Source organism: Gouania willdenowi, chromosome 7, assembly GCF_900634775.1.
Source record: "Gouania willdenowi chromosome 7, fGouWil2.1, whole genome shotgun sequence".
NCBI classification, from domain to species: domain Eukaryota; kingdom Metazoa; phylum Chordata; class Actinopteri; order Blenniiformes; family Gobiesocidae; genus Gouania; species Gouania willdenowi.
Window position 1 is genome coordinate 14,996,473 of NC_041050.1, and position 245,616 is coordinate 15,242,088.

The 245,616-nt window shown below is 38.7% G+C and overlaps 3 protein-coding genes, 1 long non-coding RNA gene and 1 pseudogene across 4 annotated transcripts; 4 read left to right on the plus strand and 1 right to left on the minus strand.

Annotated features, from left to right (window-relative positions):
* The first annotated feature begins 12,139 nt into the window (after positions 1 to 12,139).
* LOC114467493 (acylamino-acid-releasing enzyme-like) lies at positions 12,140 to 17,172 on the plus strand (annotated as a pseudogene).
* A 539-nt stretch (positions 17,173 to 17,711) lies between these two features.
* Positions 17,712 to 21,509, plus strand: LOC114467492 (toll-like receptor 7). The gene is made up of 3 exons (XM_028453825.1): positions 17,712 to 17,745; positions 17,993 to 20,911; positions 20,982 to 21,509. Exons 1-3 carry the CDS (start codon positions 17,743 to 17,745, stop codon positions 21,186 to 21,188), a joined length of 3,129 nt encoding a protein of 1,042 aa, XP_028309626.1. The 5' UTR covers positions 17,712 to 17,742; the 3' UTR covers positions 21,189 to 21,509.
* A 5,605-nt stretch (positions 21,510 to 27,114) lies between these two features.
* LOC114467636 (ERC protein 2-like) lies at positions 27,115 to 199,453 on the plus strand. The gene is made up of 19 exons (XM_028454087.1): positions 27,115 to 27,969; positions 31,247 to 31,372; positions 31,745 to 32,008; positions 43,011 to 43,085; positions 45,770 to 45,925; positions 49,429 to 49,596; positions 65,205 to 65,372; positions 81,822 to 81,959; positions 90,057 to 90,245; positions 97,152 to 97,193; positions 98,465 to 98,664; positions 98,962 to 98,967; positions 104,450 to 104,543; positions 112,724 to 112,894; positions 115,854 to 116,014; positions 141,708 to 141,855; positions 147,436 to 147,597; positions 153,090 to 153,131; positions 198,286 to 199,453. The coding sequence occupies exons 1-18, from the start codon at positions 27,115 to 27,117 to the stop codon at positions 153,114 to 153,116; spliced, it is 3,150 nt and encodes a 1,049-aa protein (XP_028309888.1). The 3' UTR covers positions 153,117 to 153,131; positions 198,286 to 199,453.
* On the minus strand, positions 77,259 to 90,423 carry LOC114467637 (uncharacterized). The gene is made up of 3 exons (XR_003674533.1): positions 90,353 to 90,423; positions 78,786 to 78,883; positions 77,259 to 77,597 (listed from the first exon to the last, which is right to left on the minus strand). It is a non-coding gene; the product is annotated as an uncharacterized LOC114467637 (long non-coding RNA).
* Positions 199,454 to 205,850: 6,397 nt separating the features above from the next.
* LOC114467190 (protein Wnt-5a-like) lies at positions 205,851 to 220,294 on the plus strand. Its single transcript, XM_028453305.1, has 5 exons — positions 205,851 to 206,633; positions 209,910 to 210,058; positions 213,172 to 213,419; positions 216,842 to 217,134; positions 218,469 to 220,294. The coding sequence occupies exons 2-5, from the start codon at positions 209,922 to 209,924 to the stop codon at positions 218,925 to 218,927; spliced, it is 1,137 nt and encodes a 378-aa protein (XP_028309106.1). The 5' UTR covers positions 205,851 to 206,633; positions 209,910 to 209,921; the 3' UTR covers positions 218,928 to 220,294.
* Positions 220,295 to 245,616: the final 25,322 nt, after the last annotated feature.

Here is a 245,616-nt window from a genome sequence, read left to right on the forward strand (position 1 = left end):
TCTTTCCTTGAAGCTGATCATCAAAGAACTGGGAAGGTAGAGGAAACAAAAACCATACAAAAGCTTGTCGTATTTGAATACAAGCATATAAAGAGGACCTGGCGAAGAAAATTGACCACAGTAAGACTGTGATTGAATAGCTGAAAAACAACTCTGAGTTGCTGTTTAACGAAGTGAAGGACATAAAGCAGAAAGTGGAAGCAGTCGAAACAAGCGCAACTCAACACGAGAAATGAATTCTGTATGTGGAAAAAAAATAAACGAAAATGAAAGATACCAGCGAAGATGGAATTTGCGGCTGTTCAGGCTTCCCGAGGAAGAGGGGGAGAACGTCAAGAAAATGGTGATTAACTGCCACGCTGTGACCCACGATGAAGGAGAGACGTTTGACCTGATTGTGGACATTTGCCACCGGGTCGGAAGAAGACAGGACCGCTACATCAGACCGGTTTTAATCCGCTTTATCTCCCGGGCCACACGGGACCTCATCTGTAAGATGGCCAAAGATGCAGAAATCTTAAAGACCAGAATGCTTTGTTTTGGAGAAATTCTTACCTCCAATGACAAAGAAACCCGTCGCAAGCTGTAGCCCCATATTGAAGATGCACGAAAGCAGGACAAGAAAACTTTCTTTGTGGGAGCCAAAGGGTATGTTATGGAAAGCCGATTGAGCATATATTAGATATCTTTGATATCAAAGCTCAGTTTCCTGTACTAGTGAGGTCTTTCACTGTACTAATTTACTAATAGCACACTGAAACATATACTTGTAAACTAGTAGAGAGGAAAAATCCCTACATGTTACCTAGTAAGGTGCTAAATATCCACTCGTTAACTAGAAACGTATTTTGTGTTTACTATTTAACTAGTGAGCCTCAAAATGTTTACTAGTTAACTAGTTAGAGCCAAGCTGTCTACTAGTTAAACTAGATTGACTATTTTTAACCTTACTAGTTAACTAGTGAGTCTCAAAATGTTTACTAGTATCACTAGTGATGCAGTTACACGTTTTACTTGTTTACTAGTGAAGCTCTAAATGTTCACTAGTTAACTATTGAGAGCAAAAAGGCAACTAGTAACTCCAGTTCATGTCATTTTAGTCTTACTAGTGAACTAGTGAGGCTCAAAATGGTTAACTAGTTATCTAGTAAGACCCAAAATATCACTATTTGCACTAGTAGGGCTCTTGTTGGCATTACTAGTTCACAAGTACAGTTTTCAATTGTACTAGTACTACTAGCGAAAGCAAAAATGTTTACTTGAAACACTTGTGAAAGTACATGAGTGGATGGGTGGTTCTCTATATCAGTGACGTGCAGTCAGGGTAAGATAGGTAAGCAGTGCCTACCAAAGGGTGAATTGATATTTTGATTATTTATTCTAATTATAATATGCTATATGTAAGTTCACAGTGCATTATTGAATTGATCCAACATGGCCACTGGCCTGCTATTTTCTCTAACTAGTGGGAAGGATAACACTACAGGCAGGATGACAGTGCGAGAGATGATAAAGAAACTTTCTTTTGAGGAAAAATGACAGCTTTTAAAAGACGGGAGACCAACACCTGAGCTACCAGACCTTCAGCAAAGGTAAGGTCAGAAAATGTTTTGTACTTTTCAGTGAATGGAAGGAAGGAAGGATTGGCTTTGTGGATACTCCTCACTGAGGCTGTTCTAAGTTGTTGTTGTCATTTTCTCCGTGTTTTTTGTGTTTCCAACACAAACAACGGATGTACTGCCGTGTCATGAGATATATCTTGTTGGGACAGTATGGAGGCTATATTGATTAATTGTTTGTTTCTTTAATGGTGTTTTACAATGTGGATTTTGTTAGATTAACACTTGCCAGCAGAAACGTATGAAATTGTCATTGGTGGTCTCGATTTACAACGTTATTACCCAACCATAGTTTTCACGGCACGTCACTGCTCTATATAGACTTCCACCTCCCAAAAAATGTATTTCTTCCTGACTTTCCATGGAGACTAATGCATGAAAATTATATATATGAAATGTTATATTTATAAAAAGCTTAAAATAACATAGAAGGTCATTTGACAACTGTTCTCATGAATTCCTTGTTTTTTTTCTTTATCCCATCATGACTATATTCACAGAAAAAATAGGTGGTAGTACTTCTTTAGGCCAGAATATAGTACTACTTGTAGCTTCGATTAGCACAGGGGTCTGCAAACTGCGGCTTTGGAGTCTCATGTGGCTCTTTGACTCTTATGCGAATGGCTCTAAAAAAAACTATTGAAATAAATAGTTATGTTTTTACAGAGGCTATTAATGATGGATGACAAATAAAATCAAGATATAACAATTTGTTAACCTAAAAATAAATCACGTTGTGCAATGACTCAGCACCTTCCTACTTCACCTCCTGCAACATCTGCAGACCATCAACTTTCCTGCACCTGTGGCTAACCTTAAGTTTAAAATCCCTGGTAAGATAACTAAACCAACAAAAACACTATTCTGGAAGAAAATAGAAATTTTAGTTGTGTGGGAACGGATTCATTTAATCACCAATGTGCCGGTTAAATATGCATGTTTTATGTGTGATAAAAAATGAGCAATTAGCATGTGTTGATCACATGATCATGTGTTATCACATTCAAGTTACTTTTTGTAGCCTTTCAAATACATTAAGTAAAAAAGAATCTTCTTTATATAACATTGTGCTCATGTAAACTGAGATGTGTAAGAATTTGAAGATGCAAGATACTGTTTTATTTCTTGATGTCAATGTATTCTATTTTATTTTAAACTGTTTTTAAGTTGCCATTTACATGATCAAAATAAATCAAATCAAATTAAATCAAACATTATTCTATATAATTTTAACTGTATAGAATTTAATACACTGTATTGTCTTCATTGAGAAGGTATTTTTTGGCTCCAGGAGGACTTGAAGGTTAAATGGTTCCTTTGAAAGTAAAGGTTGCAGACCCCTGGATTAGCAGATAGTAGTGCGTGATGTCTGCCGCCACCTTATGGTTATTTTTGATCGTGCAAAAAGTATAAAAGCACAGAATCCCTACAGTTTTACTTCGGAAGGTAAAATTCTGCATAACAATTTGTCTGTCTGTCTTACTGTGGATGTTGTTAAAAAAGAGATTAAAATGCTTCAGCTGTAGGCTGTGTGCGGGTGTAAGAAAATGTTAGTTAGATTCCAATGAAAACTCAATATTTTATTTCACACTGTAATAAATAATACAGTTGTTTTTACAATAACAATAGTTTCCATTACAATTCTGCTATGATAACAATTATAATTACATTTTAGAGACAAAATTATTAAAAAAGGAGCATGGTTGAATATTGATTTTATTGTCATCATAATAGGATAACAAATGAAAACTAATTTATTTTAAATAAAATGTATATTTTGTATTATAATATGTTGCTTGAAAGAAGACATTGTTTGGTTTATTTCCAATTCACATGAAAACGTGTCATTTGAAATAACAAAAATAAATTGATTCTGTTAAAAAATCGAAGTAAAAACAACTTAAAAAGGTTACATTTTTACATACAGTATACACCTGTATATTTCAGTGACATGTTATTGTTTTATTTACCACAAATACTGTAAGGGTTAATAATCATTAGTAATTTTTAGAACAAATAAAACATGGCTTGTTGGACTAGAGATCAAACGTTTTCTGCAACACGAAAATGTGCATGGGTCATAAAATTCTGAAAAAACCCAGTGCTGGTATAACTCAAGGTATTATTCAGAGCTGGCCCTTTAAAGCTGGCAAGAATACAGGGTTGACATTGACCAATCAAAACCCTTGTTCCGCCTGCTTCATTAGCATGCAGTCCACTACTAACCTTTACAAGTTAACTAGTAAGGACCAAATTTCCAATAGTGACACTTGTAAAACACATTTGGACTTCATTAGTAAAGTGGTTATGTTCAAAGCGCTTAGCTAGTTAATTATTTAGGGCATAAATGTCTCTAGTACCTCGAGTGTCAGTCTTATTGATCTTACTTGTTAACAATTAGGGTTCAAGATGTTTAATAGTAGTACTAGTAAAAGTCAAAACACACACTTGTATCACTACTTGGGTCTTTAAGTCCTTACTAGTAAACTAGTGTAGCTTTAAATGCATACTAGTTATGTACAAATAGTCAAAATGTCCACTAGCTTCACCAGTTAGACCTTGTGTGACCTTGCTAATTAACTAGTGAGGCCTAACACAGTTAACAAGTAAGAGCAAAATGTCCACTAGTTGCACAAGTCAGGGACTTTTTGGCAGTACTAGTTAGCTGGTTATAGAAATTGTTAACTAGTAGTCAACAAAGCAGGGAACTAGTGGACATCTGTGTTCAACTAGTTAACTAGTAAAGAGTTTTGGCTGCTCAGCATGTAAACTTGTCCAATTATAGCAACTAGTTAACAATTAAGTTGGTGAGGGATGACACACTGTATACCGGAGTTATGTTGATAAACTGAGCCATGAGGAGCACCATCAGGTTGTGTGTCCAAGTTCCAGGTGCAAGGAGGTCCGGAAGGAGGACTCATGAGGCTGGGGCTCATTTCGGCCCTGACAAGACCCTAGCCCGGATTCGACAGCAGTTTTTCTGGCCTGGCATGAGATTACCCGCTTGAGATTATTTGGTTAAACTTTTTAACTTTAGGCCGACCCACCAACACCTATCAGAACATTCTAGTTGCTACTGACCTGTTCAACCGTTTTGCGTGGGCTATACCCACCACCAACCAATCCTCACAAACGACCGTAAAAATGCTTTGGAAGCATATAACACAGCATTTTGGCTGTCCTGCGCGCTTTCATTCTGATCGTGGTCCAAATTTTGAGTTTGCCTTAATGCAACAACTATGCGATTTGTACAGCATAGCTAAAAGCAGAACAACATCTTACAATCCCGCCGGCAATGGCAGTGTTGAATGTTTCAATCAAACCTTGTTAAACATGCTCTGTTCCATAGAAGAGGAAAAGCAGCGCTGTTGGCAAAATTACTTGCCTGAGTTGATTCATGCCTACAATAATACGGTGCACAGTGCCACAGGTTAAGCCCCTTCATTTTTGATGTTCGGTAGGCACCTTCGACTGCCTGTAGACGTAGGTCTAGGTATAGGCTCCCAGTCACTTCAGTTTGATCCAGCAGGGTGGGTGAAAGACCACCATAACAAACTTGCCTTTGTCACAACATTGCACGCCAAAAAGCAGTTGATTTGTCAAACAGCAGTTTGACAAAAAAGATAAAGCCTTGCCTCTGGTACCAGGGGAACGTGTGTGGCTGCGAAATAGAAGTAGGGAGGGGAGGGGTAAGCTTAGCACTTGGTGGGACTCTGAACCTCATGTAATTTTGGACTGTACAGGGGACACCGGAGTGGTGTACAGTGCGTCCTGAGAAAGGTGGCCGGGAACAGGAATGTTCTCAAAGTATGCACGGTACCTCCGATTGAATCTGAGCTACAACTGTTTGACCAATCCCCTAAAGCTCAAGGGCCTGAGCTACCCATTGTCTATGGATTTCTACCAGTAGCACCTGAGCCACAGTTAATAGACCCTCAAAATATGCCCCGCTGTTCTGTACACGTGAACTTTGGAGAACAACCAACTCATTATAGAAACTAAGACTTGTGTGTAAACTTGCAGGGACTGATGACTACAAGGTGTGGGGGGCATATTTAGCTTTTCGCGTATTTATGTATGGTTTTATATGCATGTTTGGTTTGCTGTGATTTGCTATGTTTTCCAGTTGTGTGTGTATTTCGAGTTCCATCTCCTCAGTTTGTTACCATGGTGACCCTGTACACACGACTGTCTGCAACCTATCACTCACTCTGTAATCAACACACCTGTTGTCTAGCAGGGAAGGGAGAACAATAAAGGAGCCAGGTTTACGCAGGCAGAGCAGAGAAGGCAGCATGTGAGGAGAACTGCTGTGCGTACAAATCCATCTGGGCAGCACGGAAGCAGAAGACACTCACACTACAGCACAGACTACACGCAGCAGCAGGGCGATCGGACCCTGCCTTGTCAGCCTGTGTGCGCTGTGCACTACGGCTGGACGAGAAGGGAACGGAGCACGGATCCAGGAAAAACGTGGAACACTGTGAGGCCAGATCAAGCAGCAGGAGCTCTACTGAGAGTGACCTTGCACCTTGGATGTCTGGTGTGTTTGGACGTGTTGTGCTGGTCCCCCTCTTGCTGTCTGCTCAGGTGCGGCGCCGGTGGATCAGGAGAGGTGCAGGATCCGGAGCGAGACGATCAGCTCCAGCTGATCTCAAAGGCATAACTACTCAATGCAGCGGTAGGGTGAGAAGCCCACCTGGTGTGTAAGTTTCCTTCCTGTCTCTACATATCTGCCTACGGCATTCTATGTGTGGAGGCGCTTGTGTCTGCGATTGTGCTCTCTGTCCCAGACTCCGTTGGACTCGGTCTGGACCCTGAGCCCTGAGGACTGAGAAGCGCTACCCCTCCGCCTCCTGCTGACCCACAGTGGCTTCTAGTGGAGAAATCTGGACCTCTCCTTCGGCCTGCCCAGTTTTGAATCTGTTTTAGTCGCTTTTTGAATTTTTAATCACATTAAAAAATTTTAATCATTGTAACAACATTTTGTGATTTTTTTCATCAGTTGTCCTCATTATTGGTTACACCATTTTGCTCTCATTTTAGTCTGTAAAAATTACTTTAATCGGCACTATTCCATTCATCAGTTTTTAGTCTGTTTTCACCAAAAACCCCTTACAATTATTATTATTATTTTTGACTGGCAAATAAGGGCTTGAAATAACCTTAAAATATAGTTTATAAAGTTTAAGCCACCCCTCCATTTGTTATGTTAAGATTTACTGTGTTTTTCCTGCATGAATGGCAGGGTAGCACGAAATTGGTAAGCAGTGTCGGCATCATGGGGGAGCATTTGTGGGCCGTGCCCCCCCACCCCACTCTTCCCACTACAGGAGGAGCTTTTTATTGATTGAAGACATCTGATTGGCTATCGCAACTGACTGTGTCCATTCACTGACAGCAGACGGGAGTCTGCTCCATAGATATAATATACTGTGGTGTAATTGTTTTACATTTGTGCTATTGAACGTACCCTAGAGCTGTTGTTAGGATCAGCCAGTAGAATGTATATATGTCTATGGCCTGCTCTGTTGATTCACGTGACGGCCCTCACATTGCTGCATCGCGACAAAGCGAGAGCAAAAAATTGAGATGGAGGGCAGGAAGTGAAACTTGTGAATCTGCCGTCTGAAATAATCAAAATGCCAATATTTTGTGTAGCTTACGGCTTCGGGAGAAGCAGAGTCTGCTGATCTCCGTGTCTGTAGCGACCACTTTGTCAGAGGTATGTTAGCGGGGGTTGCGGAGCGTTTTTGTGCCCCCCGCAGTTTTCCTAATACCCCCCATTTAATACTGCCTGGGGCCGACTCTGAATAGGAGCATGAAATTTGGCCCTCCTAGCCTTTTTTCTTAATGTATAATTTCAAGACACACACTCCACTGGTATTTTTTGTTATTATTGTATATTTTTTTTTGTTTTGTTTTACGATTACAGTACTTAATTCACTCAACTTAATATGTTGGAGGCATTCGAGATAGTATTAAGAGAAAAGCTATATTTTTATTATGTAGGTGGAGAAACGCTCAGTTTTTTTTTTTGTTTTTTTTTGTTTTTTTTTTTTTTACACGAAACACTCAACCGAAAATGAACGAACTTTCTGGAAAAATCACTGGGGCGATTTTTGTTACTTCAACCATGGCACACAACAGTCAGCAGGGGTCGCCATACTCCTGAACAAATGTAATGCCATTAAACTCGACAATGTAAAATTAATTTTATGTAATTTGTATAGCCACAATAATGCATCTTCTGCCAAAATGATGTTTAATCAAGTGTGTTTTAAACAAAATATGAGGATACAATACTAATCATAGGAGGGGACTTCAATGATGCCCCAGACAGATTACCACCTAGAGCTACACAGCGATCTAGATTTAAATGCATCGCCTTTATATCAGAACAGCTGATTGTTGTGAACGCATGGCGTTTCTTAAATCGTCAAACCACTGAATTCACATGGTCCAACTCAAGTAAATCTTTACAATCTTATGGTTCACATCTCCTCAGTGTATCCAATACATTTCTGAAATCAATCATTGTTATGCTCCACTATCTGACCATAAAATTATGAGTTCACTGAAAGGCGCAGATGGTAACTGCACCAAAAATATACGTGGCTACTGGAAATTTATAATAATAATCTAGTTTTATTTATTATAATAATAATAGTTTATTGAATGATTTAATCTTTTGGGATTTTGTAAAAAATAAACTTGACAGGAGACATGTTCAACAGCGAGGAAGTGGGAGCAACGCAAAAATGGGAAGTAAGGGAATATGCCATAAGACAAAGTAAAGAAACAAAAATAATTAAAATGTTAAATGAAGTCAAACTAATGGATGAATTGAACTCTTTACTGATTAAAAGCCCTCTAAACGAAGAGGAAAACATTAGATTAAAACAATTACATACTGAAATTGATGAATTGTAGACTGAAATGGCAAAAGGGGCATTAGACACCATTAAGGCAGTGAAGAAAGACAGTGAAGGTAATTTTCTAATGAGTACTGATGATTTATGAAATAACATATTTCCTTTTCTTTACTGCAGGGGGAGCAGTTTGTCTTCCATGAGGACTGGGGAGAAGCTCTGGTTGGTAAGAGCTGTGTTTTGTTTTGTTTGGTCTTATTCCCCATGTAAAGCGTCTTTGAGTGTCCATAAAAGCGCCATACAAATTGAATTTATTATTATTATTATTATTATTATTATTATTATTATTATTATTATTATTATTATTATTATTATTATTATTATTGTTGTTGCTTTAATGAGCAGCATACTCACATGCTTGTCTCCCTCTTAGATCAGCTTTATTTTACATGGACCTCACTGGTGGGAAGTGTGGTAAGTGCTTCTCTGGGTAAATAAAACAATGAATGTTTCAAAAAAATATTCCTGATTCTAGGATCCAGTTACGTGAGGATTCAATGGCCCTCATTTATCAACCTTGCATGAAACGGGTGCAAATTTGAGTGCATTGTGTGATTTATGAAATATTCGTATCCGACCAATCCCAGCGAACGAATGATCGGGTGTTTCGGAGGCCCCGCCCACTGAGGTCAAACACAAAAAGAAGCTTTTCCAAGATGAAAATCGGCATCCTCACATCTGAGGTGGTATTTTAACATGTGAAAACTAGAATTTAAGAAACGCATTTAAACACACTGTGAAAGAGGATCAGCTAATAAGCAGATGACGTCTGACGTCTTACATTAAAAGAAATTAACACTCAAAATGCTTTAAAAGCCTTAAAATTACTCTTAATTATGCCTTCAGCCAATTTCACCCATAATTCATCACTTTACTGATTACTGCAGCACATCTGTAAAAGTTGAAAAAACTATTTACATTTAAAAGCATGAATGAGGTCCTATTTCCTCTGTACAGCACTTCTCCAAGAGTTTATTAGCAGGGTTATACAATATTCTGTGAAAGGAAATCCAAAAAAGTGATATTAGTCATAACGTGGGCATTTTTAAACATAATTTTATTTTGTTTAATTTGTTTTAATAATCTATTTTGATCTGTTCTGAATGTGTGTCTGCTTATGCTTTAATAATAGCTGAGGTTAGTTTTAGACTTTATTTTCAGTCTCAGTCAGATTAGACTGTGTTGTACCACAAATCCAAACACTCAGATTTACATAGAAAAGGTCAGACGTTAAGGTCATAATTGATCAATACCAAAGCCCGAATATGGTCGAACGCACGTCGTATGCTCGGATCTGAACATATGAACGTTTGCTAAATTAAATGAGGGCCAAAGTGTCTGTATAGTTTAAAAACTGGGTTTTAAGTACCAAAAAATATTTTTCATTTGATTTCACTTTTTTCATTTTAAAGCCTGGATTAAACCTATGGGACAGCAAAGCACACTAACATATTGATACATTACAGTGCACATACTAATTCACACCTATTGTCATTTTTTTAAGAAACATTATATAACCAAAAGTTATTGAATCATCACCATGTGAGGAGACCCTGACCTCAATATTAAAATTTAAAAAAAAAAAAAGATTGCACGAAGGTGGAGATGAAATTGCTGATTTACAATTAACTTATTTTCTCTCTCTCGTGTCAATCAGAGCAGCTCTCATCAGGGAAAACCTCAAAACTCACCATGACTGAGCCCGGATCAGTGCCGCATTGCCTACCTTGAATGTTCTGTCTATGGACCACACATGCAGTGCAGCAAGCTCTGCATGGTAGGTCATAGTAAAAACATGGGCCTTCATGCATATGCATGAGTGGGCGTAAACAAACACTACTTCACCGCTGAAGCAGTGTGTGTGTTTATCACAGCAGAAGCAGCAGTAAATCATGTACAGTCTTCCTTGGATCATAAACACATCAGATCATCCCATAAAGGCAATACCAGGAAGTATAACAGCTACTAAATGGAACTGATTGTAACTGCTCGCTCTGCAACGCAGGGAAGTAAACTCTGAAGGAGCTGACACAGCTGATAGTTGAAACACTCACATGAGCTGCTACGCTGCTTTCTTCACCTTTCCATTTAAGACGATAGTTCATTGTTTTGTCCAACCGCTGTGTCACATTGGGTCACAAACAAGTCAGATCATCCCATTGAGGTAATACGAGGCGGTATAACGACGACTAAAGGTGAAACTGTTGTAAGCGCTTTTTGGTTTATCTATATACTGGATTATCTATATACTAACTGTAATATCAACCTGCCTTTGCTATGTTTGTTTTACCTTTGAGGCAGTTTGAGAGGAAGGAGCTCACATTCTCATAAGTGGGCAAAAATCAAACTGCTGACATTTTACAAATTGTGGAATAGCATGGGAAGGGGGAAACAAAACTTTTTCAACTTTGGCCCTCTGAATGAGGGTAAGAGAATGTACAGTATATCACTGTAGCAAAACCATTATTCAGTGAATGTTTCATAATACTCAGATCCCAGCTTAATTTTACATAATTTAACACTGGCCGTTGTTAATGTTTGACTTCGTGAGATTATAAATGGAGAATAAACAGACACTCTGATCAGTTTCACTTCCACTTTTACTTTGTCTGTGGCTCTGATGCTGCGTTCATACAGCTCAGCCTACATCATAAGGTGGACAATATTTGTATCTTACTGGACTGAGGCTCTCAGCGTCACCACAGAATACATGAATGTGTTGTGGCGATTTTGAATGAAATGAGATGGAGTCAAGTTGAAGGGTTACTGGACACAGGGTTTATTTGGTCAAAGGGGTTTTTATCGGTCCGAAAGTGCCCGATGCACACAGGTTTTATCAGCTGACAAATGTAGGTTAGTTCATCGGTTAAAAATTAACGTATTATCTATAGGATGTCATTGTTTAATGAAGGGATAAATATTCTCTCTGCTTTCAGCATCACATCAGATTCACACAGTGACGCGTTCACAGACTGATCCTCTTCTTGGGCAGGTTGTTTTCTCAGAGATCATGATTGGTCAGGAGGCGGAACTTTCATACTCACTCAGATCCTAGCCAGAACAAAACATGGTCCCGACTAGGTTAGATGTTCAGCCTAAGTTACCATGGTGATTTAGCCCCGTAAGACATTAGCCAGCTTTGTAAAATACAGTAGGATACACCGATTAAATCCTGGAAGTTAGCTCGACAAGAGGAAATCCAGCTTTGTAGTATAGGCCCTAAGTTTTTAGTTTAGCGTGACAAATTTGAAAATGGATCCTGAGGAATGCGGAGGTGAAACGCTTTTTTTTTTTTTTTTTTCGACCAGATTGTTGACCAGATTGTCACTACAGCCATTATGACTCTTCCAAGCAAAATAGCTGCAAATGTGTTAATTTATCTCCTGTTGCTCTTGAAGGACTCCACTATCATAGTAAAGAGTCACTACAAGTTTTTTGCCCCCCTGTAGCATTTCCACATACAAGTTTAGAAATTGGAACATGTGACAACAGTATATGTAGCAAAAGTCACGAATATTCCTTTATTGAGAAGATTCTTAAAGAAGTACCATTTATTTAGGGACATTTTTATTTATTTATTTTTTGTGTTTATTTTCATATATCATAAAATATATAATAAATAGCAATTTTCCATTCATTTCATGTCAATTTAAGGAAGAAATACTATATCGGGATATGTATTCTTATCAAGATATAATTCTACCTATATCGTGATATAAAATGTTCTCCATATCGCACAGCACTATAACCAGTTCTATGCATGTTCACCGTTGTGATTTCACAAATGGCTTCACTGGCATCTACAGTTCTCAGTTGTCTCCTCAGTGCTGGTCAGCTGATAGTCAGCGGATCATCTTCGCTTGTCCTCAGCGGAGTCGCAAGGTACAGCCAGCAACTGACGAATCATAAGAACATTTTTACAGCAGTAAAATAAAACCTCAAGAATTGTAAGCTCACATTTGTATCTATGACAAACTTGTTTTTTGCCTTCAAAGGATCTGTTGATGGTGGATATCAACACTGGCAGCATCAACTCACTCACTGCAAGTCAGTCATTATCTAACAGCTTTTTTAGGGTTGATAAGTTTTAGATTTTTTAGATTCATTTATTTTTCCCACTACCTTTGTACATGTGGAGTTTGCAATATGTGAGGGTGTATCCAACAAAGGTTTTTGATTTCAGAGTCGGATATTGGGAGCTGGTGTCTGCTCAATATAGAGAGAGATCTGATGGTCGTCAGCTGCTCATCACCAAACTGCCCTCCAAGTCTGGTTCGATCAATGTCTTTGTTCTCATAAGTTTGTTGGAAAGGAAATAGGTTAACTGTTGTCAACAAATGCTGGTGTTTTTCTCAGGAAAACGTCAACTGGGTCACTTTGGAAGACTCTGAGAAGTTGCAAAATGTTGATTGGCAGATTCTTACTTTCACCCCACCCTCAGAAGACAACAACGGCCAATACTGTAAGAGAGAGAAAAATAAAAACTGAAACTTTGTGGCCTTCTATTTTCAAATGCGTTTTATCACAAATGAGGCTCACAGGTGTGTCTGCTTTCCAGCAGGCCTCGAGTTTGACGCACTGCTGATCAAACCACAGGAAGTAAAAGATGAAGTGAAACTGCCTCTAATTGTCACTCCACATGGTTAGTTTTGCTGTTTTTTTCCCCCATTACTTCTATTGTACATCAAACAAAGACATACAACTTATGTTAGTTCAGAAGATGCTGTTGTTGTTGGATTTGTTTGGCTTGCTTGTTTGGTCTTGTCCTTAATGGCGTAATAACTCGTATCTCGTAAACAAAGCCTGATGTGTGTAGTTCACCTGGAAGTCTTGTCCTTTCTAGCCAATCGGCATACGTTTCTGTTTTGAAGCTTTTCTTTAATTACGGCCCTCACAGAGCAAAGCATGATTTGTAACAAGGTTGCAATATTTTAATAACTATTTGACAATTAATATCATTGTTTTTTCAAATGCTAAAAGGTATGTTTTGATTATCAATGAATCTAATAGTGTATATAAAATCAATGTAGGACTACAACATAGGGTGGAAATCACAATATGGGTGGAAATTAGCTTCTTGGTGAAGGTCTGCGGTCTCCGAGTGCTTTTTTAGTTTTTTTTTTCTTTTTTTCATTTAGCTTATTTTGTTTTGATTGTGTTTTATAATTTTTTGTTTTGTTTTAGTTAGCACAGAGCTCTGTGAGGTGTACAACATTTGTATTATCTTACCTGCTTTCTATTGCATAAAACCCCGAAATAATTTTCTGTCTTGTCTTCCGACCCATCCCACGTGAGATTATAGGACGCTATAAGCATATTTACAAGAAAAGTCTAAATCAGTACAACCACTAATGTCTTATAATAATGTGCTTACTTGATTTATTAACCTACTTGTTGATAAAAGCCTCAGTGTAATGCTCACAGTCTGTGGTACGTGAGCAATGCGTTACTGAGGTAAAATTTGCTAAACTAAGCATTGATTCCTCCAAATAATTGTAAGATAACAATTCTTCCATTATTAACTTTTATGATTGTCTGAATTTCACCTCTTTGTATTCTTAAGAGGTCCTTACTCTGTGATTGTAGCCAAGTGGCTTCTGTCGTCTGCTGAGCTGTGCAGGATGGGCTTTGCCGTATTACTGGGTATGTTGCAACTTCAGTTTTTTTTTTTTTTTTTTTTCTTTTGAGGAAGCAGTAACTGTAATGAATTCAAAGTCTGTGGCTCTAACTGCAAAAGTGTATGCTACAGCTGTCTGATAATTATTTCAGTATTTTTTAAAATGGAAATACTTGATTTTTGAAAGGGTTATTATAGTAATTTTCTCAGTCTAGCATCTCCACAAAACAGAACATTTTTTCACACTATTGCCTCTTACTGATGTTTTCTTCATGTATTCAGTAAACTACCGGGGTTATGTTGGATATGGCGAGGACAGTATCTACTCCTTACCGGGCAATGTCAAAGACGTTCAAGTAAAGTAGTCATTATCATTAAACACTGTATTTTATTTATGTCTTTGGATTAGCAAAAAAACAACAACACGCTAATAAAGGTATATTGGATCTGATTAAAACGTTTTTTTTTTTATACAAATGACGTTGGCTGTTTTAGATTTTGGTTGTCCTGGCTGTGTGAATTATTTTGTCTCATTATCGACACTGGCTTTTGTGCTTTTCTCTATATTTGGTAGTTTGCCGTCCATTGATGAGCAGAAAATGGCAGTCTCTGGGGGCTCACACAATGGTTTTCTGGCCTGCCATCTGATCGGCCATTACCCGAGCTTCTATAAGGCCCGCGTGGCTCACAACCCTGTCATCAACATGGCCTCAATGATAGGCAGCACAGACATTCCAAATTGGTAGGTAATTGAAGAGAAACAAGTATTTTCAAGCCTCGTTCTTGTTTGCTTGATGTCAAGACTCAACTTAAAGCTGCAGTATGTAGAATCCTCTCTCTGCTCCGTTTCAAAACCAAAACCAAAAATTAGCCTCCCTTACTGGTATTTTTTGTGAGCGCTCTTAGCGACTTCCTTCTCAAAAGAGACTAGTGACAAATGTATGGACTTTATCTTATGTTATTGTAGAGCTTTCTGATGTTTTAGAGAGCCTGAAATGAATGAACATATCAATGTAGTACTGTCCCGAGCAGTGGCTGCTGTTGTCAGCTGGCCCCGCCAGAGAGCTCACACAGGCAGCTGTGATCTCAGCTGGACTGAAAACCTTCACTCCGCATTTAGACTGTAAAATTAATTCACCTTGAATAAGCTTCTCTTAGGTTTACACACAATTTAGCCCGTCTGTTGTCATTCTCCCGCCACCACCAGTATGTGCGGCTGACACTGCGCAGTCACAGGGATCCGCAAGGACGCAAAGGGGTTTGTTCTGAATATATTTTTGCCTTTAAACTGTTTTTCTGCTGGATTTGCTGTGTTACTGTTGTGTCTAACGCTGCAAGACTTCTGCTGGAAAGTCCATCATTGCACTTAAATACGTGAACGTGCCTGACTTCAGTTGCGCAGCCAATAGTAATGCCCAAAACAGCCCATGGAGCACAAGTGTTTGCAGACAAATATCTGGTTGACTGACATCCAGCATCATGCTCCTGGATTTCTCAACTTAATTTACCAGGCCAAGGAGCAGAGATTTATTGTCCACTTAGAACACTTTAGATTACAATATGCTGAAAGATGATTATAGATTTTTAACTGAATGATGCCAAACATACTGCAGCTTTAACAAAGACTTGTTGGCCAAATCATGTAATGCTTTAAAGTAGGGACAATGTAGAACAAAAAGTTGAACTCTGAAAGAGTAGATTTATCAAAGAAACGGCATCCCGCAGTAATGAGACCAATGCTCAAAAATACATACAAACTTTAAGATTAAGAATACAATGATTCAGTCAGGGCACAGCTTGTGATATAACTGTAAAGGTAATTCCCCTAGGAATCACCATATCTATTGTGTTATTATAGTGTAAATCACTCAAGGTTATGTATTGAATAAAAAAAAATAAATGAAAGTGGCTAATGCTGACAAGTTTGGTTCTATGAACTTTTTTTAATGTATTTTATTTTAAAACTACTTTGCTTCTCTGGAGAATGGTACAAAAAGATTTTAAGATCAATGGCCAGTTTTGTAGCATTATTTTACAGCCATGTATAAGAAGATAGGCAAATTACAATTAGCAATACTGTCCTAACACCAAGCAGTAGTCCTTGTTACTCTGCTTGGTGTGGTTATGGGCGGGAGCTCAGTGTTTGGAATGATTTATGACCAGCAGAATGAAGACAATTTGCAAATGTCATCATGTGCTAAAATTTAGAAATTAATGTATACATTGCTCCAAGTTTTTAAACAGTGAGAATGCTCTTGGTAATAAATGTTAAGATAGATGGGCGGTCCCAGTCATAAATTTAAAGAGAAGTCTTATTTTGTCCCATTGATCGGAAACTGTACTGATGCAGGTGCATGGTTGAGGCCGACTGTCTTCCTGATGCTGCTGTGTGGGAAAATATGTTAAACATACAGTATCTCCAATTAAATATGTCCCACAGGTATGAATCAATTCACAGCAGCATGCTCATGCCCCTTTATTAACCAGTTTACTAACCTATCTTAATCCCCCATCATGTAGGTAAAGACTCCAGTACTACTTACCATAGGGGAAGATGACAAGCGGGTCCCCAACAAGCAAGGGATTGAATATTACAAAGCTTTAAAGTAAGACAGATCCCTGTACGGTAAGATAACTCTGATTAGCATGGTTTCTTATTGATGCTGTACAGATTTATAGCAAATACAGTACTTATTTTTCATAAAATCTCACACTTGTGTTTATTATGTAGATTGCTGCGGTACCCAGGGAACAACCACTCCCTCTCCAAAGTGGATGCTGAATCAGACGGCTTTATGAACATGGTTCTATGGATAAATTATCTAAATGACTACATTTTCTGTAACTGAAACTTTCTTTGACCTGTCTGTGAACCTAATTGCTTTGGCTGGTTTACACTAATTGGTTTTACATTAAAGCAAGTTTAGGCAAACACATACTTTTGATACAACTGTTTCAGTAAATTATAAAATAAATATTTGGGGGCATTCTGGCATCTTAATTCATTCTAACAAAGAACATTTGTTTCACTAACAATCAATTATTTGGTTTGGTTAGCTGATTGTCTGAATGTTTGTTTTTGTTTTGGGACAAATGCAGATTTAGCACAATCAAAAAAACACGCACTTCCCTTTACTTGAAGCAGTGTGCTGGATCAAAAAATGTCTGATGAAGGGAGGTCAGCCCGAAACGTCACGTCTTTTGGTGTTTAAATAAAAACTGAATTCGGGAGCAAACTATTCAGTGGTGCTGCCCTTCGTTTCTTCATAGCTACAAATGCAGATTTAATCACATGATAAATGTATCTAAAAAAAACTTTGTGTGAAATGTTTATATATATATATATATATATATGTATATATATATGTACTATAAAGTCTCCATTAATTAATTTCCGTCAGATGTGTTTGATGATTAAAAAAATAAATAACTGTCATATGCTTTACAAAAAAACCCCTAATAAAGCCACAAAGTTTTACTTCCCATAGTGGGTTTTATATAATGTCATTGTGCTGACTTCCCTTCACATGTCCTTGTCTCGTCTTCATCGTCACGGATACAATATCTGCCTGCAATGGTAAGCAAAACAACATTTTGTTTATTAAGTAGAAATGTAGTAATTTTATTTGAAACCATTGTATTGGTTCCTTTCTGACTGAAGGGGGAACTGATTCCATTTAAAGTTATCCAAGAATGACTATACGGCTTTTGTCATTTTTGTTCAGTTTTTGATATAATGGACATTTAAATTCATTAGCTTGGTTAAATTGGATTTCCTGTGTTTTTTACAAAGCAGCAGATCTAAATTTGGTTCTTCTTTACAGGATTTGGTGAAAAAACTCATCTTTTGTCAGCTCCTTTTCTTGGTGGAGGCAATATATATGGAGTATTTCCCCTGTGACACTGATAAGAATGTCACGAAAGTCGACTGCTCTAACAGACAAATGACTTATGTTCCTCATATCAAGTCAACATCTGTGGAGCTACTGGATCTGAGTTGGACTAAAATACAACAAGTGAAGTCTGATGCATTTGCTAATGTGGGAAACCTTCTCACTTTGAAAATAATGGGAAACTGTCAACCAGTGAAACCCACTGATGACAGACAGTGCAGATTGAAAATTGAAACTAATGCTTTCAAGACACTAAAGAGGCTTCAATATCTGTATTTGTCAGGAAATAGCCTTACCACCATACCATGGTTACCTGAGAGCCTATCTTTTCTCGATCTGCAGAGTAATTGCCTTTTCAACATTGTCGACCCTTTACCAACTCCAAATCTTGAAGTACTCTTTCTTAACTACAACTGTTACTATGCAAATCCCTGCAATCAGTCCCTTCACATCAGTGAAATATTTTTCAGCAAGCTCCCCAAGCTTAAAACACTCAATTTAGCGTACAATAACCTGACGGCAGTCCCTAAAATGTTACCACCTTCACTGGAATGTCTGGACTTAAGAGAAAATACAATCACAGAGATCTTGGAAGGAGCATTTTCCAATCTGACTGTCCTTAAGAAATTGAACTTAGGGTGGAACTGCCAGCGTTGTGACCATGCAGCAAGGCCTTGCTATCCTTGCCCAGGAAATGCTTCTTTAGCCTTGCACAATAACTCATTTTATTCTCAGAACAGCTCCATCAACTATTTAAGCTTAAGAGGTAATTCTCTGAGAACATTTCCCAGGGGAATTTTCCAGCCATTGAATAAATTAAAGACGCTGGACCTCTCAGACAACTTTTTGGCATATGCAATACAAAATGGAACCTTCTTTAAAGAGTTGACAGGTTTAGATTGGATAAGCCTAAACTATAATTATGAGCCACTAATAACTTTTGCAGAGTTCGACCTCTCCCCTTATTTTCGCAATATGTCTGAGCTGCAAACGCTCCTCCTATCTGGTAATTTCTTCCAGTCCCTGTCAAACCAAGGCCTTGATGTTCTAGCTTCTTTTCAAAAACTAAAAACCCTGGAACTAAGGATGACTTTAATTAATTCTTTCAACTTGACATTTCTGAAACAACTGTCGTCCCTAAGTCTTATTGATCTCTCTGACAACAAGCTAAGGTTGAGAAGCTGTCAAAGCCAAAATCAACTGAAAAAGAATGATCTTGACCTCCCACATTTTGTCAGAGAAAGGGAATACACCATATTCTGTCCTTTTTCAGGAACCAACCCATCTAATGTGCCAGTAATATTTGAGAATAATCCATTACAATGTGATGGACGCACTGTGCAAACACCATCAGTATTTCGATATAAGTTTTGTAAAGATAAAGTAACAATTAACCTGTCGCAAAACAACATTGTGGCTTTAAACAAAAGTGTCCTTTTAGGCATGGAAAATGCAGTTTGTTTGGACCTTTCTAAGAATTATATAGACCAGGCTCTGGAACCTGGTCCGTTTGACAACATGAAAAAATTGGTGTATCTTAACATGTCAAGAAACCGACTGGACTTCTATAGAGATAAGGCTTTCAGTGATCTTAAAGATTCTCTTAAAGTTTTGGATTTGAGTTACAATGACCTTTATTTCCAAATGAGAGGCATGGGAGAAAAATTTAATTTCCTTCAACATTTAAATCAACTGGAAGTGCTAAGTCTTGCAAAAAATGGTATTGCGATGCGAATAGATCCCAAATTATTTAGTAATTCTTTGAAGTACCTGTACTTTAATGGTAATGATCTGAATAATATGTGGCAGTCCTGGAACACCAAATACATTAGCTTCTTTCAAAATCTAACAAACCTCACTTACCTGGATATTTCGGACAATAATCTAAATTCACTATCCAATGTTGTACTATTGAATCTACCAAGAAGCATCACATTCCTCAACATTAATCATAATTCCCTTAACTCTTTTCCATGGAAAACCATCTCAGCTCTGAGCCATTTATGCCAACTCAACCTCAGTCATAACTGTCTCAATGTTTTGCCTAAATCTTCTGTACATTTTGGAGCCAATTTTTCTCTTCTTGATATTAGTCATAATTCTCTTTGTTATATACCTGAACTTTTCTTCAGTGAAGCGGACTCTCTTCAATATCTGTACCTTGATAACAATAAGTTCAAACAGATGGACCATCGACATCTTCCTCCACCTTTTAAAAATGGCAGTGCCCTTTTGAAACTCACTCTACACGATAACCCTTTAGAATGTTACTGTGATTCATCCGACTTAGCAGAGTTTTTGCGTACGACTTCAGTTGAAATTCCTCATTTAAACACCAGGGTATTCTGTGACACTCCAGTACAGGGTCAGAGTATTCTCTTGATGGACCGGCGCTCCTGTCTGGACATTTATGGAGGTTTTGCATTCATAATCTCTTGCTTCTTGGCAACCATTTTCACTGTAATTCCTCTGTTGCTCCACCTGTACAGTTGGGATATATGGTATAGTTTGCAGTTGCTCTGGGCTGGACACAAAGGCTATTCTAAGCTGGATGGGAGCCACTCATTGTATCACTATGACGCTTTTGTGGTGTTTGACACAGGAAACCAGGCTGTAAGAGACTGGGTTTACAGTGAGTTAACAGTTAATCTGGAGAACATTAACCAAAGAAGATTTTGTCTCTGCTTGGAAGAAAGAGACTGGCTTCCTGGGCTTTCATGCATTGACAATCTACACAACGCGGTCCACCACAGCCGGAAGACAGTGTTTGTTCTGTCCAAGGGTGGTACAGATAATGGTGTCATTCGCCAGGCCTTCTTCATGGTTCAGCAGCGGCTTTTGGATGAAAAGGTTGGTGGATAAATGCTGTATTTCTACCTGTTTTTTGGGTATCTATATGTAAATGTGTTATTGTACTTAGGTGGACACAGCTGTACTGGTTCTGTTGGATGAGGCATTTCCAAAACTGAAGTACCTTAACCTGAGGAGGCGGCTGTGCAGAAAGTCAGTATTGTCCTGGCCAAGAAACCCAAGAGCCCAACCTTTCTTCTGGAACAACATGAGAGAAGCATTATCATCAAATAACCTCAATCTTTATGACAATAAGATGAGTGAAAGTTTTTTTTAAATTTGTACAAAAGGTAGCAAAAATTAAAAATCTTTCCAAGATTGTATTCATCTGGTCTTTTAAGTTTTCATTTTTCCTGTCACTCTAGCTGGTGACCTAAATATACACTTTGTAAAGCACAATGTCAGAGTTAAGATAATTTAGCCTGCAGAAATGTTTTGCAAAAAAAAAAAAAATGTGAGGGAAAATATTTACTTTAAAAATTGTTTTATTACCTGTGAATATTAACATCTATTTTACCTCACGTGTGACTTTTAAAATCTCTGGTTTTATATTACCTAAAACGGGTATGACAAGTTTGTTTTTCATTTGAAATGTCTTTCCAATAGATCCAACTAAATAATACTTTCATGAATTGATAACAATGCTATTCTAGCATCTTCTTTTTTTTTCTTTCTTTTTTTTTTAAGAATCTGCAACTTCATTGGTTTCATAACGTTGAAACTGTTTGTTGTAGAGCCTAAATAAATAAAATCTGTTTTTACATGAGTTTCATTTGTCTTTGTGTGTGTTAGTTATACCCCCCTCCTAAAAAAAAAAATAATAATAATGAAAAATTACCAGTCCCCCCTAAATTGTTGCAAAAAATATGTCACAAATACAATATTCAATAAATAACAAAAATATTGTAGAAAATATTTATAAAATACAAGCGATGGATATGGAGTCATTAGGTTTTTGTTTTTTTTTCTCAACGTTAGGGTCAGGATCCCATGTGGGGTCGCCTGGAATTAAAATGGGGTCGCCTATAATGCCTAGTAAATGTAAAAAATTAACTACACGAACTGTATTTGTAACACACTTTAATAAACATGATCAAAAACTAATTGTAGAAAAACAAAATGTCTCTAGGGTCGCTGGACATTTAAAATGGAGCACAACCCAAAAAAGGATGAGAATTTCTGGGTTAATATGAAAAAAAAAAGAAAGCTAGAGAATACTAGAAAAAATAGAAAAACAAAAGAAAAGAAAAATGTACATAACTTACAGTCGGGGCCCAACAAGATGCCCCTAAGCACACTAGTTGCAATATTATTTTTCACTCGTGGGATTCACAGTTCAACATGTCAAATTTATTTTTGACATGTTGAGTTGTTAATTTTAGATATCTGAAAAAACAATTTTGACATGTTACAAATATATTTTCTCATGCAGTAATTACATTTTGACCAGTTAAAACTTATTTACAGATATCAGTAATTCCCTTTTCTCATGTAAAAATAACAATAATATATATTTATCTAATTTTCCAAATGTTAAAAAAAAAAACTTTTTTGAGTAGTAAAAATGTATTTTCCCATTTCAGATATCAATAAGCTGACCAATCTGTAATTTACACTGTAATTATGATTTATTATAATTATAATTGAATTTCATATATCTACAATTCAATTCATGATATCTGAAATGTAAGAACAATTGGAGATGTCAACACTTAGCATTATGACTAGTGAGATTAGAATTGTATATATCAACAATTACAATTGCAACTAGTCAAATTTTTTTTATGGATATGTGGCCTTGAAATTGTAATGTCAAAATTTAATTGTAGATATCTGAAATCAAATTTGAATGAAAGTCAATGGAACATTTCGATAGTTGTAATGAGAGTTAAATTGTTGATATTGACAATTAACAGTGTAACTAGTGAAAATAGAATTGTAGATATCAATAATTAGAATTGCCACTCGTCAAAATTACATTATGAATATGTGGACATGCGGAATTACAACATGTCAAAATTAAATTATAGACATGTACAATTACAAGTACCGCCACTTATTAAATGTTAAAACGGCTTGCCATAGTGTAGGTTTTTGATGTTTGATATCAATGATGTAATAAATACTCACTCGGCTTTCCATACAGACAGACAAATCCTTTTAGTCTGAATGTAATCTTAGGGGACTTTTTCAGATTTTTCACTCTACACTGCCCCTGTTTTTGTCAATTTCTATTTTTAATAAGTCACTCTCAGCCATGGGATGAAGTGGTGTAGGTGTCCAGCTGCTGTTCATGCAGGTGTGTAGGGTGTGTGGGGATTAAAAACTGCGTTTCGTGCCAGTTCTGCTGCTGCGCTCAGCTCGGACGCGGACGCGCCAGCTGGGTAAGCGCGCCCACGCCGACCTGATGACAGGACAGGTCATGAGCTGAGCCGATGAGATGCTGGAGCCCGAGCCAAGGTCGGACAGGAACTCCCGGTGATGGACAGAAGCCCGCCCGGTAAGATGACTGGTGCGTCAAGCTGCGTGCGCTCCTGGAAGTGTGGCAACATGCTTTTTTATTTATTATTATTTCACAAACAATGCTTTCAATTTATGCTGAAGATTATTTATTATGTAAGATACTAGCTGGTGGTCATGTAGCCTCACGGTGCATATGAGTACGAAACTAATCCTTTTTGCTGTGGCCATATAGTGGAATTGTTGTATTGGGATGTTGGTCACATGAGCATCGACTTCTTTTCTCTGCTGGCCATCAGCTTCATGGTATGGGTAACATCTTCTTATGAACAATCAGAATATGCATTAGCTGTTTGGGAGCTTCCTGCAGTTTTCTCTTTGCAGCAACAGCCATGTGCACTCTGGCAAAAGAACTAAGTAGTGAGGCGTTTATGTGATATGCTTTTACTCGAAGTATCCCAGCTCTCATCTTTTTTTCCCCTGTCTGTAGATGCGTTGGTTGAATGTGTGTTGTGATGGTAGAACTGTCTAAACTAAGTGTTGTTAATGAGCCATTTTCTATTTCTATATCTGTGTTTAATTGTATTTAAAGATAGGGTATGTTTTTTTTTGTTTTTTTTACATTGCTTAAAAAGCAAACGCAACATGTGCATCATCCTGCTTGATATAAATTGCATCAATTTCTTGCTTCATACAGTATATTTATAAACTTAATCAATTATCAACCCACAAAGACGCTCATTGATGCTGTAAAATCACACTCTGACATGGTGTTTCCCTTTTCTGTCCCATCAAGCTCAATTCATTTATAGGACTCTAGGGCCATCATGGATAAGTAAAGGATTGACAGCTATGTTATGACTGACAAGTAGATTTAACCAATCTCTCAGTTGTATCCTGTGCAGTGACTCCCAGCACCCAATCCTCTTGGATTAGAGGAGGGATTATGATTTGGATTTGCAGACAGCCCCTAATATCTGCTCCATCATGGATTGGGTGGTATTCCCATAGGTTTGCACATAGACTTTTATGATGATTAATGCTATAAGATGTTAAATATTAAAGACGAAATATATACGTGAAGCTCTGTGTTGATTTAACTAACATGGGCCTCAATATACTGCCCAGCGTAGGAGGTTAGACTGATGTTTGTTATTTAATCCTGCTTTTGACCTTAGATTTAGATTAAGCCTATCATACTGGTACACCAACAGAATGGTTAGACATCAAATTTAGACAAAGCACAACATTTGCATATGATAGAAATCTTGCAGTTCTGGCTAGATCACTAAAAAAAAAACATCCCTAATTTCCCTGAAGTGAGCATGGGACCCATAATATTCAATGTGGCTGTCCATGGTGCTGAAATATGCAGATCTGACACTCTATTCAACATTGCTGTGCACGTTTTGATTCTGAACAGTCGAATACTGTATCTGGAAAGGTATATGCCTATAAGTCATGGTTTAGTGTCCTCCTTTCACTCTCTTAACCCCATTGAGGAAAACAGAGGCTTAACAGTGGAGTTGTAATTATGAGGTCTCCAATTCTCTTTTGAAGAGGAATTGCTGTGCACTCTGAAAGAAGAATGATTATCACTATATTGAATTATTGGCAACCTTAAGGTTCAAGGAAACACAAGTGCACAGGAAAATCATCAGTGTTAGTAATCTAGCATTAGATTAAAGAAAGAAGGCAGTGTTATATAAACACAGTAATTTTAAAATGGCATTTAAAAGTGTAAATTGCAACACTAATGGTGTTAAGAATTGTTGTTCAATCATTGTTGTCAAAATAATGTCAGTAAAGATTTATTTTCAAATTGACACTGCAGTGTTGAATGCTATCATTCCTGCCATGTGCTAAATATTAATAATTTTTACACTTTCTAAAGTAGACATGGGTAACCTGCGGCCCACAAAGCAAATCCCCAAACATTTTCATTCAAGAAATTGGAAGGAATATGAAGCCCAACATGATACACAAAATGACTCCCAAAACAAATCAGCAGCAAAATACAAATGTTTTTTTCTAAAAATACACAAAATAACTCATAAAGCATAACATGACAACAAAGACAGACACAACAACCACTTAAAAAAATAAAATAACTACAAAAACACACAAAACACAAACACATTACAGAATAGCTCCAGACACACAAACTGTTAACAAAATTACACAAAATGACAAGAAAATACAGAAAACAAGAACAAAAATACAGAAAGTGACCCCAAAATGCACAAATCGACAACAAAAATTAATAAAATGACAGAAAAATGCAATAATAAGTAACAAGAACACAAAAAAACTTGTTAGGGTTCTGCAGGTTCATCATCTTCATTTTCATCTCGCTCCGCCGGGTCAGACTCTGGCTCAAACATGTAAGGCTGGATGGACAAGTCTTCTGTTGTTGACATTTTGTAAATAACGTGTGAATAAACATTTTCTGCGCTGCTAGACAATCGTATCTCTTCTATCAAACTACAAAAATGGTCGAACAGAGTGTCACCTCTGCAACCTGGAGAGGGGGCGGGGTATGGAGTGTCTCATTTGCATTTAGAGAAACCGCACTAAAACGAGTTGCTCTTAGAAGCACATCAGAAAAGGGGTAGAAAAGGGGCCTGTGGAGCTATAATAATGAGGAATTCAGACCCAAGCATTGCAGTTCCGCTTTATATAGACCACAACTGTATGATTTATATGTAAAAAGGAAGGATTTAAAAGCATAGGTCTCCTTTAAGACAACACTGCCTATTTCAAAGATGGCACTGGCTCTATTGCGCTACCGACATACTATCATGGAGATATGTTCAATCAATCTCCATCCCAATGTTAAAGGTATGTCACATCTAATGGTGCAACTGTGAGCCAGGGGACAGGAGTTGAAAATCAGCGGTTTAAAGCTTCCTCATTTAAAGTGTCAAAGTGCAAGACGTTGAAGCGCCAAATATCCTCTCTGGCCGATATTGGCAGTTACCGTATCTGGATCGGTGATCCTGATCACGGTACCATGATCATTCACACTTTAAAGGCTTGGAAGATATTTATATACCCATTATTAGCCCTACAGTAGTCCCAAATGTATGGGCACTCCCATTTTTTCGAAAAAAATTGTGCTGAAATGCGATCCGATATTGTGAATGAAACTTGACGGAGTCATGGAGAAACCAACCTGACATCACCTCAGCATTAGTTTGGGGAAACGTTGTAGTAAATGACCAACTTAACTAAGCCACAAACCACAGGTAAAAAAAACTGACAGGGCAAACCTTGTACGTGTAACTCTGTTTACATCAAATACAAAGCAAATTGGATTTCTACTTGCAATCATGCCAAGAGAAAACAATAAACATTTTCTTCATATTTCAAATTAAACTATTAAAGTCTAATTTTGTTTGATAATAATGACAAATACAGTGCATTATGTTTTGAACCATAATTTTTGTTGCATATTTATTTTCTTTATGTTTTTCATGTCTAGGATTCATGATGTTCTGCATCCCAGCTACAATCACAAGACCTCGGGCTGCAGTGTCACAGAGCTATGAAGCCAACAATCGCAGCATTTTCCTTTTGAAAAGGCTGGGCAAGACTAAACTTCAAGCACTCAAGATATGGACATGTAAAAAATGAGAGGCCAATGGATGACCTCTATTTCTTTGTGGATACATTAAAGAACATGAACAATTATTCAATATTAGCAACTTTTCCAATGCTAATATTTGCAATATAGGCTTAAAATGCCTTTAAATATTCGGGCCAAGCCCTCCCAGAACCGGCTGGCTGCTGTCCCAAAAAGCAGTGGGCCACATAATGGTGGCACAACTCATTCACGTTTGTCAAAGTCTCCTAAACAAGGTAAAGGCAAACAGGCATCAAGAATAGGACCAGGGAGTCGCTCAGGGCTAGAACCAGGCTCAGTGTCAGGAGGTGTCAATGCGTCATTATCAAAACTGACAGCGAGTCAAGGGCCTGCATCAAGGCCAGAATCAAAAACCAAAGGCGCTACAGCTCCAGACAAAGGCTTAATTTGTGGGTCGGCCACAGCTCCAGGAGGTAAAACATTGTCCATGGAGAATATCCAGTCTTTGAGTGCTGCTTATTCTACGCCTGGGACGCTGTACCCAAACGAAAGGGAGTCCTTGGAGCCCACTGATGGATGTCTCAAAGGCACCATGACGGTTGGTAGGAATGCAAGCCGAAGATCTAATATCGGCAGAAGAACAGCCATGGGAAGCAGCCCAAACATCACCTCCTCTGGGGTGCATCACTCTCTAGAACCCTGTGCAGACCAAATCCCACTCTCTGCAGGGACTCCCGGTCCGCGGCATCCGTCTGGAAGACAAACGCAAACAATGAATTCGACTGGGCATGGGGAAGGTTCAACATTTGATCTGCATGCACACCTGAGGGATCTGCAAAGAGAAAATGACACCCTGCGAAGAGAACTGGACATAACGAGGGACGAAAGGACAGGCCCTGGAATGAACAGTGTCTGGAGTCCAGATGCAAAACGAGACAAAAGGGTCAGGCGAGAGGATGGCATGAGGAGCTCATTTGGAAACCGCATAAACCACGAGGATTTGCAGGTAAGAGTAACAATGCTAGCTTCTTTTGCAGGTTCAGTAATTAACTTTGACAGCGATAATCTTTTTTAAAGAGTTACACAACCATCAGAATCCTACTTATTCAAACAGACATCACATCACATTCAGACTTTTACGCTTCTCTCAAACCACAGTCTTTGTTTCTCCTTCAAGGTTGCATTGAAAGATTTTAATGGAGTTCTTTGTGAGGATGTTTTTCAAGCTCAAAATATTTCCATGGAAACATGAAGCAAACTCATCCATTATTAGCATTTACAAGATTACAAGAAGATGTCTTTTAAACATCAAATGACATCTCTGTCATGACTCATTTGTATTTCTACCTTTTTCAGCATTGTCAAAGTGTGTCATTGGAAATGTATATCAACAAAGCATAAGTAAAGCTCCTCACATGTTGCATGCCACAGAATTGTTAAGAAATGGCAAATTAGTTTAGTTTTTTTAGGTTATGTCGTTTTAGGTCAATATTAGGGCTACATAGAGCATTAGAAGCAATGTCGGAGCTTCACATATACAACACATCTCCAAACTAGCAGGGTTTGCACTCCTTTGCTGGAGCCACAGTCCTGCATGCTCTAGGCTACATTCAGACAGCAGGTTTTTGTGTGCCTGTTCATATTACACATTAAATGTGACTTTTAGAGTTATGAACTGAATTCAACCCTGAAATGACCCCAGTGCACAAAAGAGGTCCTGAGGTAACATGTGACCACACTGTTAATGGAAGTAAATGGAGGCATCTCATCTTGGTGTGTTTGTGGCACTGATAAAGTTTCTGTACAATGTCTACTTTCCACTTTGTCCTCCGCCATTGGCTATTTTTTCTCCTGCTGGGATGCCGAATTTTTTGCATTTCATTGATTTAAAGGTCGGTCATTGCAAAATACCAGTATTTTTATTACAAATATTATTGTATTTAGCATTAAATATTATATTTATTTATATATAGCAGACATATTTAGGACCATATTGAAAAGTGACTTGGTCTATTTTGGCTCCTACCTGACCCATAGACCTATATCAATGCGACCCGATGCGACCTTGTTATGTTACTCAATGCGCATGCAGAAAGGTAGAGGCGTGGCTTCTGGTAGATTGCAGAGGCAGGGGAAGGAAGTGGAGCAGTTGAGGGTGGGACATCGAGACGTTTCTCAGAAACTCCGGATAGCAGCTTTAATGTGTAATATAAATGATCACACACAAAAAAAAAATCAAATTGTGCATTAAGACCTGCAGTGATAATGTCGTGACAGTGTACTGCGGTGTGTAGCACAAGATTTAACAGTAATTAACGGTATTTAGATCAGCTGTACAGTGGAGTGATATGATCAATAAGACATCCCAGTGCTGTTGTTGCCCTATATCAGCACTCTTGGAATGTCTGTCATTCAATCAAATCACTTTGTCTTAACTAACTGTTGTATATTGCAAAATATCAGTATTTGTAGTATAAATATTAGTATATTAAGCATAAATTATTATACTAGTTAGTTATAATAAATCTATTTATATTTAGTATGAATATTTAGGACCACATTTGAAAGTGGTTTGGGTCGGATTTGAAAAATTCCACTCAGCTGTCACCTTACACTAACACCTGAATTGAATAAATGCGTAAGGTTAAAAAAAAAAACAACTTTTTTTTCTTTATATCATACACAACACAGTATGATATAAATGTATAGTATATCCTATTGTATTTTGTATGATATAAAGAAAATGAAATTATTTTTAATGACTAATTTGTGTTTAATTTCTTGGTCTGACTTTAAGAAGAGTTCAGTCTGACATGCTAACGTAGTAATTAGCATAGGGAATGTCACCTCTCCTTCTGCTGTGTACGCAGTCATTGTTCCAACCATCTGTCCTTTGATTGTGTGTGTTCTGTTTTCAATATGCGTGTGTTTGTATTTGGTGCATGTGTTTGCATTGATTATCTGTAACACTCGCCTCTCCTACGTCTCTGTGTCCTTGAAGCTCTCCATCCTCTGTAGGTACAGAGGAGTTTAAAATGTTAACTTTATTTGCTTGTATTATTTTATCGCTGCTGTCATTCGAACTTTTGTGTTGCTACATTTTTACGTCATTCACGAGCGATATGTGGTATTTAGCATAGCATGAAGTTCTACTGTATGTTTGCTTAGCTAGCCTTCAAGCGCACAATAAAAAATAAAAAAAAAGTTTATAGATTTCTGTGTACAACTGTCTTTGTTAAGTAGCATGCAAAAATGTATTTTGTAAAAATGAGGTCCAGAGCTTAAATGCTTTAAATTTGTTTTAATTTTTTCTGACCTAGATTACATATCTCCACCAAGGTAGAGGTAGATTTGTGTCTTTATTATTCCATCAAAAAATGTTGCTTCAATAAAAAAAAAGGCATTTTCTGCATAAAACACATTCTCAAACAAAGAAAAAAATGTGTTTAAATGAAAGAAAATTAATATTCAACCCTGCAAAATTGCATTTTAACATGTTTTTTTTTTTTTTTCTAAATTAAAGTTAGTTATTTTATTCTTATTTTTATTGAAGTAATCTTTTTTTTTTATTTGAGTCATAATATGGGATGGACATTTGTGTCTTTATTATTCAATTAGAGAAAAATATTGCTTCAATAAAAAAAATACTTTATTTCAATTTAAAAGAAAACATTTTCAATCAAAGAAAAAAGTGTTTGAATGCAAACAAATATGTGAAGCACAAAATATTGCATTTTAACATTTTTTTTTCTTTGGGAAAAGATGTTTTCATTGAAGTGAATTGAGATTGAGAATACTTATAATAATAATAATAATAATAAAGACACAGATCTACCCCTAATACACCATTCGCAAGCTGGGCAGAGTAAATACAGTATGTATAGGAAATTGATAAAATTCACACTTTCACTGAACTTTACAATGTATTCTTAATTTTTCTTCAACCCGTTTTTATGCTATTGCATAAAAAGCCAAACAACAACCCATTTAAGCAGAAATGTCCCCACCTTGTGTCTAAAAGACGCAGCTACCTTTCAAAAGTCAACATGGAGGAGCTGGAGCTATCATATCTATAAATACTAGTATAGTTTATTGTGGTTTTTATGGAAAACTTTTCTCTGTTTTGCATAATATATCTTTATATGTCTTTTTTTAATCTCTTCTATCTGCAACAGCCTGGAAGAAACAAGGTTTGTTTGTGTTTTCCCTTATTTTATTGTATGAGAACATTTATTTTGAAGTGTTTTATGTATTTATATTTTGATTTATCTTGTATTGTCTTGTATCAGGTTCCTATGACAGTTCAGGAGCTTCAGGAAGAGCTGAGGGCTCACAGGGAGATGAACAGCCGCTCACAGCTTCAGCGGCAACAGGGGAACTCAGGTTCCTATCGAGAGCTCCATATGGATCAAGAAGTCAGAGGGGGTCTCAGTCCTGGCCCTAGTCCCAGACAGAGCTCGAGCAACTTGCACAGTCCAGTACCAAAGAACAGCCCTAGAGCCAGTCCATCCAATACCTATAATCCAAGACAACAGGAAGCAGACATCATCATTCACAGCCCAGGGTACGGCTGTAACACTGCAGCATCAGCATCAGCAGTGCAGAGAATCAGCCCAGCCAACACCCTCCATCCTGGGCCCAGGATCAGCCCCAATCAGCATCTCCACAGTCCACGCCACAGTCCAGTCCCAGCAGCCAGCTCCAGTTCCTTTCGTCCCGGTAGTCCCTGTCAGGTGCCCGGGTGTGACGGCTTTTCCTCACCACCTCTCATGGACCCATCAGATGAGAACTTTTTGCGACTGCAAACAGAACATGAACGCCAGGCAAAGGAGGTGTTCCTGCTGAGGAAGACCATGGAGGAGATGGAGATGAGAATCGATTCTCAAAAGCAGACGCTGGGCGCTCGAGATGAGAGCATCCAGAGGCTTTTAGAGATGCTTCAGGGCCAAGGTCACGCTCAGGGGTCCTGGGGGCGTGCACAGCATCCTGGTATAATAACCATGGCAGCACAGGAAGCTGAAGCTCAGCTGGAGAGCTTGCATGTAAGAGAGGTAGGATGTTCAGCTTTTTCACTAATGAATGCATTGAAGCCCACCTACAACATCCAAAAATATCCTAAACTGGGGGATAAAGACCAACTGGCTGAAATCAAATTCCCCTGAGTTATCACTAAGGGTCGATTTTTCATTGCACGATTGTCGTATCGATCCAAAAAAATCCAAATTCATGTTTTTAATCATCTTTTTCAAAAAAAAAAACATTAATTGCACTAACATTATGCATGGCACATAAACGCTCGGTCACTGGGTGTCAATGAACCACATCAGCTATGTTAAACTACCTCATTCCTCAATGCATTTTAGTTTGGAAGTTGATTGCACTTTAGTTTCATAAAACATACTGGGCACTTTCATAGACGTATACGGTTACTTTTTTTTCTAAAGAATTTAAGAATCAGAATCAGTTGTAAAAGCAAAAGTTAAACTTTTTTGAAATGGCAGTTTCCTTAACATATGCACTTGTTTTTGATATTTGTACTTAAATTTACACTTTGTTATCATTTACTTGTTCTTGCAAGTTTTTAAAAAAATTAAATACATTATATTTCAAACCATTTTGTACTCGTATAGGTGACATTTGTAATTACTGATATCGCAATGTATATCATATTGTTTAGTCTTGGGATCATATATCGTATCGTCAGATTCATGGCAATGCACACCATTAGTTATCACTTCTGATTGAGCCTACGAGCATTAACTCTATGGCCCATTATGGGGTTGCAGCCCACACCTTAGGAATCCTGCTGGTTATGGAACCAAGGATAAAATACAGCCTACAACTTAAAAATTATACAGATATATTACCATTTTATATTTTTGAAAAAGACATGTACAAAACCTATTGTTTTTATATATAAAAGTGTGTGTGTGTGTGTGCGTGTGTGTGTGTGTGTGTGTGTGTGTGTGGGTGTGTGTACCTGGGAGTTGTGTAATGTAAACGTGGGGACAGAAAGCAGCTCAGCAGGTCTTATCAATGGGCCAGATTAACATAGGAGCAGCTCTAAGCTTGTTCATCCGTGCAGTTTTACAATCTCTCTCTCTCTCTCTCTCTGTCTGTGTGTGTGTGTGTGTGTGTGTGTGTGTGGGTGTGCGCTTGTACATGAGTTCAAGAGATTGTTTTTGCTCATATGACAAATGCTTATGCAGACTTTGTGTTACTGAGGATTTGTGATAAATGTAAATAATGTTTTTTTAAATCTTAAATGGGTCTTAAATTAAGATTTGTTTTTTATCTTGTCTGCATTTTCTTCATTATTTGACCCCAAAAAAGGAGTCACATGTTTTCAGGCTCTATATTTAATGTTATTATTTCTCATAATGATATATGAGCCGTTGTGCTTCTATGTGACACCACCAGCTCTCTCTCTCTCTGTTAGAAGAAGTAGGTAATAACAGAAAAAAGCACACTAAAGAGAGGAAATACAAATCAAACTTTATTTCAAGAATATAATTATTATGAGCCAGAGAGAGCTGAGCTACACCATAGTGAAGGGATGGAAAGGAAAGAGAGTAAATATAAATAAATAGAAACCACAATGAGTTAGAGAGTGTGTAGCTCATTAGAAGAGGAGGTGTTATGTTTTTGGAACAGAGGTGATCCGTGGTTGTAGCACAGGTGTACATGTGTGTATTCTCTGCCAGGAGGACGAGCAGTTGGCTGCTCTATTCTCCTCACTCCTGCTCTATCTATTTTTAACTCCTAAATCTTCTTAGCCTTTAATTTCTCTACCTCTCTGTCTGTGCGTGTGTGTGCGTCCTACGTCCGTGCACGCCCCTGATATTGTCTTATGTAATTTATGAGTTTTTATTTTTTTTGTGTGTGTTTTTTTTTCTTCTTTTTTCTGGTCATTGTACTGTTAGTATCCCTGAGTTTATGGTACCATGCTAGAATGGATACACTGTATGTACATTTGTTTATTTGTAAATTCATACATGCATACACATCTGGAGCCTATGAGCTTAGTGTCTCAAGTGAGAACACTCCCTCTCAGGGCGGCCGGTGGCTGATGGGAAATCTGCCCATGCCGGGTGTTTGGTCACACTAGTGATTAAGTCATAGTGCAGTAGTGTGGGTGTGTGAGCCCATGCTAATTTAACCACAGCTGTATGTGTGTGTGTGTGTGTGTGTGTGTGTGTGTGCGTGTGTAAGACTTGGTGTAATGTATGGACCAGACCATGATGTGTGTGTAAGAGGTGAGTACCTGTTCACACACGGTGTGTATTGTGCTATTTTTACCATAGCTGACAGCTTAACACATGCAGTGTTTGCTGTAGAGGAGAGGGCGGTGGCTGCGTCTGAGAGATGTGTCAGTGTGTCAGAGTGAGAGGGAGAGATGGCAGAAAGGCTCTGTTTTTCTAAGTCGACAGGTTGTGTTTGTCTACATATTAATGTATGATTAATGAGCAAAACACTCTGAATCCCCCTGACTGAAAAGAGAAACCTATGTTGATCTTTCTTTTTCCCAGACTAAGGGGTTTCTTTCGGTCTTTTAAGGAGTAGTACAAGGATGTATATGGTCCCATCTTAAGGACAGCTGAGTTGATATTATGATTTGTTTTGTCTGTTTTTGAATAAAAAGGCTTCTGCTGTTTTTAACATTTTCCCTTTCGTTGGCCAAGAAACTCTTGGTTTAGTGACACTCTTGTTTTTTTTTTAACTTTAGGAGGTAATAATTTCACTGTTATTTGTTTGTTTGTCTGATTATGTGAAAGGTTCTTAACTGATTTTCGACAACATTTTGACCAAAGATAGACCTTACACAGTGTCGTGCCATGAGCAGTAGAGTAGGGTAGGCAGGGCGTTGCAAATCGAGACCACCAAAGTCAACACCAGTGACAATTATATATGTTTCTGCTGGCAAGTGTTAATTCAATTCAACTTTATTTGTATAGCGCAATATACAACAAAGTCATCTCAAAATATAAAATTCAAAATTAGAGAAAAAACCCAACAAAATCTACGTGAACAAGTATTTAGCCACCTAACAATATCAACATTGTAAAACACCATTAAAGAAACATAAACAATTATTTAATCTAGCCTCCATACTCTCCCAACAAGATATATCTCATGACACGGCAGCGCATCTGTTGTTTGTGTTGGAAACACAGAAACACGGAGAAAATGACAACAACAACTTGGAACAGCCTCAGTGAGGCGCATCCACAAAGCCAATCCTACCATTCACTGTAAAAAAATACGAACAATTTTCAGACCTTACCTTTGCTGAAGGTCTGGTAGCTCAGGTGTTGGTCTCCCATCTTTTAAAAGCTGTCGTTTGTGTGGCCTCCTCCTGCCTTTCAGAGGAGTGTGACTGTGCAGCATCTCTGCTGTACCAGGAAATAGCAGTATTTAGTCATTTAGGCTCCGAAAAGGACAAAATGTTGACACTTTCAAACTTATAGGTACTGTAGGCTATCAGAAATGGAAAAATAAAAAAATTCTAATTATATTATAATTAAAACATATAATTAAAATATCAATTCACCCTTGGGTAGGCACTGCCTACCTTGCCTACCCTGACTGCACGTCACTGACCTTACACCATGGAAGATTCCATTAAGTTTTTGGAGGGGATACAGGATTACATACTGATTTTGGATCAGTTATAAAACCTAAAAATTCCTATTTCTCATCTTTGGCGAATTTTCAAAAATTCACAATTGACAGATCTTTATGAAATTTTACCTAATTATGTCTGTTTGGTTCCTCAGTTACTCCACTGAGTTTAACCCGGATTGATCCGGATTGCTCATTTCATTGCTTTTCTTTTTTTCTTTTTTTTTTAAATGAGGGTGTCCATATACATTTAGACCAACTGTATTGTTATTAATTGGGATATGCATTTCTTACAAGCCTTTTCAGTTTGAAAAAGGCATGCATGCACACCCTGCACTTTTTGTCAGTGTGTCACAGTGCTACTTGTGTACACACACACACACACACACACACACACAACACACACACACACACACACACACACACACACACACACACACACACACACACACACACACACACACACACACAAACACACCCTCATTTCTCTGGGTAATTTAGAGACATGCATGATTTTGGATAGTGGGAGGAAGCTCATACACCCTGAGGAAACCCCACGCAAATAAGGAGAATATGCAAACTATACAGACAAATCAAAGTTTGTCCCACTTCATAGAGGTAGTGCCTCTGAGCAAGGCAGCGTTATGAGCAGAGTTTGTATGTTTTCCTCATTTTTTTTTTCTTGTGCAGTCCAAAAACATGCAAGTTTGGTGAATTTGAACCAATATTGTGCAGGTGAATGTATGTTTGTCTATATATATATTTATATTTATCCTATTTATCCTTTATTCTCTATCTATCCTTTATTTATCCCTCATCCTTTATATTTATCATTATTATTATTATTGTTGCTGGGTTGTTCTTTGTTTTTTTATTTTTTATTTTTGTTTGTTTTGTGCACCAACTACCAAGACAAATTTCTTGTACTGTCCTTAAAACTGTACATGGCCATTAAAAACATTTCTGATTCTGATTCTGATTGGCTGTCTATGTGTGTAAGCCCTTCATGGGACTGGTGACCATTTTACAGTCTACCTTACCTGTTGCCAGTAAGATGATTAAGCTGGACTGTCCTACATCCATGTCCATAAGCAGGATGATGATGATGTATAATAAAATATATGATGATAAACTCTCGATTCCCCATTTGTCAGTAAATGATGCTGTACCTGATTTGTCCATACAGGGGCAGTGTTGCATCACAATTTAGAAAAGTGGGGATTCACCAAGAATTAAGTTCTACATGATGGCAAACACACACTTTTGTACACATGCACGCACGCACACACACACACACACACACACAGAAGCACAAATCTGGTCTTAATTGACTCTCCCCAGCTGCCATGTCCCCGTAGACCCAACAATAACAGCCGCACTGCTGGTTTGTTCCTGCCCAGCCCTGACCTGCTGCTAAAGGCGTGCACACTCATACATACACATTCTCATCATAAGACTTGCAGATGGCATATCTGTTTTTATCCATATCCCAGTGTAGAAGTCACGAAGCCCATAGGCGCTCCAAATATACAGTAGAGTAAGGGCCCCGTTTTATGTGAAAGCGTTTTAATGAGTGTGCAATGTCAAACTGGTGTGTTACTGAACAAGTACATTTGTTGGAGTTGTGTAGTGTATTTCTTTTGCACAAACTGCCTCACAGCTGTAGCTTTTCGGCAGGTGTCGAGCTGATCCTTCAAATGTGATGCCAAATGACGAACCTTTAGGTGGTTTCGTCGAATGAAACATTTCATTTTTCTTCTGGTTTCCCTTTTTTTGGGGGGTGGGGCATTATTTTTTCCCCAGCAATCATTATTGATTTGGGTTTCTCTTTCAAAATGTGACACACTCCTCGCTTTAAAAATGACTTCTTAATGTAGGTGGGATATTTGGAGGTCAGTGTCCTTGTTTATCCCGTCTTGACCCTGATAAAAAGAAAAAAGCCTCACATTTTACTCTTAATTTTTGAATTTTAAAACAAAATTAAAAAAAAAAAAAGTATATATATATATATATATATATATATATATATATATAGATAATCCATTGATCAAAACATACACTGACATTTGAACCTTCTAGTTTGAAACAATAACATCTCCTATTGAAGTCCTTTGTAATTAACTGTATAAAGACTGTGTAAATACTATCAACTGTCACTTACTCGTGTAGCTGCACTAATGCTCACTTCAAGCTTTCAATGTGAATTCCACATAGTGGATAATGGCTGTGCTCAGCCAGTACTTGTACGCGTGGAAAACTTGGACACCACTACACACTTCAAACACACTTTCCCAAAACCAAGCAACACCTCCAGATTTTTCAGCAACGTTTGATTCCCTCACATTCTCCATCTCCAACAGCTTTTAGAAAACCTGATCACTGATATGTTTTCACGTTTTTTGGCTGGCCTGTGTGTTTGCATTATTTTCTCTTTGTGTCTCCCTGGTGTCGAGGAGATGGGAATATGATTGATGACTGTGCGCAGATGTGTGAAAGCTTGTGTGTTTTTGCACAGGGTCTGTACATGCTGTAGTTGTGCATGTGGTGCACATGACACCATTGCCTTGAGGCTGAAATTGAACTTTTTGACCGTATCCTTCATTCAGGATGCCGGCACTTATTGCTATAGTGTTACGTTTGATCCTATTCATACCATATGTCGAGCCCTATGACACATGTGCAGCAGAGAAAACGTCCTTTGATGATGCTCTGCTGAGCATGACTTAATTTCCCGCACTAAAAGACACAACAGTGTTGAGATCTTGATAAGACGCTAAAAGACACACTTTTTATACGAGGAACAGACAAATCTACACAGGCAGCCGTAGAGATGATCCACACACAGGGTGACAAGCACACACTCAGAGTGACACTTTATTACACATATGGTCAGTGGGAGATTAGCACTATGGCTGCAGTGTGAGAATGCCCGCCTGTGGGAGGCATGCTCTGACAGCAGTAATCCCTCCTTATCCACAAGTGAGTCACACAAGAGGATAAGATCTGTGTCTCATCCCATTTCAGCTACCTGACAAAGCTGAGAAGAATGTAAAGAATCTTTCAACCTGTTGCTTCTTCTTGCATAATGACTTTCACATCCTCAGACAGTCTGATCAGCTTCCTCCTCATCACTCAGACCAACGTTTTACTCCCCTTTTGAAATACGGAGATGGTGGAACCATTTTTGAAGTGAAATATTTTTGAACATTTTTGATAAAGCATATTTACTTAACTTGTATTCTCTAGTGTGGTCACTTAACAACCGTACAGTGTGCCATGGCACACTAGTGTGCTTTGAATCATTGTCTTGTGCGCCTTTCAAAATGTCAAATCTGATTAAAAAAAAAAAAAAAAAAGACTGCAATTTTGTTTTTTGCTCTCGATGGATGAACATTTTTACAAGGCAGGTATCAAACAGTTCTAGTGTCAGTAGGTGGCAGTAGATACACAATATGGCTGCAAAGTGGTGTAAATTGTTTGAGGAAGTGCAATGTGACTAATCTGTTCAAAAGTTTCTACAATGGGCCACGGATAGTGGTATTAAACTAATGTCATTTCTTTTGAAAACTATAAACAATATTAAAAATGTAGGAGAGCTGTGACATGAGGCAAAGCTCTCTTTGGTTATTAAAGAGCAACTGAACCCCTAAACCACTTTTTCTGCAGAATACATTTGTAATTGGGTATAAGGTAGTGTTGTTGATAGTCCAACTCTTGACTTTTTAGTATAAAGAATTTCTATTTTGGTGTACTGTATTTTCTTGTAAAAACCTAAGAGTGACTGCCCTCTATTGGTGTAAATCCAGCTATTACAATCACGTTTTGCTATTGGCTGAGAGTGGTGGTTTGTGAATTTTTGGTGGCTTCATAAATCAGGAACCACCCCAGTTGGCCCCGCCCCTCCTCTTAAAAACTAGCGTGGAAGTGTGTATTCACTGCCTGTTTCCGGCTAATCAAAATATTTGCAGCCATACTTTGACATGAAGGAAAAAGTACAGTTCATATGCAATCAAGGCATGTATATTTAAGGTTCACTCTCACTTTCTAATATTAAAAAACCACTATAACTACTAGAAACAGTAACTGCTGTACAGTGACTGGGCGTGACTTAACTGCTCCAGGAGCCCTGCCCATGATCAAGGCATTTTTTTTATTTCCAGCCTAGATGCACGTCAGTCCAAACCTTAGTCCATGGCTCAGTGTTAGAATGGGTCATTTAATAAACGAAGGGTTGGGGGTTCAATTCCGCTCTATCCAAGTCATTGTCATTGTGTCCTTGGGCAAGGCACTTTACTCACATTGCCTCGTTGGAATGGGTATGAATTGTGCATGGATGTTGGTTGGTCAGAGGGGCCGTAGGCGTGAAATGGCAGCCACGCTTCTGTCAGTATGCCCCAGGGCAGCTGTGGCTAGATTGTAGCTTATTACCTCTGGTATGACTGATGTGAGTGACTGGTGTGAATGATCGATGGTTTCTGTATGGGCTTTGAGTCTCCTTGAAAAAAGCTCTATACAAATATGAGATTTTATTATTATTATTATTATTAGTCTAAACCTTTGAGTTCCTCTTAATGAAAAAGTGTGTGTGTTACATTCTAACATGTACTTTATGGTGGAGTTCAAAGTAGAGCAGCTGCTCCTGCCTTGACAGGAGCAGTTGGCGGTGGTGCACCTTGTTTAGGCACTCCAAGGGGTAATATGGCACAACAAAGACTTGGGGTGAGCAGAAATCTAATCTCATCTCATCAAGATACACTTTAAACTGCAAATATTTTGACTCTTTGTTCGTCCTTTGCTAAATTAAAGAATCAAAATGAATTGGTAAATAAGAGCACCGAGAGGCAATCACCAAATCTCCTCTTTGGCAGTTTTCTGAATCAGTGATCTGATCCTAATCATGGTACCACGATCATTCATTCTTCAAAGGCTTTGAAGGTTTTTTTTCTAGCCCAATTTAAACCGATACAGTAGGTCCAAATGTATGAACCTTTTTTTTCCTCAAAAAAATTGGAATGAAATTTGTAATGCAGCTCAGATCCAGATGAAACTTGGTGGGGTAACCTGACATAACTGAGTCAACTTTCATAAAGATTGGTCAAATATGAACTGAAATATAAACTTTTGAAATTTCGCCAAAGATGAGAGATAGGGATTTTAAAAAAAAATTAAAATCTAACAGTATATTGATCCTGATCCCCTCACAATTTAATGGAATCTTCCAGGGCCTAATGCCTATCTTTGGTTCAATTTTGGTCAAAATTCATTAAAGCTGCAGTATGTAGAATAATGAGACTTGTATAGAAACAATCATGCTTCCCCTCCCCTCTCTGTTTCCAAACCCATCGTCCCTTACAGGTATCGTTTTTAACGCGCATAACTGTGGAGCCCTTTGCAACTTTTTTCTCAAGAGAGACTAGTGACGAATGTAGGGATTTCATCTTGTGTTATTGGAAAGTTTTCTGATGTCTTAGAGACATGAAAGTACGTATCACTCGCTGCTGTAAGGACAGTAAGAGTCTCACAGCCTCTCCTATGCCACAAAGCTCACACGTAAACAGCCGCAGCGATGCCAACACTCCACGTCCAGACTGCAAATCAATCGTACATGTTCTCTCAACCATGGATATCTTTCTCTTAGGTTTACAAGCAATTTATCCCATCTGTTATTGCTCTCCCTCTGACTCGGTATGTGGGGCAGACTGCACGCAGACTCAAAGTGGATCACGCGCAGACCACCACACACCACATACCGAGTCAGAGGAACCTCCATGAGGCAGTTCTGCCCGAATAAGTTTGGGACTTCAGACTGTTGCTTCTCCATGTCAGTCTTCCTTTTTTTCTCTCACTTTGCCGTGTAACTGCTGTGCCTAACGCCTCAATGAGGACTTCTGCTAGAAAGTCCACCATTGCACTTTAACTATGAATGGTACTTGAACCTGTTGACTTCAGTCGAGCAGCCATTAGTAAAGCTCATAACAGCTCATGGAGCACTCTGTTTGGAAAAAAATCTCTAATTGGCTGAAATCTAGCATCACGCTCCTGGATTTCTAAAGCGTAAATATAAAGCCAAGAGATGGAGAAGATGTTTAGTGTCCACTCAAAACACTTTGAATTGCAATGTGCTCAAAAGTGATAATAGAATTTTGACCAAATGACGCCAAAATATCACAAGTAATATCACCGAAAGCTTTCCGTGAAATTTAGAATACTGTATAAACCTTTACATTTGAAAAGCTAAATAAACAAAATTGAAGTTGAATGAACAAAAGCCTTGTTATATCATGAGATGATGGCACAATTTTTGCAACTATATTCCATCAACTAATATCCCAAACTTGCTCAGTATGCAGTGCTTTTTGCAAACCTACACAATATCCTGAAAGTAAATTCTCTATATATGGGCTGAAGTGGTCTCTTAAAACTTTGACTGGTCCCTGTGGTTCAGTACAGACAAATCTGGGTGGGAATTTATCTGGCAGTGACTGGCACCACTGGGGTACCCCTCAAGTGAGGGCGACTCCCTCTTTACCACAGCCAAGTAACCCCCAACCACACTGTAGCTGAGCTGCTTGGTGGTCAGGGGATCAGACTGTGGTTGTGTTTGGTGACGCTAGAATGTGTATATATACGTATACATATACTTGTCCAAAATGCAAAAATGAACAAGTGATACTTCACATGCTGGATGAATGTTTGAATAGGATTTGAATAATGTGGGTAAAACACAACCTTATGTATTTTATTTGGCGTTTTTGCCTCTTCATCAAATTCCCATGGCCTCAGTGGGATATCTCAGGTTATCATGATCTGTGTGGATATGGTAGCTTGGATGCCTGTTTGTTTGTGAGAGCTTATGTGTGGGCAAAGCTGTGGGTCAGAGCCGCCATTAATTATTGATAGAAAAAGCTAAACGCGTCTGCCGGCAGAAAGTGTTGCTAAGCAAACGCTTTAGCGTGCCAGAGATATCTGCGGGAGAGAAAACTAGTGAGAGATAAGGAATCGAAAAAATCTAGACTGAAGGAATGACTGAGACTGGTTAACACGAGCTAAAGATGAGCGAGCGTGTTTCACCTGCTTGAGAATCAAGGAAATAAACAGGACTGAGGAATGGACACCCACATCAACTGTCAGTGATGGACAAAAGTCATCCGGAGAATATTGGACAGAACACCACCTGTGGGATCAAATAGCAATAGTTTTCTTGTAACTTAGCAAAATATGCTTTTCTTATTGGTTACATGCATGGTTATGATAGGTGAGTTGTTTTTTTGACAAAAAAATATTCGAGAGCGATGTAGTTGAGAAAAAGGACTGCTCGAGTAACACTGGGACTCCTAAGAGAGGGGCAGGGTATCTTCTCAAGTGCGTTTAAAGCGTTGAGCGCTCAAGATGATGAGCCGACAGGCTTATTTTTACCGGGTTCCTCCTCAGGAGCTCCATCGTAAGAACCAGCTCCAGGCTGATCCAGCCAAGACCCGAGCTCTGCAAACTGTCATTGATTTGAAGGTATGATGATATATATATATTATAGTGTGCAAAGGAAAGAATGCATGAGGCAGTTTTTATTTGAAATTTATCGATATCTTTATTATCATATGTCGATTGATTGATTTAGTTTCTTTTTTAAAAACTAAATCTAATGTTGCATTTTTGTAGCTTTATCCTGCAACCTTTTCTCTGGTTTATTGTTGTGTCATATCATACAGAACGTGAATCATAGATGAGCCCTGCTGTAATGTGAGCAGTAGCAGAGGCTCAGACCTGTGTGCAGGGGCTGACACAAACACATAGGCATCAACGTTGTGAAGAACATCGCCCCTGTTAATGAGCATCTGTATTGTGGCCATGCTTAAGTAAAGTCCATTATTGGCTCATGCAGTGTCAGGCACTTATTCAATTTGTTTCAAATGTCACATATGGAAGCTTTCACTCCCATCTCTGCCCTTTGAAGTCATTTTTGCTGTGAAAAATGCAGTTGACTCCACATGTGTCTGCATCCACACATGCGCGTGCACGTGCACTTACACACACAAGGGCTTGTTCCAAAAGTTGCTCTTTTACAACAAAACCGCAGTTATTTTTCACACATATGTGCCTATTAACAAACTGCACATGTGTGAGCCAAGGATGCTTTCACTGCCATAAACAGATAAAAGAAACCAAATTTATGGATATGAGTAAACAAAAAACTAGTACTCAGTAACTACCTTTATTGAGAGAATGGCGGCTAAACGTAACAATCTGATACTTCCTCTGCTTATGTAGCATTGCACAATGAACGTGAAGTCTTTTTTTTAAATGTTGCATGGATGGAACTGTTGACAATCTATTTTTACTTTTTATTTTAATAGACATTGTTTTCTTTTATTTTTTTCTGTTATTGCCTCATCTAAGTGGTGCATATTTCTACTTTGTAATTACAGAACACCAAACCCTCTTTCTGTTTTGACCCCGATGTTGTCTGGCAGGTACAGTTACTCTGCTCATTTTATTTTCTTTCCCTTCACTCTGCTTAGTCTAGGTACAGACATTTTATACAATATAAATATATATATAATGTTCTATATTACTGTACCTTCCTCTTGTAATAAGTAACTCAAGAGTGTTGTGAAGATCCATCATATATGGAAAGTGTATGGTTTTCTGTTTTTGACTGTTACAAGTAAAGCATGACGAGGGCAGATATTGGGGGCTTTAAAAGCCCCAATTTATCTTCCGATAACCATTATATTGGTTGATAGATGAAATAAGAACATCGATAAACACAGGATATAGATTGTACATGAACTCAAATAATTTTTGAATATCCCCAAAAATATTTGGGGCAGTAGAAAACTACTAAAATAAAATAAATAACTTCAATTACTAACACTGTCAGCACAAGGACTGCAAAGTGACTAATAAATAAGAAGCAAACTTGTGCAAACTGTATTTCCGGAATACAGTGTAAAAGAAATATTCAAAATAAAGTTGCTAATTTTGCCAATATTAAACATTGATGAATCAAAAAAGGCAAAAAAACAAAACAAAACAAAAAAAACACAGTAAACAATGAACTTGTGCACTTCTCACAGTGTTGTCATTTTGTAATAATTACTGCTAATTCAAAAGTGGCAGCTTATATAATGCAGATGCAACAGAATTCCCATGCTGCACAAAAGTCCATACATTAGCTACGTACAGTATTAGAGACTAACCGATTATTACAAATTACAATTTCATTAAGCAGACGCCTCTATCTAAAATGACGTACATAACAAACAGTTTGGGTTAAGGGACATGCTCTACATCCCACAGTGATGACCCAGTTTGGATTTGAACCAATGACTATCTTACAAACCCGCTTCCCTAACTGTTACGCCACAGTGTGTGAGTATGGTTTACTTACTATTAGTTCAGTCATAATTAATGGAGGCAATTTTTTACACTCTGTCATGGTTTATTTTATTCTATCCATTATCCATTATTGAGGCAAGGACTGGTAACAACCTGTTAATAATTGTTAATTTGAAAATGTGTTGGCAGTTTTCAAATGTGCTTATGTACTATAAGCTCTTGGTAATTCCGAGGATTTTGTTTTGGTCTCAACAGTCCCTGCAGACACCTTTCCACGGACTTACACATTATATATCTTCAAGCATTCCTAGTTGGAAAATAGGTGCTCTAATAGTTTCAGCTCTGCGGGGCTGATGTCAGAGGATGTAATAGAGGTCAGATGCTTACACGTTGCCAGTGGTCTTTGCTTATGGCATCATACAATGTGCTTCCAGTTATTCAATTAACTTCCTCTTCTTTTCCAAGGTTTAGCATTTAACGCATGTCTGAACCCATGCAGCAAAACTAACCTCAAGACCTGTTCGTAACAGACCCTTCCATTCACTCAGAAATACATATATAGTACACCATGTACACAACTGCCAGTCTAGAGATTGGCCCCATTTTTCCAGACATGCCTCCCAATGTTTTAGTAGATATAGCATACTATGGACATGCTCAAAAACTCACTTTTCAAATAAGTCAGATTATCACAAGTTCAGAATAAATGTAACACATTAGAATAGCATTTGTAAAAAGAGGATTAACTAATACAATACAAAAAGGGATTACACACTTCAGACTTTTATGGACTTTCTTATGTACAAGTACTCGGTTGTTGTTAACTGTTTGCCTGCCTACTGTTACTGGTGCAGGACACCAAGATCTCCTCCCTAGAGAGGAACATCAGAGACTTAGAGGATGAGGTCCAGATGTTAAAGACAAGCGGCCTGCTGCACACTGACGACAGGCACGATGACCTCAAGCAGGCGGAGGTCTACAAAAGTCATTGTAAATTCATGAAGTCCAAGGTAGAATGTCCCTGCATGCCATCTGAGACGACTCTGTGATGCATGATCTGTGGCGAGCATGCCTGCATACATTTTTTGCATGGGAACCTGTTCATGACTTTGACATATCAAAACTGGTGCTAGGATATATATATATATATATATATATATATATATATATTTTTTTTTTTTAAATTATAAGATGGATGATGCAGTATGATGTATATTTTTCAAAGTTTTCCCATTATCCCATCATGTTCCATGTGACTTATGCATTATTTTTTAGGAAAAATGTAACAAAATGTTCATCTCTTGCTTTTTTCCTACTGTCCTAAATTGCGTTGACAAAATGTGTATGAGCTTGGCTTTTTCTAAAGGTTTATTAAATAAATAATAGGATTGTGTGGTAGAGGTCATCTAATGAAGCTATAACTAGCCCATCGTTCCTGATGAATTGATGGTCTTTTTTTGGTTTATTAATGGTACTCTTTGTAGGACTTGTTTGTCATTGCATCGGGGAAGTTCCTGATGCAATCATAAAAGAGATGTTTTAATGAATGAGGCTCGGACAGATGAGTGTGTGCTTGCGACCTACCGAGGAATGGAGGGAAGAGGTCTCTCCTCACCCTTGCTGACCTGGATTTGATATGCATCCCTCTCCCACGTCTCATCTCTCTGTGTACAGTCACACAACAACACCCGTTGCCTGTGTTCCTGTGTGCACACATTCTCACAAATTCACTCTACATCCTTGGAGTGTTTGTGCTCCTGGTCTATCAGCAGTGGTGTGGATTGGTGTTGAGTGGATGCAGTGATAAGAGAAACCAGAGAGGACAACGTCCGTGTCCTCTGGTTTCTTCTTTAAGCTTTGATCTACTTAAACATCCAAAGATTACTTGGCAGAACATAAAAATAGTTTAAGAGGAATCATCCATTTGGCCTTTGGTTTTTAATCTAATCTGAACGAAAATATTAACATGGCTTTTCATCTAAATGAGTGTTGCTTTCACAAAACTGTTCACGGAGTTCGTGAAACTGCGACAAAAATGACTGATGTAAATTTTTTGTGCATGTCAACACAATTTCCACATATTTTTGTGCTGTGCAGTACAAATTTGTCTGGAACTGCTAAAAACAAATTGCAATCTAATGTATGTCAATGGGATTTATCACCGTTAACCATAACCCTAACCACACAGGCGTCAAACTCATGGCCCGGGGGCCAAATTCGGCCCTTTGGAATATTCGATTCGGCCCGCAGGAGAAAGTAAAAATGACAGAGAAAACACGAATCATTGTGTAAATGAAACTCAACAATATTTGAAGGGGCTCACAGTTTTCCCAGTGCTTTTATCACATGATTGCAGTCATTTTTAATGTTAAACTGTTGAAATATTTCAATTTTCCTCAACTTATAACATAACATTTTCCTTAATTAAATATAAATTTGTCCCAAAACTTGGACATTTGAAATGAAGATCCTGTTGGAACTGATATCTGTCACTTATTGCTTGGATATTGTCGGTTTCTTACATATTTTGTCATATGTATACGTTTAAGTGCAAACTAGGGAACAAAAATCTTGAAAATACTAATTTTCCCTGGATAAAATCTGTGGCACACTTAAGATAAAGCCGCTTTGGCCCCTTAACTAAAATTACTTTGCCACCCCTGCCTTACCAGATAAGATATTTTTGCATAAAACAACTTCCAATTGACACACGAGTTTGAAAGTCGTGTTCCGCAACACAAAACGAATGCAGAAATCGTGTTGACGTGCACAAAAATTGAAACATTCCTTCACATTTCCCTGTGAGACTGTGTTGGGCTGAGTGGTGTGAAAGGGGGTGGCAGGCCACAGTTTAGTGCTGTAGTTTAGCAGCTTTTGCTATCTTCTTGTTTCTGTGTCCCTGTAGGAGCAGATCTTTTCACCCTGTGTGCCTTCCATCAGACCGTCACCCACCTTCTTCCACCCCATCCAACAGCCCTGGATCACAGAACAATCAGAAGTACCCCCTCTCTTCTCATTAGTGCTTCTCCTCTGTCGTTTCATTCATAAGCAAATTCTGTTTGGTCAAACATAGTCCGTGGGCTAGAAGGGCCCACCTTGAACCCCCCACAAAAATAACAAAGTGGGTTTTTTATGGAAGCATGTTATGTATATTGAAATATTCTATATGTTACCAATGTGAAAAATTGGGTCTCACTAACTTTTCAAGGCAGTATATGTGTGACTGTTGCCAAGTAGTGTGCAAAAAAAAAACCCCTCAAAATGTTTCTGTGAGACCCCTCTACCCTTTGAAACTAGTTTTATGCAAATGAGATTATTTAGTAGGTCACCAGAGGTCAAAAGGTCACCGATTTGTGTTGGGTTGCTTAAAATTGGGCACTCCTTGGTGAATCCAACTATGACCAACAATTACATGCAATATTCTTTTGGAATTCTTTATTTTGTATCAAATTTAGTGTAATAGCCCAATGTAAACAAAGCAGTAACATTTTATCTTGTAAAGGATAAAATTACTCAAACTGTAAGAAATAAGGGGGTCAAAACACTCCTTAAAGTAGGATTTTATCAACATGAGTTTGTTACTTCATAATCAAATTGAAATCATGAGACTGATATGCTGCCTTGTTTTGTAGCAATTGTTGCGACACGACTTTTGTTAAGCAAAGTAAAAATAATGTGTGATTAAAAGAACATGTCAGCCTTTTTGTTTTGTTAATTGTACTTGGCACTTGATGAATTGCTTACATAATTCTTTAAAAATGTTTGTAAAGTACCTTGACTTAAATTATCTTTTATCCCTTTTTTCCATTTAGGGCGAATATTTTAAGAAGGTGAATTGGTTTGTTTTATTCGTAAACAACTTTAAAATAGTCTAAAAGATTTTACAAAGAAAAAATAGTGATACAGTATGATTTTTTTTCCATATTGTCCCACCCCTAAGACGAACAGAAAAAGGGCTAATTTATGGAGTCACTGAAAAATACTGCTTATTATTATTATCTAAAACTGCACCAACTTGGCAATTTTTTTAGCACGCTCCTTGGTAACAGTCACCCGTATACTGCCTTGAAAAGTTAGTGAGACACAATTTTATGCATTTTAACATATAGAGAATATTTCAATATACATAACAATCTTCCAGAAAACTCCGACTTTGTCAATTCTAGGGTGGTGCAAGGTGGGCCCTTCTAGCCCATGAACTAACAACTTTATCTTAAAATCCTTGCTCTGGTCTTTGGCTTGGTCTCTTACCACTCTGACCACTTTGATGGTTCTTTTTTGACTCGGCTTCTCATCTTTGTGCCTTGAGTAGCAGTTTTTGTCCCCCCCCCCTGCTGCCAGTCAGGATGTCAATAGTTATGAATGCATTTTACACCATTTAGGAAAGATTAGTATTGAAAGTGTGTTTTTTGGGCATTTTATGTTTCCATTTAAGACGGAATACATTTTTTTTTTTTTTAATGTGCAGGATTCTGCATATGCATATGATGGAAAAATATGTGTGATTTTTCAGATCGAGCAGTTGAAGCAAGAGCTGAACAGGAAGGAATCAGAGATGCAGGCCCTGCAAACCAAACTGGAAGCACTGACCAATCAGAACTCGGACTGCAAGCAACACATTGAGGTGCTAAAAGAGTCACTCGCAGCCAAGGAGCAACGCGCCAACACACTGCAGACAGAGGTCAGTGTGCATACACAGACACGTGCATTGATGCTCAGTCACACGCAGACACATGCACAAATTGTGACAAACATTGTCAGACAGTATCATCCGGAGATGGATTAACACTTGTTAGTTTGTAAAGTGAAGAGAGATGATGAACAGATATGGAAACCTTATATAAATGAATGAATGGAGGACTAGCTGTCATCATATCTGATTTTGTTAGTTATATTCTTTAACAGGGTTATTTTGATAACATATTTCAGTGTGGTAGGACAAGTACTAAACACCTAACTGTAAAATTGGATTCAGATTATTATTATTATTTAAAAATGTTTTGACTGCACATGCTATTGATGGTCAACTATACATGTAGAGCAATCTTTTTGGGACAGCTATGTATGTTTTATTCTTGCAATAAACCAAATACATTTATTTTATTGCCTAAGGAACGGAAAGCTAAACTTTATTAGAGGGAATATAAAAAAAGAGGAATGATTGACGCCAAGCTACGTTGTTGTGCTGTAAGTATAATGTGATGTAATGTTCAGATTGGATTATATCACCTGCATCTAAAATCTCTGATATAAATGATCCGATACAAGCAGTCCGCACCACCAGCATGTCTTGCCATTTTATGTATATATGTACATATATATGTACATATATATATATGTTTTTATTGGATTTATTGAGGTTCTTTTTCAGAGTGTGCTATTTTTTATGATATTAAATTGTCAAATATTCTTTTGTTTGATTTTAAAATGTATTTAGCCCATTGGTAAAAAATAAACAGGTCACTTTTTCTCATACCTATTATGCTGACTATTGTTCTCTGAGTACGGTAATATAACTTGATCAAGCCTTTTCTAACATTCCAATCCACTCTACAAAATAAGCCACAAGAATAGATGAAAGAGTTGTGATGATATCGTATAGGATCGATATTGGTATCAGCCATTACTCAAGGCTGCACTATCGTATCGACAGTTCAGCTGATCAACCATCCCTGTGTTTTTTTCTACATAAAAAAAACAGCCGTTGTGTTTCTACCTTAGATTGTTGCTCATTCTGCATTGCACATTGAGGTGGATTGAAACAATGTCCTCTAATGTCCTCCTTTTCATTCCAGTGGGTGTTTGTGTAGGTTGGTCAGTCAGCTGTAGAAATCTGGCCGCTTTTTCTAAGCTTTCTGGCTTTTAATGATTTTATCACTGCTGTTTAGGAGAATGTAGGTGAGTTCTACCTAGAAACACGGAGGTCTATGTTTGAGGGGTTGGGGGTTGGCAGCTGTTGAGTACCACTTAGCATTTTTCTCCATCAATCCCCAGACTTGGAACTGATACTTTAGATCTCTTTGTGCAGTCTGCAAACTATATCCACTCATCATTACAGGAAGCAATTTGGGCCAAAATTAGACCTAATTGTCCATACATGTGCAAAGGAATTCTGGCTCTTGTTCTGCAGTTTGCAGAATACATCATACTCCATGGAATTGTTTATTCTGGTGGATGCATGTGTTTTTTTGTTGTTGTTTTTTGTTTTTTTTGTTTTTTTTTTTGTTTTGCATCGCTGTGTTGCAAAAATAGCAGATACTGTTTTATTACAAACATGGTAATGTTTTATGCTCTTCAGCCATTACTTTTTTTTTTTTTGCAGGAAGATTGTTGAAAAGCCCTACCAAATCAATTACAGAATAACTCTTTAAATCCTAAAATTTGATGTGTTCCAGGTGCTAAATGGACAGCAACTGAATCACTGTTTGGGATGCTTCAGGGGTTGTAGTATAACAGTATAAAATGCAAATATAAGTCATTTTATTCAACTAAAATGTCAAGTTTTTGACAGCAAAACCAAAACTATTCAATTCAACTTTATTTGTATAGCGCAAATGACAACAAAGTCATCTCAATGCGCTTATGAAATTGTAAAATTCATAATAAGAAAGAGAAAACCCAACAAGATCCACATAAACAAGCATTTAGCGACAGTGAGAAGAAACAACTCCCTTTTCACAGGAATAAATCTCCAGCAGAACCAGGTTCAGAGGTAGCAACCATCTGCTTTGACTGGTTGGGGTTAGTGGACAGAAGGACCAACAGAACAGGATAGAGAGATAGAACATCAGAGTGTCCCAGACTAGTTGAGCCGTGAACCACAGATCATTAACCGCCATCATCAGCTTCACGACACCTGAAACAGAGAATAGAGAGAAGGGCGAGGAGAAGGCACTGACTGCAGAAAAACATGATACACTATTATCAGGGCAGTCTGCCTTGGCCTTGGGCCTCACTCCCAGTGGCCTAGTCAACACTTATTGTAAAGGTGACGAATCTCTTCTCGTTTATTGGTGAGCTAACAGCGACTCCGTAAATGTGACCGTTCACAGACGAGCCCATGTCTGCTCTAGCAATTAGGTTATGATATGATTCAGTCCTGTTTATGTGGACTGTAAATCATGACCAGCTACATCAGAATTTGAATCTCTTTCCATTTATTGAACCAATAAATGCGACCATTTACATACAAGCCCATGTCTGCTCTAGCGATTAGATTATGTTATGATTCAGAACTAGACAATATTGATTTGCCTTTGGTTGCAAAATATAATTCAAACTGTTTAATAGTAGTTGTATTCATCATAAAGACCAGTTTTAACACATCACTTGTAACAAACGTAACAGAAGTAAGTTTGTTTTGATAATTTTCTCTTTGTCTATTTGTGTGTGCATAATGCATATGACAGAAGGACTGATGTTGTGTTGTCTATTCTGAATTTTGGATAGATATTATAATGTGTAACCCATCTTCCTTTTTCTCATTGTTTATAGATCAACTTTAATCAGTCTAAATACAAATGATCTTTGCAGTGAAACAAAAACACTAAGTTAACCAAATGTGACATAGAACTGATGGACAGCTGTGTTGCAGCCTATGTTAAAGTAAAGGTTTTTAACATATTTATCGGGCAAATGGCAGCTGTGGATTTACTAGGCAAAGAATGCAAATTGTGATAACTATACGTAAAAGTCTTACTCACTGAGGCCAAACCAGGGACTGGATCTGTTGTTACTGCTTTTTGCTCACATACTGTATCAACACTGTACCAGCGTTTATGTAATGGAGCTTATTGTGTAGGTTATGTTCATTTTACAAATAGTTACAAAATTACTGGCAAGTCATTCTTTATCACAAATATGTCTTTACTGGTCAAATAGATCATACATTTACCCAAAACTTTGGAAATTAATCTACCTTCTTGATTGTTGTGAACGAGCTGGTCATGTTCAGATTTTATTTATTTTGTGTGTTTTTCCGGCCTGTCAAGTGAGCATCTCATGTTTTCCTGTCAATTTGTAGTGCCTTGAAAAGCGTAGTTTAAAAGCAAAACAAGGTGTTAAAATCAATAGTTTTTCTCTCTATCCCTATCGTGGTCCACAACTATTCCGGCCTTATCTTCAGTACAATTTCCCACTATTGAAGTGGATTTGTCCCCTACAGGAAATGTCTTGGCTTTCCTGGACTAAGTGGGTAAACCACAGTATGAGTACAGATACTTTGTCCACTTTAGTGGCACAGATAACATTCTGCATTCCGATGCGTGTCTGTCTCTAATTTAAAACCATCCTTCTGTTTACTAATTCAAACTTTCTTCCTTCTGTTACGCCATCAGTTTAATCTTCCCTACAACTCTTTTAATATTCTCCATTATCTTGTAATGCATCCTTCTTATTTTGTCCTATTGCCAAAGACGCTCGTCCCCAAAAGTCCTTCGCATTAGAATGAGAATAAGAAAAAAAAAAAAAAATGTAGCTACCGAACAGAGCTGGAAATGTGAGCGGATAAGTTGGAAAATGGAAGTAGGATTTATTGTCAGTCAATCGCAGAGACTGAATCTGTTTCTGGATAACTGGGAAATTCAGAGAACAATGCGTACGTGCTTGTGACGATGGTGATGTCTGTGGAATATTAACCCTTCAATCCAGTACATTTTTGTGACCCTTGTGCACTGATCAGGACAATACAGGGTGTAATGATACTCTAGCAGATCAGGTAACCTATCAGAGACCTTCCTGCATTTTTAATCAGCCCTCAACAAACCCAGCCCGTGACGCAGTATCTATGACTTTCTGTAGTTCTCTGAAAGGATTGTTTTGAGTTTCAAAAGCAAAGCCAAATTAATTAATATTAAAATAAGTAATATAATTTGATTTAGCGTCTTACTCACATGCTTTCTCAAACAGGGAAAAACCGCTGAAAAGTTCTCTCATTAAATACAAGTTTTCTGGACAAAGATAATAAATCCTATCATATGCTGCTCTGAAAGCACAACTCAATACCATTAAAGTGGTTCCACTAATCTTGCATGCTCACTGCTCACTTCATTTAGATGAGGTTCACAGTTTGCTGGAGCTATAACTCGGATAAGGACACAAGGCAGGGTTGTGTGTCTGCTTTATGGCTAACTGTCTGAGACAATAACAAGCACTACTGTCTCCTGGGGTCACTTCAAAAATTTGAAGTTACAGTTTGCTAACAGTGGGACGATCCTATATAATAGACAATAATGGGCTCAGGATACAACACAGTAATCTTGGAAAGGGAAAATGAATTATGCTTTTATTTGACTTTAACTCTGGGCATACTTACTTAATCTGGGTATGACCTTTTTAACTCAATACGAATATTAAAATCAAGATAAACATTAGCATAAAAAGACTATTTTTTCTTATAAAGTACAAAAAGTACCTCACATTGAAACTTTCTTTTGAGAAATTAAAAATATCAAGAGATGCTGGGACATATTTTTCAACCCAAACATTTACTGAGCCACACCTCACTGACAGCTTTGGTAAAATTCCGGAGAAAGATTGCAGTATACATTTTATTTTACTGAGCTAACTGCTGCCATCTACTGACATGGGGAATATGAATTGTCTCTCTCTACAAAGATGAACACCCTTACCTTAATTTGTAGAGACATAAGAGCATTTATAAAATTACAATAAGATGGCAACAGACATCAAAAAAACATACATACCTACCTAAATCATATTGCTCCTTTTTGCCCTTGCTCCACATTTTGAATACTTCTGCTTTTTGTTTGTAATTCTAATCCCATCAGTGGCCAATGTGTGTCTGTGCTATCTGGTTCTAGATGTTTATGTGGAAATATTGGACAAAACTGTGTGTAAGCAATCTCAGAATTGTGTCATCTGAATTTAGCCATCGATATTGTTATGACCCTAATCTAACATGTAAATCAAGGGTTTTAGTAGCCGCAACATATAAAAGGAGAATTGAAAACCTTGAGAAACACATTAGGAGTTATTACCATATTTTCCTTAATGCTGCGTATTATATTGTATTGAATGTTTTTAGCAGACATTGGACAACTCAGTTGGGTCAAAAATGTCATTCTTTGGTTTACATTTTCCTCAGCGTGTAGGTTGATTACTAGCCACAAGAAGGAAGTTCTGACTTGACGTCTACATAAGTTCACAACTCCAAGTGCAATTTAAATACAGGAAATATGCAGTAGTGCAATATTTGATCATTTGTTCCTCATCATAGAGCAATAGTGTGAGAAGCTTCAGCTGCACCCTTTTTTTTTTTTAAATACGTTTTTGCAATGTAGCAATATGTCTGTATTTAAACAGAATACTGTCTGAGCTGTTTTTCTTCTTCAGATGTGACCTCAAACATCTTGGGTTCTCTTTCATCGCTGGTGTTTGCTGTGGGCCTGCCAGAAGACCTCTACAGAGTTTTGATTTTGAGGTTTACATGTAATGAGTCGGAGAGGATATAAATGACTCAGAAATGACTTTCCAACATCCACCCAACTGACAGTGATGAATAGAGAAAACATGAGGAGAAGAGGGAAAAGGGAATGTGGAGTGTGAGAGAGAAAGAATTAAGGATAGATGAAGTGACGAGAGGAAGTAAAAAGTGAGAGAACTAGTTGATGAATGTTGGTGGCTGTAAGATTTTGCCAGTGAGTGATGTGATGGTATGGTGAGCTATGGTCCCTGCTGGGCTATTTTTGTTGATCTTTTCTTGTTCTTTTTGCTGATTGATGGTTCATATTGGTAGTGAGGCTTAAAAGAAAAGATGTGGTCTCAACTTGGTTATGCTCTCTTTCTTTGTCTTCCTTTTTGGTTCATTCACTTTTGATCCCTCTGGTTATCCATTCTTCCTCCTCGTATTATCTGTCTTGTGCCACATTTTCATTGACTTCATTCCGATTTTCTCTTTTTTCGGCCAATGTAAACATACGTAAATCAAACCCTCTAAAAACCCACTAAGTGATAAAAAAAGAGTAGGTTGTTGGTTTATAAATGTGAATCACTCTATGGTTTAAGTTAACCTCTTTTTCTCAGTTTGATATGACCTCGCATCAACTTGCCTGACCAAATCGACCATTCTCAGACTTAGCTGTATGCTCTTGGGCTTGTGGATCATTGCGGTTTGGGAATTCAGTGTGAGTAGAACAGCATCAAGCCCCCCAGAACAAACATAACGCTGTCCAAAATAAAGCCCCTGCAAGTTCTTCAGTGGCCATGTGGTAAAGCCATAAAGTGAAGTTATAGGGGTCAGAAGAAGGATGAGATATTTAATGGTTTACACAGGGAATGAGGTAAATTTGTGCCTGACCAAAAGAGTCAACTAGTTCTCAGTTACTATTGCACATTATGTACATACGCACAGGAATGTCCAAATCACACAACACTCAATTTCAAGCAAATAATCAGTAGGGATAGATTTAGCATAAAAAAAGTCTGTAACTTACTTCATGAGGTAAAAATGTACATGCATTAAATCTGAAGCACTTAACAAACCACATGCATTAGTTGTCTGTGTCTTTGAACAAATGTCATTTTCAAACAGCTTTGTTTTCAGGAACTTTGTGTCGAGTTTATAGTTCATTTCCTTTCTCTGTCTACATGATGGTTTTCTATTTTAGAAATAAAACCCGCATTCACAGAAACACAGGGAGTAATGATGGCTTTGGTTGGTCCACTGTCCATCAGCAGCTGGTTAACCAGAGTGCACTGAGGTGCTGATAGAGAGAGCCAGAGACAATGGGCCTCTCTCTTTGTGCTCTGACCTCCTTTCCTCTCAGGGTCACCCAGCTTTGCTTAGACCACTTAACCTCTAATTTCATCTGCCTGCTTAAACACACAGGCTTACAAGGACATGCTTCCACAAACATGCAGAGTCACAGGAATAGAGTCTGAAAATGTATTTTCCTCTTGGTTCTTTTGAGCTAGGAAAAAGTGAAACCTGGTCTTTAGACCTGGTCTGTTTTAAGATCTTAAAATGTGAAGATTTTGAATTCAAGCCTTGCAGGCCTTGGATCCCAGCCTACAAATGTTAAGTTTTACTACTCGTAGTTTTATTTCTACCCATTTTTCAAAACCCTGTATTTTTTCTTCATCCATCCATTCATTTACAGACTCGCTTTGTCTGATTCAGGGTCACGGGGGTCTGCCGGGGCCTATCACCGGTAGGGGTTGAACGACTACATCATTTTAAAGGTCGACTCTATGTGCATACTAGTTGAGTCGACTTTGACTAGTCGATGACGTCACCAAGAGCCAGAGCCGAGCCAGGTGGCAGCAGAGTGCTGGTGTTGTGCCAAAATCTGTGACCCAAAAAAATCTGTGACCGCAGGTGGTGACATTTCCAACCCCTGCGGCTTCTCGTCGGACATTTACTCCCCCTTAAACACGTTTGTAATTCTTGTCCAGTCTGCATTTACTTCAACCACCGGAGAGTCATGTTTAAGGGGAGTAAACAGCTCTTTAATAGCTACGAAGAGGTTTACGCAGTTGACATACACTCTTCTTCTCTACCACCAAGAAGTCGCATCGTTCACAGATTTTTTTGGGTCACAGATTTTGGCACAACACCGCCAACCCCTGGGACACGGGACATGCTTAAGAAGCTAACATTAGCATGTATATTAGCCGTAGTATCTACTTACCTGCTGCTGTTTGAGCACAAACCAGGAAGGAGTGAGAAATGCTTGATGTTGTGCTGCCTTGCTCTGCAGGGGTGCTAGCACCATTGTTTGCTGTGTTGCGCTGCCATCTTGGGAAAAAGTCAGGTACTGTGACTAGTTGACGTCACATGGACAGAGTCGTGAGACAACACTAAAGTCGACTAGTCTGTTCAACCCCTAATCTCTGGTTCACACTGGGCACTAGGCGAAGGTACACCCTGGACAGGGCGCCAGTTAATCGCAGGGCAACACATACAGACAAACAACCACTCTCACTCACATTCACTCCTACGGGCAATCTCGAGACTCCAACCAACCAAGTCATGTTTTAGGATTATGGGAGGAAGCCGGAGTACCCGGAGGAAACCCACGCAGCATGGGGAGAACATGCAAACTCCACACAAAAAGATCCAAGTGTCCACCCCTGGGCTTGAACCCAGGACCTTCTTGCTGTGAGGCGGACGTGCGTCCCATATTTTATCTCCACTTAAGCAAATGTATTTGACTGTCATCATATGTAAAACAAGCTGTCCATGGTTTACTTTGCCTTATAAGTCAGCTCGGTACTCAGGGAGTGAACCTCCACCAAGCACCAAATATCCTCTTTGCCAGATATTGGCAGTTATTTGGGTCAGTGATTCTGATCATGGTATGATGATCATTCACACTTTAAAGGTTTGGAACACATTTATATCCTCAATAATAACAATACAGTAGGTCCAAACCCTTATGTTTTCAAAAAATTGCGACGAAATGTGGGAGCCAGATTCGATCCTGAGTTAAATTTCATAAAGATCAATCAATTATGAACCAAGATATGAATTTTTCAATATATGCCAATGATGAAAGATTACGATTAAGTGTATTGATCTGAAACTCATTCCAATATTTATTGTAATCTTCCATGGCATAAGGTATATCTTTGGTTGAAATTTTGTCAAAATCCACTAAGTACTTTTCACATAATCCTGCTAACAGATTAACATATGAACACCTGTGAAAATATTACCTATTTGGCGGAGGTAATAAAGGTCACCTTCCCACGACCATCAACAGAATATAACATAGAGAATTAACAGATGTTTGAACTCGCGGGGAAATGTGTCAACTGAGCAAGCAATAGGGTGAGGTTGCAAATGTCTTAACTTTTGTTTTGGTGCAATCTAACTTCATTTGCAGCAAAGAGCAAAGAGTGTTAATCCCCCACATGTTCACCAGAATGAGGGTTTATTGTGGTTTGACAGGAAATGGAGTCCCTGGTAACAGGATGTAGCAACTGGCGTGCAGTGCTGGAAATGATCAGGAAAAATAATCAAAGAAGGAGCAAGCAGTAATGAGGGGGAACGGCTGCTGCTCCTCACCTCAATAGTGTATTTTCTGGGCATGTGTGTCTTTGCATGTATCTGTGTGTGTGTGTGTGTCTCAGTCGATGTAATGATGATGGATGGAGGGATACAGTTGGACTGAAGCAGCTGGGGGCAGTGAAGGTTAATGATGGTACTGGGGTGAGTCTCTCCCAATGAAAGTCACATACTCATATACTGGTTTGATACCAGAATGATTGGCTTTTATGTTTTGGCAGAAAACGTACAGAAATTGTCAGAACAAAGATCCTTTTGTGCAGCTGTCATGAGAATTCTGTATGTGGCCCTGCCTCGTTTTGTGTCTTCTCTTACATGTGTGTTGTCCCTTGTTCCCCTAGTAGCCTGTAGGCAGACAGCTGTGTTGCTATGCTTTTATCCACAGATGCTGTGGGTTTACAATGAAATCACAGCCTACGCTCCACCCTGCAGCCCCTGCTAGGAGGCTGCTCACATCTGCCTTTTACCCCGATCTAGCCCTGAGGTGATCCGGCGATTATACAACTCCTGATCAGAGCTGTGACTGTTGCTTTAACGTGGCTTTGATGACACCCTTTAAATGACTCACAGCCTGAGCCTCAGGCCAGATATTGTCCCTCATTTCCGCACAGATCATCCCTGATGTTGTCATGTCTGTAAAGGCCGGTTCAGGTGCAAAGAACAACCTGTGTGTGCGTGCGTGCTTGTGTGTCATGCATTGTTGCATTACTCCCCGTAAAAAATGAAATTAGGGCTGCTCGATTATAGAAAAATCACAATTATTTTAGTCACAATCGAAATCAAGATTATTCAAATGATTATTTGTCAACCAAAAAGTAATTTAATTTTGTAAAAAACAATGTAAAATATATTGCTTAAAAATGAATAAAATCCTTGAAACACTAAAATCACCTTTGGACAAAACAAAACACTTCTTGCACGTGATGTGTCTTTGCTCTAAGTTTATAATCGTCAAACCCAAAGTGTTCCCATATAAGAGTATTTTATTTTACCACGTTTTTTTCTTGCCATGTTTGAAGACCACTAGCAACAACTCGTGTTGGTCTACAGGTTAGCTTTAGCTTTAGCTTTGAGAGAGGGGGAGGAGCTTGCATGCGCGTGAATTTAACAACTCAAAGTTAGTATTAATAATTGGTGTGTGCCAAGCATTATTCTTTGTAGATGTCCAAAATTGTTTGGTTTATTAAGCAAATGAAAAAATGAATAAGAATAAAGGTAAAATGATAAAAAAAATTATATAAACAATTGTTTTTTAAAATAAATATGTTATATTTGGGTGAAACAATCAAAATCGATTTTTGATTAATTGCACAGCCTAAAAGGAAATTATGTGAATATGTATATATATATATATATATATATATATATATATATATATATATATATATATATATATATATATATATATTATTTTTTTTTTAAATTTTTTTAAATAATTATTTTGTTTAAATTTGTATTGGATATTTTCTCACATTATTAAAAAAAAATAAAAAAATAAAAAATAAAAGATAAATAAAAAAATTATATGGAATAGCCTTTTATGGCTAAAAATAGATGAAGACAATTAACAGGTTAATCTACATTATACAGTATTTATGTACAGCTACAGAGAAAAAAAGAATGTAAAAAATAAGAAATATATATATATATATGTATTTCTTCAATAGCAATGCTTTACATGTTTTTAATGTTTTAAAGTACAGCAGTTTGACCCCAAAATATGTTTCTAAAAGCAATTATGAAACAAAAATTAAATGCATAACACTGCTCATAAACGGTAATTTATTAATATACTCTTTTTATTTAATAAAAGCAAAAAGGAATCATTAAAAACACCTTGAAGCTTGATGCCCACTGTTACAATAATATGTGCTTAAGTTATAAGTCAAAAGTGAGATTCTTTATTGCTTTGTTAAGCATTTCAGTTTGCCATCTGGGAACACGCACACACACAAACAAGCTGCATTAAGTCGTGTAGCAGCATGTGCAGATTTAAACTCTGGTGTTAAAGTCTTGATATTTTTAATAGAACAGCCTTAAACAGTTACTTCCTTAGATTCAGTGGAAGTTTCTCCTGCTTCACCAGGATATCACTTTAAAAATGTTCATAGATTATCAGCCAGGAACAGTGCAGTGTAATTTCTCAAACTATAATTTATCCACTGATAACAATGCAACCAGTTTGCGATGAAGGAGCAACTTTTTTTTCTCCTTCCGTATCAGTCGCTGATGCATTTGTTCAACAGAAACATTTGCTTGACTACGGGTGGTACAGGATCTTGTATTGTCTTGAAATTATATAGCCTTTCATGTCGTAGTAACACAAACCAGGCTCTGCTACATTAATTGCTCAACAAACATGAATTAAAAGCATAATCTGCCATGAATTAGGATGATTAATTTCACTGTGCAGACCTTTAAATAAATTAGGTCTAATGGGTGCTCTTTGCTGTATTTACACAGGTTGAAAAGATGTCAAACAGCCAGAGTGAATAGCTCACGCAGCTGTGCGTCCAAGCCACACCAGAGCCTCCCAGTGGATTTAGCAACTTTAGCAAAGCTGTGATAATCAAGAGTTGTCTTTGAACAGCGGCACGAAAGAAAAAAAAAAAAAAAGCGAGAGCAGCTTACGGCGTGTCATGACATTAGAAAACATATTAGGATTGTTTTTGTGATCCATGAGTACCTTATGTGTAATATCGTCCTCCCATGTGAATGAGAGTCTGGTTCATCTCCATGTGCTCACTGTGGTCTCTCTGGTTTTCTCTTTCTCTCTCTGTATCTGTTGTTTTGACTGTGGTCTACTCATTGAGTTAGTGTGTTGTTTATTGCGGTCCAGTGCTGACATCGGGTCCAAAACCTTTGCAGGTTGGTCTGCCAGAAAAAACTTTTATGATGAAATGTGAGGCCAAAAAAAGAGCAGTGAGGACAAACGGTGAACCTGTTTTTCTTAAGCCCCCGATTTAATTTGCTAACTACTGTAACTGGTTTCCAGACTCCACAGTTGGCTGCCATTGTAAGACTATGGAAATCAGCCAGAATCACTTGTTCGTATGCACGAGTGTGCAAGTTAATAAGTTCCCCTGTAGGGATAGTTACATGCACCCAGAAAATGATTGAAAACGAGAGCGTGCACATGCTAGCATAGTGATTTTTGTGTAATTATTTTTCATTTCATTCTTATAGTGCCAAGGAACAATATTTTTGCAACCATCAATTGGTAAAAAAAAAAGGGTGCTGACTAAGGAGGTGCAACGATTCAATTAATTTTTGAAGGGAGACAAGCACAACTCTTTTAATCAACCTCTCAGTGTTTGCCTCATAGATCAATGAACTGAACATCATTTAGTCCAGAAAGAAAAAGAAAAAGGTCTCTTCTTTCTCTACATTTTTGCGCATTGCATTGTGGGATGTGGAGTCCCATAAACGGATGCATAAAAGTGTTTTTTGTTCATTCTTACCTTAATTTCTTGTGTTTCACTGCCAGCCAAGGAGGACAGTTATTTGCTTGGCACCATTTCCAGTATGTTCCCCCGTGATACCAGAATGAAGTGAAAACACTTCTATGCAATGCAACACGTGAAAATGTTGATAAATGGAGATGAAAACAAATTTTCAAGCAATCTTTTTCCTTTTTTTTTAGAGTAGTTGATGTTTGATTCATTGATCTATGAGGCGTACACTTTGATGTTATCTAATACAAAAATTGTCACGGGCAGCTTTAACGATCTGTGTTGGATTATAGAGGCTGAATCCGTTCCATGGTTGACCTAAAAACCTGCATACCATGTCCTTTTCCTCACAAAAACACGTCCACACAGTTGGGAAATAACATTACGTCCTTATGTGTTGGAACATGAAGGAATACTCAATCTGACACATCACTTTTTCTCACCACAGGACACGCACTTTGTAGCAGCAATGGGAAAAGCATGGTGGGAGAGTTGTTGTTGAAAGAGAGGAAGTGATGATGGAGTGAGGGAAAGGCGTTGTTGGAAGATGACGGGATGGGAGTGGGATGGGAAAATTGAAAGAGGAGAAAAGGTCAGTCACCTTGTCTTGTTGGCTGTCAGTCATCTCAGCATGTGTGTCAGCTGATAAAGTCATACAGTGTTAGTCGGTGGAGGATCGTCACGTCTTTGGTGGTAATATCTTTGAACCGGATAATCCTTGTGCAATCATTTATCTCTCCAATTGCTTTTACCTGCACTCTTGCCCTCCCTTTAATCTGCTTCTCCTCACCTTTCCAATGCACCCTGTGTTCTGTTTTTTTTTTTTTTTTTTTTGTCCCATGTCTGACAGCGCTGTGCGTTTTAAGAGGGTATTAGGGCGTCTATGCAGCACTATCACATCTTAGTGGACCAGTGCAGGTGAGACAGCAGGGATTTCCTGTTAGGCCCCTCTTTTACATTCTTGCTAAATTGCTCCTTGCCAGGTGGAGTTGGAGGAAAGGAGGGCTCTTTTTTTCTTTGTCTATTACCCACACAACAAACACATGCTTTTGAACACAGAGACACACTTTGATGTAGAAAGTAGCACAACGTGCACAAATGTCCTGAATATACAGAGGATTATGGTCTGTGTGTGTGTGTGTGTGCGTGCGCGTGTAGGCGCGTTTGTGAGGAATGAGAAGGACAGAGCTGTCCTCAGTATTAGACTTTGGTTGTCTGCCAGAGGTGCAATATGAGATAAATACTTGGCCTTCTTACACCTGGGAGTCCCGATCTGCCCCTAATGCTTCTAGATGACAGGCATCCTGTGTGCGTGTGTGTGTGTGTGGCTCACCTATATTCTCATCTTACTCATGTAGATACATGCATTAGGCCTGGTATGAACTATGGGATGCCTATACCTATTGACTATGTGCTTTCTTTCTTTGTCATTAAAAAAAAAAAATCTCTCTTTTGTTATCTTTGGTACTTTACAGTAATCATTAGAAACCACAGGAAATGTATTGACGATTATAATGCAACTACATATTAATGTTAATTAGCGATGCACCGAACATGTTTGTGTCTTTAAACTGTTGTTTCTCCACCTCGGTCTTCCTTTTTCCTCTTGCTTTGCCGTGTAACCGCTGTGCTAAAAGACTTCTGCTGGAATATCTGCCATCACAGCTTCCCTACTCTCAGATCGTGAACGCACATAGACTTTTGACGAGCAGCTCGAGCAGCCAATAGTAAGGCTTAAAACAGCTCATGGGATTGCTCTGTTGGTAGAAAGATCTCTGATTGGCTGAAGTCCAGCGTCACGCTCCTGGATTTCTTTACAGAGCCAGAAGAAGGAGAAGAGATTCACTGTCCACTCAGAACACTTTGGATTCCAATATGCTCAAAGATGATTATGGATATTTGACCAAATAACACCAAAAAAAAAAACTTACATGCTGCAGCTTTAATTCATGCAATTGCAATCCCTGTATTTTAAAGAGCTTATTACATAGAGCCATAAATGCAATGGTACTAATAATTGGCATGATAGTGTTTTTTGGTGTTTCTGTTTTCGGCCTCAGTTTCCTAATGTTTTGGCCAATAATTTTTTATTATGGTGCATCACTAATATTAATGCTCTTTAAAATACCTGAGTTTTGTCATTAAATAAATAATAAAGAAACAATCGTGTGACGTTTTCAGTCCTAACCAGCTTTTTTTGCACATGTCAAAGTGTTGTCCAATATAATTTGGCTTTTCAATTCCGTTGTGACTGCTCCAAGGACTCATAACCTTCACAGTCTAATGTTCTCCTTTGTAATAGAAATTCTTTAGAGATGAGCTAGAGCTCCAAACACACACACTGTGATAAGTGATTTCACACCAACCCCCTTGTCTTCTAACACCACTTACTATATTTATTTACTGTTAACAGGCCTTCCCTTATTGCTTCCATTTATCAGTGTGTGTTGTTTTATTGTCACATAAAACATGCAGGGTCAGTGTTTGTGGCCTGTCACACGTCGCATGAAATTACGTCAATTGTCAAAACGCAGGGGAGTCCCTTTTTATGAAAACCATGATACAAAGTGTAAGTTGTTTTTGTGTGTGTGTATTTGGTGTGTTCTTTAGCTGATCGTTTACACTCCGTCGTTTCACCTTATCTTTTCCTTGTTCGTCTTCCTGTATATGACACTGGAAATAAAATATAGTTGAAAATAGTAAGTTACCTCTGTTCTTTTCCATCCCGAATAACAACATATATGGTTAGCCTGCTCATATTTCTCTTCTTAATTTTTCTAACTGAGCATAACTTTTCCACGTGGACAGGTCGATGCTCTGCGGGTGCGCTTAGAGGAAAAAGAACAGATCCTGACCAAAAAGACCAAGCAGATACAGGACCTGAGTGATGAGAAGAGCACACTAACAGGGGAAATCAGAGATATGAAAGACATGCTGGACGTCAAGGAGAGAAAGGTCAACGTGTTGCAGAAAAAGGTATGTGCATTCGGCTTACATTGCAATGGTTCAGATAGAAGCTTTATGGTCATTGCACTGAAAACAAGACAAAGGAATATTGTAGGCAGCAGTCAATCATCATACAGCAGAAATATTAAAAATATGCGGTCATAAATAGAAGCAAATAGCAATAATAAAGACATAATTAAAAGTAGCAGCTAAAAGGCACAACAGTAAAAGACACAAGCATGTTAAAACCTGAGTCACAACATGTTTTTTTTATGATAAATAACTAATTATTTATTGATGGTATGCTTTTGACCGTTAAAGTACAGGAATACTGACTTATAACAATGCACTGCTGCTTAAATATATATTTTAATTTCTGGAAGAATATCAGTTAAAAAAAAGGAACTGAAAGATTGAATATAACAAACTGAATAAAACTCAGTCACCAGACTGACAGTAAGAAAAATAATTACCATATTCACATTTATGCCAACAATGAGTTAAATAAACATCACAGCCAAAATAAGAACATTTTGAATAAAGGTTTTGTTTTTCTCTCACAATGTAGCAATGTTTTAAATGATTTAAAATAGAATAATTTACTAGTTGTATCTCTTTGTTTATGCTAGTTATATTTAGCTCGTGATAGACTGGTGCTTAGATTTGTTTTATCAACAATCTTTGATGAGACTCTTATATCTGATTATTAATATTCTCAATACCAACACACTAATTACAGCTAATGTAATTGATTGCTAATGATGGCTGCTTTGTCGTTAATTAAAAAAAATAAAAATAATAATTATTATAGAAATATTTACCATACAGCAAAATCAATAACTTTGAGGGTAGAATAACCCATGGTCATTTATGGCAATAAAGTGTATTCAAATAACAAATAACCCTTATAGATTGATTTGTATGGATTCATTGACATGAACTTATTAATGCCAAAATAAAGTAAGGTTAGGGCTATAATCTAATAAACTCCATTTGTGGAAATAAAACATTTTCAGAGCCTCAAAATTAGCTCCAAGGGAATAGTAAGGCCTACATTGATAGATGTGGGAGTTTTGTCCAAAGCTGTTTTGTGACAAAACATGTATTGTGATGTGAATCATGTCACGTTACACTCGAGGACAAAAACAATCAATCAATAGGGTGTTCTGTTAGAGTTTTATCACTTTCACTCACAAACCTCAAAATAGATAATCGGAGCATTTTCTTCACACGTATAAAAACACAATAGCATGCATATACACATACGTGCATGTCTTAAAGGCCTTAATGACTTTTATAAGGGCAGGCATTTAGATGGAGCCTGTGGCCACCTGCTGTGGCGTGCATGTTGGCAATTCCTCCACAGACCAATTACGCACACATGAAGGTCTCCGCTCCATTTCCTTGTTGCATCTCACGTCCTTAACTTAGAGCTCCCTTTCTCCCCTGCATTCCTACCCCATGTAGAGTTAAATACAAATAGGCTCCAAAGGTCACAAACAGTGCCATCTGTCTGCATGTGTGCAAATATGCTTGTATTTAATCACGGTCATTGTGTCCTAAATATCCAACATTTTTCACATCTTTTTCCTGGATCCCAAGATTTCCCACCGTTATGCTTGTTTAAATTATTATTATTTTTACCTCTACTGTCATTTGTGTACGAACATCATAATGAATGACAGCAAAAATTCTAGTTTTTCAGTGCTTAAACAAACCAAGTAGTAGCTTGTCCATTATGGTCCAAGATTGCACCATAATGCAACAACTATTTATTGGTATCTAAAAAAAAAAAAAAACTTGTATGTAATGCATATTGAAGTTATTTATAATAAACTATTTCCAGTTAGAATTGATGACTATTGCTTTTGATTTTGTGATTATTATTTGTTTTGTCCACTGGTGTGCTCCCTTTAAATATTTTACTTCTTTTAATTGAGTTTGAATTTTGTTTCTTATTACTATTGATTCTTTAAATACTCATAGATGTATGTCCACATTTTAGTTTATTTTAATTTTAATTTTAATTTTTTTAGCTACATGACTCATTTTACTGTTCTCAAATAAACAAAAAGGTAGATGTGAGTTGTGTAATATTTTTTTATCAATAAAATGATTTGAACTTAGCAGTTTTAAATGCACTGAAGCATTAGTGAGCTTTAGTGGTGTGTTTGTATTGATTTATGTAGATATTTCATTTCTATTAGACGTCAAGAGTATTTATACGGAATCAAGTAGTAGCTTGTGTGTAAATCCAATATTACATACATTTTAGCATTGGAAGTTTATAGTTTTGATGTTACAGATGAAATTATTGTTTTTCTAGACTGTAGACACATCAAATTATTTTTCATTCTTACAAAGATTTCCTGTGTTTGCCCCAAAAACTCTGCCAAAGTGACTTTCCAACACATTTCTGGTGTTTTCACAGACTGAGAAGTAGTGGCAAAACAATGGAGGATGTTTATTTTGGGGCTTACATGGAGAGACCCAAATCTGGCTAAAATTTATTGTCTCGTGGACTAAAATTATATCATCAGGAATACCAGTAACAAACTAGAACAAATATTTCTTTGTCTGGCAAATAAATACATTAAATAATGGTAAAAATGAAGTGAACACTCCTTTTAATCCATCTATGGGACTCCACATACCACAATGCAATGCCCGAAACTTTTCCGACAATGTAATTATCAGAGTGTTTACAGTAGAGAACCAACAAAACTTTCCGACGGGAATTTCAACCTTTTCCATCATTTTTTCTTCAAGCAAACGATCGCTCATTTATTGATTTATGAGGAAACCAGGAGAAAATTGGTTCAGTTAAAGGGACGTTGTCTTTAAATGAGTCAAAACAGAAAAGGTTCTAAACTCTTTGGGTCTATTTAGACAAATGAAAAGCTTCAAACTAAATCATGGATGTGCTTATGAAATGAACATTACAGTGTGGTAAAGTGAGACCCTAACCTAATACATTGGCTTTAAGCTGTTGTGCAGATGCTGATTGCAAAATGCATCAGTAAAGCATGATGTCTACGCACACACGTATACATATTTAGTTGTTTTGGATGGAAACTAGAGAAGCTGAAAAATATACACACAGGCACTGAAGGAGCATGTAAACTCCATAAAGAAAGGCCTGCGGTGAGCCGGCGCTATACAAAATGAAAATTTATACAATGCCTCCTGTCATTTTAATAGGAAATCTTTCTTCACAAGAAAGCGAGGCCAGTAAAAACTGTTCCCAGTGAATTTGGTGGATTATCCAAAATACACATGATGTGTTGTTTCTGGAGGAAGACACCGCCACAGAAATTTAGAAAACAGGGTCTATTCTTGTTATTAGCAACACAAAGAAAAATCCAAACCTCTTTGTGTTTGTAGAAATACTAAACCATGCACCAACGGACGGCAAATTTATGGATTGAAACCAATAAAGTATGTGATAAAATACAACCACTGTCTTCTGTATAACCACATATGACCTTTGCCTTAACCTCTGATTTTCTGGCCTACGTTTTGAGGCTTTCACTTAAAAACAACAAGCTCTAAATAAAAAGGTTTCAACTTCATTCCTGCAAAATGACAAGATGGAATATGGTCTTATATCATTCATATAGTAGGTTTTTGTGCTTTGAATCTATGAAAGTATGGCAGATTTATATTTAACACATGTGTATGTTTGTTAGTGCTGTCAAACGATTAAAACTTTTAAACGCTAGAATGGCCTTGCTGAACTTTGGGCATGAAAAACAGAAAATGTACTTTATCAATAAAGGTCTTTATTACTTCTTCTAAAATTTGCAAATGTTATTTTATTTTTATGACATTTGAAGAATAGTCCAAATTTACATTTTTTTTTAACATTTTGTTGCGATGGGGGGCCTTGAGAGTGTTTCATTCTTCAAAGGCGGCACAGCAGAAAAAGATCAGGAACCACTGTGCTAATAATAATAACAATAATAATAATAATAATAATAATAATAATAATAATAATAATAATAATAATAATAATAATAATAATAATAATAATAATAATAATAATAATTTATCTTTGACAGCAATAATGTTTGTACATAGTGTCCAGTCACTCTATCATCATGTGTCTGTGCACTTCTTAATCTCGGATAGGACCCAGCAGCACCCTCCACAACCCTGCTGGATTAAAAGAGTTTAAAAAAAAATGAAAATGAAATAATGAATGCATGAACATTAATTACAATTCAAGGAACTGCATAGCTTTCCCCCATAAAGTACTTTTGGCAACTCCTTATACACTGCAGCCAAACTATGTACAAAAATCATTTTTGTCTGATTTGTTTTCCAAATGGCCAGATTCATAGTCTTTAGGCTTGATCTTTCTGATCTGTATACAATCTGTGTACAATCTTCTCTCCTTCCCAATTTCCTATGATTAAATATATTGCATTGTTTGTGTGTGTTTGTTAAAACATTGAATCGTCATTAAATCATCTATCTTCCCTCACAAATCTATTATTCATACTCACATAGTAGTTGTCCCCAATATTTCTTTTTTCTGTTTAAATTTAAAGTTTTGGCCGTGCCTTCTTCCTGCACTTATGTCTGTCGTACCCCTGCAAGTAAATCAAGCCATAGTGTTAAACATGTCCAGTGAGCTTTTCAGAAAGGAGCTTCCCCTAAACACCCCACCCCAGTAAGTGAGAACTGGTTCATTTCAGTGATTTACCTCCATCATGTATAAACTGTCCTAAGAATCAACTTTATGGATGATCAAATGAGTGATTGGGTAAAAAGTAACTTAATTGTGTGTACATAAACGTATACTATTTAATTTAATTTAATGTTTACATTGTTAGAGAGAGCACAGTTCACCAAGTCAAGTTCCTGGTGTGTCTTACATTACATGGCCAATGAAGTTGATTCTGATTCTGATTCTGATTAAGGCTCTTTTACTTTGATGTTTTAAGATTTGTTGCCCTCATCTGTGTTTGAGATGGTGAACTTATGAATAATGACGGTTCCCTCCTTATCCTTATCATGGTGCTACATTTACAAAGTGATGCTTGCGATTTGAGATAAATAACTTCCAGATCTTTTAGCTGCATGGTCACAGACCACTGTCCCACTTTGTAATCTCCCTTTAGTGAGGTTTTAGAAACATGGAACGTATAACAAGGTGGGGTTTCACTTTTCTGTGTTGTTGAAGATTATTTTCTAAATTTATTCCCTTGCACACCACTGCATTGACATACAAAAATACCTTGACTTTACAGTGATGTGATTGCTGCTGTAGCTGGATTATTTAGATTGATCCAAAAAACAATAGATGGATTTTAACATAAAAAGCATCAAAAGAAATATCTATAGCTGTGTTTTAATTACAGATTTTCGCAAAATAAAAGCGATATTTGTAAATGTTGACAAAGTATAATTGCACTTTGAACGTGTTTCCATTGAAGGTTGTTTTGGGCAGGAGCCTTGCAACTCCCGTGAAATCTCATCCCGGGATCTTTGCTGCAGGAAGACGGATGCTCAGGACATCCTTATAACTCTCCGTATTCTTTTGTTGTTTCACGTCTAATGTGGCAGTAATCATTTTAAAGTATGATGCTTAGAATTGTCTCGCTCTTCTGTTTACACGTACCGTGCCATGTTTTCTCAGAGAGAAGTGGTCATGTGACCAGGTACGTCACGTTCAGTGATGTGGAATTGCATAAAAAGTGTTTCCATAGCGCTGTTGCGACACATTTCAATATCGAAACGTCTGAAATTCCTCCTCATGGTGTCATAACATAGAATAGTAGAATCTCTGCTAAAGTGTTGTTCCCTGAGTCAATGATCAATGCCTAATGTATTGGGTGATTGGTTTATTTTTATTTTTTGCTCTTGAAGGAATGTTGTTGGAAGTTGGGCTACGCTTGCAGAATGCAGAGGTAGATTTGGTGTGGTCTGAGCCTACATGTGTTATTCATGTTCAAACATTGTGGTCATCTAAATCCATATTCATGCTTTAAAAAAGGGTGACTGTGTGCATGGAAGCATGGTCTCCCCTATCATGTTCCGCACCGTAGCTACCACAGACAGGGAGATTTGATTACGTCTGCTCTGACTGCACGGGGCATGTGTGTGAGTGTTTGTGTGTCTGAGTGGAAGGATGCCCTGTACACAAGGGTCTCTCTCACAAAGTGTTGATATAGTGTATAGTGGCTCTTCCTTCAGTTTTCTAAAGAGAACCTCCTGCCAGACTATGCCAGACCCTCTTTCTGCATGGTCTGGTGTCATCACGCACTCTGACTTGGTTTCATTGCATGAAGTTGATAAAGAGAGAAAGATCATCTTTCATCTCTTCTCCGCTCGTCTTCTTTCTGCGAGCGAGGAAATCACTCCTTCGTTTTTTTATTTATTTATTTTTTATTTTTTTCACAGTTTAATTAATATTTTCATCTCAAAACCTTGTTGAATAAATACATTATTTAATGACTGTCCTCTGGATAGTTTCATGTACTCTGCAGACTGTTGCAATGCAGTATTATTTCTTTCTTTCTTCACCCCACCTCCAACATACCATCTTAATACAACACTGGCACTGTTGAATGAGGTGCATTTGGATAGTGAAAGGAAGTGATGCATGATTCTGGGAAGGAAAATGTTAGTCCAGCATTGGCACCATGTTCTGTGGATCTGTGTGGGTTCATGACTTTGTTCGTGCTTCTTGAGGATTGACCTTTTAAGAAAAGAAATTATTTCAAAATTATGACTAGACAGCTCTTTTTTAAAGTGATATTCAGGAGGTTGTAGCTTCTTATCAAAGCGAAATGCTATGGAATTTAATTCATCAATTTATACAGTTTCAGATTTCTGGTTTTTAGAAAAGGTTTTCAGATTGTTATTTTTCCGAGGTAATATTTTCACATACATTTATTTATTTGTTTGCTTGTTTTTTAACAGTTTTTGACAACATTTCATCGTTTGCCACTGCCCATCATATAGCCAGCCACAGAATGTCCTGTCGTTACATTTGTTCTGTGCCACTTTCAATATCAGACTCGTGTAAGAACACTGTAACATTTCCAGGTGTGCGACTTTGTTTCCAACAGCTGCATGTTTAAGAAATGTCCTCTTAGATAAATCTCATGTTCTTGCTTTCAAGTTTGTGTGATAATGAAAGATCCTGATGAAGCCACCAATGCCTTTTATCCTAATGGATTCCAGCTGACCAATCACAGAGCAGAGACAAACCTGAAGATAAGCCTGTATGAACTGGGAGGTTTCGGTAAACTGCATGTGATAGGCCTCCATGTATTCGCCTCTGTTCCTATCAGCAATCAGCCGAGGTTAATGGCAAGAGCCTGTGGCAGGCTGATTAGAGCCAGGCTACACATCAGTCACAACCAAGCCAGTGTTTGGCCACATGTTACTCTTCAGCTCTCCCAGTCCATCTTCTTCCTGACCACAGCACAACGTGGTGATACTTGTACTTCTACTGTAGCTTGAGGTTGACGTGGCATAACGCAATGTTGTTGTTCAGTGTCTGTTTTGCAAAGTTTAAACTCTTAAACAACTGCTTAAGTCCGTGTTTCTGAAACTTTTGACTATTGTTTGACCATGAAACCCATTAAACAATCACTCACAACTTCTAACACTTGTTTAATGACAGTCTACAACCTTTGTAACTCTTTCTCTAGTTTTATGGGAAGAAACAGGAGTGAAACAATATAAGGCTTCAAACTAGACAGTGTTTAAGTCTCATGTCATAATCCACAGTTGCACTGTTTTTGTGGGGCCAACGAGAATAGAAAATTAAAACACCAACAGTTTGAAAGGCATGACTCGAGCTTGAATTTTCAAGTCGTTATGAATAGTTTATGAAACACTTTAAAATGTCTCTTTTTTCCTTCACAGTGGTGCAAAGTGCAGGAACCACCGCTAGTCTGCCAACCATAAATTCATTCTTTCTTTCTTTCTTTCTTTCTTTCTTTCTTTCTTTCTTTCTTTCTTTCTTTCTTTCTTTCTTTCTTTCTTTCTTTCTTTCTTTAATAAAAGAAAGAGGTATTACTAATGGTGCTGGGAGCGTAGGACTAAAGCGTTGGGGTAATTACCCAGCAATCACTGCTACATTCCGCAGCACAGGGGGAGCAGAGATAGGGGCTTGAGTCTAAAGCACATGGATGTGGATCGACTTGGCCAGCAGACACACGCACACACGCACAGCTGAGCTTGCACAAGTGCAATCTGTCTTCATTGAGCAGCTTTCGCTCTGAGAGAGTCTCTCTCTGCTTATTGTGCTCTGTGGTCGACCAGTAGAAATCCCTATGAAAACACCACTCGCTTCGTCTTTCTCCCTACGTCTGTCATTCTCTGCGTGCATGTCTGCATCTCTGTAAGTTGTGTGTGTTCTGGCCTAATTGATATGTATGTATGCAGTAGTTCTGTGTGAATGACTTTCTGGAGGAATGTTCAGGGGTATGGGGGAGGTTGTCTGCCTGTCAAATGTGTAAGTGCTATATGCACCCGCCATCGCCTGAACTTTGCCCGAACCTTCCTGATAATAATCACACGCTCGATTGTGTATGCGGACTCCCCAGAGATCAGAACTATATGTTCAGAATAAACCAAATGTTTCAATGACTTTACTTTCGTGGGGTGGGGGGGGAGAGTGTAATTGCGTGCCTGTTTTATATGTGCTGTAATGATAGTCTCCTCATTAGCGTACACAAACAGAAAACTACATTTATCAAACTCTAATGTGATTCTTTTTTTCAGTTGGCGTAAATTACATGGGATATATTTAAGTTCCTGAAGAGTGAAATTAGATTTAAGTAAAATACTAACAAATAACCAAGTTGTAATACAAGCACTTAACTTTTTAACAATTTCAACCATGAATGCAGAATCAAATTTGCATGTGTTTGTGTTATTTTTAAGATAAACATGACAATTATTAGGATTTTAACCCCAGAGACAGAGGCTGCCTCTGTGCCCATGTTAAAATATCGGCGTTATTGTGAGTGAATATAAACCGCAGCAGATGAAGTTGTCAGATGTTTTTGTTTTTTTCCTTTTTTTTTTGCTTATAGCTTAGACCAGTGTTTCTAAAATGGGGGTACGCAATGGCACTATAGGGGGTACTTGAGAGAGAGAGAAAGAGTGAGAGTGGAAATTGAACAAATACAGTGTCAGTCTTGGTCCAATCCCAGGAGTGGGATTTTTTATTTTATTTATTCAAGGATTTGATAGGGACAAGTGTACCACACTACATTTATAGCCAAGGCTAATTTGCAATGTCCGTCCCTAGAAGGGCTTTTCAAATACACGTAGAAAATACAAAATACAGAAAATAAACTTACAGTGACATTAATTCTGACATTACACAAAAGAAGTACATTTGAGTGCAATCTAAAAATTATTACACATTTGGTCTCTTTTTAAAACATGCCCCCAGATCTAAGTCCTGTTTCAGCTCAGGAGACAAGGTGTTCTAGAGTTTAGCGCCGTGGACAGTAAAGGCTGACTGTCCAAAGGTCTTTTTTCTAAGGAGCACTTTCACATTTCCAATAGCAGCTCCTCGTGTGATGGAGGCCACAGATCGAAGTAGGACTATGAGTCATCTGAGAACATCAGGGGCTTGGTTGGACAAACATTTATACATTAATTTTAAATTACAAAATTTCATAAAATTTTCAATGTTAAGAAAGTTTAACCCCTGCAATACTCCACAATGGTGCGTTCTGACAGGTGTTTTATTTAGTATTTTTAATGCTCTGTTGTAAATCAGTCTTGAATGCCTGATTGTTGTGGTAGTTGCCTGTGACCAGGAGGTTACTGAGATGAGAGAAAATCATTGCATGCATAAATACATGTGCAGCATGAAATGGTAGACAGTCCCGTATGATTCTAAAGCTGTACAAGTTTGCTTTGGTTGTTCTTGTGATTTTTTTGAGATTTGGCCCAGATATTTAACTTCTTTGACCTGGGCAATGTCTTGACCATAAATGATAAAAACTATAGAAATGAATCTATTCAGGAGGGTTTTTCAACCTTGGGGTCAGGACCCCATGTGGGGTTATCTGGAGTTTAAATAGGGTCACTTGAAATTTCTAAAAAAAATAGATTTTTGAAATATTTTAATTATTTTTTTTATTTTTTGTTATTCAAACAATACACAATCAACTGTATTGCTATACTTATTACTAATCCTCCTTAGCTAGATCCTCTGTACCTGCAGTCATGTGTCATTGCCCTTATTTTAACCTGTGTGTGGTTGGCGGGGTTTGTATGTGGTGGATGTTTTGTTTATTTTTTGTTTATTTTTTTTGTAAAAGCACTTTGAGCTGCATGTTATTATGTGAAAAGCACGTTTTATAAATAAAGATTGATTGATTGATATAAATCTAGTTAAACTAAAATGCAGTAAAAAAAAAAAAAAAAAAAAAGATATATATATATATATGATCAAAAACTAATTCTAGAAAAAAATGTCTTTGGGATCGCCAGAAATTCTTGATATCAAAATGGGGTCACGATCCAAAAAAGGATGGGAACCATGACTGTTTTTTTTTCAACTTGTTTACAAAATGAGATTCATTAAAATGTTGTCATACAAAGGGGGTAGTTGGATTCAGAAATAAGAGAAAGGGGGTACTTGAGCCAAAAAAGTTTGAGAACCACTGAGTTGGACTACCATCCATCCAACCATCCATCCATTTTCAAACCCACTTGCTCCTGTCTCACAGGGTCGCGGGGGTCTGCCGGTGCCAATATCCGGCTCTCATTGGGCGCTGGGCGGGGCTACACCCTGGACAGGGCGCCAGTCCATCGCAGGGCGAGTTAGACTACCCAAAATTGAAAAGAATCTCAAGTGACTTCCACTTTTGTCGGCCAGAGAAGTGAGGAGGATTTTAGAACCTTAGCAACACACTTCCTGACCTCCCTTCATTATTTCCCTACAACTTATCTTATGAAGTCATTCTGCGGCATCGTTATGGTTGATAACTGATGAATGATGTCTCTTCAAGAAAAGCAGCATGAAATCGGGAATGTCACTTGAGGGGAGAAGGGGAAAGGTTTCATTTTCTGCTCTGTGGGTTTTATTTGTTCTGTTGAGAGACCTGTGTCATCCATTCATCCATCCATCCTTTATACCTGTTTATTCTGTCTGTGGGGAGCTGAGGAGCAGATCACAAGTTCAGGGCAGACATGTGGTACACCTTGGAGAACAAGCAAACTATTCAGAAAGACAAGGAATGGTATTCTAGAGCAGTGGTTCCCAAACAGGGGTACCTGTACCCCGAGGGGCACCAAAGCACATTGCAGGGCGAACTCCAAAAGATTTGATAATTAATGTAAAAATAATCGGGACATGTTCCTAGTTCCTTTTAGGCTATTTTTGGAACTATATTTTCATGTAATTTATTGAAACAGGATAATTTTATGCTGTAGAGGCATTTATCACACTTTTGACAATAGGATAAAAATAATTAGCCACATTGGAGGCCACATATTCTTACTATTGAAGTAATGACATAAAAGTTGCATTGGTAATTAAAAAAAAAATTAAAAAAATTCCACATTAAATTCCACTCATAGTTTTGAATTTGTAGATTAAACCTTAGGGAACCAATGTTCAAGACACATTTATAGGTTTAGGAGAACCCGCTGTTCCACAAATGTAAAAGCATATGTAAAATTTAAATTATGGAGAGTGTACTTGATGATATGAAGTGGGGTACACATGATTTGAAAAAAAATACAAAGGGGGTACACGGGACAAAAAAAGATTGGGAACCACTGTTGTAGAGTAATCAACGCAGACGTGTTCAGATCAGTGTTTTATTTTTCATGTCAAGGAAATTTATGAAGTCGTGCATTGGTGTTAAATGATTTAATGATATAATTTTAGATTGGCTTCGAGAGAAAGTCATCAGGTATGTCTGTTGTGTAGAGAAGATAAACATGAGCAAGTTAGAACATTGTTAATGTAAACTAGTCTTTGTACAGCACTCAAACTTTTTAATGATGTATAACCACACGGAGGCGCCAGTTTACATAGTATAACTCCTTCCACAGCCTGCCAGTTCTGCCCCATGTTGTTGCACTTCAAAAGCTAAGGATGAGGTGGTGAGAGGTAAAGGAGGTCCAGAGGTTAAATGAAGTGCAGGCACACCCTCTCCACATCGAAAAGGTCACAGCTTTTCCTCTCCTGTCTTCACGTTCACACCATGTCTCCATTTGAAGGCGAAGAGTTGAAGAGTGCTTAGGAGGCCCGTTTCAATCCTGGAAACAGCAGTGTTTGAGGGTGGGAAGATGGAAGCAAGATGCAAGTGTAAATGGCAGTGTTCTTTAAACACACACACACAAAGACACACACACACATTTCTAGGTTTAATAAGTACATGCTTTCCTTGGATCGCAGTATGTGATTGTTAAGTACTTGATGTAGGAGTGTGATAGGTTTCGTCTTTCATACAGTTTCTGTTGAACTAGGGTTCACTAACAAAACACACAAGAATGATGTTGAATTTGCAGTTAATGTCCGTATGGGTGTGCGTGTGCAGGTGCGTGTTTGTGTGTAAGTGCTTGCATACACAGTTCAGAGCCAAGATCTTTCTAGTTTTACAACTGTTTTTGTTATATTTTAGGATGTGGAGACAAGCAAGTTGCTGTGCAGAAATGGTTGTGTTTGGTATTTCTGTTGGTTCAACAAAGGCTTAAAAATACAGATGATGGTATTTTTATGGTGGTCACACTCCGAACTGGCCTCCGTTGTCTTTGGAAGAAATCATACTTCTGGCGCCTACCAAGTTGTAGATTTTAGCTTTGGACAGGAGACAGACCAGATTTGTGGTTCTTTTCCGGAAGAAGTCACTTTTAGGTCACCATTTTTTCTAATACTCCACTCGAATGACATCAGAGCTCAGCAATTTCTAATTCTAACCATAATATACTCAACAATGCAAGAAGCCGTCTGTGGGTTTGCAAGTCCCCTGTGGAAAGACTGAAGATAATTCCCTGTCAACTGACAGCTTTTGGCTCACACATTAGGGTCACAACCCACTTTAAACATGGGTCAATCATTATAGAAAAACTTTAAAAAGTCTTTGCTGATGAGTGCCAACTGTGAACCTGAACAAGAAAAAAGTCTCAAGATACATAAATAAATGCATTAAGTCAGTACTTGTAGTTTTACATAAAATGTGAATTAAGTCAGGGTGTTGCATTTGTTCTTGTTTAAAGCTGCATTGTGTACCTAGAATTGTCAATAGGACAAACAATGTCAAGGTCGGTAAAAGGTATCTGTACATCAACACCCTCCCTTTAAACAGGGACCCTGGTCCCGTCCTATCAACGCTTTGTGATAAAGTTATCAGAATCAGAACAGTGTGGTTGTAAACGGTGGGGAGCTTTGTGTGTGGGAGACGACTGAGACAGACGTCTTGATTTCTCCAGAGAATACACACTCACTTGTACAGACAAACCACAGGACCGTCAGCGCATGGCCTTTTGGGGCCATGAAGGCCAAAGAAGCTGTCTGTCGTAGGTGGTCTACTGTGGTGGGAAGCCTGTAAGGGGGAGAGTGGGATGACAAATGCTTTGCAGTTTAGCGATAAAAACGTTTATTTATGCTCATGTGTATGTGCGCGTGCCGTTGCGTGTGTATTGAAAACAGAGATGCAAGACTAAGGTCTGAGGTAGCCCCACAAAAGAAGAGATAAAGCTTTCTCATCATAAATGATGAGCTTGAAGGGAGGCTTCCATCTCTCCTGCAAAGAAGAAGCAGAGGCAAAAGTTGGCCAATAATTGGCCACCATAACATTATGTTAGTCTGATCAGATGCACTACGAGTGAAGGTGCCTAATGCACTGTTTTTACTGTGATTCATTTTCAGTGTAATAAAGAGACTGGATTTTGCTGCCTAAGTTGTGAAAGCTGCAAGTAATGAAGTGCTTAACTCTGTGACTTTGTCTCTTCACAAAAACATATTTGGTTTTGCTAAACCATATCATTGTCGATGGCTAATACAAAGTGTTTTTTTTGGCTTAATGGTGCTAGACTGTGATTAATTCTTGTCAGAACATTGAAATATACTCTATTTATTTAGACTACATGTTAAGTTGCACTCCTGCAGGTTTTAGATGTACTTTCTCCTTTATCTGATAAAGGCATCATAACCCTGCTAACTTCCCCACCCCCCTCCAACCCCTCACCTTGGTGTAGAAAAAAAAAAAAAAAAAAAAAAAAAATGATAAAGGCATCATAATGTAGAAGGAAAGCTCAATTAAACTTCTTGGGCTCTGCAGTGCCCACTAGAACAAGGAGAAAGTATGTGTGCATAGATATGTTTTTTTTTTTTGCATATTTTGACTTGCTGCTGCAATACTCAGAAGCTAAACAGATATATTACATTTGTTTGTAGTCTTTTCTTTGTTGGCAGTAATGGAGATCTGTGTTAATTTTTAATATAGTTTTATTTATCAGGGCTATTTCAGTTTTAGTCTAGTTTATGGAAGACAATTTTGTATTCATGTTTGTAAATACACACACAGGTTTGATGCCATCAATGCGTAAGACCACAATAGCTGTCTTATGTCCAAAATCACAATCAGCTTACTTCCGATTGGATCACTTAGCGGCTTGCCCCGCCCTCCATGCAATAAAAGTAGTTTTGTTTGGAGACCTTCCAAAAAAGAAACTTAGTTATCAATGGATTTCGTCACCATGCAAACATTATAGTTTTGTTTTTATTGTTGTTGTCCCTTTAAAAAAATGTAGTCGACAAAGACTATGTCAAAGAATTTTAGTCAACAAAATTACCAGTGGTGGAGATGAGCATATTATAGTGTGTGCACATTTAAAACATTGTTTCCTACATCTGCCTATAGCTACTCAACAAAAATATGCAAAAGATGAGTGAATGAAGACTGAAACTCCGCAAACGCCTCAGCTCCCAGAGTTTGTCTCTTTCTCACAGTTCCATCGAACACATTTTAATCATCATGACTAGCTGGGAGTCTTATCTGACTTTAGTAGTGTGAAGCTTTCCCATAATTCCCTGAAGGATTAAACGTCCCTGTCGGCTGCTGACCGACCCTACAGAGCCTTCAGCCTGGTTGGGTAATGACTGCCATTACCCTATCAAGATCTGCCAAAGGGTCCTCAATGCGTTTTCCCATTCCACTCCCACCACTTACCCTTCATTGCCAAAACCAAGATGGCTCCCTAAAATCTTCCCTGCTCCCCTCCAGGGAGCACAAAACACCAAAGAGTGCAGTGTAATTAAATCCATTTGTAAAATAGCTTTGGAGATTTGGACATTATCTATCAATGTACCCATGACTGGAATGCAACTGATTCTGCCCGTTGGATGGGTTTTCACCCTCTAAATAATATAATAGTAGCCTGTGATGCTTTGCTTTTTTTTCTTTCTTGTTTATGTTTATTGTTCATAAAACAATGGCTTGCCTCTTGTTTTGAACATTACCGACCCAGACTTCAGAGGGTTGCTGCTTGGGTCGAATGTGGGTTAACTTTGCTGGTTTGAGTGAATAGCAAAGAACGCCTATGATCTTAATTCACTCATTTTAAAAAGCAAAAGGTTAAACGCCCAGCAGAATGTCAAGTCGGCCTTCAGAAATAATGACAGGCCACAAGCATTCATCAAGTCACTGTACCCCCACGTCCTGTCAGCACATGTTTTGTCCTTCTGATACAAATTTGTAGACCTCTGAAGTCTCACTGTGCTCTCCCTTAGCTGCATCTGCTAGTGTTTTGTTTGGTATAGCTCAGAGCGTTTTCGTGTTTGTGTGCTCCTGTGTGTGTCCTGAGAATTTGTGTGTGTTCTGTTTTGCAGATGTTCATCAGATAGAGGCTGGTGAATCATCATGACTGACTATTAGCCTACACCAGCCCTTTAGAAACATGAGGTTAGCCACAGAAAGAGAGATGCAAAGGCAGTACCGTGTACATTAGTGGGCTGATAAAACTCCATCAAACTTGACACCGCTAGTTGGCTACTGAAAAGGATGCAGTGACCTGTGATTATAAAACTTAGATTATTCTGCCCTTTGACTTTATTGGTATAATTAAAGGATGAAAGCACTGCAGAAGTAACAGAATAAACACAAAATAAATTTTGGATACAAAGTCAGTCAACATGGCACTGGTTTCTATGCACTTATTTTGTTCCAAGATTGAATGTACTTTTTTCCACCTTGGGGATTTGCTGATTACTGTAGTGGGGGCAAGTTTTGTAACTGATGTTCTGTATGTGTGTAGAGAGTGCAGCCAAATTATAGACAAACTATTATTTCCACGAGTCACATACTTTCTGACACTGGGGCAGCCAAAGGCCTGTTTTTAATGCACTCTTTTTAATGTCACACAGATCCTGATAAACTTTTATGCTTATTCGTTGCCCATGATTTCATTCACTTTGATACCTTTTAATGTGTTTATTTTGCAACAATCGCTCTTCTTCTTTTATTCCTGTCCTCCCTACAGATTGAGAACCTGCTGGAACAGTTAAAGGATAAGGACAAACAGCTGGCTGGATTAAGAGAAAGGGTGCAGGGCCTTCAAACGGACTCCAGCAATACAGACACAGCTCTGGCTACATTGGAAGAAGCTTTATCTGAAAAGGTATGGGCAAAAGATAAATTATTAGATAATACCTAGGCAAATTTGACTCGTATTTACATTTAAAAGTTTAAAATCTCAAGAATCTGGAAATGGATTAAGGAAAAAAAACAAAGCATACATCATAATCAAAGATTGAACAGTTCTTGGTCAGATTTGTAAAAAAAAATAAATAAAAAATACACCCAAGTCAAATAAAACCACTGGAAATGTTTACTCATAGGAAGCTTGTAGTCAAATAAAGCTCCAGGTTTTACCAAACTCTGAGCTATAATCTATCAGCCTCAGACAACACTAGATCAGGTCTTGCCTGACAACAACAAGGGAGAGAGTAAAGAGGCACGGGCAGACAGGAGGTCTAAGGTGAACCCAGAGGATTAGTCCCTATCTCTAACTGTGATAAATGCAGGGAGGAAATACTCCATTTTTAAAAAAGAAGATGATAAAGATTGAAAGAGAGAGGAGTGGACAAAATGACACAGGGGGTACAGCTGATAGTGAGATTGTACAAGGATTAATGAAGGGAGAGGTCAAATGAGGGGAGAAGCAGAGTTCAATTTGAGTAACAATATAACTATATTGTAAGATATAAACAATATTTACAATGTGTTAACTGACAGTCATTGAAAAGCTCGGCCTGGCCAGCGGGGGCAGTAGGTAGCATGATAGATTATTGGCAGGTCAAGCGTTGGCATGACAGCGAAGTGTGAAAGAGTATAGAACAAGATTGCAGAGCATAAAATCTGTGCTGCTAAATAAAGTTGGTAAAGCCTCCATAAAGTTGTTGACAGAGTAACAGTTGGCTCATGCTGAACCACACTCTGTGTAATATTACATTTGGCATGAGAAAAACTTGGAACAAGTGCCTCAAGGAGTGTTTAAATTCAACTGGTGATTATGTTAACTGGTGACTAAGGATGTTTTCAGAAAGTCATGGTGTAATGCAAGTTTAAAATACCAAACCAAATTCTGAAGCAGTCGCCATATTCAGACCAATGAATGAAGTTAGTTTGAGACCTGAGATAGTGGTCAACTACAAAAAACACTGCAAGCAGCGATGTCTGTGGGTGGGTCTGTGACAAGCTTTCAGATAGCGTTGTGGTTGCAGTTTTGCAAACTGTCACTTAAAAAAAAACAAAAAACACTTGAGTGAACCATTAAAATTATTCATTCAGGATATCAGCTTTATCAGCTGCAGTTTGTAGAACCCTCTCTCCGCTTTGTTTTGAAACCGAAACCTTAGCTTCTCTTATCGGTGTCTTTTGTGAATGCTCTTAGCAACTTTTTTCTCCGTAAAGACTAGTGACAAATGTATGGACTTTATATTGTGTTAGTAGATAGTTTTTTGGCCTTTTGGCCCTCGATGGCTGTGCATGGTGTCGAAGCAGTGTTACACCAAGCATGGACGCAGGGAAAACACTGGTCAACCTGGTGTTGTCAAAAACAGAGTAACCCCAGTTGTATGAGTAATAGGAGTGAGATGTCACACCAGACAACCCTTCTTGCTTGGGCAAGTGAGAAAAGGTGCTTATTTTAAATGATATGTGTCGTCCTCCTCCTCCTCTTATAGGAGGTGGGAGTGTCCCTGGTGGACAGAAACGTTTCACCAGCCAATCAGGATTAGCAGATTGAGAAAAATGCTTCTGAGGGCTGCAGATGTAGTGTGTATCCCATAGTGAGACATCTCACTCATATTACTCATAGAACCAGGGTTATGTAAATAACCTAAAGTTTTTGAATGGCGCAATATTCCCTGCCCTCTCTACTTATAGTAGGCAGGGCTACCTGCGGCGGACGAATACATTTCACCAGCCCATCAGGATTGGCGTAATGAGATACGGCTTCTGAGATATGACACGGAGGCATATATTTCATTGAGACATTGAAACAAACGTTATGAAAGAGAACATACCGTATGTTTCAGGAATATGCAAACACAAATAGTTTGTTGTTGACAGTAGTTTACAGATGACTATTTACTCGTGCCTTTTATGCAGTTTAGAAACTACTCCCAGGAACAAGAAAAAATGTAATCAGAAATTTCAGTTTGAACACTTGGCATATGATTCTAGTCAATGCAACAGGCTCACACCACATGGGTGGATAAGCACATGAATTTTGGTTGTAAATGTTAAGAGTTTATTTCTTGTAACGTCAAGGAGCAGCTGGTCCTCATAAAGCCTCTCCTCGACACTTCGGAATTAGCATTCTGCCACTAGCTTAAAATGACGAATGACCAGGTCGTCTTTTGTGCGGTTTTGTTTTCTAAAAAAACCACAATGGACTTTACCTCAGAAGACCCCAAATATTTAATTATTTTTCAGCACAACGTTATATGACATGTCGTTGGCAGTCTGATGCATTGTTTTGTTAAAAAAAAGTTATTGTTCTTGTTTACACTTGGAGTCATTGGAGTTTATGTTTATAGGCTTGCAGTCATTGCTAAGGTTTGCCAGTAGAGTCTCAAACAAGGCTCACACACACATACATCTGAGGTTGTATTGTATACTGTACCAACCATGACCTTGGGGAAGTTAAATCCTACTCTGGCAATAGGCACAGTTTGCCTTGAAGAAACTGACTTGTTTTCATTGGGACTCCATCTTTCTCAGCTTTGCTGAATGTTTAGGACGGTTGCTAGAACACATTTGTTGGCCCAATAATTTAAAAATCATTAGCAAGGAACTGCAGGCTAAAAAATGGTTCCCATTTAGAACTTTGTTTGTACTGTAGGCTAAAAGATGGATGCTAGTTTACTTTCTGCTGGCTCTCAGTGCTGGTTAGAAGTTCCCATTGAGGACACATGGGAGTGTCCAGCTGCATTGTTTTCTCCTAAGAACAAGCAACGTTTTACACAATATTTTTATCAGTCGTTGCAGACATTGCATTTCATAATGCTTTTCTATTAGCCACACAAACATATTAATCAATCTATACTACTACTCCAAGTACCACATCAGTATAGCAAGATATTAGGGCATGTTTCTGCGTAGCGTGAAAAGCACAATCCACCATTAAAGCATCACCACTCCATTGCAGGGCTAATGCCAGTGTTGTGCTTGTTACCGAAAAAAAGTAACTTACCGTTACTAGTTACTTCATTCACAAAATAACTCAGTTACTATTTTACCAAAAAGTAATGCGTTACTGGAATAAGTAACTGTTGAGTTACTTAGAATTAAAGAATGTATTATTTATTTTGGGTCATTTGTGTCCATACAGCTTCATATCAGTGCTGTAATAATATAATAATCCACTGTTGATCAACTGTGAGCCTGTATTAACATTGTTTTGGCTAAAAGCCTCTGATAAATGAAATGTTATTGTATACAACCCTACAGTTTCTAATCATTTACATTGACTGTACTATACTCTGCTCAGTATTAGTCTTTACAAACACCAATTTGACTGAAACACAAAGTATTCTTTCAATACCCGTTTATTTACCTGAGACCAGCAGAAACGGAAAATGTTACAAGGAATTATGAAATAAATAAAACACAAAACAACCTGAATATTATTAAAAATCAAAGATTAAAGTAGCTTCAGCATCATAAAACCGTTGTGTTTAGCCTCAGAATGTTCCCTTACAGCTTAAGTACAAAAACTAATGAAAGCATGAAATAAATAAATAAAAGCAATCTGAAAAACATTCGGAATAAAACAGCTGCTCCAAAATTAAAACAGTATTTTTTCAGCCTTAGCACAGTAATGTAAATTAAGCTGTGTATATTCCAGGTGCACTTTCTGCTGTTGAAAATGCTTATAAAAAAAAAATGTGGGAAAACAAATTCACAGCATTTTTCTCAGCTACACAATGCTAAACATATCAGGCTAATGAGCTGCTGTTAGCAGTGACTCAGCAGCAGCGACAGGCTTCTTATTTACAACAACATACCGTGCAATAGTTTGGCTGACCTGTCCCTGGATAACGGTCACAGTCCGTTAAAATCCATACGCTGTTGTTTCGGTGCAGAGGCTTCCCTTACGTCCACCAACGCAGCGTTAGCTTAGCTTCACCGATGCATCTTTTGGAGACAAAAATAATGCGCGTATTTCCACTCTGAGAAGCTCGTTCTGCTCTTGCATTGACTCGCCATGATTGGCTCACGTGATGCAAACAGAGACACGCTGACAATGCTTCTTCTTCTTCTGTTTTACCGTGTTTGGCACGGTGTCCTGCAAAAATATGTAGCGCCACTGTAAACAGGAAGTGCACTGCAGCTAGCAAAGTAACGGACAAACACACCATATTGTAACGGTAACGTTAAAAACATATTGCGTTACACTACTAGTTACTGTCAAAAGTAACGTTGGGGCGGTAACGCATTACTTGTAACCAACACTGGCTAACGCATAGGGAGAGAAAAAACACAAACTGTCTTTGTTTAGAAATGCAGGGGAAGTTTGAATGCTTCACACACCCAAAGGACCCAGCTGGCCATGGGGATGAAGCCAGGAAACCTTCGTATGATGAGCCGTTGTTTAAACAACTGTGTGACTGCACTTGTGAGATCTACACTGCTGCACATTATAACAATTAAAACAATAGTTATCCACACTAAATAATATTTCAATATCACATTCAATTATCTCTGCCAAGTGAGTAATAATTTTATTGTATTTGTTTGTTTCTCTCTTAAAAGGATTTGCATCGAAAGTATAAAAGAGATTTTTGACAAAATATTAACCAAAGATAGACCTTACGCCAGGGGTAACCAACCTACTTCATAGCTACTGAATAATCCAAAGGGCTACCAGTTTAAAAAGCACTTCTTAAATACTGAATGTTCACAGTTTTACTTTAGACAGTAAGATAATAAGGGAGGCTAGCAGTAATCTAAAAAGACACTTTATTTCTCCTTATCTTGCAATTGTTTCATTTTCATAGAAAATGATCATAATCCTATTTTACTAGCTACTAACAAACAACTTTTAACTAATTGTATAACATTTGTGAAATGTAACAATTGTGCCATATTTTACGAAAATCTACCTTGTGTTTTTAAAAATGGAGTTTATATATGTCATATAATAAATAACATACCACTGACCATACACCAGATCTGCAACACTTGCGACACTTTGTCTCATTGTTTCAACAAAAATAAAAATTTAAAGATGGTAATTTAATACTAGATACTTTATCACCTACAGCAGTATTTAATTTTTACTTATTACTAACTACATCTGTAATCAGTATTTATCTTTGTGCCTTTCGCCATAGAAAATTCTATAACATTTTAAAGAGGATCCGAAACGATATAGTTATTGTCACTCCATGGTACAATCTTCTGTTGCACACAAAAGGGAATCTAGCATAAAAATAAGCCAAATCAAGGGTGGAAGTTGCAATAACTTGTGGTGATCATTTGTCGGGGTTTTGAAAAAAAATATTTCCTCCGCTGTCAAACCACTCTGCATTAAACATTTAAAACACAATGTGTCTTCTACAGTGCTAAGTGACAGCTGCTCCTTTAAAAGCAGCAATGTACGATGCATGAATGCTTGAGTGCTTTTTGTCTCTGCCTGTGTGTTTACCTCTTGGTTACTTGGCCACTATTGTAACCTTTTATTAGGTACATCTATGATTAAAGGAACTCTGATTTAAATCTCTTTGATCACAAATGTTTTTTCTTCTCTCAGTCATCATTTCAATAAGAGAGTAGATGCTGGCCAATATGCAAGTAATTGTGTTTCCCTGACATATGGACTGACCCACTTCAATGATGTTTTCACTTAAATGATCTTTTATCACCTAAATTTGTTTTTGTTTGCCGATAGTCTTTGAAAATAATCGCATAATGGCACAATAAACTGTAAATCCCCTTTCTGTGTTGGCCCATCTGTTTACCCAAAAACCACTTCTGATTCAGCCTACATATAATTCAGCCGTGATGACGAGAATTTTGGCAAGCATTTCAGACTTTGTGGTCAACACAGGGTGTGTGTAATGTGTTTACAAGAATGAGTGTGTGTTGCTAATCACAAACTTTGTCACAAACCTGCTTTTGGAGCCAGTCGCCAGCCACAGCGATGTGGTTCTAATTACCAGTCCGGGGCATTGCACCCACGCCAAACCTTGGTATTTGTGTGTAAGTGTGTTTTTGTGTGGTGGTGATTTCATGAGGTTGAGTTAATCTGTGCTCAGGTTTTATTATCTTATCCTGACCTCTTATTTATTTCCCTGAAACATCCTAAATATTTAATGGTGTGGGAATTCATCAGGAATCTGATAGCTTAGTGGGCTCTTTCACCTCTTTTTTCTTGCCCTCTTTATCAAAACTGACTATAACTGTGCCAGTTCTGGTTAGTGAGCATTCTTCTTAAATTACCTACAGGTTTAAAACGACCAATAATGCTGTGATACCACTTCATAAAGCTTTATTGCTAAGCCACACTCTTGGCCCAAAAAAACAACATTTTTTAACTAATAAACACAGACATTCTAATATTCATACACCTACCCCACACACTAAGCCACCCACATAGAGCTGCTTGTGTCAAAGTAAGCCTAAAAAAATGGGCCTTGACAAATATGGCACTTGATGAATTTTTAAAAGTCTTTACTTGTTACTTGCAGGGATTGTACAGTTGTTACTGGTGTACTGTAGACTACAGAAGACTCAAGCTTCATTTAGGTAATCTTTGTCTGTTAATAACTAAGAACTGTCCTAATCAAACAAAGAATGCTCAAATCTATGAGGTAAGAGGCAGTGATGGCCTATACACCCCAACTATTTGCCCGTCAAAGTATGGTAAAACCCCCCAATCCTTAAGAATGGGCTAACTACAGGATATTAGCTTCAAATACAGTGTAAACAATGGATAATTGTATAAAAAAATGTATTCAAGTACAATTATGAAGCTTTTTACCTTTGAAAACATATTAACTTCCCATTTCTATTGTTTTTCAAACTTGCTTTGTCCTTTCTCGGATTGAATGGGTCTGCTGGGCCAACCCATAGACTAAAAGAAACATTCAATCCAAAGATACATCTTATACCATGGAAGATTCCATAAAATTTTGGAGTGGGATTTGAATAAACATACTGATTGTGCATCAGTTTGAAAAAATTATCTTCATAAAATACACAACTGAGTTCAATCTGGATTGGATCAGGATTGCCATGGTACAATAATCAGGATCAATGATTCAGAAAACTGCCAATATCTGGCAAAGAAGACATGGCAGAGTGTTTGGCGCTTTCTGAGTGCTCTCGTATTGGCAAGTAGAAGACAACCAGCTAAAATAGAGACCATGCAAACTCTTCACTAAACAGTGCCAGATTCATCCAGAAAATCAAACCAAGGGTTTTCTTGCTGGTCGGCGGGAGTCTTAACCACCAGGCTGCCACCAAAAATAAACATATAAATACATGAAAACAAATATATTATTATTTTAGTGACTACCATAAAATGTACATGTTGGTGACATGTTGGTCATACCCAGTTAAAGTCAAATAAATGTATCTGTATTTATCTGACTGCAATTTTTGGGACTTTTTCTTTGTAAAAATATTGTACCGTTAGCATGAGACCATTATTCTATTGTTGCAGTGTTTTTCAACCTTGGGGTTGTGACCCCATGTGGGCTCATGAGAAATTTAAATGGGGTCACCTAAAATGTCTCAAATGATTAAAAAAAAATACTGATTGAAAGTAAATGTTTAATTAATGTATTTTTTTCAAATTAAAACACCATAAACAATCTTAAACAACTGTATTTTATACTTTTACTTTCTCAAAAAAAAAAATGTAATTCAAATAAAATTCAGTATAAAAATATCTGAACTGGTGTAACTTGTCATTTTGTTCACTTATCCTGGCTACTCTGTATTTGTAACTCATCAGTAACATGATCAAAAACAAATTAGAAAAAACGTGTCTCTGGGGTTGCCAAAAGTTTTTGATATCAAAATGGGGTCTCGACCCAAAAAAGATCGGGAACCACTAATTATTGTATCGTATCGTAAAGTGAAGGTATCATCACAAGCAACACTCTCCCCAGGACACTAATCAGGATGAACGTTTATAGCAAATATTAAAGTAAATACATTTTGACAATCTACTCTAACACTGTGTTTCTCCCTTTTGCAGGAGCGAGTGATTGAAAACCTGCGTGAGCAGAAGGACAGAGAGGACACAGCTCGGTCGGAGGAGCTGGAGCAGATGAGGAAGGAAAACCAGGAGTTAAAGGACAAACTGGCATCCCTGCAGCCCCAGAAAGTGTCACAGATCCAGGCCAGTAACCAAAGTCCACCCCAGAACCTGCGACCTGATGGAGAGGTCAGTGTGGATCTTTTTGTTTGAAATTATAAATTGGTCTCAACTACTCAGACCACATACAGTATTAAAGCCTGACATCTCCAGAAACAGTGTTTACCCCCTCTTACCTCCACCTGAGCATCCACAAATTGATAGGAAACTCCCTTGCTGCGTGCCTGCCAGCACTCTGTCCCACAAGATAAAGGCAAGAATAAGGAAAGAGTGATTTATGGAAGTTGAAGATCCTTCTATCCCGCTTGGGTGCCAATTTAGATGCCGAGCTTCCTTTTTTTCCCTTCTCCTTTTTTTCTCCCGGGCTTATAAGCCAGGACAGAGTCTTGCCCTGTCAGATTTAACGAGCATGTTTTCCTTTGTACGATCAAAAGCATATTCACATCTCATTCCTGCAAAATAATATCTTGTTGAATTTTGATGCGGGACCACATCAAAGTGAGATGAGCTCAATGATTCTTTGTAGCAAACAGGTTCACACTCTGCCTGAAGTGTTGGCATAATAGGATTATTTTTACATAGGCAGAAATCAGTCTTGTTATGTAAACTTCTTCAAAAGGAAGCTGTTTGTGTTTTTCTATCCTTTTGTATGCATTTAATGTGCCTTGACTTGCAAGGTGGCACAAAACCAAGAATTTAATAAGTTTGTGCTTGTGTTAAAATGAGTCAATGTAATTAAAATGCTCGTGTGCGATTGCACAGGATATAATGTGAAGGTAGAAATAGGTCAAATGACAAACCCATTGCCCCCATGTGGAACACAGAGGTCGATACTGGTCAGGCTGTTGTTTTTCACCAAGCCTGTACATGTGAGTTGAGCCAAAAAGAGAAAAATCTCCCAGTGTTAGTCCAGGGTGAACCTACTTTGCACCTTATGTCAGCTAGCTTAGCTCCAGTAGACCACTGCAACTCCACACAGAGCAGGAAGACAAATTAATGATTAAGTGGAAAACTGTAATCTGTTTAGGCTGTAGCTCGGTGGAGCAGAGGTTACTGACAAGTCTGATGTTTTTAAGTTAAATCCCATCTAGGCCAATGTTTTTTAGCAGGAGTTTGCAGAACCATCCCTATAGTGTAAGGTAAGGCAAATGTATTTGTGTAGCACATTTCATACACAAGGCAACTCAATGTGCTTTACATGATCAAAAAGTGCAACAGAAAACAGCTTCAAATCAATAAGAGCATCAACAAACACATTATATCAACAACATGACCAAAAATCTCCCTCTCAATCATATGCAGTAGAGAAAAAAGTGCCTTTAACTGTGATTTGTTCACATTGGATGCTGACTTTAGTTCTGCTGACAGTTTGTTCCACTGTGAGCTCTGGGCTCCACTATCTGACCTGTGTCCATAGATCTGAGAGACCTGCTGGGTTCATACCTGACTAACATCTCACTGATGTATTCTGGACCAAACCCATTCACAGAGTTATATACCAGCAGCAGAACTTTAAAGTCTATTCTGAGGCTTACTGGGAGCCAGTGTAAAGACTTTAAAACTGGAGTAATGTGCTCTGACCTCTTTGTTCTGGTTAAGACCCGAGCTGCAGCGTTCTGAACCAGCTGTAGCTGTTTGATGCTCTTGGGGCATTCCTGTCAGAAGACCATTACAATAGTCCAGTCTACTGGAGATAAAAACATGGACCAGTTTCTCCTGATCTTTCTGAGTCATTAAACCTTTCACTCTGGAGATGTTCTTTAGGTGGTAGAAGGCTGTTTTTGTTATAGATTTGATCTGACAGCTGAATGTCAGATCTGAGTCAATCAGAACACCAAGGTTTTTGACTTGGTCTTTAGCTTTTAAAGATCAAGACTCAAGATAATTGCTGACAGCAGTCCTCTTTTCCTTGTTACCAAAGACAATCACCTCCATCTTGTCATGGTTTAGTTGAAGGAAGTTTTCACTCATCCAGAAGTTTACTTTTTCTAAGCAGTCACACAACACCTCAATGGGACCATAGTCATCTGGGCTCAGTGATAGATATAGTTGTGTGTCATCTGCGTAGTTTTGATAATCAACCTGACAGTTGTGTAATATTTGTCCTAAAGGAAGCATATAAAGGCTAAACATAAGGGGTCCAAGAACAGAGCCCTGAGGAACCCCACAGGACATTGTAATCTGTCAGATTCAAAGTTTACAATGCTTACAAAATAACTTTGCTCCTCCAAGTATGACTGTACTTGAATCTTCCAGGGTACTTTATTTATTCTCATGTTTGGTTAATACGCTGGGATAGGATCCATTGCCACATGTATGGGAAAAGAGGAATGGAGGAATTCAATATAAACTTTATACATTAATTAATCTTAAAGAAATGTATTAGCATCACATCAGTCTATATATGCACCACATATCCTACCAACTTAAACCTACCTACACACTTCCTTACATCTAACACGACACATGGGCATTTTGTATTGAAAGAATGATTGAAGGAACTGATAGATTGTGTTTTCCTGTTCCCCAAAATGCAATCATAGTAATGTAAATATTCTGTAATAACACAATGACCAGTCCATAAACCAGAAAAAAGGACCTTTTGTTGTAATGAGAAATGCAATAAAAACATTGTCTTCAGTCTATAATTAGTGAGGATGCATAGCAGCCTCACTAGTGTTATTATCTTATATATTAGTGGTTCTCAAACTTTTATGTTGCGCCCCCGTTTGAAGAATGAAAATGCTTTCATGTAACAGAAGAAAGCATTTTGGGACCAAAAAGTCATTGCCACCTTCTTGCTGTGATTTGGTTTCTTTGAAAAGCTAACATTAGTCAAAAAAAAAAAACACAGATTCAAACTCTCAAAAATAAAAAATAAAAAACGTATGTTTTCAAAAGGAATAGTATGCATTTACACATGACACTATGAGCGTATTTGTTCTTCATGCACAGGTAGGGTTTAATCTTGGCATCAGGCCGCGCTCACACAGTGGCCTACTCATTGTATCTACAAATATTTGTATTAATGACTGAGTCCCTCTGTAAGCCGAGCTTTTTATCTTGACCTCAGAGCTCTGTTGACTTCACTACATCCTCATCCTCTTCCCATAAAACAGTACTTGTTGATTCCAAGCTTAATAAAGGACTTCTGAAACTAAACACTCGCTCTTCAAAGAGAGAAACTGTAAAAATTAAGGAAAACACTGAGGGAAGGCACTGACCTTTAGAGAGAGGGTTGCCTTAAATCAAAAAGACAGCACACCTTAAAATGCTGTTGAGTCTCTTTGTAAGATATTTTGGAAATTTCCCACTAGGCAAATGCAATTTAGCTGACTTTTATATATCTGTGTGTTCATTCACTTAGTTTTCTATTTTATGTTTTATCAGACTATTCAAACAACTGACAGCATGCTACAGAAATGTATATCTAAGAACAAGTTTTACCTCATTTAGAATCTGTCAAAGCAGTTTTTAAAAAAGTACCTATTCGGCCTCTGACTTAGTATTGAATTTCTTAGCGCAGAACCTGCGGCAACATATGTTTAACTTTTTTTTGTAATATCTACACTCATGACATTTGAAGGAATGACAATAATAGTTGGAGTGTATATGAAATTGGATCCGAACCGACTCTTCCCCTCCTGTCAACATATGCTAAATTTCTGTTGGACCTGCTGTCCCTTCAGGCTCTCTTTTCTATGTGTGACTCTTTTGTTGTGAAAGAACATAACACACTCAAATTCACTTATTTCTCATAAATCTCCTTCTAGCTAAGTTTATACTAAAAGTTATTTTTTGTATGGAGAGGAATAATGTATTTTTTTATTGTTCTTATAAAGCACTGTTCTCACTTTAGCAGCTGCATTGTTAACTATCAATGAATGCACAATAACATTATTTATTAGCCTTTATAAGGCATTACTATCCATTGCCCAAGTATTAATATGTTGATAAACACTTCATTGATGTCGTTAAGCAATTGAATCATTTAATGAGTCCATATTAAGTTGTTTATTAACATATAAACACAGTTTAAATTGCATGAATAATTGTATTTATGTAGTTTTTATTAACACTTATATAGCCTTAATAATATTAATAAGCAGTTAACAAGGCCTTATTAGGAAGTTTATTCCAAGCAACTTCAGTGTGTTAATAACAATACATATATTGATGATATATACTAGTTAATGTCATTAAGAGGCTTATTCACTTTTATTTACTGTCTACTAAGGCTTATTAAAAGCACCTTAATATACAGTGTTACCCAAAGCAGTATCTAGCATGTATGAATAGTATGAATTTGCTTAAATCATGTTGTATAATCATGTATAGTCTTCATATACTATACTATACTATACTATACTATACTATACTATACTATACTATACTATACTATAATAATGTGTTTCAGTCAGATTCTATTAAAGGGTGGCATATTCATATAAGATCAAGCTGAATTCCTACCTGAACAAATGGCCATTTCAGTGTCCTGACATGAACTCCATTGAACACCTTTGGGGCAGATTGAACAGAGTTATGTGAAAGATCATCAACATCAAAAGGAGACTTTCCTACAGTCAGACAGGAATTCCATTATACAATTTGTAAACTCATCAGAATGGTGCCTTAAGGGATACGCATCAAAAAGGACATGTCTACGGAGTAATCAATCTAAGGTCTAAAAACGTAAAAGACTTTAATGATTTATTTGAAGCGCTAATTTATGTAAATGTAACTACTCTGAGACATCTACTCACTGTTCTTACATGTGTTCACATTGGGGTCTATACTCCCATGCGCATACCTCAAAAAAGCCGCGCAGTGGCGCTGTTTTTGGCTGCGCGCTATTCTCCCCCTCTACTTAAGACGTACGTTGCGTGCCTTCATCCCAGTTACGCACTCTGGGTGGAGCGGCCCTGAAATGTGGGCTTTACGCGTATTCTCCCGTCTGCTTAAGTTACTTTCCTCTTACGTGCTTCTAACCCTGGAATAAGTGCTGTGCCCCGGTAAGGTGAAACTAATTTAACACTGTGTAAAACGTAAAGCCACAGTTTGATCACACTACAAGAGTAAATATCAAGTGAAACATAAATGGCAGATGCGCGCTGATCATTTCTGAATACAGGAATGTAAGGAGTTAATAAAATTAGGCTTTCCACACAAACAAACGTGAATCTGGTGTTAATATGAAGGGAAAAATAGTTTTACTGTGGCTCAGATAGAAACATTTGTCCAATCTTCACACTGCAATAATCTGCTCATTAATCTGATCAATTCAACCTATTATATTTTTATCAACAAGGGCGTTTCATATTAAAAGTACACTTTATCATTTTTACGGATTTCAATGACAATTACAAGCTTTGGGAAAACTCCATGTTCCGTGATTTCTAGACAGCCCAAAAATATCATCATGGCTCAGTCCGCCTCCTTTGCTTCAGACCACCTTCATTTATATTGACTGTGCGCTTTTGGTTGATTTAAGCACGGTGGGCGTGTCAGGAGACTGGACAGGAGAATACGCGTAGGAGAGAAGCATGTAACTGCAGGCGCGTAAAAAAGCGCTTAAGTACAGACGAGAGAATAGGGCCCATTGAGAATGCACAGTATAGTGTATTTTATTCTTATTGTTGATTATAGTACTCTTTTTATTATTTTCACACAGCAAGTGGGTTTCTTCTTCTTGATATACACATCTTTACTAAAATCACAAAAAAAAACAAAGCACTTATTGTTTATTATGCCTATGCATTTAAACTTTGTTCAAAAGACAGACTCATGCACAGACCAGTACAGATCTGACAATGCTCAATACATTAAACTAAAGCATTAACGTGTGGTTTCAAGTTATTAAAGGGATCCTCCATTGTTTTTTACAAATGTGGCCTAAAACCTGTGAAATGTCCTCATTAGAAGAGAAGAAGAGCAAAAGATCCGAACTTAAACCGTTAAACCATACCGTCATTGCTGACAAGAACACCGGTTCTTTGCAACAGACAGACTCAACTTGGGTCCTCATTAATGAGCAGCAGTTGATCCTGGTTGCTTGTATTGACATGCACGGAGCTCTTCTTCTCTTCTTCATGCCATCTACAAAACAGCATATGAAGTTGTTGTTTTGACTGAAAAAGCTGCTAAATGATCCTGAACGCTTCACCTCCTATAGAACTCAATGGGCTGAAAGAGGCGATTTGCGTCATCAATGACATCATTTCAACATGGCGGCGCTCAGACTCTCAAATGGTAAACTGGTCCCATTTTTAGGAGTTAATAAAAAGAATATGGTGCAAAATAATGTTTTGTTCGGCATCTAATAAGGACATTTCAAAGGTTTTAGGCATGTAATACTTAGGCCTAGTCTAGGTCTCTCAATTTAAGTCAATGATATGTCTTCAAAAGTGACTGAAACACGACTTAGTGCATAAGCATGAGCACGTGATGATGTTTAAACAAGCTGCCACTGCTGCCTCAACAAGTTAAACACTTTTTACAAACACAGAGACGAGGTAAGACCTTAAGAAGTGAAGGGAATGATAATTCTAGTCTTTGAACTTCCTCCAGGATATTTTTTTTTAAGAATAATTAAATTCATCCTGTGGCTCTCTGTGTTTAGTTCAGGGTTTACCTGAGTAATAAAAGAAAAAAAAATGGAGATGTTTGGTGGTCTCATAAAATCACAGCCAAAGTCTGAGTCAGTAATTTTATAATGATAATGACTGAACTCCAGACTCCCCATCAATGGTCCCCTGGGGAGTCAGGCACAGAGAGGCATTCACTCATGGAGCCTGAGGGGGGGCGTTAGAATGAGATGAGGGTGAGGATTGGTTCTTACTAGTGGAGTGTAGCCTCATTTTTAGAGCGACTGCATGATTTTGCATTTTACCACATATCTCATTGTCAGTGTATTTAATGACTGAGCAGATGTTTTTTAATGAACTGCTTTCCCTATCTGTGCTTTTTTTTAATTAGGTGCAAGCCAAAACCGAAGGTCCATCAGCAGTTAGCCCTACAGTAGGTTCATTTTCTTGTTTTTCTTTAAAAAAATTAAAACAAATTCCCAACATATTCCATTCAGAAAGTTTCTTAAGAGTGCTTAAGTCCATGTTTTTCAACCACTGTGTCATGGCACAGTGAGTGTACAGAGATCATAATGTCTCCAAATTTAGGTTGGTGTGTAATTATTACTGCAATTATTTTTGCTATGGAATGCTGTTAGTCCTTTCATCATTCGTGGGCAGAGTAATTTGATATCCCTTCATGTCAGCAGGTAGCAGTAGGTAAAGTAATAAGGCTGCGAGAGGATTCGGCACCAATTAAAAACCTAAAAAACATCATTCAAACACCAATTACATGTTATTTGTATAATATGAGATATAAAGAGTATCATATTGATGTAAGTCCTGAACAAAAATAAATCTGTTCATCATGCAAGGGCTAAACCTTAGCACACTGTGGTTTAAAGGGGCGGTGTTGTGAAAAAAGTCATGTTATAATGGCTTTGCTATGGTGACATTCCTTTAGCCTCATTCAGAGGGCGAAAGTTGGAAAAGTTCAGTTTCCTCCCTCCCTTGCTATTCCACATTTTATAAAAAGTGAGCTCCAAACGGGCAAGTTGGATTTGTCTCGCGTTATGACATCACAACACAGCAACTCCTCCTCCTGACAATCCTGGCTCCTCCTACCCTATAAGAGTATGAGCGTCGTCCTCTCAAACTTCCTCACAGGTAAAACAAACATTGCAAAGGCAGATTGATATTACAGTTAATATATTTACATTCAGTACATAGATAATCCAGTTTATAAACTGAAGAGCGCTCACAATCAGTTGCCGTCATACCACCTTGACTCAGTGCGGTGCAGCCAGCGTTAGGCCAAAACAATAGGCTATCGTCTTAAATTGACTAATTATGTGGTCAGTAGAGGTGAGGAGGAGAAGAAAAACTGTTAATGGATTACTGCTGCTGCTGCTGCTGCTGTGTAAAACACACACGCTGAAGCATCATGCGCTTCAGCGTGTGTGTTTACACCTACTCATATATATGCATGAAGGGCCAAAAACAGCCTGTTTTTAGGGGGGCTCTGAAAGTGACTTTTCAGAGGGCTAAAACTCCAGAAAACAGGCAAGTTTGGGAAAATAAACCTCAAATACTATGTTTGTTGGGGTCCTTAGAACAATTGGAGATGGGTGAAAAATAGCATAATACTTGACCTTTAAGTAATAAAAGTGTAAATATATGTTTATCTTCCTCTTTTTCTGATATCCTTATTTTCACCACTCATAGGCAAAGACCCAGATTACAGGAGAAGCAGTAAAGACGTGTCCGGACATTACAAATCGTCTGAGGCTTCTTGAACAGGAAGTGGCCCGCTACAGAGGAGAATCCAGAAAGTCACAGGCTGAGGTGGACAGGCTGATGGGAGCTTTGAAGGATGCTGAGGTGGACAAATCATGCACGGAAAAGAAAATAACAGATCTTGAGAGGTGAGGAACAAAAACAGTTTTGGAATGTCCGTAAAATGCCATATGGGTGTCCTCAGAGAGTTGAGCACTGTAACGTCACCAGATTTTAGTGAGACCTCAATTTATTCTCAAGTGCTTTATTTATATAGATGTAATCCATGTGGTATAAACTGTCTGGATTGTCTCCTAATTGCACTTAAAGCCAATTGAATGTTGCCATTCTTTTGCCTAATGTAACCATTGTCAAGTATTACCTGCTGGTGTATTATGAATGGTAAGCCTAATGGTTTTGTCATTTGTTTTCTTCTGTTTGCACAGACCTGGGTAAGTAAAATCTTGGTGTTAACCATGCAATCATGTGATCACACACACTGTCCAATGAAACAGTAAATGCACCATCGTTTATCCACAACAACTCCTGAACAAACATTCCCGTCACACCAATAACACAATGAGAGGCTTTATGAGTTCCCAGAACAGAGGTTTTGTTCCCGTCTTTACATTACAGTCAGTATGTTTGTGTGTGCAGAAATGTGTGTTTCAGAGTTTGTCAGACACACAGCCTGCTTCATGCCAGCAGGAGGTTGGGGAATTAGCTCAGACACTGGCTGTTTATACTATTCTGTTTATTACCTCTGGTGCGTTTCAATTTTCATCTGATTTATGAATTGGCAGAGTGCGAGTGTGTGTGATTAGTCGTTTTGTTCTCAGGCACTTTCTGTTTTCAAGAGCTTGTGTGTGAAGTTTTGGTTTGTTTTTTCTCTGTCCTTTTAGCTTGTGCTAAATCCAACACTGTTTTCAGTTTAGTCCATTACCCATTTTTACAGATCATGCTAAGTTGAACCATCAGCAATTTTGACTTTGTGTGTGTATGCCTCCATTTTTAAGACCAATCGTTGGTTTTGCTTCCTTGGCACATCCATCTTCATCATCCCATTGTCTCATCAGTGTCAACTGGTCACTTCTATCAGCTTGACCCCTCTTTAGTGGCAAACAGGCACAGGTCAAATGTCAAAGGCAACCCAACCACAGTTTGTGAACGATGATTCCTAGTAGTCTTACATTGTTTTTTGACAACATGAAAATAATGTTTTTGTAGAATGTTATTCAGAAAAAAAGTAATTTATAAAACTAATGTTGAGTTATTTATGTTATTTTGTTTCAAAATATTAACCAACCAACAATATTTTAATATTTTGCATTTATGGAACATGTTTGCAGTCAACTTTTTTTCTTCTCATCATCCCAAGAGACATAAAACAAAATAAACCACCCAATAAGTGACAAGTGGAATGCTGTTTAATGTTCCTCCTCAAATTTAGTATTAAAAGTCGAGTATTACTACACATATAGTTCAGTAATGTGTGAGTTGTATAGTCCATGTGCAGTAAGTGAGTACACAGTCTTTTCAGCAATCATTTAATCCTATCTGAAACAGGGAATATTACTTACGGAACAAAACTTAGACATATGTTTGTCAGTGTACAGTTAAAAAAAAGTTTAATATATTAATAAATATACATTGATATATGTATACATTTTCCAAGAAATTTGTGTATTTTTTTCTCGTGACAAATTCTTCATAGAACTAAACTATAAAAGTTCTCATATTTTTGCATAATTTTCCATGATGTCATGGGAGAAGCAGCATTCGTGCAAGGATTGTTCTTCAATGATGACGCATGTGAGAAAGTGTGCGTGCACTGGGAACTGATATCTTTTCAATGAAAGTGTTTCTGTTAGAGCTCAGTCACACTGTGAATAGAGAAGAACAGATGAGGAAATCAGGCCTCCTATCACCCATCTGGCAATGCAGCGTAGAGTTTAGGATGTATGGAACTAGCAGGTGATCATCATAAACACTCATTTACGGCTTTTTGTAGCACTTTCCAGCGAGTCAATAATGTGGATAAATAGATGTAAATCTATAGGTGTTCTGTTTACTGTTGGTGGTGAATGTTGTTAGGCAAAGCTGCTTAAGTCATCACTACTCTAACACTAAAAAAGCTTTGTGGAAAGCATGTGGATCAACGCGCAACATTAATATCTGGATTTATTCGCATCAGCTTAAAACTATTGGCTACTCCGCATGTGCACACAGTACTGAAGCATAAAAAAGAAATGAGGAAGTTTTTGTAATAACTGTTTGGATTACTTTAGACAGAACTCTGGAAGCACTTGTGTAACTCTAACAATGTGAGGTATATTTTGACATTTCAGGCAGACGTAAAATGCAATGACTTACTTACAATGACATACGTTTACATGGTTACCTGCTCTATGAATATTTGTGAATAATGAGTGGAATTGTTTTGTATGGCCCCCCCTTTTTAAAGCCTTTACTGTTTTATATTTTCAATTTTTACCTATCATAACAAGACTGGGGAAGCTAAACTTTAAATCAGCCTTCCAGTATGACCGTAGCAGTGCTACTGTCAAGATAAGCACGTGTGTGCTTGTGTGTGCGCGTGTGTGTGTGCATATATCTTTAAAGCATTTAGACTGAGTTTTAAAAATGTTTTCTTTACATTCTTACATTTTTCTTCTTCTGTGATCATGACCAAACTCTGCTGGAAGCAAACCAGCGCTCACCTCTGTGTATAACATATAACTGAAATGTGTTAGTAAACAGGTAGTTTATATAGTAGCACATTTTAAACAGTCCGTGAACAGTAATCATCCGGTTTTGCTCAAGAGTTATAAGCAGACTTGCACCTGCATCAGATGAAACATAGAGCGTATAACTCTTGCAAGCAGCAACTCATATACTGTACACATGAATAAGGACATAAATGTGGAATAGTATTTGCATACTGTGTGCATTTTTTATGGTATCCTTAATTCCTTTATTTTGTTTCTGACATAGCACTCCCTTCTCTTTCTGTGTCAGAGCGATAATGTGGGTTTCAGATCCTTTATGTCTGCTATACTTATATATTGTGCAATAGTCAGATATAACTGCGCAATTATGTCCCAGTCTGTTCATTAAAACAGACAAGATGGGGTCAGTACAATCATTTATGACAGACGGATACAAATAATGAACCTTTTTTTTTTTTTTTTAATTAGAGGCTATTAAGACGAGAAATGGCAAATTTAATAAGAAAAGCAAACTAAGATGACTTTTAATCCTACAACTTTGGTATTATTTAAAGTTCACACATACAGATTTTGCATTGATCCTGTGTGGGAGGTTTTCTGCTGCTAAACTGTAACTATTCTGATTCTCTTTAATAATTTACTATAAAAGAGAATGTAGTCTCAGCTAAAATAGAAGAAAAAGAAAATAATTAATATGCATGAAAAAACAGGCCAAGAGATAAAGAAGAGGGTTAAGTAAACTGTCCAAGAAATGATATTAAGGGATAAATATCAGCCCTGCTCTGTCTGATGGAGTTAAAATGATGTTGCTTATGTTGGATGTGGGCTGTGTTTGGAGCTCAAGATGTGGAGTGAAAAGTGAAAAATTACTTATTAAGCTCAGTTTAGGAAATGTATGACTCACACACGCTGCTCTTGCTCTCGCTCACTTAATATTTCTAAGAAAATGCATTGCAGTGAAAAATTAATTCCCCCTCAAAAATGTATTCATTAAGGTAATCGCAAGGTAAAATTGCAGCCCAGCCCTACATTTACCACTCAAGAACAGCCCGGCTCGTCTGCTCCTGATTCAAACTCTCCATGCCCTCATTTGTCATCACATTGGTCCAACACTTCATATATTGTGCAGTGCTGGGTCGATGAGGGTGTATCAGCTATCAAACAGGACGGTTTATACACCTGTGCCTGCAGTGGGTTCTTGTGATAGCTGATATGCCCTCATGGCATGTTTGTGCTCTATGAACTGTGTGTGAGATTCTGAGAACACACACTGTCACAACAGTCCAGAACATAAACAGATTCCTTCTTTATCAGCTTCTGTGCGTGTACGTGTGTGTGCGTGTGCATGTGTGCAACTAATTGTTGTTATTTCTGCCAAGGGGGGATTATTTTTCTGGTTAGCATGCATGTTAAAAAGGATTTTGGCAAAATTGTAACCATAGACATTACATTTTTGAGGTGTTCGGGATCAGTTTAAGAACTTAAAAAAACATTCCAATCTGTAATCATTGGTAATACAAAAATTCATATCGCCATTCGTAATTGACCGATCTTTATGAAATTTGATTCAGTTATGTCGGGTTGGTTCCTCATTTACCGCACCGAGTTTCATCCAGATTGGATCCGGACTGCGTATTTCATTTAGATTTTTTTGAAAAAATAGGGGTGCCCATACATTTAGCCCTACTGTATCATACTGTACTGCCTTTAAAGTGTAAATGATCATGGTACCATGATCAGGATCTCTGATCCAGATAACTGCCAATATCTAGTTTAAGCCACTGTGGGCTTGAACTTTCTTATGGTTGCATGATTTTCAAACCAAGCTCCAAATAGGAAAACATAGGAGAGTGGGTTTGTTTTTCATATACGTGGAACGGTGTACTGACACACTCACTGCAGTGTCTGTGTCTTAGTAAAACAAAGAACCAAACACTTAAACATACACACCATTGTATTGGCGGTGACAGCAAATATTTGGTCCTATGCGGAGGCAGCTTGTAGGTTTTAGCCAGAGTCAACACGCCGGTGTGGATATGGAATAATAATGTGGCGTATTTTAGCAGCTGCTTGGTCACAGGTTGTTTACTGGGTTGGAAGGTTTTTCTTCAGCATTAATTTGTCACTGTCAGCTCTCCTGAGCTTTCTCTCCATGTTCTACACAACTATAAAAAGTTGTTTACACAACTAAAATAAATAACTACCTGGGAGCCAAATAACTTTTTTTCAATTAAACAGAAATTATAGTCGATCACTGCATGTTTTATTATGCAGGGGTTTGTTGAGTTTATAGCTGTCTGCCGGTAAAGTGTAATGGTGTGACGGTTTATGTTCTTTTATTTGTATTTTTATGAATGTTTTGCATCTGTGCCATTGATGTGGTGAAGCAGGTTCAGTAAATGACAAGTTTTATTGTGAGACAAGTTTGAGTGTGAGGGTAAATAAATATGCAGCCATAGCGGCTGAATAACACACAGCTCAGCTCTGTAATCAAAGCACAATGATGACAACTGATTTATTATCCACTCATAGACAAATTTATTCATTGGAAATCAGTGTGTGTGCATTTGTGAGTGTGCGTGCATCATTTGTGTTTTTGTGTGCGCACATGTACATTCTAGGTGTGCGTCTTGTTGATGGATTTACACTGCAGTGTCTCACGCCACATCAGTCATGTCTTGTCTTGTTCCACTCTGCCGTTTTTTTACACAAACTACATACTTGCACTTATTTTATTCTGACCCACTTTACCTTAGTCTTCACTTTACACAGATATTTCTTTTAAATGAAATGGTTAATCAAGGACTGCACTAGTTGCTGTTCATCTTATATCAACAAGCAAAAAAGAAAAATGTGAAATCTTCTCAATTACTTTTTATGTTTTAATGTTTATGTAAGATGTATGCAGTTTTAAAAACCACACCAAATTGTTGTTCTGTTTCAACCAGCAAATACTTTTTGTGCCAGCAAACTGTTTTGTTATTCAACAGTTTAGGCCACAAAAAAAGTTTAAATCATTTTTAGAAAGACTGTTTTTACTCTTAAAATAAATTACAGATTCTGATTGAAGATATTTTACATTTGCATACATAGAAGAAAATAAAGAGACCCTCTATCGTATTTACAAATTCTCTTTAACAACTTGCATTACTCTTTTTTGTAATACATTTGTATTTGTTTCGTCTCCTCTTTTCACTCCCTGAAGGCAAATCAAGTGTCCAAACATTCAGAAGCAGATGGTGGTGGGTGAGACAAGGAAAGATCTTCTGACTGATGGACATCCACACTCTGTATCACAGGTTTGTTTTAGTGTGTGTGCATTCATGTCCACATGTACACAAATGTGCATATCTTGACATCAAACAGAGCCTTCTCTCCTCTTTTGGCAGTGACTTCCTCATTTCTTTCACTTTTCTTTTTTTCTATCCCTCAGCCCTCTTTGGAAAACACTGTTCCCTCTTTTATCCCCTTCTCTCCTATTGTTCCATTTTTTCATGCTTTTTCTTGTCTTCCCTCAGTAGATCTCCTCATCTAAAGACATCATAAAACATTATGAAACCCTGATATCACATCAGAAATTAAACAGCTAACCACAAAGCAACCTATTGTAGTGATAGTGATAGCTGGTTGTGAGGATCTCCAGGCACCTCATCCCTGTGGATGTTTGCTGACCTTCTTCAATTAGCGGTAACTTGATGACCTCTAACAATGACAGGTAATGAGAAGGATTATATTTTCAAAGGGTGGCCCTATTGGTCCAATCAAAAAAAAATAGGCTACTTGAATTCAATTCAATTCAACCCTATTTATATAGTGCAAATTACAACAAAAGTCATTTCATGGTGCTATCAATATATAAAATTTGTAATAAGAAGGAAACAATCCAACAAAATCCACATGAACAAGCATTTAGCAACAGTGGGAAGAGACAACTCCCTTTTAACAGGAAGAAATCACCAGCAGAACCAGGTTCAGAGTTGAGAGCCATTTGCTTCGACTGGTTGGGGTTAGTGGACAGAAGGAGGAGAACAGAACTGGATAGAGAAATAGAACATCAAAGTGTCCCAGACTAGTTGAGCTGTGAATCACAGATCAGGAACTGCCAGATCCATCTTCAAGACACCTAAAACAGAATAGAGAGAGAAGGGCGAGGAGAAAGCACAGACTGCAGAAAAACATGATACAGTATAAACAGGTCTGCCTGCCTGGTTTTGGGCTATGTTCCTAGTGGCTAGGTTAACGTTTGTTAGAAAGGCAACAAATCTCTTCCCGTATATTGGTAAGCTAACTTTAGAGAATTCTACATTTCTAAAGTTTACCTGGTTCTAGTACACATTTGTAGAGTGTACAGACTGTGATGCACCTCGACAGAGCATAGGTAACACAACAATGGAAGAAACTGGCCAGATCTCTGAAACCAATTCATTTGCCAGAGGCCAGGCTTCAATCCACCTCCTCAGCATCTTTCTTGCACATATTGAAACGCATCACCTGACCACTCATTTACTGCCCAAGCCTGGCCAGAGGACTTATAAAATATAGAGAACCCGACCTCAACCTGACCCATTGGGTCCTGTCCAGTTTAGACAATGATCTACAGCTCTACATGTCACATAAGTATGGGGTATTCCTTAACTCCTAAAACTATTTAGTCATGTCTGAAACCCACACAGCTGATAATTATATTCAGGCAGATCTATGTGTTCTGCGGCATTAATTGGCATCTGTTTACTTGCCACCACAGGACCTGCACTAAAAAAGGAATGCCTCTCTATGCCTGGAGCCCTGTAGTCCCACTTTCCCAAAAACACTTTTTTTTGTTTCGATTGGCAGCAGCATCAAACTTTGTATTTCACAATAAAACAGTGTTTCAGAAGCAACCACATAATTACAATCAGTCAGTCATAGCAAAGGATCAACTTTAGATGAGAGTGGCCAAGATTATTTCAATTGCAACTTTTAAATGCAAGGTATTACACATTATTATTTTCTTCAGTTTTTTAAAATGTATAAACCAAAAAAAAAATTTTTTATAGTGATGGCAATTTTTTTTTTTTTTTTTTTTTTACCTTGTCTGCACATGCTGTCGAAGGTTAACACTACAAGAAGTGCAATCTTTTAACAGCAATGCATATTTTATTATTGCAATTAAATAAATGTATTTATTTCATTGCATAATTAATAATTTTTTTTTTTTTCAACATTTATAACGAATTGTACGAGGTGAACCTTTCCTTCTGTTTACACTACAGTGCAGATAAGGTCGGGGGTTGCAGTTTTCTCTCACAATACTGAATTCCAGTAATAACAATTTATCGTAGGTTCATTTTATGCTTCTAAGACTCCTTAATCTCCATGTCTAGATTATTGGACATCAAAGGTTTCCGAGATCCGTTTGAGTTATTATGAAAACCTACTTTAGCAGTGATTCAGCAATTCCACATACCCATTTTAATAAATTCTGCCACACACAGAAATGTGCATGGTTTATTATCCCTCACAACAAAGTGGAAGGGGGATATAGGTTTGAGCTCCGTCCGTCCGTGTGGCCGTCTGTCCGAGGCAAAGGGGTGAGCTTTTCTCAGAAACTGTTTAAGATAGGATAACCAAATTCGGTTTGTGGCTTCAGGATATCGATACCTTGATGGAGTTTGAAAATGAGAAGCGCGCAATAATTTTTTTCCCCCCAAGGTGCACCAAAAGAAAAAAGAAAACAAAAGTCGATTTCTCATTTATTTGCGAGTCAAATATTACGACGGTTGGTGGTATCGAATCATTGGCACATACCAAGATGTAAATGGGGCCCATTACCCCGTACGTGTCACGGGAGTGCCAGGGGGCCCCCGGTGCCCCATTTTTCAAATGACTATTCCGCTATTAATTCTCCTTAGATTGGAATGCAGTTTGGTATGAAAAATCTATGAATGAATATAATGAGACGCTCTGAGTCCTTTTTTTTAAAATGGGGCCCATGATATATTGTTTTAAAGGTATTTTAACGTAGATTCCGATTATGCCTCGCACAATTCAATAATTTTTTTGGTAAATCCCATTAAAGTTGTTTTCTCATTTAGTTGTGAGTCAGATATTGCGACAGTAGGTGGTACCAAATCATTGACACATACCAATATATGAATGGAGCCCATTACTCCGCATGTGCCATGTGACTAATCCTCCATCAATGCTCGTTGAATTGGGCCTCTAGGAGACCTTTTTAAAAGGGGGGGTGGGCGAGGGGTGCTGCCATTTTAATATGTCACAAAGTAAACCACATAACAAATGTAGTATTATTTTGGATATATTATTTTTTGCATTTCTGATAAAGTATACTATAACATCAAATTGTCAATGATTGTATGAATATGCTATAGAGTCCTTGCAGCAGGCTTCCTTCTATCTCGGGGTCCATCAGGAGCTCAGCACGCTCCAAGAGTAACACACACACAAACAAACTCTCCTTATCATTCTAAGACAGTTTATGTGGGCTCAAGCTAGCGATAGCATCTTTTCGCTCCATTGTCTCTACTGCGCCATGCTGCTCTTCAAAAGTATAGAAAATGTGTGTACAGCGGAAGTATTCTCTCCAAGTATTCACACAGGTTCTTTGTTCCCTTTTATCTTAGTCTTCTTTTCCTTTGTTTAGAGAGACATGGGTTACAGAAAGTCTTTTGTTTGAAGAGGAGACAGTATAGGTTTATATTTTTTTTATTCCTACACTGGAAGCATATCTAAGGTCTCAGATTTTCCGTGATCGCGATAAATGGCCAGAAAAAACTAAATTTGCGTTCTCAAACGGAAACATCAATCTGACACATTAAAAGAATCTGACCCATTTTTTTTCCCTCTCACTTTCTATTTATTAAAAATTGGGCCCCAACTTTTTGTCCCAAAATGCCCTATACAATACGTCCAATTTCGTTCAAAATCTCGCTCCACGTGTAATCGGTTATCTGTTATCCCGTGATTGAAAATACAGCTTAATTAGTGGTAATGTGTTTTTGTTGATATGAAGAAGCAGTTCAGATGATCATGACTGCATTTAAATCTAAAAAGACACTGGTACAAAGACAGGTTTAGCTGTTGGTGTATTAGTTAAACTGATGGTCATTTTATCTGGTGACACATCGTGACAGAAGCATCTCCGGTCACATGGCTGCGCAGGGTTTTGTGCAAAACATGACGGTGATTCACTAATTAAAGAATTTACAAATAATGTTATGGAACCACATCATGCATTTCCTGTTGTCTTCAGTGTAACGCTCTCGGCTTCCAAAAATCATTTGAAGCATTAGAAATTAAAAATTATTAACAGTAGTTGACTCTAATAACCCTATTTAGCATGTTTGGTATGATTTTAGGACGTTTGATAGCCAATAAAATCATCTAAACAGGGAAAAATGTGACAAGATACGGAAATAGGTAAACCCTGAAACTAAATTTGGTAAATTTTAAAATGGAAAATTGCAGCAGGCCCTAAACATTACTCTTCTGCCATCAGCTAAGTATTTCCTAATTTAACTTACTGAGCTTAACACAAAAAAAATGGCCCCAGAAATGACAGGACTCAGGGTGTCTTTTGTCTGTAGACCATCTCTTAAATTTGTAAAACTGCTAAACAGATTCAAAAAATACATCAGTATTTGCATATATGTACAAAACTCAAATAAAAGAGTGAATTACTTATTATACATGTGGTACTAGTGCATAACACAACTAGCACATATCCAAATAGCTTAGAAAAACAATTTACTCAGAAATTACATTAATAAAAATTTACAACAAATAATAAAGTACTGCACAACATTACAAGTCATTGGTAAGTTACAGATTATGTCTTGGCAAGGATAATTTATGGGGCCATTATTGGAACAAAACTATTTGTGTGTGCGTAGTACAATCTGTGTGTCACTTGGTACCAGCGACCACTGCTGGTTTCTAGCGGTATTGCACGAGATACAAGTATTAATAAGTTACAGATCGTATAGACAGCCAATAGAAAATTTCGGTTTGATGACCCACGCAAACGGATGTTAATACAGACACACAGCTTGGATTACACACAGACAACTTTGTTTACAAATCCTAATTCTACACACACAGATTGAAACACGCACACACAGATCAAGATACAGACACACAGGTTGGATTACGCACAGACAACTTTGTTCACAAATCCTAATTCTACACACACGGATTGAAACACGCACACAAAGATCAATGTACAGACACACAGATTGTAATACGCACACACAAATGGTTTTGTAACAATAATGGCCCCATAGCAGCACCACAAACAAAGCTAATACCAAAGAAGAAGTTAGAAAGGCAAAGCCATTAACCAAACAGTGACCTCTCATGGGCAAACAGAGAACGCCACATGCATTCCAAATAAATCAACTTAGAAACCTAAAATATGTAAATGTGCCAAAATATGAGGGACAGAATAATCACATTTGATTTAAACAGTGTCGCAAACCCACATATTAAACATGTAATATTGATATTTCTGACAGTTTGTGCTTCAGACGAAGATGGTTATCAATTTGTGTGTGACTGTGTATGTAAAGTTAAGGTCCACAGGCGTTGGAAATATGTTAAAATGATGTGTTTAGGTGAATATAACCCACTTCTGCCGATACCAGATTTGAGCCACAGCCATAATGTTTTTTCCCATGGGCTTTAGGTGATGATTGGTGCTGCAGAGGCAAGTATCTCTTTCCTGCCCTCTTTCCTGTCTTTGTAGTCTTTGAAAGCAGCAGTGGTCTCTCATTACATATAAAACTTACATTACAGACACAGACATCGACACACATATAGAAACACTTACGCTCCACACACACATTCTCACACACTGTGTGCACGCGCAGGTAAAGACAGTTCTCTGGTTACACTCAAGGGTCCGGCAGTGGCAGCCCCATCTCAGCGGGGAGTGAGTGTGTGTTTGCGCGTCACTGTGCGCGTGTTTCTGTCTGTTTGGCGAGGTCAGGCCGATGCGTGTTGATTGTGGTGCATCGAATTACTGGCTGTCTGTCACATCCAATTACAGTTTTGGACTGCTGATGCACATAGGCTGAGCTTGTGCATATGTCTGTGTGTGCTTGTGTTCGTGTGCTTGTGTCACTCACCACAAGCTGTGATGTGTTGACATGACGAGCCACAAGTATCTAGCGCGATTTGGCCAGCTTTGCACTATTTTCATCACACTCAACCAAAGTAGCCTCATTGGAGTTTCTCTGCACCTCAATGATCATCATGAATCTCAGCACTTCCTGGCAGTATCACTGTACAGTAAATGACGCAGACCTGGTAATTAGGTAGTGGACGAACAAATATCTTGGAATGGATTTGTGCTTTGATGCTTTGCCTTCTACAAAACAAATAATAAATCTGTAAATATACTGGTATATAGGACAGAATAATGACACAGATACAGTAACATTTCATATTACCTGGCAATCATCATGAAACTATTAGTTAGATTTATACAGTTTTAAGATTTCTTTCTTTTTTGATTTATTTTTTTCTTGTGAGCTATATTTATGTAGACATTTTTCTTTGAAGCAGCAGTTTCATAGTACTGACCAGTGTTGTGCTAGTTACTGAAAAAAAGTAGCTAGTTACCGTTACTAGTTACTTCATTCACAAAGTAACTCATTTACTATTTTGATTACTTACACCAAAAAGTAATGCGTTACTGGAAAAAGTAACTTTTGAGTTACTTAGAATTAAAGAATGTATTATTTATTTTGGGTCATTTATGTCCATACAGCCTCATGTTAGCTCAAACGAACAAACACACCATATTGTAACGGTAACGGCGTTATTTTTTTGGAAAAATATTGCATTACAGTACTAGTTACTGTCAAAAGTAAGACTGGTACTGACCTATTTCCTGTGTAATAATGCAGTAACAAATGTCAGGATTCATCACTGAAGTTTTGTCACGTGTGAGTCAAAAATCTGTATAAATGCCAAAAATAATAACTTTGCAATTTTCTTCGAGTTTGTATTTTACGGAAGAGGATTAGGGCCAATTATGATGGAGAAAATAATTTTGGACAAACCAAGAATAAAGTTGAAATGTTGAGATTAAAGTTGAAACATAATGTCGAGATTAAAGTTTAATTTTTTAAAATAATTTCAAAGTACAATATTGTGATAAAAGTCGAAGGTTTGCTATTAAATTCAAATCTACAGAAGCGGACTATACGGCCAATTCACCATATACGACAACAGTTTCCATCAAAACTGGCCCTAATCTGTTTCCGTACAGCTCCTCAACAGCCACTAAGGTGAACACATTTACTGTCCAAACTTCACTGCAGTGAAAAACCATGGTTTTTTCTTCTGAATAGATTATGTTTTTGGTAATATCTCTTCAAAGTCCTTAAAGAGAATATAATGCTGTGTTTATGGGCTAAAAAATAAATAATCTCTTTGTCATTAAACCCAACTTTGAAACATTGTTTAACACATTCATCGATACACAGCATTTTGTAATCAGTCTGATGTTTGTTGTCATATGGGGAATTGGCCCTCGTCATCTTCCGTAGATTTGACTTCATTAGCAGACCTTTGACTTTTTTCACAAAATTGTATTTCGACTTTATTCTTGATATATCCAAAATTATTTTCCCCATTAAAATTGGCCCTCATCTGCTTCTGTAGTAGTAGCTTTTTCTTTACACCAAAAAAATACTAAACATGTGGCTTTTGTATATTGTCATGACAAAAAATATTTAATCTTATAGATCTAGAGTTTAATTTTTTGTGATGACATTTATCTCAGTTTGTTTCTTGCTATTTTGACTATTTTTCCTTAAAAGATCTTCCTTTTGTTTTTGTACCAACCAAAGTATGGCATGAAAGAGTTCCCTCACCCATCTAACTTTAAAGCTTCACTGTTCTCTCTAAAGTGTAAACGTGTGAACTTGAAAATAAGTCAACGCTTTTAAAAAGAAAAAAATAACACATTGAGACAGAAATGGGGGTTTATTATTTCTGTCTAGTGTTTTTTTTTTTTTTTTTTTTTTCCCAGTTCCATCAACCAGTATGGAGACAGATCCATTTCTCCCACTCACCCCAGGTGTTGGAGAGGCCACACACAAACTGTGCATGTACACGTGCACGATCCTCTCCACATGCCCACTGCCACAAATTCACACAATCATGTGGATGTCGGCAAAAGTTATTGTGCTCACTTCAACACGTATCTCTCCTTTCTCGGCTGTATTTACTTCTTCTCTGTGCAGTTTGCTTTCATCTCGTTCCACAGTTTTCGGATTTCTCTTCCTTTGCTTTTTGAACATCCACTGAATTTATTGCAAAGGTGCAGATTCTTCAAAGGTGTATTGATTAGTTCAGTTTAATGACGACCAAAAAAACGATTTAAACAATGTTTATGAGTTTTTTGTTGTTGAGAAAACAATCTTTTATCTCCTTTTTTTGCTTCTTTGCTTCCAAACCCTCTTCACCTCAGCCAAACTCGTCACCCCAGCCTCCACTTTCATCTTCCCAGGATGCCATGCGTGAGACTGCAGAGCGGATCATGGAACTGGAGCAAGCACTGAGGGGAAGCATGAACACCTCCGCTCATAGGGAGGCTCTGTGGGTGCAGGAAGAGGCTGATCGTGTTCAGGCCCAAACACAGGTTTTAAAAACCATACCATTGCTTATGGAAGACCTCAGACTGGCATAAATACACACATACAGTAGCTATATACACACTGGTACCTTGGTCTCCAAAGTAATGACCTTACACCTAAAACTAAAGGAAGGAGTCAGAAACAGTGTAGAACCTAACTACACCCCCATGTGGCCATGAATACTACTGCACATTACATGTGTTGAGGTGAATGAGTTCTGTTAATGCACAAGATTCTAAACAAAAAAAAATATCCAGGTGCCCACTTTAATCCTTTCTCAATTCAGCATTGAGGGGGCTTGCTTTTAAATGTAAGCATGTTGGAGTTCTGTATGTAATCAGAAATACCTAACACAGATGTGGACAGCTGTTAGCCTGCAGACTTAAGGTCGAACGACCCAATTCCTCCTCATTTAGTTTTCCCCTCTTTTCAACTTCCACCTGGTTGCTCTGCATCTTTGTGCAATTCTTTAAAAACAATTTCTCTCCTTTTTTGTGTCGTTGTAGGTGTGCCTGTGATGGGCAAGGGAGCTTGTTTCCTCTCAGTGTGAGCATGCATTTGAATGAGAATGACCTTGTATTACTTATAAGCTCCACAAGAAACACGAGAGCAATCGGCGGTTAAAACAAGAGCTAACATTTTGAGTCTGTGTTGCTTCAACCATACTTGTATGCTCCTAATCAGAGCTGAAAAGAAAAAGAAAGGAGGTGGGTAAACAGCAGCAGTGGAAGAGGTCACACTCGGTTTAGAAAATTTTAAAGTGCCAATGTTAACCGTGGCTTGTTATTTTCCCTACTATTTGTAATGTCTGTTCTTTGCATGCTTGACTTACGTTCAGCATGAATATTTTGTTTATCAAACATTATTTTGATCTGCTGAGTAGTTGGAAAAATGTATTCATATACTTAGGGCTTTTGGCATACTAGGCAACACATTATTCTGATTTGACCCAAATTTGTTTAGAAAAATCAGGCAAATGTGATTCCACTATGTGACAGATAAAACTAATTGTCTTTTACCGATAGGACCAATTCACTTTTTTGTGTCCATTCTAAAGAAAGAAAAATCACTGAAACTGACGAAGCCAATGGATAAAAATTCAGCATGAAAAGTAAGAGAGCAGCAGATGAGTTGGCAGTTGAAAAAAAATCTTATCTGGCTGGTTGAGGTTTGTCAGCTTGCATCACGTCACCAAAACGTCAGCTGTCAGTCAGTCAGTCTGTGAAGAATGGAAAAGTCAGGAAACGGAAAGATAAGTTGGAAGTAATGGAGCATCACCTGACCCTGGCACTAATTCAAAGCACATGGCAAACACATTCTCACATCCCAGCCTTCACTCTTGGCGTCTTTTCTCACCCCTCTGCCCTAGAGTAATCAGTCTCATGATTTGTAATGCGCCCATCAGCCTGACCTGCTGAAATAGAGCATGGGTAATACCCTGGGTCGCTTTTCTTCACACCCAACTTTCCAAGGTCTAACTCTGACTCACATCTTTTTTATAATTCTCCTCCTGATTGTTACCTGTCCATCCATTGTCCCAGCGTCCACTATACGCAATCCCCTAATTTTCTATTAATAATAATTTCATATTCTCTTCTCTCATATCTTTTCCCCCTCTCTGGCATTTGAATTAGGCCTTTGAACCAGCAACACGACGCAAATTGACAAGAGGGATTTGGCCCTTACCTCTGAGCCTTCAATCAGCTTATCAACTAAAGAGGTTTTGGGCTAGACTTAGTGAGCCTTAGCCTTACTGGGGGGCTTTGCCTTGAAGTTGAGCTAAATTAGCACGCACAGGCTCACGGCTAAGCTGATTAGGCCTCTAATTTCACTTAAATGCATTGTATTCCTTATTAATGATGTGATTGTGATGTGAGGGCTAGCCTGGGTGGTGGACTAATGAGAGATGTGCTAGTTGATAGACATGTTGGTGTGTAAGTTAGTTGTGTGTATCTGACCCTTGCCTTCAAGATAAAAAGATTGGCTTTGTGTTCGCTAAAGCCTGGGATATGACAATAAATCCCTATTATATGTGTTGTTTGACAGTCCTGTGTGTTGTTGATAATAGAATGACTCTGGGGGTTCATTTCTGTTGGCAGATTTCTATTACAAACAATGGTTTGTCACACTGCCAGGTAATCAAGACTAAATGTTCTCTTTTTTTCTCCTAGTGGGAATTGTTATTATTATTTTGTGAGCACCTTTTCTGACATCTACAGGCTACACCTAGACATTGAGGTAGATGGAGATGTCCTGGGAAATGTGTGAATAATCGAGTCTATCCAAAAGAGGCCCATTCTTTTTTATTCTTCTTTGTTCTTGAGCTGTGCAAATAGCTTCTATGATATCCAATATCACCAATTTTCTTCTATATAATGGTGGAGTCCACTCACATTGTCATAACATACTTTTTCACACAGCATCCTATTATAACGTACTTGTTTTCAGACAATTAGGCACTTCCTTTCTTTGGATAATAATGCCCTGGAGTTAAATCCTGTCTATCAGACTCTCCAAGTTGGACACACCACAGCTTTTAGAAAAGCATTTCACTCAACTGCTCGAACTGCACTGAAGAAGTGAGATTTGGGAATTTTTGTTGAAAGATGAGGGAATAAAGAAACCTTTTACTTATGCAGGGGTCCTCAGCCTTATTTGACTGACTTTTTCCACAATTTCACCCTTTTCTGGGTGTTGGCTATTAATTTAGTAATTTGGCCTCACATCAGGAGTGTTCATGGTTCTCGTTTTGTTGTAAAACATATCAAAAAGGATATTTGTACCTGTAAATCCGCACCATATTTTTCTACCATGCTCAAATTGTGTGTCTATTCTACACTTTAGAATAGGTATTCTAAAGTGTAGATCACCTATTGTTAAATGCAGATTGTGTAACAATAATACATTTTGTAAAAGAAACATTTGGGTGTGATTAAACATTGTTATTTATGTTGCCTCATACAGTTGGAGGAGCTCATGGGGGCTTTGGAGAAGACCCGCCAGGAGCTCGACGCAACCAAGCTTCGTCTGTCATCCACTCAGCAATCTTTACATGAACGAGACGGTCACCTGAATAATCTGCGCCATGAGAGACGAAGACAGCTGGAGGAGATTCTGGAGATGAAGTTAGTGTCCCTTTGTCTGTCAGCCATTCAGATGCATTTAAAAAATGTGTTATGATTACAAACCACGCAAGTTTTGGTGACATTGTTGGGGATCTATGTGCTTAATTTCAGCATTTTTTATGGAGATCTTTTGTAAGGATTTAAGTATCTTTCACCGTAATGCAGTGGGTTCTAGACACATGGCCACTATAATTCTACCAGCAGTCCCAGAACACAGATTTGCATAAAACAATGTAGATGTGTTTCAACACTATGTTAGCGCACACATACAGTATGATCCATTTTCAAACTTAATGCTCAACACTCAACCTTTGAGATGGTATTAATTAAAAAAAAACGGAGTTGTATTAAAGCTGGTGGAGCCAATTTTTTTTATCAGATAAAGATATAATGTAGGCTTCATAGATCGATAAATCAAAGATCATTTGCTTGAGAAAAAAAAGATGTGAAAGGTTCAAATTGGTTCAAATTGAGAGTGATTACAGTGGTGATCAAAACAAACTTTTGATCACCACTGTAATCACTCTCAGAAAAGTTTTGTGTATTGCATTGTGGGATGTGAAGTCCCACAGACTGATGCATAGAAGTGTTTTACTTCATTCTTACCATAATTTATTGTGTTTTCCCCAAAAACTTTGCCAAAGTGACTTCCCTACACATTTCTGCTGTTTTCATCGACTGAAAGTTGATGTTTAATTTTGGGCTTACATGGAAACATCTAAATCCAACCCAAATGTAATGTCTTGCAGAGTGAGTGAGATCACAGGAATACTGGGAGCAAACTAGAACAAAAATGGGGTCAAGCATATCACTGTTGTCCTTTTCTGACAAAAAAACAAGAAATCACAGTAAGTATGAATTAAAAACACTTCTCATTTGTTTACGGGACTACTCATCTTACAATGCAATGGACTAAACTTTCCAAAAATGTCAATGAGTGTTCACAGTGGAGATAAAAACAAATGTTTGAGCGGCAATTTCAACCCTTTCATTCTCTTTTTTTGAGCAAGTGCTCTAAGAGGCCTGCACTATCTTTATCTGATAAAAAAAACATGACGGCAAATAATATGCAGTGTAGAGACGGCCAGCTGATAAAAAGGTATTTCGTGTTTCGATTCAGATTACCATTTCCCAGAGTTTCATGATCCGATTTGCTGATGCTGTATATTGACTTCAAAAATAGTCGTAACACCTGTCCACATGTGCATTGGACTCTGCTATAAAGACATCATCACTGAGGTGTGATCGTATGAAGGATCTGCCGTTGTCTGTAACAGCTTTCACTAAAGTTCCTTTTATTGAGGACAGGTGTCATAAGAGTGGAAAAAAAGGCTGTCTGCTTTTCCATGTGTGAGAGTGTGTCAATGGGCCTGTATGTGTGAGTTCACTGATCTATCAGTGGATTGGCTCCATGTGCGCTTGCTGTGAGTGCTTTGATTGAAGGCGCAGAGAACCACATATCTGCTTGTCATGTGCTGCAGAGAAATGCCTTTAATGTTAGCCACTCAGCACAGTACAAAAGGGAAGGCTGGTACATATGTATTAAAAACACAACTTTTAAAGTCCATCACGCCTCACGAGCCACTCTGATCACATTAACTACATAAGAATGTGCACATGTACTCCCCCTTCCAACTGTGTGTGTGTGTGTGTGTGTGTGTGTGTGTGTGTGTGTGTGTGTGTGTGTGTGTGTGTGTGTGTGTGTGTGTGTGTGTGTGTGTGTGTGTGTGTGTGTGTGTGTGTGCATGCGTGCATGAGTTTCTTCTGTTTCATAGGGAGTGACCTATATGTCTCTTACAACACTTACAAACAAACATCTTCCCATTAGATCAGGCATTACCAGGAATACTTATCAGTGGAAATTTATGGTGAACGATTATACTCCAAAAACCTCAATGTTAGTGGAATAATCTGTGCTGCAAAGGCACCAGGTTGACATTAGTATTATTTTACCATTAGAAGGATGTCTGTGGAAGAACGTTAGTGTGATGGTTGGCTGACATAAACAGCAACAAAGCAGAAATGATTCTTTTGCTCTGGGGGTTCCAACCTGTGACGATGCCACATTGGTGAGAGCTAATGGAGGGGGCCCATACAGGCCGTGAGTGTGTGTGGTCTGTTGTGGATTGGATTGTGTGTGCTCGTGAGCGTGCACGCGCATGAATGAAGAGGTTGCTGGCAGGGGTTTGGGGTCATTGATGATGAGGATTAAAGGACTGTTGGATGGCAAGGGGCAAAGCTTCGTGAGACTGACATACATCTGAACAAGCCACAGAGATATGCAAGCAGAACGTACACACAACCTCTGTGGAACTCGCATATAATTACTCACGTCTGCAGACATGCACATACTTACACAAACTGTGGCTTTTTGCTTAAAAGGGGGCCATATTCCCACAGCAAAGCTCTGGACCGAGTTAGCAAAAGGAAAACTAAACAGGAAAGATAGAGCAGAGAAAAAGAGGTATTAAAGGAAAAAAGAGGGGAGCCATGGAGGGAAACAAGGAGTGAGGGTGAATGCAGGTATAATATGACACTAAGGGAGAAAGTCAGAGGGGGGGGGGGGGGGGATGGGGAATGGAAAGGCTACACACTGAAGTATTTCAAATCTTAGAAATCATGAGAGAAGTTTGATTGCATGCCAAGTTACTCTTTCTGTTCCCTGTTATGTGGCATATGTCAAGAAGACCAGCTGAAGCAAACCATGTGAGGCACGTTCCCTTGTGAACTGGAGAGGTCGGTGCGCACGTGTGCGAGCGCGTGCATGTATGTGTGTGTGTGTTTCAATGTGTACGTCTATGTGTGTGTGTGTGTGTGTAAGGCAGTGAGAAAAGGACATTTTGCCTTTTCAACACTGTTAATGAAATAGACAAAAAGGGAAAAATAATTTCAGATCCCCTCACATAACATGCTGGGTTTTCGTGCGTGCGTGCATGTGTGTGTGTGTGCGTGTGTGTAAGAGAGGCAGAGAGCAAGTGAGCTCTGATTATTTATCTGTTCTCAGACATGGAGCTGAATGCTTGATGTATCATGAGTTGTGCAGGTCTCAGCTGACACCAGATTGTGTTTCCAACATACTGTACTGTATGTCATTCACACAAGCATGCGCGCACTCAAACACATGCAAAAACATGTGGTTCTGACTCTGTGAAGTCCACTTACTGACACATATAACCCCTTCCCTTACACTGACCTATCATCGTAACAGGGTCTGACTTTCACCTTGAATCAGATCATATCTCCTAAAGAAAACTATTCCTTGTCTTTTGAAAGCAATGCATTTAGTCCATACTTGTTATTTTACTGTTAAAAAAAAAGTAATACAACTAATGAAGCAAGTCAAAAGCAACACGGGGCAGATGGACAAAGATAGCACTTTGGCCTCACACCAAAAAGGCCCTGAGTTTAATTCTCATTGACAACTTTTATATGTGACATTTACATGTCCTTCCTGCTCTAGTAGGGGTTTTCCTTCAGCCCCACTTATTAGAATGTATTTATTTATTTATCTTTATCTATAACCAGTCATGATAATCATCAAATTATTGTTTAATGAAGGTAAAATGCACAATTACCTCCACATTTGATTTACTTTGACATTTCAAGGAGTTCGTAACCAAGATATTCACCTTGTCCCATTATACCATATGTCATAACATTGCAGGAGCTTATTTAACCTAATCCTTCTGTAGATGTCAGATGATAGTATCTCTCTTTAAAAAAAAAGAGAGAGATGATAACACAAGATAAGCAGCTTGAAATGTATTGCTCAAGCCAATAGAGAAGCAAATTTGACAAAATGGAGGTGCAGAATGGAGAGCTGAAATTGTGGAATATTAAGAGGAAAGCATATTTGCACTAGAAAAATAATGATGCAACGAAAATCGCTATAGAGGGGAAAACCAAGTTGTAGTAAAGAGTTTGGATGGAAATGTATGATGGGGAAAAGAAATAAGGATAATGGAGTGCGGTAATGATTAATGGAGGGGGTGATGAATGAGGTAGGGAGTAGCCGAATGATAGAGAGAGTGGTAGAGAAAGGATCAGGGAGAAGATGAAGAGTGGAGCTATAGGAGCAGGAAGGGCCAGAACTAGACTCCTTTGCTAGCATTAAACATCCAGCAGAAGAAACAACTCGGTAATAGCTTTAGTACAGGGTAGCTCATTTCTGACTTTCAATTACAGTATATACAGTAGGTGCCATGTAAACAATAGATGCAAACAAATGCAAAACAAAGTTTAATAGTTTTATCTTTGTCCAGGTTAAGAATTTTTTTACACAATTCATTCACAATACTGGATGTGTGTGTTGTCTATGTGCACTGACATGGACCAAACGGTTGTGAGGCACATTAAAAGGGGCCATATTCCAAAGATATAAAATTTTTGTATGTCATAGATCCCCAAGGTGTTTCCAATTGTAATTCCTTAATTTGGAAAAAAGCTGAGACAGAATCAGCAGGTATATAAAAACTAATTTCACATCTTCGCCTTACAACCGTCACTCTTCTTGTTACTTTATTGTTTTAACTCAACACCCTCGCAGAAGGCAACGAAACTATTCTACAAAAAAAAGCCCCAAACTCAAAGAAAAACCCTCTGAACTTACTATTAGTTTGGCTTATGATGTCTTTGCATACCCGTCTGTTGGCTTATTACAGTAACTCACAGCCTAATGAAGCTAGGTGCAGTAGTGACATTATGACTTTCAAATCCCCGACATAGACATCCAGTCTGCGAATGGTCGTTGCCACGGTTACAGTGACTAAACATACAGAGGGACCAGCTGTACTGGCAAGGTCATGTCCCGCTCACTGATCTCTCCAAGGGGCCAGAACCCACACACTCGCCAACTCGAGAGCTTGCGCACACATTTATAAACACTGAACATTTACCACTAAAAAGTTTAGACATTCTTTCAAAACTCCAGTACATTTGAAATTTTCATGGTCAATAATGATCCCTGCACGCCACATAGGACTTTAAGGTGTTATGTTACAATTGTTGTGATAGGTAATGATGGGACATGGAGGGTCAGCGCAGCTAGTGAATAGGATTCTCTGTATTGCACTGATGAGGAAGGGCTGACCACACATAACTTTCTTCTCTCTTAGAGCAAGTTTGTGTGTGTGTCCCCTCGTGGGAACTTGAGGCCATTCATCATGTCTGTCTGTGCTCTCATGCCCTCTGACACACATGTTTACCTTCAACGTGTGTGTCAGCTGTTGAGCCCATAGGTGTGTTATTATGTCAAGGCCCAGGCAGGCACCACCCTACTTCCCCAATACCACTCACCCCAATATTTCAGGATTTTTGTCAATGGAGGACTTCATCACTTGGGAATCTTGCTTTCAAGTGCTTGTTCTGTACAGTGAGGTAATGAGATACACTTGCTTTATAAAAGTTGAGTGAATATTTACTTGTGGGAACTTTTGATAGGATCATGCCGTGCATGGCTAATGCACAAATGCCACGAGGCAGAAATTCAAAAAGTTAAATTATAAATCAATTTCTAAAGCTTTAGTTTTCCAGACCTTGTCATTCTTGTGGCCTTTTTGTCTAAACCTGCCATTTCTTTACACTCACTATGCTCAAAGTTTGGCTGTGATATCACCAATCATAGTCAGTTGTAGCTCCAGTTTATTAATACTATTTTTGGACACCTACCCTCACAGCATGTCTGGCACCAACCCAACCATTATTTGAAGTGGAGTTATTACACAGAATGTGAACACTTAGTGAAGTTTGGTAAGATTTTAGCACAGTTGTCCTGCAGTAGGAGGGAAGAGTTACTCAGGTTACTTTTGAGCTGCACTAGTCGTAAAGTAAGGAACAGCCGGGTGAAGGGACACTGGCTTCTAAAGTCAATGCATCGTTGAGTGAAGGGTGAGAGACATGTCATAAATTTGTTGATGAGCTATGAGTTCTCTCAGCTCAGAGCACATTGGTAGATATACTAGATATGTGGGAGGGACAGTGATTGATGGAAGAGTCCATTTGACAGACTTATTGTTGTGTATTTGTGTGTGATGAATTTGGGATGAAGTGTTTGTGGCACAGAAAGAAAAGACGTGCAGTCTATAAAGACAGAGAAGAAGATAGCGGTAAAAGGTCACATAGAAACCCCTATAATCTTTTATAAGGATTTTAACACATTTGCAGTTAGAGCTTGGTTGTACTTCATCACTCTTTGAACACCCCTCACCCAACTTCCTCTGAGTATTCAAAGCCCCCCGTACCTCCCTTTTTGGGCCTTTTTGTTCTATCTCTGGACTGGTAGAAGAAGGCCTGGAATTTATCACACATACCCAATAATTACTATCACAGGAAATGGGGCCAAGGAAGTGAGTGCACCAGCCTTGCTAATTGTTGTCAGTCGCGCACACACGCACACACATGCACACACAAAGCTCATTAGAGTCATTTGGGTTGTTGTAGTAGTAGAACTCAGGAAAGCCAAGTCTGATTGGCCTTAGGTAGACTAACACCCCTGAGCACCTCTAACCTGCAGTTGTATAAATCTCTGGACTAATTGATTGCAAGTTTGTGTGCGTGTGTGTACATGCCAGAGTGGGCAATTGATTAGGTGGGTTTTGTAAGCCATAAAGAGGCAGCGGAGGACACACCGTCCTGCCCTCAGGGTCACAGGAGGAATGAAGAGAAGGAAGAGTGGTGAAGTGCGGAAGTGGGTGTCTGCAGGGACGGTAGTCATAAAATTGTGTCTGACCTAATTATATGTTTTAAGGTAATTTATACGACTTAATACACTGCCCCATATCTAAAGGCTCCACCTGACTATTTAAACATGGACTTTGAAGGAATTTTTGCTCATTCAGGTTACACTAGAAGAGTTCTACTTTTGTACATTGTCTTAGTATGTTTCTTTTTTGGTGTTCAAGGGGCTGATAATTAAGTGAGTGGTCAATATTGTCAATAACTTTAGAACTAAGCTTTAGCTTACCAATAAAAAACAACAACAATGAATGGCAAACAAAACAAAGTGCATTAGTTAAGCCTCCTTTAAAAAATGCTTATATAACGTAACTGAGGTCTGAGGATGACATCACAGCCGACTTACAGCGTTACTTGAAAAGTTGGAAGAAAAAATGGCAGCCTAACTGTAAACCGGCCTTTTTCCTCATTTTCCGCTGAGACTGTATAGGAACTCCATACCAATGACAAGTCTGACATGTTTTGGTTAGCTAACGGACAGTGGCATTGGTTGAGCATTGAAGTACCCTGACTGTAATTAGATAGCAGACTGAGATACTTAGACCCATTGTGAAACCATATGCTGGGGCAGTGGGCTCTGGGTTCATTCTGACAATACATGACAATTAGGGATGGGAATGGAAAGCCAGTTCTTTCTGAGAACCCGTTCCCAGTAATCCAATTCCTAGGAATCGTTTGTTTGCTTGCCTGTTCAGTCCGCTAATCGGTTCCTCTTACGTCGCAAATACAACGTCACACTCAAGTAGCGTGTTGTTTAAACACTCTGAGCAGGTGAAGCTACTCATGTTTTCACAAACAAGAAACGGATGGAGATTCACAGACACCGTAAAGTTAAACGGGCATTGGTGGCTCCGTATTTAGGAGTCAGTGATGATTTGCATAGTTTTTGGCAGTTTAGACAGTGTTTCGGGTGGTTTAAGTGGTGTTTGAAGCGGCCAGGATGGGGGCGCGTGGTGCACCTAATGAGCAGTCCCTAAAAACATTTCCCCATAAAAAAAGTTCCGGTGACAGCGTTTCATGACGTTTCTGTCCATTTCCGTGTTCAACAGTGAATTCCGTTTTCATTGGTTGATTCCGTGATTCCGTCCGCGATTCCGTTAACATGGATTTTATAGGGCCCTATATCTTAGTCCAAAGAGTGGATCAAGAAGTCCAACTATATAGAAGCCTTCCTCCCATCCCAAACAAAGACAGCCACCCTCTGGTGGTGGATGAAGAGGGACACATTGCCAATAGTGTCAGCTTTAGCTGAGAAATATCTCTGTGTCCAAGAATGCTCATTGCCATCCGAAGTCCAGAAAAATGCACATTTGTTTGCACAAAATGGTTAATCTACCACAGTGGATAAGTACAGCTGTACTTTTTGTTAATATGTTCCCTTTTTTTTTTACAGAGTAATTATTGGTTTTATGACTAAATTAGTTTAGGATCAAGTTGTTCAAGTTCAAAAGGAGCACTGTAAATATTATCAAATGTTTGTGGCCAAAGTGTCATATATTGTACATATTATCTTCCAGTGAAAACAATCTCTACCTGCCTTACCTGGTGGAAATTAAAGAGACAAAGGAAATTAAAGAGACAAAGACAAGATAATAAAGAGTTAAAGAAAATTGAATCGATAAGCAGTAATGGTAAATTTATATAGCACTTTATCCCCTCACTCAATCTCAAAGCGCTTTACAATATCAGCTCATTCACCCATTCACACTCACACAACAATGGGACTGAGCTGCCATGCAAGGCGCTAGTCGACTACTGGGAGCAACTTAGGGCCTTATGTGGCTGGAGAGTGTTTGTCTTACCACAGAGTGACTAGAAGCTGACTGATGCTTTGATTATTTTGTTCCTAACTCATTTCACAATGTAATGAATGACATTTTCAACTGGATAATGTCTTTCAATGGATGTGATGTTTGAGTGTTCCCTTTATTTATTTTTAGCAGTGTACTTTTAAGAAGCCAGTTTGCTTGTATGAACTTTCAACTTACCGTTCTTGACCAGATAATGTAAAGTAATGCACTTGTTGGGAAAGTGATTGGTTTTGCTGAGTTCATTATTTTGCTCCCATTTGTATTGGTTCTGGACATCTTTCTCTCTGACAGAGATTGTTCTCAGGGGGTTTGGATAGATAACAACAGCTCAACCAAATACTTACCAGCATTGGGCTACTCCACCACCACCGCACACAGGCTTAATTACTGCAAAGCAGCCAGCCGCCCCTGGCACTTAGTGTTTGTCTCGGTGTATGTGTGTGTGTATAAAATCTGATTAATTCTGGGATGTAGATTTAAACTATAATTATCACTTTACACTTCTCGGTAAAGGTAGGAAACAGTTCAAACAAGTTTTGGATGCTTGGATGCTTATCTTCATTGATTCGCTAAGATTGGGTTCTTTTCAAAGGGATAACGTGTAAATACATGAACATGTTTATCTGAGTAGGTGCATGAGTTTTATGGGTGTGTATGTGTGTTAGAGAGGATCCAAACAGCAAAAAGGCCAACATCATTCATGAATTAATAAGCACCTTGTGACCGTGATCATGAGATTATTGTTGTGATGATTATTTAAGCCTTTGTCTTTCTTGCTGTTCATTGAGTCTTTGCTAAGGGAAGAAATATTTGAAGCCTGACTGTTCTCCTAAAGCCAGTTGGTACGAGGAGTAAAATGTAAGCAAAATGACAGAGAAGAATAGCAGAGAGAAAAGGACATTTGTGTTGTGTTTAAAAATCCAGTGTTTGACTCCAAAGGAAAAAACGAAAGACGGAGGAAAAACAAAAAAAAACTTCAACGCGCAGAATTTAAAACCAAAGTTTATTTGGATCACATTAATTCAGGAGGGCAACCGCAGGGTAATCTGTGCACTACTCAGATTAATTTGAGTAGACTGCTTAGTGACAGGTCTGGTCACTACCAAACAAACAACAAAGCTATTCTGCAGAGAATACAGAGACCGATAATATGAAAAGATAATGGCACAATTTAAATGTTTTACAGGCCTTTCATTGATCACAGGCAATGTGGATGATTTAAAATAGGTTAATTCACAAATGTCTCTGTATAAAGTAATATTAAAAACAGTTTAGGTTGAAGCATTTTACATTTAATAATCATGCCCTTAGGTGTCATATATTCTGTGATGCTTTACTCCCAAAGCTGTCAACACTCTTTGGGTGGTCAATGACAGTTTCATTGTTATTATTTATTTTAAAAGAGAGTATTTTCATATTCAAATTTAATCAAAAAAAGAAAAAAAATAAATAACACAAAAAATACCTTCAAAGCTGCTATTAGTTTAACGGGATTGTTGCTTCGAATCTGAAGGACAATTTGAATGGTCGTTGTGATATTTTGGGGTTTAATATAAACATTTAATTTAACTTTGTATTGGCCTGGACTGGTATGATATGTCCAGGTTGTACCTCTCTTGCTCTAAATGTAAGCTAGGAGAAATCTTAGCTTGACTAAGTGATCTTTAAAACTACAACTTACATTACAGTGTGGTCCTGCATTATCTTCTTTATCTGCTTATCCTGTCAAGAGTAGGCTACCAAATGTCTGCAGGAACATATCCAAACTGACATTAGTGCAAGGAAGTAAACACACCATGGAAAGGATTTCAGTTTATCCCAACATTGATAAGATCTTGGTTAAAAAAGTTTAATTCTAAAACGTAAATTAAAATCTAGTAATGTGAGTGATTGATCTCAGACTAAACAACATAATGTGTCTACCACAGATAGACAGGAAAGAACATTTTTACCAAGCCTGAGTGAACAGAGAAAACCATTATCCATGTCCTTAAAAGCACAACCAACACCATACTGACAGATGTAGACAGTATACATAGGCTACATAATGTCGCACAAATTGTAGTTTCAATTAGAAATTAGTCCAGAAATAACAAGAGTAAAAATCTTGTTTTATCAAGTTTCTTGCCATTATCTTTCTTTACACACACTCTCAGTAACTTGCTCTAACATATCTGACATATCTCTCATCCACTCTTGCTTTAGGTCTGCAGGATTAGCTTTTAATGAAGTCATATGTGTGTGTGTTTGGCTTTGGGTTTAACACTCAATTGAATTAGAAAAATTACGCTTCCTCACACACACACTCAATTCAATTCAATTAAATTCAACTTTATTGATATAGCGCCAATTACAACAAAAGTAATCTTAAAGCGCTTTCAAAATATAAAATTCGTAGCAACAAATCCACATGAACAAGTTTAAGCAACAGTAGGAAGAAAAAACTCCCTTCTAACTGTTTTTTATTTTAACAGGAAAAAATCTCCAATAGGACCAGTGTCAGAGGTGGCAGCCATCTGCTTAGACTGGTTGGGGTTAGTGGACAGGAGGAAGAACAGAACAGGCTAGAGAGATAGAACATCAGTGTCCAAGACTACTTGAGCCATGAACCACAGATCAGGAACTGTCAACTCCAGCTTCAAGACACCTGAAACAAAACAGAGAGAGAAGGGCGAGGAGAAGGCACAGACTGCAGAAAAACATGATACAAGAATACAGTGGAATGAGAATGAATATGGGGTGGACACATCAGTGTAAATGGTGTGTAAGCAATGTGAGCAATGTGATGGGTATACAACGATGTTCAGAAGACGGGGGTTGGCTACAACCCGGCACAACCTTGTCTGACTGGACTTCACACATTGCAGCCCATTAGAGCTATGTGTAGATGGTGGATTGTGTTTGAATATAGTGTTGGTGTTCTACTATTGAATCTTAGTTTTTAGTTCCTAATTTTTTTTAGGTTTAGGGCTTTGTTCCCAGTGGTTAGGTTAATGCTATTATACGATATACATTTCAGCAAATAAGTAGGTTTAGCCTTAAAGGTGGAGAGTGTAGCAGCCTCCCGTATTAAAACTGGGTTGGTTCCGAAGACGAGGAGCCTGGTAGCTAAACGCTCTGCCTCCTGTTCTACTTCTAGACACTTTTGGAACTTTTAGTTTACCAGCAAACTGAGAGTGGAGAGTTCTGCCTAGACGATAGGGCACTAAGATCCTAACCCTAACCCTTTCAGATATACAGGAGCTTGATCATGTAGAGCTTTGTAGGCTAACAGGAGGATTTTAAATTATATTCTAGATTTTACAGGAAGCCAATGAAGGGAAGCCAATACTGGAGAAATATGCTCTCTCCTGTTTGTACCTGTTAGTATTCTGGCTGCAGCATTCTGGATTAACTGGAGACTTTTTAGTGAGTTACTGGGACATCCTGACAATAGAGAGTTACAATAATCTTATCTAGTCTAGATGTAACAAATGCATGGATTAGTTTTTCAGCATCACTCTGGGCCAAGATATTCCTGATTTTAGAGATATTACGGAGGTGGAAGAAGGCTGTTTTTGTGATTTACTTAATATGAGTGTTAAAGGGTAAGTCAGTATCAAAGTAAACACAACTTTTTTACTGTGGGCCTGGGTGACAGAGTAATGCCATCCAGAGACATTATTTGCTCTGATAATTTCTCTCTGAGGTGTTTTGGACCAAATAAAATCACCGGTTTTATCCTGGTTAAGAAGCTGAAAGTTACCTCATTCACTGCCAGCCATTTTCAGAGCAGCCAACCCCATTTTGCCAGGCGTTTTAGATGATTTTCACTGATCTTTCAAGACCTACAGGATATTTTGTACTGTGACGATCTGAAATCTGAAACCAGATTAGACTCTCTACGTTCATCAGAATATATTTTTTTGTTTGTTTATTGCTTGTTTTGTTCTTCCGTAATCAGCAGTTGAAAAGAGGCAAGTTTCACACAAATCGCCGGTTTGTGACAAGAAGCTGAGAAAAAAAGCCTTTTTCTGCAAAAACCTGTCAGTGACTTTGAAGCATTTTTTTTTTTTTTGCTTTAGTGACACCTTAACATTGGTTTTCTTGTATAAAACTACAAAAACAACACGAAGACCAGGCGTTTGATGGCAAAATTGTTATTATTTTGTTATCTATGTCAGAGTTGAATGGTTTGCTCACTGTATTTTGGCATTCCTCCAAGTCTCTCACCTCGTCATTCTCCACACATGCAACTTCCTCATTCTCCTGGACACGCTGAGTGTCACCGCTTGCCCCGTTTGCAGATTAATTCCACTGATGGAAATTTAATCCAAGCGGTGGTGGAGGTGTTTTCCTGGCGGTTGTTTCAGTCGGCTTAATTTAACTGAGTTTGTCTCCATTTTCGTACGAAAGGGCTTCAAAGCGATTATAATGAGTAAATGGAAGAGGGACGCCATTTTCCGTGTTTTTCGTCTCATCCGCGGACAACAACCTCGGCCCACAATGGCAGGCGTGTGGAAAAGGACAGTCTTGAACCCGGATTTTCCCAGGGAACTGTATCGTTGTCCTATGGAGGAAAGACGACAACGCTATTGACATTTTTACGACCGTGTCCGTATACTTGGTAGTTCATCTTTCTTTTTTAGCTCGTTAGAAAGGCAACAAATCTCTTCCCGTAGTTTGGTATTTTCTTTGTTGGCGTTTAGTAGTAAAATGTCTTGCTCTGACGGCAACTGAGGAGCAGCGTCCCCACCGTCTGTAGCTGCGGCCATTTTGGAGTCTGTGATATGCAGTCATCTGTTGGACAAATGGAAGCTGAAATGTTCACACTGGGAGTGGTGGGTGTAAAATGCCAGAGAACAGTCAAACGTAGCTGGCAGCCACGGTGCCTTGGCCTGAGATCACTGCGTGCACGTACAGCCTTGCAGCGACACAGATCTTCTCTTAAGTTAAAAAAAAGTAAAAAAACAAAAGAGCAAAGTGTCTTCTTCCAATGTAAGGGCTTTTATGTGATAAGATCGGCTTGGGGTACTTTTCAATGCAGGATTCCTGAGCACATCAAACAACAGTAAACCACATCACACAAGACAGGAAGAACTCGGCTCCATTAGGCAGCCCATAAAGAACATGTGTGTAACAGGAGAGCTACACTAGCCACTACTAAAGGTGTATGTACATAAGACAAACATAGTGAGGTATGCACTAAATACTCACAAATTATAGTCTGCATGTGCATGTGTACCCTACAGCACATTGCACATTGTATCCAGGTAACAATCTACATTGATATACTTTATTGATCCCCAATGGGGCATGGCGTTGCTCAAAGTTCCTATTGTTTATTCGTGTAGCTAAAGTACCACACCTTGATTGTTCATGTTGATAATCAAACAAGTTTGGCTTTATCAGTGTACCTTCATTATATTTATTTTAAGTAAAAGTTAAATAGTAAAATAGCAAAACAAGTACTTCTTAAAGAACAACGTATGTGTGTAATATCTAACACACTTTCCAAATGGCTTATGTCTTCACTTGTTCCCTTTTGCTTTTTTATACAAAGCGATGTCTCTCTTATGAGGTGTTTCAAGACAAAAGGCCATGATGCATTGTGCAAAACAGAGGTGGAATGATAGAAACAGGGGAGGAGGTGAGTGAAGAAAGAGAAAAGGACTGACCCAAATTGAATTCAGCTATTTTTCTAGAATTGATTCAAAACAGAACATTACCGTTTCTTCCAACTTACAGTCTGAGAGTTTTCACTCACTCCTCAGTCTCCATCAGATCCATTTCAAACTGAATGTTCCTCATTTTGATGCTGGCAGTAAACTGACAGTAGACAGATTAACCTTAATCATCTCCTGTGTAGATTACAAAATGTGGAAAAAGATTATTTGAAATAATTACAGCAAAGAACGGGAAGAGTATTATGTATCAATGTGGATATAGATGTGTCTCTTCCATTGACAGGATGGAGACACAGCGCCCACCCGGCTATCTGTGAGAGCTACTCTAATGTATTTAATCCAAAGGATTAGGTTGCCTCCTAACATTACAAGCACTTTCATGCTCGTCAGCAATATTTTAACCAGTGAGGTTAACATTTAATCCTGTAGAGGAAACACACAAACATCATTATTACCACTGATGTCAAAAATGTTGCTGAAACTGATGCTTGGACATGTGTTGTGGATGCTATTTTAAAGCAGATTGTGTGGGATGAAGAATGGTGGATGGCAAAGGGGCAACAGAGGAGTTATGCACTATAGCAAGCCTAATTGCTTGCGGCTCCTGTTGTGTGTTTGGCTTTGTTTGAGCATGTCCAATATAACCAGTCACAAGGGAGCCTTTGCCAGTGCAAACACACACACAAACACATTGCTGAACTGTGGTAAGGGCTTTTATTGCAGTGTAGCTCTTCGTAACATGACACCTAGGGCAAACACTGAGTAATAAAGCAATTGCAGTATGTTGTTTAGGTCCTCATCCTGGCAGGCTTTGTTTATCTGACTTTCAGTGACTCAGTTTCTTTGGTGTCCTGGCATGTCACTTTGGACCAAAGTGTATGACAACAATGAAAGTACCAGTGCAAGTATGAACAAAAACACAACCTGTGTGTGTGCATCAGTTTTACACGGGTGTTACTGGAAGGTTTGTTCCATTGCTTCGCAAATCTTTGTAGAAACCTTCTGGTATGACTAACTACTGTACTGTACATGACGGTTTGTCTCTGGATGACTAATTAGCATCCATTACATGACTTTCTCTTTGTGATACATTATAATATGTTTTTAGCATGGCCACAGTGTCACTGGTGTATTTTGAAAACAGTGCTGCTAACTATTTTAGATTGAAATGCTCTAGATCAGGGGTGCCAAACTAATTTCAGGGGTGTCAAATCCGGCCTGTCAAAGCCTTCCTTTCAGCTCGTTCTTTTCTTTGTTTGTTAAAAATACAACAGAAACATAGACAATTAATATGTGTTTAGTTCCAGACATATGTGTTTTTAAGACATAAATTGTTTGCTGAAACTTTGTTTTTTTCTTATTTTTTTTAAACCTGGTATTCCTCCTAAATAATTCCTCAAATTACATGTAATGTAAAATGTATACACGTTGTCCACAAATTCTAGGACTTCTAGATCCTGGAGGCACTATTATCTATAACTTTTCGCAGTGAATAATAGACATTCGTCAAATGCAAGAATCCAAACTTGAATATGAAAAGGTTGAATTTTCTTTTTTTTTTTGTCCCACCAAAAATCTGTGACCTCTAAAGTAAAATGAGTTTGACACCTCTGCTCTAGATTGTTTAAAATGTGTTTTAAAGTGTGTTTATTTCTTACTTGACATTCCTGTTTATGTGCAAAAATAGTGGTTAACATGTGCTCAATCCTAAGGGTGCCTTTTTTGGCTGTATTAGCCACATACAGTAACTGTGGTTAATAGTGATGCTGATTACTTGATTTCCAAAAACAACAAGCAGAGACCAAGAAAGAATAATTTAATTCAGGACAGATGTCAGAATCACATCTGTATAGTATGGTGTTTTCCCTTTCTTTGTTGCTAATCAATTTTGGTGTTTGTTATGACATTCTTTCCATGCACCAGATTATTTGAAAAAAGTAGCCTTTAAATTTGAAAACATGCAAAAAATCACATATTCACAAAATAATTAAAAAATAGATATTTTTTTCAGCACATCCAACATCCACATATGAGCCGCCTTGTACCGGCACACACAGTACTGTATGTAGTCATAGCCAACAAATGGACTAGGTGGAAGATGTTGCTAAAATACCTGTGATGTAATCTCGAGCTGGCACGGATGCATGTGTTATCTATCTGGAAATCCGTGAGTCTGTCAGCAGAGCCTAAATGCACACTACCGCAGGTCTCTTTATTAAAAACCAGACGTATGCTGGAATTTATGTGCAGGTGTGTTGGCAGGACAGCTGAGGACTCCTGACATGGCCTGTAGTTACGCTTGAGTATTGTCTCTGGACTGCTTTTTAAAAGTGTTTTTTTTTTGCAACACTACATCTATTTTGTTCATGAAATGGTGGTATGTTACAGGTTTTGAACCAATTAACTCATATTTGCCTGTAAAAAAATACATTATGAAACAATGCATAAATGGTGTCCTTGCACATGTGTGAAAAGACATTGATTTGAACTAACACTAAATAACAATAGCAGACGCTTTTCTGACAGGAACCAAAAAACAACTTTGATCAAAGAACAGATAGCTGTGATTATAAGAAACGCACGCTTTGAAAGTTCATGTGCGCATTTTTTGTTTGTGCTTGCAAATAATTTTTTTTATAGCCACACAGACAAAAAAAATACACATAAGGCACAAGTCATACCGAATATTTTTCAATATTAAACCTATTCCACAAAACTTTACACATAAGTGAATCTCTATCGTAAAATGTGCAGCAACTGTCGAACAAGCAGTTTTAATGATACAACAGCCACAGTGTACCAGAGGCACGATCTGTCTACACTCGCTTCAACGTAGAAATTACCTAGATTATAGAGCGGTGTGGGTGTATATGTCTATCCATGTGTGTGACTCAAGGTGTGTCTGTCAGTGCATGCGTGCTTGCATGTGTGTTCATGCGAGTGTCCCCTGTAAAAACTACAAATTCTTGTGTGTCCTTTAATGTTTGTGCTCTGTCTGCAATTGTATCAAAGTTTGTGTGTGAACGTGATAGTGAGGACGTCCTCAAATACGTGCATGCCTTTAATTGATCGTATTCCTGTGTGAACTGACAAGGAAATAATAGTGAGGAGTTTGATTTTTCATCAAAAGGCCAAGTAGTAATCATGTTTCTCTTTGATCCCATGATCCTCCTCATTGATCTGCCTAAATATGCAGCAGACTTGTCCAGACCTGGCTGCTAAACTTGTAATCAGTAGAAAGACAACTGAATGTTGTCGTCTTTCTCTTCTTTTCCTTCTAGATGTACTTCTTGGAGAAAAAACTTTTCTCTCTTGCCTGGCAGCCCAATCTGCAATAGCTCAATCATCTAAATCTATTTTATCCGTTCTTCTGATGTGCTGATTTCTAATCAAGGCATCACTGGTTAGTTACGCTCTAGGATCGCGTCAGCATTTCTACCACCTGCTGTCTCTCAGACAGAGCCAGTGTCACCAAAGCGTACACAAAACAAGCTCACACTACCGTCATATTAACCTTCCCTTTCAGTCCGAGCACCATTCTTCTGTCACTCCTCACATTCTCCTTCATCTTCCCTTTCTTCCCTTAGTCTTGACTTCTTTGTGTTGTTTTTCTAAATATAGGCCATATGCCATAGAGGATTGAATTAAATCTTGGCACAGATACAGATCAATATAATGATTCTGGATCAGTTTGAAAATAAAAAAAAAATCCCTATTTCTCATCCCTAATTCTCACCTCCGTTTCTAATTACCGGTCTTTATGAAATTTGATCCACTTATGTTGGGTTGGTTCCTTAATTACTTCACTGAGTTATTTCCGGATCAGATTTATGCCTTTCATCATGATTTCTCAAAAAGAAAATGCAGGTGCCAATACATTTGGACCGACTGTATGGTTATTAATGTGGATATGCATTTCTTACAATGCTTTAAAGTGTGAATGATCATGGTATCATGATCAGGATCACTGATCCAGATAACTGCCAATATCTGACAAATAGGATATTTGGAGTTTGGTGGAGGTTTGCGCTCTTAGGGCTGGATCCACAAAGATCTGAAATAAAGGGTGGTAATTCAGTTGCTTCCCTAAATTTTTTTGTGACGCAGTTTCCTCACCTGCTGCGCGGAATTCACAAAGATTGCAGCAATCATTAGTGCACGAGCAGAACTGGTGCAGACCGGCCCTATTGAAATTAGCGTTTTGCTCATTTCAATAAGGACGTCAGCACAAGCACTGACATTTGAAGTTATATTTGAGGCAGATGGACTTTTCTGTCTAAATGGAATAAGGGCACATTTGGAAGTGTAGCAGCGGCGGCGTGATTCCTTGGGCTTTGTACTCCTTATTAGCGCGTGGAGTGACATTTGCACACGTTTTAATACCACTAAACCTTTTGTGAATCCGGCCCTTAGTGCTCTTGTTTTTGTCTTTTTTTTCAATTCATACCATATAGATCAGGGGTGTCCAAACGCGGCCGCCGAGGGTCGATAGTCTACCAGGTTTTCAATGTGTCCTTGCTCCAACACTTCTGAAATCCTGAAGCAGCTTTGCAGAAAGTATGCTAACAAGTCTATTATCTGGGAGTTTGATGTTTCTGCGCAGTATCTTAGCTCGCTGTTACAAGCACTGCACACTATTGGACTGCAAACTGCTTGTACCATAGGTAAACTTGCTATGACAATGCTATCCATAAAACCACTAAACAACTTTGATTTGTTTGATGCCAAAGACCTGCTATGATCCTACACCTATGAATGAATATCTGTTGCATTTTTAAGGGCTGTGAGTGTGTTAGTCTTCATTTCCAGTAGAAATAATAAAGGGCAAGGGATATGAACTCCTCCTGCTTTTTGGACCTGTCAGATGTGTACAGAAGTATTTTGGGTGCAAGGAAGCGTGTGGGTGCGTCTTCACCACTTTGGTGTAAATTCAACCCTTTTTTGCTTCTTGTCAGGAGTGTGCTTTGTATTTTCAGGCGGCATTTAGATGATCGAAGTACAAGAATCCATGCAGAGGACAGAAAAGGCAGGAGCAATGGGGAGAGAGGAAAGCAAGCCGGGTAATTGAAGGGTTCAGGGTAATACTTAAGCCAAGGACGGTTGTTTCAACCTGTTTGCATAACCTCCTTGAACTTAATATTTAGCCCCGCTTTGGCATGAGTACAGGGCACAACAGAGACAAATACAGAATGATAGAGGGAGAGAGAAGTCGCATAATAGAGAGTTCCACGTCCAGGCGGAGGTGATGCCATTCTCTTGTATGATGACTCATTCCCTCTTTGATCCAGAGGAAAAAATGAAGAAGGAATGAGGACGGAGAGAGAAACAGACGGTGTATTTTGGTAGCTCGCTTGTCAAAGACCCTTTGATGAAGTGTTTGACAGAGAGTTATTGTAACACATTGGAATGTACAGAGCAATAAAGATTACATTTTGTATGACGCCATATGGAGGATGTCTTTGTGGTATTTTCAGCTTACATCGCTGACAGTTTGGAGAGGAGACTTTACTGTAACTCCACTTAACCCATCACACACAGGGGATGAAGGAAAGGCCGGAGTACATTTGTCTTTTAGGTTTCCCTTTGTGAAACATTTTTAATGTGCACAACTATTATTCTAACAAGCTGTCCCCTTGTAAATTAAAGAAACTCAATTTGATTAATATTCGGAATTGAATTGTTTATTTGTGTGTGTTTTCTCTGGGTTCTCCGTCTTCCTCCCACAATCCTTAAGGTTATGTAGATTGCCCCTAGGAGTAAATGTTAAGGGAATATGTTTGTATTTATGTATTGTCCCTGTGTGACAGCCTGGCATCCTTTCCAGGTGCAGCCTTACTGTACGCAAGATGATGTCTTATAGCTTTTATATTGTGTCTTTTATTGGAGAAACAATTTGTGATGCACTAGTTACATTTGATTTGATTTGAATATAAAGAAATATGTTAATTGATTCATTTGTTGGATTCATTCCTGTATCTAGTTTGTTCTGAGTTCCCATTGCATATGCAGCATATATCTTAGATTCTTGAACAAGTTAACTATGGTAACTTTAAGCTTGTTACACACGTCAATACAAAACTGCACTGCAATTGTGTGTATGTGTTAACCACTTTGTGTGTGTGTGTTCTTACAGTAGTGAGACTGCAGCTGGGTTACTCACTCCTGACCTTACTTCTTTGTCAGATGACAGTGATTTTAAACAACCCAGCTGCTGCTGCTGCTGCTGCGGCATGGTGGTGTATGTCTCTGCTGTTTCTTGTTTCTGAATGTGAGGCAAGGGAGGCTCACATGTGTGTGGTACAGTTCAACCTCCTGTCTTTTGACTCATGCCCTGGGGAGACACTGTCAGTCAGCTGAATGACAAAAAAAAAGACTCAAAACAAACCCTGTAAAAGAACGAAAACACTGGTTCTGGTTGGTGCAGACCTAAATCTTTTACTGTAAAATCATTTATTTATTATTTTATCAGCTATGGATATATTCCACATGACCTATTTATTAAAAAGGTTTTTGCCAGAACAGTAATACACCAGTCATGCTGTCACAAACATACTGTTTAGGACATTTGTGTAGTTCTTGTTTTTTAGGGTTTTTATTTTAATTGTATGGTGGAGTCTTGATGCCATTTGCTCTCATTAAGCCACCTGGTCTCCCTCACACTTTTCCTCTGTCAGGGCGTCTCTATCTCCTCTCCCCCACCCCCTCTGCCGGGCTGGAATGCAGAGGTGGCCGTCTGGTCCTGCTCATCCCTGGAAGCAGTCAGCCATCTCTCGTCGTCCCTGCTCCTACTCTAAACATTTGGGTAGTTTTGGCAGATTTGTTGATTTTTGTTCCCTCGTATTTTTCCTTGTGTTGCTGTAAAACTGATGCATATTCTTTCAATTAGACTCCCACCAACACCAACACCCACTCGTCAGAGCACCGGTGTGGGAGTGGGGCTGAGCTGAGTAAGTGGGTTGTATATTTTATTAGTGAAGTGAAAACACACATAACCTGGTCCAGTTTTGGGAGAACCATCTGCAGCTTTTTATTTGGAAGTCCAAGTTTAGCATGTACAAGTTTAGCAGGGTTACCCTGTAATATCTAATATATTAAGAGTTTCAGAGGAAGCCTAAGTATTATTCATAGCAAAGATGGACAAACTCTCTAACTGAAAGATTCAATAAAAGTGTTTAAGTTTTAAAACATGAAGAGGAAGTGACAAGTTAAATGCACAAGTTTGCCGCTTCTCGTTTGCACACAGCTATTCGTACCTCGGCAAGCCTGAACTTAATAAAATGACATTTAATCAACATTTAGAGTTGAAACACAGATTTACCATCTAAACTGGATTAGCATTAACCATATAAAATGAAGTCTGTGTGTATTTTATGCTTAAAATGGACATTTTTCCTCTACCTTCTCAGTTGTAAATAACATGGAAGTCGAAGACTATAAATAATAGTGTCACTCAACCATGCCCCATTTTCATGTCCTCTGCTTGCTCTCACCACAGGCCCCATGTACTGCTTAGACAGGGGCCCCCAGACTTGTGCTGCACCTTCAAATACTCACACACATGGAACAGCGATAAAAAGCCAGAGGAATGTCTGTGCAGAGCCGGACAGTTAAGTTGTGGAGAGGCATAATCACAAACCAGAAGACCTCGTGAATGTTCTGAGAGCAGATAATAGTGGGCTCTCCATGTTCTTGCTGACAAAATACATCACATGTGTGCATACGGACATAAAAGCACAGATGTGTTTGTGAAATGTTTGATACACACTCATGTGCGTTCACAACACGTGAATACACACTGCACTTAAGGGCAAACAGTATTGATGGTTCCCCTGGGCATCTCTCAGACGCATCTGTTTCTGTCCCACTGACTCTCCGCACTCATCATTTCAAGTAAGTCATAACACAAATTATAAACACGTATCCCTCAACCGTGACGCATAGGAATAACAACATGGAGCGCGCATAGCTGATTTAGGGTAACTTGGGACTCCTAAATCTTTAAGTTTTGCTCCTTTCTTGCCTTCCAACTCTTCCTTTCTCCCATGCAGTACAGGTGGATGTCCTTCCTCTCAAACACACAGTTTCCACTCTTTGATAGCTTTCATCTATTTTCATCATCATTTTGGTCTTTACTTACAATGTAGTGTGTTTATTCCTTTCCACACTTCCCACTGGTGCAAACCTTATCTTCATTTCTGACCTATATTTTAATCCTGTATTGCCCTAAAATTTGACCCAACCTGGCAATCTCCATTTTGCCTTTACGCCTCTACATTTGCAAGATAATTTCATCATCACACTCCTCGTTCCTCGTTTTTCATTCCTTTGCCCTGAACTGTCTCTTTTAACCCTGACGCCTCCTCACTCTTTCCTTTCTTTTTTTTTTTACTTCCATATGATTTCTTTCCATACCATCTAATCTGACCTCTTCACTTCATATACAGACACAGGCACACGCGTCTAATCGCACGGTCATGTACTTTGACCATTTGTCTCCCACCTTTCTATATCCAAATGTCTCAATATGTTCCAGAGACCGTGAAGTTTCAATTGGAATCATATGTTGTAGCCGAACAGAGAATTTCACCCCTTATAAATAAGTTGTCAGATCAGTCTTTACTGTTCCGCGAGACCTTACAAGAATCTTTTGCTCTCCTAAAACAAAATTTGAGCCACGTGAAATCCATTTTAAATGCACATCTGCTTATGTGAGCAACGTGTTTATCATGCATACGTAAAAATGCTGTTATCTCATAAAAGCTTGTTTTGACACTGTATAACCAACAACATAATGTATTAGTTATTTCATTATATAGTCTTTGGAATTCCTATCAATTGGGGCTTGATCTTCACGTATGAAAAATGTGTAAAAATTTGTATTTTCCGCGACTCCATTGGGGCGGATATGAAGATGATCTTTTGTTGGGAGGGGCATTTCAGGTCAAAGTTCAGCAAGGAGTCAGACCAAGGGAGATCAGTCAACAGAGTCAGTGGAAGCATTTTTCTTGGATGAATTTCTGTGCATGAGATGCTCATGTGTGGATGAAGAATAACATAAATATAAGAAAAATAAACACTCTAGCTGGATGTTTGTTTGGATTCTCGTATGTGATCACATTTTAAAGTGTGTGTGAAACTAATTAGCACAAAGGAAGATGTACTGTGCCAATATTTGTTGGTGAAATTGTATGGAACAGCGTTTATCACCGAATTGGATTATAATGACATGGCATTGCCTAAGTTGTTTTGTAGCTATGGCTACCCAATTGGAAACTGTTCTCTATTGTGCTGTGATGACATTAAGATTGAAAAGTTCATACCAAAAAGGCTGAGACTAATTATTAACCCTCTTTTGGGAACCTCTGCTTGGGGAACAACAAAGAAGAGTATTCTCCCAGGCAAGGATACATACATTTGATAACAAGGAAATGTTGGGCATAACTTTGTTGTTCTTGTAATTGATCCGTGTGTTTCTCATCCAGTTAAGGCAAGTGATGATGAGCTGATGAATTAGTCTTGACCAAAAAGAGACAAGTGTTCACAAAGAGATGGATCTCTGTTTGTCTTTTTCTGATCTATTCACAGATAAGACAGACCTTCCTGCTAAAGTTCACTTTGCCCCTTTTATCATGATCTGCCATTGCACTATAGTTTTTCTTAAAAATACATTACTCTGCTTTACTGGTTAGTTGTGCCCCTATGTGTCCTATTTTAATTCACTCGTTAATGTATTAAAGACAAAAAGAGCTTTAATGTGATTTAGCAATGCTACATTTCCGTGTTTTAAAATTAAATGCAAATATGGTCAGTGCTGAAGTTAAAGAAGCTGGAGACAAAAATTGTTTGTCAGATGAATTCATGTATAGGCCTAATAGATTAATAAATAAACAATAATTTGTTATAAAAAAAAAAAGAACAATGAAGTAAAAACACTTCTATGCATCAGTTTGTGGGACTCAACATCCCACAATGCAATGCGTGGAACTTATGCAAAAATGACAATAAGAGAGTGTTTACAGTTGTGACTCTGAGCAAAATAAAAAATTTTAATTGGCAATTTCAACGTTTTACATCTTTTTTCAAGCAAATTATCTTTGATTTATTATTCTATGATGCCTGAACTGTCTGTATCTGAAAAAAAAAAAAAATTGCTTCCAGCAGTTTTATTCAGGGCTTATCTTACAGTGTTTATGAAGTGACACAATGTTCATATTTGAGGTTTTCTATACTGTGATGACTATTCAATCACAGCTTTACTGTGATTACTAAACCTAAACAATATCATAATTTACCTTGTGACTGGTGAGGTCAAACAGCCCTGTAAGCTTGACGTCTACAGCATGTGTTCTTGTTGAAGTCCAAAGTAAGTCCATAAGAGTGTGTGCCTGAGTGTGTTCCTTTTACAGTGAGCATTAGGAGGAATAACAAAGAAGGTGTGGGGAGATTGAAAGTGTCATAACGGCCCTACTCTTTGATTAACGGTGTGATCAGCCGCTTCAATCTGTATTCAAGTAGCCTTGAATAAGAGAATCCAGGATCCAGATGTATCGTTCAAATAATTGTTCTGAGATATGAAATCTCGAGTCCAGGGCCAACAGGGCTTATATTAATTTCAGTATGCTTTGTGATGCATGTATTTGTTTCTGCAGGGACATAAATTATTGAATGAAAGCGCCCATTGCTGCTTAGTGTATGTACCACTACAGTTTTAGATGTTCGGGACTCCTTTTACGCAGTTTGCATTTGAAATGTATAGAATTTGTTAAACTCATAAAACCTCCAAGACCTGTGGATTGAGTCACTTTGATGAGACGTCTGATTTCTGGGATAGAAACTCATCATGCTACAAAATGTGGTTGCTTTGGGAGGATATGTGTCAGTTACATGTGTATGTAATTGAATATTTGAGTGTGCAATATTGCTCCTGACTGTATTTTTATTTGTGTGTTGATGTCATTTTTGGGTTTATGTAAAATGATCTCAGGTTTTACTGCTTCCTGTTTGAATACAAGAGAAATCCCCCCAACAGATCCCTAAAGACACAAGCTTATCTCCATAACCACTCTCAATCTTCATGAATTTGTTTTTCTGGTTGTGTGGCCTGGATGTGATGATCAACTCTATGTTCCGTCTTCACCTGTAGATACCGGCTACCTACTTTGTGTGCTACACACGCACACACAAACACAATTAATGCAGTGCCGATGTCGTATACTTCTCATCCCACTCTAATAGTGTCTATTGCTCTATTGCTTGACTGAGTCATACTGTGACACAACTAATGCAGTACTTAGCAGACCACTTCAAATATGTCTGCTTCTTCTATGAGGAATCTCTCTCTGAGCTTAAGTATCTCACATGTCAATGAGTTAAATTACTTGGCTTTGAATCTATATTGCGTGCCTCACATCTGTCTACATTTTATAATAGACTTTCTGTATGTTCCCATAATTATTCAGTTGTTGTTGTTTTGTCGCCCCTCAGGCAACAGGCACTGTTGGCAGCAATCAGTGAGAAAGATGCAAACATTGCTCTGCTGGAGTTGTCTTCGTCCAAGCGCAAGAAATCCCAGGAAGAAGTGATGGCGCTGAAGAGGGAGAAAGACAGACTTATGCACCAGCTCAAACAGCAGGTACATTTAACACATGGACCACCAAGTTATTTATACATGCCTATAAACCAGGATTTACATTTACAGCACTTGAGGTCTAAGGGATTGGCTGGCCTCCACAGGAATCAAAGGGAAACATGGTCCTTTGGTCACATCCCAGGACAGAGTCTGGCTTTGTAAATCAAAAGAGAACTACAAATTTAAACCTGCTACTATTGATGAGACATTGCTTTCTTTTAAACAACCTCCTGTTTTGGCCTTTGAACTTTAAATCCAGGAACAGAAAGAGGTTAATAGTTTCTTGTACATGACAGAATAGACTACCGCCCCCTCCAGCGCCCCCCTACTGCATTTAGTCATTACACAAACCAGTTAAGTATATGCTGTAAATCAAATCCCTACACATGGACATGGGATCTTCTTTACCAACTAACCTCAAAAAGTGACGTTAATGCAGCATCATTGGTGAGCTACATACACATTTAGTTTACACATGCTTGGTAACATACAAAGTCATCAATGACTACTTTTTTCCATGCTTCCTGACCTGGGATTGAAGGAGATATGTTGATCATTAAGGTCTGGTCAGACTATGTCGGTGACTGAGCTAACGAGAATGCTAACAGTAATGAGCAAACAGCAGGACGGCTGCACACTGAGTCACTGAGGCTTCTGGGAAAGATGGTGCTTGTAAAAGTCAACAGATGCAGTGGTTTGTTGTCCAAGTAAGTGTGAACCTATGATGGTCTGTGCCTCATAAAATAAATAGTAAATAGTACCTCAGGGGTCCACGTTTCCATATGAGGAATTTCAAGGAAAACTTGTTATCTGTTTATCGCCAATGAATGTGTCATGTTTCCCCGTCTGGAGTGAGCAGTTTCAGTTACCCCGATGATGTGATGGGCTCTAATTGCAATGATGTGGCCTCTCGATGTGGAACGGAAGACAAGACCAAAGAAAACTGAAGTGATTAGGAAAGAAAAAAAAAAGAAAGGGGATCTTACTCTTGTTGCTGCGAGTGCAACAAGGTTTTTTACAAGTTTTGAGGTTTACATTCCTATAACTTCATCTAAATGCTATTTAGCTCAAAGATGCAGCAGACAGTGCTACACATAGTTCCAAATCTGTAGAAGTGAGATCTTCTCATCCATTACCTTCATGTTCAATGGGTCCTGCAGGGAGTCTGCACTACTTCAGTTTTTTTTTCTCCATTCAAAAATACAGGCTCTCAGGAGGTTAAGCCGTTCAACACTACAACCAAATACGACTCCCTGTATTTTGACCCATTGACACACATATCAGGATAGAGTGCCGTCTTCAACAGCCAATGGCAGAAGGAAACAAAGGAGGAAATGCCAAAGAATTATGGGACTCCAGGTCTCCAAGGAGAAAGTTGATCTTTAGACAGCAGATAGATTTACAGATAGCTTTGCCCTGTCTGACCTCCTTGTGTCCCTGCTTTGGAAGATCTTGTACGCATATGTGAGTGTGTGTATTTGTGTATTTAAAGCAGCCGGTCCTCGACAAACTTTCCTTTCATTCGGTTTGCTCCACTTTCTCATCAAACACTAGCACATATATACAACCCTGAAGACACATGCATGAAAAGTGTAGTGTTTAGACTTCCTCAGACAGTCAGTACAAATGCATCCACATGTGGGAATTCTATGAGTAGTCCATTCAGGTGATGTATCGCCACAAATCACTGACGCTTTGAAGCTGGGAAAAGAATAACTGAGAAGTCTCAGAGGTGTACACTTTTCTGTCTCTCTAACCGGCATCAATCTTGGTCAGTATGAGTTGCCTTAAAAACTCGATGTAAGTACAAATTGGCTTGATTTTCTCATGTATATATTTTGTAACAAGTCTATTTTTTCATCTGCTTGTTTATGAACACAGTAATACAACCTTACCCTGATGAAGACAGGCTTGTGATTTACAGCCACATTGATGGTAAAACAGACACCGGTGGCATGTTTACAACAGCAGCTGCAAATAAATATACATACAGAAACACCCACAGTTCCCACATACTGTATATAGTCCAGGCTGGGTCTGGTTTAGAGATGTTTGCAGGGAACTTTCCTCTTCTATCTTTCCCCCACTTGCCCTCCCTCCTCGCAGCACCACCTGTGTCTGTTCCTGACTGAATGATCTACAAGCAGGCCCCGAGGCTGTTACTAAGCTGTTTACTCTGCAAAGCTACTAATTAACTCTAATTAAAACACTGATACTCCACCTCACAAGCATTTTACGTGTGAACACCTTCTTCGCACATGCAGGAGTATGTCAGTAGGAGGTGTGCGTGTGTGTGTGTGTGTGTGTGTGTGTGTGTGTGTGTGTGTGTGTGTGTGTGTGTGTGTGTGTGTGTGTGTGTGTGTGTGTGTGTGTGTGTGTGTGTGTGTGTGTCCATGTTATTGGTACATGAACTGGTTGAACACATTTGATCTAATCTGGCCACACAGCCAAACTATTCCAAAGGCAATACATCAGCAAATTAATTTGTTACAAATGTATTATTAATGTTGCTAAGACTTAGAAATGTTGGTATCAAACTTTCAGCAATGACCAGAGGTGTAAAGAGTCCTGATATATCCAACTCAAGTGGAAGTACTGTTACTTGATTGAAATTGTATCAAGTACAAGTACAAGTACAAGTAAGTCACACATAAAATACTCAAGTGCACGTAAAAAGTACCCCAGTTAAATAATACTCAAAGTAAAAAAAATACCAGTGACTTTCACCCCACACGTTTATTTTTGGTAATAAATCTTGCCACGGCTAATGTATGAACATAAAAAGGAAGAGACTAAATCTTGCACAGTTGGAACTTCATTTATTTTCCACAAAGGCATCTATATAAAATAAAAAGTTTGTCAAAATGTACAATTCTTTTTTTTTAATGAAAAAAAAAAAACACCAATAAATTAAATTCAAAATAAAAAAAATAAAATAATTGGGCTCAAGTATAGCTACATTTATGGACTCTAAAACCGAGAAAATAACCAGCATTCAATGCTGTTTTGGTGCGGTGCATTACGTTTAACCTGAGTGGTGGCTATGATTTGATGCATTTTATTGTTGTCTGGTCATTTAATTTTTTGTAGTTTCACAATGTTTGTTTTAAAACTAAAAATAACAATTTACTCAGTAACAGTTGGGTGTAGAAATGTAAAAAAAATATTTTACGTATTTTAAAATGTACTAAAGTTCATGTAAAATTGTTAGAAATATACCCCAAAGTACTCATAAAAGCAACTAAATTACAGTAATGTGTGAACACCGTTACTTTCAGCTCTGGCAATGACCATGACAATGCAAAACAATGTTTACTTAAAAGCATATTAAATCAAGAGTATTATTTGTAGAAATACAAATAGATTTGGTAGCATGCTGTTGTCGTATCATGCTATCATGTGCATGGTAGACCCGTCATTGTCAAAGGTCTCAATGCTGTTGTCGTATCATGCTATCATGTGCATGGTAGACCCGTCATTGTCAAAGGTCTCAACGACTGGTATTAGTTGTGTTAACAGTTGAAACAAAGCCTGCCCCTCCCCATCACACCTGCTCATATCACCACCTGAGGTCATACCAGGCTGCACACCTCATTCTTGCCTTTAACAACTTTAACCACCGGTCTGTTGTCTGTCTGACCCCTCCTCCATTCCATACACACCGTCTGAAACGCTGTCCCTCCCTGTCTGTAGCTCAACGGTGTCAGTGTTCAAACCCTATCTGAGCTGCCCTAGCTGTCCAATTTAAACTAATTGCTTACCCCTTTAATTCCAGTCATATCCTCTCCTGTGATCCTGACTGACTCGTTTCCTCAGTCATTAGTCCTCAACTTCTTATCTCTGCAGTGATGTTCCCCAGGCCATTAAGCACTGTAACACCATCTCCCTCCTACCTTCACATCTGACTCAGGATTTTGCCTCTTACGACTACGGCTGACTGACATTTAAACAAAGGGAGCTGCAAGATTGAAGATGAGAGATGCCACATCTTTTTCATTTTCTTTACGCAGTATCTCACCTTCTGCTCTGCAATCATGCTTGTATCCTAAGGCAAAGTAGCTACTGTTAAGGGTATAAAGCCACTGCTGTCAATACATCTGCAACCACTCTATTTCTTCCTGCCTTTGTATAGAAAGACATCACTGCAGTAAGCTATAGTCGTACTGCTCATTTCTCTTTCCTAAAGCTGATATCCAGAGTTTATGTATCATTCTTTAAAATGTGATAAAATACCTATACCTAAAATACCTACCCATAGTCTTTTACTATGGTCTATTGCCGGTGGTCATTCATATACGTCAATGTATATAAGTTCCGACTTCGGCCTTTAGACCCTTATACTGTACATATAGAAAATCGCGCCACGATTGCCCAACCAATAGGCTTCGACTTCCTGTAGCGGAGACTGTCAATCAAAGTCAATGAGCATGCATAAATTGTGCACGGAAACAAGGACGCGCGTCACAAGAGCAAACCGGTATCATTCTGAGCAGTATAGCTATTGACCTATATCAATGCAACCCAATGCGACCTTGCTATGTTCCGCGATGCGCGTGCACAAAAGTAGAGGCGTGGCTTCTGGTAGATTATCAGAGGCGGGGGGAGGAAGTGGAGCTGTTTAGGGAGGGATATCGAGACTATTGAATTTCCTCTCTCTCTTTTCATCCTCCGTATATCAGCTTAAAGGTATTGTGGACGATGGTTAAAAAAAAAACGCCCTCTCCACATTTTGAAAAAAAATGCGCATGCGCGACACGCCTACGTATGCGGGAGAGCGTGCACGAGCCCCGTTTTCCTCGTGCACAGCTCTGTTTACAAGTTGGAGTCGGCAATGGTCATACAACTTTTCCCACTACGTCAGACTCGCCACCGGAAAGTGAAAATCCATTTTCAAAGGACCCGGTGTGCACCTGGCACGAGCACGAGCACGTACGACGGGCTTTCGTAAATATGATTGACAATTAGGAGGACCAATAGTCTTGATGATCCACCCGGAAGCTGAACATCGTCCACAATACCTTTAAGCAAGGAACTTGTTTGGCAGATCGACAGAATCGTCTCCAACTCTTCAAACGCATACAGATGCACACACAAAAGCACAAGACATACAACCCCCACTTACTCATATACAGGCATGCAGAAAAATGCATATTTGTACAAAATTTTAATTACTAACATCCAAAATGAGGTTGTTTTCAGCAGGCTAGAACAGTGGTGGCCTTAGGGTACACAAATCACCAACTAACTGTGCAGTCTTTTCTAATCCAATTTAATGATAATCTACAGTACGAGTGACACTTGACAGACTTATGATATTTCCATTAGGCATTCCAACGCACTGAATTTATGACCTGTCAAATATTGTTAGCGGCACAGTTTTTTTTTATCGTCATTGATGGATTTCAGTATGCATTCCCAATACGAAAATTCCTCAACTTGCTGAAATGTATGGCCTAGAGTACAATGTTCAGAAACAAGCAAGGAAGAGAAATAAGTGGGCTTTTGTGTACAAGGTAAAATAACACTTTCGTCATTTTTTTATGATTTATGTATTTATTTATTTTTTGGCCTCTTTTTTGGCAGACTCAAAGCAGAATGAAGTTGATGGCAGATAACTACGAAGAAGATTTCATCCACCCTCAGCATCACCCCCATCATCCACACCACATGCTCTCTGCAAATGTGCATCCTCGAAGCCTGCCAAGAGGCCCCCCCCATGCCAACCACCGACCCCGTATGGATCAGGTCAATATAAATGCGTGCATGCACCTGAAGAAATAGGTTTAAGGTTTATTTATACAAATATATATATATATTATTGTCTCTCATCTTTCTGTTTTGAAAGATAGTGCAAATTCCTATTTGCCGTCTGCATTATGAGTCAGATGTGGTCACATTTGACAGCACAGAATTTCCCCTCTCTCTTCTCATCTGTCTGCTCTCCTTCAACTTCAATTCTTACTGCCAAGTCAGATTTTTTTTCTTTATCATTCAAATGGTTGGCCTGAAGGAAAGACCTGCCAAATGAGTGTTTCTTACCATTGAGATTTGTATATAAGATCAGGTTATATGTCCATCATCTCTCATACTGGTTTCCTTATATCTGTCTAACAATCATATTCACACTGCCCTCAGGAAAAACTTGACTTGCCTGAGTGAAGACAGCATCAGAAGAACAAACTGTTGTTGTTATTGCTCCAAAGAGCCGACATATACACAGTTCGTGCAAGCATCCAAGTGTGCATGAACATGTGCTTGCCTGTTTGGATGTGTACACAGCAGATCATGTAATCCTTGTTTTCATATAAAGTAAAAACTACAAGCATGAAAACCTATTATAAGATTATTTTTTTCCAGTTTCTTTAAAGTAATTTCAACTTGTCAAATCGCTACTGTTGAGGGTTTGTGATTGGGGAGATTCCCAGTTATAAAAGTGTGTTAACATCTATATACAGGTGTAGAATGAAAACTGAGGGGATTTCCATCCTAGTGTACCTAATATAAGCTGTTTCACATTTTTGGACATTAATGTCTGAATTAGAGTCACACATTGCATTAGGGATCTACCTTATTTATTACTTTTGAAATCACACATTACCCACACATTACATCCCAAATACCTCATATTCATGTATGTAGATAATAAATAAGTTAATGTATCAGTCCCTGTCAGAAAATTTATACATTGAAACTTTGTAACAATTACAAATACAGAACACACATTGTTGAAGTTTCATGTGTGTGTATTGTATATATTGTGTACCCTCACACTTGTTTGACTAATATAGCCTGCTGTACATGCTCAAGCTCACTTAATAAAAAATCATGGCTTAGCGTACAATAAACATTATTTAATTCAAGAAATTTGAACATTTAAACAGAATTCCATGATAATGCCATACTGTATGTATATCTTGTATTATACGTACAAGGTATTATTTTTCACCTTGACTTTAGTGAATTTGTGAGGATGAAAACATCCAAATGCAGCAACTTTATTGAATAGCCAATGGGAGGATTTTCTCTTGATGTTATGTTTAGAGAGTAATTTCTACAATCTTTTGTATGCATGAGTATCATAATGTTAAACTTTCTGTGTGGAGTTTGCATGTTCTCCCCGTGCTGCATGGGTTTTCTCCAGGTACTCCTGCTTCCTCCCACAATCCAAAGCCGTAACTGTTGATTGGAGTCTCTGAATTGCCCGTTGGAGTGAATGGGAGTGTGAGTGGTTGTCTGTATGTTGCCCTGTGATGGACTGGTGCCCTGTCCAGGGTATAACCCCCGCCTTGCACCCAGTGTGAGCCGGAGATAGGCACCGGCAGACCCCCGCGACCATGAACACAGGAAGTGGGTTTGAAAATGGATGGATGGATGGATAATAAAAGAGGCTACAACATTTACTGTACATTAAATACATTTTGGGTCTTGGTGCTACTTTCTGAATTCACTCATTCATGGTGTTAATAAACCAGCGTTATGTATGTTCTGAAGTGAACCTATGTCTTAGGCCCAAAACTGACTTCTTTATCAGTCTAAACAGTTGGTCTATCTGGTTCAGAACTGAGTTTGGCAACTTGCACCAGCACCAAACCTTGCCTGTCTGAAACTTAAACTCTTACAATGGGGCACCAGTTGAATTTAAATGCCACTTCAGGAGTTTTACTCATGTTTAATGATAATAGTACTGTCTCAGAATGAGCCGAGTGTGCCTCTGTGAACACCATTAGGGGGTTTTATCAACTCCATTTAGCAGCAAAGATTATTTGTGCTGCAGTTTCACTGGCCTCTCTCCGAAACTGAGTAGCTTCAACGTTATTGTAACACGTGACCTGCCAATATTTGACCTGCCATTGACAAGGATGAGTACTTGATAGACTGTCGGCATTAGTGGTGGCGAATCGATCCGAAATATTGATAACGTCGATAGTAATGCTGGTATTTTGTATGAAGTGTCTAAAGTTCTGGACCCGGACCTCAAACAAATCTGACTATTGTTCCGGCACTTGCTGCGCGCATGCGCAGTTCTGTCACTGCAGGATCTTTTCTACATAAGCGTAATGTGCCTGTAGTAACCCTATGTTAGAATAGCCGAGGGGTCTAAACTCTAGACTTTAGGATGTTTTCTTCTGCTGATGTGGGTTTGAATCCCACTTCTGACATTTTTTTTTCCATTTTAACACATTTTTAACACGGCAAATTCCACTTTTAAAAATACATATACGGAAATAAACATTTTAGGGTATTTCCTAGGGTTAGGGCTAAAATACAACTGACGAAACTATAGCTAGAAGGACACGGGTCCAGCAGTGATGTAACTACTGGCATTCAGCTTAGTGAGTAGTCAGGATTGTGTGAGGTCCGGATCCGGACTAATAGCAACAGCCTATTTTGTAATGGATGATACCAGTGTAAAAACATTGATACTCTAGTTTAATTTTCTCTCGTGTACGCAACTATTAATATTTTGTACAGAACAATTTCACTCAAAAAATATGTACATAACCATACAAGTATGAAATGTGTTGAGACTGATAACAAAACAGAGGGGAAAAAGGGAAAAAAAAATTTTTCTGAAATTGAAATTGAAATCAATATACTGAATGTAATGTGGCACAGACTTGATTGAATATAAATAACCTTCTGCGATAACTGTGAAAGAAATACTGAGTGATTACAAACAACAACAATACTTACTACATTATTATTTCACTTAGCCGATTCTCCAAGAGCAGTGGAAATGTTATTGGATTTTTGTATCGTCGATTCTCAACTCTACCACAAAAAATATTTTGATTTACTTTGCTCTGTAATTCTAACTTTTGGCGCATTGTTTGTTTAAAAAAAAACTACACATAATGTTTGCAGGAAAAATGGTTTTGTTACTGTTCTATTGTTTCAGAACAAAAAGGTTTATCTTGATAATAAAGTATTTTGTAGCCACCCTTAAACTTTGCCCAAATTCTGTTGGCAGTTTTAAATAATCACAAAACCACTTAAAGTACAGCATGCCCACATTGCACGCACACTTGTCCAACAACACAAATGATTTGCTGTCCAAATATTACTCGACCATCTTAGTGAAATTGGAAAACACACAAGGACCTCTCACGGCACACTGGTGGGCTGCAGTTCACTGGCTGAAAAACGCTGACCTATGCGTGCAGCTGGAAGGTTGCATTACAAAAGAATGTGGATGGAACATGATTTTTATTCTTATTTTATTTTATTGCATTTAATTACACAGAGGTGCACATCCACATGCAACCACTGGTATATTAGATACTTTAAAGAACATACACACTAGTCTGTCCAGTGGTGACAAAATGCATTTGATCAGATTTCTGTTAGAGGTGATTCTGACAATTAGTACTAAAGGTATTTTCAACTGTCCAACTATTGTCATCTACATCACTTAGCTAAATGAAAGGTAAAATCTAGTCTAGGAAGTAGATTTGCCATCTTATGATGTGCCCCCTCTGTGTCCGAGCAGTGTGTATGATGGGCACGTTGTGTTCATACTGTTCTCATTTAGCACCAGCACTATTGCCAGACACTTGGCAGCAGCGTACAAAGGAAATCGAAAACAGTCAAAGTATTTATGTGAGTCAGATTTCTACTGCCTTTTCTTTTGGGTTCTTGTTCTAAAAAAAAAAAAAAAAAAAAACTTTTACATTCAGCCTTCATCAGGTTTATGAAAAGTAGCACATGGTATTTGCCCTGTGTGTGAGCATGTCTAGCTGTATGTTTGTGCATGTGCATACGCCTATGTTTGACCTCTGAGCTCTGCCTCTGTTTATATCACCTGTCACAGACGTTCACTGCGTGTTAGCATTTAGCATCTAGCATGTTACATTGAAAGGCCATTATATTTGAGCTTAGCCTCCCTCTTAGCATTAGCCTACTGAGTTTACCAAGCTTGTCACTACTATTTAGTTCAACCAAAGCCACCATGAGCCGCTGCCAGGTCCCTTTTGCTTTTCAGACTTGTGTCACATTAACACTAACTGGGCTCTGTCGGAGCTTCTTTTAGCATTATGTAAGGCGGGGTTTGGCTGTGGTGCACTTCCAGTTCATGCTAACCATCACAATGTTAGTGTCTACGTGAATTAGTCTTCTTGTTAGCAGGGCTCTTGTCTGCGCAGTATCAGCCCCTAGGAAACCCCTTATGTGTTTAGTTATTGGTTCTTGTAGTCACAGAGGAAATCATTTCATGATATCATGTACAGCTTTTCTGAATAGGAGCATGAACAGTGTTGTTTTGATTAAAAGTCACAGGGGGGTCGATGACTATACGATAAGGTCTTACGACTTGATTTCTGTTACCATTGAGTTACTGTCATAGTAAATACAGTTTCTTTTTTGTTTTGGGATTTTGTGGAGATAAACTTAAAGCCAAAGATGAGGAGTTCCTGGTCAGAGGGATATAGTGTTCATTGCCAAGTTGCAGAAAGAGAAATAGGCAAACGGGACTAGAGCTCAGTAGCTTCACAAAATGTAATGAGTTTCACTACGAATCTCCTGGTCTTTGGTCCCTTACAGATGTAAGAGTGTAAAGTTATCAAAAACAGCAACCAAAACATGTTGAAGTCACTATGTGTAAAAATCATGAGTAGGTGTTATTAGCTTTACTGCAGCTACTAGAACTGGCTTGTGCTCAGAGCTTGATGGTCACGGACCAAAAGAGGCGACTTGCACTGAGGTGAGCACAGGTCACAGTTCACAGCTAAAAATATGGAAAGAGGGGTTCTAGAAATATTATTTCTATCACCTATATATGAATCCCCAAGAGTTAAAATGGTCTTATGCTCTTGTTTCTTTGTACACCCTCTTTTCTTTTTGCTCTGTTAATCTTGTCTTTTTGTCTTTGTCTCTATTTTTGTTTGCACAAATCCACCAAAACAAATTCCTCATATGGTGTAAACTATACTTGGCAATAAAACTGTTTCTGATTTACTTCACACAGAGAAAATGATTTCATGATATCATGTGCAGCTTTTTTGAATAGGAGCATGGACTGAGTTATTTTGATTTAAAGTCAAGGAGAGTTCAATAACTATACAATAAGTCCTTGTGACCATTCATAACTATTAAGTTACCATTGAGTAACTGGCTTAGTAATTCCAGTTGTTTGTGGGGTTTTTTAAAGACACTATTTGTAATGAAATGTGTTTGTGTTTGTGTATTTTAACAGTAAAGAATGGATATTATTTATACATTTACGCTTGTTTTACTTTCAGGATGATGAGGAAGGAATATGGGCGTGATGAGCAAACTAAGCTGTAAGTATAAGTTTCTGTTACCCAGCCTGATTCATTTTCTAAATATTTTTGAGGTAACTTGGTCTTTGCCAGCATTTAGAACTGCAGATCTTTTACACAACCCTAAATTATCATCTACACAATAGATTTCCTTAGCAGGTAGAGTAACCATTAGCAAGGTACATTGATGGTACCGCAAGAACCACAGCATTGGCCAACACTGACAGCTGAGAAAGTAATAGAACATGACTCCTATTCCATTGCTTGCGAGCTTCAGTCAAGTCAAGAGCTGTGGTTGATTTAGAGGTTTATGGCTGCCTCTGTGAACTGCGTATATGCTGGTTTTGCTACATGGACTCTGTGACCATATAGGTAACTATGTGGTATTGGCCTTATACACACCCACCACCCTAAAGCCAACATACCAGGGCTCATTGGTGATAAAAATGACTCAGTGAGAAAAACCAGAGATGGATGAGTCGGTTCTTTGCACAACACTTTATTCTGTTATGGTAAAGTTTCACCCCGTTACTTAACTCTATGTTGGGTTGCTAATTATTTTAGCAACATTAGGTCGTAGGAACACAGAAATGCAGTTATTTTTTTTCCAAGGTTGCAAACTGAAAAGGATTAAGTCAAGAATTCAGAGTCATAAACCGTAGTCGCTGTTTTTGATGTTTTTTATTTGGTAGGTTCAAGATGCCTTTGAGCATTGAAATGAAGCACCTGCAGTAAACATAATGAACATAATGGTTTGAAGTTTTTCCGAACGAGTGCGTAAACATTCAGGGGCTGAACTGTATTTCAGTGCTTGGTAAGAAAAATAAAAAATATGAGATGGATGCATATATTTAAAGACGAAAACAGGCAATATAGTATAGCTAAAGTTTTCAGTGCATACATTGTTTCCAAATAATAATCCACGGGTGGATTTGCAAAACCTGTCCATAATCTCAATGATGTTGCCCCAGCTCTACTTTTAGGATTGAAAAAGGGCTTCATTTTCTGAAGGACTTTGTAAGGACTTAATGTTTTTCCCAATGCAAAACCTTTGTATTTCTATCATGTTCACATGTAAGTGTATGTTTTTGTGCACGTGTGCAGTTTGTGTTCCTATATGTGTACGTTAAAGAGAGTGTTGCTGAGCCATACAGCGCTGGAACAGCCCACATAGGCTATAATCCAGTCCATGTGTGTAGAGAATGCAGCAGTGTCAGGATTCACCGTAATGAAACAGACCACACTGCCCCCTTTCTCCCTCAATTTCCATCCCTCCATCGTTTTCCATCACTCTTGTTCTTTCCACCTTTCACAAACTTTAGCTTTGTCCCATTCTCCTACTCCAGGCCATTGGAGTCAAGGAAAACCTAGAGCACCGGCGGGGGTCTGCTGCTTTGAAATCTCCCATCAGATATCATGAATGTGCGTGTGTGTATGTGAGTGTATACACATCCGTATATGCACATAGATTAGTACTTCATAGCCCAATCTAATAGAATAAGCCCAGCACATTATCCCTTAGTGTTGCGGCTAACGGTATCAGTGCTGCTCATCTATCCACTGCTGTTATTCCTGTGCACAACACAAGCAAAGCTATCATGTATTAGCCATCCCTTTATAGGAGAACAGATGGGAGCCATTCAGCAGCATGTAGCTACAGCGCAATAAGGCCAGACCTAATCCCCATATCCTGTCCCTGAGTTAGCCTTCCCTAATGTAAGAAAACAGAGATGACAGCACTGATAGACAAATACGCTGGGAGTCTGTGTCAGTGGACTCAATGTGCATGTGAGCTACATTTGATTGGTGTCTGTTATGGATAACTTCCAGTCAGAAATCTACTAAACTTAAGTGTTAAGTTTGAGCTGGCAAGTCTAAATATTCAAGTGTGGGTCTGTGCTGGTTAGATATGGTTCTGTTTGGACGACACTTGACTCTGATTGGTTCATTGAGTGTATGTATGCTCTTGATTACAGAGGTTTTGTTTACCTGTTTGCCTCCAGGAAGTGTCCCCCCCATGAAATAAGAATGTCCTTTTAGATGGAGAGCACCAAAGAGAAAATCAAGAGGGAAAGTGAAGAAGTGTATCACATTTATCCAAATGTAAATGCATGTTTGTTTAAAAAAACAAAACCAAATTAATTTGTGAGCAACCGTGTAATTCGACATAGTACTGTGGGACCACTTGCTGATAGGGATGCGCATCATTAACCGGTTAGTTTGGGAACCGGTTCTTAGTCAAACGATTCTTTGGAATTGTTAACAAAAAACCCTTAACGATTCTGTTATCGATTCTTCCCGGGCTGCACCGCCACCGTAAATTACCGTACCCCACTCGCAACGTCACACACACAAGCTGCTGCAGAGAAGAGGTGAGCTGAGCTGCTGCATTTCACAAAGAAGGACGACACCTCGGGGATTGTCACCTGTAATTCCTGATCTGTGCGCCAAAGGCGGTAACACAACCAATATGTCCAAACATTTGGCCACAAAACACAGCATTATACTCAAGCAATGCCGGGTCTTTGACGCACTGAGCAGCACCAGTGCACAGCAGGTAGAATTAAACAACTCTCTGCCGCTGGCTCTACGTTGCACTGACTCCATTGACTCCTTTAAAATGCAGCTAAAGACACTTTTATACAGCCTTTTATTAGCTTGGTGTTAACATTGTGTTTTCGTTTTCCTTATTTTGAAGGACTGTCTTGTATTGTATCTTTGTAAATCACTGTTTATTCTGTTTTGTGAAGCACTTTGTGATTTCTTTCTATGAAAGGTGCTATATAAATAAAAGTGACTTACTTACTGACATTGTGTAATAATGATGAAAATGAGGTTAATTTATTATCCTAAGCCAATAGCCATGTCACTTGTGGACTAATTTTACTCATTTGAGTATTGTTTATTCTCAGCGGTGAATAATTAAGATTTATAATAATAAACCTGATATATATTTTAATAAACCAGTTTGTATTTTTTTCTGTACTCATGTACTACTAGTTTTTCAGCCTATCTGGGAATCGATAAGAAGATCAATGAAAAAACGGATAGATGCAGGAATTGATAAAGCATCGGAATCGCTAAATCCTTATCAATATACATCCCTACTTGCTGCTAAGCTACACTGACACATGAACAAGAAAAACAAAAAAGTATTATCCACACATTTTAATTCTTACTTTAATGTAAAGGCCTCTGTCATTTTTTAAATTTAACTTTTGGATTTTGGGTTCCGTATCACTCAAATTTCTTTTTCAAGCGTGTAACTCCAAAATATGTGCGTAATGTCTGTTAGATGAGCTGAGGTTGTGTCCTGTGTCCATACCTGTCAAGTATCCCGTTTTGGCCGGGAAACTCCCGTATTTTACCCCTCTTTCCCGCCATCTTCCCATATTAGTATTTTCCCGTAACTATCCCGTATTTTAATGTAATAATAATTAAAAGATGTCTTACGAAACTGAACGCCGTCACTAGCATCGCGAGAGCTGCCATCTGAAGTGACCTGAGTGGCAGTTCTTGTGAGATTAGTGCTGACAGTGGCAACAAACCCAGAAACAACTCAGAGAAGAGATGATGAATGAATGAAGACGTTCCAGTGAAAAAATACAAAGAACTCGTGTAAATACGTTGTAAAATGACAATGTGAAATTAACAGTAAATATGCAATGCGTTGACTTGTATGTAAACTGTAAGTATATTAAATAAACACATGTGCTTCATATACACATTTGTGTTTTTATTTAGGCTGTTTCTTAATTTAGGAATTAGGGCTGGGCGATATATCGAGATTCAAGATGTATCGAGTTTTCTATTTTGATATAGATTTATATAGAAAACTATAATATTTCATGTATCATATGAAACAAAATACTAGTTTTAGCAGCCGCTGCTTTTACTCTCAGAACAACATGCTCAGTTAGATGGATTTCTGAGTGCACATATTGTGCAGCTGTTTGTTAATAAATGTTCCTGTGTGGCATTTTGCATCAGCAAATTTAACCCAGAATTGTCTTTCGGGTCAGACTTTATTTAATAAAATTATCTAAGATTTATATCGTATATCATCTTCTTGAGACAATATATTGAGATAAAAGTTTTGGTCTATATTGCCCATCCCTAGTAGGAATGTTCAGAACAATTTAGTGTTAATAAAGGTCGACCTACCAGATTCTAATCACATATTTGTATTCAGTAAGTGGGTATTTTAGATTTCTTGTACATCTATCTTAAAATATAAGGGATACTGGAGCTTGGTTGGGTGGGTGGGACGGTTTGTAGTGGGCGCAAGAAAATTTTCCTTATTTTCAAATCCAAAACTTGACAGGAATGCCTGTTTCTTTAGTAATAAGTGAACTGTGCCGTAGAGATCAGCAGAGGCATCTGAGCGTGGCCATCCTTCAGCCAGCTGTCAGCGTCATCACTGTGGGAAGTCAAAGGTTGTTCTACCTGGTTGAACATGAGCGGAGAAATATTTGTACCTTAAAAACACCTGAACACTAATAAACGATCTTTATCTACTTTATCTTAGCACTTCCTTAAGTATCCTCTGAATTTTAAAAAGCATTTTAAAAAGTTTGAAGATGCAGCAGTGTGCAATTTGAATAATAAACTAGAGCCCGGCCGATATGGGACTTTTGGGGCAGATGCTGATACAGATATTTGAGGTTTCAAAAAGCTGATATATGATGTATCTGCTGTACATATCAGCTACATGATATCTGATGCATCTGCTGATAACAGTTATGAGTATATATATTAGGGGTGTAACGATACACAGAAATCACGGTTCGATGTCACGGTTTGGTTCATTTTTGGTACACTGTGGAGCAAAATGCAAAACATAAATTTGCTTGTTGCTTATTCAAAACTTTAGTAAACCAACAATGCATTTAACATTATACATAATGTGAAAATAAAGTAAATAAAAAAAAAAAAAGTACAATACTTGTATAGTGCTGCCTGGTAATAATATTCTCAAACAAAAAATATATTAAATATTATAGAAATAAGCTCACAGCTTGTTAACAGCTTTTAACAAACAAAAAGTACAGCACAGTTCCAGCATGTAGCCCTTGGTTTAGACCTTCATATTTTTGGCCAGAAAAATGTACTTGTCCACATTGTCTGCAGTAAGTGCAGATCTGCTGGCAGTTACAAATGCAAAACATAAATTTGCTTGTTCATTCAAAACTTTAGTAAACCAACAATGTATTTAACATTATTCTGAATACGAAAATAAAGTTTAAAAAAAAACACTATACTGTTGTAAAGTGCTGCCTGGTAACAATAATTTTCTCAAACAAAAAATACATAAAATATTATTTAAAAAAATAAGCTCCTCACAGCTTAACAGCTTTTATCCGCTGCTATAAAGACTCTGATGGCAGTTGTTACAGCTTTGGCCAGATCTGAATTGGTAGAAAGAGGCTGCTTGAATGTCAAAGTCAGCTGCGTTTGCTAAGGATGTTTTCTTTCTTGTCGCAGTGATATTCGCACTCGGGTGGTGCCGTTTCAAGTGAGTTAGCATGTTCGTTGTGTTCCCAGAAACATACCCGATCTGTCGGCACACTGCCCTCGTTTTATCCACTGGTCTTTCTCCGTTGCAGTATTTCACCCGGAATCCAAAGTGTTCCCAAGCAGACTTTAGCGACAGGGGAGGGTCCTCCAGCTCTGGTTTCTGGCTAGCGTTAGCCATGACGTACGGGCTTGCACATGTATCTGTAGGCGGAAGTAAACACACGCAACTTCCATTGCGTTCCAGAAGCTCACCCCTGCACAACCCTGTACCCGAACCGAACGTCCTGTACTGAAACGGTTCAATACAAATAGATGTATTGTTACACCCTTAATTTAAATATATATATATATATATATATATATATATACATACTATTACAACAGCAGACAGACAATAACAAAAGTAAATACATTGACAGAGATGCTCGTTTTCACATCAGTTATTAGCCACCATGTACAGCAGTTCAGAGTCCAATAGGGGAAAAAAAAAGAAAAAAAAAATCATTATATCAGTCCATGAGACTCCCGTCAAGGTTTAACTGCCTGATGACAGAAGGAATAAAAAACTTTGACTGTAAAGTCACTCATAAATAAGAAAAGGCAAACTTTTGCTAACTGTATTTCCAGAATCCAATGTCAAAACAATCATTCCAAGTAAAGTTGCTCAAATTGCCAAAAGTAGTCGTAGATAAATAAAAACAGGCAAAATATAACTGTAAAAAATAACCTAGTGCACTTCCCCAGTGTTGTTAATCGGCCACACTGATTAATCGGTTGTGCTCTAATATAAACAATTATTTTTGTTGTAATTGTCTTTTTCATTTCCTCCATTATTATTAGGTCAGGATACAATTGTTTGTTGTAACATTTGTTGTGCGTTTTGGATTGAAGAATAATCTCTTGCAATGGACAATGAATAATATTTAATGAATAAGCAGTGATTGCTTAGTTATTGTCATTGTGCGAAGCTGTGAACAGAGAAACCCAAGAGATACTTCTGGGGTCCTAGCAGTCGGAGGAGGAGGAGCAGGAAGTGGAGAAGAGAGGGAGTGAGGAAAGCACCAAGTGGAAGTGTGATTAAGCAGACAAGTTTATTCGTGTTTTTTGTGTGTATGTGTGGTTTTATTGATGTCGCTGGAAGGAGAGGATAGCTGATGTGTGGATCATAAGGCTGTTTGTCTAAGTAATCTTCCCTTTCCCACCCACAACACACTCATTACACACGCAGAGAGACAAGGCCACACACAAATCTGCAAATGTGCAGGGATTAGTTGTTCATGGGTTTCGTGCTACTGGAATTGTGGGTATATTTTTTATTTCTTTGTGCTTGCTCAGGCTGTTAAACTTTGCATATTAAGAAATATATATTTATCTATGAAATTTTGTATGGAAAAATCTTAAAATATGAATATCTTTAATCTTTTGTTTTAGCCCTTTATCCATCTCTACTATGCCCCTAACTGTCCTCATGAGTGTAGAGGTAAAAGTAGAAGGAGAGGTTGGTTCTCAAAACTCTTTCTAAATCATGACAGGTTTCTCTTTATTTCAGTCAACCACGTAATACCAGAGTGGATTTTGTTAAACATCAATAGCTGGGTTTCCATTATAGATTATCGCAAAATAAAAGCAATATTTTTAAATGTTGACAAAGTATTATTACGCTTTGAACAGGTTTCCATTGAAGACTGCTTTGGGTAGGAGCCTCTCAACTCCCGTGAAATGTTTAGGTTATTTACATAACCCCGGTTCTATGAGTAAAATGAGTGAAATGTCTCACTATGGGATGCACACCCCTATCTGCAGACCTCAGAAGCATTTATATCAATCTGCAAATCCCGATTGGCTGGTGAAACATGTCCGTCCACCAGGGACACTCCCATCTCCTATAAAAGGAGGAGATGGAGAGACACCATCCATTCGAAATAAGCACCTCTTCTCACTCGTTCGAGCGAGAAGGATTGTCTGATAGATATCTCACTCATATTACTCATAAAACCGGGGTTATGTAAATAACCTAAAGTTCTATTTTGTGAGATGTCTCACTATGGGATGTGGTTGCTCCCGTATTGCAGACATGCTTATTGAGCGGACACCAGCCCGCAGGGCAGAAAGCTGTACACATCAAGAGAGTAGAACCACTCGTGCTATGCATGGGGTGGAAACGTCCAGCATGTAAAAGCGGACAAACAAGAGGGGTGCACAAATGTCCTGTACAGACACTCCCCTGAACAAAGCCCAGAATGTGGCGAGACCACGAGTCGAGTGTGCTCGCAGACCCTCAGGCGGCCGCAGACGCTGACTCGTATAAGCCAAAGCAAAAGCTTCCACAACCCAGTGTGACAGGCATTGCTTAGTAACAGGCTTCCCCTTACGGCGATAAGCCCAGGAGCAGAACAACTGATTGCTCCCCCTGAGGCTCCTTTTCATGTCCATAGAAGTGCGTACCGCACGAAGTGGACACAACACATGAGGCCGCTGCTCATCTTGTGAGACAAAAAAGGCCAAAAGATCAATGGGAGAACATGAGCCCACCACTCTTGGCAGCTTGGATACTGATAATGGTATGGAGCATGGAGCTGGAATGTTCACTGAAGCGTGAGCGCCCGTGAGGAGGACCAAAGTGCACAGGAGCGCAGAGGCATTGAGGGCAGGCTGGGTTCGAGACAACAGCTATGTGCTGGCATCTGGAAAGCTCTGAACCTTGTGCGGTGCGGAGCGCGGCAGTCACCGGAGTGAGAGCGCCGCAAGGAAGGCCAACGTGCGCTGGAGCGTTGACAAACGTTGAGGACAGTGTTTGGCTCGAGACGACAGCTGGTGTGCTGGCGTCCGAAAGCTCGGATACCATGATATGGAGCATGGAGCTGGGCTGTTCACTGGTGTGAGCACCCGAGAGGAGGACCAACGTACCCAGGAGCCTCGAGGCGTCAAGGGCAGAGTGGGACCTGAGACTACAGCCTGTTCGCTTATGTCTGGGTGCTCCGGACCTTGCGGTGCAGAGCGTAGAGCGGTGTAGTCACCGGAGTGAGAGAGCCGCTTAAGGCCAACGTGCGTCAACGTTGGTAAAGAGCCGTGAGATGGAGCCGAGGCTCAGAGGTTCAATACCTACCGGTGATGAACAGAACAGCACTTAACTGAGCAGAGAAAGGTAAGCGCTGGCTTCTTCTCGACCTGAAGAGTATTTCATCAAACCCAGCTCAGGGTTAAGACCAGGTGTAACCTGGGAGTCCGGCTCCGTTCTAACTGGAATGAGAAAACACCTTGGTTACCATAGTAACACAGTCCGTGGGTCAAACCTGCTCCCAAACAGGTTTAAGCAGCAGGCTTCGCTTAAGCTGCAGAAACCACGTCATCATTTTGAAAGAAGTCATTTAGTGACGCTTTAAAACACTCAATAAATATCTATATAAGGAAAAAGGACTCAACAAGACTTCTGTTATACGTTTTTTTTAAAATATCGCTTTAATACGATATTTCAAAAGGAAATTAAACAAAATATCATGGTAAATGTTTTAATATGATTTTAAATCCATACAAATGATGATAGAATCATTGTCTTATTACATGTTTAATGTGTACCGTATTTTTAATGAGATATCACAGAATTCATGTGTTTAAACCATCAGTAATAATATCAAAGGATACGTGCATATCCATCGCCTCCGTTTACCGCAGGTTATAAATGTGTTCATTCATTGATCATAGATTAATAATGAGAAAGCTGTGGATATACAGAGAGGGAGGGGCTTCTGGGACAGTCACAGGGCAGAGCACTAAGGCTCCCCAATGACAAAGATACACTATCGCTTTTCGGAATGTGCGCGCAACTCCCGTGCACAGCTCACCTGCACCTGCAGCGTCTACAGTGTTGGATGTGAAATCGAACAGCATCGCTGCCTACTCCCGCTGTTCATTTAGTGCTTAGTTCACAAACTATTCATCAAACACTGACAAGTCTCATAAATTATATATCATTTAAATGTGAGTTACATCATCTCTTTTATTAAACGCTGACAGGTGTTAAAAAACTCACATCAAACGAACATCAGTGTGTGATCACATGCTTCAGTTGTTTGCTATGATAAATTGACTAAATAACACCTTCTTTAACCCTTTACTACTTTTAAAATGTTCAAACCACAGTCGGTCCTTCTTTTTTTTTTTTCAACGTCCTGTTGGTCTCAGCATTGGTTCTTGCGCCGTCACTCTCTAGTCATTAAATCTGTGATCGATCTTGTGGGTCTTATGAGGACGTGCACTTAAGCTAAACACTGTCAGCTGGCTCGGCTCAGCTAGGGAGCTTCAAGCTGAGAAGAGTTTGATGAAATGGTAAAAGCCTGCATGGTCACGGATGACTTAGTTGAACCAGGTTTAAACCATAAGCCTGGCTCTGCTGAGAACACTTTGATGAAATAGCAGATTGGCAGATTGATATAAATGCTTCTGAGGTCAGCAGATAAGAGTGTGCATCCCATAGTGAGACATCTCACAAAATATTGTGAAATAGAACTCATCCTGCGAGACTTTGCCGCAGGAAGATGGGCGCTCCAACCACCTTATAACACTCCGTATTCCTTTGTTGTTTCACGTCTAATGCGGCAGTAATACATTTTTAAATATAACGCTAAGAAATGTCCCAGTTTCCTCTCTTGTCTACACGTAAACATATGTTTACTTGAGTGCAGCGGTCACGTGACCAGGTACGTCACATCCTGTGACATGTATTTGTGGAAAAAGTGTTTCCATAGCGCTTTTGCGACACATTTCAACATCTGAAATACCTCCTCATAAAAGCATAAAAACTTTTCTGCGATATTTGAGTTTCCATTGCCCAAATTTTGAAAAAATTTTTTTTATTTTTTTATTTTTTTTTAAAACTGGTAAAACATTACCAGTTTTTATTGTGCTTAAATTTTGTACATTTTTAAGGGTAATGGAAATGCAGCTATTGGCTGCTGATGGCAGCCTGTATCAACATCTTGATGCCTCAAATCCGAAAAGACCTCCTTTGAGTCATTTAACCGCAATAAAATGCAGGACCTTAACAACACAAAGGATTTCAGTTTTATTCTGCTGCATGACTTGACTTTTAGGTAAATCTGGAACATAAATCATACATGAAACTGAGATACTTTTACTGAAGTGCCTCATCTTCCCGTTTTTGTCTGAACATGCCAGGTGTGGTTGAGTCTGTCTGTAAACTTTTTTTATCCTCCTGTCCTCATTCTCAGCTCATGCTCATAAATCAGTTCCTCATGTTCATTCCCAGCTCGGTTCACAATGCTTCATCTCGTTATTGCATCTTTTCTTCTTAGACCGCAACATACTTCAATGCTTTGCATGGTCTAGAGACAACATATGAATGAATGGCGAAGTTATTAACCAAGCCAGTGGAGTGTCTTATCGTGTTGATAGTTGAAGGTAAGATCAAGAATGGACTGTTGATATTTTGCTGGATCCATTTATAGGGGTGTTTTTTAGATTATAGTAAAAGAGAGCCCACAAAAGCCTCTCCCTGAGGCCTAGGGCGACACTTAGGCCTTGGCGTGAATTTGTGTGCCTCCGTATGAGAGAGGCTGTTTTCAGTAAAGTAATCTTGAAGGAAGGTCCCCTGTTTAAAATGGAGTATGTATAAAGCAGTGGTACCCAGACTGTTCACAGTCCCGTACACCTTCAGGCATTTAACCTGAAGCCATGTACCACATACTCCTGCACACTTAAAAACATAATAATGCAATGTCATATACAATGTAGCCCTACAGTGAAATTTGTCACTGAAATGTACCCATCCTGTTGAAGAATAATACATAATTTAAAAAAAGACGAATAATTTGTAAGCACACAATAAAACATATTATTTAGAATGATCACTTTGTTCAGTTAACTAGTCTCCTGGCATTTTTTGTGAAAATAAATCTCCCTTTTTCATCACCCTGAAACTGTGAGATACAACTCGCTACAACTTTAATGAGAAGGGTGAGGTTGAGAGGATGAACAGAATTTGAGAGTCTGAGTCTTAAATCATTTTCTACGCAAAGTCTTGTTCTGTATTTTGTATTCATGCTTGTCAAAAGCTGAAAGTCCACTTTCACACAAGTATGTGGTGGGCATCAAAGTCTCGACAGCTTGTTTGGCTAGCGTAAAGCATTGTGGCTCTCGTCATATTTGCGTTTTTTGATTAGATTGTTTTTCTGTCACCACTAGAGGGTAGTCTTACAAACTGTGTAATTTCAGGCAATGCATGGAGGCTCCTGAATGCTGCTCTATTTATATTCTAGTTTGAGTTTGAGATGGTCTAGCTTGGCCATAAGGTGAGACCTAAACTAATTTTTTAGCCATAAAAACTCATTTGCCATCTGCTAATCACAGACATGTACCGGACAGAGGGAGATGTGTGGAGGTGTAACCACATATAGCATTTATGATAAGTCAACCAACAGTTCTTGCAGACACATATATGCAGTCATGTATACATTTGAAAGCAAACACTTTATTAAAAAAAAAACTCACTCACTGACATTGACGTATGTATATATATATATATATATATATATATATATATACATATATATATATACATATATATATATACAAGTCATTTCATATCTGAACGTTCACTGCCATTGACGTATGTGTCAATTGTGTTTTTCAACTGGAGTTGCTAGGAGACGGAGTTCTCCCATGAATATCAGGCTTGTACTATGTAGTGACCAACTGGTGCCATGTAGGTGGCAGCAGCACACCTTTGGATGAAGAGGAAAAGGAAAGGAGTTTACGAGACAAAAAATGGAGCTACAAGAGTTGATGGTGAAGCTCCCAGCAGCTCACAGCAGCACACATTCGATCAGAGCATGTGTAGAACTAACTGGACTATTGTCTCGATCATGAGAGAAAACAATCAAAAAACCAGGGCAAGCGGCTGGAGGAGGAAGTTGAGTGTGTGGAGACTGACGGGGGGAGAGACTTGGAGGAAGGCCAAAATACAGTAAGCAAACCATACAACGCTGAAACAGATGGCAAAATAATATTTTTTGCCATCAAAAGCCCGGTCTCAGTGTTGTTTTTGTTGTTTTATAGAAGGAAACCAATGTTGAGGTGTCCCTAAAGCAAAAAAAAATTAAAAATAGCTTCAAAATCACGGACAGGTTTTTTCAGAAAAAGCCTGTTTTCGCAGCTTTTTGTCAGAAACAGGCAATTTGTGTGAAACTTGTCTCTATTCAACTGCTGATTACGGAAAAATGAAACGAGTTAAAAACAAGAAAAAAAAATTCTGATGAAAGTAGAGACTCTAATCTTTCAGAATCTGTCTCTAAAATGACTGGCAGTGAGGGGTGTAGCCGTTCTGAAAATGGCTGGCAGTGAATGAGTTAAGATTGACACTAATGAAAACACTGTGGTGGAGAAATAACACTAAATGTATTTTATTAAGTAATATCAGAAGGGCTTTCACTATTTTCTTTCCATGGTAAAGGAATGCCTGAGCAGCTATCAGGCACTCCGTATAGAATTGTAGAGGAAAACTAACAGGAATCTAGCCGTTTCCGTCCACAAGAAAGTCATCCCATTGCAGTCTAGGGAGAGGCTTCTTAACTTGGGCTATCACGAAAATACTGCAATAACATCAACAGTTTTTGACCGCCAATCACCATTAAGGGCTGACCACTAATAGGCCTCATATAACAGTGGGCTGCAGGTTATTTCTCACGCTGGCAGAACACGTTCCCCAGGGTTCTTCATGTCTAGTGGGCTTGTAAAGAACAAGATGTGCCTTGTTGACATTTGTCAAAATAACACCTCTCACTTTAACAACAGATCTTTGTACATTATTATTTTCCTGCATATTTATTTCTTTTAAAAATATGTATTGACATGTTTGTCAATTGTGGGTTTCAAGCTTAAATATGTGTTATAAGCATTTATCTCATGGGCACCAATATAACATTTCTATGATGATGAGTCTTATGGCTAGCTGGAAAGCTTCTCATTAGAAAAAGTGCATAAAGTCCTACTCTTAGACGAAATGAAAATCACACACAGCTCAACTTTATGGGCTGTGTTCCGTCTTTTCAGCCAGGCTGTTTTCAAGTAAAACCTTAGTATTGGATGCCAGAGTGGCCTCTCTGTGTTACTGGATCAGCTCAGACAAGCAGATTAGTGCTATAACTGTCCTGTGTGTTGCTTACATCTTACTGTGTAGTGTGTCTCTGTAGCCCTCAATGAGAAGTAAAAACAAAACAGTGGGTTAGGCTACTTTATGTGTAATTCTAATAGACACGCGCACTTTTATTTTCACTCACGCAGCTTACACATATGTGGTAGAATGCATCCGTTCTTTCTGCTTTTCTCCTCCTTCTCTTGGCCTGGAGAAAAGCCACACTCATACGATGACATTCAGCACAGGATTAAAGCGCATGTAAGATGTTCCTCAGTTTACACTGGCACTGCCAAGAAGAGATCTATACAACCACACACCCTTTCAACCATTTACACACTCTAGCAGAGTCAAAGCTACACATGTGGTGTGAGCGGCCACGGCCAGACTTCGTTGCCTTCATATTTTTTGTACACAACATTCTTGCAAATCCCAAACCATCACTATTCACGTTCTTTTTCAGAGCCTAAAGTAAATGTATAGGTTTTCTGTTTCAACAAACAGAGTAACAATAATACACACACAAGCTAATGTCTTTGTTTTTTTTTTTTTGTCTAGTTACCATCCCCATTCCATTTTCCACTCACATACTGTACATGCATTTTACGAGGAAAGATCGTACACACCATTCCATCTATCAACAAGTAAAGTCATGGACCGAGCTTTTCTGCCTACACCCTTCAAGCACACATGAGCCTGGGGGTAGACGTAATACAGACTTGCAAAAAAAAAAACTCAATTCATTTGTAGTTAGAAGTGTGTTAGCAAACACTTCTGCTAGGCTGCCCCAGGGCTATTGTGGCTACAGACATAGCTGACCTCCACTCAACTGTGGAGGGCATGTACTTAATGTTTTAAAGGTCCAGTATTATGCTATTTTTCACCCATCTCCATTTGTTCGAAGAACCCCCAACAACACAGTATTTGAGGTTTATTTTTCCAAGCTCATGTGTTTTCCAGAGTTTTTGCCCTCTGAAAAGGGACTTTCTGAGCAGTTCTAAAAAATAGGCTGTTTTGGGGACTTCATGCATATTCATGAGTAGGCGAGGGAGATCAGTGATCACCAAAGCAATTTTCTTTTGCTATTCATACACTGTTATTGTTTTCAGCCAAAACACTGCACAGTACAGTAAAACAAATGGCTATTTAAGCGGCTATTGTAATTGTGATCCGTCTCACACCTCAGGCTGTGTTTATCACAGCAACAGCAGCGGAGTATTTCAGCTGCTTCAAACAGCTGCTAAGTCAGTTTCATCTCCTCCTCAACTCTATTAACCACAGGAATAGTGCATTTAAGGTGATAATCTTTTGTTTTGTCCAATGGCTGTGTTGCAATGTGTCACAAACACATCAGATCAAGTCAAAGGTGATACAAGGCGATACTGTATCACGGATATTAAAAATGGAATGGCACAGCGCATTGAAAAATTGCTTGCATGGTTTGTAGAGCCTTTTTAAAGCTTGCTATCAAATTAATGTGTGAATAAAATATTTGAAATAAATACTGTACATTGATAAGGACATTCAAAAGATGAATGGTTACAAGAATTGCCATTGAAGTCTTACGAAATGCTAGTTTTGCTCTACTACTCTATGATGTTGTACTCAAAAGATGAATAAATAACCTGTCAAAATATTGAGTGTTTTTTTCCCCCCCCCCAATGCTGCTTTACTTAATTGCCAAGGGTAGATTATATGTAAATAAAAACATTAATTTGACAAATGTTTTTTTAATATCAGGAAAATGATATTAATTTTTTTTTGTGGTTTAGTGAAAACTCTTTATAAAAACTCCTAGCCCTGACCTGTGTTGAAACCAAAGGTAAGAGAAAACCATAAACCAACTGGCTAAGTGCGGATGAAAGAGGTATCTGGCCTCAAGAAGCTCTCAGGATTATTCTTTCTTTCCAAAAGTTGAGCATAGCAGGATAAAACCCAACACCAGTCTTCAATCGATGCCTTTGTACTTTAACACTACTCTAATATCCTATCCAGGAATTGCCGAGCCTTTCAGAGTGTGTACCCACCAAGGTTTTAGCATTGCAGCTACAGGATTAGAGTCACAGTTGGGTGGTCTTGGTGCTGCTTTCTGAAAGGCATCACATTTACTGGGCACTCATTTTAGGTGTCAGGATTAGGAATCAGGTCTCTTAGAATGTGGATGTGCCTCGGTCCTCAGGGATCGAGGCAGGGTATGAATCTTTTTGCCCAGTTTAGAAGACATTGTAGAAGTTGATGGACTTTGCTTCATTCAGTATTTTTGCTGCTCGGTGGTCAGCTAGGAAAAGGGTACAACTGCATCTGGCTGTAGTTAGAGCAGAGTTTACGAGACCACTGTGGTGAATAGCTTAGACAACTAGAAGTAGTGTTGGCACAAAAGCATAAGTAATCCTGCAAGCAAACTGTGCTATTCCTGAAAAAATGTTTTAATTTGCATATTACTTGCTGCTTTTTGTTGAAATACGAGTCATAAGTGTATTGGATTGAAAATATAAAATGCTAAATATGTTCAGTTGCTGTTTTTGCTGTCATGTCTGAAAGACAAATCAGGCTGGATTAGTAATTGGAGAAAAATCTTCTTTCCTATAGCTACTTAGTAGAGTACGAGTTGACTTGTAAACCCAATTGTTGTTGACATTTGTAAACTTCTTGAAAATGTTACTGGTTTGTGGAGACAAATGGTTTGTGTATAGTAAAGGATGCCAATTAAAAGAGTTATAACCTTTACTGGCAATTTGTTTTCTAGATTTATAGCCTTTCGTCATGAATCTCAGTGCATGGCTACACTCTAACAAACACAGAACTTCAGTTATAACAAAAATCCTGCAGATAGACAGGTAGTGTGACAAGAGTTGAGCCGTTGGAGGCCTGGTGTGATCTCCATCTGACAGGATGAGGGCAGCGCGCAATGTAAACACTTTGTCACACAGGTAAACAAATCCACACTCAGGTTTCACTGCACAGTTACATAAAGCTCATACTTTCTTATACGGAGAAAGTATTTTTATAATTTGTTTATGTGAGATTCCAGAGACCTAATGGCCAAATGGTTTTCCCTGCATCACACCACACCTGAATTCAATTTCACGAGCTCTCTCTGAGACAGATCGTAAAGATGGCATACCAAAGTGAATGCAATCTGTCTGTCTGCTTTCCATCAGAATTTTTCAACTTCATTCCCCATCTGTCGCCTTCTTTCTCTTCACCTCTTCTTGCCCTTTTTTTATATTAGTAATTTATGGCTGCAGAAAATACTCATGCTAAATTGTCAATGTAGTCAAAATAATGTAAACAAAATGTTAAAAGGAGTTGAACATTAAAATGTAATATATTCGTTTGTAATTCCTAAACACCTTAAAGTAAATAAATACATATGCAATAGTGCACAAACACGCAGTACTGCACTTTTCATGCTATAAATCACAGCATGTTTCCCTAAACAAAGATTTTGTGGTAACAAGACTAACAAAGACCATCAATTCTTACCTCACTTCTCACTTCTGCTAGTCTAAATATATATATGCATGAAAAATTGCTGTTCAACGATTACAATTTTTAATGACGTAATTTTACTTAAACGCAATTGGATTTTTTTTGTAAAAACTCTATTGTCATAGCAATGTAAATAGAACGTATAAGCAACTCTGTTCGAGCAAATATATTGTTAAAACAACAACAGAGAAATTCATATTTCATTCACAAGGAAGCAGATATATATTTATTATTTTATCCTCCTTCTCATTTGCTAAACGAGAGGCTCAGTGGTCGTTGTGTCCTTGGGCAAGGCACTTTACCCACATTGCCTTGTATGAATGGGTATGAATTATGCATGAATGTTGGTGGTGGTCAGAGCGGTCGTAAGCTACAATGTAGTTTACCACCAGTATTACTGGTGTGAACAAATAATGGTTTCTGTATGTGCTAGGGCTGGGCAATTTTGCCTAGAAAAAAAATAAAAATCTCCAATTTTTTTAAAGAAAAATTCGATTTTCTATTTTTTTTTTTTTTAATGCACTTAAAAATGACTGCAGACATCAGATATATTGTCAAAAGTGCAACTTTATTGCTGTGTTTGTCCTCAAGAGTTAAAATGCATAGAACAATCCCAAAATAAAAAGTAAATGAGGCTCTGTCATTCAACAATTTCAAGCTTCAACCCAGGTTTGAACACAAAATTTAAGCACAGTTGCTTAAATTTTGTGATAAAGAAATCAGATAACTACATATTTCATAACATATAACATTACAATAATAAAAAAAACTCTTCCTTCAGCATCTCAGCATAGTGTGAATAGAAAATTAAACATGCCTGTGGCACACATATAACCTACTTAAAGGGTAAACAAATGTAAACAAAGAAAATATAAATAAATTATATTTATATATATTATCTAAAAATTTAATTAAATAAATTTTTTGCCCAGCCCTAGTATGTGCTTGAATCTCCTTGAAAAAAGCCATATAAATCCAAGCCAATTATTATTATTATTATTATTATTATTATTATTATTATTATTATTATTATTATTATTATTATTATTATTATTATTATTATTATTTATACCCAAGGTGTGGGCCAAACTACAAAGTCATAAGATCAAGCATGATCTTTCTGCTTTAACCAGCTAACAGAGCATGCGTTCAGCTCAGGCATGCAGTTTTGCAGGAACTCGTGGACAGGTTGCTGCAGAGATATCCATAAATTAGTTAGTCTTTTGTTTGCTTCTTATCCTCTTTTGCTAAAGTTGTATTACTTAGTAGAAGTCCTTTCAGCATGGTCTTTCTTTCTGTATCCCACAAAGAGCATCTCTTAGTGCTCCTTATATGGAGCATTGCCGGGGGTCAATAATTGCATGATCAGCTCAGAGGTTACCAGATTTTTGCTATTACTGCAACTCTTAAGTTGACTCCACACACAGAGATCACAGGGCACAAGTTTGATCAGTGATGTCAGTTGTTATGTCAGCTCAGTCAGTCTGCACTCTACCTCATCCTGCTACCGCACACACTCTTTATCATCTGAAGTTCTCATGGCTGACGTTGGGATGGGTTGTGGGTTGGAGAGAATGACTTAGTTTAGTGTATTCTGACAAAAGCAGAAAAGGGGCTATATTGTGAGTTTCTGAGCTTGAATAAGGCAAATTATAAATCTGTATTATGGAAAAGCAGAATGATATAGGAATGGGTGAAAGATGTTTTGCGGGCACATTTTGGACTTCCTTTAAGTTAAAATAATAATAGAAAGCCAAGAGGAAAGGAGAGGTACTTAAATTAAATGATGTTAAAAGGACAATATTATAACTTTTTAAACATAATCTTAGGTACTTTATGAATGGCTTTTGTTTTGCATTATTTGGTATTTCTACTATTTTCAAGGTACAATCCCAATACCTAACCAACACACTCACTTTGGCTTTTTTTTTGGAGATTGAATAGTTAATTTGCAAAAGCAGATAACTCTGCTTCTATAAAGTTTTTTTCCTCAAAAATTTAGTTCAAATGATATGAGTCGACTGAAATTTTGGTGGATTTTGAGAGTTGACATTCTCTACTGAGTCAAAGTCACTCAACTTTGATTTGGCTGCTATCGCCGAAATTAAATCATTAAATCATTATCTGCTCCTGCAATAGAGAAATTATGTCGGAAAAAAACAACACCCTTCATACCATCTTTTCTTGGTCTTTGTTTCTTCTTGTGTGTGGCAATGAATCTAGGGTTGTTTGGGTTGGGGGGTGTTGTGTAGGAAAAGAAGCACCCCCTAAATACCAAACCCCTAAGTTTGAAAACAACTGATTTGTGCAGCCTTTATGTGATCACACACATTTACAGATGAAGGGTTCTTGTTTGCATATCTTGTCAAGCAATAATGCTTTCTTCTTTGCGACCTGCTTTGCAGATCGTGTGTGTGTGTGTGTGTGTGTGTGTGTGTGTGTGTGTGTGTGTGTGTGTGTGTGTGTGTGTGTGTGTGTGTGTGTGTGTGTGTGTGTGTGTGTGTGTGTGTGTGTGTGTGTCCGTGCATGTGTGGCGAGAGTGAGCTAGCAAGTGCTAAACCCAGTTTCTTGCTTGAGTGCTGCTGCAAAGGCCAGGATTGACAGAAGGGATTCAAAGTGTCATCCTTGGGATTAGGTGTAATGACTCTGATGGACAGACAAGACAACACTACACACATGGTCTCATACAAATGCACACGGGCAAATCATTATACGGCGGTATGTCAAAGTGTTGTAAATGTGTGTTAGAGGGCCATTGCGTCATTGACTGCTGTTTTCCATCTTCCCTCCTTTTATTTTATGTTTTTCCCATGATCCAATCCCTTTTGTCCCCCTTTTTACCTGTTTCTAATTTGCCTGTTAGTCGAACATACAGCATGTAGAAAAACAGTTTACAAGCTTTAGTCCATGTTTACACACTTTGATGTCAGTTCACTGAATTGGCGTCCCTTATTAATGGTGGTAGCACACATTATGCTTGGTTGATATTGAGATGCAGTTGGCAGAGGCCCGATTTATTTTATGAAAGTGGGCTAAGATACAACATCGCATTTCTTGTAAAAGTGAAAGTAACTTACTAGCAGTAGGAGAAAACTTTTTTTTAACAGTAATGAAAAAGGATGAAGCTCTTGTGATGTTTTCAGAAAATCCAATTTCCAATAAAGTTTAATTTCTTAAGAATACAATGTATAATGATACAAGAGATTTTTGAAGAGAAACAAATGCATTTACCAGTGAGCACAGCTAATCATCAGCTATTTGCTTACCTGCTAGTAATTATTCAAAGCAATTTACCACTAGGGGTGGGAAAACAATTATAGATGAGTGGCATTATTGGCCGACTGATATTATTGGCCTGAATTAGCAATAAAATGGAATATCATTTGACATCGCCAATTATTTTGTGACCTTAAATTAGGTTGGGGAGGGGGTCTGTGTATATATTAGTATTGGTTAATTCTATGGAAACTAAGTGTCATACAATATCAGCATATCAACTAAAGGCTAATATCAAACATCTCTAAAATATATATTTTTATAGCTAGATTAACACCTCAGTACTTTCACTTAAGTACTGATTTGACTGAGCTAGTTTTATTTGTACTTCTGCCGATAATAGCTTTCTCCACAAAGACAATGCAGTTCTCGTTGACCTTTTTCTGTACTTTTCTATCAGCATTCTCAATTCAATGATTGTATCTGCAGTGCTTATTCCTTGAATGAAGTCAAATTTCTACTCACTGATTCCCACCTCTTAAGGTTATCTTGTACCCAACGGCCAACTGATCAACCTGATTTCTCTCTCATAACTAGAGCTCAGAACATTGTCCTTGTTCTTTAAGAGGTGTATCAGCACACTCATTAAGCATCCTCTCACTTTCAGCATTAAGTTAAACAGTCTAGAAAGAAACTCTACTGCCCTGTCCCGTAAATATTCCTATGCTTCCAATGGTGTGCCTTGGCCAACAGCCATTCATCTTATTCTTCAAAGCTTTTTTCACTTTATCCTTCTGGTTTTCACTCCACAATCTATACCTTCTATTTCGCCGCATCATTTCCGTCATTCATCAGCTTTTAACGTACTCATTCCACCTTCTTTTCTAGCTTATCAGTACCTCCCCATCTCTATTACTGCTTCCTCATTCCACCACCAAGTGTCTTCTTCTTTTCTCTTGCTCAAAGAAACAATCAAACACCTGCAACAAAGCATTTTTATTCAATCATTTAGTATAATTTAATGGCAATCAAAAACGTATAGGCGTTGCTTTCAAATTAGGCACATATCAGACCCTTCTGGCTTGGCACAGTGACACAAAAACTTCAAAGCAGTTGATATTTGATTTTTTTTTGTGTGCGTGTGTTTGGTTTTCATTCTGCATCTGCTCGAGCTATTGACACGTTCCCAGAAACTTTCCCATGGGCCTTAGCACCACGTTTGAAGAAGGTAAGGGCATAGCTTCAAATGACTACAATCCATGAGCATATATTCATGTACATTGCAACACGTGCTCGTCTGCTGGCTGGAAAGATTAAAGGGCCAACATATCTCAATCGTTTTTGTAAATTGGCAGCACACCTATTTCCTTGATGAGATCATAGAGTGAGACGGTACTGGTGTTTAACAATGTGAAACTCTTATGTGAAGTAGTTATGGCCACAAATCTACTGTATCATAATAAAGACCATTGTTTCTTTAAGTGTGTATCTGTTGGCTGATGCCCAGAGTTATTGAAAGTGACATGCGGTAAGTTTGTAGGAATGATGAAATTCTGGAGCTAATGAGCAAATTGTGGGAACTGAATTACATTGGGCTTTGTGCTTGAGCAAACTCCTTTCCACATTGGATCCTTGTCATTTGCAACAGTCCTCTTATTCTCAGTCAATCGTTAATGTCAGCAGAAGAATTTCCAAAAGGCAACATATTCAGCATGAAAGATCAGATTCAATGTCGCATTTTCTGATGCAGATAACTTTGTTCAACAGTGAATTGTTTTTAACAGACTAGAACGTAAATGTTTTGAACAGTTAAACAGATTTTTATGAAAGCACTGGAACAGTTTCCCAGTTTGGAAACATGAGATAGTACCAGGCCTAGGATTGACCCTTAAACCATTTGTTGGAAATTCTTCATGCTTTAACGTTTATGAGAGCACATATGTTTGACTTTCAATGTTTTAGTGTGTGCGTGCGTGCGTGCGTGTGTGTGTGTCATATGTGTTACCCGGTTCCAGTGCCTTTGAGCTGTGTTTAGGTGTGTTGCTCTCTTTGATGTTTAACTTGGCTTTATAAAAGGGTTGGTTTTAGAGGCATGAAGTTTGTGTGTGTGTGTGTGTGTGTGTGTGTGTGTGTGTGTGTGTGTGTGTGTATTGTGAGGAGGGTTCGTGTGTCAGGCAGCAGAGTGAGTGTGGTTCACCTTGCACTGGCCACCTGTAAGCCATCGACAGAAATTAGCCTCTTTAGGCCTGATGGGATGCAGATCCGAGGAGGAAAGGGTAATGAAAATGTGGTAGTGGGGTTTTCAGTTGGAAATTTCAAGAGGGTGTACGCGCTCTTGAGCGTGCGCGTGCCTGCACACACACGTGCGCGTTAGGGCTTGTATTAGAAAGGGAGATTTTTAGAGCCACAATCTCACTTATGCATTATAGGACAAAAAGAAGGAAAAATGAGGTATAAACCTACAATGGAAACATTTGTTTCTGATTTGTATGCACTGTCTGCGGCTCTGTGTGCATGCACATTTGTAGTTGTTTGGCGGCTAACCCAACCCTGCTGCGGAGCTCTGCTTCTTCTACTAAAGATGCACAAGCTGAACTCATTACACTCAGTAAACAAAAAGTCAACAAACTCATCCTGCAGGGATTTCACAAACAGACACATGCAAAATACAATAATACACAGTAATGCGCTCACAAACAGACTCACATATATGTAAATATATGTATGTGCACGCATTCATAGATAAGTATAGAATATACACACTCAACTCCACCAACTACTCATTCTCCATCATAATCCAAGGCTCCCATTGGCTGTAGACTGTTTGAGACTACCGAAACTAATGATGTGGTCTTTGTGTTGCTGTTTCCTGTCCTTTGCTGGAGGACTTCCTGTGGCAAAGTCATGTGGTCCTGATTACAGTTCATATCTAAAACCCCTGGAGCAGGGCAGTTTTGCAGTGACACACACTAATACACACACAACAGGTATAGAATGACCTGTGTTCCTCTCGTCAGATATGTGATATTATTGACTAGGAGCACTGGAAATGCTGAGCATCTGTGTTTACTTCTCCTGTCTTTTCTCTTTAAGTTCCTCTGTCTGTTTCTGGTTTTACTGCTGTTCCTTGTTCTTTAGCCAGGAGGTGGTTTGATGTGATGAAGGGATGACTGGTGCTGTTGTATTTTACTCGCTGCGCTGTAACCAAGTTCTGGCACCAGACATCACAGCTGGTAAGTTGATGATTGGGTTGGTAGGTAGTAAGAGCTTTGGAAACATTACATTTTGTATGTAAACGTGTTTTACATGCAACATCGAGATGGCAGAAATAGAGGCAAATCATATGAGGTATTTTGATCAGATTAGCTGATTTCATTCTTCCTCGAATGTTTTCTTTTTTTTTCTTTTTAAAATTGCTGTGGATTTGTCAAGTTGCGATCGTAGATATGAATGCAACTATGCAAGTACAACAAATGTTTTTTTTCAACCCAAGTTGTTGGGACCAAGTATTCCACATTCTCATACTGAACCCAATGGCTGCATGGGGATTCCATCATTGGAGCATCTGTCCCATCTGTCCCACTCCATGCTTTTACAAAATGGTCTTTCATCCCATGTTGATAGCTTAAAAAGCTTCAGCAGGGAAGAAAACATAAAAGTGAGTATAAAGGTGGCTCTTCTTGGTTACTACAAAGCATCAGCTTTTAGAGCCATTAGATCCACACTATGGGGCGCATTCATTAAGATCTGAAATAAAGGGTGGTAAACCAGGTGCATCCCTAAATCATTTGATGGCACCATTTCCTCACCTGTTGTGAGGAATTCACTAACATTGCGGCACAAATTGGTGCGCATGGAGATGTGGTTGAGACCGCCCTTTTTCAATGAACATTTTGCTCGTTCAATGTGGAGAGGTGAGTGCACAGAAGCACAAAATGACATTTGAAGAAGTTAAATTGGAGGCAGGTGGACTTCTCTGTCTGCTGCACAAACATTTAATCATGTAGAAAACAAAATACAGAAATAAAAATGTTTAATTTAAAAAAAAAAAAAAAGTACTTTTAACCCTAATAATATTTTTGCCCCTAATTTAATGTGGCTGTTCCATCAGTTCCTGTAACTTTAGTCTTATCAGTCCATAGAAAACAGGTAGATTTGGAGAGAAACCGTCCTGTTGATGCCATTGATCTGAGTTAATGTCAATTTGTCAATCAGCAGCATTTGAAGATGATCTACTGACCATCTGAGCTCCTGAGTAGCGCTTGTCACACAGACTCTTATATGTGAACATTGTGCCATCCCTGCGTAAATTATGCAGCTGATCATCTGATTTTGGCCTGACGCTCCTGTCATCAATGCAACAGGAAAGTTTTATGGTCAAAACATGGAGAGAATGACACAGGAGCTCACTGGAGCTGTGCGTCCGGAGCGACATCCATGGAGCTCTGAGCACCGCAGTGTCACCAGACTCCACACGGGCAGCCTCGTGTTCAGCTGTTTCTCTCCCTCTCACTCACTTTGCATTTTCTTTCAGTGGTGTTAATATTGACTACTGTTTTATTGAAATAATTTTCTGATAATAGAAAGGTTAACTGGAGCCTTTTTTTCATCTCTGCTGTGTTTTGCATCAACATTCAGTACAGCGATGATCTCTGTGTGTAAGTTTGCACCTGAATGTGGGTTGTATTATTTTTGGCGCATAAAACAGTCACCGCAAACAGTTCCAGATTTGATGAATTTCATTGCGTCCACTGCATTCATTTATTTGCTCCACTCTCATTTTTTTGCTCCTGGGGTTTGTACCCCCTATTAGCGCGTGGAGTGACGTTTGCATATGTTTTCATACCCCTAAACCTTTAGTGAATCACCCCCTATATGTAGGGACTGCAGTGAAACAAAGTAATGTAACCCTCTTTTCTTGTTCACCCCTCCAGTCCTTCTGGCGTTGAGTAAAAACGGGCTACAATAGTCGTAACTCCAGAGTTCTCTTTATTTCCTCCACTCGGGTACACACCAACACGGCGATACAGCTCAGCATAAAAGTCACTCCCCCTACTTTACCTCGCGGTCCGCTTTTTTCCTGAGTTACTCTTAAACCTGTCCCCCTGAAACTGGGGTAAGTAGGAACCATAGTCTACAGCACGCATCAAATAGTGCACATATAAACATAATAACATAAAATAACAGTCACAGTAACGCAAACATCATGTTTGTGTTTGAAAGTTTGTTTCATGAATTAAATAATGAAGATACACAAAAGGGTCAGATGCGGCATGACGAGGTGAGATTATTAAAGTACGTTACATTTAAATAGTTATATCAGATTATGTGTATTCTTTTGTCTTTTCCAGTGGTGTAGTCATTAGCTGGGTTTCCAATACAGATTTTTGCAAAATAAAAGCGATATTTGTAAATGTCGACAAAGTATAATTGTGCTTTGAACGTGTTTCCATGGAAGGTGTTTTTGGCCAGGAGCCTCATAACTCCTGTGAAATCTCATCTCGTGAGACTTTGCCGCCAGGAGATAGGCGCCCCAAACCTGTATTGCTTTGTTGTTTCACATCTAACGTGGCAATAATAATTTTGAAGTATAATGGTAAGAAATGTCCCGGTCTCTTCTTCTGTCTACACGTACCGCACCGTGTTCTCTCGAAGAGAAGTGGTCATGTGACCATGGCATGTACATCATGTTTTGTGACGTGTATTTGGAGAAAAAATGTTTTCATTGAGCTTTTTTGACACATTTCAACATCAAAACGTCTGAAATTCCTCGTCATGAAAGCGTAAAAACTTTTTAGTGAAATTTTAGGTTTTTTTTTTAATTCAGATGTTTCCATTACCAGTTTTTATTGAGCTTTTTAAACTTTAAATTGGAAACGCAGCGATAATGCATATGTAGCTTTCACCCCCCATCAAAAGAGGAAGGGAAAAATAATTTGATCAAGGTTGTCATAAAAATGTGGCACAGCGCTCATTTGCAGTTGCTCAGAATCAGTTATCTGCAGCCAAAAACTATTTTTTTTTAACATGTTTTGTTCCCCCTCTTTGATAAATAATGAATTAACATGTATTTTTGATGAAGCGTCACAAAGTTTTTCTGCTCTGGCCAGCCTTGTTATTCTTCATCAGCGATACGTGCGTGTGCGCCACTCTGGAAGGGGAAATTGTTAGCAAATGGGCTCCAACTGCTGGCCTTTTAACTTTGTAAACACAACCTGAAAAGTCTCCACATCCCCTTTCTCTCCACTCAACCGCCACACCTCATCAACCCTCCACACAACCCACTCAAGTTCACCTACACAACAACCCCAATGCTGCACTTTTCTCAGTCTTCCTCCCACCCTCTCAAACATTTTCATACAAATTCATCATTCCCTCTCTCTCCCTATCTGAGTTTCTGCTTTACACACAGAGTCATTCCTGAGTGGGTAAATAGAGTAAATTGGAGCTGACCCCCAGGGTTAGCAGAGGCCACGCTCTCTTTTCATGTCAAAGCCATCTGAAGGCTGATTGGTTGATTGCAGTGCTCTCCAATTCCAAAAGGCTCCCTTGTGCTGCTGTAATTGTGCACACACGAAGACACATAAACGCATGCGGGTGCACGCACACACACACGGGCGCCATGTGATATAGATGCAGATACACGCACACATTCTTACGACCAAATGACCTAATTGGTGTTAATTGCATAATGACAGTAGTGAATTGGACCTGGGTCAGAGGTGACACAAGTTGTAGTGGAGCAGGAGGGGGTAGAGAAAGGATGTCAAGAAGATGTGAGGCTGACACTTTAAGCCAAAAACAACACAACGAAAAATGTTCAAAATACTCCAAAGCTAAACCAAAACATACATATACAAAATATAAATATACACGTTAGAACTGCATTTACCAGTGTACACAGTATAGATAGCAACAGATGGTTATACTGATTAATAAAGCTCAAATTAACAATGAATATATCAAATTTAATCACATGTATAAAATCAAGATTCTGCCTTTTCAGAAGGACATTATACTTACAGCACATTTAATACAATTTGGCATAATGTTCTTGCAGCTGGAACCACAAAAACCACTTCACTCGCTTATGGTCATGGCTCGAGCCAAAAGACTCATTTTGGGACTTTAATATAGACAGCTACTTTCCAGTGTAATTGCTTGGAATTTGAAAGGCAAAAAGTTCCGTTTGTATTTATTTTTTTTAGGCTAAAATAAATGTTTTTAAAAAGTAGTAGCTCGTTAATAATTCCAAGCTATCTTTTTTTTCTTTTTTTTTTTAGAATTTTAGTATTTGGAGATAAATATTTACCCACTGCATTGTTTGGACTACTGAGATAATTATTTTATGCCTGTTTGAAAAACAAAGTTTCCATTTTTATTATTCACTGTAGCTAAATATGTTAATCAAGAGATTAAAAACATTAGCGTGGTGTTTCATCACTAAACTTACCTGAATTCCATTATCTTAATTATTATAGTACATGTCTGATTTGTGTTGAGATTCAAGCCGTAAAAGAAAAAATTCACAACGAATCCTACTTCATTAGCAGCATATCATAAATTCAAAGGATTTTCTTGTTGTTTTTACTTAGCCACAGGATGTGCTTCTATCTTCATTGTAATCAGACACTGATCTGGGGTAAAAACTAATGGAGCTAGGGGTAAGATAATCTATATATTTGCTCTGGTGCAGCTTTTCTTTTTGCTATGGGTTGCTTAAACAGGGCAGCTTTCAAAAGTGGGTAAATTGACTTAATACTTCTAAATGTACCTTGTTTTGAATTCAATTTTTTTTACTATATTTATATCAGAAAACATAGGTGCAGGACAATCAAAAAGTACATTTTTGCTGGATAGAAAATAGTGAATGATGCTCAAGGAGTCTAAACCACTTCAAATCCTGCAGGTACAAACATTTAATTGATAAAATGTCCTTGATAACTGATAATAAAAATGTGAATTTGTATTGCATTTGTATTGAATTTGTATTGCATATTGTATTGATAACAAACAAAATGTTGTGGGGTGGTATATATATATAAATAATTCAAATGCAAAAATAAAATGACTATATTTTCTAATTATTTACTGTACATTTTCATTGAGGCATATCACAATAGTGCACATGTAAATTTAAGTAAGGTTAAGAGATATGACATTTTGAAATTTGCCCTTTTTTTGGTGTCTTTTCACCTCAAATATAAGAACTCTTAAAATCATTGTTAAAGTCCAGAGATCACACACACACACACGCATGCATGCACAAACACCCCTTTGTGGTCTGCAGGATGATGGTCTATACACTTAACACAAGGATTCAATTTGCCTCACTCAGCATCTGAGGTTGTGTATGTGTGTACTTTTATGGTGTGTATTTAACTATAACAGAAGAGTATGTTTTTGTGTGACAGACAGGGCAGCTGAAAGAGGTCTATTGGTGAAAACGTTTAAGTCATCATCATTAGAGAGTTGTTGCTACAGAGGTATGTTTTAGTGAAGGACGTAATTGGCCCATCATAGTGCTGTGTAATCTTCTCATATTCTATGAAAACAGTGAAAGCTATTGCCTATAATGGACTGTTTAAGGCGGGACCTTCCCTTGTTAAACATACAGCAGCTTACCTTGATGCAACTTGGGTCCGAGTGGCAGGAAAAGATGGTGGATTGTGTAGGTTTAGACAAGAATTTCCTCAAAAGTCATGTATTCTTTTTCATTGTGTTTTACTAAGCTTCATTCATATGATTGATATGATTAACATCTGTTACCAGGGCGACCGTGGCTCAGGTGGTAGCGGGTTGTCTTCTGATCGAGAGGTTGGGGGTTCGATCCCAGTGCCTGTCTATGTGTCGAAGTGTCTTTGGGCAAGACACTGAACCCTAAGTTGCTCCCAGTGGTCGACTAGTGCCTTGCATGGCAGTCCTGTCCCACTGGTGTGTGAATGTGAGAGTGATTGGGTGAATGAGCTGATATGTAAAGCGCTTTGAGACTGCTTCAGTGTGGGGATAAAGCGCTATATAAATCAAGTCCATTTACCACTTATTTTTATATGGGGGAGTGGTGGCCTAGTGGTTAAGGACGCTGGGCTAAATGCAGAGGACAAATTCCATTAAGGTAATAACATTACATGGCCAATTAAAGGCGAAAGCCCTGATTTAATCTTTTGTTTTAATCTTAAAAATCAGTCATAGAACCGATCTTTCCCCAAGCTAGAAATCTCAGGTGATCAAACGGGATCGAACAACATGACCTAAAGCTGCATTCGAAGCAACTCAGGATTTTCCGTCCTCCTACTTGAAAAAAGGACTTGGAACACCACCGGAAGTCGGAGCTTGTACTTGATTAAGCTGGGGGAAAGAATTAACATTATAGCGGTCAGACAAGTTTGAGATACTTCGACGTGCTGCTGTTGAACTCGGAGATTTCGACTTCCAAGAGTACCAAGTTGCCTTGAAGCTAAATCAAGTGGTCATAAGTCGAGAGTCGTCGGCTTTCCACAGACACACGAGGCATTTTGGTCGTATATTGAACAGTTTGGGCATTTAAGATTGTCAACCCCGACCAGTTTCAGAGCCAATTATCGGGGGAAATTCACTCTTAACACACCTCAGACCACGGGATATTCTTAAAATCATAATATTAAAAGACATAAGACATACACAAAATAATCTGGCGCTTGCCGTCTTTGGTCAGGAAGAGGGTAAATCGGGACAAAAACATCCCAATTATTTTTATGTGTGTACCTCGCTTTAGAGGGACATAGGAGGGCACTAAGAGCTTTAGGATCCTAGATATTCTAACATCTCCCAAACTTCCCAAAGCCCCCCCAACATTTGATGCATATGCGGTGATGTCATTAAGTTGATAAATGTATCACCTAAGTGCCAACACAGCAATGCACACAACAGAAAGTAACTGATTAGAAATAACCGCATAGCAACAGATAAGGTAGAGCCATTGGAAGAAAAGGTCAAAGAGGACAGTTTGTGATGGTTCAGGCATGTGCTGAGAAGAGACCATAGATATATTAGAAAAATGATGTTGCAGATGGGAGCTACGTGGTAGGAAAATAGAAAGATTACAGAAAAACGTTTACGGATCTCTGGAAGGAGGATATGAAGATGGTTGGTGTTTGAATGATGATGGAACAGATAGGGGGAAATTGAAGTAGATGATGTGCACCATTGACCCCTAAAGGAAACAGCTGAAGGAAGAAGAGGACTAAGCAGATTGCCTGATGTCAAAACCAGAGCTTTCTCAATGTGGAAACTTTGCATTTTCTGAGACCACCCGGGATTAATTTCTTTATGCGGAAATATTCCTTTATCTTCTTCTATATGTGCCTTCAGGAAAATGATCAGCAGTGCATGGTGTGTGTTTCTGTTGTTGCATTTTTGTTTATAAGATTGTTGGTGGGTTTTTGTGTAGGGGTTTTACAGTATCTCAGTTCGTGATGAATGGTATGGAGTGAGAGATGGGCCAGTGGTGACGGAGCCTTCTACTCACCCTTTTTATGTACAACCTACTCTATATTGGATCTATCCATCACGGGGTTTACATGAAGTCCCACATGCTTTCTATACATGCTTACTATTCATAGCTAGATGTCCACCCCACATATGTTAGTCTCATCAGTGTTCCACTCATACGGTATATGTCACGCACATACTTGTATGGCCTGAATGGACTTCGTCATACCCTCTGCACTTACGGTGTGTGTACTTGTATGTGTGTCGCCTCTTCTTAAGTGGTTTTTAAATCTGAGATGACAGATGTGTTTTTTTTTCTTTCTTAAAAGAGACTTCCCCTAGGATCACTGAGATACAAAAGGAGCTGTCACTCTCTGCTTTTCTGATCTCACTGTGTGTTCATTCAAATTTGTCTATGCAAGTGCGTATCAAGTATTGGGAGTTAAGGTTTTACGTGTGCGAGTGTAGATGTATATGTCAGAGCTGTCACTTGTTCCTTGTACTCGGGACAAGCCTTGTCTCTGGGCAAGCCTTTGATCTTGTCAACAGGAGATTCCAACAGTGTGAAAAAGCCCCAGTCAGATTTGCTCAATGAAAGAGCAAGTCTTAAACACTGTTATTACACTTTTCTTAAACATCACTCCCAGTGTCTGTCTTTCATTCTCTGTTTTTTCTCAATGTCCTCCTTGGCCCTCGTTACCTGCATTAATTGACTTCACGTGTGAACGAAACATACCAAAGTTTGGTTTTTTAATGTGCACTATAAATTGCACATCAATTTTGCTGTTGACCTAAAACATGTAACTGTTGTAAAAACAAAAGAAGAAAAAAGCATCCACACAAGATTAATTTCAGATAGGTATTTCAGTATCTTGATTGCAATAGATGCTGATTCTGCAGTTATTGAGCATAAGATAACATATTCATCCACACAAGCCATTCAACATATATCATATTTTGCATTACACATGTATAATGCAAAACGAGAAAAACAAAGGTAACAGTAACAGTAACTACGATATATTTCCAAATATCCAGCAATCCATTATACTTATTATTACGTTATTTGCATTGTTGTGTGCATGTCCACAAACCCTTTACCCACAACCCTCCTCTCTGTCAGTGAGTTTTTCTTTTTATTGTCTGGCAGCTGTTTGTTTCTGGCTTTATGCATTAACTGAATTACCAGATGTCAAACTTTACTTTCTAACCCAATACATTTTTGTAATAATAAAAAATAATGCATGAACTAGCCTGTTATTTGTTTTGGGGTTTTTTAGGCCTACACAGTGGTTGGAGAGAAACTATAGCAGTCAAATAATTGATTTCCACAATTCTATCAGGAGAGATGAGAAAGCAGTGCGACAGTGCGACTTTAGCATGCTATTTCTTGCAGGTGGTTGGGCATGTCTGTCTAAACTTTGTAACATGTGTCAGAGAAACAATGTAATCATCTCTGAAACATTATCCGCCAACACCAAAATTACACAGATGTGTACTGGTACTTACAGAAGCTGATGCTGTACTGTGCTACCAAGTCAGAGTTGAGTAGAAATACTGTTTTAATATGAATAGTTTATAGAATATTAATTACTGTATATTGATATCAAGAAAAATACTTAAAGGTGCAGTCTGAAACTCTTATAAAAGTGACTTTTTGTCATATTTGCTAAAGCTGTCACTATGTAAGGACAGCTTTAGATCAAACTAGTAGTTTGTGTGAAAAAAAGACTCATTGAGGCCCCCCTGCTGCTCATGCAGCCTTTGGCAGATTGCCAGAATGCACCGCGACCGAGCACAAAGAACCAATCAGAGCCAGGATTGTGTTTGATGGACTGTCTGACAGCTGTTGCTCAAAGGCCCCGCCCCTTTCCCAGAGCTAGAGCGCCGTCTTTTTTTACAGTGTATGGTCTGGAGGAGTAAAAGATGGAATTGGTGACTTTTCTGTTTGAAAGGTAATTACTGCTGCTTGATTTACATTATGTTTGATTTGTAAATGTTACACTAGAACTCTGTCGTGCATGTGTTGTTCATGTGCGTGCAGCAGCTTCTGTTTGGGCTGCTGTAAGTGACAGTGTTGTTGCTGCCGCGGTGTGTGCACATTGAGAGAGAGAAGTGTTGCGGTAATATGCTTTTAACAGAGCATGTTATGTTACTGTGATGTTGCTGTCTGGCTAATGTTAGCTTGATAGCTCCTCTGAAGGAGGGACTTTGGAAAGTTTGGAGGCAGGGCAAGAGAGCAGCGGGGAGGGAGTGGGAGAGAGGTATCTGAGAGTTGCGGACTGCATCTTTAAAACCACTGAGATCATTTGATACAATAGACAAGAGACAATGGGTTACCCAACAAATCATAGTGTAATCTAGTTACATTTTCTATTCTTCTTTAAACTACACTGGGAGCTCTTCATAGGGAATACTAATACTATAAATTCATGATAAAACATACAGGAAACAGCCTTTTGTTGTGTTTAACTTGTCTTGAAATGCATTTTATCAAAAATATCTATGAATATAAATGTTTTTTATACAACTACATTGGTAATAAGCACCATGGATAAAATATTATAGCCAGCATGAATATTAGAAACAGTTAGACAAAGCAAAATGTGTTTTAGTTCCCATGCAGACATTTTATTTTCATTTTAAGACAGACTTGGGGGTAAAATGTAAAAATACTTTAGGGGGTTAGTAATTCTACACATTTTACACCTCTAATCTAAAGTGTTTGAGGATATGAACAAGAACATTATATATATATATATATATATATATATATATATATATAATCTCAAACTGCAATTCACATTCCCCGCTTTCGATTTGACATTTTTCTTAATCTTTATTGTTTTGTATAAAAATGTTCTCCTTTCGGCACGCTTCCCAGAAAGTCATCACAAATAATATCCAAGTCCTCCTTTCTGGGGTTAGTGCGTTTTATGTACTGTGCAATGTCCACATAATGTCTAGCAACCATTTGGGTAAACCTTTTCTTTAACTAGGTAAGTGGAGTGAGACAGCTGTCACCTATAATTACAGCAAACTAGAGGAGAGATGTCAGGTATGCCAGTTAAACAGAACTACTCAAAGATGTGGGGTAATGTGAGTGATGGTTGAAAGTCACAGTCTGTGACCTGAGAAAGCTCCTACTAAACATCAGCACATGACCTTGCTTGGGAGGCCTGAATTCTTTCAGCCTTAAGCCGATACTATTCCCAGCACCACCCAGACAAAATAGACCCAGTTCACACACAAACACAAGCGCACACACATTCGCACAAGCATACACAGGCGCCTATATGACGCCCCTTTATACAGGAAAATTTACGAGTTACTAGAAATCTCCAAACACTTCACTAAATCACCTTTCCACAGGTCCTTTAGTGTCTCTTTAAGTCCTGATTTCGATGGGATGTTAGAAACAGCACGTTATGAGCTTTACTTATCTCCAGAGTTGAAAAGTGATCCCTCTATAAGCTAGCACATCAATATTTCCATATCACAGACATTTATAAACATAGTGAGGACAAGTTTACATACATCACAGCCTTAGTTCTCCACTATATCATGCTTGGCTCTCATAACATAAAAGTATTTGCTTAAACAGAGTATCATAACCTGTTAGTTTATTCCCATGGAAGGAATAAAATGTTACGTGCAAGTGCTAGCACTGTCAGTGCAGATGGCTCTATCAGTGCTTGTTTAATGGGTATAGGGTGTTTATAGCAGTAAATATCACAAAGCTATGCATTGCTTAGTCAGATATGACAGGTTTTTTTTTCATCTTCTATCTGCAGACAGAGCCAAACCTGCCACTTTCTACGATGCTTATTTATGATCAGCACTATCTCTCTTTAGGTTTCACAGGCAAAAGCTTTCCATATTGTCATACAAAGTGCTCCAAGAGGTTGTTAAAGGTTCAAGATGGCTGTGCATAAAGTACCTGTGGTTTCAGTGTGAGTGAAACATTTACATGTTTAAAAGTTTACAGTGCTCGAGAGGCCTTTTAAAGTTCAGAGAAGTCGAAGGAATTGTAAGTGCCTTAGATAACTGTTTGTCTGTCGTGTGTGTGAGCATGTGTGTGTGTGTTTTTTCTGGCCACCTTTTCCATTCAGGTGTCCTTGTAACTTTTTCATTCAAATCAACTTTGCCCCGTAATGGTCTTGGCGCTACTTTCTTGTTGTCAGCACAAAAACTCAAATAAACTTTGTAATTCTTCTCCATCCAACTTTACGGATGCCTGAGACCTTTCCCAGCATGTCCCAGTAACTTCAGATATGCACACGGAGACAAAAGGGAATCTGTGCTGGCATTTATTCATTATAAGAAAATACTCAATAGAAGCAATTTTGACAACTTGTGAAGTGTTTTTCTACATAGCCACTATTCCTCCTGTGAAGACAAATGCTAAGAATTAACAGTATCGTAAAGCTTTTTAGCCACTTTTAAACATGTTTGTTCATCCTATGCTGTCCCACATTGAAACACAGGTCATACTGAGGTAAGGACCACCAGGCATTGTGAAAGCCTCCCTCTTTATCCCCAGCGTATATCCTATATGCCTGATGTCCTGAGGCTATTCTAACCCCAGGAACACCAAATAGACTTCTCCGACAACATGATTGGTTCTTCCTGAGCTCAGACTTACCTCGCATTAGGTGCAGTGAAGCAGCTGGGTTGGCACAAAAAACTCTCACTGCACCTGACAAAGTCACAGTTTTGTCTAAAAACTGTTGACATATTTTGAATCTTGATAAAAAGTGAACTTGTTTTAATCACAGGTTTAGAATTGTATGTTTTAATCTAAAGTAGATTGGTATTAAAGCTAGGGTATGCGATTTTCTCCAGATACACTTTATAAGTTTTTGGTTGAAATTGTCTTCATGTCCTGACAGAAATTAACATCTTATGTGCTCAGAAAAAGGAACAAAGAAAATCTGTCATCTGTAGCAGCTGTAAACCTGTAATAACTTTGACCAATGGGAAAAAACGAACCGTTTTTTAACCACCATCACGTCTCCCTGTTCGTTCTCGATCCCTCGCATGCACGAGCTCACAATAAAAGCGCGTCACCGAGTTAAAACAGAGATTTTGGTCACGTTATTTAACATATAAAATTGTGAAGTTTATAGTTTACTTAATGCTGAATGAGACGGTGAAGTTTCTACATAATACAAGCGATGAGCTGAGCTCCTCTTCTGCAGCAGCTGTGCGCATGCATGTGAGTGAGACGAAGCACAGAAGGGAGGGTCGGGGGGGTAAAGGCGGAGCCATCGAGGAGGCTACATTCAAAATCATGCTAGCTTTTGAAAATCGCCTACCCTACCTTTAAGTATAAATGTTTGCACATTTCCAAAGCTAGGCAGATCCTTCCCTTTACGAGCCCTCGCAAATACATCTGCTGACAAAAAGTTGATTATCGATAATAATTAATGTGTCAAATGCAAGGCCATCGAACAAAGCTGAGAAAACTAAACATTTTTGATTAAGATTATTCATCAAATGTGGGTCAACAAACACTTCTGTGTTTTGAATTTAGCTCATTGCGGTTTTCTTGACATGCTCATTCATCTATTTCTCTAAAAATATAGTATATAATAAATCATAAAGCCATTATTTGGAAATCTGTGAAACTACAAAGTTCAGTCTCATTTCTTGGTCCTGTGTGCTTTGTAATCAGTCAAAAGATGGATTTGATTTCTTCGACAATAGCCGCAACTAGTTTTTTGGCAACAGAATAGATGAAAAAAATATGGATCAGTAAATTTGATGTCATCTTGAGATGACATTAGGTGTGTGGAGCATTACTGCTGGCATGAAAATACAGGGGCCTTAAATAACCACAGCATACATAAAAACCAAGTAGACAGGTAGCGTTGATAGAAGCATCCATGTTTTGTCTTTTTCTTCTTTTCTATTTTATAGTAAAATATCATGACTGCTTTATCTTTAATCCTTTCCAATATCTTTTAACAAAATTTTTTCATCATGACAAAACCTGAAACAATTTTTTTCCTAATAATTTCACATTTCATTGTTTGTTTGCTTTTAAAATAAAGCTGAAGAATGAGAAAATATTATTGGGTATAGAAAAATGGTCTGTGCAAATATTTTTGTTTTGCAAAAAACTTAAACAACACTAAAGGTATGTGTCCATGCACTTACAACAATCCTCAATAACTCCTCATTACATTTCGTACCCGTATTCCTGTATCCACATGAGAGTGCACCACTTGCTTCTTGGTCTTTTTTTTTTTTTGCAAATGGGGGTGAGAGGCTGTTACCGTGTCAGTCGGCATAGCCTCTTATCAACCCATCAGACTACCCTCAGATTCTCTTTCCAGATGGAGGTGAGATAGGGCTTCAGAGGCCCGGACTCCCGCAAACCCTGAGAGCATGGAGGCCTCCCCAGATCTCCTACCTGATGCAGATGCTTTAATGTGAGCTCAGGTTTCACCTGTCTCCCCTGCCTGACTGGGCCTGCGCTGCTTTTTAAGACACAGGCGTGTTCCCCAGGCCCTGGTTCTGATGGGCCACCACAGTTCAAGGTTAAACTGCAGGTGTGGACGTTTGAATGCAGCAAGATGGTCGCCCAATTTTAGCTGTAAACTGTTTTTTTACGTAGGTTTTTTTCTCTGTATTTCTGCCATTAACAGAAATATGGCCTCTCAGAATGGGAAATATTGAGGGACAAAAAATATACATACTTTTAGAAAAAATCTTACAATGCTCAGAGCTACATCCAAACTCTATGCCGCATTCCTCACACCTTTAATTATAGTTGCGCAAACCTGTGTTTAAAACCTGCATGAACATCATCTACCCCTATGAACATAGTTTCTTTTCTGCCTCTGGGTCTTTTAGGGTGAATAATGAATTTTTGCACATTTCATAAGTCACTCATTTCTACTGTATTATCTTTATATTCTTTCCCAAAAAAAAAAAAAGAATATTGGCTTTTAAATGCTGCTCTGTGTTTACACTTGCATTCCTGCTGTTTGTGGCATTGAGCACAAAATACATTAAAACAAGGAAGAGGTACTCATATTCTGCCGCTATCATTTCTACATCGCACACCTTGGCTGGACTTGAGTAACTCACCACCATTCCACAGTGAGCCCTTCATCATTCCTCACCGGATTAGAGACAAAAATGAGAGAAATGGAGCAGGAGAAAGTTGGAAAGAATTGCTGCTTTACTTTCTGTAGTTGGCCGATTTTTGTTTCTCTTCACTGTGATTTGGTTGAAAACATGGAAGTTTCAAAATCGCTGCTTCTGTCTTTCTTCCTCTATGTCACTGCTCCTTTCCAACCAGATGTCAGTTTGATGAGGCTCAAGGAATCGATGCACGCATGTGAAGCTGTGTTTAAACAAGGAGAAAACTCAAAGGCAAAAAGCAAATGTAAAGCATACAGAGTGTCTGGCTCACTTACAGCTGCTTGCTGCCTCTCCATGGGAGTTTAATGAGTTTGATACATGAGATAGATTTTTTTCAACACCGGTCAACTCCACCTAGTGGTGTTTGTACTGAACAGATTTTTGGCTGCAGTGAAGAGGAAACAGCTTGGAGAGAAATGGGACACCAGTAACTTGTTTATCTGCACTGAGTCACTTTCCTCCTACAATGCTGCAGCTGGTATAGGATCGATGCTCATTCGCTGGACCAGACTATATCAAAAACTACACAGAGAAAGGTTCTGGCTCAGTCCCTGAGTGTCACAGGCTGCAACTATAGAAGATATTTTAACACCTTTCATGATGGCATGAGTGAGACTTGAACACATTTTCTTTTGCCCAGCATTTGTTTACTCAGATGAAGGAAATTATGTAATTAGCCTGTGAGGGGATTGTTTTCTTGACTCTCTTACCTCCTCTCTCACCCGGGCTCTGCCTTTACCCATTTGTCCTATTTTCCTCCCTCCTCTTTTTTTTTTACATTTTTTTTTAATTATTTTTTACCCTCGTCTTCTCAAGTTTTGGGTCAGCAGTCAATGGTTGCACCGTCCACTCACCTTCTTCATTAACTGTGCAAGAACCATCAATGGAGGAAAATGAGCGCTTGTCAATCCTAACTTAGGAAGAGTGGCTTTGTTAAACTTCAAAGGGGTAGGTTTGAGAGACGAACATGGACGTTTTGGGTGTGCAGGGGGTTGTGTCGGGCTCTGTGCTGGGAGATGGGTTCAGGGGCACACACAGGCAGTATTGGGGGGAGGAAAACCTGGCATTTTGCTCTAATTCCAGCCGGCCTGGAGCGCTAAGAAGGGCCTCACTGTTGCTCTCTGGATCAGCCAGGTATTGCTTACATAAAAAGCAAGTGAAAACAGCTGTAGGGATAATTAGCTTGATTCTCCATTACATGCCATGAGGGCCAATAACTAAAAAATGGAGTTTTGTTTGGGTTAGAACTGCAGCCCCAACCAGGAGGAAGTTGTAAAAGTCAGGCAAAGAAAAGAAAGCGCGAGGGGGGAATGGGACAAACCAAGCAATGAAGGAGCTATAGCTCTTGAATCAATTGTTACAGAGAAGATATTCCTCCTCCCGAGATAGCTTTATGTGGATATTCTTAAAGGTTTTAAAGGCCTTTCATTTTAGAGCCTTTTATAAACAGATTGGAATTTTTTTCAATTTGGCTCAGACATTCTGACACAGCTTTTAAGCATTTCAGTTTTTACATAGGATACATCTTACACATCAGCCTCGGGTCTTAGTTACTGCTGAGCTAATGAGTCATTCTTAGTTGAAGGTTCATGGAAACAGGGAAAAGCTGTGGGTGATTTGTTGTGTTGCTGTTATTCCTAGAGTGCCTTTTTTTTTTTTTTTTAAATGGCTTCCTTTCTGACCTCCTCATCACAGGTTAAATAGGTCATCCTTTCCGAAACATGATACCTCTATGGTCACATACGAGGTCTGAATCAACACATAAAGCGATCTCTAAATATTTAGACCGAACGATGACAAAGTGTTTTCTTTTTCTTTTTTTTTGTCTCATGTATTTCTCACCAACTATGCGAGTCTGTATTCAACAAGACAATTTGCTTCATGTCTCTCCTTTCACTGGATCAAGTTGAGAAGGGGACTTCAATCTTATACTGGTAATTGAATTTGGTGTGCTTCTCTTTTTTTTTCTGTAGGAATGAAAGAACATCAACCACAGGGTAATTCCAAGTGAAAGAGAAGCACTCAAACATTGGTGGTCCCCAAACTCTTTAAGAGTCCATTTAACAGACAGTTTATATTAAAAGGAAGAAGGGTTTCAAACACTTGTAAGTAGAGTCTTAGTTTTGATATCCAATCTTCCAGAAACTGTAGTAGATCCAGTAAGAAACACTCCCCAGTCTTGCATAAATATCCCTTTTACCTAATTAAACTTCATCATTGAGTCTTAAATGAAAAAAAAATACTTTCTTTCTTTAGAACAGATGCTATTGGTAATAACAAAAGTACATTTTTATAGTTTGTATTACTGTTTGTTGACATTTCTACTGTTAATAATTTGAGTAGGATTTCAAGATATGCAACACAATCTCCGCTCATAAAATGTTATATAATCAATCACAAATTAGTGTACACTATTTTCTAGCTTTAATTATGCTTTTTATATACAAATCCTCAACAGGGCATTTTAGAGTGTTTTTTTTCTTTTCTTTTCTCCAGACTCAAACCAAAACGTATATTAATATGAGAAAACTGTCACCCGGCCTGAACTCACCATCAAGCACTTTGCATCTGTAGCAGTGAGGAAGAGGAGGAGGAGGAGGGTAACAGAGGGAGTAGAAGATAGGAATTGCTGATTGGCATTAGATAGAGAGGTTAATGACCAGGGAAAATATGCAGTTTGATTAGCGCATCTTGTTTTTTTGGTGCATTCTTAAGGAAATTTACTATAAGTGATTGATAGGAATGGATGTCATGTTGCGATATTTCTGTTTTGTAGGGATCCTTATGGGGAGGACTCAGGTCAGGGTTTGAACATTACAGTGTAATTCATCACACTGATTTTCTTGGTGCAATCTCCTGAGCAGCCATCTGCACAACACCAATTTCTCCCACTCATCCTTCTGTTTTCAACACTGTCTGATGTCACGTTTTTTACATGAGCCCTTGTTTACATGCATTTTGTTTCTCGTGTAGTGAACATACTGTATATACGTAGTGATACAAGACCTACTGTTATTTTCATAATCTCCTGTTTTTCTGGAAAACTTAGCTGTTAGCTGTACCAGTCTGACAAGATAAGTTTTTCTTTCGCAGACCACTGAGCAACAGCACTAAGTACCAGAGAGAGTAAAGAGTGACCACAAATCAGTTACTTCTTTTCTGCATTTTATTTTTAAAGCTGATATCTGGAGTTTCTGAGAAATCTATGTTTATGTATCGTTCTTTTGAAATGCGAAAAAAATTCTATTTAGTCTTTTACTATGGTCTACTGCCAGTGGTCATTCATATACATTAATGTATATAAGTCCCTCCTTTGTTCCTATAGACCCCTATACAAATAAAAACAATCGCCGAGTGTGCCCAGCCAATAGGCTTTGACTTCCTGGAGCGAGAACTGTCAATCAAAGTGAATAATGTTGCAAAACATTGTTATGTTTTGCAATGCGCGTGCACAAACGTAGAGGCGTAGCTTCTGGTAGATTGGCAGAGGCAGGGGAGGAAGTAGAGCTGTTGAGGGCGAGACATCGAGACGTTCTCTCAGAAACTCTGGAAAGCAGCTTTAACAGTTACCACACCAGAACTTCCTCCTCCAATCTCTTCTGTTTCCTGTGCCATCCTTCCTACCACTATAGACTACATGTCCTCCGACATTGCAGCATTACTTCCTCACCGGCCTTTTTTATTCTTCTCCTATACCTGGCAGCTCAATTCTTAACATAATTTTCACTACCTAGATATTATACTGATCACTAATTAGTTCTGGTGACAAATCCAAAGTAGTGCAGCTATTTGCAATAACGGTAGCAGATCCAATACATCTGTTGGTCAAAGTCATCCTTCCTTAAAAAATGAAGCTGTCTTTTAGACATATGCAGATGCTGATCAATGGAATATCTGCAATAAACAGGTGTTCACACACAGAGATATTGAGGAAAAATCCATAATCTGATGTTTAGATTTTTCATGAGTTAATTTATTTTACCTGAAGAACCACTGTAGGGCTTACGGAATTCACGTTCTGAAACAAAGAAATCAATTTGACCTGATTTTTTTTTTCTCTGTATTTAAAATCAGGCCCTAAAATGACACGCAAATGCCTAACAAGCATTTTCTGGGACAATATCATGCATTTAGTTGCTGTTTTTCACCAGAAACTGCATGACTCATTTCCAAGTTTGACAAATACACCATTATGTCCAATTCTGCCTATTCTGTTCAATCCTGTTCGCTATGTGTTTCAGTTTGTCTAGTAATCATGTTATCCTGTGACTGTAAATGCCTGCAGAGCTTTAGTGTGTTTTATTGTGTTGTGATGGTTCAGAATATTATGGCTGCATTCAAATCTAAAAAGTCACTGGTGCAAAGACAGGTTTAGCTGTTGGTGTGTTAGTTGAACTGGTGATCATTATACCTGGTGATACGTCATAGCAGAAACATCTACAATCACGCTGCGCAGGGTTTCCTGAAAAACAAGAGGGTGATTTGCCGGTTGGCGGTAATTAAAGGTTTTGGGACCATATTACACATTTCCAAGGTATATTTTTCCAGTAAAACGAGTTGCTGAGGGTCAAAAGTGTCGCCTGAATTCAGTGTAACACTCCGGATTCTGAGAACCCATCTGAAGCATATAAATGTAAAAAATAATAACAGCACTTGACTCTATTATCCCTAATTAGCATGTTTGGTATGATTTTGGGAAGTTTTATAGTCAGTAAAGTAATTTACAAAGTAAAAGACAAAACTGAAACTAAACGGAAATGGCTGAAATGACGCAGATGGGATTTATTTAGCCTACATAACAATTAATGTCAAAAATTATTGGCTATTGGTTTTCAGAAGTCAATAAAAACGAATCCTTACTCTCTCATGTAAATCAGACACTTAAACTCTGAAATGTAAAGTTTCATCAAATTTTCACACTCCGTCACAACACGCTGACATGAAAAATAATCACAGGTCAATAAGTGTACACACACCAGTGACCACATAGCAACACACTTCCTCATTAACAACACGAACACAGGCATCACGGGAGTTTGTGTTGTGAATGCGTCTGTTGTGTGGAGGCACCAAGGTGCTGACAGAGAAGAAAGAGGAGCAGTCTTCAAACACATCCACGGGCAGGTCGTGCTCTCCATTATGCCCTGCCGGGGGCCATATTTGTTGATTTTTGGGCCCCCGAATCATTAATTTAAATGAAGTCAACGTCGAAGAAACCTGAGAATAGTGGTCGACACACACACTCGCAGAGTTTCGCACACACAAGTGTGTACATGTGCAACATAAGTATCTCTAGTCACATTTACACCACACACACTGTCTGTTGCATAACAAATGAATGCACTTAAATTGCTGGGCCTGTTTACATCTGGATGTAATAGATGATCCCTCTTTGCCTGGCAGCCAATCAGAATGGGCAGGAAGAGTGCAAGCAAATCTGGACACATTTTTCTTCATGGAAAACACAAACCATCTTTAAAATGCTACATAAAACACAATTAAATGGTGGGAATCATTTTGCTCCATAGATTCATGATTTACTAAGTCACTCTGATCCTACCTGAGAACTTGTCTGATCCTCATCATGCAATGTTAGTAGTTTAGGCTACGTTTCCCTCACTGAGTGAGTGATGATAACGTCTTCGGTGATTGGAAGTTATTTTGAGGTCTGTTTTCTCAGCCAATGAGGCGCCCCCAGCGTACCAGACATACATCATTGTTTCACAGCCCTAAGGAGAGAAAAGAGTGGTTGCTGACTGCAGTACGGCCTGAGTAACACACTCATTCAATAAGTTTCTTTCTTTTTTTAATCATCAGTTCTTGATGTTTGGGATTCTGCCAAATGCATTTAGAGATTTCTTGAAGAGCTTTGGAGAACAATCGGACAGCTTCAAGAAGACAATGACCAAACCAGTGGTTCTCAAACTTTTTTGGCCTAAGTACCCCCTTTCTCTTCCCTTTGTCGGCACGATGAATAAAGTTGCATCGGCAAGACGTAGTATGGAGAGCGTTTGGTCATTGGGCAGATGTTGCGGAGACATCGGCGTTTGGACGATAGATTAAAGATGCTCAGCGTGGCCTCTCTATAGCTTATATCAACCTTTATTTAGCTTGGGTCATTCAATTAGTATACATATCTCCATATCCATAGTCGAGTATTTACTTAAATCTGACAGGAATATGGCATTATCATAACAACAAAAAACAATATACTACCGCTAAATAGCTTAGTATTTTCAGCAGCATAGCCAAAAAAGCCCCAGCACAAAAACAGCTTCATGGAAGTGACATTTTACAGTTCTACAATTTTATAAGTGGGATCACAGATTTGGAGGGATAAAACACGCAAAATGACGTTTTAAGAGTAGAATGCCGTGCTATCTGGGTTATTTCTGAATCCAAGTACCTGCTTTGTCAGACTACCTTCAGCTCAGAATACGAGGAAAAAATAACTATAGTGCATAATGATGGAATAAATGAGTGATAACACATTTTAAAGAATCTCTTTTTGTAAATAAGTAGAATGAAACAGTATTTAGTGCATCCTCTACAGTTGTTATCATTTCTGGTCATCTCTGGGAGAACAACAAGCTCCAGAGGTGACCGTAAAACCCCATCAAAAAAAACACATTTGGACAGATTGTATTTTCATACCAAGCATCTCATACATGGAACACCTTCCCAACAACAACACAAGAGTTCCTTTTCCAACCAACTCAAATCATGGATGTTGGACAATCAAAATTGTCCACACAACTGAAAATACAAGACTGAGCCTTGTATTTTCAGTTCATGTTCTAATCAAGATCATTAATATGATTATCATTTTTAACTAACAATAAACATTAAAAAAAAACATATTTTTAATGCATTCATTTGTTAATTTTCCACTCTCTCTCTCTCTCTCAAGTACCCCCTGTAGCACCATCATATACCCCAAGGCATACATGTAACCCCATTTGAGAAACACTGGCTAAGAGAAATCAATTACCGAGACGAAACCTGAGTGACCAAGGTTAAGCAAAGCAATAACGTCCAATCTCACTCACTCTTTTAGTGAGAAATGAATACAAAGTTTGATAACAGCTGGCTATAAATGGTAACGTTCATTGCTGAGACTGGGTTTTATCTTTTTGCTGCTTTTAAAATGTTCTCTCAATGTTTTTTTCTTCACAGCTGCTTGGTGATCAAGTCATCACAATGATGAACTAACTCCACAGAGGCAGAGCTGCAGTACAAAAGGACATAAAACTGAGATGCCACAACATCCATTTGGAAAGTTTACACTGCCATACACAGTGGTCATCTGTGGAGAGGATCATTTTCTTTCATCAGTCAACAGTTTGGAGTTTGAAGGTATTAGGAGCAGATCACTGCCTTTTTTTCCATTGCTGTTTTCAATGGACTGGGAGCTGGATCCAGTTCAGAGTAGCGTGGTGCTAGAGGGTCCTGGCTTTTCAATAACTGTCACTCCACCACTGTTGACTAAGAGCGTGGCTAAAAGGAGCCAGTGAATTAGCTGAGAACCATGCCAAGCCTGGACCCACTTATAATGGCATGAATGTGTTTACTTCTGCAGCTTAATATCTGACTCTTGTAAATAGCACAGCATGGACCTCCAAACCCGAAAATCCACAGAGACCTTTTTTTTTCAATGTGCAGTGCCAAAGGAGACGTCCCAGTCTGCTGGGACAAATTACCGAACTGGGACTGCAACGGATTTATTCCTGATCCAAACCTAATGAGCAAACCACCGTAGGTACTCATTTGTCTGTCCCTCATTTCCTGCAGAGAGGCAACAAAACAAAAAATGCAAATGTTTATGCTTATAGATGGGACGCTTAGTACTAAAGAATCTGCATTCTTAACCAATCAGGAAGTCAGAAAGGCAGCTGATTACTTAAAGCGTTTGTTTGCATGCTGCTCCTTGTGTTCTCTTTGTTTGTTCTGAGTTTGTTCAACAAATGAAATGATATATTTGGATTTTCTATAACTATAAGACTTTTGAGTGCCACTCTTTACCCCTTTTAAAGCGTTCAAAACTTTTACATCTGGGTGTGACTTATAACTTTGATTGTTTTCTATTCATTTTAAAGCACTGTGGCATTACTTTTGTTTTTCCTCATTGCGCGTGAACGTTGACCTGAGGACATGATGTTGTATTTAACACTAAACAGTGTTTCCAATTAGCCTTTAACCTAACTTATACAGTTTTGTATGATTTGTGTGTACATTTTTGTGCTGATGTCTTGGTTAAAAGAGTAGGAGGAACATTTTTCACCCCGTTTGTTCCACAGTGTTTTGCGGTGGTCATTTTTTGTTGTTTTGAATAAAAGTTGTTTTCACAAAAACTGCCACATGTCTTAAATCTCAAGGAGATAAACAGTGACATCGTAAGCACTGAGAACAAAATGAGTGTTTTTTTTTTTTTTGTTTTTTTTTGCCACATTAAAGTTTCAGACCCACTAATGACTGCTACAACAATAGTCCATTGCACTTCTCAAGAAAAGAATTCTTCCCAGTTTTCATGGTCTACCAATTTTCTCTCTATGCCTCCCTCATAAACTTAGCCAGATGTTGCCCAGTTTTCTTCCTAAGGGAATATAGGGAGGTGGGGGGAAGGGGGAGGAGTAGTGAGACATGATGGTGGTGGTGGTGGTGGGTATGGGGGTCAGAAATGTGGCTGTTTTAAGTGTTCTTTGACAGTCTCTCTGCTATCCACTATGGTAACTTTAGCTGGGAAAAGAGATGCTGGTGTGAGAAATGCTGCTGCAATCCCAACGCTTTGACAAAAATTAAAGAGTAGGACTGACTCTTAAAGGGTACCTAGCCTAATCTAGTCATGAATACGTGTTTAATGTTTAACAAATTAACATAATAAGTGCACATTTATTTATTAAATATTATTGTAATTTATGATTTACTTACTTTATGGATGAGATTCGTCCTGAGTACCTCAAGTCTGTGGATGTTGTAGGACTGTCTTGGTTGACACGTCTCTGCAACATCGCGTGGCAGTTGGGGACAGTGCCTCTGGATTGGCAGACCGGGGTGGTGGTCCCTCTCTTTAAGAAGGGGGATCGGAGGGTGTGCTCCAACTACAGAGGGATCACACTCCTCAGCCTCCCAGGCAAGGTCTACTCCAGGGTGCTGGAGAGGAAGATCCGGCCGATAGTCGAACCTCGTATTCAGGAGGAACAATGCGGTTTTCGTCCCGGTCGCGGCACACTGGACCAGCTCTATACCCTTCATCGGGTGCTCGAGGGTTCGTGGGAGTTCGCCCAACCAGTCCACATGTGCTTTGTGGATCTGGAGAAGGCGTTTGATCGTGTCCCTTGTGGTGCCCTGTGGGGGGTGCTCCGGGAGTATGGGGTCCGGGGCCCTTTGCTAAGGGCTGTCCGTTCCCTGTACGACCGCATTTCGCATTGCCAGCAGTAAGTCAAACCTGTTCCCAGTGCATGTTGGTCTCCGCCAGGGCTGCCCTATGTCACCGGTTCTGTTCATTACTTTTATGGACAGAATTTCTAGGTGCAGCCAGGGACAAGAGGGAGTCCGATTTGGGAACCTCAGGATTTAATCTCTGCTGTTTGCAGATTATGTTGTTCTGTTGGCTTCCTCAAATCAGGACCTTCAGCGTGCACTGGGGCAGTTTGCAGCCGAGTGTGAAGCGGCCGGGATGAGGATCAGCACCTCCAAATCTGAGGCCATGGTTCTCCACCGGAAAAAGGTGGCTTCCCCTCTCTGGGTCGGTGGAGAGTCCTTGCCCCAAGTGGAGGAGTTCAAGTATCTTGCGGTCTTGTTCACGAGTGAAGGTCGGATGGAGCGTGCGATCGACAGACGGATCGGTGCGGCGTCAGTAGTGATGCAGTCGCTGTATCGGACTGTTGTGGTGAAGAGGGAGCTGCGTCAGGGAGCAAAGCTCTCAATTTACCGATTGATCTACGTTCCTACCCTCACCTATGGTCATGAGATTTGGGTAATGACCGAAAGGACAAGATCGCGAATACAGGCAGCCGAAATGAGTTTCCTTCGCAGGGTAGCTGGGCGCACCCTTCGCGATAGGGTGAGAGGCTCAGTCACTCGGGAGGAGCTCGGAGTAGAGTCGCTGCTCCTTCACGTCGAAAGGAGCTAGCTGAGGTGGCTCGGGCAACTGTTTCGGATGCCTCCTGGTCCCCTCCCTCGGGAGGTGTTTCAGGCATGTCCTATTGGGAAGAGGCCTCGTGGAAGGCCCAGGACACGCTGGAGGGACTATGTCTCTGAGCTGGCCTGGTGTCGCCTCGGGGTCCCCCCAGAACAGCTGGAGGAGGTGTGCATGGATCGGGAGGTCTGGGCATCTCTGCTGAGACTGCTGCCTCTGCGACCTGGCCCCAGATAAAAGCGGAAGAAAATGGATGGATGGATTATTGTAATTTTTTTTTTTTTAAATCTTTTTTAAAAACAAACATTCAAAGTACTTTTTTTGAGTAATTTAATAGCGTAAAATACAATCGATGGGTAGCAGCCATTTGTGTCAGATGAGACGTCAAGTAAATTTTGTTGTGAACTGGCTCTTATATGAGTTCTTTGATTTTCCTTTTTATTTAAGCTTTTGTTGTGTTTTTCTACTACTTTAATATTGTTTTGGGTGTGTTGGAGCTACTTTTGACATGTCTAAAGTTATTGTAAGCTCTAGTTGTGAATCGGAGCAGCCAGTCGGCATTCGGCTGCACTTTACATACGAGACGTGACAGAAGCTGGGTTTTCATTACCCTTGGAAATGCACAAAATCTAAAACTGGTGACGGAAACACCTGAATGTTGAAAAAACACTCAAATATTGCTAAAAAGTTTTTTTGCTTTCATGACGAGGAATTTCAGATGTTTCGATAATGAAATGTATCGCAAAAGCGCTGTGGAAACAATTTTCCCACAAGTACACGTCACCGAACATGACGCACGTGGTCACATGACCACTTCTCTCCGAGAAAACATAGCGTGGTACGTGTAAACAGAAGACGAGACCGGGACATTTATGAGCATTATACTTTAAAAGTGTTATTGCCACGTTAGTCAGCAAACAACAAAGGAATGCAGAGTGTTATAAGGAGGTTCTGAGCGTACATCTTCCAGCAGCAAAGTCTCACGGTAAGAGATTTTATGGGACTTTGTCGACATGGTCGACGGGGCGACCATGGCTCAGGTGGTAGAGGGTCGTCTTCTGATTGAGAGGTTGGGGGTTCGATCCCAGTACCTGACTATGTGTCGAAGTATCCTTGGGCAAGACACTGAACCCTAAGTTGCTCCCAGTGGTCGACTAGCGCCTTGCATGGCAGTCCTGTCCCATTGGTGTGTGAATGTGAGAGTGATTGGGTGAATGAGCTGATATGTAAAGCGCTTTGAGACTGCTTCAGTGTGGTTATAAAGCGCTATATAAATCAAGTCCATTTACCATTTAGAAACATCGCTTTTGTTTTGCGAAAATCTGTAATAGAAACGCAGCTAGAGGTCGCTTTGTGCAATGCAAGTGATTAGGATTGAGCGTGGACTTACCGGGGGGTGAGACGAGTCTGGGAGGACATAGGAAGAAGGAAAATGCACAAGTGAATGAATTATTCATTCACAGAAGAAAAAGTTTATGAATCACTATTTTTTTTTCTGGCTATTCTGAAACACCTACACCACAATGACTGTGGTGTGGATGAAAACTGGGGTTTACCCATGCTTTGAATACCTGATAAAGCAAAGGGGGCAATGTGGTGTTTGCAATGCTGGCTCACAGCGAGAGAATGGGTTCAAATCCAGGCCTTGACCTTTCTGAAGCTAAACAGTGCATAGCTTAGCCGCCTCACAGCTGGAACAGCATTGATCAATCCCCATGTCTTTCTGTTCAGAGTTTGAATGAGTTTGCTCTGAGTACATTGGTTTCCTCCCACAACCAGATAGCAAGTATGATAGGTTTATTGTAGTCTGTATGTTACCTGTGATATAGTTTATATGTGTAAGTGTTTGCCTGTTTTTTGTACATCTTTTTACAAATGAACTCAGAGTTTATAAATGATCACACCATGTGGCACAATGTTTTATTTTTAAAAACTCCTTTAGAGCACAGGTTCTCAACTTTGGGGTCAGGACCCAATTTGGGGCCGCGAGACACTGGAGGGAGTCGCCAGATGCCTTCAAGGTACTAGGAATATATATATATATATATTACAATTTGAGCACATCTTTGCTTGTTTTTTACCCATTTTTTGCAACTACATCAAACTTGTCATTATTTCACCTATTTTCATCACTTTTTCTTGCCAGATTTTTTTGCTCCTTTTAATGCATTTTTGCTCCATTACTTCCATTTCTGCCACTTTTCCATCAAATTTCAATGCCTTTTCTGCATATGTTTTCCACTTTCAAGCCTTTTTCTGCACTTATAAACCCTTTGCACCACTTTTTACACCTACGTCACATATATTGACCCATTATTGTCACTTAACCGCTTTTCATCATATCTCATCCTTATTTTTGCCAATTTAACCACATTTGTAATGCACATTATTTGCTAAATTACATTACCATTCCATTTCTCCCACTTTTAAGCCAATATTGCACTTTGAATCCTTTTTTAAAACTTTTTCTGTCTGTTTTTAGCCAATTTGCAACTTTTAACCAATTTCTGCGGTGTGCGGACCCGGGGCGGACTGCCTCGCCGGTTTGGGGGGTGGGTGTGCTGGGGGTGTGCTGGTGTCCTCGCCGGGGTTGGGGCGGGGTTGCTCGGCGCCTCGGAACGATGCTGTTTACTGGGGGGCGGCGCTAGCTGTTCCGGTGGTGGAGGTTGCTGTCGGCCGCCTGGTGGGTCTGTCCTGTCATCTGCGGACTGGTGGGTGGGTCCGGGGGTTGGGGGTTGGATCGGTGGCGTGGTGCGCTGGGTCCTTGGCTCCTTGGGGCTTTCTCGGGTGTGTATGGGGGGGGCGATGGTTGCCTCTCGGCTTGGGATCTTGGGGGCGTTCGGGGGGCTGCTTGGCCGTGGGGTGGTCGCCGGGGGCCCCTAGATTGCCCGCTCTTGCTGCTGGCCTGACTGCTTCTTCGGGCCCGGGGGCGGCTCGTGGGTTTTGCAGTGGCGGTTCTTGGAAATACATTTGTCATGGATGCACTGGCCTTGGGCTGTGGGATAACACTCATACTGGGCTCAACCATAGACACGTTGTTCCCAAATACCTGTTTTATGGAATTTCCACTCACTTCTTCCTCTGTTCACAGCCACCACCATTATTCCTAAGCCACACACTGGTCACCAAACTGGCTTGATAACACAACAATAAGCACAATATAGTTATACACAACCACAATTTCACATCGCATCACTTGAAACCTATCGACTACTCCCCACCTATTCCATTTCCTATCTTGTATCCCTCTTCCCTGTTAACTTCCCCACCCCCCTCCACCCCCTCACCTTGGTGTAACACTGCCCTCTCTTTTTTACATCCTCCCTTTAATAAAGTATTTCTTACCCTTCCCTAGGGAGAGCTGGTGATGGTCACAATTATGCAATGAAATAAATAAATGTATTTAATTGCAATAACAAAATATGCATTGCTGTTAAAAGATTGCACTTCTTGTAGTGTTAACCTTCAACAGCATGTGCAGACAAAGGAAAAAAAAAAAAAAAAAAAAAAAATTAAATCCGATTTCACCATCTTTTCCACCATTTTTGTCACTTTTAACCCATTTTGTCTCATTAAATCAAGGATTTACATATTTAATAATATATACTATGGCCCTAATATTAATAAACTTCCTGGATAACAGTGGATATTATTCTGACAAATAAATAAATGTGGTTATGACAGATTCATAGAACAATGGACCATCATTTTGTTGACTTTAAAGATGGGCCCCAAAAATCTCTCCCCTTTTTACAAGTAGATGGCCCCGTCTCCACATGACTGTTCTTCAATGTTCATGTGTGTTCAAGCACCTTCAGGTAGAGTGGGGGTCCCCGGTCTCTGGCACATTTATTTTGGGGGTCGTGGGCTGAAAACGCTGAGAACCACTGCCTCAGAGCTATGCATTCTGTTATCTTCTGATGTATATTGACACAATCTACATCTAAATGTGTCCACCCCATTTCCTGAAGCTATTTTTTATCCAGGCATGCCTCCAAGATTTTTCTTTGAGGGACTTTCCATTAATTTCAGTATTGTTTGACTTCTTGCCTGCCATTCTATCGCTATCCCTGCAATCCTGTCCAACCCAATTGGAAATAACAAGGCAAGCTTTCCCCCTGATCCAGTTCACCTATAGACTGAGAAATCTACAGTGACACACCAGCCATTAAACACTTTGCCCTCTGACACTCCACATCCCGCTCATTGGAAAGCATCAGCAGATTCCGAGGCATGTTATGAGATAAAGTGCCATAAAATAATAATGAGCATGAAGAGCACATGCGTAAAGGCCTTCAGGTGATGGAGACGTCTGTGTAAGCACAACGGTGTGGATGGACCATGCTTGCCTTTACTAAGCAGTAACTCGATCTGCTGCAGTGAAAAGTCTACCTCTGCTCCGGTATGGATAGGGTAATAGCCTCGGGTACTTTATAAGTTTATTTTGGGAAATAGAGACGCTTGTTTTGCTACAGCCTGTTCCGCCCTTCGCTTTCTCTCTCAAGCACGCACACATTTTAACTTACGTTGAAATTCCTGCTGGTTCAAAGCTGCTGACTGGAGGGTGGAAAAGGGAAGTTAGAAACGAGTTGATTGGCGCATGCGCCGTGTGCGGGTTTTTGCGTCGCGCACCCATTGTGCAGCGTGTTAGTCTGTGAGAGGAGGCGAGTGCAGCAGGTGAGAGAGGAGGGATACACTCCTGCACACACACACACACACACGGAGAGCACTGTGCGCTCTCACACACTCGAAGTTAAAGACGTTTTTGGAGCGCGCGTCTGGAGCATATCCACTGTTACACATTTTGGACAGGCCGGTGACTTTATTTACTTTTTTCACGTGGGAACTTTTAAAACGAGCCGAAGGATTGTCCCAATAAAAAAAGAAGAAGAAGAAAAAAAGTTGTGTTCACATAATGGAAGGGAAACTGTCCAGGCGTTTGTGGCGAGGATGAGCGTGTGTGTGTGTGCATCGCTGTGCAGGTAAAGCGCACCGTGGATTTCATGTTAAAGGCAACACTTCAAACCTCAGAAATACACCTCGTTCAGGGCTGATCTGGAGTATTTTCCACTTTGTGAAAGATCTCAGCTTCTTCTCACAGACTTGAGACTTTTTTTTTTTTTTTACGCATCATCTGCTTTTCTACCGGACCATCCAAGTGTGGAGCGCACGGAGCGCTTTCACTGAAGCCTGAAATCTGTGAGCTACAGCCTTTCACTGAAACCAAACCAAGCACTTTCCACCAGATCCGGAATCGAGATTTTCTTTCTTTTTTTTTTCCAATTCATCTGAACAGAAAAAAAATTAAAAAAAAAAAAAACCCCACTTGGCCTGCTCTGGGATTACTGTTTCATATCAGAAGAGTGGATTAGATACAACTTCTCTGGTGAGTGATCTACTGCTGCAAACATTCACACACTTGATATAAAGTGTACATTTTCAACTGAATATCCATTGTTTTACTTATTCTTTCACACTGGTAGATGAAGGGCATTAAGTACATCACGTAAAACGTATAAATCCACATGTGCATGCACTCACTCATCTGCAAAAATAAACATTACAAGAATAGTTTGTATTTGAAGGATCTGATCCAATAATTCATTGGTTGGACATAATCAAACCTCCATCCAGCTCTATTGTAATATAAACCCGGTCATTGTCCTTTGTGTTGCTTCTCTTCATCAAACCCTTGTACCTGGCTCCCTCTCCTGGTTTTTGTAAACACCAGGACAAAGAGAAATAAGCAAGTTAGTGACCAGCGCCAAGATCTTTATCATCTGCATCATTTATATTTTTCTCATTTATACACTTTAGATTTTTAACAGATTGAAGTGATTTTACCCCCCAGCAAATATATATTTAAAAAATAAATCCTAGCACTTTCTTCTAAATGTGACTCAAACTTGAAGGATATCCAAAAATATTATTTTAAAATTCTGTATCTGTTTAATTTAGAAATGAAAATTGAATATTTATAAATGTCTTTTTTTTTTTTTTTTTGCTAAATTGTACAAAGTAGGAGAAATGAATTCAAGTTTGATTGATCAGGATGCTGGACTAGTTTGGAACTTTAAATATTATAATATTATATAGTTAAATCATTCATTTAAAAAAAAAAAAATTGTAAATATTTTTTTTAAAGATCTTTACAGTATGATAAGGTGACCGAAGGGCACACAGAGAGATAAAAGCAAAGTCACAGTCCTGCCAAAAAAAAAAAATAAAAAAAAAAAAAAAATCACCACAAACAAGTCACAATTTTAAATTTAAAAGCATTAAATTGTGAAAATCTACAAAGGACTCAGGAGGGACATTACACAAACTACATCATCTATGGCTGGCTCTATAAACATGTTGCGCTCTGTAAAAGTCTGATCAATAACCATCAAACGGAGCTGCGCCTTTTTTATTTCCCCAGTATATGACTTCAATTTTTCCTTCTCCTGAAGTTTGTAAGCTTCGATGCCACACTTCTCTGACAATCTTCTGCAGACCAGTCATCAGTCATCCTGAATGCTTTTCTCGGGTCAAATCGTTTCTCAGGGTCACGGCGCGCAGGATTTACGCAGCTTATACGCACGGTGCCAAATAGAGAATACTGTTCGACTTGGAAACACTCGGGTAAACATTGACCTTGGACGAAGATTTAGAAGATAATATTGTAATCAAAATAGGATTTGATTTTAAAAAAAAAAAATAAAAAAAAAAAGAATAACAATAAAAAAAAAACAGATTGCATTGATTTTAAAACTAATTTAGCCGTGACTATTTGATAAATGCGCCCCCGCCAATAGCGAAACCAAGTTAAAATGTGGTCACTAAATCCAATTTTCTACTGATTATTATTCATTTTAAATAAATGTGCCGATGCTGAGCTGTGCTGCTCTGATAATTGGCTTCCTTCGCGCTATTTTACTTAAATAAGGCCTGCATTTGACTTTGATAAGGCCTGCATGACTGCAGTAAACCACGAACAAAGCTGCAAACTGAAGGCACATGTCAGGGTTTGTTTGCGTGCTGCTGCTGCGGCGTGAGACGGTGAACTTGGCCTCGTCTTTAATGAGTTTTATTCAGACCGAGCTCTGCACGACTCAACCCTGGAACTCTGCAAAATCACGCAGCGTGACAAATTGAAGCAGATTTCACACACACGACCCCAAACTGGAAGCTGGCACCGCGCACCGACGCGCACTGTTAACGGCGCAACTTTTAGGCCATTTTCTGCTTCAGTGGCATGTAAAACTACACAAATATATAACATTAGACCAAAGGTTATGCACTTTTTGCTATTTGCGCCATTTCTCTAAACCTGGCCATGGGTCAGTCTGACCAGAAAATAAACCATTAAGTCAATATTTAAAGTAAATAACCCAAACATGATCCTATTACTACAAATCATATTTAACTTCTTATTAAGGTTTAGAAGGACATACCTAACTTTTTCTGTTAAACTTTATCAATGAATTGTCCAATTTCAGCCTTTGCCAACATCCTACACAGCTATCTACACTAAACCATTGCTATTTATAGTGAATTTGTCTGTTTAAAAATTGTAGAAAATAAAAATGAAAAATAAGTTCGTTTTGTGTTATTTTTTAAAATATATGTTAAGGTTTTAAAGTTTTTTTTTCCAGAACATTTTTCTCAAAGAGATACATCAGAAGCAATCACCTCTGAGGAAGACTGGCAGTTGACAGTCTAAACATGTCAGGAGATAAAAAAAAAAAATTCCCAAAAAAAACTTGTGTGAATAAATGAATAAATGAAACCTTATCGTATATATATATATATATATATATATATATATATATATACAGACACATTATTTTACATTTTCATTATGTTTTAAAATAGAAAACAAGGCCTCTAATTATCTAGGTGGCGTGTGACTATATTTTGAGTGATGTTTGTCAGTATTTTATGAGCAGATTTCATGTTTACATAATCCTACTTTCAAATAGGGCTGGGCAATATATCGATATTCTAGATATATAAAATTTTCTATTTTGGCAATATATAAAATGACAATGTCGCCTATATATAATGATATATTTTCATTTCATAGCTTAGTTTGTAATAAAATACTCATTTTAGGAGTTGCTGTTTTTGCTATTCCTCAGAACAGCATAAAAAGCACAGTTTGATGGATTGCTGAGTGCGTCCTAACCCAGACCTTCTTCAGAACTCACTCACACATGCTGTCCCCTATAGGAAAAAAAAGTCAAAAGTGGCACATATTGTGTAGCTGTTTGTTAATAAATGTGCCTGTGTGGCATTTTTTTATCAGCAAATTTAACCCAGAATTGTCTTTCTGGTCTGACTTTATTTGAATTAAAAATATAAATATTTCTATTGTATATTGCCTTTTTGAGAAAAAAATATTGAGATATTAGTTTTGGTCTATATCGCCCAGCCTTACTTTAAAGTTGATGTCCATTGATCTGTTAGTGGACATGCACATGAGCTGTTTTCTAGTTTGTGCAGGTGTCCTGGAAGGAACGGAGTTAAATTTCAGTAGCACATTTTGTAATATCTCTGTTTTGTTTCATCCAAGAGGGGTAAAAAAAAAAAAAAAAAAAAAGAAAGAAAGAAAAAGAAAAAGGGTGTGAACAACAGGCTGCTGACAGACTGACATCCCCTGTGTTCTGTGCTTTTTCAGATCAGTGGCAGCATGAACCTGGGCCTGGGCTGCGTGTGTCGGCCAGCTAGCTGGCCCCTTGGCAGCGTGTTGGACTCCAGACACTGTGTCTTTGCCCTCACAGTCCTCACGCTACTCATGCAGGTGGTGGTGGAGGCCAACTCATGGTGGTATGCATTCATTTTCTCTTCATATGCCCTATGTCTGTGTTTTGATGTGTTCATGTTGAAGGGATAAAGTGAGATTGTCAGCCTTTAGAATAGAAATCATTAGTTTATCCCTTCAGTGTATTAAATCCAAGAAACAAACTATACGATTTATTAAAAGAAAACATTTGTTTGCTGTATTTCAGAGGCTTGTGTGTCAGTGGTTGTATAGTATAATCCTTCTCACATCAAACTGCACCATATATGAAGCAATACGACATGCTGACTGGAGCACTATAGCTTTCCTGGAAGAACCATTTCATCCCTTTTTTTTCTTTATTCTAATATTGCCAAACCAAATCTATTAATAATATAGAAAACATGACATACTGTGGCTTACGGGTGGGTGTCTGGATGTGTGTTTTTGCGCGTGTGTACACACATTGCCTGCTGCTATTAGCAGAAAGAAGTATATTTGTGTTCACACACAGATCATTTTTAATAAGGAGGAAGGTTGTTGAAGTGAAGAGAGTAGTTCATAGTCATACTACTTGTGTCTTTACCCTTGATGTGGAGTTAATGTGTAAATGAAGTCAGATAGTGATTGTGCATTGAGGATGTTTTAGATGTAAAGGGTATGAGCTTTGATGGCGTCACAGCTGAAGTCTGACACATGGTCACAGGCTCTTTGAAAAGCAAAAAAGCTATGAGTGGAACAGTTTCCTCTTTAAAAGGAACCACAGGTGTGAATACATTGCAGTGTTAGATTAGTGGGCCTGCTGCAACCTGAAGGTGTGTGTGTGTGTGTGTGTGTGTGCATGGATGATTTATTTACTTTTTCAGCTCTTGTGTGTGTACGTGTTTTCCCTGTATTCAGCTTGTTCTCTCATTGTTGAGTTTCCCCAGTCGATCAGGTTACACTGGGGGCTAATTCCCCCTCTCTGGGGGCTCAGGGATGGGCTGCTCTAATTGTCCTGTGGCTTGGAACCAGATGCTCAGGCGAGCGTTCTTTGCTTCTCCATTTTAGCTGGATTTGTTCCTGTAGCTATACCTCCATCTCTATACATGATTATTTCACTATCATGTTTTTTTTTTTTTTTTTTTTTTTTTTTACTTAGTATGAACTGTAAATTACTTAAATGTATCATTCTGATATCACAGGGAACAAACTAGAACAAAAACGGTACTAAGTGAATCAATGTCCCCCTTGTCTGGCAAACGAACACAACAAATCACCGTAAGAATTATGTAAAAAAAAAAAAAAAAAAAAAAACAACAGTTTACAGGACTCCACATTCCGCAATGCGTGAAAATGTCAAATGTCAATGAGTGTTTAGGGTGGCGATGGAAACACACTTTCAAGTAGCAATTTTGACCTTTTTTCCTTTCTTTCTGCAGTAAATGACGTTCCATTCATTGATCAATGAGGCATACACTATTATTTTATCTAATATTTATACATATGTGTGTGTGTATATATATATATATATATATATATATTATGGAGTGGAAGTTATGATGGAGTTTTTTTGTCCCTCAGCAAGATGCAAATTAAAGGTTGAATTCATGAAATACACACAATATGGAAGCTATGGTTTGTCATGTTATATGTGTTGAATTCTTTAATTTAAAACAATTAAACTAAGAAAAAACACAAAGCAACTATAGGCTACGTATATACTATAAGAATATAGTATACAAAATGCACAGAATGTTTTCCTTGCTTGATAAAGGGTGAAGATTCCCTGTAAAGCTGATGCATTTTTCTTCTACTCTAAGCTTAGATACTTCAATACTAGGGTCATATTTGTAATGTGATCAACCTAAGCATGATGCTTTGGAGGCATTATTGCAGACTTTCAATTATTTGTTTTATTATTTTTTTGGCGGGGGTGGGGGGGGTAATTATTAACATTTAGCTGTATCAATACTATATCCAAGATTGGTTTAAGTACCCATTGAAGTAATTCTGCTAACAGTCAAACAAACAAATAAATAAACGCCAGTGAAACTATTACCTCCTTGGCGGAGGTAATAATGTGTTTTAAACAGTTTTAGTGACCAGACTAAATTACCTTTTAGCTGTGTTGGTTTTATGGATTCATCAAAGGACAGGAAACTCCCAATCTGGCAACACGACCCCTGAATTGGAAGTGAGCGCCATAAAAGGTGCTGCTTCACCACACCCGGTTGTAAACAGTAGGTCTCTATCAGGTTATCTGCAGAGCTGTAGGATGACACCTTCACTAAATCTGTGTTTTTTAGTTTAAAATTCACAACGGGACATCCAACCTTTTAAATGTAATATAGCAGTTTGGACACTGGAATTTTTAAATGGTAATTCTTTTTTGGGGGGGGAAATCTCAGTGTGTATGGATGCATGGACATGTGCCCACCTTCACCTCACCATTAATATAATGAATTCACTGTTTTATCACGTTGATTGACTTGGTTTGATGATTACAAATACTGTATATAGTTTAAAAGTAATTTTAAATACAATTAATAATTGTTAAGGTTTGATGTCAGCTCCTCTGTAAATTGGACATTTCACACTGGGAATGTGGGCATTCTTTGGACTAAAAAGCAACCTGAAGGCTTTGTATACAATCAAATAAGAGACATTTTGTTACATTTTTACACCTTTACCTTTGAAAGCCTTCAAAATAAAATAGTCATTTTTTAAGGCATATTCTCGACCTCTTACAGCTTGCATGATGCAAACTGAAGTATAAACAAGGTTCCTTTGCTTAAGAAGTCACATGTTAAGTTCCTAAGCAGTAAATACTAATGAAACTAATGTATGTTCCCAACTGGCTTCATTTCCTGCTGCCCCTCTTTGTCTAATCCCCCTTTTTGAAGTAATTTCCCTTTCATCTTAATTCACTCGTAAAAAAAACAGTGCTTTTAAAAAAGATCTTTTGGTTTTAACATTGTCACTTCTTTTCTACAATTGAAATGACACAGATATAATGGTCCAAGTTCATGAGAAAAAAACTGTTTGCATTGCTCAATTCTTTCCACTGTTAATAATTAGAATTTATTGGAAATCGATCAAAAACAAGTACATTTTGGACTTGACTGAACTTGGACTGGTTTAGGTGAAAAACCCTGCATTGTTTGTCCCCCTCATGTAGGTCCCTGGCCATGAATCCTCTACTGATCCCTGAGGCCTACATCATCGGGGCCCAGCCTTTGTGCAGTCAGCTGGTGGGCCTCTCGCAGGGCCAGAAGAAGCTGTGCCAGCTCTACCAGGACCACATGCAGTACATAGGTGAAGGTGCCAAGACCGGCATCAGAGAGTGCCAGTACCAGTTCAGACATCGACGCTGGAACTGCAGCACGGTGGACAACTCCTCTGTGTTTGGACGGGTAATGCAGATAGGTAAGTGGTTACATTCAAGAGGGTCTAAACCAAAGAAAACGCACATCTTGTGTGTATTTACCAAATTATGTGTAATGTAAGTTGCTGATTCTCAGCAGCTGTGTGGTGGGAATAGTTGTAGAATTAATCATATTTGGCTTTGGCTTTTGAAAACAGCTCCCATCACCAAACAGAGGGTTAGCAGAAAGTCTGGAGAATACAGTGAACCCATAGAGAGTTTAGGGACCCTACAATCCTGCCCTGAAGTTAATCCCAATGTGCGGTTTCTTCATTTATACGCCATTATACTTTTTTTTTCTTTTGGTTTAATAAAGAACTTATTCAATTACCAAAGACAAATTACTGCATGGTTTTACAATAGAAGAGTTGATGTTTAATGTAGATTTGATGACCGCTGTGTTTTGTATTTTCTGTACCAGTCAGTAGTCGGGTTACAAGAAGATCAGCTTGTCCAGATTTTGGAAAGAGTGGAAAATATATATTTCTCTTCCAGACAGATTGTTGAAAAGTGTCTTGGTGTTGAGATATTGAGCCACAAAGTTGATCCAGTACATGGAGCTAGAGCTGCATGCATTTTTATTTGTGGCACTAAGATCTTTGGAAAACATTTAATACACTCAACAGCAATTTGTCTTCTATGAAATATGTTTCCTCTTACCCTGGATCATCAACAGAAGGCACCGTTACGCTCTTTGTAAGGGACGTTTTCTTAGGATAAAGTCGAACTTTTGGAAAAACTAGGAAATAATCCATTTCTTGGAACCACAAATGTTGTTTTTCTTGTTGGTTAATAACTTTAATGTAATATTCAATGTTTGGGTGATGTGCCTTAGAATCATTGCAGATGGATGAAAACAATCTAGATGGAGGGATTTCAATGAGGTTGTCATTTTTGTTTTAATGCTTTAACAATTAGGGATGTGGGATATTATATATGTTATAATATATAATATATTATATATAATTAGACATTAGATCTGTTGATAGTGTTTTTATCTGAAAATCTCAACATCTAGCTGCAGGGGTGAAGCAGCAATTTTAAAAGTGAGGAAATCTCACTTTAGTTTATTAAATTAATATACTCAACATGTAGCTCTTTATGGCTTATTATTCCCCCAGAAAACCTTAAAAGAGGAAAACTCTTTAACCCCTTTTACCTTTTTCTTTGGCCATTTTACAATTTCCTTTGTCACATTTTTGCCCCTTTTCCCCAAAATTTTACACTTTTTTTTAGTTTTTTCAAATTTTAGCTATTTTTTGTCAATTTTTTTCAAGTTTTTTTTTTTTTTTTTTGAAACTTTTGTCCTATTTTTGTCAATTTCCAAAAAAAAATGTAAATACCCCTTTTTCCCTATTGTTTGCCACATTTTGCTAATTTATACTACCTTTTACCATTACACACCACCCGTTTCCTTTTTTTTTTGTCAATTCTTTTGCCACTCCTGACTGCTTTTGGATATTTTAGTCTGTTCTTGCCATGTTTTTGCGACTTTTGGATCATTTTTGCCACCTGTTTCTCATTTTTTGTCACTTTACTTACACTTTATTAATCAATGTTAACGCTTTGTTTAACTTCAGCGGCTTTGTGAAATGGCTGGCTGTGATTGGCCCAATCACCATTCAATCAATCTAACTGGACCAATATGTTTTCAACAATGAATCCCTCTGTAAAAAGTGAGGGGGGATGAATTTTTGTTTTTATGAAAGTGCGGGTGTTGCATCCCCCACGGGTGAGATCTGCCTGCCTAGCCATGATCCTCATCTTCTTCCTGTGTTCAATCTGGGTCTTTTCAAATGAACCGTATCTTTTTTTCATTGTGTTTCTCGCCTTGCTACTGATTTAGAAACAGGCCCGAGGGCTGCTTGTGAAGCTGAGTTGAGACTCTGCTGGTTTAGCAGCTTCATGATGTGGTATAAAAAAGCAGGGTCAGCTGTGTGGCAGAAAACTTGTTTTCTCTGCTTTTCAGCAAAAATCCAAAGGTTTCAGTGCAGTCATACTAAACCAACAGTCCTCATAACCTCTGATAATTACTGTCCCTGCTCCAGTTTCCTCCCTGGATGTTTTTCCCCCATCATTTCCTTTAGCCATTTACTTTCTTTCTCTGCTTTGTGTCCTCGTGGCTTTTGTTGTAATAATTCTCCCCCTAAATATCATTTTCCATAATTTTTTCACCCACCACCCTCTTACCCTTTGTGCCTCCCCTCATCATGCTCTCATAGTACATCTGTTATTGTCATTACAGCATGCTCTCTAAAGATTTGGCCCTTCAGGTATATAGGCTATGCATATTTATCTTCCGAAAGCTCCTGTCTTCAGTGTCAGAGTACAACCTCACAGTATGAGGACTCTGTTATCTCGTCATCTGGCTGTCCGTTTCGTGTCTGTGGCTTTCACAGAAGGATGACTCCACTGCAAGGCTCCTAAACTGATGTTGTTACAGAGGAAGAGTGGAGGGTCGACTCAGTGGGGGTCAATGAATGCAGCTTCTGCAATCACTCAGTCATGACATATAGAGTGAAAAAGCTGCTGTCACTTTCAATTTTTGGCTGAAATTGCAGCTGCGTGTTTTAAAGGATGTCCGTCACTAGAGGGCGGCCTTTTCTCATTGGCTGATACCCAACGATGATGATGATGATAGCCCATGTCACACTGTTCACATGTTAATGATGAGAAGTGCTCAGATATCCTTTATGAATTGCAAATTGTGTTTTGACGGTGCATGTAACGGCGAATAGGCATATGGGGTGCCAAATGTAAAAACTTGGTCACTGTTTCATAGCTGACGTATTTTGAACATTTAGGTCACTTTCCTCACATTTTTCACAAGTTTTTTTCTTTTATTTCAGACACATTCATGTAAAATAGCATGTTCTATATCATTATTGAAAATGTGTAAATATGAAAAACAAACCTGAATGTTAAATCTAAATGTGAAATCTAAATCCTAATTGTAAATTTAAATGTTAAATATAAATTTAAATGTTAAATGTAAATCTAAAAGCAAAATCTAAGTGAAAACCAAATCCTAATTGTAAATTTAAATGTTAAATCTAAATGTGCAATGGGTCGCCAAGTGTAAAGCTAAATGTTTAGAAATTATGCTAAGTGGGCTGGTCAGGCCCCGCCCACACTACACACCCTACCCTCCAAGGACTTTTGCATCTGCACCGCTGGCCTGCCCACTTTGCATTGTTTCTAAATATTTAGCTTCACAGTTATGACCGATTTAGATTTAGATATAAATTTAACATTTACATTTATTTTTAATATTTACACCTTTTTAACATAGATATAGAACATGCTGTTTTACATTTTTTTCAAAATGTGAGGAAAGTGACCCCATACACGCACAGAAGACTCACAAAATGTGTTTTTTCAATCTGATGTCACCTAATGTTTGCATTTGCACATCTCCATGCAGGAAGTCGAGAAACGGCCTTCACTTACGCCATTAGTGCAGCCGGGGTGGTGAACGCAGTGAGTCGCGCCTGCAGAGAGGGAGAGCTCTCCAGCTGCGGCTGCAGTCGTGCTGCTCGCCCCAAAGATCTGCCACGAGACTGGCTGTGGGGGGGCTGCGGGGACAACCTCAACTACGGCTACAGGTTCTCCAAAGAGTTTGTTGATGCCCGAGAGAGGGAGAAGAGCTTCCCCAAAGGCACCTATGAGAGTGCACGGCTGATGATGAACTTACACAACAATGAGGCGGGAAGAAGGGTAAGAAACCAACGCCACACACACACACGCGCACACACACACACACACACACCAAGACCAGTATCTGATATCAGTTATCAGATATCAGTGTCAATATCGGATCGGCACACCCTTAGTTTTAAGCAGGGTTGGGGTCAATTTTAATTGTTATCATGTAATTGATAATTACAATTATTGCATAATTATAAATGTAATTTTATTTGAAAAAAATCAGTTGCTATTGTTATTGAATGCAGAAAATGTACTTTGTAATTGTAATTGTAATTGGCAACAAAATTTTATAAGATCTGTCAATTATACTTGAGACTTGAAACCATATGTATTTACATATTCCTTAAATGAGAAACAAATTAGATGATAGATAATTGTTTTTAGTGTATTTTACAGCTGATTTAAGACATGGGTCAAAGCCAACCAGTTATCATAAGAGATGCTAACAGAAAGCTAACGCAAGAGGAAGGATACTTTTTACGGGATTATTGAGACTCAGTGTTTGTGATTAATTGTTATTAAGCGTAATGATCTTTCAGGGGATAGAAAATAATTGTAATTAAATTGTAATTGGAAAAAATGTCGGCCACTGCAATCGTAATTGATTTGTAATTGAACATGGATAATTGAAAGCATAATTGTAGTTTAAAAATGTAATTGACCCCAACCCTTGGTGTCAAGGCAAGTGATTTAAGTATTAAATTTACATTTTTAATCAAACTCTCTCAAACTTAAAGGCACACTGTGTAACGTTTGGCCACTAGGGGCGCTAGACCGGTAACTTTCACGTCAAGCGCCCCCTAGTGGCTGGGATGCCCTGAGAGCCAATCCTTATCTCGAAGTTACGGATATGACTTGCCGACTTCCCTTATTAAAGAATCCACGTTTAACTGAACTTTCGCGGCAATTAGTGCACCATTAACCCAACACAAAACTACCATATTGTGCTCTTTTGGCTGTAATGGACTGTTGACGGTCCGTCTCTCCAAACTTACATAGTCAGTATTTCAAGAGGGAAGCCCCCGCTCGGAGCATTGATACTGTCAAGCACTGTATAATGGCCTGAGGAATCATTTAAAATAACTGGGTCAACTTTTTAGGTCAAAAAGTCCACGGTGTGCCTTTAAAATAACAATAGCAATGTTGCCATGTATGGACAAAAAACATTTGTCAACCACAGGCTATAAATGTAGTTGTGGTACAAAAGATTGAGAGAAGTTTGGATGTCAGTGAATCAGTTTCACACACAAGGTCAGGGACAATCCTGTTGGTTTTTGACGGCTTCATTACTGAAACCAAGAGAATCGTCAGACTAAGGTTGATTTGTTTTATTTGTCTTTCAGACTGTGTCGGACCTCGCCCACGTGTCCTGCAAGTGTCACGGAGTGTCTGGTTCTTGCAGCCTAAAGACCTGCTGGCTTCAGCTGGCCGACTTTCGCAAAGTGGGCGACGCGCTGAAGGAAAAGTACGACAGTGCCGCCGCCATGAAACTCAATACGCGTGGGAAACTGGTGCAGATGCACAGCAGGTACAACGCCCCCACCAGCCACGACCTGGTGTACATCGAGAGCAGCCCGGACTACTGCCTGAAGAACCAAAGCACGGGCTCCCTGGGCACGGTGGGTCGTCTTTGCAACAAGACCTCGGAGGGCATGGATGGCTGTGAGCTGATGTGCTGCGGCAGAGGCTACGACCAGTACAAGGCCCAGATCGTGGAGCGATGTCACTGCAAGTTCCACTGGTGCTGCTACGTGAAGTGCAAGCGCTGCACCAAGATTGTAGACCAATTTGTCTGCAAGTGAAGAAGAGGAGCTGCCTTTGGGTGTTTGCTTGCAGTGGGTGATAGTCTGTGTGCTGTCAGGAGCCGAAGAACAAAGGAGTGGAACACAGAGAGAGAATGGAAGAAACTATATAAATTATATTTATAGAGTTAACAACTATGCCATTGCAAAAGGACAAACTGTTTTTCTGTCATAATCTTATGTTTTCAGAAACTGAGAGTATTGTTAATTATTTATTTTTGAGATTGTTCTGTTTTATTCATCACCAGCCGATTTCGAAACACTTCGGGTTTGTTTTTTTTAAAAGCAGCAGAAATGTTCCTCCACCTCAGCTTCACCTTCACCTTAAGCCCGAAGGACTGGTTCTCACCAGACGGGTCGTACTGATTGCTAAACTGTATCGTCTCCTTGGGTAAAGCGTAAGGTTTGATTGTTGTTGCATTGTCGACTAAGAGGTTCTGCTTCGTTTGTGAATGGCAGGGTTAAGAAGAGAAAGCATGTGTACTGTAGTGTGTGGTGGATTTTTCTTATGGCCCGAGTCCCAAAAACAGCTTTTGAATCTTTTCAGACGTTTTTCCCATGAGCAACAAAGAACACTGACGGTTTGTGTGCTTCCTTGGATAACGTAGAGGAAAAGGGTTTTTCGGTGGGTATTGGGTCATTTATTAAGCTGTCCATGAAGCCTTAGAGTTTCTCCAGGTGCTGCAACAAGCCCCCTCTGCCATGATGCACTTTGATACAGAGGCTTACCCTGTCTTTCAGCTGTTATCACTATATCATAATATAACCTTCATTTTTCCATATTAACTCAAATTATCCATTTAGCAATATTCTACAATACTTAACACGGTTCTAATATATATGGGCAATGTTGTGGTTACAGTGGTGAAATATTCTGCGCTCAGTGTATATAGTATGTCTATCCAACCAATCAGTAAAGTGTAATTATTGTTTTTTTGGTTTTTTTTTCTCAAAGCAGATCCTTGTTTTAGGCTTAAAAAAATAATTGGCAGCAACTCAAATGCCCCCAAATATAAAGGTCACCTTCCTAAAGATTATCCTTTTTGTGGTTGCTTCACTGTTTTTGTAAAAGGGAAATGCACCTTATTGTTTAGAGACGAGTCAAGTCTTGTCACTCATGCTCAGTTTTTTTTTTTTTTTTTTTTTTAACACATTCGTCACAGCTGTTCAGATTTAAATGCAAATTTACCATACCACTCAAGTTACCTACTCACTACCCCTGTGATTCTCAGCTGACAAACTGTTTCCATCCATTCAAATGTGTGTATTTATAAGCTCTAGGAAATTGTTATAGCTGATATTTTGATACATTTTACAAATTGGGTAAATGCTCTACTTTGTTTCAATAAATATCAAATGGAAAATAATCAGAGATGCATTTCCTCTTAGTTTTTTTTTTTTTTTTTTCGGTCTGTGCCTTTGATGTTGCTTCTGTGATTGACCTCATGTTTTTTAACCATAGCTCTCCAAAATGTTTGCCGTTAGACTTTAGTGCATTCCATTTTTCCATTGACTCTCTTTTACCTCAGGGTACATTTTGACCCCAGAGTATTTAATGTAACAAACCCACATTGGATCATAACTTCTGCTTTGGATCTTGAGCAGAAAAGGTCTGGAAACCACTGCTCGAGGGAGGGGGTTTGGGGCTGTATCGTCAGTGATGCTCAACAATCCAGTGACAGTGGATCAGTTAATGAGACGATTAATAATCTCGTGTCAAGAGAATAAAAAGAGGGGGATTTTCAACGTGGGGAAATTGTGATGTCTGGAAGATGACTGGGTCATATCAGAGACTGCTGGAGCTCAAGGAGAGACAGGAAGCAGCCGAGGAGATTGGCTAATGTAAAATGTGAGGATTACGCGAGGACTGAGAAGAGGCCCGAGGGAAAAGAGTATAGAGTGTAGAAGTCAAGGGGTCTACCATTACCGTCAGTGACCAATATTTACACTTGTAAAATGATACTGATTTTGGAAGCGCTGCTAAAATGTGAGCCTGTTGGTTAGCCCACCATGTGTTACAAGAACAGAGGTGAAAGTAATAGACTCACATTACTGTTGCTTTTATAAGTACTTATATTTCTAAATCAGTAATTTTATTTTTACTTAAGTACGTTTTAAAAGAAATAAAGTTATTTGTTACATTTCTACACCCAACCATTACTGAGCAAATTATTTTTTCGTTTTTCGCGGTTGTTAATGCCTTACTATAGCCTTACCTCCTTTTTTTTAAGTTTGAAAATGTTTTGCTCTTTTTTATTGCCTTACTACAGCCTTTCCTCTGTTTTTAGGCATAATTATTTTTTTTTTGTTGAGTTTGTTAATGCCTTACTAGACCACATACCTCCATTTTTTTAAAGTTTAAAATGTATTTGCTCTTTTTCATGCCTTACAATAGCCTTATTCTGCTCCGAATGCGTCTTCTGCGGCACCGGACGCATCTGCAGGACGGAACGTACCGCAGGATCAAAAAATGTCCCGCCCACCAGCGACACATCCAACTCGGTGAATTTCACTGCCTGCTGAAGCGAAGAGCTGTGCTCCTTTTTCTCCTCTCATAAACATAAACCACCAGTGAAAAAAGCCGGTGTGATTAGCGGCTAATGCTATCCTAGCTCAGTGCCGACTTTCAAAGATGAAAACTACAGAGAGAACTTTTACCTGCTACTACCACATCCGTGCTGAATCTCCTCCACGCCAAATCCTTCTAAGTCCGGTCCCGGTTATAAAGGCTGTCATACAGCTCCAGGTGGTCACACACAGCTTCTACTCCATGGTTGAATGGGTGAACAGGCCGGTGTCCGTGTTGACGGCCTGACGTCATCGTCAACAAAGACTCTGACTGGCTTTCGTCACAGTCGCAGTAGTTCAACATTTTCAGCTCTTGCGAATGTGCGGGTGTGTGGATATGCGTAAAATCGGGAACGTGCTCGTATGGCCAACACACTTGACGTGCGGATCGGACGGCACCGCCGTACAGGAAAGATTTCGCATCTAGGATGCATCTATCCGTTGACTTTATATGTAATCTGGACGTACGGACATTTCGTGATGCATCTGGTGTTAACGCAGCATTACCTCCGTTTTTAGGTGTTTGAAAATAAAACGGATATTGTAAAAAAACAAAAAATGAAATGACCAGACAACAATCAAATGCATCACATCATAGCCAACCAATCAGATTAAAATGAATGCTCCGCGCCAAAACAGCATTGAATGCTGGTTATTTCCTCAGTTATAGTTCATAAATGTAGCTATACTTGGAGCTTTTTATTTTGAGTTGAATTCATTGGTGTTATTTTCTTTAAAAAAAAAATTGTACATTTAGATGAACTTTTTATTTTATACAGAGGACTTTGTGAAAATCCAATTCTGCAAGATTTCGTCATTTCCTTTTTAAGTTTAATCATGAGATGTTTACTGTATGCAAGGGAACCGTGGCAACATTTATTACCAAAAATAAACGTAAACGGTGAAAATAAATAGCAACTTTTACTTTGAGTACTATTTATTCGAGCTACTTTTGACTTGTACTTGAGTACAGTTTCAATCAAGTAACAGTACTTCTACTTAAGTAATATATATCAGTACTTTTTACACCTCTGTACAATAACTAAAATAGGGTCAATCTGAAGTTAAGGGAGAAAGGACGAAGAAACACCAACAAAAGCTAATGTTATACTTGCTATTATTTGGTCAACAATAGAGTTCAAGTGACAATGGGCGTAAAGGATTTTTAACTGAAGGTCAGGTCAGTGCAGACATGTCTGTTTCAAAACAAACATCTCTGTTTCTTACCACACACACACACATGCGTGCACGCACGTACACACACACACAGGTGTACAGCTATGGCCAACTCACTGACAGGAAGTGTCTGAGAAGTGTTCAAACAAATCCTTTAGTTGATAGATTTTGTTTCCCTTTATTTTGGCAGTGAATGCGGACCACTTTATAAATATTTGTGTATCAGTTAAAAAGAAAACAATAGACTTTTTAAGCAGCGGTCATGGGGAGGGATACGGTGTGCTTTTGTGTTTACACACAGTGCTAAATTTTGGCAGCAGGTAATGTTTAACTATTTTGTATTTTTTTGCCCTTTCAACCCAAAAAATAAAGTTGTGCGTACACATGGTTTGCCTCACTAAATGAAGATGATTGCTAAATATTAAGCCCCCGGCTTAATCCTTATGTTGAATCATTGCCTGTGCGCCTGTTCTTGTATCAATAAACATAATGGCAAAGAACAGGATGGAAGCTGGGGTTCTCTAAGTTTACCAGGTGGTTTCACTATATTCTTCTTCCTCAGCATTAAAATTCCTCAGAGGTTCTTTGGGACAATTACGTGACAAGTGGTGTTTTCTTAACAAAGCCGCTGGTTAATATAAGGCAACTTGGATTTCGTGAGACCAAAACCTGCTGACCACAAATTTGTACATTCATAAATAGCCAATTTTGTTGATATTATTACTAGCAGTGGAAAAGGCTGAATGAATTTAGCTATGGCTATACTATACCAGGTTTCCCATATTAACGTAATGCTCTTATACCACATTTTACCATCTGTGAAACAAAACCTCAGCTTGACCTCTGGCTGATTCTCTTTTTTTTTTTTTTTTTTGCCATGGTATAATCTGTTTGGAAGAGTTCTGGTGAACGCGTCATGCAAGTGGTTTAAACGCTTTTTGTAATGGAGAAAATCATGACTCAGCAGAAATCCCTTACTCTTTGCCGAACATTAAAAGAAAACCTTAGTGCTTAATATTAAGCGCTCACAACCTGTACTGTCACTGCAATCATTGGTCCAAGCTTCCAGAGCTAAAGTGGAGCTTGTTCTTTATTCAAATTCTAACCTTGGTGAAAAATAAGCGTCAAGTAGAGCTGCGTTAGGAATGTTAGAAGCTTCGAGTGATAGAGAAAAATAAAAGTTCCCTGCTTCTCCATCTCTGTATGCCAATAATGCATTTTGTCCAATTAGTTTCTACACCACTACGTCTTTTATTTCAGCATAACTATTTGTAAACGAAAGGGAAATATATCACAAAAAAACATCTCTAGTTAGCTTTCAGTTTAGAGAATCTCTAAACTAAAAGCTATCTACTATCTAGTTAGTTTTAGTCTTCTGATGGAAATCTTTATTTAGTCTTTGATTAATTCTGCAGCTAGCAGATTTCCTTTTTACATTTTAGTCCAGTTTTGCTCAACTAATTTGTAAAGTCATCTAAAATGACTGCCATGCAATTTATAGAATGTTTAGTGATTTAAATAGTTTGTATCAAGGGTTCTCAACTGGTCTCTCCCTGGGACCCAAATTTAAATCGCAACCCACTATTTGTTTTAGAATTCAACCAACCAAAATTATTTTTTCAAAAATGGTTGTTGAAAACACACATATAATCTTTTTAAAAACTTAAATATATATATTTTCCTGTGCAACATGCATTTCACAGCCTGTCTGTCAAAATAAAAGTTTCTTGAAATAAAAGACAAGTCCAACATGAGAGTATTTATTTATTTTTGACCAGACCCACCCAGTACAGGTCCGTGACCCACTTTTGGGTCCCAACCCACCAGTTGAGAATATCTGGTGGTTTAGATTAACTTTAATATAATTTTAGCTGTGTGTTCATATGTTCTTCACTTTGGTTACTTATCATTCAGCCTCTCTTTTAGTTTACATTTAATTTCAGTCAGGTGAAAAACTATAGTTGATGACATTTATGAAAATAAAAAGATTTTTAGTCCGACAACATTTTTTGTGTAGCAATTGGCGATTTGTTTGGAATCACTCATCACAAGTGGCAACTAAAAGTAGTAAAAGTAAATAAAAAATAAACAACTATTATTATATTATTAACTGCAAATACCTTCACATAGAATAGTGTCCTTAACTCAACTGCCTTTATTGCTCACAGATGTGGAAAACCATTCACTGCCTCATGACGGTAAAGGATAACATTATATTATTCGCTTTTATTGGAGTGCTTCAATTGATTTTACAGAAGTTTCATGAAAAAAGGTAAACATCCGTTGTGTAGCGCAATAAATCTGCCGGCCTGTTTTTACACTGTACGTCTTATTTGACATGTTGTCCTTACACAGTTCCATCCTGGAGTCGGTGGAGGTCACGTACAGCCTCCCTGTTATCATAAGTTTACCTTATCGCCGCCCCTGTTTTACACAGGAGACATGTTTGCAAGCAGACTCACAAGAGACTTACTTTTTTTTAATGGTTTGTGATAGAAGTCTTTTTTTTTTCGGGTTAGGCTGCCTGTGTGTGCTCGTATTGAGTGCTACCCCACAGGAAGCTGAGTGCCAGATCAGAGTCAGTAGTTGAGTGATGCTGTCAGCCCTGTAACCCTTCAAGGATTACATTGAAATGGGCCCCTGGAGTTTCTTCGACATAGAACAGGTCTGCCTAGTTATGGTTGCAGTATAGCACCTTGCTTTAAAACTTCCTCTTCAATCCTCGATTTGACCGAACGTTAATTCATTACATCAACCATATACTGTATAGCATCTAATGAGAGATGGATGACAATATCCAAATATTTTGTGCTTTAATCTACGATGAGGGGGCATAAATCATTGGTCAGTCATGACATACTGTATACGCTAATCTCAGAGTCTCTGTACATCTGACTTTAGGATTTCAAAATCTAATGGATTTAGAGTCCTTCCTCTGTGAAACTTGCGTGTTCTCCCCACGTCTTTCTGGGTTTCTAGGGCTATGATCACACTGCAGGCAAATGTGACCCAAATCCGCTATTTTGGCCCATATGCGACCTGTATCCGATCCGTTAAAAACAGTCTAATCAGCACAATTCAGATTTTTTCAAATCCGACCCTGCAGGTCGCTTTTATACATTATGGGGTCCTTGTCGGTGCCCGATCCTTTCATGTGCTTGATCCTTGATCAAATTCTTTCAACGCACGCGCGTAGACCACATCACTTCCTTCCTTCCGACCGTACAACATTTGTTAAATATTCTATTAGTACACATGTAAATATGTGACTGTTTTTGTGGTGTTTGTAATTGTTAATCTAGAAAAAAAGACAAAGGAAAAAACATTGCAAGACGATATATACAAAAATGGATTAAAACACAGTACACAACATTGACAATCAAAAACCAAAACCGAAAATAAAATAAAAACAAAATGAATCGGAATTCACTCAAACATACATTTCTAATAATTTGGGAAATCTTGGCAGCAGGTTTAGAATGCACAAACTACGGTACTTACGGTACAAACTGCCGTAAAATAGGCTGACCGGATGTAGACTCGTTTCGAGCATACGTTGAAATGATCCGAAAGGATCAGACCCAAGAAAGAAACGGGCACTGACAGTCCGAAATACGATACGTATCCCATTTTTTGTAATGTGACTGCAGTCTGAACAGCCGAGACGCTTTCTATCGGACTCCTACGTCATCACGAGTGTGAAAACGTCATAATTCTGAGTCCCAGGAGAAGCAGCGTGGAAAAACAACAGCTATGGCGGAGGTATATGCTTACTTCTGTTGGATGCCTCTATATGTTGGAGTCATCTTAGGACCTCTTTTACGCATAAGTCACTTCAGTGTCTCATTCTGTTCTTATTTAAAACTGATTGAAGACGCATTTCATATGTAATATGAACGATTACACAATAAATCTGATTTCTTTTAAAAAAAAAGCAGAATTGTGCATTAACACCTGCAGTTTGAACATAGTGTAAAGGTCCTCTGGTTTCCCTCAACACAATGACATACACGTAAAGGATGATACAAGGTTGGCCAATTTTGGTGTCTATTATTTAATTATAACAGAACACGTTAACTTCCTTTATTTCCCCTCTGATGAAAAACTTTTGTGGACGAAACGTGAAAGATTGTGAGACAACAAAAGTTAACCCTGTATTTATAATTTACACTTCCTGCATCTAAGTGACCTAAGCAGGTCAAACAGGATGCACTTGGGCCACAATGTGGAGGGAAATTGTTGCACGGACTCGTCATACGTTTTTACATCATATGAAAAATGTAATGAACCAAAGTAAGACATACTTTCCAACAACTTTGGACATCTCATTGCTGATGACTGACATCTGGGCTAGTTAGCACACTCATTAAAAGGCACTTAATGAAATAAGGCGTTTAAACCAGGAGGCTTTACACTGAGGTCTTTGTGGTTAACAACCTGGATGGAAAAATTGAATAGTTGGACATGCAGGTAAAGTCCCACTTGATCCAATAAATCTCACACCTTTTTAAAACGTTAAATTCCTCATGTAAGCTCCTGTGTCTGCTGAGGAGTGTTTGTATTTCCTATTGCCTGAGACGTTCTCTGAGGGAGTCTTGGAAAGACCACTAATTCCTACATATTGTATGGTGTGTTTATTTGTCTGATTTGGAGATTGACCAAAGCTTTTCTACTTAACATGGCTCCTTCTTTTAGCTGAATTTACTGTGCTAATAAACACGGGAAGAAAGAATTGTGAATTTGTGCCCAACAATACATTATATTTCCGAAATCATCTGTGAAAAAACAAGAGCAAGTGTTAGTGGGGTCATTTGGTACACCAAACCAAGAGCACGCATAGAAACAATTCTTTTGATATAAAGTAGAAAGCAAAAAAAGAAAAATAATATCAGAAAGAGTAATAAGATAAAAACAACAGTAAATACAGGTAACATTAATTGTTAGGTAAAATAAAGAATTTATGTGTGCTTCAGTTTAATGTTGTTGTAAAGTAAGTTTGGTACGGTGGCCTTAAAAGCTCACAACACAACACAAAGGGCCAGTGACATGGTCAGGGTAGGCAAGGTAGGCAGTGCCTACCTATTTGTTTTAATTATTATATATATATATATATATATATATATATTTTTTTTTTTTTTTTTTTTTTTTCCATTTCCGATAGCCTACAGTACCTATAAGTCTGAAAGTGTCTGCATTTTGTGCGTTTCATAGCCCAAATGACTAAACAGCTCTTTTTCCTGGAACGGCTGCAGTCTCACTCCACTGTAAGGCAGGAGGAGGCCACGCCCCCTCCCAAAATCACATTGCTGCTCTGCCTCTGTTCCCACAGAGTGTTTTTATGTGTTTGCGCATGTGCAGTCAACCCCCCCACAATACAACACGAAAGCTCACAACACAACACGAAAGCAATCCGGTAAAAAGCCATGAAGAAGAGTGATGGAAAGGATCGGGCTCTGACACCAATGTTAACGTCACTCTTCTTCGTGGATTTTTCATGGTGTGTTGGAGGGTTTGTGCTTGTTTTCGCTTTCTTTTTGTGTCAAGTCATGGCGTTCGTCATTCTGTGTTGTGTAGTGAGCTCTCAGGGCTTTTTTTGTTGTCTTGTGGGGTTCTTAATTTTGTGAGCTTTCACGGCCACCGTACATTGGAAATCAATTATTTACAGCCAAGTAGACGCCTACAAATGAAACCAATAATTTATCCCTCAGCCATGAGTTTGATTCCAACTGTCAGAGGTCATGATGTGGATTTTTTGTGTAACAAAAGCCGTGGAACGTTGTTGTGTTGTTTGAATAATGAAGCAAACAGGAGATTTATATTCATCTGACATCTTTAATTATGTCCACAGCAGAGACTGGGTAGTGTTAACCTGACAAAGACCATATAAACTGGCAGTCTGAATTAAAATGGGATTTAGCAGGTTTGTCCCAATTGTAATCAATCAGTCATGCATTGCCATGTTTTAGTCTTCATTGATACCAAAATGTGCATTTAATTCAGTTAAAACTGGACTTTGTTGCAGATGGACTCCAAACTAAACAATTAGGTTTACCTAATCATATCATAACCCAAGATATTTTAGATTTATACGGCATCCATATGCAATGGAAACCTTAGCTTATGTTGTAGAACCTGGCAACATCTACTTTTGGCATGCGAGAGTGTGTGTACACACAATCTGCATGCTTGTGGTAGCTCACTGACCCGCTCCCAGTGTAACTCCTGTGCTGAGGGGCCACCCTTCTTCAGCCATTTGGTTATTCAGCTCACATCAAAGCTGATGGCAGGCTGGCTCGTGGCCCAGCGCCATGACAGACTGGCGGGAAGCCCGGAACTCCAACCCCTGGCTTGAGACCTGCAGGCTCGGGGTTGGAGGTAGATGAGACCCAGCTATGAAGGCCTGATGGATGGGTTCTGGCACCAGGTTAGAGATGTGTATAAGTCTGCAGACATGCACACACAGATGCAAATACACATACATCACAGACATATAGAGAAAGGTTGATTGGCCGAAGAGTCAGGCAGAGATTGAGCGGACCAGGTAAGGCTTTGCATTAAATTATATGGTCTCACATTCATATAGACAAATCCTAAAAATGTGTGTATCTAGTGGAAAAGCCCAATGAGTCTCTGAACAGCACAAAGAATTAAAAAGTTCTGACGGTTACTATACCCAACCTAATCATATTTTATAGTGATATATATTCGTTTGTTTTCACTCAGAATTCTATTTTTCTAATAGTTTAAAAAAATAAATAAACAGAATAGCAAATATATAGTTTTGTACTATGTTACTGTAACTTACACCTGTTAGTTTTCTTTCATTGTATCCCTCTCACAGGCCTACGCTGTTTAAAATAAATCCATTCATATGTTAAGAGAATTGAAAGAATATATCTGCTGGAATTAAAACCTTTTTGGTAAAACTTCTTGCATGTCCAGCTTCACAGAAATTTAGAATGTCTCTGATGCGTGTGGAATAAGGATATACAGTTGCTTTATAAAGCTTGACTCTTTGATTGCTATTGTATTCTTTGGACAATCCTTCTTAGTTAAACCGTCAGACAGAAACACGATGCTAGAGCAGCAGTTAGAATAACAAGGCTAACCTTTTCTGTGAAGCTGAGAGAGCAGGAAGACCACGTGGAAGACTCCAGACAAACGTGGCCATGGGTTAAACCAACTGATAGGTATTTGGGCTGTCCCATCAGATTGGGTAATCACAAAAACAGACCTTAATGACCAAAGTAGCCGCACCTTTTTTTAACAAAGGAGGTGGTGAGGACAAATGGAAACAGGCGTGAGGAATCAAGTAGGAAGTGCTAATTAGGAACCTATTGTTATCCTGCGTGTTCTCTTTCATAACATTCGTTTCGCTGTCTCACTATGGGATATACGCTTCCGTCTCATATCTCAGAAGCCCTATCTCATTACGTCAATCCTGATTGGCTGGTGAAATAGACCCATTTCAATGTGGACAAAAATGAGACACGTGACTGACGTGCGCACGCATACTCGGTGCAGAAACCATGTTGTTTATATATGTGACGCTTGAATAATTGAAAAATGGCAATGAATGAACCGCTGTTCGAAAATAGTTTGTAGTATGTAGAAAGCTTGTCACCTGAGGAGGCAGCCGCTTACTTAAGGAAACTCACTTTAAGTAAAGGTGAACAATTGCGGGGCCCATGCAGTATTCCCGAAAATGAGTGGTCATCCAATGTGCGCTCCTGGCCCAATGTTCAATGGCTAGACATTTACACATATTTGATAGAAAAACCCAGTGTATATACTGTATGAAAAAAAACCTAAAAGCATACATGTTATGAACGGGCAGGTCGGCGGGCTGTTGTACTCCTGTAACTGAAAGTTTCCGTGTATTTCCACGTATTGTGATCAGATGAGTTTCCATCTCTACATTAAGTCTCCTCCTCACTGTCCCACATCTGCATATCAGTCCACTCACTTTTTACTGGATCCAGACTGAGATAGCGCTCCGTACGCTCCCATGCACCATCGCCTCAGCAGCGATTACGTTGACACGATCACTTCTGAACAAACGTAAGGTGGTTATTTGGCAACTTTATGCTGTTTATTTCTATCATAAACCGGCTGATTTTTACTTTATCCGGAAAGGTTCAGCACTCCCTCTCTCTCTCCGTGTGTGTGTGTCAGATACGTCAGCTGTCAGCCTCTATTTGATAGCACGCAACCATAAGTCTCGTCTATTCTTCTGAAAAGGTTGCCCACCAGTCGGTATGTTGTAAAATTTAAGTCCTGGATCATTGGTACTCCTATTTGTGCAATCAACAACACAACATAATGGCATTGTGTTGTTTTTATACAAAAACAAAAGTGTTTCAATTGTGTGCCAATGCTAGTACAATGCAGTTGTCCGGTTGTTTTGCACCGAGCCAATTGTCCTAATAGTTGCACTACAGAGAACTTCTAAAAAATACAAATTTGAAAATTCACAACAAATTCACAAAAATGTGCAACAGATTTGCAACTTTCAACAAAATGTAGCCCAAATACCAATCTGCACATTTAAACATATTGCAAAGTACTCAAACATACCTCCCACAATTTTTGCTCAATTGACACCAAACCTGCTATAACGCATATTCAGACTGTGCTACACAAACAACCACACATGCTTTACTGTAAACATACTCTCACATACTTGCAAATTCTTGCTAAATACATTTTCCATGTTATTGAAAAAAATTACAAAATATTGTAGTCATGGTAGAGGCTTGAAAATTATCAAAAATATTTTTTTGAAAACATAAGTTTTTCACTAATAAAGCAATAAATCATTGTTGAAAATCAAATTACCAACATACATACTTTTGGAATGTTTTTTCTTAATTGAATTTTTGACACGTTTGAAAACAGCAGCTGTCTTATTTTGCCTAAAACTGCCTGGCTCCAAGCATTGCTGCGCATCAGTTATAATTAACATACCAATAAGTAAGGTGCTCACAATGGACCTCATAGAGCTCTGCTTAGAATAATTATTTCCACTTTTACTGAATGCACTAATAATGCTGGTCCCTTCATTTAATCCATCTCCTGTGGCAAACACAAGTAGACCAGTAAAACCAGTCACCCATCCCAGCAACAGTCCAGTGCAAGTCAGCAGACATGCTTCAGACTAGCACAAATAACTCACTGTCTGTCTCTGGTGAAGACAGTTTTTTCCTCCTAAAAGGTGCAGAGGGGAAGTTTATTTGAGAGTGTAGAGCATTTTTGGGTCCTGGCCATTTCTGTAACTTGTGGATAGAGTTTCATTGCACTTTACCTCTTCTAGAAAAAAAATGTTACTAATGTAGAGAGAGCTTGGTGGCCTTGGAAAAGATGACACAAAATAAAAATGATGTGTATTATATTTAGCAATGCAGTGAGTGTGCGTGAAAAGATTTATTTTGGGTTTGTGTATATGTTTTGCATGTGCATGTGTATTTGTGTAAACCATTATGGATGTGTATATTGGACCAGTATTGCTTTCAATAAACCAGTGTGTGTGTAATGTGCAGGTGTCTTTAGTCAGACCCTGCGTTTAAGTCCATACTTGAAAGCTTTTTAAAGATGTCTATTATTTTCGGGATTTTTCACAGTGTAACTTTAAAGTTACTGTAACACCTTGAGCTAATCTGTTACTGTTCACTTACAGCAAGAGCAATGCGTGTGAGCGTTTGCTACTGCAACTGTGTCATCAAATGGATTCTGCAGCATCGATGTCTGACAGCTTGACATGTAATATTTCAATCCCTGGTGTTGCCACATTAAAGTAAAAAAAATGGAAATAGCAGACGAGAATGTGGAGAAGCAGGAAATACATTAAAACATAAATGAAAAACTGTGGGTGGAATCTTCTAGCCGCCTTCTACTCTTAAACATGTTCATAAATGATTCCGTACCCTTTAGCACCAAAATCTGATCTGTAATATTACAGGAATATCTTTAAAATCACTTTTTCCTTTTAGCTCTTTTTCACTGCGCAGAATAGCTGCATTCCAACCGAACACTGGGTTACCAGCGCCCTCTGCACGCACAATCTGTTCCCTTGTCGTCACGTCACTAGAATGATGAATTGATGGAGTGACCAAAAAGCGCCACAATATTGAAGTGACTGCAGTCGCTACAGTCGCAACAGAGCAAGAAAGAACAGAGTAATACAAACCACTAACACAAACTAGTGCTGGCATCTAGGAACCGAAAAAACTAAATTGAAACATCTTTATCACGGTTCCGGAAGCGAGAACCGGTTTCTATTTGTAACCGGTACTCAGTGCCCAACCCAATGCAGCAATTTTAAAATGGATGTAATGTGTTCCCGCCTACTGGTCTTCATCAGGACATGTGCTGCTGAATTCTGTAATAATTGTAAACTTGAAATAGTATTTTTGGGAAGACGAGAAAGCGAGAAAATGGGGCAGACTCTGGCTATGTTCTTCAAATGAAAGAAACCTAATTTTGTTATATTTTTAATGTGAGGACTAAAAGTAAGCTCAGAGTCTAAGATAACACCCAGGTTTTTAGAGGGAGTGAAAGTTTCTCTCTGGACCTTTCCATCATCATCCTTTTGATTATAATTTTTAACTAAAATTGAACATTATAACAACCCCATATTTTTAAGAAAGTCAATTTGTACACTATTGGTACGGTTTCAGAAGTACATGTACGTAGCATCTTAGCATGTTACACACACACACACACACACACACTCTCTTTCAAGTACCCCCTGTAGTTCCATCACGTACCCCCATTTGAGGAACACTGCTATATCTGGAAATTTGCACAAGGGCACACTAGTCATACTTAACCGCCCCACAATGCATTGCAAGTGGAATGTAAAGTCGTCTTGGGAAAAACTTCAAGCTAAAAGTCAAACATCTCCTTTTCTAAACAAAAGAATATCTTCTTGTCTTCCATTAGTTTTTTAACGCTTTTGTAAATAGTGCTCTTTGTTTTAAAGTTTCATGAGTTTTATGGATCAAATAACTACGTGTTTATATTCTACTTGGTTACCTTCTTGCCTAAAATGTTTTCAGAACTTTCAAAGGTGATAAATGAACAGAGATATATAGCCTCAGTGTGCGTCAGGTTTTTGTCATTGTAGGTTCGAAATGCATCTTGGGAAACTTGGAAGTATACTTTAGTGGGAACGGTCATTATCCTAATCCTCGTAACCATACTTATAGTATATAGTAGACAGTATATACTCATTGAGTGTGTAGTGTATAGTATGTTAGTGTGCTATGTCGAACACAGCCTATATCTTTTGTATTAAGACACACTGAGGGAATGCCAGGTTAAATGAAACATTTTCTAATATCTACCTAGTCTGGCCTTGGACAGTTTTCTCCTTTGAATGGTTTGGCATTAGCAAGGAAGATAAGTGGCTATCCAACACCATCAAATGTATATCTGAGTGTAGTGGAAGCTGTCAGCGGTCTGTTAGTAACATGATCTCTCCTGTGGGAGATGGCTGCTGTCTTTTACAGCCTGATCATTTAAAACCCACAAATAGCAGCACAGATTAAAGTGATCAGGCTTGGCTTACATCAACTAGTATTTATGGTAGGAGTAAGAGTACGCTGAATGATGGATTCAATCCGACTGGGGAAAATAAAATTAAGCTTGCATGTTAAGTGCTTAGATAAGCCTCCTGACCACAGGTAAATGTGTGAAAGCGGCACTCACATCAAATGCAATGGATTAAATATTTATTCTAAATGTGTTTTAGTATCTCATTCTGTGATGGAGAATAATGTTTTGTATTGTGAAACAACTCGTGTCTCAAGCTAAAGATTTAGGTGTGAGATTTAGAAGAAAGCATAAACCTGTCTGTCTAACCCTAACCCTAAAACCTTATTTAATACTTGGAGAAAGTTCAGCCATCAAAGGGTTTTAAACTGTGCATCTACAGTAAATAGAGTGATTTCTGCACGGGTGTACGTTACAGTCTGATATCATTTTACTGGCTTTGACATCCACTCCCAGGCTCAGCAAATCAAATTAAGTAAATGCCATGATGTCTGAACACAGAGCACACCTCTGGACCTGAGGTGAAAATTCCATATTTCTTTTATTTAATGTTGCACTGTTGAGAATGTGATCTAAAACATCCCACACGCAGATGGCTTTAATTTCTTTTTATATAACATGTTTTTGATTTATAGGCCTGCAATGCCTTCCCCCCCCCTCCATGAAATAAATTATGAAGGTGAATTCCTCTCAAAAAAAAGAGTAAAGAGCAAGAGGCCGAGAAGGAGGCAGATTGACAGAGAGTACAAGGAGGGAAACAAAGGGATCCCCTAAAAAACCAGAGTCAGAAAATCTGCCAAGTCTGGAGTATGTATCAGTCGTCTAGGTTTTTATATGAACATGTGGGGGGAGAAAGGGGGAGGGCTCAGCTGTTTAACAGCTTTACTGTTTGTCTTTCTTATGCTAGCTAGGAGATTGATGTGAAAAGAAAGTATGCATTAAGCAGTTTCAAAAATAAACCTGGGAGAATTTTACCGTAACATATAGTTTTGTTTTTTTTAATGAAAACATTTCAGGTGTTCAACTGACACTTCCACCCACATCAGCAAGTGCACTAGTAAAATGACTTAATTGTCAACGCACTAAAAGGCATCTATAAATACCTCAACAAATGTATTTTTTCATTCATTTTCTGTACTTTTATTGCATAGTTTGATTTCATGCATTTACAGTATGACATCCCATCAATCTTTGCAGTTTGAACTAAATGTTAGCAAAGTCTGTAAAATAAGGTTTCAAAGTACCAATAGTACATCTCTGTATTTTACACATTTTCAGGGTTTTCAATCATAATCAGTCTGCATAACCTCTATCCTAGCATAAGTCTGAAAGGTACGCTACTGATTAAGGGGTCTATTCTCCCACGCGCGTGAGTCAAAAAAGCAGCGCAGCGGCGCTGTTTTTGGTTTCACTATTCTCCCCCTGTACTTAAATCAGTCACTGCGCGCCTCTATTCCAGTTACGCACTTTGGGTGGAGCGGCCCTGAAATGCGGGCGCTCCCATTCAAATCTGGCCTTGCGCAAATTCTTCAGTCTGCTTAAGTTCTTTTCCTCTTACGCGCTTCTGAATCTGAAATAAGTGCAGCACTCCGATAAGGTGAAACATTATGTTGCACTAGAAGTTTGGACTTAGTTACAATTTAAGCCACACTGACTCATAATATTGCAGATTAGACTCCAGGAAATAATCTATCCAAACAAACACTGTCACGGGGGTGGGGGGAGTCACACAAGTACGCCAAAGGATTGATCATCAGCATTTCAAATATGTTCACATTTACCAGTTCTAGACTTTGTTCTGCAGTGTCGTGGAGCTGATAAGTTGTGCACACCAGAGTTGCGCCTCAGCTGCTGCTGCTCGATTAATTAAAACTCTAACAGACCTCCGACTTCTGTCAACGTTGGTCTCAGTGATGTCCAAATATTTTCATACCATGTCCAACGTAAAGACACAGTTTGATCCACTACAGAGTAAATAAGTGAAACAAGCTGTCATATGGGGAGCACGGTGGCTTAGTGGTTAGCACGTCCGCCTCACAGCAAGAAGGTCCTGGGTTCAAGCCCTGGGGTGGACTTGGGTCCTTTCTGTGTGGAGTTTGCATGTTCTCCCCGTGCTGCGTGGATTTCTTCCGGGTCCTCCGGCTTCCTCCCACAATCCAAAAACATGACTGTAAGGTTGATTGGAGTCTCTAAAATTGCCCATAGGAGTGAATGAGAGAGTGAATGGTTGTCTGTGTCTGTGTTGCCCTGTGATGGACTGGCGCCCTGTCCAGGGTGTACCCCCGCCCAGCGCCGCCAGAGATTGGCACCGGCAGACCCCCGCGACCCTGTTAAACGGGAATAAACGGGTATGAAAATGGATGGATGGAAGCTGTCATATGCGGAGGTTGGTGAAAGTCGCACGAGAGGATGGATACCAGAAACTGTTCCCACACATATTTAAATGAGGCTCATCTTCAGTTCGGACTTGCTCACATCAGCTCCATAAGGAAATAAAGAATTTATATTTGAAGCTGCGTATTATGTAGGAAGAAAAAAACATCTCCTCTGTATTAAAGCTATTTCCTTAAACCTCCAGCGCGTCACACTTGGTCATGCTTTAGATCAGGTACCCTCTTGGTGACAAATGTTGAGTGATGCGCTAATCATTTCTGAATGCAGGAATGGAAAAAAAATAAAATCAGGCTTTCCACACAAACAAACGTTAATCTGGCGACATTATAACTTTGACTCAGACAGAAGAACACAGCCGATCCTCTCACACTACAATAATCTTGTCAAAAATCTTATCAAATTGACCTGGTACATTGTTTATCAACATTCAAAGTGCGCTCTATCATTTTCACGGATTTCAATGACAATTACAAGTTTTGGGAAAACTCCATGTTCCATGATTTCTAGACAGCACAAAAAAAATGACATCATGCCCCAGTCCTCCTCCTTGGCTTCAGACCACTTTCATTGACAGACTGTGCGCTTTTGGTGTACTTACGCAAGGTGGGCGTGTCAGGAGCCTGGACCAGAGAATACGCGCAGGAGAGAGCACGTAACTGCAGGAACGCTCACCTTGTTTTTAACCCACCTCAGTCGGATAACAGTTTATTCAATCAATGCATGTAACGCACCGCATTTAAAGTAACGTTAACGGCATTGTAAAGGTGTAAAAAGTAATTAGTTAGATTACCCCATTACTGAAAAAAAAAAACCGCAGTTACCTAACGCCGTTATTTTGAATGCCATTATTCCACTGATATACACCGAGAATAATCAAATATACTTTTTATGATTTTTTATTACTATTAGAAGAGTTCCTGAATACCTAAAACAAATACCAAAAAAATGACATCAAATGAACCATGCAACCAAGCTTTAAAATTTTTTTAAATCACATTATACTTTCAGCACAACCAAAACGACCTCTCCCTTCCCAATGATATAGAAGAGAATCTTGAGATCACTGTAAATAATGGACTTCATTTAACTAAGCAGAAGCATTTATTGGGAAATTTTTTAAATCAATCCCTTAAAATCTTCCTTCACAGTACAGATTTGATTTGTCTCAGCAATAAATGTTTTTTTTCCAGGAAGTCTAAATATAAAAACAAACTTGAAAGAATTTGTACATAAAACGAGTAATTAAATCAATTACTACCACTTTGCTTGGCAGTTGAATTGTATTACAACTTGGCAAACACTTACAAAGTCTGGGCTAATAGCATGTTGTCATAAGTTGAATTGAAGTGTAGTTAATCATAAAGGAAACGTATGCCACCTCAGGCCAATGTCCCCAGAAACAACCCCATTATACTTGGAAGCATTCAAAAGCATCTCCCCTCTTCCTAAGCTTCATTCCCAACCTTAAAGTCCCCTGGGCTGGATGGAGCTCTCAACCAGAGCATCGCTGGGTATTTGCTAGAGAAATATACTTATTATATACAGAAAACTTATAAACTTCTGAAAAACATGTTTTGGGTTGTGAGAGGAACTCACAAAGAAAGTCTCTTGTGGTTGTTTAGCCTGTTGAAAACAGCTTTTCACTTGTTTCAACAAGAAAAAGCATCAATCCTTCACCTTTTCAGAACGCAGCTTGCATTATTTCACATTAACCAAAAAAAAAAAGTCTATTTTAACACAATTTTCTTGGTTTCCAATCAAATTTAGAATTTGTTTTTAAATTCTAGTTTTTGTAGGTTTGCACAATCAAGCTCCTGTTACAACTTAATTTATTTCCTTGTACCCTGAGGTCCTCACTGGCTGATGTTTACACCCTCATCAGTAGTAGTGGAGACCACTGCTTTCAGCCAGTGGCTTTGAAACCATTTTAATGATGCTTTGAATGTTTATACAACCATGCACGACCCAGGGCAAGAACTGTTCCTTGCTTTGTAGGGTTCCCTAGGCAAGATACTACTTGGGTGCCCCAAGTTTGCATAACTACAAGTAGAGATTCCTAATCTTAATCACACCTTGAGAACATTAGCCAAAGTTTAGGATTGTTTTATTTTATACATTGATTTTCTGGCAAATATAAGATAAAGGAGACAGCTCGATGGTTTAGTGGTTAGTATCCACCTTACAGCAAGACGGTCTTAGGTTCTAGGCTCGTGGTGGTCAATGTGGTCCATTCTGTGTGGGTTTTGCATGTTCTCTTGGTGCTTGTTTGGGTTTTCATCAGGTAATTTTGTTTCTCTCAACATCCAAAAACATGTCAGGTTAATTGGAGTCCTCAACTTGTCCATAGGAGTGATTGGGAATGTGAGTGGTTCTGTCTATGTTTGCCCTTTGATGGACTGTCCAGAATGTTCCCCCTGCCAATAGTATCCTTTGAGTTCTAGAGATAGGCACTAGCAGAACCCTGAAGAGAAGCAAGTGGGTTAGACGATGAATCAATTAATACTGGTCAATTACCTTGCATCGACCAGTATCTCTTGAGAAAAAATCCGGCCAGTGAAGCTCAGCGGCGCCAGTCGACCCACAGTCCAATTAGTATCAGTACCCCAACGGCCGAGAGTAACTCAAGCACCACATCTGACAATCTGGGACAAAAACAGTCACAGCCTGCTATAGAGAAGAATATCCAAGGCCACAAACCCCAAGTAAAGTGGCCAAAGTCCAGCAGCAAGAATGAGTGGGCAATGATTGATGCAGATCTGGGCATGATTGCGGGGAGCAGCACATTTCAGAACTCGACGTAGGAAATAAGAGAAAGTAAGAACATTTTTCAAGGGTCCTTCCAGATTTGTGAAAGGCCTCTTTACAAGGAAAAAGAGCAGATCCCTAAAGGTGCCAAAGGGGGAACTGGAGCGCCATCTGAAGGAGACACATTCAGACAAGCAACAACTGGAACAAAGGAATATTCCATCAGACATACCGCCACTTCCTCAACCTGAACACTAGTTCGACGAAAGTCCTCCAAAGTGGTCCAAAATTGACAACGCAGTGAAGAAGGCAAGGGCAGCCTCTACACCAAGACATAATGGAGTTCCTTACCGGTTATATAAGAACACTCAAAGAGTCTTGCAGTTTCTGTGGAGACTAATGAGGGTGACATGGAAAAAACAAATCATCCAAAAAGCATGGCGAAGAGCAGAGGGAGTACTAATTTCCAAGGAGACGGAGGCCTCAAACATCGATCAATTTCGACGAATCAATCTGAAAAATGACGAAGGCAACAAGGACTGGTAAATATTGACAAGACGCCACTTCTAGGTAAGCTGAAACTGTGGTGTCTGCAGTTTGGGTTGCTCCCCCGCTGTGTACGACCTTCCAATCTCCAAAGTTGAGAAGCTGGAGAGGACAGTCAGCACGTACATAAAGAAGTGGCTGGGTCTCCCGCGCTGCCTTAGTAACATTGGGCTGTATGGACACAGTGTTCTGAAAGTGCCGGTCTCTAGCCTCACGGAGGAGTACAAGTGCACCAAAGTGAGGCTGACCATGACCCTGGCAGAGTCTCAAGATGCAGCCATGCAAACAGCTCTTCCCAAACTGGCAACTGGGAAGAAGTGGACCCCAGCTGAGGCTGTAGCGCAAGCACCATCTGCTCTCAGGCATGGAGACATAGTGGGACAAGTGCAACAAGGAAGAGGGGGGTTTGGACAAGTCGACCTACATGGCACAAGGCAACACCTGCAGAGAGAAGAAAGCTTGTAGTTGCTGAGGTCCGGCACCAACAGGAAGCAGGGAGATGCACAAAGGCTCTGTCACAAGCCAAACAGGGACAGTGGACTGTCTGGGAAAACCTGGAGCACTGTAAGCTCACGTGGAGAGACTTGTGGGAAATGGAAGGAAGCCAAATCAGCTTTATCATCAGGGCCACCTGCGATGTTCTTCCTACATCCAAGAATCTTAATCAGTGGTTTGGATAAGATCCAACATGCCCTCTCTGCCAAACCCCAGCAACTTTCAGTTGTCTGTCCCAAGGCCATTACACCTGGAGGCATAACAAGTCCTACGGCAATTGGCAATCATTCTGTGGGGAAGGCAAACTACCACCAACACCCTCTCTCACCTAACATCCAGACACCCATCCACTACCCCCTTAAGAGCATGACAGGTCCCAGTTAAACCAACAGCAAGAGAGGATAGCACCCTCTTAGATGCCGCAAGGGACTGGAAAAGGCAGGTTGACCTTGATCAGCGACTCAAGTTTCCACCTGAGATATAGAACACCAATCTCAGGCCAGATCTTATTTTGTGGTCAATCTCACAGAAATCCCTCTTCATCATGGAGCTAACTGTACCATGGGAGGCTACAGTGAGTGAAGCGTATGAATGAAAACAGCTGAAGTCGACCGATTTAGCTTTTGAGGCACAATAACAAGGCTGCCGTACACAGGTGTTCCCGGTAGAGGTTGGGTGCAGAGGATTTATCCAATCCAATCCAATCCACTTTATTTATATAGCACATTTAAACAACAAAACGTTTCCAAAGTGCTGAACATGCGACCACAACAATAAAACCAAAACAATACAAATGAGCTCTGCCACTAAATGAGTATAAAACAATAAATATAAATAAAACAGTTTAAAAGAATAAATATAAATAAAAACACATTAAAAACTATAAATAAGAATAAAACTCAAAAACATAAAATAAAAGACACAGAGGACCACACAACTTACGCGGTGCTAAAAGCCAGAGAATAAAAGTGAGTTTTGAGACGAGATTTAAAACACTCCACGGTGGGGGCCGTACGGATGTGGAGGGGCAGAGCGTTCCACAGCTTAGGGCCGACAACGGAAAACGCTCTGTCCCCTTTAGTTTTACGGTTCGCCTTCGGAACCACGAGCTGGACCTCAGACCTCAAAGCGCGCGGGGGTTGGTAAATTTGGATGAGGTCTGTGATATACTGAGGGGCCAGTCCATTCCAAGCTTTAAAAACAAACAATAAAATTTTAAAATCAATTCTAAATTTAACAGGGAGCCAATGCAAAGAAGCAAGGATTGGGGTGATGTGTTCACGCTTTTTGGTCCCTGTTAAAAGTCGTGCCGCTGCGTTCTGGACTAACTGCAAGCGGTAAAGTGCCTTTTGGCTGATGCCCGAGTAAAGTGCGTTGCAGTAGTCCAGACGGCTTGAAATAAAAGCGTGCACGACTTGTTCAAAAAGATTAAATGATAAAAAAGGCTTAACTTTGGATAAAAAACGAAGATGATAAAAACCCAATTTTAAAACGCCATTGATCTGTTTATCAAATTTAAAATCACTGTCTATGGTGACGCCAAGGCTGGTGACTTTGGGATGCAAATTTGTGGCCACATCCACAACCAAGCTCCAGAAGGGGGTGGGAGTTTGGGGACAGGCACTCAGGAAAGCCATTAGATCATTGTCAGAGGCAGCAGAGCGATCAACTAAGCTACAAAGAACAGTCAAGAGGGTTAAAAGCAAAAAGGGTCTCACCTGGGATGCCAGGTGTTGCCGTTGAGCCCTCTAGAGGTGTCGTAGGCCTATCAATGAAACACAGATGAAGGAGGGTGCCCACCTGATGAACCTGATGACGCTATTACCCCACTTAAAGCCAGGATCCTTTCACCACCTGAGCTGGCTAATTCCAAGCCAGCAGTAGCAGCTGTAAAACAAGGAAGCAACAACTCATCGACCAGAGACAGCCTCTCTAATTCTCAATACATCTCTTTGAACTGCTGAGCGGGCTTTTCAAGCCAGCAGTATCAGCCGTCAATAAATAATATGGAAGCGACACCTCACCGACCACCTTCTTTCCCCTACTCCCCTCTTCCCACTCAAATCCAGGAAGTGCTAATTACTAGAGATATTAACAACAAGTCCTACAAGCTGAAACAAATAAATGAAATAAAAATGAAAGGGAGGTATGTTCCGTTCTCCTCAGATGAGACTGAGAACTCAGATTTCAGGCCCCATAGTGGCTCATGGTATGCATGCATAGTATGCCAAAAGTGAGAAACGACCATAGCCGCCATACACAGGACTGCAGTCAAGTTTTTAATGCTTGAGACATGAGAATTAATATTACACTATTTTTGTTTGGGAAGCACTCTGATATCACCTCCTCACCTCAGTTTATTGTATTTTTGTCAATATTTTCAACATTAATCTCTGTTGTAAACATATCCAAGCATCTAAAATAGAAATTACGTACTTTTAATAAATGCAATTTGTGCCACTGAGCTATGATAAAAGCATACCAGAATTAAATTACAGCTCCAATTATTTTGTTATTATGACATGGACTTCCATTGCCCTGGGATAGCTACAATATTGAAAGCTTCAATTAAATGGCTTCTTACTTGTTAGAACAGCAATACACAAGTCAGAGCCCAACATTACAGGCTAAAATGTCATTCTCTTGAAATGCTCAAAGCAGTTACATTGAGAGAGTGCAGGCTGGCTTTGTGCTTGAATCAAACACACACAAATGTACACTGTATACATAAGCCCAAATGTAGACTATGCAGATATAAAGAAACAGGATCTGATGTGGTTACAGAGATGAGAGAAAGCAGGAGGATGCATAGAGTAATGGTAAGTATCAAAAGCAAGCCTTTGGTTAGTGTTGGAGTGGTGAAGGATATGATCGGAGAGGGCAGGGGAACGAGGATAAAAAAAGGATGAGGACAACAAATAAAGGTCATGCTGCCGAAGTAAATTTTAGTCAAAGTCTGTGGTTGTAACATAAGCTCACTTTCTCTGGTTGATTGCGCTGTACAAAGGTGTTAATGCTACAGGGTCAAAACATGCAGTTCATCAGGGCAACACTCACATTCTCCAATGAAAATTGAATATAACCGCATGATGCTGTTGGACGCCATATTTTAAAAAGGAAAAACAGCATCAATTATCACATCAAAATTCCGACCCTCATCAGCGTAGGAGGATTTATAGCAGGCAGAGGGAGCCAAACACCCCACTACTCCCCAACTCATTCATACATCTGTTATCCAAGACAAATAATGGGATGCTGATGAACTGTGATCTGAAAAAACTCTGGAGTATTCACTATACCTATGGTAATTCACAATATCTGTCAAGATAGTATATTTGGGGACGAATCAAGACATAGAGCCAATTTTGTTTCATTCTTGATGCTGTAATATTGTGGACCACCTACTCTGCCACAGTTAGCTTAGGCCTCTATTCACAGCACACTTTTTTATTTACTCCAATTTTCTTATTTTTGATGCACTTTAACTGAGATTGCACAGTGTGGATATAATTATTAGTAGTTAAAAGCAGAAAGACGAACAAGATGAAGGTAAAGCCAGTCAGTGACTCCATCACTCTCTTTATGTCAGCGGATCAGCCTGTTGTCTTTGCAGGCAGCACTAAGGGAAACCTTAGCTGCATCATCTGCTCTAAACATGCTAAAATCTGATTATTCTGGTGAGTGTTTTCAAACACACGTCCCACCCTTTACAGTTTTCCATCTGCATGTGATCTGTTTTTAATGTTTTATGGTGTTTTTTTTTTGTTTTTTTTACTTTGCTTGCACTGCAGCTGTGAGTTATATCTTTGTCAGAGGTCTGAATTCAATCGGAAATGGTCTGAGCTCGGCCAAAACAATCATTCTACAATTCGTTTGCCTGACCCACTCAACACTTTGGGGCGGATTCACAAAGATCTGAAATAAAGGGTGGTAAACCAGTTGCTTCCCTAAATTATTTGGTGATGCATTTTCCTCACCTGTGAGGAATTCACTAAGATTGCAGCAATGATTAGTGCACGTGCAGAAGTGGTGGAGACCGCCCTTTTTAAATGAGCGTTTCGCACGTGTTTTGTTGAACATGGAGCATGAAGGAGAGCTGAATGCACACAGGCCGAAAAAAAAAAAAAAAAATGAATCGGCAGAATTGGAGGTGTTAGTAGAGGAAGCTAATTTAAAAAAAAAATGAATAAAACACGGCAAAGACATACTGTAGATAGATACTTTATTAATCCTGCAGTGGGGAAATGTGCATGGATGTGAGTGACGGGGGTTAGATGCGCAAGGCTGATGCGCATGCGTGTGTGAGAGAGTGAGCTGCGGAGGAGAGATATGTGTGCGTGCCTATGGGTAGAGTCCGACAGGCGACCGAGACAGGTAGCAAGCTTATGTTTATAGTGCAGCCAGATAATAAATTGCAGCTCTACAACAACAAAATGACCTGTTCTTCCTACGCAGTACCATCTTTAACAAACGTACAAAAGTGATCCCTGGAGGAGAAGCAGCCTCCGGCCATGGAGAGTGTGGATCTCCACTGTGTCTTCCCAGCAACGGTGGGGAGAAGAAACAAGAAAGGTTTTAATATGTTCCTAAAATTGTGAATTCATCCATCCCAAATCTATTTTTTTTTTTTTTTTCTTTTTTGTCTGCACATGCTGTTGAAGGTTAACACTACAAGAAGTGCAATCTTTTAACAGCAATGCATATTTTATTATTGCAATTAAATAAATGAATTTATTTCATTGCATAATTGTGACCATCACCAGCCCTCCCTAGGGAAGGGTAAATACTTTATTAAAGGGAGGATGTAAAAAAGAGAGGGCAGTGTTACACCAGGGTGAGGGGGGTGGGGGCGGGAGTTAACAGGGAGGAGGGATACAAGATAGGAAAACGAATGGGTGGGGAATAGTCAATAAGTTTCAAGTGATGTGATGTGAAATTGTGGTTGTGTATATTGTGCTTATTGTTGTGTTATCAAGCCAGTCTGGTGACCAGTGTGCGGCTTAGGAATAATGGTGGTGGCTGTGAGCAGAGGAGGAAGTGAGTGGAAGTTACATAAAACAGGTATTTGGGAACAACGTGTCTATGGTTGAGCCCAGTATGAGTGTTATCCCACAGCCCGAGGCCAGTGCGTCCATGACAAATGTGATTCCAAGAGCCGCTACTGCAAAACCCATGAGCCGCCCCCGGGCCCGATGAAGCAGTCGGGCCAGCA

Bases quoted from the DNA above. Each gene is read 5' to 3' on its own strand.
- LOC114467492 (XM_028453825.1), top strand. The intron at 20,912-20,981 runs GTTGGTGGATAA...TATTGTACTTAG, and splicing joins AGCGGCTTTTGGATGAAAAG to GTGGACACAGCTGTACTGGT.
- LOC114467190 (XM_028453305.1), top strand. From the start codon at position 209,922: ATGAACCTGGGCCTGGGCTGCGTGTGTCGGCCAGCTAGCTGGCCCCTT. The intron at 213,420-216,841 runs GTAAGTGGTTAC...ATCTCCATGCAG, and splicing joins TGGACGGGTAATGCAGATAG to GAAGTCGAGAAACGGCCTTC. The intron at 217,135-218,468 runs GTAAGAAACCAA...TTTGTCTTTCAG, and splicing joins ACAATGAGGCGGGAAGAAGG to ACTGTGTCGGACCTCGCCCA.
- LOC114467636 (XM_028454087.1), top strand. From the start codon at position 27,115: ATGCCTTTAAATATTCGGGCCAAGCCCTCCCAGAACCGGCTGGCTGCT. The intron at 32,009-43,010 runs GTAGGATGTTCA...GTTCCTCCTCAG, and splicing joins AGAGCTTGCATGTAAGAGAG to GAGCTCCATCGTAAGAACCA. The intron at 45,926-49,428 runs GTAGAATGTCCC...GTGATTTTTCAG, and splicing joins GTAAATTCATGAAGTCCAAG to ATCGAGCAGTTGAAGCAAGA.